The sequence below is a fragment of the Gopherus flavomarginatus genome, chromosome 4 (assembly GCF_025201925.1).
Source record: "Gopherus flavomarginatus isolate rGopFla2 chromosome 4, rGopFla2.mat.asm, whole genome shotgun sequence".
Taxonomy (NCBI): Eukaryota; Metazoa; Chordata; order Testudines; family Testudinidae; genus Gopherus; species Gopherus flavomarginatus.
In genome coordinates this window covers 95,029,395-95,317,752 of record NC_066620.1, presented here as the reverse complement: position 1 = coordinate 95,317,752, position 288,358 = coordinate 95,029,395, and the positions used below count along the sequence as shown (strand labels likewise).

The following is a 288,358-nucleotide window of genomic DNA, read 5'->3' as shown; positions in this document are numbered from 1 at the left end:
TAGATGTCAATTATGACCCATAAATACATCAAGAAATATATAAGCCAGCATGTTATACTTGGCTTCTGCTAAGGATGATACATGAAGCATTTCAGAAAATCCAAGTGGAAGGCACCATATAGGGACCATAAATTGTATTCTGTACATAATCTGACAAGTTGCGTCTTTGTTTTGTAACCCCATTACTTAGGATATATAGTACCATAGCATCTAGGAGGTCGCCAGTTTAGGATTTGCTAGGACAGCATAGCAATGTGGCATATGACTACATCTGAGCCAGTTACACTGTTTGGCAATTCAAGGATGTAGAATAAAAATAGTTGTATACTCCAACATCTAGAGTGAAATCTGGACTGCACTGAAGTAAGTAGGCTTTTTGCCATTGACTTAAGTGGGGCTAGGATTTCACCCCAACATTCACGACAAATGCAGCGAGATTACACAACATCGACACTTAAGATGCGACTTCACTTGTATGTTGAATTCATTAAAATTTGGTAGTTATGACTATTTATATATCCACACATACTTAATATTCAAACTGTTTAGACAGTCTACCTTTTCCGTTGCCGCATTTCCTGCCATGTATGCTGCATTCTGACAAACATGTTCCAATAAGCAAGCCATTTTGCAAAACAGATCAAACTTTTCTCCCATTAACCAACATAAGGATTGCAGAACTGCTCAGATTTTTTCAAATATATAGGCTAGATACTAATTTTAATTTTTTTTTAAACTGTGGATATTGGAACAATTAACATGTAGCAAGTGGAGAACAGAGAGGGAAAGTTTTGTTTAACAGGTATTTGAACAACACTTGGCGTACCCTTGGCATAGAAAAAAAGTTTACTAATGCAATTTACAAGTTTTATCACAATTAGTATTATCTGCTTTAGAATGGAGAGAGCCTAAATGCTGTCAAACTACTCCATGCTATCTTTTTAATAAAGTTAGTTTAAAAATGTACCACATAAAATGACTTTTCCCAGTTTTACTAAGAGATTTTAAAATGTAAACTGGCAATTCAAATGAAACAATGCTTTTAATATTCAATATCAGAATGCATTATTTTGCAGTGTAGATAACTATATAAGGAACAAAGTCAATTAAAAATCACATTTGAAAATCAATTAAAAACAGCATATTGCTGTAATCTGAAGATTAGAGGAAAAGGTATTTTTCATATATTTACTCTGAATATTTGATGGCACGGTGCAGTCAGTTTTATCATTTACCTGTAGTTTCCCTAGTTACTGTGAAATATGCAGATACAAGCAACAAAAAAATTGCCCATCAAACCACAAAAATATCTTGAGGATTCAATGCAGGTGTATCTGAAACTACTTTTAACTCCTTTATTGAGATCTACTATATTTCATGTTGATGTCTAACAGGAGACCTGCAGTTTGTTACATCGATGGTTTTGTTTCATAGCATGTTATCTCCATCCCCTCATCTCTTGATATTGCTATTGTAGACTCTTTAGTATACTATGGACTCCACATTCTTCTCTAGATTACAGAACCAAACAAAATATCAAAACATTTATTCTTATAAGAATTCAGTAAAATAGACTGTGGACAGTTTCTTTTAATAGCAATTGGTTAAAAGATGGTTTCCAAAAATCTACACGGCTTACAAGTACTGCTTTACAGGAGCAGAAGTGCAAGTGCTTCCACAAGTAGGCTGCTAAGCTGGCAGCAGTATTTCTCTTTTTGCCTCAGCTATGCACCAGCAGCATAAAACAATCAAGTAGCAGATTGATAACTTTATAAAAATGTGAATTTTATCAACATAATTATATGGCTAAAGCACTTTGGTTCTTAACTCTAAATTAACCCTAAACCCACCAGACAAGTGAATGCCATACCTTTTAAAATTGCTTTAATTTTAACCTTTAACTAGAAATGCATTGACACTAGATAAGTTACCTCCTTGTTTTCATACTGCCACCTTTAAATTGGTAAAGCAGATTGTGCGCCACCAGAAACTCAAGTGCCAAAGAATTTGTAACTAAAATACACATTTATCTGACTATATAAAGTGATTTTTAAAGCAGTTTCAGATTTGCTTTAACTCAAGGTTAAGTTAATTATAATGAAACCAGGAATAAACTATAAGAAATTAATTCTTTGTGAATTTACACACAAGACATTTATACCTTGCTAAGAATCCGATATATGACACCATGAAGTCTACAATATCAATTCTTCACACATGATATCGTCACTTCATTTGGTGACAACAAAATGAATTTACAAGATAAGCACACCCCCAGCCCCACCTGAAATTAAACTACAAGAACTTATTTTTATTTATTCAAAACAAAATGCCACAGGCCTCAAACTTGAGTCTTCAGCATGATTTTTTTACTATGTAGATTGGTAGTGGGCAAATAACCCAACAGAAAACACATACAATAAAAATGCAATGTATACAAATACATCATATGAAACCAATGCAGACTAAAATAAATTACATTATTAAAAGTCTTTATTTAGGTTTGGTCAGTACAGGTAAGAGAATATTGGAGTCACAGAGCAATATGCATAAACAGGATACAACAGTTCTTAAAACTGAGTAACTATGCACACAAACTTCTTAAACATTCGGCCACCTAAGGAGAAATGCACAGATGAATGCTGGAAAAAAAACTATAACACTGGAACTACTACAGGACTCCTTCAACAAGTCCATCCTTTAGTGATAAAACTACTGTACTGGGCAACCTTGGCAGTCAAACCCAAAGCTAGTATGACAAATTTTGAATGTGGTGTAAATATAACAATATGAGTAAGAATGCCCTTACACAGCACAGGTTCTAGATATACACAGATTTGTACAGACATCATTTATGTTATACTCTGTGGAAATAATTTCCACTTTCAACTTCACATTAACTCATATAAAAATAACTTGAGCCTACACAAATGTCCTTTCAGCAACGTTCAACGTAATTAACTGTTAAAATTTCCAAAGTGGCAGAGGTATTGAAGCAAAAAAAAACCCACAAAAAAGGCAAAACTGTGACGAGTATGCACTAATTTAAACGGTTTCTGGACAGTATCCTCTCCCAATTTAAATGACACTGTATAAAAGTGTTGCAGAAAAAAATGTTACAAAACTGAACCCTGGACATTTACAGTGGAGTCCAAACCATTCTGAACATGACGAGAACCCACAGTTCTATTACCTTTCATGCTCACTGTTTTCTCTTCTTGAGGATCATGATTGGAGTCTGTGTCATTTGAGTGGTGAGTGAGTGAGTTTTCACTGCCAGTGGGAGAGTCTACACTTTCATACCCAGTACTTAGTTGGTTTATGTAGCTACAACCGCCTCTGACAGTTCTATCTTCAGAGTGGTTGGAGAGCTTATTACCATTCCCTGGAGATGCTGGGAAGTCATCTTCTGTGCCACTACCCTCCCTATAAAATCCAGGCCCAGACGTCCTCTGATGGGAAGAGCTGCCATTGCTGGGTCCATTAGCCAGACGGCTGCAGTCTTTACCCATGGCCTCTCCCTGGTCTGTAGGCTCAGAAGATGGAGTCCTGCTGGTACCTGGGGCTGAGGCCTGGGACTGCTGCTGCTGCTGGAACTGAGCCAACTGCTGGCGAGTCTCCTTCAACTGCTGCTGAAGAACTAGAATGGTACTCTGCATACCCTCTACCTCCTCATCAAGCTGGATGATGAAGTCATTCAATTCTATATAGAGAAAACACATTTGGAGCACACACTTAATAGCTCACACATCTGGACCCTAAAACAGTACATAAAAGAACCCTAAGCAGACAGAGTTATTACTAAAGGTTTGTATGCTTAAGTTCCTAGAGGTCTGTATTTTAGCTGTTGCATCTGCAAAATGTGTGATGTTGCAATGTTTTAAATGGAGGAAACCCTAAATTCCAAACTGCCATCTACATACTTTTTCAAAAACAGGTATTGGGTGAGGGTGGGGGTTTGTGTGGAGAAATCCATTCTTGGACAAAGGGAGGGTATAGAAATACGTGCTGGGAAATAGCTGAACTCAAAGTATTAGTAGGAAATATGCTGCAAGTGAACTTCACTTCCAGGTACACAATAGGTTAGCTGCTATCATTTAAAAAAAAAAATGGGGGGGGGATTAAGAAAGGGGCAAAGTACATTCTGATGCAACATATGGGCTACTTGTAGGTATTCAGAATCATTAGTTTACTACTAAGTGTTTTAATTACTTTTCCTCCTTTCAGCCCTGCATAACGAGTACAACAGGAGAGAGATGGATTCCAGTCTGACTGGCACATCATTAACAGAATTGTTAACCAGGTTCCAACTATAGAATTTTTAGTATGGATGTATAACAAAAGAAAGAACAGAACAGCTTGCCTCTCATAGCCTGGATTGAGATTGCAATACTGCGAGTCAGGGAAAAAAAAACTGTATTGGCAAATTGGGCAAGTTTGACCGGGTCAATAAGAGAAATATGGAATCCCACAGTACAATCTTTGGTCATTTTTTACATTAAACTGCACATTAACTCAAAGATGACAAAGCAAAACATGCAGTCTATATTACTTTATTTTGATGTTTTATAAACAAAGTATCTCGAAAAGTGAACTTTTCAGAACTCTAATTCATAGTATTTGCAGCTATAAAGAAAACTTAAAGAAGAGAAAATGAATGGTCATGGGTGGAACAGAATAGAATTGTGGGCTGGTTAAGATCTCAGGCCTTTTATAATCTCACTTAAAAACATTTGACTCTGCAGGGAAGCTGTGCTCATACTCCTAATGGTTGCTTTTAAATTATTCTGAAGCTTGTAATACTGTATCATATTCAAAAGTAGATATCTGCAGAGGCAATTTTTGAAAGAACATTCGCTTCCTTTGATTCAATTACCAACTTGATAAATTTAGAAGGAAAAAAAAGTCACTTGGGTGATTTAACACATTAATTTGGGGAACCGAAAAAGTAGTCTTTATTTCAGTAACATATTGCAAACTGATGCCACAATTGTAAGAACGGTTTTCCCTAATTCTTCTAGGCATTCTGCCATTCTACAATGAGCTTTCTCACAAACGAAACAGATAATCCTATCTTCAAAAACAAGTGCATCATGTCACAAGCCAAAGTCAAATAAAAACTGCACAGTCCTGTTGAACACTTAGATTTCCTTTTTTGCAACTGGATTCAGGGACAATATCAGACTTAACTCATACACTTTCTTTTTTAAATAAATATTTTATAAAAAAAGTCTAAGGGTCACGCTCAGGACAATAAATTTAAAAAGAAATTTCCTGACCTATGTTACAAACACTGAACCGTTAAAGGCTGGAAATTTAGTGGGCTTGGAATTGTTTTTCCATTTCGGCTATGGGGAAAGTAGTTGGTTCACAGGTAGTTTCACTTGAAGGTTCAGAGGCACTAATAAATGCTGCAATATTTGGATTGTGAATACTGCAGACATTTGTGTAAACAATAGTCACAGAAATCTTCACAGCAATCTTTTTACATTTCAATTTATTTTAGGTATTGTTAAAAGGCTGTTTTTAGCAAATGAAGTGAGACTATAAAATATCCCATTAAAACTTGCATGAAATAATAAAAATCAAGAGTTTTAGATTTTACAGTTCAACAGTATTTGCACTCCAAAGAGTGCAAAATATTGTGTTCAGACCCAAAAAGTGAAATAGTTTCATTCGTCACCTTAAAGTGACACTCACCCCAGTGTAAACAGCAAAGTTAGTCTTAATTTTTTTGTTTTAGTAATCTAAGGCAACCAGAACCACAGATAAGAATGTTTAAGGTATGTTTAACCTGACATTGTCCCTTTGATTCTGGGAAAGAAAAGAAAATAAATAAAAGTGTCTCGTGCTCAGTAACGGGAAAATTTACAATAGCCACACGACCGGTAGATTAAATAATTAAGCCAGTGCAAATGCAAGGCAACTTCCATTTTCTTAAAAAAGCCCTTACCATCCTGACTGCTTTTTAGTTCCTCACTATATTTCTTCTGTAAAGCCAGCTCTGCCTCAAGCTGTGCAATGCGTCCTTGGGACAGCTGCCTTCCAAGCTCTTGATTCTCCTGGATAAGCATTCGACACTTCGCCATTAACTTTTTGCCTGTTTGGCTGCAAAGGAAAGAGCCATCTATCACAAAATGAAGATAAAACCTTCTGTAATCTTCCTCAATTACAATTATAACAGAGATAGGAGATGTGATTTCTGCATGTCACAATTTAAGGAACATTGTGCCTCAAGGTAATTGTCATAGCAGAAAGTCTCCCTATAGTTACCACATGCTGTTCCAATGTCTGTTGATCTTCTTCTGTCGTTGTTCCGTAAAAGCGAAAGGCAAATTCTATTACTGTAAATACGAATGGCCACAATGTTTTTGATTACTGACATCTGGACTATCAAGACAATTTGGCATTTGTCCATTCTCAAAGGAAGAAGAAAAGGTTAAGTATGTGCCTGGTAATCAGACAGAGTTACAAACATTAAAAGTGCTCCTTTTCACTTTATGTACTAAAAATATTTTACTAGCTATTCAGCTTTTATTTATTTATTTGTCAAGTTTGGGGAATATTGAATGTAATGATTTTTTGATCAGCATGAAAACTTCTTACTTAATTTACCTGAATGATTAAATATTTATGTTTTCCAATTTTGATTACACTATATACACTGCTTTGTTGTTTCCCCAATAGCTACAGTAAGCTCCTCCTTTGTCTCTTTCACAGAGTGAGAGGAGATAACAGAAAATGGAGCTGAAAAATACAAAGCAGCAGAGGGATCCAGGAGCAAGTATAAGCAGCTTTTTTTTTTGGTGGTTGTTTTTTTTAGTTTGACCAGATTTGAAAGTTGACAGTGTCCCTTTAAGAGTATCTGGTGATCAAAAGCCAGGAAACACCAGACCAAAAGTACTTCATAGGGAAAAAGCAGATTTGATATTCTGCTTTTTGCAAAATCAGGAACACATGAAGATTTAAGATATACATGTTAAAACTGCAATGTAGAGCATTATAGGAACTAATATGCAAATTAATATATAGGCAATAATGTTTATTTCATCACAAAATAAAAGTGAGAGCTAAAGCACCCTTTAACACTGTTGGTCTGCCAAAGCTAGGAAAGTAACCACAAATATTTTGCCTTCTTTGAGGTTCAGCAACATATATAATGAAGCAGTCCTCTTTTTCCACAGGAAATGAAAGCCTGGAAAAACAGAATTAATCAGGTTTGTGATTGAACGTCAGGACTTGTATTAGGGTAACAAGTCTGAGGAGGTCAGCTTGAGAGTGTATAATAAAGTTACAAGGGCAGAATGAAATTTTGCATATTAAAAAAGGGGGGGGGATTGCTAGTATGCTTCACAACCACAGCAAAACTGGTGCCCAGCCAAAAGTCACTTCAAATAATCTCTCAATTAGCTACTGCTTAAGCATTCAAGCTTTTAACACTTCAGGTTTTTAAAAGTTCTGCCAACTGTCCCATTTAAAGTCTTCCAACTGACTGTCCCACATCTTTCAGATGGGCTGCTCCAGAAGGAATCTGGCTGCGTAAAGTCCTGGAAGCCTGCAAATGTGTTTAATACAGCAACCTGTTCTTTATCTTGATGTGATGTCCAATGCCAAGTTCTTGAAGCTTAGAGTTGTGCTGACCTAATACAATACAAGTAATACAATTTAAGGTAAGTTTTTTCTATGGGATGCTTATTTATTCTGTGTAAACTAGGACTACTTTGGACTTAACCAAATGTGACAGATATTGCAAAAGCTTTTAGGCAAATAGGCAATGATTTAGGCATTTCCAAGTTCCTGCTGCTGGTAAACTTTTATTCTGTATTTATTACCACTATAGATTTCAAAAGTTTATAATCATGTAATGTCTTCATAACAGCCATTGCCAACTGTTGCATATTTTAGTATGCACTATTAACAACCTCAGAAGCTTTGCACAATTCTAGAATGCCTGTTAATTTCTTCACGATGTCTGTTCCTGCCACAACAAACCTTTTGCTTTTATTACCGGTATAGGAATTTGCACAGTTACCTATAATGCAATTTAACTTTCCCCTCAAGATTGTCTAAACATTTTGCACTACTGAGTTTGAATAAACCTTCCTTGCATGTTGAATTACGTAATAAAGATAGATAATACATGCAAGAATATCAAAGGCAGTAAATCTTAGAATGACTGATTAAAGTCCCAGAACCAGGTTTTGCAATTGTATGTTTAACAAATTTATGTGAACATATACTATAAAACCTGTAAAAATGGAAGCAGTTAAATTTCAAGACTAACATCTGTAGCAGTAAGCTTTCTGTAAGTGAAGTTTCTGCTGACATTTTATTTAAACAAAAATGCGTATTATGTACTGAATGTTTAAATGGTGATTTAAATGGTTTAATAAAACCACTCACTTCTTTCCCCCTCTAAACATCTGTCAGCAAGGATAATGCTGTATGCATTTACTACAATGAAGTCCCAGGCTTGATGATAAACTTGGGCCTGCAGTGGTATTGGAGCAGACGTGTGTTTGTTAGTTCAGAACAATTTACGATTTTGAAGGAGATCATCAACTCTTTCAAACACGAGATGAGGTGCCATGAAATAAGAGCGGTTATACACAAGGACGGGACAATAAATGGGAAACAGTTCCTAGTGAAACGATAAATGAAAATTTCTACAATTTCTTTACAGCTTGAGCAGTTTGACTCATTATCCCTTTACCGATGAAAATAAAATCATGAACCCAAATGACAAATAAAAGAGTTCCTTAAATAACTAAACAGACTAGAAATACATTGTTGATTCCTTGCATTCTATTTCCTGCACATATCTAATGTGTATTTATATACTTGCACCATGATTAGACTCAAGTTACATAGAATTTGAATTAGGGAATATTGTTCAGTTCTCTTTTATCACTTACATTTAAACACAACATAAACTCCCCACTCAAGACTATATAAAAATTAGCAAAAAAAAGATTTCTAAATACTTCTGCTTGAAATTAAGACAAAGTGGTAGGAAACATCTGTTACCTCAGTGTCATACAACACATTTTGATCCAGAGGACAGTTCTGCATCCTTTATCTAAATAAAATTAACTGATTTATAAACTCCAAGTTAACCAAGCAATCAGCATGGCTGGCTTTTTTGACTGCATATTATAGTAAATAGTAATTTCAAATTTGGTAACACATTAACAGAATTGTTCACTAATAAAAGTCTTACCTTTGTTTTGATGCTAGACCACTAAAACCTTACATAATACTGCCACAGCAAAGTAGGTTCAATATATGTATAATTTTTTTTTTTGAAGTTCAAAAATGTTAAGGTTTCCTTTTGATGTAAATCCATTGCTTAGGTAACAATAAGCCTACACACAAGCGCACTACTCTTTCTCTCCCACATTAATTATCTGAAGCACACAACAGTTTGAGTGAGTTGAATTAAAATTTAAGTGATCTTAATGAAAACTGCATTTTCAACAATAAGCAGTTGTCGTCTACCCACCTGGTAGAATACATTACCTTTCATAAAACTGAACCTGATGGATTTGGGGGTTTAGGTAGGTTTGTTTTTTTAAATTTTGTGGTTACACTGAACTTTCCAGTGTTAGAGTCATGAAATAATGCCTGATTGACTATATCTAGAACATTAAATGTTCTGATGACAAATTAATTGGCTAAAAATACATGAGCACTATACCAGTCCACATAATTTCACGTTTCTCTGCACACTTACACATCTCAAATGTCCACTCTGAGCTGTCCCATATTACTATTCTTGCAAATAACTTGGGACAACATTATAAAAAGGCATCAATAGAGTAGCAAAGCTCCTTGATTGATTCCAGCCAGAAGGATGCATGCATTTAATTTTTTTTTTTTTTTTTGGAAGAATATGGTCTTCCCTCTTTCAGAGAACGAGACATCTTAAAAGTAACATTCTCGTTCATTACCTCAAAAGTTTCACAGTACAATAGTATGACCACTCATGTTCCTTAAGTTCTATATTAACAACTCTTTCAAGGCACATTTTATATAGAAGTGCAATACAAAAACAGGCATACAATGAAACAAAAAAATACCCCACACCAACACTGAAGACAGTTGTCATTATGTGTGCCTTATATATGGAGCATTGAGATCAGTGCTCAGAATAGAAGTTTGAAAAATTCTAATTTCTGCATGGAAACATGCAGTGAAATACTTATCACAACTAGGTTTTCCTCATCATACACTCTAGTTGTGATCAAATATATTGCTTCAAACAATTTAAAACCTGCAATTAGATAGTACCTGTATTTTATACAGTCCTACTTGCGAGTTCACAGTATCATCAACCATCCAGAGAACAATCTGTTATTTAAAATCATATTGACTTACGGCTCAGTGAAACGCTATATAGCCCAAATGCTAAACAGTCAGTCAAAAGTGTACACTACCACTGATGCGATATGAAATAGCACTCTCTCATGGCTATTTAAAGCTGGTTAGCAAATAAACTCTTTAATGCAAAATTCACCTCCTTGAGTTTTGACCCAGCAGTTCAGTGAACAAGCAGGAAGTCCACAGTCTTATTGGCAAAACTGACTTACAGTGTCTCTAAGTCACTAGGCTCAAGGTTAAGAGCAAAGCATATTCCATTTTTACATTTTACTGGAATTTTACATGTTCAATTCATGATTTAAAATCTCTAGGTTCTCTCTCCTCCAAACTGTCTGTAGACACAGTGTGCCACAGACTTAAGACTTCTGTTTCTCCCTCTATTTCTTCAAATAGAACCACTTTGCACGTGTCTACATGTTCTAGAAAGGAAAAAATTTTCAGAGGTGGCCACTTCTTCAGAATAGTCCGACGCCATCAGGCCTCTGAAGCAAAGGGGGAGAAAAAAGCTGAAACACAAGGTTCATCTGGTAAGTTTTACATTAAGCATTACAAGCTGGACAGTATAAGAATGTGGCTTTTTGGCTCAAAACGTCTGAGTCTTGGTGTGGAAACGAGTACTTGGCTGTCCCACCATAGCATTCTCGCAGTGAGACTGTCAGGGAAGTCTTGACTGGGGAGTATTTGTTTTGTTTACCTATCAGGCGTAAATTTCCAGGCACTCAGTTCATTTTGGGCTTGTTCCAGTTTGTCTTTAGTCTGTTCCAGTTCACCTTTCATTTTTAGGAAAAACAAGTTGATGGCTGGGTCCACCATTGTTGATCTCAGTTGGGCAACACTAGGCTGCTGGACTTGCTTGAGGTACTGAATCTGATTCTGCATAAAACGAGAGAAAAATTGTTACTCATTTATAATTTTAAAAGCTTCAATGGATTACAGAATGGCCAGAGTTAAAAAGCCACATTTTTCTGCTGATGGAGTTAACAGAAGCTCATTTTTCTTCCATATTGTAACTGGAAAATTCACATGCAGATAGCAGTATTAACTAAAGTATAATCAGTAGGAAAATGAACCCAGAATAGAAAAAAATACAACTCAATTTACTTTAAATTTGAAGGTTACAAATTTTGTTCCTCTCTCCCAAATATAATTCTTCATACCACCTCAATTTAGGTTTGCATAATAAGAGTAGCATTTAGGTTACTATAATCCTCTATTTTTGTACTGTTTGTATTCTTTTGAAAGGTGACTATAAGTAGGAAGAGTATCAAAAACACACTGAGTTTTCCCAGAGTCAAATTAGAAATTGAATAGTTTCCATATAGGTGTAATGTAGGCCTAATCAGGGTGATAACATTAATGTTGACAAATAAATAGTGGTTCTTACTATTTCCAAATTGTTTGTCTGAAATCCTCATGTATTTTTGAAGACCACAAACAGGCACCTTTGATGTGGTTCGTATTATTTGCAGTATTCTTATTAAAAAAAATGTATATATATCAAAGCTGAGATTGAAAATCTGTGTTTTGTTACTGAGTATGAAACTTAATTATCTATCTTGTTTTAAATGAATGTAAGCTATACTTCAAACAAAAGCCCTCGTTTTTTGTTGGATTTAGGTTCTCTTGCAGAATCTGCAATCCAGTAATGAAATCCTTTAGAATAATGGTTAGATTAGTATTTACTTTCAATTTACCCATTTTCCTTTAGCACATGAATTACTTATAGAACTCCTGTTACTGTATTTAAATATGACTCATTCAAATACATTTTTGGAAGTGTGAATTCTTTCAACTTAAAAACCAGATCTTTATATATTTTACTTTAAAAGGGGTGCTAAACAGAAGTATTTGAATTCTAAATCCATCTATTTGTTAAAATTACATCTCCTTAGCACAGGCAGAATCTGTTTATATTAAATTCAGTTTAAAATGCTTCCTAAGCCTCTCTCATGTTTCTTGATTACAGCAATAAAGTAAATTAAGAGTTTCACAGGCTGAAAGGAACAAACTTTAAAATTACACTTCTGTTTGATTTTTAACTGCCGTGGTCACTTACACACCCCAATACTGCAGGTAGGTGTGCAGGGGAAAAACCTTGTACCTAAGTAAAGTTCCACTGAAGTGAAGGATCCGCCTGCAGGATTGAGGTTGCTTTGTATACATGATAATAAAATTGTTTTTTTAGTTTATTTTGTGCATTTGACAGAACCGCATGTCCAATTAGCTTGACTTCTCTTTGTATAGTCAGTTTATGCTATTAAAGGAGTCTTTCATATAGCAACAGGGAACAAAACACACACACCCCCCCTAAAATAAAATAAAATAATAATAATAATAATAATAATAATAATAATCTGAATGAAAGACCACTACCATTGAAAACAGCAGTGAAGACCCAGGGGCAGATTTAGTCCCTGAAACCAGTTTAAACTCCGACTGATTAGATTTTATTTTAATTATGCAACTTTAAGATGTCCAAGTGAAACAGTGGATTTCAACCAGAATACCAGTTTTATTTTAATTGTTTACAGGAGGTCTTTCAAACAAACTTCAACCTGTCAACCAATTTATTACAAAGCCTTTTTTCACAGATTCTTTCCAAGAACATGTTTATTACATATTCCCCTCTATATAAACATATTATATACAAAACTACACTAAACATTACAGCTGCAAAGTTAAACAGTCAAAAGTTAGTGAATGCCCTGTGGTGTCATACAGTATTTTGCCAAATTACCTAATCCACACAGTATATTATTTTACATAGAATATTTCACTAAACAGGCTTCATCTTTCTACTAAAAGTGAGACCTCACTAACTTGTTTTGTTAGTCTACAAAACCCCAGCATTCAACCCATTTTTTACTTACATTTGCTCCCCCTCATATATAATGCTGCCAGTACTGTACTTTATGAAAGTACTTCACTTCCAATGTTATAAAAGCAGGTTTCTAACACCACTTAAAACATACCAAGCTTCCTCAAAGAGTGCATTGCAAAAATCAATTCTGAAAGAGTTAAAAACAAAAAACAAAAAAGCCCAAAACCCTAGCCAAGAAAACCTCACAGGATTTGTCACAGGCTGGCTGTCTCTAAGGCAAACCAGGCTCAGCCCTGTCCTGACCTACCAGCTAACCCCAGCTGATGGCGATATGGCAACTTAATCAGTGACCCAGCTGCAGAGAATCAGGAAGGACTTAAATACAGCTGAGAATGCAGTACAGGGGGAGCTGCTGTAGAGGAGATAGGATACTCCTGCATGTGCAGCCTAGTAGCTTGGGGTTGGTTGTGGTTAGAGAGCAGAGCTCTACTGTAGAGCTAATGCCTATGGCGAGCTCCTGGAAGTGGCCAGGCATCCAGGGACACTGTCTTGGGGCCAGTGTTTCAGAAGGGGAAGAGGGGCTAAGAAACCCACAGGGAGCAGAGTAGACTCTGGTGGCTGAGCTGTGAGAGAGGTCTCCCTACTCCTCATAGGCCTTAAGTGAAGTGGCCGGAGTCCCTGGGGAAAGGAGGCAGTAGGGGAGTCCTGGGGCAGAACCAAGAAGCTCCACAGGGGCCAGGAGAAGGGGCCAAGAAGCAGAGTACTTCGGTAGACCCTGAGAAGGCAGAAGGACCATAAATCTGAGCATTTGTTTTGGACTTTCAGTTGGACCTTTTCTTACCCCAGAAGGGGAGTGAACTTGTATGTAAGCTGGCAGGACAGCCAGGCCAAAGAAGAAGAGCGAGGCCATCTCAGGGCCAAGAAAATAATAAGCCACAGCCAAAGATGAGGACCCCTGGCAAAACTGCATCCTGACACAAAGGAGCAGTACCCAAGGTAAGGATGCATCATTATAAGGATTTACATGATTATCAAAATGCGTAATCTCATATCTACAACTACTGGATAATTAAATCTTTCAAGCTCAGGGGTATGCCATACACACACACTTGAATTCAACAATTGATCTATGTTCTACAGACTCACTTCAGAAAAAGTTTAATCAGACTACCTAACAAAATAAAAATTATTTCTGTACATATTTCAAAAATCTGAACCGAAAATAACATGCTTTACAAGAAAAATTGTTGAAGTCATTCATTTGTAAATAAGAGTATGGGGGAAAAGGAAAATTTTTAAACCCTCTCATTTCTTAACTCTCACAGCATGAGTAGAGGACTGTGACAATGTTTCAATAGTGGTTCTGCACCAGTGGTGTAAGCCAGATAATCTGTTCCACACTACTACTTCTGGTACCTCTGTGATCCCAAAGGAGGAGAAAGGAAGGTTGGAGAAAGGGAAGGGGGTTGTGAAACTGTTCTCAACAGAGCTTAGGTCTTTGTCCCCCATGCAAGCAGATCCTAGGAGTGCACTGTGGATGGATGGCACACTAAACCTCTAGGATTAGGAAGCATTTTACAGTGCGCACGCTCTCTCATGAGCTGCTCGCTGAAGAAACATACTTGACTAGGTAAGAAAGGTAGAGGTGATATGGAACAAACATGTAAAAAGGAGAAAATGAGAATCTCAGACAAGGAAAGAGAAATCCCCAGAGGCCAAATTAAAGATAGAAAAAAAAAAATCAGAATCAGAAAAGTGGGGAGGGGAGGCAGAGAAGAGTAGAAAGAAAAAAATTAAATATAAAAGAGGAGCAACGGAAGCGTAACTCTGAGGGAAAAGAAAAAACTGAGCTGCTAAATTTCAAAAGAATTCTGATCAGAAAAAAAATCCAAGCCCCCTTTCCTAAAATTACTGCACTGTCTACCTAATCTGAATCGGGGGAAGGATAACAAAAAAACAGTAACCCAACACCAATATGAATGTCAGACCAGAAGCTCCAGCATTAGACATTGATTCTTGGCACTTAAGGATAAAATGCCATTGACTTCCAAAGTCTGCTCCCATATCCAGAGTGAAGTTATTTGACATTTATGTATTTGATAAACTATTACGGAAATGGACTCATGTAACAGGTTAGCAGCAGCAAAAGTACAGAATTGTTTATGAATGTAACAGTACTTGAATTAGTGGCACTCATCAGGAGAGGAATGTCTGCTATATATCACTACCTCGACAGAACACAAATTTGGATATAACGCAGTAAAGCAGTGCTCCGGAGGAGCGGGGCTGCACACTCCAGTGGATCAAGGCAAGTTCAATATAACGCAGTTTCACCTATAACTCAGTAAGATTTTTTTGGCTCCGGAGGACAGCGTTATATTGAGGTAGAGGTGTAGTTTAATGTAATATATATTCTTCCATCATTAAATTACTCTTTAGATTCTGATCCTATTTTCTTCCCCACAAGATACTAACAATATGCAGTACATGCTCAGCTGAGAACACATTCCTGTAACATTAAGACATTTAATCAATATTAAATACTTACAGTACACTCTTGCATTTCCTGCTCCTTAGTTGCCAGCCTCATCACCAGGATATTCTCTCTTCGGGCAGACTCTTGCTGTTGCTGCTTCAGCTTCTCTTCAGACTCTCTCAATCCAGTTACATCATTAGCTAATAATGACAAATACAGAAAGCACAAACTTTAATAGTCTAGAAAGCTTGGTTGCTTTTAAAATAGGTTAAAGAAAAACATCTAGGTTTAGATAATGGAATTACTCTCGAGTCCATTTTAAATTTGAGAGTCCGTTAGGCAGTTTCTACTAGTCCTTTTTTGAAAACTTTCTATCATGTTAAATACCAGTAGTAGCAACTGCAATAGCAGTAGTGTAAACCAGCCACTGCCTATGCCTCTTCTTCACTAGCACTCCAACTTTGCTACCACCACCCAAGGAGCTGCACTGGTACTAAGGGAGGGCAAGTTCTTCAGAAAGAAACCAGTACAGGTGAGGAGTGTGCATTCTCAGCAATAGTGCTCATTTTCTAAGCAGCACTGTTTTTAGACAATACTCAAGCTGGAATGTCAAAACCCCACGGTCACATTTTGACATTACAAAAACTTCAGAGATGGCAATCCAATCACATTTAAAAGTTTCATTCCAACCAAACATACCATGTTAAAACATTTATATTAGATATCTTGGAAATGGAAGTTGGGGATTCAATTTTTGTTTCTACTGACATTGTAACAGAACTTTTGCCAATGTCTGGCTTCGATGGAAGCACCATCAGACACCAGATATAACCTTTTTGTTTTGCTCGTAGCATTTATCAACTAAAATGACAAGATGTAGAACTGCTATTTAGTAATGTTATTTTAAACGACTTGAGCTCTCAATGCACACAATGGAAAAGTTTAAAACTAGCTTTAGGGACAATTTAAGATAAAACTATTGTTTGTTTAAAATCTGTACTAGTTTTAGTCACTGACTATTAGTGCTGGTACTACTGCTCCTGCACCTGAACATGGCAGGAGCATTAGAGTGAAAGTTACATATCCAATCCATTTAATGCATTTCTACAGGGCTAGAGTGGCTCCAGCACAGAGGGAAACCTATGGTATAAACTCATTTCAGTTTGTGGTTTTGTACGTGCAACAAGCAGCATGAAACCAATTAGATGTCAGTCTCTCTCAAAGCAAGCGTGATAAAGACAGGTTGAAAGAGAGAGCAAAGCCACCATAAAGAGCAGTGGTACAAAGAATTCAAGATTTGAAAGCTGGGAGAAAAGACTAGGTGGTAAATCAATTATTTTAGCTGCCAGTCCAGTTAGTGACAGATAACTAGAATTGGTAACTCAGCTACCCCTAAAACACACCCATTCATCCAATCTTGGGGTGGGTAGAAGTCTCTCCTCTTCTCTTTCAAAAGATAATAGCTACAGTTAAAGAACAGCTGGTGAATATTCAAAAGGGGTAAATTAAGATACATGACATATACAAGACTTAACTGGTGATTCATTTTAGACCGCTTCCCCTAGCCAAAAATCCCTTCACTTCTCATCCTATAATGGTTTTGTAAAACAGTCTCTCTTTCACAGGATAATATGATGGGTCTGAATGGCCCAGATTGCCAAAGTGTCTTAAAAGGGGCATGTATTTCTCTTCCCCTCCTGGGTCTGGACACACCTGCTAATTCTAAATGTGCCCAAACAAAAACAGAAAATTTACTGATAGATGAAGGCGGCACTGGAAGACCTTCAAGAGAAGACAACTGATTGAATGTACAGGCGGGGGGGGGGGGGGGGGAGTGAGAGGAAGTGGTGGGGGAAGAGAGAGAATCTGCTCTAGAGGATGCAGGTCTTGTGACCTATACTAAACCATCCTGGCCAGTGTACCAGCCAGGTAGCCAACCCCTTCTGTCCAGATTATTATTCCCTACTGCAATTTTTTTTTAAACAAGGCATATAAATCACTTGACACTGTATTTAAACAGAATTGTGTAACATTTATGACTTTGAAAGTGGACTAACTTACAATTAAGATCTGTGTATTTGCCCTCCAGAGCCTGTACATACGCTTCATATTGCTTCCACCTATTGAGTGAGGAAAAACAAACATTTCTGAACCTTGATTCATTAGACTGAGGCATCTTTGTTTAAACACTAACATAATACACATTTCTACTATAACCAGAATAGATCACAAGGGAAACATGCAGGTATATACACATTAGATCTGTTATGCTAGTTAAAAAGATGGGGGGGGGGGGAATGACTTTCAACCATGAAAGTCATGTTTAATTCTGCTTCTGAACTAAAGGATGAAAAAAAATCACTACTTTCTAAAAGTGACATACTAGAAGTCTTAGAAGGTTGTTCGTGTTATTCTGGACAAAACTTTGGACCATTCATGTTTACTATTTAGCCATGAATATATGGAACACTTTACTTGTTTGTTTAAATATTATTGTGTTCCCAAATGCAAAAACTATCAAACAAAATAAAAAGAAAAAAGACAAACGCACAACATACAAGCAGATTTAGACAGTGAAAATAAATAAGGTGTGAAGTTGGGAAGTTTTCTTGGCTTGTTCAAGCCAGGGTTGTCTTCTGAAAATCCAATGAATGGAGACAAATGGTTAAGTTATTGGCACAGAAGCAGTTTGCCATCTTTTGGATACTCTAGCCACAGAATACTATCCATTTATTCAAGAAGAGACTCTAGATTTACACCATTCTGATGCAAACAAAATGGGGGGGGGGGGAGAGAAGAGAGTGGCATTTGGGCATCCAGGTCAAAATCTTTAACAAGGGAAAAAATAGACTACTAAATAAAACTAGATTTTCAAAGCAATGAGCTCCCATCTGACTTAACAGCGGACTTCAAGAGGTCTTTATCAAATGGTAAGGTATACAATAAGACTAATGTTTTAGTAATGACCATGAGACACCACAACTTCAGAATTTCACTTAAATAAGACCATTCTTGCAATCATTCCTTGCCTAAAGAGATTTTTCCATTTGTTTAAAGGTCTGAAAAAAGTCTAATTTGAGAAAATTCAGTTACAGTGAATTGTCAAAATAAAATCTTTACGAGAGCACCTGACTCCTAGGAATAACATGTATGCACCCAGTAAATAATATTTCTGTTAAAAGTTGCTATCTCCTAATTTATAGGAGCATTTTCAGTCTGTTCTATTTGATGGCCAGCTTTTTATTCAAGATTTCCTTTGGAATTTCTACTAAGTTCTCACACTTAAAATATCAATTTAAGAACAAAATTACTCACCTTAAATTATTATTTCTTGGAAAATACCATACAGGATTCATTCTGGGGTCTTGTGCCCGCTATACATTTATGAAATTATAATATAATAATTGGAGATATACCTATCTCCTAGAACTGGAAGGGACCTTGAAAGGTCATCAAGTCCAGCCCCCTGCCTTCACTAGCAGGACCAAATACTGATTTTTGCCCTGGATCCCTAAGTGGCCCCCTCAAGGATTGAACTCACAACCCTGGGTTTAGCAGGCCAATGCTCAAACCACTGAGCTATCCCTCCTTCCCTTGGCTCTTAAATTGTGTGGGTGGTTGGTTTGTTTGTTTGTTGGGGGGGGGGGCTCCACCACTCCTGTAGTTTAACATAAAGTCTGAATACCGAGCTTGCTCCAGCCTAATTTTTCAAGAGGCTTCAAAATACTCTAGCTTGTTCCTTGCAAGAAACCACCAGTTTACATGCAAACTGACAACCCATGTGTTAATTTCACAACTGCTCTACTATAACAGTGTTAGGCACATCTTAACATTCAAACTCTGTGGCAGATAGTTTGCATTCACAGCTGCTGACCCTTTTGTAGGCTCCTACCAAAACTTCAGGAGTTGGGAAACCTCCTTGAGAACCCTATACCTACTAAACTTGGAAGCGAACAGCAATCTAAAACAACACTCTTAACTTGCTGCAAGTGGTCTAATAATCTCATACCGACCCAGACAAATGTGATTTCTCTTTTCTGTTTGGATGACCAGGATCAATCCCAGGAGACTGAAGGCACATCTTCATGGGCAACATTAAAATGCTGCCATGAGCACTTTAACATGGCTTGTGTAGTTGCAGCACAGTATTGGAAGAAGGTTTTACCAGCGCTCTTATTTAAAAAAAACAAACCCATCACAACCCTCCAGGAGGGACATGGCTCCCAGCGCTGGTTCACTGTCTATACTGGCATGTTACAGTGCTGAAACTTGCAGGGGGGGGGGGGGGACAGGTGTTTTTTCACACCCCATAGCAAGGAAGTTGAAGTACTATAAAGTGCCAGTGTAGACAAGCTGTAAGAGTTTTGCTTCAGATGTTCACTCAGTTTCAGAAAGCTTTGCTCCAGAAAGCATGGTGTTCCCCAACCAGGTCTCCCAACTCTTCGTCTTGGAAGTACTATAGATTCTGCTAATAGCAATCCTGATATTAGCAACTTCCAGTTAATAACAATGTTGACAGGAACCAATCCCATCCCATTAACACAACGTTAAGGGGATTCTGATATTGGCAAATACATGCTGGGTTTTTTTGTTTTTTAAAGTTGCCACCTGAAGCCAGGGAAGGAAGTGCGAGGACATGCCTTCCCTGCCTGCATCTGGGGCATAGTTGATCCCAGTGCTTCCTGCTGGGGCTGCAGTGTGGCACACCCATCTGCACATAGGGACCACCCAGGAGGTATAGGGCTGCAGGCTGAGATGGGAGATTGTGGGCAGGGGGTTACAGCCTAGATGTCAGAATCACATGCTACCTCTCTCCTTGCATTCTCCAAGTTGTGCCCTGCCAGGGAACTACATACAGGCAAGGAAGCACTTGGATGTGCTTATCCCCAACCCCAGAGAGCACAGGGAGAGATACAGTGCAGCCCCACTGGCTCCCAGTCGCCTTGCTCCCCACAGAAAGCTCTGGCACATGGGCTGCAGTCTCTCTCCCCTGCTACCCTGCCTGCAAGATTTTCTAGGGGCTGCAGCCCTTTGTTTCCTTCCTTGGCTGTTGATTCAGAAACCTGCCTTCCGCTTAGCACCTTGGTTGCCAGTAAAAAGGTACTATTTGGCAGTTGCTAATAAGTGGAATCTACTGTGTAAACAGACTCAAGGGAACCTTTTATTACACACAATTAACCTTCATATGTCAGACAGCTCATATAGAAAGTTCCTTTCTTGACTAGTCAAAAAGGAACTAGCTCAAATGTTCGAGCCTCTGAGGTACCTGGGGTTGGAATGTTCTGAGTAGGGAAAAGCTCTGCCATACAGCCAACCTACAGGTGCCACAGATGGGCAAAAATCTGAAGAGCCAGGAGGGCATAATATCCAGGAGTGAAAATCCTACACTGAGGTTATTTACTGTGCTTTAACTCCTGCCTTTGACATATGTTCCTATAATAGCATCTATTCCATAACCCCAGAGAAAACTCATCTGCAGTAGGCACTGCAGTGAAATGCTGCTTCCTGAAACGTTAAACTTGAGACAGAACAGCACATTTAATAGGTGTTAACTAACAGCACTTTTTCATGAAAATTGATGGTTTAAAGGCTAGGAAGACTGACAGTTACTAGGAAACTGGCTTAAAGTGCAGTTTTACTGAGAAGTACGACTAAAAATGCCACATTCTTATTCAACAGATCTCTTTTATATAATAGCTGTCTGTATTTGCCTGTTTTCATGACAAGTTACTACTTGCTGTCCCTGTTAATACAGAGCAAAGCTAGAAAAATGAGCTGGATTCTGTTTTCATACATCAAGTATTTGTATTACAGCGGTACTTAAAGGCTTCAACAGATATCAGGGCCAAATTGTCCTAAGCACAGTACAAAACTCCATTAAGAATCCTTGCCATTACGGAGTTTACAATCTAAACAGACATGATAGACAAATGGGTGGTAGGGGAAACAGGTTACCCAAGCTCACACAGCGAGTCAGTGACAGAACTGGGAAAAAACCTTGATTCCCAACGCAGCACCTTATCCACTAGACAAATGGCACAAGTACCCTCTGAGGAGGGTTTGACAGATTTTAAGGCTAATAGTCAATATAACTTAATCCAGTGGTTCTCAAACTTTTTATATTGGCAACCCCTTTCAGACAGCAAACCACTAAGTGAGACCACCATCTCTCCCATATAAATTAAATATTTTATTTATTTTACATGTTAAAATGAATTTACCTTTTCTCACTACTTTTAAATTAAGACTTCAATAAAAATGTTTCATTGCTATAAGCAGAAGAGTTTTTTTTTAAAAAATAGGTAGTTTAATTGGGGGGGGGACCAGGGGGGAGCGCTTTGTCCATCACTTTTCATGCCAGACATTAGCACAGACTTCAGAGAGACTTGCCAGCTAGCTGGGAGGCTGTGAAATGTGGCATTAACAAATACACCTCTACACGCTGTCCTCGGGAACCAAAAAACCTTACCACATTATATCAAACTTGCTTTGATCCGCTGGAGGGCGCAGCCCCCCCCGCTTTACTGCATTATATCAAGGTAGAGGTATATCACTTTTCACAGCAGACTTGCTAGTGCCCTACTACCATTCTTACTTCTGTGCTGCTGCTGGTTGCAGGTGCTGCTTCAAGAGCTGGGCAGCTGGACAGCAGCGACTGCTGGCTGGGCACCCAGCTCTGAAGACAGTGCCACCACCAACAGCAGTGCAGAACTGCAGAAGTTAGGGATGGCAATGCCCGTATCATGCCACCTTTACTGCTGCATAATGCTTGGCCTTTGTGCTGGGGGGGAGGGGGAAGAAGGGGACTTTAGGCCACACAAGCTCTCCTCCTCCCCAGTACCACCCTGACTGTTAAATTACAAAATTACTTTTTTGGAGGGCTGATCTCAGTGTTTTGATAGGTCTAGTTTAGTGCAGCTTTTCAGCAGCTGAACAAATCAAGCCCTTTAGTGTTGTTCCACCTTTAGTGTCAAGATGGCAAACCTGCATGCATATTACAATCCCCAGAGCCCAATTTCCTTAAACTGGTGATAGAACAAAGATTTCTGCATTATATGTTTAGAACATTTTTGAAGTAAATACACTACATTGAAGTGGAAAGGTGTGTGTAATTTTCCAAAACACTAGATTTCAATTATATAAAGCAGTTGCTCTCTGCTTTGAGAACCTCCTGATCTGCATAAACACATTGAATAGAATTCCACCCAATAATTCCTCCACTGATCTTAACTTTTGTGGAAGCTAGAGGGGTGGTGTGTGTGTATGTTTTAAAAGATGTCAAACTCAGATGCAAAGAGTTCAAGTGAAGAGGACCTACCACACCTGATAATCTGTTCCAATATTTCATTATGCTCGCTGTTAGCCTGCATCTTATTTCCCCATCTGATCCAGTCATTGGATCTTCTTATGACTAAGATTAATGTGCTCTCTAGCCATCAGGATCTTCTCTCTGTATAGGTCTTCAAATAAAGACTGGATGCCTCTCCTAAAGACATGCTTTAGTGAAACATGTTACTGAGCTCAATACAGGAGTAACTAGGTGAAATTCTGTGGCCTATGTTATACAAGAGGTCAGACTACGCCAGGATTTCTCAAACTTCATTGCACTGCAACCCCCCATCTGACAACCAAAATTACTATGTGACCCTAGGAAAGGAGACCAAAGTCATGCCCCACCACCCCAGGCAGGGGAGGCCAAAGCCCTGCCATCCTAGGGGGTGCCACAACTTGAAGGCTTCAGCACTGGGCAGCAGGACTCAGATTCTGGCATCAGCTCTCAGCCCCAGCAAGTCTCATGCAGCCTGGTGACACCATTAAAATGGGGTCATGTGCCACTTTGGGGTCCTGACCCACAGTTTGAGAACGACTGGACTAGATGATTTAATGAGATCAGAGATATCGAATTATAGATTTTATTAGAGGGACTTAATAGACTGAAGAACCTCAGTCTCTCATTGAAACACGTTTGAGACCTGAAACCTTTTCATGTTTTTAAACAAATTTTTCAACATCCTGCTTTAAAAAGTGTACTGTAAAAACCTCTGGCATTTCTTCTTGTTGCTTTCCACAGCCTGCAAGCATAACTGATCTTAAATGATTGACACTACAGCCCATACTACCTCACTAGGCTTCCTACTGGTTTTAATACATAAATTAAGAGGGGTAACAAAATTATGCACAATAGTCATCCAGGTAGGGGAGTAATTTGTTCCATACAATCTTTGGGGCTCTCATTCCTTTCTCATCGGTAGGTTCAATGGCAAACACACACTTTATGGGCTTCAATACTGTTAACTGATATTTCCAGAAGAAGTAGCATTGACATCTAATTTTAATCCACTACTAGGAGTGGAACCACCACAGCTGACACTATTCCCACGGTTTAAAAACAATAACTGGGGTCAAGGAGATCATTACTTTTGGTTCTGCCTGAACTGTTCTATCACAACCTTCAACCACCATTCCCCAAAAAACTTGACTTGGGCAGAGCAATAGTTGAGAACAAGGACAAGAAGCTTTAAGCAACATCCTACCCTTTTTGGAGTTGCTCATCAGTGCCTTCCCTTAAACAATAGCCTAGCATACTCCCACTTGCCTTTATTAGACAAGTTATGGAATGAATCTGTAGGGTTGTATCCTGCAGGGCCCTCAGAATCTATGTCCAATCTGTCAAAGCTCAAGTAGGAAAGATGGTGCCAATCACGCATGGTTTTGTCACTACAAAGACAGCTTAGCCTAAAGCCAAGTGGTTTTATCTGCAAGTAATTTTAAGTCATTCAAAATAATAAACCTGTGACTGTTGCTAGATTAAAACAGCCTCAGTTAGCCGGGCTGTTCATCTTCTGGAAAGGGGCTGCTGATCAGAACTTTGAGGATGCTATGATGAAGATACTTTCTTTCTCCTGTACAGCGAGGAGTTTTCAAAATCTGTGCTGCAATTGTTCAGCCTTAGAACAGGACTTCTCTGAGCAGCCTCCCTTTGCATGTTCCACGTCAGGTGTGCATGCACCCTACATGCCTTTAATCTGAGATTTTTGGTAGCGGTGCCTCTTTGGCCCATGGGCGTACACTAGACTTCCTCACGCCCATATGGAGGAGAAACAGAACTGTGCCCAAGAGGGCACACCATCGCCCTTCATTACTTCTGAACTGTCCTGCAACAGAGCATATAGCATGCCTGCTTCAGGTTGACATTGTTTCCTTTTACTTTATAGCTCTAGTTTTGTTTTAGGATTTTTCTCCATCAAACCCCTCATTTCTATTCTCCCCCCCTTCCCCACCTCCTTCCATCAAGAGGCTCTGCTCAGGGGTTGTCATCAGTGTGGTATACCAGGGTCCCTGGGACTCGAGCACTGCCTTACATGCTTGGAATCTGTTGCAGATAGCAAATGACATTCATAGTGCATCCACTGTCTGGGAGACACATACATAGCTGAAAAGCATACCAAAGCTCCAACTCGAGCATCAGTTCACACAGTTTCCAAACACTCTGTTCTGGTATTCACCTCCAGGCAGTCAGATGCTGCTGTTGACACAGCAGTCTTAACAGTTTTAGATCAAGCTCTGAAGCTTGCTCCTCTTTCCAGGAATGCTGCTCTGGAGTCTTGAGTGGAGCACCAATAGGGACACTACTCAAAGAGAGGGGTTACTTACCTTGTACATTAAGTTCTTAGAGATGTGTCCCCCTATGGCTGCTCCAGTACCCACCCTCCTTCTGCAGGACTTTATGGTGGAAAAGGAACCAAGAGTGTTTCACCCAAACAGCTTTGTATCTCCTTGGTACAATGTCTAGAGCACATGCTGAAGAGAGACTGCCACAAAAATAAAACACTCCCAAAGATACATGCACACCTGAGGTGGAGTATCTCTAGGGAAAGCCTCAGATACTCCAGTTACTGTACAGGTAAGTAATCTCTCCTTCCACGACTACAGAGAAGTGAACTAGATTACTTTCTACTAGTAAAGTGAATTAGAACACCACAGTGACCTGTGAATATTAAAGTCAAGAAAGTGATGTTTTGGAATTACTATATCAACAGTAGATAAAAGTTAACATAATATCCTACCAGACCATCAACAATTCTGTCCACACACTCACTAAATTCATCCTCAGAAGCCCAAAGGATTCCATCAATCTTCAAAAAGACCCTTCAGTGACAGTACAATTTCATTAAAGTCTGTTAAAAATTCAGTTTAAAAACATTTGTGAACAAGTCAAGCAGACCATCCCTTTTCATGACACAAGCAGAGACAATATAGGCAATGGTATTGTTTGCCCATTTTAGTATTGAGCACACAAGCTTGGGGGTTATAAGCTTTTATCTGTTTGCCCAATTCTATTGTAGAAATTTCAACAATCCCAACACAGCCTTTTAAAACTGTAAAAGGAATCAGTTCACACAATTTGTTTACTCTAAGCAGGATGGAGAATAAAATGTTAGTGTGTGTGTATCGCTATTAAAAAACACATAGTCCAGGCTAGTGAAATGGTAGACTGACAAATTTGTTTTGCACTTTGTAGGGAAGAGACATCTAAGGGTTATCTTGATTGTTTTGAACTGCTGGCAAAAAAAAGTAATTTTTCCAGGGTGGAGATATTAAAATGGAGGATCAAGGAGGGAATTAAGGGATTAAATTAGAATTTGAAGCTAACACCTGTTTAAATTATGAGTTTAAAATCTTGCTAGAAGTAGAATCTTATAAATTGTCACTTCAAATGTAAACAAACATTTTAATCTTGTGAATATTAGAGCACATTTGGTTTTCTGGATTATTTACCCCCATTACATTTTTACTGACTAGTTACTTAATATGCTTTCAACTCTGCCTGTCACTCCTTTTTATCACAGCGTCTCCTCATTTGCTTTATCAGTACAGGCTGTTAGAAATGAGACATGTAATAGAAATCCAATCTCTGAAAAGCTTAAACTAGAAATCTGAAACCTGAAGTCTAGATGACACTACTAGAAGGAAAGGAGTGGGTGCAGGAAGTAAATGGAAGTTCACTGCAGTGAAATATTATTCCCCCCCCAAAAAAAAAAAATCTGCTGCAGATCAGTGTGCCCATGAGATTCCCGGAAGCCCTTTGTAATTTTGTCTGTTCTGGTAGCTCACCTTCACATTTTTCTTTTCTCTTTTTACCAGTTATATTTAGTACAGAACAGTCAAAAGGAGAATGAATAAGCACGTGATTGCTGGCACATTTGCACCCTCATGCAGGTCACAAGTGGTTTACATACATGCTCTACAGAAGCCATTTGCAGAGTGGGAACAGTGTTAGGAATGACGTGGGGGCAAGCAAAGCAAATTTAAAGGCAGGATTCCATGATAAATGTTGGAACCATAGTCTTCTCTTCAGCAGTCTGTATAAGTAAGGGGATGTCATTTCTATAGTAGTTAGCTACTAGTTAAAAGGGGTGGAGGGGAGAGGGAGAGACAGAAGCTGCTGTCATGCAGTGCTATAATGAATTTGGGGTCCCCTACATGTAGCAAGAGCTATTTTAAAAAAGAACTCACATAACCAGTTTGAAATAAGTTGGAAAAAGACAGTTTGTTGTGGAATTTCAAGTTAATATTTCTTTACTCACTGATGTAACCAATGCGAGGATGTGAAGTCTCCTATGTGTACATCTTTTAGACCCCATTAGAAAACAGCAAAACATTACCCACAAACACACTGATTATCTGTGCGCAACATATATAGATAGGAAGATTCCCACAGAAGATACTGAAACATTTTAAGTTGTCAAAATATATAACCAAGGAAAGTAAGTCTATGCAATCTCTACATACTAGATATGTAAACATGAATACAGCCAGTTAGTAAATATTCTAGTATCTGGGCAGGGGGGGGAGGGGGAAGTAGTGTCCCAACATATATAAACATTCATACTTGAAGGTTGAGACACACCACTTATATATATTCCTGTGTCCAAAGGAAACTGAAATAATTTGCCATCTAACAGTGAGATACAGGCTTGAAAAAAAATCACTGGATGAAGGCCATACAATAGACCAGGTGGTTGTGGTGGGATGCAGTCACCAGCAAGGTTCAGCAGTAACAGCCTCATGAAAAACCCAACCCTACCACTTCCAGCTGCTTGAAGGGGGGAGGGTATTCCAACCCAGGGTGAATTCCCTTAATTAGGGCTGAACTACATACAATATCTGCAATGATTTAACTACAAATTGTTTTTTAAATCTATTTACTTAAATGTTTATCCCTGTATTGACACACAATCCCAACTGCGTGGACATAGTTAAATTTGTTTACAACTGGACTGTGCTCATCACAGGGCCTGACACTGGAATAAATGAACAGATTTAAATTAAACTGTTGCAACTTTTACAATTACAAAAATAACTTATTAGCCAGAATCTGAGAACATTTGACCAATCTGAAATACTCCAACTTAAAGGCTCCCTCTTCCCCATATAGTCAGTCTCGTCTGCTCTCTCCAGTCGGATTTTGATGTTCCCTCCGTTGAACAGTTTCGGTGTATTTGTTCCAAACAGCTTTCCATAACAGTAGAGAAAAAACAAGATTGTCAGTTTCAGTGCTGGCTAAAGAACTCCCCATGGCAGTAGTGAAATGGATGAATTTTGCCAGTTTCACTCAGCTGTTACTTGGGAAAAATGTTAAGAAGCTGCATCAGTTTATATTTGATCCACAGTCAAGAGATCTTTATGGGGTGTGAAGACTGCCAGAAATTTGTTTTTGAATAAAAAGCTTGAATTATATAGTTACTAGCTGCTTAACTCTCCCTACTCACCAATACTAATGTGCTATTTACAATTAAAGTGGATTTTTTTTTTTGAAACCCTGATAACTCCAAGGACACATTTACAGATACTGACAAATGCTTTCAAGTGTGACTAGTGATTTCAGGTGCCTCAGTTCTGGGTATTTAAGTTTAGATACCTTTTAAAGAGGCCTGATTTTCAGAGGGTGCAGAGCAGCAATATGAGGAATCAAATCCTTTTAATATGTTTCAAGTTGGACACAAAAACATCAAATCACTTTGAAAATCTTGGTCATTGTCAACTATCAAATTATGCTACATGGTGTGCTTTACAAAAAGCAGTTTGGACAGAGTGGTACATTTCCCATTAGGATTTGAGAGAAGTCCCATTTTAAAAATGTTTTTGTTTATACAGTAGTAACCCATTTATTACTTTACCTTAGGATCAGTTCATCTCTACCCAAAACCTTAAAGTCTGTTTCACTAAGGCGAACCTATAAAGCAAAAAAAAAAAAAACAAAAAAAAAAAACAAATTTAACTGTTTGTCACTGCTACCAACAAAACAAGGGAAAAAAGTGAACAATTTCAACCTTACCTTCTTTGGGAGAGGTTCTTCATTAGTCATTGTGAACTGAGGAAGAAAAAACAAATATTACTTAGTCTGATTTGGTCCAGTTAGGGAGTTCAGAAAGTTAGCTCATCTTTGCATTCCCAGCCTTGATTTAAAAAAAAAAAAAACAACCCAAGAGTGAGGTCACATGCTGAAGTACACAACATGTTTGTTAACAAGCCATCATTACCATGCTAGTCACTCTTCCAGCACAAACATCAGGAGGTAGAATTTAAGTAACATTTTATTTTGGTGATACTATTGACACTGGTATTAATAATGTTTTTACTGTGACTAACAAAAGAATGGTCTGTTAGACAATTTTCAATTTTAAGTGTTTTTATTCTCATTTCTATTTTCACACGTGTAGTAAGAAAACTCTACATAGACACTTACATATTTAAGCAAACATCTATAATTTTGCTATTAACCCTGGTGAGAACTTCCAGAGAATACTCTTCCAGTGAATACTTATTTCTGCCATACATATGCAGTTTACTCTCCTAGTGAGACCGTTTGTAACTTTATTCTGTAGTACTGCTACCAATGTTTATGAAATGCAAAGTCCTCAGAAGAAGCCTCTCTAACAGGTCATGCCTTGTAGCAACAGGTAATGACAGGCATAACAAAACCTAATGGGCAAAGGTCAAATACCGTAAGAGACAATGGAAAAACCAGCACCAAACCAGAGGATCACTTACTTAAAACTTTTTAGTTGGTTATAGTGTTTTAGAAGAAATACAGGAGCTCAATATAAAGGTCATAAACAGCAAAGATAGCAGTCAGGTCTTTTACATTTTCATTTATGCACAACATTAATTTCTTTGGCAGTCTACTTCTGCAATGGTAAGACAGTCAGTCAGTCACAGGCTAATCTTGTTAAACAGGGTTTCTCACAAAAAAAAAATTTAGTGGCCTCAGAGTGTGGCCATCAACTCTTGCTGGTGGCCACTATTTGTTTTTCTAAAGTTAATTAAGATATTAGGGAAAAAACTGACAAACATGCATGTCCAATTGACTACAAGTTATTTATGCAGGTATTTTTGCAGACTCAATAATAAAAAAATTGATAGAAACAACGGTACATTTACTGGACCCAAACAGAATAGAAACAAAGTGCCTTGCATGTTCTTGGTGTTGCCTTTTCTTTAAGGCTTGCTAGTTAGTCTGCTTCTGTGAAAAGTGATATTCGTATGGTTAACATCACTTTTCTCAACAGCAGACTTGCTAGCTAGCTGGGAGGCAGCAACAAGTGATATTAACAAACATACAAATCACTTTTCACAACAGACTTACTTAGCCCTGGCAAGCCAGGAGACAAATTAAGCTCTGGATGAGGAGGCGGGTATGGGGGCAGCACAGCGACGATGGGGGAGGGGGAGGGGAGAGAGATGAACAAGGAGCCAAGGGAGGCAGCAGGTGCTTGGTGGAATGGATGGGGGACCGAGGGAAGCAATAGAGGCCAGGGCAATGGGTTGGGGTCGGGGGAGGGGGGTGAGCCTGCAGCTGGAGCCTGGGGACCAGAGGCCTGCAGTTGCTCCACCAAAGTGCGGGGCTGGAGCATGCAGTAGGGACCAGGAATGATGAAGGGGTTGGCCCAGGGCCAGCACCCACTGCCATGTGGCCGAGGGCTGGGGCCTGAAACCCTGCAGCCAGGTGACATACCCACTGCCTTCCTCCCAGGGCTGAAGCTGAAAGCCAGAAGTCCATGCCCTACCACCCCCAGGAAGGTGGGGTACTCACACTGGCTATCTGCTTCTCAGGTGTTTATGGCTCCAGAGGGGGGCAGCGCCCAACTCCTGCTGACAGCACCAGGGGAAAGGCCCCTGTTTTGTCCCCCTCCCACACCAATCACCATCCAGGAGGACCCACAAAAAGCCCCTGGTGGTAGCATTTGAGAAACACTGAAGTAGCTCCTGAGTAACATTTAGCCTGTTTGGAAAGTGGCACACAGGGAAAAGGAGAGAGACTCCAGCTTTCCATAAGCCAAATAAGTCTTTTAAACAAAAAAAGAGAGACTGATCCCTTCCTCCCTCTGAAGGAAAGCTTCAAAACTCGAAAGCTGCTGTGATTTAGATGAAAAGGAAAGTATAGCCACCAGAAAAGCATTTGTAGAGCTGGAAAGATGCTATGCAGTTGGAAGCAGCTCTACTTTAAAAAAAAAAAAGTGCAAGAACTCCTTTGCCAAACACTGAGATTCTGTTCTCAAAGACCCTAAAGGGCAGCAACAGAAAAACATTCCCCAAGAGTGTTTAATAAAAAGGGAATAATAATGGTGCAATAGTCAACAGTCCTGTTCTCCCAAGGAAACTTTTCAAGACTGCATTCAGTTAAGTATCATTAACTTATCCATTATACTACTGATGTAGAGAAAAGGCAACCATATTTTGACTAATAGGTTTTCATTAGTTTTGCTAGACTGATCTAATAGATACCGGAGAGTTTTACTGAAAAAATGGCTTGGTTACCGGAAAATGTTCATCGGATTTTACTTTTATTTCTTTAGTATGTATTGTTTTAAGTGTGGAGGGTGGGAAGTAAAGAATTTATATCTAAAAAAGAGTTCTCATCTCGGGTGCACAGTTCGGTTCTCATAGATAATGTGCCTTTCAAAAGTTTTAGAGTTGAACGACTAAGGCAAGAGGGTCATCAAATCACTCGCCCAAAGTGAACCACTAAGGCACTCAGTTTCTGTAACAATAGGATACGCTGCCTCATCTTGCATTTTATTACAAACGTTGGAAATGTTAACATGTTTGTCCTATAATCTGGTATTCATTATAATGGGCCCTAGTCTATTATGAAATAGTCTCTAGCTATGTCTGTACTACAGACTTCTGCTGAAATAGCTATGTCAGTCCAAGCAGTTCTCAACCTACTTACCATTGTGCGCAAAAAATACAGTGCTCTGTGTTATGTGGGCCATATCCACAACCTATATATACTACCTGTATGGCCCTGAGGATGTTACACGGGCTGCAGCTGTGTGCTGATTGGGCTGCAAGCCACTCATAGGTTGAGATCCACTGGTCCAGGGTACTGAGACATGATCCTTGCCTGGCTGAACTCTACTTTTCCCCAGTAGATCAAGCTATATCAGCAGAGAGGGCTTGTCTACACAGTGCATTAGTGCACAACAGAGTGTAAATTCTCATGTGCAGCAGCGTGTCACGCACTGCGTGCAACCTTGCTGACACAGACTTAAGGCCTGGTCTACATTATGTGTTTAAACTGAATTTAGCAGCGTTAAACCGAATTAACTCTGCATCCGTCCACACAACAAAGCCCTTTATATCGATATAAATGGCTCTTTAAACAGATTTCTGTACGCCTCCTCTACGAGGATAGTAGCACTGAAATCAGTATTGCCATGTCGGATTAAGGTAAGTGTGGCCGTAATTAGAAGGTATTGGCCTCCAGGCAGTATCCCACAGTGCACCATTGTGATCGCTCTGGAAAGCAATCTGAACTCGGATGCACTGGCCAGGTAGGCAGGAAAAGCTCCGAACTTCTGAATTTCGTTTCCTGTTTGCCCAGAGTGAAACTAATCAGCAAGGGTGGCGATGCAATCCCAAATCCAAAAAACTCCAGCATAGACCGTACGGGAGATACTGGATCTGATCGCTGTATGGGGAGACAAATCTGTTCTATCAGAGCTCCGTTACAGAAGACGAAATGACAAAGCATTTGAAAAAATCTCCAGGCTATGACAGACAGAGGTCAGGGCAGGGACTCAGCACAGTGCTGCGTGACAAGTGTAACGGAAAGCCAAAGAATCAAATGGACGCTCATGGACGGAAGGAGGGAGTACTGAGGACTCCAGCTATCCCAGTCCCGGCAGTCTCCAAAAAGTATTTGCATTCTTGGCTGAGCTCCCAATGCCTGAAGGGTCAAACATTTTCCTGGGTGTTTCAGGGTATATGCTGTCAATTTACACTCTTCCCCCCCACCCTCGAAAGAAAGGAAAAAAATCATTTCTCGCTTTTTTTCAACGCCACCCTATGTCTACTGCATGCTGCTGGTAGACGGGGTGCTGCAGCGCTGAACACCAGCATCCCCTTCCCAGTGGCAGACATTGCAAAATGACTGGTATCCATCGTCATCAGCCAGTAAGTGCTCCTGGCTGGCCTCGGCGAGGTTGGCCGGTGGCACCTGGGTAAAAATGGGAATGACTCCTGGTCATTCCCGGCAGACGGTACAAAATGCCTGATAACTGTCCTCATCATAGCAGCTGGAGGCTGAGCTCCATCAGCCCCCCTCCCCACTTCATGCCTAAAGAAAAGATTCTGTACTGCCTGGACTATCACAGCAGCAGGAGGCTGCCTCCCTCTCATTTTCTCACTAAAAGGTCAGGTGTTTCTTATTCCTGCATTCTTTATTACTTCATCACATAAATGGGAGGGACGCCGCTACAGTAGAGCGGGAGGGTTGGGGGAGGAGGGAAGCAACAGGTGGGGTTGTTGCAGGAGCACCCCTTAGAATGGCATGCAGCTCATCATTTCTGTGGGATCTCTGGGGCTCTGATGCGGAGCGGCTGTGCTCTCTGGTGCTTTAATACACTTGCCTCATTCTAGGTAGGACTGACTTTTTAGACAAAACAAAGAAGGGAATGACCCGGGGAGTCATTCCCATTTTTGTCCATGCGCCCCCGGCCGACCTCAGCGAGGCCAGCCAGGAGCACCCATGACAGCAGCAGATGGTACAAAAGGATTGATAACCGTCAGCACCAATTTCCAATGGTGCAAAATGACTGATAACCATCATCTCATTGCCAATTTACATGGCAGACAGTGCAATAGGGATGGTAACAGTCTCTGCTATCTTGCAAAGGCAAATAAATGCTTCTGTGTAGCACTGCAGTACCGCGTCTGTCAGCAGCATCCAGTACACATACGGTGACAGTGACAAAAGGCAAAATGGGCTCCATGGTTGCCATGCTATGGCATCTGCCAGGGCAATCCAGGGAAAAAAGGGCACAAAATGATTGTCTGCCGTTGCTTTCATGGAGGAAGGATTGAGTGATGACATTTACCCAGAATCTCCTGCGACACTGTTTTTGCATTAGGATCTCAACCCAGAGTTTCAATGGGCGGGGGAGACGGCGGGGGAGACTGCGGGAACTATGGGATAGCTACCCACAGTGCAACGCTCTGGAAATCGACGCTAGCCTCGGTACATGGACGCACACCGCCAAATTTATGTGCTTAGTGTGGCTGCGTGCACCTGACTTTATACAATCGGTTTTAAAAAACAGTTTCTGTAAAATCTGAATAATCTCATAGAGTAGACATACGCTAAAAGTTTCAAACAGTACTATGGCAATGTCAATTAGGGAACTTTTAGAGTGCACCAGCAGAGTTTACAGCACACTGCTGCACACAAGAATTTACATCCCCATTGGTGTTCACTAATGTACTGTGTACACAAGCCCACAGAATAAACTATGGAACGCATCTTTACCACTATAATCCACAGCAGGAGTTTTGCCAGTGTCGTATACTGGTATACCTACATAGGTAAAACACACCTAGCAGAGACATAACTTGTGATAAGAGCAACTTGGATTTAGACTTTTTTTAAAAAAAAACAAACACACACAGGAGAGAGGTACCAATGATTAGTTTTCATCTAAGAAGTAGAAGCAACAGCCTTCTTAGCTGTCCTCAGGACCAAACTTATCAGCATGTTATGAGCAATAAAGAACACTTTCACTCAGAAAAGATAAAGATCATTAAGGGCAAGTCTATGCTTAAGATGCTGCATTGGCACAGCTACACCACGGTAGCACTTCAATGAAGACGCACAGCCGACAGGAGACCTCTCCTATCATAGTTGTGATGTTATGAGTGTAATATAATATTTCATTAAAAGGTGACAGGGCCAGAAACAATTAACTAACTCAGGGCTTGTCTACATCACAAAGTTGCAGCGCTGGTGAGGGGGTTACAGCGCTGCAACTTAGGAGGTGTACACATCTGCAGGGCATCACCAGCGCTGCAACTCCCTGTTTGCAGCGCTGGCCGTACTCCCGTTTTGTCTCGGGTGTAGAGGATCCAGCGCTGGTGATCCAGCGCTGGTAATCAAGTGTAGACACTTACCAGCGCTTTTCTTGACCTCCGTGGAATAAGCAGGTATCCCAGGATACCTGAGGAAGCCTCTCTGGTAATCAAGCAGGTCTCCTTCCCCGGTTTGCTCTCGCGTTCCCCGAACCCCCGAGCAAGCAGGTCTCCTTCCCTGCGGTTTGCTCTCGCGTTCCCCGAACCCCCCTTGAAGCCGCCCAACAGCGCTGCAGTGTGGCCACATCTAACACCACTTGCAGCGCTGGTTGCTGTAAGTGTGGCCACTCTGCAGCGCTGGCCCTATACAGCTGTACTAATACAGCTGTAACAACCAGTGCTGCAAAATTGTAGATGTAGACATACCCTCAGACTGACCTGACTCATGGGTGAACCTTAAGGACTGGTTAGGAAGATATATAAATGAATAGAGCTTTGAAATGCAAATCTGCATTGTTAGAGGTAGAAGGGTAGATGTTTGCTCAGGTCTTGTGATGTAAGCAAACAAGTCTTGTCTATTGCTACAGTTAATTCAAAAATCAAAAAAGGAATATTAAAATTTAGGAAGATACTTGAGTGAAAACACTGTCTATGTCTCTTTGAAGGTTGTGGTAACCTGTATTTGAACTGTTTAATGGATAAATTACCTTGTGCTAATTGCCAGGATGTTTGAAAGGAGTTAAGCTTATTGTTTTCTCAGGCCAAAAGGCTGCTGGAAATGTATAAGAATCCTGGGACATGATCTTTCTTCATCTCAGATCTGCTTTGGGTTTCAAGAGGGGGAAACCTTAAGACAAAAGGATTGAGATCCCAAGTCATTGACTGGAGCCACCCTGAATATGGAAATTGGACTATAACCTATGGACTTGTTCCTAAAAGGAGTTTTGGCAACTACAGCTCACCTGCTATTCATCTGAACCTCAAGAATTGAATTCAAGTCTGTATGTATATTGATCTTTTAACCAACACACTCTCTTCTTTAATAAATTTTAGCTTAGTTAATAAGAATTGGCTGTAGTGTGTATTTTGGGTAAGATCTAAGTTATAAATGGACCTGGGTACATGGCTGATCCTTTGGGATTGGAAGAACCTTTTCTTTTATATAATGAAGAAAATTTTCAGTAATCATCATATCTGACAGGTGTGTCTGGATGCAGGCCTGAGTACTTTAAGCGAACTGCATTGTTTGGACTTCTAAGTAACCAGTAAGCTACTACAGAAACTGTTTTGTGCTGGTTGGTAAATATAAGTATTTGAATAACCACCAGCATTTGGGGTTTGTCTGCCCCATTTTGTTTGCAGTTCACCCTGAGTGACCTCAGATGGCTCCCACGGGTAACACTGTCACAACAGTTAATTCACCTACCAGAGGCAGTAGCTATGTTGGCGGAGGAGAATTTCTCCCACCAACATGGTGCTGTCTACACAGGGACTTAGGTTGGTATTACTACATTGCCCAGGGGGTGGTTTTTCACACCTCTGAATGACAGTTATACAAATGCAGACTATTTTTAAATTCATAACATAATACAGAATTGTTGATTTTAGTGTTTGAGCTTAAATCCCACACCTTTTTCTAGTGCTCTATAAGACATACCTTCCTCCCAGACAGCAAAGAAAGTTGCCTTTTTTGTTTTGTTTCACAAGAGAAAGTTACTCTTTGAAACTCAGATTTAAAAAAAAACCCAACAACAAATGCTTCTTTTGAGCGATCAGTTACAAAAAAAAATTAAATTGTATCCACCCACTTGCCATGAGCAATTTTTTTTTTTGGGGGGGTGAGGGGGGAAGAGACAACAAGTAGTCAGTTATCATGCACCCTTGTGGAACATTTTCAAGATACTTAATTAAGCCTTGCAAAATCATCATGAAGCTTCTTCTCCCTCCATTCCACACTATTTAAGAACAAATATAATTCAAATACAGAAAGTACACTTCCTAATAAAATTAATTTATGGTATACAACTGCCAAAAATATCTGCACTGATTGTCAGAAATATACTGTATTTTTGAAGAGTTTCAATAAGAACATTTAAGGAAGGCCATGAAGGAATTTTCTGTTTGTCATCAAGTTTTCCAAGGTGGCTATCAGAAGCTAACACTAGTTTATTTTTAATAGAATTAATGTGAGTTTCTTCAGTTGTTCAAATGCCTTGTTTGGCCAACTATACTCCCAAATAAACCGTAATTCTGACACATATCGAATATATGTCCCAGACCACACCTATGTAATGTTATTCTACTTTCACACTGCGGAGATCACTATTAATGTTTTGCCCTAGAATCAAAGTTTGATAACCTGGGATGCACAGTGCTTTTTGCTTCTATTGGTGATGGAAGTGAATAACTGAGTGTGTTACTAAGGGCTGGTCTACACTACGGGGGGAAATCTAAGATATGCAACTTCAGCTACGTGAATAACATAGCTGAAGTTGAAGTATCTTAGATCGAATTACCTACCGTCCTTACGGTGCGGGATCAATGTCCCCGGCTCCCCATGTCAACTCCGCTACCGCCATTCGGGTTGGTGGCGTTCCAGGATCTCGTTCGGGGAGCGATATATCATGTCTTGAGACACGATATATCGATCCCTGAGAAATCGATTGCTACCTGCCAATACGGTGGGTAGTGAAGACGTAGCCTAACTGTGTTGTAGGGGATGTGAAGATGGCAACGAATGCTGGAGACTTCTCTTAAGAGTACAGAAATAAGAAGTTAAAGTTTTGGATGGATGGAAAGTATACTGCAGCAAATTAGAACACCGGAGGTTGCATGTTTGTTACCAAAGTTTAGAGTGCCTGCACAGCCTAAATTCTGCTCCACTGTGCATGTGTCACAATACAGCAATTACATTAGGTTAGATTACACTTTTTTGAATTACAGTATACACTTCCACACCTTAAACAGATGTGGCATTTTTTAATCACTGAAATACCAGAGTCCTCAAAAGTCATTAACATACAAGAATCCAGCACAGCCCTCCAATCTTCTGAAATACCTTGTATTACAAAATGTAGTAGTTTAGAATTTGAGAAACTATCTTAAGACCATGGTGTGATGTATACACACAAGCAGCAAACCTTAACTTTGGCGTTACCTAGTTTGCAAGCAGGGTGGATTAATTAAAAATCACAGATTTTAATCATTTACATTGATAAGCAGGAAACCTTTATTTAAGTCACGGATTGTAATCATGTTTTGCATTCATACTTTAGTTATTTTCCTAAAGAAAGTTACCAGTCAAGGAGAATCAACCTATTAAAAAACAAGTTGTTTTGCAACTAAATATAGCCTTTATGCTAAACATGGCACTTTGCTAACCAGGATACATGATCCATACACATTTAAGCAATTATATAGCTTAACTTACGTTTATTCAAATTAATTTTTACTTATGTTAGAAAATGGTGAGTGATGCATTTCTTATTTACTAGGTGCTTAATTTTTCTTGTGATGTGTCAAGCTCTATTTGGATAGAAATCCCAAAGTCAAAATGCAAAGAACATTTTAATTTTTTTCATTAAATAAAATGCTTAAAGTTATGTATTTAGCATATTTATCAAAACATGTTTTGCATTTAAAATTGATTATATGTAGTTCGTGAACTGAACTGATCGTTTCTGGTCACCATGTCATTCAAGATTTTAGAACTATTAGATCTCATCCTCTCATCTACTTTTTATACACAAATTGGAAAAGGAAAACATATTTTTCAAATCCCAATTGGTTTCTTAACTTTCCGTGAGCAAGTCATTAAACTGAACTAGTTGAACAAACAAACAGAATATTCTCTCTGCAGACGAGGCTACTGATGTCAAAAGCTGGTTTAGCATTTCATCAAACTCTGGTTCCAGGTGCTTAGCTATTGACTTTCACTAGCTCAGTGGTTTCTTTTTCTTTACAACCTGACGTGCTGCTTAATGTTCTGTTCTGTATTTAATTTAAGTGATTAACAGATTATAGAAAGTTTGTCTTAACATAGGTGGTCAATTTCAAATTTTATGTTAAATAGATTTTCTAAATAAGCCTGTACTTAATTTACATAAAAAAATCCATTGTAAATTTTAATGGATTTTTATTCACTATTTGCAAGCATCATACTCCTAGATGTAGTTTTTAAATGATTTGTTAAAAACCAAACATATAGGCTAGACACTGAAAAACATTCTAGATGAGCACCTAGTAAGGCAAGGGCTTAAAGTTTTTCATATTTTTAAAAACTGCACTAGCGATGTACTGTTTTCAGATGTGCAAAGCTATACTCACTCAATGAAAGAGGGCTCCATAAATGTACATACACCACACTGCTATGTTAGCTATGCATAGAACAGTGGCTAAAAGTAATTAAAAGTTGCACCTGAAGTACAGTGCATGTACAAATTGCAATTATCAACCTCTCCACCTGCTTAAATAAAGACTTTTCCTCAGAACAAGTGGAGATACAGCTACTCAAACTTTTTAAAAAGGAAAGCATTTGCCACTGCCTCTCCCCCTATACACACACCTTTGAAAAAGCCACTAAAGCCTTTTTGCTCAAACTTTCTAAAACTAGCCATTTGTGGGCAGAAACCATGCTCTGAGGTTTCAGTTGAATAGATAAAAATTTTGGAAAGCAGAAAGCAACTGAAAATGGGATTGTAATGGAAATACTGTCTTGGTTTTACTAATTGCGTTTGTTCCAGGTGTTCTCATCCAGAAAGACCTTAAGTTATTCTACATCATAGGATGGAACTGGCAGAGGCCCCCTCTGTTTAGGTTGCCTACCACTCTTCATTATAAAAGGCTCACTTATTTTTGTAAGTAATTCTAACACATCTGCATTGTTTAGCATGTCCAAAATTCAGCAAGGCGAAAACCTTGGGGATAGGGATGTGCCTTTTGCTTGTCTCATGAAATGCATGAGAAGTTACAATCTGTTAGACAAGTCTTTTCCCATATGCTACTTGTTTGCCTCAAAAATCTTAGCAGCACACCAAAACAATAAAACGTGAACATTCTAAAATAGGTCCTAGTTGTGTGCCAAAGCTGCAGTAGCAGACATATCTTCGAGCTGCAAATGCAGTGGTGGGAGCACAGCTGGGCTCCATTCTTACAAGCATCTCTCTGGACCAAGCACAAGGCTTTAGGGCAGCAGGGGGCAAACTTTTTAGCCTTTGGGCCACAGCAGGGTTGCAGAACTGTATGGAAGGCCGGATAGAAAGTCTGTGCCTCCCCAAACAGCCTGGCCCCCACACCCTCCCACCTTCCCTCCTCTGACTGCCCCCCTCAGAAGCCTCAACCCATACAACCTCCCCCCGCACTCCTTGTCCCTTGACTACCACCTCCTGGGACCCCTCAACCCTAACCACTACCCTAGGACCCCACCCCCATCCAACCCCTCCACTCCCTGTCCCCTGACTGCCCCAACCCCTATTCACACCCCTGCCCCCGACAGGCCCCCCCAGGGCTCCACCTATCCAACCCCCCATCCCCTGACCATCACCACCCAGAACCTCCACCCCATCCAATCCCCCTGCTCCCTGACTGCCCCCCAGAACCCACTGACTCTTATCCAATCCCCCAACCCCCTTACCATGCCGCTCAGAGTAGCATGTCTGGCAGCTGTGCCACTCAGCCAGAGCCAGACGCACCGCCCAGAGCACTGCCCATGTGGCTGTGGGGGACAGGGGCTAGCCTCCCTGGCCAGGAGCTCAGGGGCCAGGCAGGACAGTCCATGGGCTGGATGTGGCCCACGGGACATAGTTTGCTCACCTCTGCTTTAGGGGCACTGTACCAACCAGAACCAGGCCAGGCTGCCTCCACCCCAGCAAAAAAAGTTACCAGCAGCTAATCAACCACATTGTTTCTCCTGCTGCAAACTACTGTAGTAAGAGTCCTGATGCAATGAAGGTTCAGACTTCAAACCATGCTGCTATATGAATAATAATGCATGCCCATGATGCTATATGCATAATGTTAACAATTTTTCTTTTAAAAACTACAAAATCATTAGTCTACATTAAATCAGTTATTTAGGTTGCAAAGGCACATGGCTCAAACATTAGGAAATACCAGATTAAGATTTCCTGTGCAATCTTAATTCTCCCCCGTTGTGTATATGCATGATATAACCTTTACTCTGATTGTGTGTGTTCCCTCCCACCCCCCAGTTAATATTATTCAGTGCACAGGATGGATGCACCAGGGGCTGAACTCATGTTGCATGAGCCACTGTACATCCAGCATTTCTTAACTTAGGGGTTGACTTTGCAACCTAAATAGCTAACTTTCTCTTAATAGTTTTTTTTGCATACACACACACATATATATATTTATTTTATATATAATTTCACCCTATTACTGAAACATGGAAGACTTTCTGCATCAGCAATACTTCACAGTATCTTCACAATTTAAACATGAGAGGTTTAGATATACAGAGCAGACTGATAGCAGCACCCTAGTAGTCAACATTTTGAGATGCATTAGGTAATTCCTCAAAACTACTGACACCTCTACAGCAGCATGAAGGAGTGTCAGAAGCCAACCTAAATTTGTTTTATGTCTTTGAACACTGACTGGCTCTTTTAAATTGCTTACTGTTTTGTCAGTATACATACCTGGATATGGGAAAAGAAAAAAATAAATCAGTAAAACAACAATCCTATAAACACTTAAGCAAGAGGTACTCTTACTCAATGTGTAAAGTTACTGCATTCTTAATTATTTGCAAGCTTAAGGCCTAAGAGGTCTTGTTTGTTATTTTATCAATTTTTATTATTTTAAATGCCATTAACATGCCAATAGTAAGATGGTGGTCCATTAGCATGTTTTCTTACCCATCTCCAAGACACTGACCACAGTACATAGAATATGTTAAGTAAAAAATAAGTTATTCTTTGTGTTTTGCTTTAAAACAAAAAGTAAACTTTAAATACTGTGCAACAGCTAAAGATGCCTCCCCTCAATTGTCTCTCAACTGAAAGAACATTCAAGCTCACTAAGGTGATTGTCATGCTCTTGCAGAAAACTACAATCAATGTCATTTTCTATAAGAATAAACCATGACAATTCTTTTAAAGAATAATCAATATGTCCTATTGAAATAAATACAAATTCAGTGTTTATAGATGTACATTTTAGTATGATAGTAAATAAATCATGCCATCTTAACCCAAAAATTCATTCTGGAGACAAACAGTAGCTTGTCAAATTTCCAGCCTTTTACTTTAGCTCTCAATAATATCAAGATACATTAATATTTCGCCTATTTCTAACACATCAACACAGACAGCTGGAACACAGGGTGGGTTTTTATTTAAATTTCTATGTAAATTCTTAAAATTTATTACAAGCTAATTATAGCAGCTGTTACTTTGCCATATTTGATGCATGAATTAAAAGGCTCATGCCTGAGGATCATGATGTTCTATTTTATCTCACATGCCACTTTACAATAGTGTCATCAGTACTGTAATATTTTAAAGGGATATAAAAGACAGAGGTAAAATTATGCAGTTAAATGCAATTGTTCTGGTTTACAGGCTTTTTTAAAACTACCTGGCAGGTAATATTTATGTTATAATTTGTGTAGAAACCCCCACTACAGGTATCAGTGTCTCCAAAACATGGCCCCGGAGCTGCAAAGATTTCTTCACATACTCAACTTTAGGCACGGTGACTAGTCCCGCTGCCTTCCCGGAACCCACGCGCAGTGCGTAAAGCTAAGCATGTGCATCAGCCTTCGCAGGACGGGATCCCAAGCGAGCGGCGCCTCCACATTCAGCCGGCGAACCCCGCCGCCGCCCTGAACAGGCCATTGGAAACCGTTCAGCTCTCCCGCCCGGCCGCAGCAAGACAGGCCATTTGACAGCGGAGCGCGCAGGCCTCTCCCTGCGGCGGGGACGCGGCTCACTGCAGGTGGAAGGGGGCAAAGCCCTCGAACGGCTCCCGATCCCGCTCGGCCCTCCCTGGCCGCTTTCGCCGCCTCCTACAAGAGAAATCGGGGCCTCCTCAGCCGGCGGCTGGGGACAATGGAGGCCCCCGGGGCCGGGCCGTGACTCACGCACCCAGCCGAGCTCTCGTCTGCGCCTCACACAAAATGGCTCTAGGTGCTTCTGCCCCTGCCCCGGTAGGTAACGGCCGGAGCGGCCGGCTTCGGAGCCCCCAGCCCCAAGAGCAGCAGGGCGGGGACACGCTGGTGCCCGCTGCGCACCGCCCCCGCTCCAGCGGCCACATCCCGCGCGGAGGAGGAGGAGGCGGCGGCGGCCCGGAGGAGGCCAGTTGGACACTCACCTCCTGCTTGCGGCGCGGAGGCCTCACTGTCCCTGCGCACCGACTGCCCGGGCCTGGCCCGTCACATCAAGGGCGGCACCTTCCGCACCCGCCTCAGCGACCAGACCTGGGACCCCCACGGTCGCCGCCTCCCCCACTCCGCTCTGCCGCCCGCTCTTTATTTGCGGATTCTCTGCGCTACAAAATGGCGCCGAAGGAGGAAACGCGAGTGCCGCCGCCCCACCCCCAGCCCGCCCCGGGGAGGAGTCGCTGCCGCCCGCAGTACCCGCCGCGCGCAGGGGGCGGGAGGAGCGGCAGCTGCAGCAGCGCGACCCATGGGCGATGCCTGCTGTCTCGCGCCGCCTTTACTCACCCGACGGCGGCGCGGCAGTAGCTTCCCCTCTCCGGCTGCGCGCCGGAACTACTTCCCAAACGCCTCTCCTCCTCCCTGCGGAGTCCCGGCCCAGAGCCGCCGCATTCACACGGCGTCGCGCCTGTTATGTGGCTGTTAACCTGACAGTTGAATGGACATCGCATGGGCAGCCGAACATCTGATCGGAGCATGGGGGGAGGGGAGACGCGGAGGGATACCACCTGCTGATGTGAGGCTCCGAGGGGAAGCAGACAAAGCCAACCATGTTAGTCCGCAAGAAGAGGCGGTGCTGTTGGCCCGAAGCCTAGAGCGAGGTCACCCCCCCCGCCAGTAGCTGCTGACACCCCTCTCCCGTGGAAAGCTCCAAACCTACCACCTGGGGGGGGGAGTGGCGGCGCTGGTAGCTCCCTGGCCTCACCTCCGCCCTTCCTCAGGGAGAGCAAATACTACGTCCACTGCATGGCTCTCTCGCCAACAGAAGTTGGCCCCATAAAAGGCATGACCTTAGCCACCGTGTTTCGCTCGGACCACACGCATTTTTTAACAACCCCCCCACCAGCCTTTGGATTTGGAGGCGCCCTTGGTGTTGTCTTTAAAGGGTCACCGAAAAGATAAAACACGTTGAGAAGCAAAGTTACTTGTTGCTCCTAGCCAGCTACTAAACTAAGAGGACTTTTTATTTTCACCTTTTACATGGTTTACTTTTTGCTTTTTTCTCAGCGTGTAGAGTGGAAATTAGACAGTTTCAGTTGTCCAGTACAATGTTCGGTCTTCAGGCAGTAAACTGCAAGGAAATGGTTAGATCCTACTAGTGTTCAAAAGGAAAAAAAATACTGATTTTAAAATTGGGAAAAATTGCCTAATGTTGGCACAGTTTGAACAGCTACTGTCTAAATTTCATTTTGTGGTGCTCTTTATGTACTATCCATTATTTCTAGCTTTAAAGATATTCAGCTGCCAGAAATGTTCCCTCCCTACTAATTCAACAAATAATAAAGGTTTTCTGGGTCAAATTAGGCCCTCTGTTACACCTATGTCACTGGGTTGTGCAGGCATAACTGATTAGAAATCAGTAAGCAATTCTAGTGTTGATGCACAAGGAATAACAGAATCCATCCAGTCCATTCTCTCTCAGCTGTGTTAACTGAGCTCTATAGCACTAGAAGGAGTAAAAAGCAGTACAGATGTATTTGTCCCTAGAGGGCAGATCTGATTGTGAAAATATGTACAGAAAATGGATCTGTTGAATAAGAAGATGCTATTTTTACTTAGTTATTGTTCACAGCAAAAGTGCACTTTACATTACTTGTTTCCTTTTAATAATATAAAAAAAAATTAAGCGTGGTAGTGTGGGAAATAACCCTAAGCACAATTTAAATCAAAATGGTTTGTGCTGTGACCAGCGTTGAATGATATAAGGCTCCTTAGAAGTTCTACTTTAATCTGTAGGTACCCTCAAAGTTTGAAATTAAAGAGAAGCATTTAGCTTTGATGTTGCCTCCTGTGGTTCCTTGCTGCCTTGCATACCCTTCCTCCACCCTCCACTCTCACACCCAACCTTGCAGAAGTTTATTTCAAGTTCTTGCATTTTGTATTAAATTATAACATATTCAAAGTCTGGGAGGGCTGCTATTTTATCAGACTAGTTTGTAATATAAACATTGGTATAAGTGGAACACTTACGTATTTGATCATACAGTGAGACTGCTCACACTCTACAAAACTGGGAATTTATATATAAAGAAATTAGGACAAGAAGTGGGAGATTTATACAATGGAAAAGGGAAGATTTCCCACTTTAAAATTTATATTCCATACGTAAATTACCTAAAATTGTTTTCCCATGTATAAATCATAGTTTTAAATATAAGACATCTCAAGATTTCCAGAGCTAGAAGTAAGTATTGATTATCTCATTGGAAAACCAGGAATTCCTCTTCTCTAATGATATAAAGCTCATACCAAGCTCTGGTGAGTTGTGACATGTTGGACTTTAAATCTGTCATTGGTACATATTGTCCATATTGCACCTGTGTGTGTGTGTGTGTGTTGTGTATTTCTACAATAGGTTAAAAAAGAAAATATTCCTTTCTTGTTGCTGTTGTTTTTTTTTTAAAGGAAGTATGAGAATGCCTAGCTTCCCCAGATTTGAGGCTCAGGCTGAGACTTTGGTATGTGATAGTAGCTGAGGCAAGTATGGATGTTACAGTGAAAAGTTAAAACAATGAGGAGTTCTTGTGGCACATTAGAGGCTAACAGATTTATTTGGGCATAAGCTTTCGTGGGCTAGAAACCATTTCATCAGATGCATGGAGTGGAAAATACAGTAGCAATGTAGTGAAAAGTTAGGTGCTGAATGAGTTTAGGAAGCAGCTGAATGGAGGTTTTGTGGATCTCAGACGTGCCTAAGTCCCTTTGTGGATCTGGGTCTTCCTGTATTGCACTTGCTTTTGGTGGAAAAGTTGTTTTAAACGAAGAGAGAGAGAAAATGTCTTGAGAAGAGAGCACCATCTGACATTAGAGTAGAATCAAAAAGTCTACAATCGCCAGTATGCCAAAGATGTCTTCATCCAACTACTAATCTTGCTTAGCTTCCAAGATCAGGCCTGTTCAGAGTGGTATGGTTATAGACAGTTTTAATTGCTGCTTTTAATCTTTTCATCCTCTTATCCTGTTGTAGGTTCTGTGGATAATAATACATTGCACATTAACTTAATTATTCTACTGCTGAGAGGCTTGCAGCTAGAGTGCTTCTTCGCTTATCCAGCTCTGGATTTTTTGTTTTGCTTTTGGCTTTTCAGCATGGAGGCAAATTAGAACAAAACAAACTTTAAAACATTTAAAAGCAAAAGCCTGTATATGTCAATAATAAAGATTTGTTTTGAACTAGAAAAGTGGTCTTAAACGACTGTTACTACTTTTATTTGTGTGTTCTCTCCCTTCTTGTTCTTCATTTGGGCTGGTCCTGACCTCTTCTATAATTGCATGGCATGCAGATTCTCTGGGCAACCAGCAGTTGAGATGCATCTTGCAGAGCTAGAGCTGCTATTATATAACTTGAATAGCTGGCATGGGATGGTTGGGTCCACTAAGCAAGCAGGAGAGGAGCAGTTGGGTTCCGAGTATAGTATTGCTACAGTTTTCTCCTGCTGCCATGCAGCCTGGACAAATTTACAAACACAAGTACAGTCCTTGCCAAAAAAAAAAGTGGTGCAGTATTGCCAACCCCAAGTATTTAAAATTAATGAGTCAGACCAGACCCCCAAAGTCATAAGATTGTCTTAAAAATCATGGGATTTAAAAAAATTATAATAAATTTGGGGTTCTTATTTGTTGTCAGTCTTCTGAGCCATGCGCTTGATTTGTGTTATCAAACTTTTCTCTGTAACTAGGAGGGCTAGAAACTTAGTTTAAAAATCAGGGCTTTGGAGTGGAGCCCGGAGCTGGAGCAGCTCCAGAGCAGCGGAGCTGCAGGTTTTTGCCTGGAGCTAGAGCGGAGCTGGAACAGAGCTCCAAAGCCCTGTTAAAAATAAATAGTTGAGATTCCCATTAAATAATCTAGCTCCAGAAACTGAAGGTTTAAGAAAATAAAATACTGTGAGGAAAAAGGGCAAAAGTTGGCAACAGCTCTGATGGCAGCTATGATCTGTAACCTTGAAGAGCTAGGCAGCAACAACTAAGAGAAAATAAGGGTTACAGCACTGTTCAGAAAATAAAATGGAAGCAGTCAAGATAAAAGGGTCAATACAGTTTCCATAAAGCACTGGTAGTCGGCAAGAACCTTAAAAGAGCAGGACCTGAACAAAGGCTGATCAGATCATGAAAAATCAGACTATATTATATTTACTGGGAAAAAATTCTCCCGTAGAAAGGAGAGTAGGAATGAATCAATACCCCTCACCTAGTTCTATAGACAATGAGGTGTGGAAGGAGCGTGGAATGAGGAACAGGCAAGAGCTTTTTCAGGGACTACGGGGAAGGGATATTTTGTCTGTCACTAGGGTGACCAGATAGCAAGTATGAAAAATCAGGACTAGGTGACAGGTAATAGGAGACCATGTTAAAAAAAAAGCCCCAAATACTGGGACTGTCCCTATAAAATCGGGACATCTGGTCACCCTACCTGTCATCAACAGGAAAGGTGATCCAATATGGATCAGTGAATCCACTGGGCAGCAGGAAAGTGATATGGATGGTGTGACACATGAAAGAGTGGGTAGCTCCCTTTTATGGACACCCAGCCAGCCAGTTAACTATAAAGTCCCTCTTGGTAGCTGTTTTCTACTTGTTTTATCTGTAAAGGGTTAAAATGCCTCCAATGCTAGAACTTTTTAAAATTGGAAAAAAAATTCCCTTTGTTGTTTGTTGTTCTCTCTGGGCTGAAGAGACTGGGGCAGCAGGAATGTTGTGTAAGTTTTGAACCAGGTATGAAAAATCACCTTCCATACCTAGAAGGATTCATTGGGACAGGAAATGTTTAGATAGACGCGATCAGGTGTATTTCTTTATTTTGGCTTGTGGATCTCCTCTGTGCTAACCCCAGATGCTGCTGTTTGCCTGTAACCTTTAAGCTGAACCCCTAAGAAAGCTATGTTGGGTGTTTAATTTTTGGAATTGCTCTTTTAAAATCTAGCAAAAGCCTAAGTTACAGATGTATTTTCTTTCTTTTTGTTTTTAATAACATTTTTGTTTACAGAAGGATTTGGATTTTTGTGTCCTAAGAGGTTTGTGCATATGCTCTTTGATTGTGCATATGCTTGTTGGTGGCAACAGGTAATTTCCTTTGTTTCCTTTCTCAGCTCTTCCTTGGAGAGGTAGAGGGGTGTGTGCCTGTGTGTATGAGAGAGAGAGAGAGAAAGGGCTTGAGGGTACCCCACAGGAAGGAACTCCCAGGTGCATCTTCCTGGGTTCCAAAAAGGGTTGGCATTTGGGTGGTGGCAGCATTTACCAAGCAATGGTCAGAGAAAAGCTGTAATCTTGTGAGTTTAATACCAGCCTGGAGTGGCTAGTATTAATTTTTAGAATCCTTGCAGGCCCCCATCTTCTGCACTCCAAGTGTCAGAGTGGAGAATCAGCCTTGACAGACAGGCTTACAATGTGACTGCAGGGTGGGGACATCTGAGCAGAGGCAAGCCCAGGTTTGAGTTAAATGACTCTCTTTCTGCTGAGAGAGTTGGGCTAAGGAATATTTTAGATACTAAACTGGAGGAGCAAGGCTATTCTTGTACACTCCTATTAGGCACTTCCAAAGACCTCATTTAGAATTAGTACATATTTTCCTTTTGTTTCTAATGAAGGCTTTGTACCACAAGCAGTTGAACCCATTCTCTTTTGATAGCCCTTGTAATGACTACTCCTTTATTAGTAAATGTGTTCGAGTGTTTGCAGAGGAACTAACCAGAGCATATAAGGTCAGATCCTCACTTGGGTAATTAGAAGTAGCTCCATTGATTTAAATGGAGCTACATGGACTTTCTGCACATAAGAATCTAATCCATAGAGCCTACTATGAAGATCTACAACACTTGCCTCTGATGTCATAGTGCACATCCTGATACTACAGATCTGAATTGATTGATGGAATGTGACACTCTGGTTAGGGTTTGTTAGCAATATTAAACAGATTCACCATTTACTCACTGTAGGCCTGTAGCAAGGCCAGAGTCTTCCCTGGGGACTTCCCACAAACCACACACAAGCCATTATGATTCATCTAACTCAAAGGGCAGTGGTGTCTTGAATCACTGTAGTCCAGGATTCTCAAACTTCATTGCACCATGACTCCCTTCTGAGTTCTGATAACAAAAATTACCACACAACCCTGGAGGGGGGACCAAAGCTTGAGCCTGCCTGAGCACAAAGCCTAAGCCCCATTGCCCTGGGCTGAGAGGCCGAAACGAGATGCCAAGGGCTTCAGTCCCAGGCAGGGGGCCTGTAACCTGAGCTCCACCGCCCACGGCTGAAGCACTCGGGCTTTGACCCCAGATCCCAGCAAGTCTAAGACAGCCCTGGCGACCTCATCAAAGTAGGGTGATCCACTTTGGGGTCCCGACCCACAGTTTGAGAATCACTGCTGTAGTCAGTCTCAATTTTGGTGGAACAGTTAATACAAACTTGAGTTCAAAGCACAAGTATCTGTACAGTTATTTGAGACCAACAAAGTGGATGAGGTACTATCTTTTATTGGGTCAACTTCTGTTTGTGGAAGAGACAAGCTTTCACACTACACCGAGCTTCTCTCTTCCACCAACAGTGGTTGGTCCAATAAAATATATTACCTCAGCCACATTCTCTTTCTCATATCCTGGGACCAACATGGATAGAACAACCCTGCAATATACAAGCAGCAAAGAGTCCTGTGCAGATCCAGACTAACACAGCTTCCCCTCTGATACTGCAATATACAGTTATTTGTCTAAGGGATAAAATCATGTTTCTGTCAGGCTCCTTTAAGTCATAGAAAAGCCCCCACAGCTTTAATTTGCAAAGATTTTTATTTGAAAGCAAGCCAGAATTTTTTATGTGATCCTGATTAGGGGATGAGTTGCACTTGCCCTGATTAAGTTATATTCAGCAAGGAAGCTAGTTGCTTACATTGAGCTTTTTATAGCCGAGAGGAATTCCTGCCTGCTTTTCAGAAACTTTTCTCCCACAATACAATCAGTTAATAATTTGAGGATTGGGAATTTGAACCCTTATATCTTGGCTCTTACCTCAGGATAGCAGTTTGATCTTTAGGCTACGTCTAATGGCCTGAATCTGTCCCTGCACTGCAGACTGGGTCTGTGGGTTCTCTTTGGTGGGAAAATCTGAAGGAGGAATGTCACAGCCTCCCTACTAGAGATGGGTGAATAACCAATTTTTTTGTTCACTCACAACTGCAAAAAACTGGAAGGAAAAAGATAGTTTTGAGTCAAATCAAAACCAAATGTAAAAAAGTTATTTTGGGTCAAACAAAACATTTAATTTGTATTTTGAACTTTTTTTTTACATTTAACAAATTTTTAATATAATCAAAGGAAGTTTCAAAACAAAACGCCCTCTAGAATAAATAAATCATAATGTTTTATTTCAAACATGTTGAAACAAAACATTTTGATTTATTTGGAAAATTGTTTTGCGGCTGTTTGTTTTTAACCAAAACAATTTGACAAACTAGACATGAATTTGCAAAATGTTTCTGTGGCTGAATGTGCATTTTTCATTGAAGAAAATTTCCATCAAAAAATTTTACTCAGCTGTATTCCCTGTCCTAGACTTTAGAGTTTACACTGTAGGCCTTGAACAGGCCCAGGCACAATGTGAAATCAGGCCCTCCTGTGCGCAAACTATGTGGAAGGGCAAAAGTGGAAAAGATTGCTTCATCAAGGCTCTCTCAAATCAGCCGAAGGTATTCATTTTTGCAGCATGAATGCAAAGCTTTAAGATTCAGATTATTGTATATCTGTATATAAAACAAAGAATAATAGAGTGTTTAATTATTTTTAATGTGCAAAAGTGTGTGTGTGCTCCCCTCCTTCCTATCTTCAGGCACCAACACTGCTGAAGAGATTTGTCCGAACCACCAGACTACAGATTCACTCTCTCTTTGGCCCTATGACTGTTCCACTGTGGATAAATATTTCAATAGTCATTGGACTAGAGAGAAAGAGAATAGGAATGACTCTGTAGTCCCATCATTAGGGCATCCAGATATCTGGGAAGTGGGAAATCCAGGGTCCAGTTCTCCTGTTCCAAACTCTCTCTCATTATTTAGCTACTGTGGAACAGCTTCAACAGGAGAGACTGAGGGAGTCTCACATCAGACTATCCTATAGTGCAGTGGTTAAAAGACTCTCCTGAGGGGTGGGAAACCCCTATTCAAATCCTTTCTTCCCTGTGTTGGCAGAGGGAAGGGAATTGAATCAGGGTCTCCCACAATCCAGTGCCTTAGCCACCAGGCTAAGAGTTATAAGGTGGGCAGCACCACCACCACCTCCTCCTCTGGTGGCAGCCAGACTGTAAATGGGACCCAGTCTGGTAGGTGGACTCTCAGCATGCCTACCAAATCAGGCATCATATGCAACTTAGGCAAACATTTATCTTTCCTCTGTGTGTGAATCACTCTGGGGCTTATGCAGGAGATAGATGACTGGATGACTAGAGTGAAGAAGCACTGTGCAGGCCCAGAGACAAAAACATGGGTGGCAGGGAATATTTACCCTGAAAACATAGGTACCGAATAACTTTATGTGCCTACAGAGTGCAGTGGCAGTTCAGTGATGATTAGGGTGACCAGATGTCCCGATTTTTGGGTCTTTTTTCTTATATAGGCTCCTATTACTCCCCACGCCATCCCAATTTTTCACACTTGCTGTCTGGTCACCCTAGTGGAAATTAAAACAGGGACTTAGGTGCCTAAACCTGAGACTTTGGCACCTAAATCTGAGGTTTAAACGTCTAAGTATCTTTGTGGATCAGGGCCTCCATTCCAAACTAATGTCCCTAGCTTACCCAATTCGATTTGTCAGGTATGAATGAGATTTCCAAGTAATGGGAAAATGTACCAACTTTGGACACTATTTCACTATTCAATAACTGCTAGATCCAAAGCACAACCTGCTGAACGTACTCTTTTTGTATTACTTTTTTGCAGTTTGACTTATTCTGATCTATAACCTACCTGTTTCATAATTGTCTTATGCAATTGCTATGTTCTTTTGAGCATTACTTTTATGAATTTGGGACCCATCCTAGCCATTTTCTGATCAGAATTAGGACATTGCAAGTTTGGTAGGAACACTTTTATAAAATCCACCAACTTCTCACCAATACCATTGAGACCCTTGTTGTATCACATCTTGACTCTTGTAACTTTCTCTGTTCTGGGCTGTCAAACAATTCTGTTGCTTGCAGCTAGAAGAAAATACTGCAGCAGGCTAGCTTACTGGGGTGAGCAGTCCTGTTGATTTACTGCCCTGTCTGGACTTTGCACTCCTAAAAATAACATTTAATGATACCAGAAGCTCATCTTAGATTGACTGTAGATTGTGCACCTGCAGCAAGGCCTCAAATATTAATAATTAGTCAATTGATAATTATAGTAATGATAATGTAAGCATATGTATAGCATCAGTTATGTGCTACCCTTGGATGTCCACACTAGTCATTCCCTCCTGGTCTGTACAAAGATGTTGAAGACTACTTCATGCTGCAGATGCTATGGTGTCTCAGGAATTATATGGATTTTTTCTAAGGTTAGTTACCCTATTTGGCATAAAAGTATGTAATCATAATTCTTCCTTATCTGATGGTAGGCATAATAATTGCTTATTGATCAGGTCTTTTAAAGGACCCCAAACTGAAATACATTTTTTTCTCCAAATTTAAACAGATCATTGTTAAGGGACCAGTTTTCCCAGCCAACATGGTTAGGGGGGTCCTACCACAAGGAGGAAGCACCTGAAGGAAGAGCTGTTGTACCTTGAACTCTTCGTATTTTCAATCTCTAGATGCTTGGGAGCATATAGTATGCCTTTCTCTCTGCCTACCTAACGCTTCTGTTGCTCAAGGGATTTGTCTGGCTTCCTCGTGCAGCTCGTATACTGAACCTGAAGGACTGGGAGCACTTCTTCCCCTTTCAAGAGCTAGAAACCCAAGAGTAGCTGAAGCTTTCTTGTATTGTCTGGTTCCTTCAGTTCCAGCATTCCTCTGACCAGACCAGAGTATGTGAGGAGCATTCCTCATTCTGATTGTCACAGTTATACTGTCCAGCCTGGTCTATCCTGATTACTGATGAAATCAGGCTTCTGTGGGAGTCCATGCCAACCATCTTAACCATCTATGTAACTGGAGTGTCATATTTTCCTGTACACTAGCTCCATGGCCTTCTTTGCATTATAAATGAGATTAGTGACTGTTACAAACAAAGTGCATTGAAGGCAGTGGTAGTGTTGCTGCTTTTACCCTATGCTTCCACACAGAGGGCCCAGATACAGGTTAGCATGCAGATTAAACACCACCAAGTGCAGATTACATAATAGGCAGTACATGACCATCAGTAAGCTTTTGTTGCATACGCTCTCTCATGTCCTATCTACTTGTCATCATGTTAGACTATGTCATCACCCATCTTTTTAGCTCATTCATACTTCTCTGGGATTGCATTTGCCCCCCAAAATACAATACTTCAATATAGAGATAAAAATATAGTTCCCAGCTCTCCTAGGACTTTAGATAAATTGAGAGCCGTGCCAACTTTTCTGGGCTTCTCCTGGACCTGGCAAATTTCAGTGTGTTATTCTGCACCCTAATTGGCATGTCAGCAGTGTCAGATACCTCTTGTGCAGGCCTGTTGGCAGGGGCTCTGGCATCTCAGTGAGAGAGAGGGAACTGATCTGCCCAGGTGGTTGTTAGTCTGTCCATCTGTCTTTCTCTGCTCTCACTTTCTCTTCCTTACTCTGTCGGTTCCTTCCTTTGTTCTGGCCCTTTTCCTTTCTTCACCTTGATCACTTTCCCCTCTCTGATCTCCCTCTTGCTCACATGCATCACCTGGCTTCCCAGTAACATTTCCTCCCAGGTTAGTTCCTGTCTATCTCCTTTTCCAGGGATCCCTCCTGGTGTCACGTCACCTTCTTCCTCTCTAGCTGCCAGGGAACCCTGCCGTTCTAACATTCTGTGTCATCCCAACTGTCATAGAACTTTCCTCTTCCAACATTCTCTCCATTCTCCTCTAGTAGAGGCATCACCCCCAAATATTCTGCTTGATGCTTGTCTGTACAGGATTAGAGAGGAATCTGCCATCTGCAACAGCATATCTCTCCATATGTTACCCCCCATTATGCTTCCACCATATAAAATGATCATGGTAGAGGTACCTAACAAATCAAAGGGGTTGGTAATAATGGCTAAAATAACCAATAATAGGATTTTAACATAAATAGTAGAGAAGTGTTAAATACTTTGAATACATTGATTTAAACTGATGTATGATTTTTTTCCAATTATCTAGGCTCTGTGGACGACTGCTCTCCTATAAACCCAGCTGCAGCCTGTTGTTTCAAGGTCACTTGACATACTCACTTTCAATTATAAATAATAAAGTGAGAGTTTGGAACAACAAGAGGCTGCTAAACAAATGTTAGGTTAGGGTTTTTCATATAAAATGAGAACTGAAAGTGATTAGACAACCACCAAGAACTGCTACAAGAGCAGTTCACAAGAAGTTTTTAATGTCTGTTTTTACTTCAGCCCTACATTTCATTCCTTTCACTTTCTCCAGACAAAAGCTGGTGAGAGGTACAGATATGTGAGCTACTTTAAACCAGGGATTGAAATCAGACTCTGCACAGTCCACCACCATTTTCCACTCTCTGTTTGAATAGTTGACTGAGCATACCTCTATGTTTGTATCATCTGAAAATAATTTCCTGAACCATAGCAAATATGGGCAGGCAGGGTCACTCAGAATCATAATGGGGAGGGAAACACCATTCATGTTGATGTTGTTGGGGATGAAAGGTAGAAAGCTTCCATCTATACACTATTAATTTTTTTGAAAATTCTAGCATTGTGCACTTTGTCTGACCATCCTATGTAAACTTCCAGAAACATGCCATGATGATCTACTAATGCTTATGCCACCATTGATTCATAACCCTTTCTCTTAATTTACCTCTGGGCACTACCGGCACATGAGTTATGAATAGCTCCTGCAGCATTTGAAAAACCAAATTATTTAAATCCCTGAATTTCTTCAACTTTTGCCACCTTGATCATAAGTACCTGCAACGTAAGATATACAGCTGCGCACATAGTCACAATAACAGCACCCAGTGGAGACTTCTCAATCCCAAACTGGTACCCAGGCAGCTGACCAGTAAATATCTGAGCAGGCAGCTTCAACAGGGATACTGGCCACTCTCTTTTCCTCAACCTTATGGTTTGGTCTTGCAGCATCACCAGAGCCATAAAAAATTGTCATTTCTTATTTTGAGGTTATGCATTTACGTTTGTTTGTCCCAGGTCTTGATGATACCCTGGTCCTGCTAGTCTAGGGTTGTAGTCCAGGATCAAAAGTGGCACTCCCCCTAGTGAACATTATTCTCAAGTAGTACATGGAGAAAACTCCTCCTTAGGTAGTTGGGCACAGGGGCTGCTCTAGGTATTTTGCCGCCTCAAGCATGGCAGTCAGGCTGCCTTTGGTGGCTTGCCTGCAGGAGGTCCCCGGTCCCATGGATTCGGTGGAACGCCTGCGGGAGGTCCGCCGAAGCCGTGGGACCGGCGGACCCTCTGCAGGCATGCCGGTGAAGGCAACCTGCCTGCCGCCCTCGCAGTGACCAGCATAGCGCCCCCCCGTGGCTTGCCGCCCCAGGCACGCGCTTGGTGTGCTGGTGCCTGGAGTCGCTCTTGGTTGTGCATGACCATTACAACAGCTGTTAACTAACTGCGCCTGGTCTACACTACAAGATAGGTCGACGTAAGCTGCCTTACGTTGACCTAACTCTGTGAGGTGTTGCTCCCGCTGATAACTCACCTACTACATTGACTTAATTACTCCACCTCCCTGAGAGGCATAGTATCAGTGTTGATGTAGTCAGGTTGACGCAATGACAGAATAGACACTGTGTTGCTTATATCTACTGTTTCCGCCTTTCAGAAGCCATCCCACACTGACAGTTATATCGGTGCAAGCGCTTCTGGTGAGGACGCACACCACCGACACAAGAATAGTTTGAACATGCAAAACCCATTTAATTACTGTGGTCGCTGTACATCACCATAATTTAGGTCAACATAATTTTGCAATGTAGACATATGATTGGTCTGTAGCTATCTACAGCCATTGCTGACACACACTCATCTATCTTGCTGCAGCTGGCCCTGATGCCTCACAATTACTTCTCAAAAGCTGAGCAAAGAGTGAGGGCTTGTCTACATCACAAAGTTGCAGCGCTGGTGAGGGGGTTACAGCGCTGCAACTTAGGAGGTGTACACATCTGCAGGGCATCACCAGCGCTGCAACTCCCTGTTTGCAGAGCTGGCCATACTCCCGTTTTGTCTTGGGTGTAGAGGATCCAGCGCTGGTGATCCAGCGCTGGTAATCAAGTGTAGACACTTACCAGCGCTTTTCTTGACCTCCGTGGAATAAGCAGGTATCCCAGCATACCTGAGGAAGCCTCTGGTAATCAAGCAGGTCTCCTTCCCCGGTTTGCTCTCGCGTTCCCCGAACCCCCGAGCAAGCAGGTCTCCTTCCCTGCGGTTTGCAGGGGGGTTCGGGGAACGAGAGAGCAAACCGCGGCGAAGCTGGTCTCCTTCCCCGGTTTGCTCTCGCGTTCCCCGAACCCCCGTGCAAGCAGGTCTCCTTCCCTGCGGTTTGCTCTCGCGTTCTCCGAATCCCCGAGCAAGCACGTCTCCTTCCCTGCGGTTTGCTCTCGCGTTCTCCGAATCCCCGAGCAAGCACGTCTCCTTCCCTGCGGTTTGCTCTCGCGTTCCCCGAACCCCGAGCAAGCAGGTCTCCTTCTCTGCGGTTTGCAGGGGGGTTCAGGGAACGCGAGAGCAAACCGCGGGGAAGCTGGTCTCCTTCCCTGGTTTGCTCTCGCGTTCCCCGAACCCCCCTTGAAGCCGCCCAAGAGCGCTGCAGTGTGGCCACATCTAACACCACTTGCAGCGCTGGTTGCTGTAAGTGTGGCCACTCTGCAGCGCTGGCCCTATACAGCTGTACTAATACAGCTGTAACAACCAGCGCTGCAAAATTGTAGATGTAGACATACCCTGAGAACCAAAGCCCAGTATGGCTACATTTGGAATTTCAAAGCGCTGCCCCGGCAGCGCTTTGAAGTGTGAGTGTAGTCGGAGCGGCAGGGCTGGGACAGAGCTCTCCCAGCGCTGCATGTGAACCACATCCCTTAAGGGTGTAGCGAGCCGTGCTCCCAGCGCTGCCGCCCTGATTACATTGACGCTTTGCAGCGCTGTATCTTGCAGCGCTCAGGGGGGTGTTTTTTCACACCCGAGGCCATGTCTACATCTAAAGTTTTGCAGCGCTGGTTGTTACAGCTGTATTAGTACAGCTGTATAGGGCCAGCGCTGCAGAGTGGCCACACTTACAGCAACCAGCGCTGCAAGTGGTGTTAGATGTGGCCACACTGCAGCGCTGTTGGGCGGCTTCAAGGGGGGTTCCGGGAACGCGAGAGCAAACCGGGAAAGGAGACCCGCTTCGCCGCGGTTTGCTCTCGCGTTCCCGGAGCCACCCAGCAAACCGCAGGGAAGGAGACCTGCTTGCTCTGGGCTCCGGGAACGAGAGAGCAAACCGGGAAAGGAGACCCGCTTCGCCGCGGTTTGCTCTCTCGTTCCCGGAGCCACCCAGCAAACCGCAGGGAAGGAGACCTGCTTGCTCTGGGCTCCGGGAACGAGAGAGCAAACCGGGAAAGGAGACCCGCTTGATTACCAGAGGCTTCCTCCTTCCACGGAGGTCAAGAAAAGCGCTGGTAAGTGTCTACATTGGATTACCAGCGCTGGATCACCAGCGCTGGATCCTCTACACCCGAGACAAAACGGGAGTACGGCCAGCGCTGCAAACAGGGAGTTGCAGCGCTGGTGGTGCCCTGCAGATGTGTACACCTTCAAAGTTGCAGCGCTGTAACTCCCTCACCAGCGCTGCAACTTTCTGATGTAGACAAGCCCCCGAGCGCGAAAGTTGCAGCGCTGTAAAGTGTGAGTGTAGCCATGGCCAGCTGAGTCAGTTTTATCTGTAGTAGCCCACTCCTAGGAGACCATGAATTGATCATCCCCTGCCCTAGGACAAATCACCTCCCATTTGGAAAATCAGGAGAGAAGGTCACGTGGCCTATCCTACGGCAACACTCCTCCCCCGTGTCTGTCATGTGATGCTCCTGCTTCCCTAGTCTGGCGCCTCCCTGCCAAAGGTGCTCGGGAGGGAAAGGAACTGGAAGATCGTTAGAGTCCATCGGGCAAGCACCGAGGCGGCGGGAGCAGGAACAGGAGCAGGAGCAGGAGCAGGGCTGGGAGTCCGGCTGTTGCCACCATGAACGCGGGCGGCTCGGAAGCGGTGGTGCTTGTTTCTGCTGCAAGAACCCCTGTCGGTAAGCGGCTCTATCGTGCGGCAAAGCCATCTCTTCCCGCTGCCCCCTGCAGAAGCTACAGGCGGTGGTGGCGAGGAGCTGGGGCGTTGATCCAGCGGCTGCAGATGGCAGGGGGTCCCTGTGTGCTCTTGCACGGGCCTCCGCTTTGTGCAGCGTTTGAGCGAGTGCATGTGTGTGCGCTCCGCTCAGAGGCTGCCGTGCAGCCCCGCGGACGCTGCTGGAAGCTGCGGGAGAGGGTCGTTTAAGGCGCTGTGCTGCTTTGTTGCCCCCTCCCACCAGCCAGGTAGGTGTGTTTCTGGGGCACGCGAGGGCTGCTGCCCGTAGGTTACGGGGTGCTTTGAGGAGCCTTGGAGACGGAGGATGCTATAGACGTCCACTGTCCTTTGCTATTCTTATTTCTGTGAATGCGGCTGGGGAAGAAGGCGGATGCTGCTGAGCTGCTCGCTCCCATCCTTGCAGCAGCGTAGGGCCATCAGTGGGGCGAAGGGAGACTCCTCCCAGGCCCTGCGCGTGCGTTGCACTGATTGGACACAAGCGATCGAGCCACGCTGTAAGGTTTGCTGATTGCTTCGCCGGCGTCCTCAATGGTTGCTCTTGCTCCAATTGGGTTACTCAGGGTGGAACCATAATCGGCTGCCAGAGGCACTGTGAAGTGTCTCATTCAGCAGCATCGGGGAGTCCAAAGAGGAGGAGCTGATGTGTTGCTAGGTTCGTTTTGTTTAGTGTGTGGGGTGTATTAAAGATAAAGCAAACAATCCCTCTTCGTTTGGCCTGAGGCCAGCACTTTCTGTAGGGGGAAGGTCTGTAAGATAAACATGATGCAAAGATTCAAGGATGTGAGTAGCATGCACATAACATACCAGCCAGTATTTGAGAGGTATAAACAAAAACACTTAAAGAGAAGGACAAGAGCTTTCTCATTTCAATGAAATTCCTTCTGTGAAGGAATAAGTGTCAGGGGCACATCTGGCCCCGACCAGATGACTTGATAAAGGTGACTTGATCTTTTATTCTCTTTGTAAAGTCTGTTTTCTTGAAGTGTTTTATTATGCTTGTTCTAGGCTAATCGTAGAATGTAAGGTTACCCGTAGCCACTTGTTTAAGGAATTGGTAAACTGAGATAAAGTGTGTCCAGTCTATCTAGAATTTCCTTGAACACTACTTCATAAATATTCATGATGATTTTATCTTGTGTTCTCTCTGACTCCTGTACCCTTCCAAAGTACTGATGGGAGAGGTGATACTCAAGTGTGGCTAATGAATTAAAAAAACAAATATATATTGGACAGAATAATATTAAAATACATAAAAACAGTGTATACCGGCCACCTCTCCTTCCTGTCCTGGATAAATTAATTGAAGATTTTTTCCAAATAGAGTGTAAACTTCTCTGGTGGAAAAAAAATCATTAGACTCTCTCCTTTTTTGACAGAATGAGAAAATAATATAAACAAAATAGATCATGATTCCTAAATAGAACTAGTTCGGGTATATGTGGGGGGGATTCTAAGGACACAGTAAGGAATGGTAGCCTGGAAAAGTATTTTATGGTTCGCTGATATTTAGGTCATATAGTTACATTTTAAGCTTCCCACACAGTTTTTGGCTAGATCAAATGGTGATCCTAGATGACTTTTTTTCAGTCTGGAAATTGCATTCCTTCCTTTTTCCCCCCCAAATATACTTTTCCCCTACAACTTCAGCTCCCCTCAAAGAATTAACCAAAAGAAAGGCATGATATACTTTGATGTACCACAGCACTATACTTCTAAAGAACACTAGGCAGAACGAGAAATGGGTTTAGAAAGACCCTTTAGCAGATAAATCATTCAAAATATTCTGCTGATGTACTGTGTCTTAGAATGTAGATTAGACTAGATCAGGTAATGGCACTAGTTGTTGAATATCATCCTTGAGTTTCTTCTATTTTTGTTGTGCTGCTCTGATCAATGTAAACTAGATGTTTTATTTCCTGTGTTCTTTTCCTCCTGCATTGACTCTGACTTGAGAAGGAGCAAAATGAATCCTAAAGGTAAAAACTAATTCTCTCTTGCTCTCAAGTCGTCAAGTGAAAACTTGGGCAATATTTTCTCAGAATCTCTTTTTTGGAGTCCTGGCATTTAAAAAAAAAGAAAAAAAATAGTAGTAGTATAACACTGACATAAAAATCTAATTAATTGTTTTTTATGTAGGCTCCTTTAATGGTGCCCTGTCCACATTGCATGCCCATGAACTGGGCTCTGTTGTCATTAAAGAAGTACTGAAGAGGGCAAATGTCAATCCGGAAGAAGTGTCTGAGGTGATATTTGGACAAGTCTTGACAGCAGGTATTTTTTTAATGAATTCTTCAACACTTGTACAGAAAGGCATTGGAACGAAAAGATTTTTTCCTTTAGTTTTACGATGAGAGACTATTTAGTGGCCAAAGTACTGCCCACGGGCTGGATCAGCCCCTCAGGGCTTAGGATCTGGCCCACAGGATTGCCACCCCTGTGGTGCCGTGGGCCCTGCGCCACTCTGGGAAGCGGCCGGCACCACATCCCTGTGCCCCTAGGGGAATGGAGCCCATATGGGAAATGGGGAACCGTGGCCAATGGGAGCTTCAGAGGAGGTACCCACAGGCAAGGGCAGTGCTTGGAGCCCTCTGCCCACCCCCCAAGGCCGCAGGGACGTGGTGCCAGCCACTTCCAGGAGTGGTACGGGGCCAAGGCAGGCAGTTAAGCAGGGAGCCTGCCCTGGCCCTGGTGCATGTGGAGCTGCTCCAGGTAAGCGGTGCCGGGCTGGAGACTGAACCCCTCGTGCACCCCATACCCAAACTCCCTGCCCTGAGCCTCCTGCCTGCACCCCAACTCCCTGCCGCACCCTGCACCTCTCCTGTACTCCAACCCCCTGCCCTAAGCCCCCTTGTACACCCCACACCCCTCCTCTGCCCCAACCCCTTGCCCTGAGCCCCTTCCTGCACACCGCACACCCTCCCACACCCTGCATTCCCTCCTGTACCCAACTCCCTGCCCCAGCCCTACATTCATGGCCCTGGATGCCAGATGTGGCCCTTGGGCCAAAAAGATTGCCCACCCCTGATCTAGTGGAATATTGTAATGATATTTGATGGGATTTGTTCTCCGCTATACAATCAAGTCCCTATTTTACTGTTCCATCGAAATATGTGAATTTTAAAATTTTCATTTTAAGAATAGTATTGATTAATATTATTGGCATTTAAGGACTGAAGAAAGCAGATCCTGACTTTACCCCCAACCTTCAGTCTGGACACTGCATAGAGCCTAGATATCTAACTTATTTTTCATTTAATCCAAAGAGGTATTATCTAAGTGGGTATGTAACACTAACCGCAGACTGTCACCTTTCACTATTGTAACCAGCCTCCTCTCATGTCCTTGTTAATCATTGCTTGCCGTGGTAAGTCAGACTTTAACTGGAAACTCCTCAAGGCAAAGAAGTGCATTGTATCTGTCTGTAACGCAATATATACACCTGTGATGCTATAGAAATAGTCCTTGGGTTAAAATCCCATAAAGAGAAGCTTCAGATTATTTTGATTTGATGGAAATGCCGCTGTTAAAGGAGACCACTTTAATGGCTTCTTACGTGGCTTTGGGTTATTTGAACTGTAAATTCTAATACACATGCCTTTATCTGTTTTCTTTAATTTAAAATAGAGCTCAATTCTTTGTCTCCTATATTATGTAATTCACTGAATGGTGTGCACACTCTCTTCTTTTATTAGTGACTTTTATACAAAGGAGCAGGCACTGCTTTGGCCTGGAGACATCGAGTTGAAGAATGCTTTCTGTTATATGCAGTACTTTGCTCTGTAACCATCGGAGGTTACAGAGCAAAGAATGAAAGCTTTTATGACTCTTTGTATATGCTTGAGCTTTATCCATTTTCTAAGGGGTATGTGGTAATATTTGGCCATTCTTAACTGTCATGTGGAATATCCAGGAAGTTTGAGCTAGTAATAAATAAAATGTCATATGTCTATTTAGTTTAATAAAAAAAAAATATAGTTAAGTCACACATTTGCCTGAAATCTGTAACCAATGGAAAGCAGGCTGTAAATATGAATTATTTACAGCAAATTGTGGAAGTATCTATTTTTGCAAATCTTTTACCTGTCTTTGCTACAGATAGCAAATAAAACTCATATCCAAAGATATAAGCCAGTGACCAAATATAACAGACAGGACCTTTGCCATAAACTGCAACTGGTTCCCTTGACTCCTGTGTCTGTAGTGTAGATAAAGCCCTCTCTGACAAAGACTGCAGCAATGCCTGGTAGAATAGAGTTTTCTGTCTGCTCTGCTCTGCTTTGAGTTCTTCAAAGGGAATCGCAACACCAGTGCACAGGGAGAGCTTGCAACAAATCCTTAAAGCACAGTGTGATGGATGTGCTGTTGCTCAAATTAAGCTGTGTGTGAGAGGTCTTTAAAAAAAAACCAAACAAAAAAAAAAAAAACCAAACTTACCTGAGAAATCACTTTAGGCAATTGCAGAATCCCACTTCGAAGAGTGCTCTTCATTTCTAACCATGAAAGTCATGTGAGCAAAACCCTCTGGTGTCAGAAAGCAGGAGAACCATGAGATCCCATTTCTAAAAAAAGACCTTATAATTTTCTTCCTCTTGTCCAATAGGATCTCAGTTAGATAACCCCTCTTAACCGCCATTCATCGCTGGGAATGAACTCTAAATGTGTGTAGGGGGGAGGAATCTGGCTGTCACTTCTCAAGAGTAGCAGAATGTACATGTTGACCTACTTACGTTTGCATGTGTTCAGATCTGTAATTCTTGCAGGTGCTGGTCAGAATCCTGTACGGCAGGCCGGTGTTGGTGCAGGAATCCCATATGCTGTACCAGCTTGGAGCTGTCAGATGATATGTGGCTCAGGCCTGAAAGCAGTATGCTTGGGTGCTCAGTCCATATTGACAGGAGATTCCAGCATTGTGGTGGCAGGAGGCATGGAAAGCATGAGCAAGGTGAGGCAATAGTCCCTTTTGGCAATAAAAAAGGGTCACTCATGACTTCAGGTTTACTATGTGGTTTTAAAACTTGAATAATCTGGTAGGAAAATCTTCAGAGAGGAAATGTTTTGCACTTTTCCTTTGTTTTTTGGACAACTGGAGCTCTTAATGAGCTCAACTGGAGTTGCAAGTGAGTAACACTATGGAATTAATCTATGTATTTGTTGTCCATTTATTTTTTTGATTTAGGTTTTTGTTTTTCCATTGCAGATTAAACTTCGTTAAAAGTTACCACTACTTTTGTAGACATCTCTTTTTTAATACATCTATTATATTTGTCCTCTTCCCCTAACCAATACCTCTTTAGTGATTGTGAGGCAGAGTTGTCCTTAAATGCTTCTTTTGAAATTTCAATACTGTCAAGAATTTCTTCTTCATTAGTCTCCTCCAACTATCCATTTGAGCAACCTTTTTTTTTTCTCCTAGTGAGACTATTTCTAGATGTAATCTAGTGAACATTCATATATAATGAATGATATAAAATGAAAGTCAGGATATAGTTGTAGTGGTCCATAACTTGGATTATCCCTTTACTGAAATTCAAAATGTGATTTAGGAATTTTAGTATGACAGATCTAATAAACTGACCCTGCACGTGATGTGAAAATAATATTGTGTGCACTATTGATGTATCTATTAAGTGTTCCTGCTTAAAATCTAGAAAGAGGAAATTCAAAGAGAGATTCACTTAAGGCCCGATCCAAAGCCCATTGTAATCAATGGGAATCTTTTCACTGACTTTGTTGGGCTCTAGATCAGACCCTTTGGGCCCAGTCCTGTAACTCTTACTCACCTGAGTAATCTGATTTAAATAGGACCATCTGGAACCTTAGGGAGTAGAAATGAAACTAGTGCTGATATGAACCCTGTTTGATCAGAATGAATCCTTCTGAACTGAAGCTAGACTACTTGACAACCTTTTTTCTGGGAGTTGCTATTTAGGATGATAGGTACTGACAAATAGTTTTTGGTGGTGGGGATACATTTGGAGTGATTGTAGAAAATATTAAGATAACTTTTTGTAAATTCTGATTAAATTGTTTATTTCTCTATGTCCATGCTCTGGGGGTGAATTTAGAGTGTCTTCAGTTTCTAAACTTCCTTAGTTGACAATAATTATAAATGCAATGTCTGGCTTAAACAAAGAGGGAATGGAAACGTTGGAGACAAGACTGATTACACTGTGTTTTAATGTATAGTTCAAACCTATTTTAACTTCCCTCCATCCCCATGACAGAGAATGGTTTACTCCTGGCAACAGGCAACAGCAGTATTGCTTCTTGCTCTGCAAGAGGCCCAGGTGCAGGAGTAATCTGAAACCTACATTTCTCATATGTGAGCTGTCTGTTCTCCAAGGGCCACCAAGTGCCTTCTGCTGACTCACTTTCAGATTGAAAACCTTGGAGAGTTCACTTGGTGGTTGGAAAAACCCCAAAACTAATGGGTGTCCCCTCCTCTGCTGGTTATTCTGGTGGTCTTTTATTCATTACACTGGAGAGGATTCCTTTTGGCCATCAGATCAAGGTCAGACTTTTTGATGAAGGGATTGGATGTGAGATGGGGCTTTGCTGGGAAGAATTAACCGTACCATTTAGACTTCTAAATTTCTCTCAAAATATCTTATTTACAGGCTCCTCACTTAGTTCATATGCGAGCTGGATTGAAAATGGGGGAGGCCTCATTGCAGGACAGTATCATCTGTGATGGTCTTACAGATGCATTTTACAAGTATCACATGGGTATAACAGGTAAGTAGTAGCAGTTAGACTCCAAGACTTTAAGGTCAGAAGGGACCATCATGATTTTCTAATCTGCCCTTCTGCACATTACAGGCCACAGAACCTCCTGCAGCTGCTCCAATAACTCAGCCAGAGGTTATGGGCTTACTATGATTACAAGTTTCAGAGAATCCACTATTTACTCTAGTTCTGAAAAGTTAACTGTAAATTAGCAAGAGGTTGAGAGTGCAGTATAAACAAATTCTGGAAACTTTAATGTATGATTTAAATATACTTCAAGGCAATAGATATTAAGCAATAGTTAAGAAATGGGCTATATCTACAAGTTCACATTCATTTTCCCTTTTGCGTGTTACCATATTACAAAATTGACTTGGAAAGGATACTTCCTATCTGAGCTAACAGAGTTAGTTGTGAGGAAAACATTTTTTGATCTGCCATACCTGTTTTCTCTCTTCAGCATGTTGTCCCATAATACTCTATATCAGATAACAATGATATAATGCTTTGCAACAGATATAATCTAAAATTTAATCTCTGTGAATTCAAATTTTAAATTCCTTTTCCCCAAACATCTAAGTACAAGGACAGAATACTGGAGAACATGTATGAATGTGTAGGAAACAGTTCTGCACTGGAAGAGGTAATGAGTCTTCAACCTCTGATTTTTGAAAATAGTGTATCATCTATGGTACAGTCTTTCCAGGGTACAATTGCTGCAGAGATATTTGAACACAACTGTTCAGAGCAATAATGAACATGATTTTGCTTGCTCAGAATTTTTTCTTTAAAGCGATTCTGCATGGAGATCAAATATGGAAATATTCAGCCCCAAGAGAATGTAGCAGAAAGTCACAAGGGAGTGAAAACAGGAGTTCAGAATGAACACTGTTCTGTAAGCTTAATTACTGACTGCTACCAGCAAACACGGTCTAATTGGCGTGCTGGAATTTTAACTTAAGACTTAGCAAACTTGCTGCTAAGAGTAAATGATCTAATTTTTTCTTAAAACTGGCATTTTGTTTTATTTCAGCTGAAAATGTGGCCAAGCAATGGCAAGTTAGCAGAACGGAACAAGACCAACTTGCTGTACAGTCACAGAACAAGGCAGAGAGTGCACAGAAAGCTGGCTACTTTGATAAAGAGATTGTTCCTGTTCTTGTGCCTTCTAGGAAAGGTAGGGTGTGTATGTGTAATTAAATAAATAAAAGCTGGCATTGGAGTATCTGGTACTGACTGTCCATTCAAGTTAATGAATGGTGTCTTTGTGGAAAACCTATTTTACAGACAGAAGGGCTCCTCTTTTCAATCTTTAAGAAAGGGCAAGGCATCCCCCATTGGTGATTTCTTTGAAATGAGAGAGAGAAGGTGGAAGAACACCGATGTATGTTCAGAATTTCCAAATGTAACTCAGCAAATATATGAAATATGATTGTTACTGATCCTACAACCCCTTCTTTCTGGGTGGGGGTTCCTGCCCACATGGAGCCAGTTGTAGAATCAGATCCTGAGTATTATGCTAAGTTTAAAACATGTTCACACTCACCATGATATTCAGTGCATAAACCTCTCTCACTGGTGAAAGACGTAATGAAAAAACCTAGAGAGTCATTCTGTTACACCCAGTAGTCTGTGGATTTTCTCAAAGCCTGTCACCTTCTTAATCTTGTTTGTCTTTTTTTTTTTTAAAGTGTTGGGGTGCCTTTCTTTGTATAGGTAGGCCCTTTGACAGTTGACTGATTCCGGGATCCACTTTTGGGTGGGGATGGCAGGAGAGTTCCACATCTTTTGTGCTAACCTCACACTCCTTACATTCATTAGTCTGTTGAAGAACTCCCAGAGCATATTATAGCATTTCTTTGCACTTAATGGACTTTGTAAAATAGCTTTGGAGTTAGCTTAATGGCATGATATGTGATTGTTAACTGCACAGTCAGTAAAGGGAGAAGGAAAAAGCCCAAGCTGAACCATGGAAGGCTTCTGGATAATATTAATGCGGCTTGACTCTCAAATATTAAGAACCCTACAAGTATCCATTCCCAAAAGAGCCAGCCTAGCAGAAAGATTGGTTAGGAAATAGCAGATAGGAGAATTGCTTTTTAACAGGCAGGCAAATTTTGCAGTTGGGATTTGTTTCAGAAAGCCCAGGTGTAAAGTAGCCATACATACTGCTACCAGCACCTGCAAAGAAATCAGCCTCTAAAGGAATAAGAGATTATGGGGCTAAAATATAAACTTGAAGTTCTTGTATATTGTTGTTATAACCCTGACAGTTATGAACTGGAAAAATTAAACACATCCCTTCCTCCCTCCTTCACTCCCAGTTATGTGTAAAATATTCCTGACTGGCCACTACTTAGAAGTTACTGTCTGTAGTCTTTGTTCTAGACGCTATTTTTGTTCATTTAGAACCCCTTTACAAATGTAACATTGCACAGAATTGATCTCAAATTCATGTCTGACCATTTTGCAGGTCCTGTAGAAGTTAAAACTGATGAGCATCCTCGCCATGGAATGACCTTGGAAACAGTAGCGAAGTTAAAGCCTTGTTTTCTGACCGATGGAACTGGGACAGTAACTGCAGCTAATGCCTCAGGTTTGTAGATGAGTAAAACAAAATGCAGTAGGCCAGCAATTGCAAGCAGCGCAGGATTTTGTTTGCATCATATACAGTGTGTACTACTATACAAGGAAATACAGCCCTGAGTTCAAGTGCACATATGAGAACTTGCATATGCATGTGTGCTTTCTCCCTGCTATACTGCTATAGTGAGATGTTGTGCAGTGGAGACTTGATTTTTGCATCAGTGCAAGAATTCAACCCACAACAGCCTGTCATGACATGAAGTTGTCAGTGCTTTTATTACTGACATATTTTGGCAGTGTCCACATTCCCTAGTGCCTCATACTTCTGTTTCTTAGTCTAAATGTATTTAGATCATTCCTGTATTCCTCCCCTTTTCATTTCCTTATCTTGGTATTTTTGCTTGTTCCACTGTAAAATGAATTCCTCTTCAGGCCCTGTAGTGGACCCCAGTGGTTTTCCTGCACATTCACTAGCCACAAATAGGAAAATAAAACACCCAACACTAAGAAGTCACCATTATCATGGAACTAAACTTTTCCATGGTGGTCTCAATGCCTTCTTCCATGCTGCCTCCTATGCTTATCATATGCTTCCAAAATCTATTCAGCACAGCCATCACCCTTTCCTTTCCACTCTCAGTAAAATCTTGCTTCCACAGCATCACTTACAGAAAGTAAACATCATATAACTCCCCCACCACCACCTAAATATGTATTCACCTAATCTGAGTAACCTTTGGCCTGCTGATGTAAACTGTCATATCGCCACCAAAACCAAGGGGGCTATACTGACTTACACCAGCCTCGATATCTATAACCTGTGTACTCTCTTGCTTGTCAAGCCTATAATTTAGACTGACTCTTTAGGAGAGAGACTCATCATCTGCTTATTGAGAAGAGTCTAACACAATCACAGTTGTAGGTGTTTGAAAATAATAAAATGAAAGCAATTAATTGTTCTGCAGGTGTGAATGATGGCGCTGCAGCTGTCATTCTTATGAAGGAGTCGGAAGCTGCTAGAAGAGGTCTTACACCTTTGGCACAAATTGTGTCTTGGGCTCAAGTGGGTTTAGACCCTTCCATCATGGGAGTAGGACCTATCTCAGCAATAAAGAAAGCTGTAAGTAATATCAGAAGAAACATTACTGTTCACTTTGAAATACTTGTTTAAGACATGTCTCCCCTTGACTGTCCAGACTTAGTTTTTCTCAAAGAAATGACAAAAATGTAGCTCCAAACAGTTCTATAATGGAGACAGTGACAAACAAGATTTAAAGGCATGAGAACGTGTGAAGCATTGATTCTTTTTTGCTAGGGCTAGTATCTGTATTGTTGTTTTTCAGGGAAGTTTATAAATGGGTCAAAAGTAGAAACGAGCCTAGTTTATGGAACACCTCCCAATTGTCATACACAAAGCTTTATCTTAACAGTAACTCTTCTAAAGGTGAACAACAGAGGTTCTCTTTAATGGGGTTTCTGGCTGCCTTCTTTTTTTTTTTTAACCTCTTAGAAATATCAGGAAAGGTACATTTCTTTCCTGATTTCCTTCCTGCTAGTACAGTAGTATCTCCCACAATCGTGATACATATGGGCTATTCGCCTCCTGTCTGCTGTTTCTGGATGCAGTGTGCTTATAGCTATGTTGGTCCCAGGATATTAGAGAGACAAGGTCGATGAAGTAGTATCTTAAGACAGTTCAAAGCTGTAGCACGGCCTGTGCTAGCCACGCCCCCTTTTCTGGCCCAGACGATTCATTCCAAAGTTGTGTAAAAACTTGAGTATGATTGGTAACAATGCCTACAAAGCCAATATACAGTAGATTACAGCCAACAAGCATAGTTATCAAAATTAAATACTGTCCCTTGCCTAGGAAACCACTCACGGAGGGTAGAATTGTGGGAGACACTGCTAGCAGAAAGGAAATAATCAGGTGAGAAATCTAATATTGCAGTTCAGCATCTTCCACAGGTCTGATACATATGGGAAGTAGTGAGCAGTGAACAGAAGTAGGGAGGGATGAGAAAAACAGAATGATATAATGAAGACCCCTCAGGGTTAACTTCCCAAAATGGCAGTGCCATTACTGGAGAGAGTCCATTTCATAGCAGCTGATAAGTGTTAAATGATGGACATGTGGCTGCCTTGCAGATTTCTGTAGTGGAAGCAGGAGCCCTTTCTATGCAGTTGCAATAGGTCTTTTGGAGTGCACTTTGATGCCATCTGGGACAGGAGCACCTAATGCCTTGTTTGTCTCAATAGTGCATAGTTGGATCCATCTAGGTGTTTGCATCAGAGAACTGTTAGGTTTTTTTAAACCTTTTCTTTTACTTTTTGTAGTTTTTGGCCCACTTTGTAGGTGTTGCTGTTCAGCTGTGGCCGTTTTGCATCTTACTTTATGCAAAGCTCTCTGGATCTCTCCCTTAATGGCCTGCCCCTCAGGATGCCACTCCTCTTGCCTGGGGGATGGGGTTTCATCTTTGGAATTTCCTGACTTGCGCTGGAAAGGAGCTGAGCATGAGTCTTGCTTTTCTCCCTCAGGAACTTAGGACCCATTTTACTACTTTGGGACTGAGGGGAGACAAGGACCTGATGCCCTTTAAGTGTTTTTCTTTCTGGTCCTGTTCTGACCCAGGACTCATGCTGAGCTGCCTGGCTGAACTCATCCTTGGAGTCTCTCCCCATTCTGTATCTCCAGATCAGGCTTTTCTGTTTGTCATGGCTTCCTGGAGCAAGGGTGGGAACCCAACATGTCTGTCTGACTCAAAGCCCTGGGAGTGCAGTTTGAATGAGAACAGGCAGAATCCAATTCATCTTCCAAAGAGCCTGTAAGCTGCCTTCCAAATAGAACACTGCTTGGATTTAGCTCAGCGTTTGCACAACAGCTTTGCCATGCCTGAGAAGAGGGCAGGGAGGTGCTGTAATACTGGCTCCAGGGAGCTGATATCACCCCACTGATCCAGGAGGGAGAAGAAGGGCTGCATGCTACTGCCTGTAAAAACAGATGTAATAAGTTGGCAAAGAAAAGTCAGGCACAAGGTGATCCATCACTTGAAGGCAGAAGATCTGAGAGCAGCCCAGAAAAGGGAGCATGGGTAGCCTGAGCTGTGCTACAGCTTTGAACCGTCTCTGAAGACTATAGACAGGAGGCGGAATAGCCCATCCATATCACAATGGTGTCTGGGAGATGAGCTTCAGAAGGTGAAGTCTGTTATTTTTCCAAAGTAGATAGATCTGGGGTATACCATCCTCTTACTCTACACTTCCACTCTTTGAAAACTGCAGAACTGAGCTGTGGAGGCTGTTACTATCTTACTTTCTCACCCTACCCTCCAAGCATAATATTTAATGGAAAAAGAAACTAAAGCTTTTAATACAAGAACACAAAGTACTGTCTGTGTATGAACAGCTTTGAGGGGATAATAGACTCTACCACTTCATAGCCATCAAGTACATAATGAAAAACAAGCACATTCCAGATCCTTTCATTGTAACTATTACAAGTTTAAACTGTCACTATGCCTATTTGGTAGATACATCAGCTTGAGGACCTTGTAAGCCACTTGTGCATTATAGATAGTGACTGATCCCTGCATATTAGCATTGCAGTAGCAGGCCTTGGCTACACTTACACTTTACAGCGCTGCAACTGGGGTTTGAAAAAACACCCCCCTGAGCGCTGCAAGATACAGCGCTGTAAAGTGTCAGTGTAATCAGGGCAGCAGGGCTGGGACGCTACACCCGTAAGGGATGTGGTTTACATGCAGCGCTGGGAGAGCTCTCTCCCAGCGCTGCCGCTCTGACTACACTCACACTTCAAAGCGCTGCCGCGGCAGCGCTTTGAAATTCCAAATGTAGCCATACCCGCAGAATAGTTTCTAAAGAGATGCAAATTGTTTGAAGCAGGGAGTAGTTTAATGTCTAGAGAAAACCTAGTAAAATGGGGTCCTGAGCCTTGATTGTATACCCTGAGGAGATACAGGAATACAAATGGTTGTGAAATGCCACTGCAGTAAATGTTTTCAGCTGACAAAGCAGATTTAACAGTGATGCAAGGTAAACTGGGGATGGGGGACTTCCATAAAACATGCCAGGTCTGTTCCTAGTTTAATGAGACTCTTGAAGCAGGAAAAAAAAGAAAAGTTTCCCGAAGTTTAGAAATTAAGTGATGCTGTCAGAAAAGCTTTTGTCTTAACAAGATGTTTTTAACTCCCTTTTTCTGGATGTCAGACCTCCTGTGGTTATGATACCCAAGATTACTTTTAAGAGAAAGCCAAGAAGGAAAAAAGTTGGTGCATTTCACAGCACTCCACAGTCCATGTAATGTAGTTAGTTTCTCCCTTAAAATATCAGCAGAAAGTATTTTCAAATATCCAGGATATAGTATGTGCAGGGTTGTCAAAACTGGCATGTTTTTTAAATAAAATCCCTTAGTGCTGCTATATTTCTATTAACAGCACTATTTACGGGTAGATTCCTGGCATACAGCCACTACCAATGGAGCTTGGAAGAGGAAGCTCAACAAGTCCCTATCTTTGTCACAGGTGGCTCCCTGAACTAACCCACTGATCACTATGGCAAACAGCTTACAGCTGGGGTCACTGTAGAGCTACTGAAATCATTCACACACAACTGCCTCAAAGAGTGACATATTGTAATCAAGTATAGGCTAGTGGATATTGTCTAACTCTTCTGTAACTCTTGCCTTTAGATTAATCACTAAACTTGTAGGTAATGTGCCAAAAGTTACAGAAGAGAGTGTTAGGCCACAATAATATCTTTAGTCAGAAACCAGAGTAAGTTGTGAGGGAACAAAGGCCCTCCAAAAGCCATTGAAGTCCAGTTTCCTTGTTTCAATTATATTTAACATTATCTCCTAGGTTGATAAAGCAGGTTGGACGATGGACGAAGTTGACTTGTTTGAAATTAATGAAGCCTATACATCACTAGCTGCAGTAATAGCTAAAGAACTGAAATTGAATCCAGAGAAGGTATGTAAAGGAAAAACCCAGCAATTCTTATTATATGGAAGAGAAGGGTGGTGACAAGCTGCCAGCCCCCCCCCCCAAACTCCACTTTGCCTCTAGCATTCATAATGGCATTAAATACAGAAGTGTTTTTATTTTATAAGGGGGGGTTGCAGTCAGAGGCTTGCTCTGTGAAAGGGGTCACTAGTACAAGTTTGAGAACCACTGTATTAAAGCATACAGTGGCCTTTAATCTTACTGTACATGAGCTTTACTGCTACAGCAGGCGATGTGTGCTATCATCTTAAAGTTTGGATAGTTCCTGTAACAGTTACGCTGACAGTCTACGCACTGTGAGAATCTTTAGGTAATTCTGATTTGCATCTGTGCCTGCACTTCAAACTCAAGTTTTTTAGGGCCTGTTTCCTTTGCAGAGGTAGCACAAGTACTCCTGTTCTTTTTGCAGATGTACTGATGTAATTCAGGGCATCATTTGATAACTAAAGGTACTCTGCAAACCACTGTCACAGGGGAAGTAAGACCATTTAAGTATAAAGGAAGGTGTTTGTTAGAACTAAAAGGAAAGTCCTCACTGTTTTTATACTAGTCAGTGTAGTCTAAACACTTGACAGTCACTGTTTTCTTTCATGTGGTGCTACATGTCCAGAAAATACCTCAAGAAAGAGGGAAGGGGTAGTGGAAATGTTTCAGGAAACAAAGCCTGAACTAGCGGTCATTAAAACTATCTCAATTTATTGGAAGGATGTTTATTTCTTATTTGCAGTAGTGGTGGAGCCATGTTGGTCCCAGGTTATGTGAGACACAAAGTAGGTGAGGGAATCTCTTATTAGCCCAAAGTTTGTTTACTTTTCACCAACTCAAGTTAGACCATTAAATGAGTACCCTCACCTACCATGTCTTTTTCTTATTAATTATCCATATGACATAAGACTGATTTTATTTTTCAGGTTAATATTGAAGGTGGGGCTGTTGCCCTTGGTCATCCTCTGGGTGCCTCTGGTTGTCGTATTCTTGTTACTCTTCTGTATGCACTGGAACGAACAGCTGGAAAACGTGGTGTTGCTGCTCTTTGTATAGGAGGGGGGATGGGAATAGCTATGTGCATTGAAAAATGAACAGTTCTTTTCTCACTGCTAATGTATAACAATTTATAGAGTGGTTTCAGCTTACTAATAAAACTATGGTATTAACTAAATTCATTTTGTCTAAATTGTAAATTTACTAAAAACTATGAAGTTAGTCATTTGAAATAATTAACTTTAGCAGGGAGGATGCGATAAATAGAATTTACAACCCTGAGCCCTGGATTTACTGTACTGAATAAAAAAAACAAACTTGACAGCAAGTTCTCTTGTAAGTACCCCCATTTTATTAACATACACACTAGGTACAATACTGGGAAGAAGTGTAAGATGAACAACTAAACAGTAACATAAATAAAAGCCAGACTAGTTCTCAAGTGCTCCAGAACGAACAGCATCTTCGTAACACCCGCCTCTATCATCTTTGCTTTCAGGATGCAACTTAATAAGATCATCAATTCGTAGAATAGTAATTGCAGCTTCTGTTGCAAATTTCAAGCTCTTTACTTTGACTACTGTAGGCTCAAACACACCAGCTTGTTTGTTATCACGAGGTTTCCCATTGATTAAATCAAGACCAATCCTGCAAGAAATTAATTAGACAAGTCTAACTTGTTTTGTAGCACATAGGTGCTAGGCACTATGACAATGCACATAATTTGGCTAAAGTTAGAGCATAAACTTCTGAGGACTGCCACTATGCTTATCTGAAGGAAAAGCAAGTTTCCCAGAGCAAGCTCATAGTTCCTAAATTATGGTCCATAGGAGCAGCTACACTACACAACAGGAGAAGAATGGAAATGCAGAGAAAAGTAAATTTACACTATATTTTGTAACAAGATTTCTACTCAAGCAGTCAATATTTACAAAAGTCCTAAGATAGAGCCTTCCACTTAAATGCAACCCCTTTCACTTCTATTAATTGTTTGAATGGATACTTGCCATTTCAGATTTTTGCGTTCTGGGTTAACTTGAGCCTCATTGTGAAATGCTCTCAGCTTTGCAACAAGATCTGTGGCATCCTGGGCAGCATTTACTGCTAAGGTATTTGGAATAACTAAGAGAGACCTTGCAAATTCTGCAATAGCAAGCTGTTCACGTGATCCCTAAATGAGAGGGAGGAAGAGTTATTTACTTTGAAACCCATCAAGCCAATTCATGCAATATAAGAGGAAAAATACAGCCATAATTTTAAGAGCACCACAGGCAGGTAGACACAATCTACACTGAGTATGAATAATATAGGGGGAAAAGAGATGTAGGGAGAGGAAGAACTGCTCTTTTCCCAGCACTAGGTTATTTCTTAGTTGTTTTGAAGACTGAAGTTAATATTTTGGTGTATTAAAATAGTAGTTCAAGATCTGGCAGAACGAAGCTCAAAGCACTTAAAAGCGAAGGTCATGCATTAGAACCACCACAACAAAAAGTTTTAGTGTTATGCAATGAAACATTATTTTGTGAACTGCACTTACCATGCTGGTGGCATAATTTTCAAGATATATTGAAAGTGCTGCCTCTACAGCACCACCACCTGGTACCACAGACTTGGACTCCAATACTCTTTTAACTACACAAAGAGCATCGTGTAAGGATCTCTCCATTTCATCACACATGAAGTCATTGGCTCCTCGTAAAATAATTGACGCAGAAGTACGAGCCTTGGTACTGTCCAAAAATAAGGAAAAGTCAGTTAACTCATGCTTCTAGCTTCATGCAGATCAGAAAAACTCTTCTGGAGAAAAAGCTTGTCATTGTTATCATCTCATTGCTACAGCCAGGATCTTATTCCTAAAAGGGTTATATTATCTCTTGCAACATCTGTAGGTAACCCTTCAGTTCACATTAACCCCTCAGACAATCCCAGATATTCTCTCCTGGCTAATGCATTTTGATTTGCTCACCCTATCAGAAAATTCTTTACGTCTCAGGAAGCAAGGCAAGGCATTTCCACACCATGGGAGTGAGGTAATGAAAACTGTCATTACCAGTCATAGAAATGCATGCATTTTAAACACACATTTACTGCCATTAGAGATTGTAGATAGCACTTGTTTTTTTACAGCCTCTCAATTCCTCTGCTAGATTCCTCTCAGTACCACTCCTGGATTTCTTTATTCAACATACAAACTCAGTGCCTGTAATCTACTCAACATCCTGGAGAACGTCTTTTAGTCTCATGAAACTGAGGCCAAAGGAATCACACCAGAAAACATGGGAAACAGATTAAGTGTGTAGACATGTTTGATGATGAGGCAGATCAAGGCACAAACAAGTTTCCATTCATATCACTGTGGCATACTAAAATCACTCAGGACCTACTGCTCTTGATATTCACGTGACAATATTCCTGCCACTGAAGGAGTTTAAATCAGCACCAAAAGGTTACACAGAGCTAGTTTTAAATCAAACTTTAGTATGCAGCATTTTCAAATCTAGGTAGTGTCAAAGACAACACAATATAACCACTCCTCTATAACTATTACCACTAGTAAAGCTGATTATAATAGTTACACCATTCTGGCTGGATTTTCCTCTACATTTTCACACATCAGTATTTAGAAAAGTAATTTCTGTAGTTCTAGATAAAGAACGTCTTTGAATAGCTTAAATCAACTACACAACAATAGGACAGGCTGATCAGCTGTCACTGGTATGATTGAGAAAGATGTCCAGCCCTAGCAATGATGGTGAAACATCGGTTGTTTCATCACAAATTTACAATAGCCTTATTATACTCTATCCCACGCGTATAACTGCTCATAGCATTGAGACTGCATGGCAGTAAATAAATGGGAAGTTATAGCTTAAAGGTTTAGCAAAATAGTTTCCAAGGCGTGCTGTACTCTAGAAAAGTGTTCTTACTTCTTGATTAAAATCAGTTCATCATCACAAATTCTCTCTTGAACCACCTCTTCTGCCTGTCCCAGCATTGATGCCTCAAAGCTTTCTTCACCTTCTAGATTAGCCAGAGACGAACAAATGATTGCTTTAAAACAAATGCAAAATTGTGAGGTTAGTGTGGAAAATACCAACTCATTGTTATTTATCAACCTCACACAACAAATGGTTTTACAGAGCAAAACAGAATGGTAATAGTCATCAGTACTCCTTAACATTAAACATAAATGCAAGATTGAGCATTTCTAATCCAGCCAACAACTGAGGGAAATAAATAGGCCCTACCTTCCTTTTTAAGTCAGTTACTGTATTTTATAGTCCCCCTTAGTCTCTCTGGGTTCATTTTTACTCTATCTTTACAGCACATATTCTGTATTAATAGCTGTTTTGACACTGCTGCTAAAAAGTTACATACAGTTTGTTCTGCAAGGTTCTAACAAGACGAACTATCAAAATCTCTTATATGATCCTTAAAAGGCATTTTGGAATTGAATAATTTTATACTACAGATGGAATTTTTTTTTCTTAAGATTCACAATCACTACAGAAAGTTGGAAATTAGATTAACTAGACTTCCATAATCCCCATTTTATGGAAGTCTAGTTAACAGAGACTTCTAGATAAGATAATGTGGCTGTGTCCCGTGGCATGACAGAGCCATCCGTATGGCAGCCAACATCTCCCCTTCACTGCACATCTTCAGCAGTCACAATTTTTCAGTGGTTCCTCTTTACTTAGTGAGGGGCTCCTTGTCAGGGCGTTGTAGCACCTGAATGTTTTCTATTCCAAGTACACTTCCATATCACTCTGTATGTGGATCAGCCCAATAGTGCTCATGGAACTGGTTGCCAACAGCTTTGGAAACACTATATATTACTGAAAGTCCACAGTACATACATACCTCCTGCTGCTTTAGCAATGCGTTTAAGGTCCTTTTTTAAAACTCTGCGTACTGCCATAGCACCAGCATCCACAAAATATTTCAGACACATATCATCAATGCCACCAGTGGTTAGAACAACATTAGCACCTGTGGCCAGAATCTTCTGAATCCTCTCTTTAGTGATATCTGACTCTCTGCAAAAGATAACAGGCATGTGTTTACTCATAACTAAAAATTATAAAAGTGGGATTAAAAATCGACTAAATAGCTAAACCATACACAAACATCTGAATAATCAGCAGTAGTGCAAAGCTAAAATCTAGGGAGAAAAGGAACCATAACATCAATATATGACAGGGTGGATAAAAATTGATAATTTAAAAAAAACAAATATATTTAAATACAAAAAGTATTTCTATTTTTAAAAATAAGCCTATTTGAAATGAGATTTGAAATTATGATAATCTACGTTAAGACCTAAATTTACTTTAATTTAATTTAAATTAAAAGTATTAAGAAATGCTTCCTGCCTACGTTTTAAAGAAAGTGAAACCACTGAACTCGTGGAAAACACTGGCTACACACTAGAGTTTGAAGTGCTGAATGAGCTTTTGACAGCAGTAACCCATTCCACAGGCTCAGAGAATATTTTATTCATTTCAGTTTTTTCAACAACTAGTACATTCAATGTTAAGAAACGACTGGACGTTGAAAAATCATGAAGTCTTGTTTCCTCTCCTGACCTAGGAATAAAACTCTGTGTTGAGAGGATGAGATCTACTCATTGTAAAATACCGAAAGACTTGGTGGGCAGAAATAATCAGTTCAATTCAATAACTTCCTTTGTTTAATAAATCAGTTTTGAATTCAAAACATGTTTTGATAAAAAATTTTATTTAATGAATAAAAAAAGACTTTACAATTCTGTTTGTGCATTTTAAACTGAATTTCTGTTTCTATCCAAATGCACCAACACAAATCATATGTAAAAAAAAAAATCTTAACAAATGCATCATTCATCAGTTCAAGAATCTGAATTAATGCAGGTGTAAGCTAGATATTTGCTTAAGCATACAGACACGGTGTACCCACCTGGTTATTGCCAAATATAGTGTACAGGCTATATTTTAGTGGCCACAACCAATAAAAGAATCAATCTTTCTTTAGGAAAATAAGAAGTACAAACGTAAAACACTGTAAATTATTTAAATCAAAATTTCCTATTTGCTGATATAAATCAATCCAATCATTGATTCTAAATAATGTAACTGGTTTTTGCTTCATAATTCAATACAATTATATAGTCCAACTGAACACAGATTATCCAAATACATTTTATTCAAGTTACGATCAATGTTTTCCACCAGTATTTTATATTGAGAAGATGTGTTATTTACCTCTGTAGTTAATTTTGTTGCCTATTACACTCTTCAAAACACCCATACATCCAGTACATAATTAAAAATACCACAGTTACTTTGAAAATGCGCTCATTTGCTTTAAAAACCCAACATACCTCTGTCTAATCTGGTCAAGTTTCTCTGGATCTGTGATCAGCACCTGAACACCAAGCTTCATTTTTGTTTTCTGCAGACTGAAGTCAAGACAGGCAATCTTTGCATTAACTATCCTCTTGGTCATACCTATATAAAAATGGTATTTTACTCCATGTTGTTACAAGTAAGTATTAATTAAAAATGCTTAATAAAATGAAAATAGTTGTGATGTATTATTTTACTTTTTAGATTTCTAACACACACACAATTACTCATCTAAGGCTATTCTTCCCCCCTGCAACTCTTTTCACAAACACACTTGGACAAATGTTATGACAAGAACAATGAAAAGGGTAGTAAGACATTCTTCAATACAGACAATCTTAGCTGCTTTCTTAATTTACCTCTTTATACAAAGGCACCTTTCCATGATTCCTTGCTTCCCAGTTTGTTACATTGTTGAGCTAGAAGTTCAAGATGTATTAGTCCCACAAGTAAAACTGACCCTTTGGTATTCAATGTAATCAAGAGAACTCTGATGTATTTAGCAGGGCCCTACTAAGGTCCCAGTACGGGATAAACAAACATGTTGATTTTAAACAGAGCAGAAGATGTCAAAATATGGTAACCTAATTCTAGTGACAGTTGCTTATTTCCTTGCTTTAACACTGTCCACCTTTGAGGCCCTGCATTGCAGTCAATTATCCTCAAGCTAAGGAGGGTGGAATGGAACTCCCTTGGGTGATATTTATTGCTGCTCACTTATTTGCTAGATAGGCTGAGCAATATAGTCAACCTCTCCACTAGCAACTTAACAGCCGCCTCTGCTGTATTCCAGACTTCGTCATTGAAATGCACATTCCCTCAACACTGACTACTAAAGCCTCGCAAGTTTTACCTGCCAGTGTGATTTCTTAACATATACAAAGTGCTGCACAGTAACTGATGTAATAAACAATGATGAGTTAGTCACGTAAAAGACTGCACAAAATTTAGACATCAAAAACACGCTTTTAAAACCTTATGGGCAATAGAAATATTTCCTTTACTCTCTCTTAAATTGCAAGTTTTTAAATAAATAGTCCACTGCAATGTATGCACTCCAAATGTATGTTTTGTACTAGCTCCTGATAACCTGAGATCTACTAAACACTGATTAAGCACCAGATAAGCAATTATTTCCATCGTTCACATGCAAGAAAGTGACAGTGAACAGACTAAACATTTAAAAATCTATATGATCTTAGATCTCATTTAAAAAAATCCTTATTGAGACAAGATTTCAAAGCCAAATACTGACTTCAGACATGAATGCAAGTTTCACTGAAGTCCTTAGTAGCTGCCCATGAGTTTCTGGGAGAATCTGGACCTCTGTGTCTGCTATTTTTCTACAGATGGGTAGTTAGAAACTGTTATTTATTTCATTTAAACTGCTAGAATAATTTTACAAAATTTCAGAAAAACACAGCCTTCAACTGGGAGCCAGGATAGTGTTTCAATGACACAAATATTTAACATGGAATTATAAGACCATGTAAAATGGGAATAATTATCCAAGTTGTGTCAAGACTGAAGTACAATGTAGCATATTAAAGCAACCACCATAATATTTCCGTTTGGGTTTTATACCGTGGTATGTCACTGCAATATCTAAGTTCCTTTTATATAAAGCACAACAGCAGAGCCCATAGACTTCTGAGTCCGTCACTTCTCATTTTTGGGGCAAAAAAACCCTCTGCTTAGAGTAGGATTTGGTTTTAAGAATGTATTTGTTTACTTATAAATTGTTTCAAGGGTTTTTTTTTTATTTTTCTAAACAAACAATAGTTTATTAGCCAATTCTTCACATCACTAGAAACATCCACGTAAGGGCAATATTCATACATAAACTTCAGTCATTCTGCTCACTGAAGGCTTATAAAACAAAATCTGAGCTTACCTTGTGAGCCCACCACACAGTTCAGTGCATAACCATTTACAAGAATACTCTCCTTCTGGCTACGCCCATGTGCCTTCAAAACGTTAATGGAACTGATTGGATATTTGGCTTGACCCTTTTGATCTGTGAATTTAACTGCAAGCACAGCATCCACCACCATGTTGGCAAAGAAGTCACCATCACTAAAATACTGTTAAGGCTAAAATGAACTACACAGAGACAACTAGCATAATATAAATTGACTTTAATGCTAAAAACAGCATTTATAGGCTGCCTTATATTAATATGCCTTTAAAATAATCCTTGAAGTATCTATGAGGTAAAATTATTAATCTCATTTTACAGGTAGAAAAAACTAGGATGGGGTTTAGATGTTTTATCCAAAGCCACACTGCAAATCAATGGCAGCGCCAGAACTCAAGTGTTCCTGACTCTCATTCCCAAGCAAACTGTACAAAAAAATTCCCTTTTGTTCACACAGCATTTTACAAGTTGTTCCGATAATTTCTTCTATTCTGTCAACAAGCAGTTAATATCTGCATACGATATCATCCACGGGCACGGCACTTAAACAGAAAGAACAAGTAATAGTTAATTATAGGCTTTTAACACTTGTATGTCTTCCTCATTTGTGGCATTTGCACGTATTCATGTCGCTTCACTCTAAACCAGTGATCTCCGATATTTTTTCATCATGCATCCCCCATACCTGGTCCGTCCCCCTTCCCCGGGAGCTGAGGGTAGGCCCACGGTCCGGGCCTGGAGCTGAGGTGGGGGCAGAGTGGGAGTGGGTGGTGCTCCTGTCTCACGCTCCTGTGGAGGCAGACGTGAGCCCTGCCACTCCACCACAAACGTTCCTCCACGCTCTCACAGGGGGGGCATTGCCCACAGTCTGGGGACTACTGCTCTAAACCCCGGAACGTCAGTTGAGATTGACATCTGACAAGCCTCCAAGCAGATTATAAATAAATATATTAAAATTAAAGATTGGCTTAAATAGAAAATATAAAATGTATTATTTGCATACAATATGACTGTTTTGGAAAGCTCAGAAGAAATGGCAAGTCCACATAACTGGATTACCAGTAAATCTTTAAGAATATCAAATTATTTCACATTTTCACAAAGATAATATATTTGCTACATACAAAACTGTTTACACAAAACTTGTGCACACACAGCCTATTTTTGCCCTCTTTATCCTAGTCAGATCAGAATTCTGAATTAGTGACCAGTTTTTCAAAAGAAACAAATGGATGTCATAAGCAAGTAATCATCACTAAACTACAGTAGGAAGACAGACTGCAAGAAGGAATGTTGCCTGGAATAATGAAGACATTCTCACGATTAGTGTGGGTGATCATCTGCTTGAATGGTTTAAATTTTTTTCTCTATCTAATGCAAAATATAAGCTATATGTTGGCTAAGGTGGAATGTGAACTGAGTCAGAGTGGGCTTCACAGGGGCAAAGCCCCTGGGCAGCCCCAGGAAGGAAAAAAGGGTGATGGGTTATGTACTACATGGCAGAAAGAGCATTTTTTTAAGCCGTTATACTAAAAAAAAAAGAAAAAAGAAAAAAACAACAACAGGCAAACTCACCAGAGTTTTGTTTTTAAAGAAACATAAGATTGATAAAGACAAGAAAAATTATAAGCAAGGGTCACAGCACATAATCATGTTTTCCACAACTATTAAGGGGGGATGAAAATAGAATAGCTCCTTCAAGCCTCTCTGTCAGAGAAAACTGATACAATTTCAGCATCTAAAGAGGTGGTTAATTGTAGCTTATGTTTAAGGATTAAGGGTTTTAACAAAATGTGATACTAAATGAGGAAAATGGTTTGTAAGTGTGAGATTTAAAAAACTGTTGCAACCATCCTTTGAACAAGCAGGGTTTGGTTAAGTAAACCAGAATATACCTTTTATGCCAAGTTGATACCAAGAACAAGTTTTCACAATGGAGTTATAACTCTTAAGTGTTTATAATGAAAAAGGATAAGAACTAATAACTGCTGCTATGGGATTTAGAATGGATACTCAAGCTCTGCGCAGTAATATCCCTTATTTTCTTAATTTTAAGAATCCAATTTGTTATTACCCAGTCAAAGGATACATTCCTATGATTTTGGAGGACAGTGATGTTTTAGCTGAATTAATAAGGCAGTCCCGGCCAAGTTCATCTGTGTTAATGATGAGATTTTCATTGATATAGCGAACTGCCTCCCTGTTGAATAAAAACCAACATTTCAAGAACAATTTAGCTCTATTCCTTGTTAGTAGAATTTCCTACTGCGGGGACATGCAGACTAAATGCTGAGTTAGAATCAAGTTGACAAACCACCACCACCATTTATCAGCTTAGAAAAAAAATCCTGTATTGTCAGTGATAATGAATACAGGATTAAGGTAAAATAAGTGTTCACTGGATATAATGAAACACTAGAGTTGCAAAATACAAATATTTGCGCTGAAATAGATTATCTTACTTGCAAGCAAGACGATAGCCACCAATAACAGAGGTGGGATGAATTTTCTGCTTGACCAATTCATCTGCATTTTTCAGAAGTTCAGCAGCAATAATTACCTGTTCGAAAAGAGGAAACAGATTCACTGAGAAAATGGACAAGTCTTAATATTAACAGTAGTTCTTGCTCCAACGAACAAATAAGCGAAGAATTTGAGAAGTTCCCCTTCATTTAGATTAATTAATGAGTAAAACCATTCTAATTCTTTTTTCCATTTCACTAGTTAACTCTGAACTGATTTTAGCGTTCTGATACAAGTTGTCTGGAATCAGCTGATGCTATTCCATTGATTAGTCCACCTATGTTTCAATTTTTTTCCTCAGGGGTTGAGAATTAAGAACTTCTTCGACCCAGAAGCTATTCTCAAATATAACTACAAGAAGGGGAGGAATGATCATTCTCATGCAGCCAGTAAGTAAAGAATAACCCTTTTCCAGAATGCAAGCCTGCTTAGAAATGCTAGTTTTTGTACAGGGTCTCCTCTCATGACTCCAGTTCAAGGAACTACTTTGTCAGGGTACACCTCTCCCACCCCCAAACTCTAGGGTACAGATGTGGGGACCTGCGTGAAAGACCCCATAAGCTTATTGCTACCAGCTTAGGTTAAAAATTCTCCCAAGGCACAAATTGTTCCTTGTCCTTGGAATGGTATCGCTGCCACCACCAAGGGAGTTAAACAAAGATTTAGAAAAAGGACCACTTGGAGTTCTTGTTTCCCCAAAATATCCCCCAAGTCCCTTCACCCCCTTTCCTGGGGAGGCTTGAGAATATTATAAGAACTAAAAAGGTTAACAAAGTGGGAACAGACCAGCCTTTGGGTTTTTAGGATACTAAAAACCAATCAGGTTCTTAAAAGCAGAACTTTATTATAAAGAAAAAGTAAAAGCAGCACCTCTGTAAACTCAGGATGAAAGTTAATTTTACAGGGTAATCAGATTCAAAACACAGAGGATTTCCCTCTAGGTAAAACTTTAAAGTTACAAAAAAAAATTCAAAACACACCCCAAACACACCCACACCACACCACAGCAGGACTAACCCTCCCTTTTAGCCTAGGGAAAATTCACAAGCTAAAATAAAAAGATAATCTAACATTTTCTTCCTATTACTTACAATTTGTAATCTTAAATACTTAGTTCAAGTATGGCTTTAGAAGATATATTTCCTCTGCCCTGATTCCTCACTGAACCAGAGAGAACACACAAGAGAAACAAAACAAAAAACTTCCCCCACAGATTTGAAAGTATCATCTCCCCTTATTGGTCCTTTTGGTCAGTTGCCAACCAGGTTATTTGAGCTTCTTAACCTTTACAGGTAAAGGAGGAATTTTATGCTACCTTTAGCTGTATGTTTATCACATGCTTCGAAGCAATTTTCACAGTTTGCACTGGGGCAGATGCATTTGAAATCTGTTGTCACATGATGAAATGGTCCAGTTTTAATCCGCACAGTGTCAGGATTTATAATGATATGCCGAAAGCTGCATTTGATAATGACTTTCAGAATGTCTTCCTGTAAAACTTTTTACATACCACTGAGGTGGTCCCATCTCCAACTTCTTGGTCTTGCAGTTCTGCCAGCTCACACAGAACTTTTGCAGCAGGATGTTCTACCTCCAGCAGCTTCAGAATGGTTGCACCATCATTAGTAATGGTCACATCCTAGTTTTAAAAAAACAAAACAAAACAAAACAAAAGATTGATATTCATACTAATTTATTTTTAAACTTTATGAAACTATAAAATATGAGAAGACATTTTAATGACAATGGTGGGGAAGAATTATGCCTAGTGTAATATCATGCATATTGACCATTTACCTCAAGAGTTTACTTTGTCTTTTTAAGCCAAGTCTTCAACACTAAAACCATATACATGTAATCACATGACTAATCCCCACGAACCATGTGTTGCAGGATGGGAGCCTTGGCACACAAGAATATGCATGAGCTTTTAGACAGTAGAATTCTTTATGTTATATAAATAAGAACTAAGGAAGATTTCTTAAATGTAGCTTGAATATCTTTGTCTATTTTTAACCAAGCATTTTAAATACAGTTATTTACAAATCTCAGTTTAAGCTAATGTGCAATATTACCTTTTATTAATTACATAAGGCTCTCTCACTTTGGCTTTCAGGATAGCACAGCTGAAAGATTTAAATCAGATTATCACCTGTTCTAAATATCTGAAAATGGGATGTGGTTTTATCTTATTATAAACATTAGCCAATGCAAATTATGTACAACAGTACCTAATTCTAACATATGTACAATTTAAAAACAGTATGCATGTCAAGAGCAGCAAAAATAAGTTGCATTTATTCTGTGTGCTGTTCTAAACAATGTTAGTATAAGTTGTGACATTTCACCCTTTAATACCTCATAGAAATATGCTTATGAATGTAAATATGACATAACGGGAACATTTTATACTAGAATGCCATGTAACATATCTATGCAAAGGTTATGTTGTTCTGCATGTATTCATCCTATTTGTATGAATCTATCATTCTTGTATCTGAAACTAGAAACATGAAATATAACTCCAAGGTCCTCTTGCAATTATGCGAAGTGTGGGCAATTAATGGTGGTTTGGAATCTTAATGGCTCCCATTAACCAGGACAATTGACTGTAGATGGCTCTGTTTACTTGCAAGCCTTCCTGTGAGTCAGGCTGGGAAGAATGAAGGCGGTGGGGGGGGTGTCTCTCACAGGACATGTGACCATGTCACCTGGTACTGGAATCCATCTTAAACCTGAGGCTTTTCCATTTAGAAGGAGTGGGGACCCAAAGAAACAAAGGATTCCCACTCTGTGCCAAAGCTATATAAGGGTGTGTGTCACAAGGTCCGCACTGCTTAGGCTGGTCAAAGGAAAGGTCCCAACGCCTCTTTCAGGTGTCTCACCTGTGTCTCGTTACTTACTGTGCTTAGTGCAATCCCAATTCACCCAACAACAATCCCCATACTGACCCTTCCCTGGGTCTTCTCATCCTTGAGGCCACCTGCAGCCAGTAAAGAGAGAGCTGCAGCCCCTCCATCTTCTCCCCTGGCTAGCTTCATACTGAGCCTCTCTCTGGACTCATATCTCCCACCAGTCACCAGCGCCACTGATTCCCCTGAGTCTGCCCTTGTTAGGGCCTGCAGCTGAGCTCCTTGCTGAGAGTCTGAGTCCCCCAGGAAAGGGGGGGAGGGAACGCACACCTTTAGCAGGGCATCCAAGGGGTTTATACTGCTGCCCTGTCACAGGGTAGAACAGAAAAAAAGGGGTTGCAGTCATGAGAAATCCCCTAGCTACTGCCTGAGCTGGAACGAAGACTGTACCAGGGGAAAGGATTGGGCCCAGACTAGAAGGAAGCTAGTCTGTCAAAGAAGCTTATTGGAACATCTCTGAGCGTGAGAGTTACCTGCATTTAGTTTCCTACTGTATTAGGCTTCGACTTGCATATTTTGTTTTATTTTATTTTGTTTGGTAATTTACTTTGTTCTGTCTGTTATTACTTGGAACCATCTAACTCCTACTTTTTGCATTTAATAAAATCACTTTTTACTTATTAATTAACCCAAAGTAAGTATTAATACTGGGGGAAAAGGAGAGAGAACAGCTATGCATCTCTCTATCAATATTACAGAGAGTAAACAATTTTTGAGTTTACCCTGTATAAGCTTTACACAGGGTAAAACAGATTTACTTGGGGTTTAGACACCCTTGGGAGCTGGGTATCTGAGTGCTGGAGATAGGAGCACTTCTTAAGCTGTTTCAGTTAAGCCTGCAGCTTGTGAGGGATGTGATTCAGACTTGGATCTGTGGTTGCAGCAGGCACATGTGTCTGGCTCAAACAAGGCAAGGTACTGAAGTCCCAAGCTGGCAGGGAAAACCGTCTGAGAGGTAGTTTAGGCATATCAGGTGGCAGTCCAAAGGAGGTTTCTGTGATCCAACCTGTCACGCAAGTATCCATGTGAGAAAAAAAGTTCATTCAAATGCAAACGTACTTGCATATGAGCAAGAGTTAATTCTGTTATATCATGGATGAAGTAACAGTTAACTATAGTTTACAATTAAGGCTTTCTTAAAAAGAAAGAATGAACTAAAGACAAATAGGGATGTAAATGTTAAAAAGTTAACCATTTAACCGATTAAAATTATATTGTTTAACCAGTTAACTGATTAAAGGGAGATGGGCTGGGGCTGCTCCGGCCAGCCCGCCTGGAGCAGGAGGTCAGCGGTGGGTTAACAGTAAAACTAATGCTTACTGTTTAGATTTTACATCCCTAATGACAAAATGGAAAAAGAGGTCAAACTAACAAATGTATATTAGAGCCATGAAGCATATTCTAGATGGAAACACTTTACAAAAAAACAGACATGCCTTCAGCTGAAATAGAACAGGTCACAGCACTAATTTACAGTGCAAGTTTGTTAATACGTAAGCCCTTCTCTTAAAAGTTAACATGAAAAACATGATTACTTACACCAATATCATCCACCAACATTTTATCCAAACCAACTGGACCAAGAGAACTCTTCACAATGTTGGCAATTGAAGCTGCAGCCATAACTGTATAAATCAAGCAAAATAAAAATATATAATTATTTCTTCCCACATATGTATTTTAAGAGCAGTATATTTTTCTATCAGCAGATTCTTAATTTCAGGAACCTGAAATAGAATGACTCCTTATTTAGACTCCGGTTCTGCACACAAATTTCCCAATCTAACCAGGGAAGTGGGGAAAAAAGAGGTGGCTGAGTGAGGGTCCATGACCTCACTTGATTGCACAATCTGGACCGTTGATACTACAAAATGGCAGTTTCATGACTGGAACAAGTAAGGTGTCCAAAGGATGTTGTTTTGGCTACTGAAATAACCAAAAAACTTCACAGGTCAAAGAAATAAATGACGTAATTTGGCTGGTCATTCATAATCTTTTCATTCTGTGTTCTGCCATTTCATATAGGAAAAAGATATTGTCAATCTTCTCCTTCAGATCTTGGCAGTATTTTCTCTATCCCATAAGCATAGCCACTCAATCTGTAAACTGAAGGAGTGGTAGTCAAATGGGAAGGGTCCAGTTTAAATCTGATCTTTCCTTTAAATCTTTAAATGTACCAAACCCGCTCATTTTTTGTTTCTGGAGATCAACTCTTTACAAAAAACAAAAACATTTAACTGCTATTTCCCAAATTTGCTTAATATCAGAGGCTTCCATAGATTTTACTAACATATGTACCACTTTTCTACACCTGATGTTTCTACCCACACAGCATCCATTTCAAAAGCAGCTAGTTTTTGCTCATCATGCAGGGCTCCTGTAATAACTTGTCTGAAGCGCTGAGACAGACGGTACAAAGAATCTCTTGAGGACTAAAACTTAACACTGCAGATTCCAGACTCACCACCATTTCAGAGATCATTACAGCTATGGGAAAGGTGAGCTAATGAGCTAGCAAAGTAGTAGGGAGCTACATCTAAGCCTGTCTTTGTCATGCGCCAGGCTTGATCTATCCCAAATGAGCTCATGCCCAGAATCTCAAAAGTTGTGGTAGTGAAACACACCTCCTCCCAATACCTTTGAGGATCTGGGGCCAAAGCTTTATACGGAGCTGTATTATTTTCACACAAAACTAGTCTATCTACCCCATTGTTTAATTAACACATCTTGATTTTATACTAGCACTAAGGACCACATAGTGGTATTGGCTTATTAATTGTCAGTGACTGGATGGAGTTAAGAAAATGTCTCAAAATTATTTTTGATCCTCAGACATATTAAAACAGAATCTATGCTACAGAGGGTGAGAAACCCAGTCTTCATGCTCTTAACTTGCATATGCAACAAGCCTTAATTTTTGAAAGTCATTCATAATTTACATTCAACAACACTAATAATCTTTTGTAGGACACACACAAGAATGGTCTCATGTAGGCAAAAGCTTAAGAGTACCAATATCAAGTTTCACCCACTTGTAGCATTGATCTTCAGTATAACTACAAGGGCCACTTTTCACAAATTCTGCCCCATGGGGAAGCAAAGCCCCGCGTGGGGGAAGGAGCTGTTCATAAGATGGTCACTATTGTTCACCGGCACGCCAGACGTTTCAGTGACAGTAAACATTCAAGGCACACGATAACCGATTTCTCGGCCATTTCCCCATAGCGAGCCGCAGTCCCGTCGGACACAGGCGGGATAAGTCTCACACCGTTTTGCCCCGAGTCTCTCCTGCTGAAGACGTGCCAAAAATGGCGGCCGGGGCTGTTCACCTAACAACGGGCTCGGGTTTGCCGAGCGCCCTAAAGGGAAGCGGGCTGTGAACAGCAACGCAACAACGGCGCCCCTGTGGGGAAAGTAACGGGCCCGCGGACAGCCACTGCTTCTCGACAGCCACCGCCCGGGCCGAGCTCTGAGCGCGCCAAAATGCGGCCGGTGCCGCCCTGCCTCGTGCTCCGGCCGGGTCGGCCCCTTCCGCGGGCTCGGGCTCAGGCGCGCAACGATGGGGTCAAAGGGACCTGCAGACACGCGCGCTTGAGAGCCAGGGCCTGGCCCCACCCCGAGCCCGGGTTTCTCTGCTACAGGAACTACTCCCCCCAGCCCTGCCGGGACAGCACATGGCGGCGGCCGGGGCCCCGCTCCGTGCTCGGGCAGCCGTTACCGTTCTGGCCGCGGATCGCCTCCCCGGAGCTCCGCTCCCCGAACACGGCCAGCGACCCCATCTCCATCTTCCCCGCGCGCAGAGAGGCGACACGCGCTGCTGCAGGAGAATCCGCCGGTGACGCCGCAAGGCTTGCTGGGAAACTGCCTCAGTGTTTGATGGGGAGAGGACACAGCAAGGGAGGAGGAAGGAACGGCGGTGAATCATGATGATGTTTAACAGTTCTGTCCAATCCAGCAGCCCGTTACAATGCGGCCCAGAAAGTGCCTAGATTGAAGGTTGTGATTGGACTCTGAGATTACCAACGTGTCTGCTCCCTGACTTTCCCCCGCCGAGTCACGTTGCATGTTGGGTAAGAGGGCGGGAGCGGGGTCAGGAGCGACAGTTATTTTTCTCCTTCCAGGAGGTTCCAGAAGGGGTGGGGACTGGTCTAGGGGTGCCCTGCGCAGCGAAGGTTGCTTCACAGCCGTGGTTCCCAAACTAACAATCTCTGAACCCCCTTTTAATGAAATGTTAAGTCTCGTGAACCCCCTCTTAAAAGTGTCTAGTTCCAGAGATTTTCCCCTTTACCGGAGTATAAATTATAAAAGCAGTGAGCTTGGAAATACAAAATTTGTTTTTCTGACATGCTTATTACACGCTAGTTATTATTTATCATTACAGTGTTTTTATTACATTATGAAAATGGCAACACTCTTCCCAGATCTCACTTCCCTAGCTTGTATCGAGGTTCCTATGTTTCATCAAGGAGTATCAGACGTGAAACAGCGTGAAGGTATTTAAGAAGCCAACTCGAGTTCCTCCTACACAAGCACTCAGGTCTTGAGCAGTCCAGGCAAACAACAAATGTTACAACAAAGGTTAAGCTTGTTCTTCATAATAATTTAAAAAAAAACAATATTAGCTGCCTATTTAATTTTAAAAACAGCAAAAAATATCCATCTCCCTCTCCATTTCTTATAAAGGAGTCTTGAAGTTTAAATCTCCTCAGTGTGATAGAGATGGGCAAGAGATTGCTTTGATCTGCTTAAGCTCTTGGAAGTCTAGGAGCTCTGGGCTGCTGGCCCTGTTCTGCCCAGGGTCCCTAGGGACAGCTCTCACTGCCTGTGACGTTATTGATGTAATCTGAGACCATATAGAACATAGTTGCAACCAAGGTTCTGTACAGGCACTAAATTTTATGTAAAGGGGGTCATATAAGGTGTCTAAGACCAGGTTATGGGTTGCTGGCTATGATTATGCTGTCTATATGTATGTATCATTTTGTGGTTGAAGTTATGAGTATTGGCTTTATACTGTCTGTATTTCAAATTTGTGCTGTGCTTCTGGGAGACATCCCAGACAAGTTAGTATTAGCTCTGCCTAGCCTTCTTGATGGCCCATTAAGCGCCATCAGCTACACAATTGACCCATGGAGAGGAGGCAGATACACCTTGTAACTCAGCAAAGTATGCAGGGACTTGCCCATGTGACTCCAGACTCCATTTTGCTGTAATTTTCCACAGTAAGAACAAAGAGGTTCTTACACCTGGAAAAGCCTATATAAGGCTGATGCCTCATCTCCATCTTGTTTTCAATCGTGCTTCTTACCTCTGGAGGAACTTTGCTACAAATTGAAGCTCTGAACAAAGGACTGTTGACCCATCCCAGCGGGGGATGTACTCCAGAAACTTGATTTAAACCTGCAGTTTACTTCATCACTGCTACAAGCCTGAACTAAGAATTTTGCCATTACTGTATATAATTGATTCCATTTAACCAATTCTAGCTCTCATCTATATCTTTTCCCTTTTATGAATAAACCTTTAGATTTTAGATTCTAAAGGATTGGCAACAGTGTGATTTGTGGATTAGATCTGATTTGTAAATTGCCCTGGGTCTGGGGCTTGATTCTTTGGGATTGTTAGGCCTGAATAAAGATATAGCAGACAAAACCAGGTATGCCAACCTGACCAAAGTCAGGCTAACAAAGGTTTGTGGGTAATCCCTGAGTGGAAAACACTGAGAAGCAGCAGCATGTCTCACAAGCGCTGGGAAAAAGTGAGATGAGAGAGAAGCTGCATTCCTGGCATAGTACCAGATGTGCTGCGTTCGGGCAGCTCCTTCGAAGAACTGATAAGAGCCCTAGTTTCCCAGCCTCCTTGTTTTCACTCCCTGGTTTTGTTCTTTGTTTGTTTTTAACTCCCCTACATTTCTAACTTTAGGCATGCATGTATACTAAAGGTGTCTAGTTTCTAGTTGTTAGAAGAAGGGGGTGGGTTGCTCCAGTGAATAATTTATGACGCGACGGAACTGTCTATATAGGCTTATACTAAGATGTAAAGAGGGGGCTGGTTCTCTCGGGAGACGAGCTGCTCTCTATTGATGTGTGCACTTGTCAATAAAGAGCTTTTGATCGGACCTTGCTGGTGTTGCCTGTCTCTCTCGCGGTCAGACAACGAACTTTGCCGTCTGGGGTAGAGTCCCTGACATCTTTGGCGACTCCGCTGGGACCCGTCTGACTCTCCGGCGGGGGATCGGACCCTGAGGCAACGCAGCGCGCATCCTCCAGTTTAGAGGAGCCTTGCCTGGTGATCTGATCTCTGCGTTGGCGATAAGGCGTGTTCTGTGAACCAGCTGAAGCTCGTAGAAATCCAGCAATGTCCACCTACCCGTTGAGTAGGGTCCAGGTTGTCGGGGTTAGAGTCCCTGACTACTTAGGTCTGGGTTAGAGTCCCAGTCCAGGTCTGGGTTAGAGTCCCAGTCCAGGTTTGCGCAGGATCCAAGTTGTCTGGGTTTGAGTCCCAGTCCAGGTATTCAAGTCCCTGGAGAGGTAAGTGAGAGCTCGACGTGGGGAGGTGGGGGTTAGAGTCCCTTTACCTCGACGCGGGGAAGAGGGGTTAGAGTCCCTTCATTAAAATGGGACAAGTTGGCAATAAGTGCCCGGGGGACGCCCCGTTGTCTCTGATACTTAGAGATTGGAAAGAGATTTCTGAGACAGCTGGTCTAGTTAAATTTAAGATGAGAAATCTGTGTTGGATCCAATGGCCATCATTTACCTTTCATTTGCCCCTGACTAGAGACTGGCCGGAGGGTGAAACCTTTTCCACAGATAGGATGAACTCCTTAAGGGATGTTTTGGTTGATCTTAGGCCGGAACAAATGGATTACTTGTTTGTATGGTATAATTATAAACCCATGGAGGGACGGGTAGCTTTTGAAGCTGTTTGTATGGAGAGTTCTTGTAAAAAAAATCCCCCACCATATGCACCAGAGCCGCACCGGGAGGAGGACAATTTTGTTCCTGTTCTTCCCCGTCTGATGGAGTGCAAGGATTCAAAAGCAGGTTAGGGACAGTTCAGGGACAGAGGACAATCAAGGGGGAGCTCAGAGTGATGGTCCCTCATCTTCAGAGGAATCAGACAGCCTCACCCTCTCTGTGCAGCCTCCAGCCAGCCTTTTGCAAACTTGGTCAGGGACTGCTTTTCAAACACCCCCAATATTACAGCAGCTCTTGTCCTTGCCCTTGTGGACCCCCACTAGGTTACTTAACTCCATGAGGGAGAATGTTTCTGAGACACCCCTGATATTACAAGCCTCTTTGAGAACTTATCTGGTTCTACTGGTTGCTGGGGAACATGAGATGGTTTTACCCATACCCTGTTTGCAACTTCAGATTTGTTTAACTGGCAGTGCACTATGCCTCACTTATGAGACAATCCTGAGGCAGTGGAAAGAATGTTCTGCAAAATCTTTTTCACTCATGTGCCCACCTGGGCAAATGTAAATCAGTTATTAGATACTCTCATGACAGAAGATGAAAGACAAAAAGTAAAAGAAAAATCTGCAGCTCATTTGAATGCACCTTGGCTAATTACTGACCCTAACTGGAATCCCAATAATCCAGCTCAAAAGACAAAGTTGGATGGATTTTTAAAAGCTGTTTTGAATGGTATTAGAGATGCAGGGGAGGCTATTCCAAATTGGAGCAAGGTGACTGCTTGTGTTCAGCATCCAGATAAGCACCTCTCTGACTTTTGTGCTCGACTGATTTGTGAAGTTAAAAAGCATGGGAATTTAAATCCTGAAACTGATCATGGAAAGGAGATGGTTAAAATGGTTTTCATGTCACAATGTGCAAAGGATATTGCAAAGAGATTTAGAGAGCATCCAGATGGTACGCAAGGGAAAAGTTTGTCTAAAGTAGTTAGCATTGCTACTAGAATGTTTAATGGGAAAGAGAAAAAGAAAGAAAAAGACATAAGGAACGGGTTAATTTAAAAATCATCTTGGCCCCGGGATGGAAGGAGGGGATTGCTCTGCGTTCAGGGTCAGGAATCGGCGCGGACTGTGCTTGGTGCAGGGAGGGGCTGCTTTCGGCCCCAGCTGGCTGTGAAGGAAAAAATATAGACAGAGGCGAAGCAAAGGAAATACAAGTTACAGAACTGAAATTACATTTGCAAAGCTTAACTGTCCAGTAAGATCCAACAGAGTGCCTTTGTGACCCTGGAGTCGGTGTGGCTTGGTGACACCAAAGAAGCCACAGGCAGCCGACCTGGACTGGAATCTCTGAAGGAGACGCCGCAGGAGATTCCAGGGTGTAAGAGAACAGCCCTCCCAAGAGCAGAAGCATGTTGGAAATTCTGGACAAGCTGTATACAGGATAATCTCCCTTCCACCTCTCCCCCTCCTCTGAACATTATACACAGAAGTGGCCAGTCTGAACGTACGTGTGAGTATGAAAGGAGCTTCGGGCTTGGGGCATTAATATTTTCCTGAGTGATGTGGGAGCGTTCCCAACACTCTCCGTTGTTGTTTTATTATTTTATTAATGAAGCTTTAAAATTCAGTTATATGGTGTGTTTTCTTTATCTTCCCCCAACGATCCTGTAGTGTCAGCCTGATCACCTGACACGAGGGATAGATTGGTAACAGAAATTTGTCACAGTTTGGTGAGCAATTAAGAAGCGGGGAGCCCTGCAGAATTTACACCATCTATTTGTTTTACCCTTGTTATTTTGTGTTTGCTTTGCTTGGTACTGTTGGTGTTATATGCTGAGAACTGCATGAGTAAAAGTGAGTCCTAATAGGATAAAGAAACACTATCTGGTTCTGGTTCTGTTCTATTTAACCAGTTACTGTTGTTTTTTTGGCTCTGTTCATTTGGGTGTTAGGAGTGTGGGCGGAACTGAACCTCTCGTTCGTAATTCCTCGGAGTGGAAGCCATGTGTGCGAGAGAGTTCTGAGGTGGAATTAAGATCCTTCTGTCCCGTCTCCTGTAGCGGTCAGTGTATAGAAGTAGGAAAGTCTGGCTTAAATTGTAATTCCCTCTGCGCTCTGTGTAATTCTCTTTTCTGTTTAAGTGTCAAACAGATGAATGAGTCTCTGGGTAAACCCTCTAAGAATAGTCCTTCAAATTATATGTTAAGTAAATGGCCTTTGCCCAATGGGCCATGTGTCTTCATCCAGGTGGCAAGCCTCATGAAGGAGGACTCGGGTAGTCTTGTAAGTAAGAATGTCTAAGGCAAGAGACCAGGAGGGGTGGGGGCTAGTTGAGAAGCCCACCCTCCTAGCTAAACTGGTAGTGGAACAAGTTGGTGCCTATGGAAGGGACGGTTCAGTGAGAAAAGCAGGATCGGGCCCAGGTGGGCAGGCAACAGACAGAGAGATTGGAAAACAGGTTGGAAAACTTTAAGGGTGTAGTGGAAGGAAGGAGTAAGTAAGTGTAAGCATGGGGATTTCAAATACCCAGGACTTACTTGGAATGGTGATTTGAGTTGATAAAAGTGGCTGTTGGGAGACAAGCAAGTGATTTAAGGGAAAGTGAGAAGTTAACTCTGTAGTTGCTGAAGAAAACAGCAGTTGAACTTTGTAAAAATGCTAAAGAGGAAAGTTCTTGGTGTCTTTGAAATGTTCGTAAATAAACTGAGGCAAAGAAATTGTTAATTGCAATCATTTAGAATTTAGTTAAATTAGCTGAAGAATGTATATAGTGCTATGTAATTGAAATTTTATTAGGCTGTAAGGGCACTATAAGTAGTGATGTTTTCTTTCAGTGTTTGAAAGCAACAGTTAAAAGTAAAAAAGCAAGCCATAAAGCATCTGTATTAATGCAAATTATCTAACTGATAAGGTAGGAGCCACTGAAACCTGGGCTGCCTATGAAACACATAAAATATGGGATAATTCCTCTGTTTTTCCTGAAATCAACAAGGGTATTTGTCTATTTTAAGCAATGATTGTCTGCCCAGAAGGGGTAGACCTCTGTTTTTTTTGTCTTTCAGATAATCAGAGAAAACTGATGCCAGCTAAACAGCATTCAACTTACCATGCATTTACTAGCACAATAGAAATTATGTTTTGTGTTCTATGTTCTGTCTTGTGGTGTTTGTCTTGTGGCTGGAATTTTTGTGTTTAATATTTTTATAAAATAGTCTAGTTTAAAATCAAATATAAAGGTTAAATTAAAATGCACGTACTTGTTTTGTTCAACTTGGAATACAAAGTGTTTAGATAAATCAGGAAAATGTGATATATTAAAGTCTAATGCATTTCCTTAAGTAAGGAAAAGAAACTTTATTGGTCAAATTGTTAATTGCAAAAATTGTTGCTAAAATTTGCATACCAACAGTCTTTGAAAGCAAAGACATGAAAAGTTAACCCACTCCCCATATTGTACATGGGATCTTTCTGGCTACCTCAGATTTCTAGCCAGAGGGCTGGGGATGGTGGAAGGCTATTGGACTAGAGGTTGTATTGAGTGAACTCCTCAAAGTGGGTGTGCTTGTCCTGGCTTGTTGCTCGAAAGCTCTGTAATAAGGTTATTTTAGTAAAAGGTTATGTGTGGCATATATTGAATAATAAGACTAATGTACTGTATAATGACAATGTGTAGGTGTTCATTGTTGGGAAAAAGGTGTATAAGTAAAAAGTGAAAGTTTCCTTTGCAGGTTAAAAGAAGCCAGGAAGGAAAGAAGGACAAAGAACAGAATGAATTAACTGAAAAAAATAAAATAAAATAAAATAGCAAGCTCAGGCTATAGATAAGACACTGACTCCATTCAAGGACACTACTCACAGTTAAGACTTGGTTAACAACCAGGAAAAGGAGAGCTTGAATTTGCCCATGCAGCTATGAGATCTGAAAAACACTGCCAGGCACTAATGAAATGTGTTAAGTTTCTTTTCTCACAGGTAAGGAATCGCTACCCAAAGACCCTAGCAGCCCTGCCACTCCTTACAACCAGGAGACAGGATTGATATAAAGGTCCACCAACGAAAGACTGCCTTGGCTCCATGCTGGAAAGGCTCTTAAGTCCTGATGACTACCAACACCGCTGTGAAGTGCCAAAGACTGACTGCTTGGACCCAAGATTCTCAGTGCAAAAAGACCCCTCCACATTGGGAGAATTCTCCTACTGATGATTAGCCTATTTCACCTTCTAGCTCCACTGTGCCTTCTGGACAGTAGGAAAAAAGTACAAGGTGAAGTGCTAGTAACCTCTCTCTTATCCACTGACAGATCTACTGTGCCTTTGAATTTTTCTAAAAAAAGCAAAACCATTACAGGGTGATGTGCTAGTAACCTCTCCCCTATATGATGCTGCACCACGACTGTTTTGGGAAAGAAGAAGAAACACTCACTCCACTGAAATTGCTAAAGTCCAGGAATTCCTGACTAGAAAGGACATTAAGAACTGACCCTGGTGAAGAAACAAAGAATTGTACACTGGCAGAAAAAATTTGTGGGACCCATGCTTGGGAATGTGGTATTGATTGGATTTTGGGGTATATTCTACAGGCTGTGCCCTGTGTTCTGGATAAATTCTTCAGCATGTATTGGATTTTAAATAACAAGTACCCGAAGAGTTTGTTCTGCCACTGGAAATTTTACCTGTACTGAAACCATTCCAGTGACTAATAATGTAACCCCCTCCTATGCTATTAATGTCAATGCCTTTTAAAAGTACCTAAAAATAGTTAAATAACAAATGTAATATAGTACTACACCAAGGAAAGATGGTATTAAATATCACTGAGGCTGGGAAGGCATTGCAGTGGGATCTAGTATGTTTGGAGATTCAGAATTTCCTGAATGACCAGCTGATGGCCATTCGGAGTGATCTTGAGTACCAGACTTGGCCCACTGCCCTTACAGACACATCAGGAGTACCATCTGATCTGTGGTCATGGAGATATACTAAAGACTTTCTGGGTGGAAGTGTAAACATTTACAGTGCTCCTTCCAAGCATTTGGACCGGGGGGTGTGGGCTTCCACATACCGAATCCTGACGGGTCCATGGGGAGGATGCACATGAAACTGGATTATTCACCGAAACATCTGGGAAATTAGACCACTTGGTATACCTAACTGATTTATGCTCAGTGCCCCAATCCCTTAGTTGTCAGACAAGCAGGATTCCACTTTTTTGTCCGTGCACTCATTCCTGGATTGTGGGTGGCTAAGCTCAAGAGAGCAGTTGTAAATATTTCTGCAAAGCTTGAAAAAAACAGCTAATGCATTAATAGACGCTTTCCAAAAGTTGCAGCGAAAGACTGATGAAGTAGCAGAAGTAACTTTGCAAAATAGACGTGTGCTAAATGCCATGGATGCTAAATTAGGGAGGGGCTTGTGCTCGCATCGGGGAAAAATGTTGCTTTGCTGTTAATCACTCTGGCTTAATTGACAAAGATTTACAAGCTATTAAGAATCTTGCTGTTGTTTTCCATGCTATATCTCTTGATCACACTTTTAGTTTTAAGGACCTCCACTCAGACCTTGGGTCATGGTTTACTAGCCTCCCCCGTACAATTCTTAAATGGATATGTGTCCCAAGAGTCCCATTATGGTCCTCGAGGGACAAAGGGGGGATTGTTAGGCCTGAATAAAGATATAGCAGACAAAACCAGGTATGCCAACCTGACCAAAGTCAGGCTAACAGAGGTTTGTGGGTAATCCCTGAGTGGAAAACACTGAGAAGCAGCAGCATGTCTCACAAGCGCTGGGAAAAAGTGAGATGAGAGAGAAGCTGCATTCCTGGCATAGTACCAGATGTGCTGCGTTCGGGCAGCTCCTTCGAAGAACTGATAAGAGCCCTAGTTTCCCAGCCTCCTTGTTTTCACTCCCTGGTTTTGTTCTTTGTTTGTTTTTAACTCCCCTACATTTCTAACTTTAGGCATGCATGTATACTAAAGGTGTCTAGTTTCTAGTTGTTAGAAGAAGGGGGTGGGTTGCTCCAGTGAATAATTTATGACGCGACGGAACTGTCTATATAGGCTTATACTAAGATGTAAAGAGGGGGCTGGTTCTCTCGGGAGACGAGCTGCTCTCTATTGATGTGTGCACTTGTCAATAAAGAGCTTTTGATCGGACCTTGCTGGTGTTGCCTGTCTCTCTCGCGGTCAGACAACGAACTTTGCCGTCTGGGGTAGAGTCCCTGACATCTTTGGCGACTCCGCTGGGACCCGTCTGACTCTCCGGCGGGGGATCGGACCCTGAGGCAACGCAGCGCGCATCCTCCAGTTTAGAGGAGCCTTGCCTGGTGATCTGATCTCTGCGTTGGCGATAAGGCGTGTTCTGTGAACCAGCTGAAGCTCGTAGAAATCCAGCAATGTCCACCTACCCGTTGAGTAGGGTCCAGGTTGTCGGGGTTAGAGTCCCTGACTACTTAGGTCTGGGTTAGAGTCCCAGTCCAGGTCTGGGTTAGAGTCCCAGTCCAGGTTTGCGCAGGATCCAAGTTGTCTGGGTTTGAGTCCCAGTCCAGGTATTCAAGTCCCTGGAGAGGTAAGTGAGAGCTCGACGTGGGGAGGTGGGGGTTAGAGTCCCTTTACCTCGACGCGGGGAAGAGGGGTTAGAGTCCCTTCATTAAAATGGGACAAGTTGGCAATAAGTGCCCGGGGGACGCCCCGTTGTCTCTGATACTTAGAGATTGGAAAGAGATTTCTGAGACAGCTGGTCTAGTTAAATTTAAGATGAGAAATCTGTGTTGGATCCAATGGCCATCATTTACCTTTCATTTGCCCCTGACTAGAGACTGGCCGGAGGGTGAAACCTTTTCCACAGATAGGATGAACTCCTTAAGGGATGTTTTGGTTGATCTTAGGCCGGAACAAATGGATTACTTGTTTGTATGGTATAATTATAAACCCATGGAGGGACGGGTAGCTTTTGAAGCTGTTTGTATGGAGAGTTCTTGTAAAAAAAATCCCCCACCATATGCACCAGAGCCGCACCGGGAGGAGGACAATTTTGTTCCTGTTCTTCCCCGTCTGATGGAGTGCAAGGATTCAAAAGCAGGTTAGGGACAGTTCAGGGACAGAGGACAATCAAGGGGGAGCTCAGAGTGATGGTCCCTCATCTTCAGAGGAATCAGACAGCCTCACCCTCTCTGTGCAGCCTCCAGCCAGCCTTTTGCAAACTTGGTCAGGGACTGCTTTTCAAACACCCCCAATATTACAGCAGCTCTTGTCCTTGCCCTTGTGGACCCCCACTAGGTTACTTAACTCCATGAGGGAGAATGTTTCTGAGACACCCCTGATATTACAAGCCTCTTTGAGAACTTATCTGGTTCTACTGGTTGCTGGGGAACATGAGATGGTTTTACCCATACCCTGTTTGCAACTTCAGATTTGTTTAACTGGCAGTGCACTATGCCTCACTTATGAGACAATCCTGAGGCAGTGGAAAGAATGTTCTGCAAAATCTTTTTCACTCATGTGCCCACCTGGGCAAATGTAAATCAGTTATTAGATACTCTCATGACAGAAGATGAAAGACAAAAAGTAAAAGAAAAATCTGCAGCTCATTTGAATGCACCTTGGCTAATTACTGACCCTAACTGGAATCCCAATAATCCAGCTCAAAAGACAAAGTTGGATGGATTTTTAAAAGCTGTTTTGAATGGTATTAGAGATGCAGGGGAGGCTATTCCAAATTGGAGCAAGGTGACTGCTTGTGTTCAGCATCCAGATAAGCACCTCTCTGACTTTTGTGCTCGACTGATTTGTGAAGTTAAAAAGCATGGGAATTTAAATCCTGAAACTGATCATGGAAAGGAGATGGTTAAAATGGTTTTCATGTCACAATGTGCAAAGGATATTGCAAAGAGATTTAGAGAGCATCCAGATGGTACGCAAGGGAAAAGTTTGTCTAAAGTAGTTAGCATTGCTACTAGAATGTTTAATGGGAAAGAGAAAAAGAAAGAAAAAGACATAAGGAACGGGTTAATTTAAAAATCATCTTGGCCCCGGGATGGAAGGAGGGGATTGCTCTGCGTTCAGGGTCAGGAATCGGCGCGGACTGTGCTTGGTGCAGGGAGGGGCTGCTTTCGGCCCCAGCTGGCTGTGAAGGAAAAAATATAGACAGAGGCGAAGCAAAGGAAATACAAGTTACAGAACTGAAATTACATTTGCAAAGCTTAACTGTCCAGTAAGATCCAACAGAGTGCCTTTGTGACCCTGGAGTCGGTGTGGCTTGGTGACACCAAAGAAGCCACAGGCAGCCGACCTGGACTGGAATCTCTGAAGGAGACGCCGCAGGAGATTCCAGGGTGTAAGAGAACAGCCCTCCCAAGAGCAGAAGCATGTTGGAAATTCTGGACAAGCTGTATACAGGATAATCTCCCTTCCACCTCTCCCCCTCCTCTGAACATTATACACAGAAGTGGCCAGTCTGAACGTACGTGTGAGTATGAAAGGAGCTTCGGGCTTGGGGCATTAATATTTTCCTGAGTGATGTGGGAGCGTTCCCAACACTCTCCGTTGTTGTTTTATTATTTTATTAATGAAGCTTTAAAATTCAGTTATATGGTGTGTTTTCTTTATCTTCCCCCAACGATCCTGTAGTGTCAGCCTGATCACCTGACACGAGGGATAGATTGGTAACAGAAATTTGTCACAGTTTGGTGAGCAATTAAGAAGCGGGGAGCCCTGCAGAATTTACACCATCTATTTGTTTTACCCTTGTTATTTTGTGTTTGCTTTGCTTGGTACTGTTGGTGTTATATGCTGAGAACTGCATGAGTAAAAGTGAGTCCTAATAGGATAAAGAAACACTATCTGGTTCTGGTTCTGTTCTATTTAACCAGTTACTGTTGTTTTTTTGGCTCTGTTCATTTGGGTGTTAGGAGTGTGGGCGGAACTGAACCTCTCGTTCGTAATTCCTCGGAGTGGAAGCCATGTGTGCGAGAGAGTTCTGAGGTGGAATTAAGATCCTTCTGTCCCGTCTCCTGTAGCGGTCAGTGTATAGAAGTAGGAAAGTCTGGCTTAAATTGTAATTCCCTCTGCGCTCTGTGTAATTCTCTTTTCTGTTTAAGTGTCAAACAGATGAATGAGTCTCTGGGTAAACCCTCTAAGAATAGTCCTTCAAATTATATGTTAAGTAAATGGCCTTTGCCCAATGGGCCATGTGTCTTCATCCAGGTGGCAAGCCTCATGAAGGAGGACTCGGGTAGTCTTGTAAGTAAGAATGTCTAAGGCAAGAGACCAGGAGGGGTGGGGGCTAGTTGAGAAGCCCACCCTCCTAGCTAAACTGGTAGTGGAACAAGTTGGTGCCTATGGAAGGGACGGTTCAGTGAGAAAAGCAGGATCGGGCCCAGGTGGGCAGGCAACAGACAGAGAGATTGGAAAACAGGTTGGAAAACTTTAAGGGTGTAGTGGAAGGAAGGAGTAAGTAAGTGTAAGCATGGGGATTTCAAATACCCAGGACTTACTTGGAATGGTGATTTGAGTTGATAAAAGTGGCTGTTGGGAGACAAGCAAGTGATTTAAGGGAAAGTGAGAAGTTAACTCTGTAGTTGCTGAAGAAAACAGCAGTTGAACTTTGTAAAAATGCTAAAGAGGAAAGTTCTTGGTGTCTTTGAAATGTTCGTAAATAAACTGAGGCAAAGAAATTGTTAATTGCAATCATTTAGAATTTAGTTAAATTAGCTGAAGAATGTATATAGTGCTATGTAATTGAAATTTTATTAGGCTGTAAGGGCACTATAAGTAGTGATGTTTTCTTTCAGTGTTTGAAAGCAACAGTTAAAAGTAAAAAGCAAGCCATAAAGCATCTGTATTAATGCAAATTATCTAACTGATAAGGTAGGAGCCACTGAAACCTGGGCTGCCTATGAAACACATAAAATATGGGATAATTCCTCTGTTTTTCCTGAAATCAACAAGGGTATTTGTCTATTTTAAGCAATGATTGTCTGCCCAGAAGGGGTAGACCTCTGTTTTTTTTGTCTTTCAGATAATCAGAGAAAACTGATGCCAGCTAAACAGCATTCAACTTACCATGCATTTACTAGCACAATAGAAATTATGTTTTGTGTTCTATGTTCTGTCTTGTGGTGTTTGTCTTGTGGCTGGAATTTTTGTGTTTAATATTTTTATAAAATAGTCTAGTTTAAAATCAAATATAAAGGTTAAATTAAAATGCACGTACTTGTTTTGTTCAACTTGGAATACAAAGTGTTTAGATAAATCAGGAAAATGTGATATATTAAAGTCTAATGCATTTCCTTAAGTAAGGAAAAGAAACTTTATTGGTCAAATTGTTAATTGCAAAAATTGTTGCTAAAATTTGCATACCAACAGTCTTTGAAAGCAAAGACATGAAAAGTTAACCCACTCCCCATATTGTACATGGGATCTTTCTGGCTACCTCAGATTTCTAGCCAGAGGGCTGGGGATGGTGGAAGGCTATTGGACTAGAGGTTGTATTGAGTGAACTCCTCAAAGTGGGTGTGCTTGTCCTGGCTTGTTGCTCGAAAGCTCTGTAATAAGGTTATTTTAGTAAAAGGTTATGTGTGGCATATATTGAATAATAAGACTAATGTACTGTATAATGACAATGTGTAGGTGTTCATTGTTGGGAAAAAGGTGTATAAGTAAAAAGTGAAAGTTTCCTTTGCAGGTTAAAAGAAGCCAGGAAGGAAAGAAGGACAAAGAACAGAATGAATTAACTGAAAAAAATAAAATAAAATAAAATAGCAAGCTCAGGCTATAGATAAGACACTGACTCCATTCAAGGACACTACTCACAGTTAAGACTTGGTTAACAACCAGGAAAAGGAGAGCTTGAATTTGCCCATGCAGCTATGAGATCTGAAAAACACTGCCAGGCACTAATGAAATGTGTTAAGTTTCTTTTCTCACAGGTAAGGAATCGCTACCCAAAGACCCTAGCAGCCCTGCCACTCCTTACAACCAGGAGACAGGATTGATATAAAGGTCCACCAACGAAAGACTGCCTTGGCTCCATGCTGGAAAGGCTCTTAAGTCCTGATGACTACCAACACCGCTGTGAAGTGCCAAAGACTGACTGCTTGGACCCAAGATTCTCAGTGCAAAAAGACCCCTCCACATTGGGAGAATTCTCCTACTGATGATTAGCCTATTTCACCTTCTAGCTCCACTGTGCCTTCTGGACAGTAGGAAAAAAGTACAAGGTGAAGTGCTAGTAACCTCTCTCTTATCCACTGACAGATCTACTGTGCCTTTGAATTTTTCTAAAAAAAGCAAAACCATTACAGGGTGATGTGCTAGTAACCTCTCCCCTATATGATGCTGCACCACGACTGTTTTGGGAAAGAAGAAGAAACACTCACTCCACTGAAATTGCTAAAGTCCAGGAATTCCTGACTAGAAAGGACATTAAGAACTGACCCTGGTGAAGAAACAAAGAATTGTACACTGGCAGAAAAAATTTGTGGGACCCATGCTTGGGAATGTGGTATTGATTGGATTTTGGGGTATATTCTACAGGCTGTGCCCTGTGTTCTGGATAAATTCTTCAGCATGTATTGGATTTTAAATAACAAGTACCCGAAGAGTTTGTTCTGCCACTGGAAATTTTACCTGTACTGAAACCATTCCAGTGACTAATAATGTAACCCCCTCCTATGCTATTAATGTCAATGCCTTTTAAAAGTACCTAAAAATAGTTAAATAACAAATGTAATATAGTACTACACCAAGGAAAGATGGTATTAAATATCACTGAGGCTGGGAAGGCATTGCAGTGGGATCTAGTATGTTTGGAGATTCAGAATTTCCTGAATGACCAGCTGATGGCCATTCGGAGTGATCTTGAGTACCAGACTTGGCCCACTGCCCTTACAGACACATCAGGAGTACCATCTGATCTGTGGTCATGGAGATATACTAAAGACTTTCTGGGTGGAAGTGTAAACATTTACAGTGCTCCTTCCAAGCATTTGGACCGGGGGGTGTGGGCTTCCACATACCGAATCCTGACGGGTCCATGGGGAGGATGCACATGAAACTGGATTATTCACCGAAACATCTGGGAAATTAGACCACTTGGTATACCTAACTGATTTATGCTCAGTGCCCCAATCCCTTAGTTGTCAGACAAGCAGGATTCCACTTTTTTGTCCGTGCACTCATTCCTGGATTGTGGGTGGCTAAGCTCAAGAGAGCAGTTGTAAATATTTCTGCAAAGCTTGAAAAAAACAGCTAATGCATTAATAGACGCTTTCCAAAAGTTGCAGCGAAAGACTGATGAAGTAGCAGAAGTAACTTTGCAAAATAGACGTGTGCTAAATGCCATGGATGCTAAATTAGGGAGGGGCTTGTGCTCGCATCGGGGAAAAATGTTGCTTTGCTGTTAATCACTCTGGCTTAATTGACAAAGATTTACAAGCTATTAAGAATCTTGCTGTTGTTTTCCATGCTATATCTCTTGATCACACTTTTAGTTTTAAGGACCTCCACTCAGACCTTGGGTCATGGTTTACTAGCCTCCCCCGTACAATTCTTAAATGGATATGTGTCCCAAGAGTCCCATTATGGTCCTCGAGGGACAAAGGGGGGATTGTTAGGCCTGAATAAAGATATAGCAGACAAAACCAGGTATGCCAACCTGACCAAAGTCAGGCTAACAGAGGTTTGTGGGTAATCCCTGAGTGGAAAACACTGAGAAGCAGCAGCATGTCTCACAAGCGCTGGGAAAAAGTGAGATGAGAGAGAAGCTGCATTCCTGGCATAGTACCAGATGTGCTGCGTTCGGGCAGCTCCTTCGAAGAACTGATAAGAGCCCTAGTTTCCCAGCCTCCTTGTTTTCACTCCCTGGTTTTGTTCTTTGTTTGTTTTTAACTCCCCTACATTTCTAACTTTAGGCATGCATGTATACTAAAGGTGTCTAGTTTCTAGTTGTTAGAAGAAGGGGGTGGGTTGCTCCAGTGAATAATTTATGACGCGACGGAACTGTCTATATAGGCTTATACTAAGATGTAAAGAGGGGGCTGGTTCTCTCGGGAGACGAGCTGCTCTCTATTGATGTGTGCACTTGTCAATAAAGAGCTTTTGATCGGACCTTGCTGGTGTTGCCTGTCTCTCTCGCGGTCAGACAACGAACTTTGCCGTCTGGGGTAGAGTCCCTGACATCTTTGGCGACTCCGCTGGGACCCGTCTGACTCTCCGGCGGGGGATCGGACCCTGAGGCAACGCAGCGCGCATCCTCCAGTTTAGAGGAGCCTTGCCTGGTGATCTGATCTCTGCGTTGGCGATAAGGCGTGTTCTGTGAACCAGCTGAAGCTCGTAGAAATCCAGCAATGTCCACCTACCCGTTGAGTAGGGTCCAGGTTGTCGGGGTTAGAGTCCCTGACTACTTAGGTCTGGGTTAGAGTCCCAGTCCAGGTCTGGGTTAGAGTCCCAGTCCAGGTTTGCGCAGGATCCAAGTTGTCTGGGTTTGAGTCCCAGTCCAGGTATTCAAGTCCCTGGAGAGGTAAGTGAGAGCTCGACGTGGGGAGGTGGGGGTTAGAGTCCCTTTACCTCGACGCGGGGAAGAGGGGTTAGAGTCCCTTCATTAAAATGGGACAAGTTGGCAATAAGTGCCCGGGGGACGCCCCGTTGTCTCTGATACTTAGAGATTGGAAAGAGATTTCTGAGACAGCTGGTCTAGTTAAATTTAAGATGAGAAATCTGTGTTGGATCCAATGGCCATCATTTACCTTTCATTTGCCCCTGACTAGAGACTGGCCGGAGGGTGAAACCTTTTCCACAGATAGGATGAACTCCTTAAGGGATGTTTTGGTTGATCTTAGGCCGGAACAAATGGATTACTTGTTTGTATGGTATAATTATAAACCCATGGAGGGACGGGTAGCTTTTGAAGCTGTTTGTATGGAGAGTTCTTGTAAAAAAAATCCCCCACCATATGCACCAGAGCCGCACCGGGAGGAGGACAATTTTGTTCCTGTTCTTCCCCGTCTGATGGAGTGCAAGGATTCAAAAGCAGGTTAGGGACAGTTCAGGGACAGAGGACAATCAAGGGGGAGCTCAGAGTGATGGTCCCTCATCTTCAGAGGAATCAGACAGCCTCACCCTCTCTGTGCAGCCTCCAGCCAGCCTTTTGCAAACTTGGTCAGGGACTGCTTTTCAAACACCCCCAATATTACAGCAGCTCTTGTCCTTGCCCTTGTGGACCCCCACTAGGTTACTTAACTCCATGAGGGAGAATGTTTCTGAGACACCCCTGATATTACAAGCCTCTTTGAGAACTTATCTGGTTCTACTGGTTGCTGGGGAACATGAGATGGTTTTACCCATACCCTGTTTGCAACTTCAGATTTGTTTAACTGGCAGTGCACTATGCCTCACTTATGAGACAATCCTGAGGCAGTGGAAAGAATGTTCTGCAAAATCTTTTTCACTCATGTGCCCACCTGGGCAAATGTAAATCAGTTATTAGATACTCTCATGACAGAAGATGAAAGACAAAAAGTAAAAGAAAAATCTGCAGCTCATTTGAATGCACCTTGGCTAATTACTGACCCTAACTGGAATCCCAATAATCCAGCTCAAAAGACAAAGTTGGATGGATTTTTAAAAGCTGTTTTGAATGGTATTAGAGATGCAGGGGAGGCTACTCCAAATTGGAGCAAGGTGACTGCTTGTGTTCAGCATCCAGATAAGCACCTCTCTGACTTTGTGCTCGACTGATTTGTGAAGTTAAAAAGCATGGGAATTTAAATCCTGAAACTGATCATGGAAAGGAGATGGTTAAAATGGTTTTCATGTCACAATGTGCAAAGGATATTGCAAAGAGATTTAGAGAGCATCCAGATGGTACGCAAGGGAAAAGTTTGTCTAAAGTAGTTAGCATTGCTACTAGAATGTTTAATGGGAAAGAGAAAAAGAAAGAAAAAGACATAAGGAACGGGTTAATTTAAAAATCATCTTGGCCCCGGGATGGAAGGAGGGGATTGCTCTGCGTTCAGGGTCAGGAATCGGCGCGGACTGTGCTTGGTGCAGGGAGGGCTGCTTTCGGCCCCAGCTGGCTGTGAAGGAAAAAATATAGACAGAGGCGAAGCAAAGGAAATACAAGTTACAGAACTGAAATTACATTTGCAAAGCTTAACTGTCCAGTAAGATCCAACAGAGTGCCTTTGTGACCCTGGAGTCGGTGTGGCTTGGTGACACCAAAGAAGCCACAGGCAGCCGACCTGGACTGGAATCTCTGAAGGAGACGCCGCAGGAGATTCCAGGGTGTAAGAGAACAGCCCTCCCAAGAGCAGAAGCATGTTGGAAATTCTGGACAAGCTGTATACAGGATAATCTCCCTTCCACCTCTCCCCCTCCTCTGAACATTATACACAGAAGTGGCCAGTCTGAACGTACGTGTGAGTATGAAAGGAGCTTCGGGCTTGGGGCATTAATATTTTCCTGAGTGATGTGGGAGCGTTCCCAACACTCTCCGTTGTTGTTTTATTATTTTATTAATGAAGCTTTAAAATTCAGTTATATGGTGTGTTTTCTTTATCTTCCCCCAACGATCCTGTAGTGTCAGCCTGATCACCTGACACGAGGGATAGATTGGTAACAGAAATTTGTCACAGTTTGGTGAGCAATTAAGAAGCGGGGAGCCCTGCAGAATTTACACCATCTATTTGTTTTACCCTTGTTATTTTGTGTTTGCTTTGCTTGGTACTGTTGGTGTTATATGCTGAGAACTGCATGAGTAAAAGTGAGTCCTAATAGGATAAAGAAACACTATCTGGTTCTGGTTCTGTTCTATTTAACCAGTTACTGTTGTTTTTTTGGCTCTGTTCATTTGGGTGTTAGGAGTGTGGGCGGAACTGAACCTCTCGTTCGTAATTCCTCGGAGTGGAAGCCATGTGTGCGAGAGAGTTCTGAGGTGGAATTAAGATCCTTCTGTCCCGTCTCCTGTAGCGGTCAGTGTATAGAAGTAGGAAAGTCTGGCTTAAATTGTAATTCCCTCTGCGCTCTGTGTAATTCTCTTTTCTGTTTAAGTGTCAAACAGATGAATGAGTCTCTGGGTAAACCCTCTAAGAATAGTCCTTCAAATTATATGTTAAGTAAATGGCCTTTGCCCAATGGGCCATGTGTCTTCATCCAGGTGGCAAGCCTCATGAAGGAGGACTCGGGTAGTCTTGTAAGTAAGAATGTCTAAGGCAAGAGACCAGGAGGGGTGGGGGCTAGTTGAGAAGCCCACCCTCCTAGCTAAACTGGTAGTGGAACAAGTTGGTGCCTATGGAAGGGACGGTTCAGTGAGAAAAGCAGGATCGGGCCCAGGTGGGCAGGCAACAGACAGAGAGATTGGAAAACAGGTTGGAAAACTTTAAGGGTGTAGTGGAAGGAAGGAGTAAGTAAGTGTAAGCATGGGGATTTCAAATACCCAGGACTTACTTGGAATGGTGATTTGAGTTGATAAAAGTGGCTGTTGGGAGACAAGCAAGTGATTTAAGGGAAAGTGAGAAGTTAACTCTGTAGTTGCTGAAGAAAACAGCAGTTGAACTTTGTAAAAATGCTAAAGAGGAAAGTTCTTGGTGTCTTTGAAATGTTCGTAAATAAACTGAGGCAAAGAAATTGTTAATTGCAATCATTTAGAATTTAGTTAAATTAGCTGAAGAATGTATATAGTGCTATGTAATTGAAATTTTATTAGGCTGTAAGGGCACTATAAGTAGTGATGTTTTCTTTCAGTGTTTGAAAGCAACAGTTAAAAGTAAAAAGCAAGCCATAAAGCATCTGTATTAATGCAAATTATCTAACTGATAAGGTAGGAGCCACTGAAACCTGGGCTGCCTATGAAACACATAAAATATGGGATAATTCCTCTGTTTTTCCTGAAATCAACAAGGGTATTTGTCTATTTTAAGCAATGATTGTCTGCCCAGAAGGGGTAGACCTCTGTTTTTTTTGTCTTTCAGATAATCAGAGAAAACTGATGCCAGCTAAACAGCATTCAACTTACCATGCATTTACTAGCACAATAGAAATTATGTTTTGTGTTCTATGTTCTGTCTTGTGGTGTTTGTCTTGTGGCTGGAATTTTTGTGTTTAATATTTTTATAAAATAGTCTAGTTTAAAATCAAATATAAAGGTTAAATTAAAATGCACGTACTTGTTTTGTTCAACTTGGAATACAAAGTGTTTAGATAAATCAGGAAAATGTGATATATTAAAGTCTAATGCATTTCCTTAAGTAAGGAAAAGAAACTTTATTGGTCAAATTGTTAATTGCAAAAATTGTTGCTAAAATTTGCATACCAACAGTCTTTGAAAGCAAAGACATGAAAAGTTAACCCACTCCCCATATTGTACATGGGATCTTTCTGGCTACCTCAGATTTCTAGCCAGAGGGCTGGGGATGGTGGAAGGCTATTGGACTAGAGGTTGTATTGAGTGAACTCCTCAAAGTGGGTGTGCTTGTCCTGGCTTGTTGCTCGAAAGCTCTGTAATAAGGTTATTTTAGTAAAAGGTTATGTGTGGCATATATTGAATAATAAGACTAATGTACTGTATAATGACAATGTGTAGGTGTTCATTGTTGGGAAAAAGGTGTATAAGTAAAAAGTGAAAGTTTCCTTTGCAGGTTAAAAGAAGCCAGGAAGGAAAGAAGGACAAAGAACAGAATGAATTAACTGAAAAAAATAAAATAAAATAAAATAGCAAGCTCAGGCTATAGATAAGACACTGACTCCATTCAAGGACACTACTCACAGTTAAGACTTGGTTAACAACCAGGAAAAGGAGAGCTTGAATTTGCCCATGCAGCTATGAGATCTGAAAAACACTGCCAGGCACTAATGAAATGTGTTAAGTTTCTTTTCTCACAGGTAAGGAATCGCTACCCAAAGACCCTAGCAGCCCTGCCACTCCTTACAACCAGGAGACAGGATTGATATAAAGGTCCACCAACGAAAGACTGCCTTGGCTCCATGCTGGAAAGGCTCTTAAGTCCTGATGACTACCAACACCGCTGTGAAGTGCCAAAGACTGACTGCTTGGACCCAAGATTCTCAGTGCAAAAAGACCCCTCCACATTGGGAGAATTCTCCTACTGATGATTAGCCTATTTCACCTTCTAGCTCCACTGTGCCTTCTGGACAGTAGGAAAAAAGTACAAGGTGAAGTGCTAGTAACCTCTCTCTTATCCACTGACAGATCTACTGTGCCTTTGAATTTTTCTAAAAAAAGCAAAACCATTACAGGGTGATGTGCTAGTAACCTCTCCCCTATATGATGCTGCACCACGACTGTTTTGGGAAAGAAGAAGAAACACTCACTCCACTGAAATTGCTAAAGTCCAGGAATTCCTGACTAGAAAGGACATTAAGAACTGACCCTGGTGAAGAAACAAAGAATTGTACACTGGCAGAAAAAATTTGTGGGACCCATGCTTGGGAATGTGGTATTGATTGGATTTTGGGGTATATTCTACAGGCTGTGCCCTGTGTTCTGGATAAATTCTTCAGCATGTATTGGATTTTAAATAACAAGTACCCGAAGAGTTTGTTCTGCCACTGGAAATTTTACCTGTACTGAAACCATTCCAGTGACTAATAATGTAACCCCCTCCTATGCTATTAATGTCAATGCCTTTTAAAAGTACCTAAAAATAGTTAAATAACAAATGTAATATAGTACTACACCAAGGAAAGATGGTATTAAATATCACTGAGGCTGGGAAGGCATTGCAGTGGGATCTAGTATGTTTGGAGATTCAGAATTTCCTGAATGACCAGCTGATGGCCATTCGGAGTGATCTTGAGTACCAGACTTGGCCCACTGCCCTTACAGACACATCAGGAGTACCATCTGATCTGTGGTCATGGAGATATACTAAAGACTTTCTGGGTGGAAGTGTAAACATTTACAGTGCTCCTTCCAAGCATTTGGACCGGGGGGTGTGGGCTTCCACATACCGAATCCTGACGGGTCCATGGGGAGGATGCACATGAAACTGGATTATTCACCGAAACATCTGGGAAATTAGACCACTTGGTATACCTAACTGATTTATGCTCAGTGCCCCAATCCCTTAGTTGTCAGACAAGCAGGATTCCACTTTTTTGTCCGTGCACTCATTCCTGGATTGTGGGTGGCTAAGCTCAAGAGAGCAGTTGTAAATATTTCTGCAAAGCTTGAAAAAAACAGCTAATGCATTAATAGACGCTTTCCAAAAGTTGCAGCGAAAGACTGATGAAGTAGCAGAAGTAACTTTGCAAAATAGACGTGTGCTAAATGCCATGGATGCTAAATTAGGGAGGGGCTTGTGCTCGCATCGGGGAAAAATGTTGCTTTGCTGTTAATCACTCTGGCTTAATTGACAAAGATTTACAAGCTATTAAGAATCTTGCTGTTGTTTTCCATGCTATATCTCTTGATCACACTTTTAGTTTTAAGGACCTCCACTCAGACCTTGGGTCATGGTTTACTAGCCTCCCCCGTACAATTCTTAAATGGATATGTGTCCCAAGAGTCCCATTATGGTCCTCGAGGGACAAAGGGGGGATTGTTAGGCCTGAATAAAGATATAGCAGACAAAACCAGGTATGCCAGCCTGACCAAAGTCAGGCTAACAGAGGTTTGTGGGTAATCCCTGAGTGGAAAACACTGAGAAGCAGCAGCATGTCTCACAAGCGCTGGGAAAAAGTAAGATAAAAGAGAAGCTGCATTCCTGGCATAGTACCAGATGTGCTGTGTTCGGGCAGCTCTTCGAAGAACTGATAAGAGCCCTAGTTTCCCAGCCTCCTTGTTTTCACTCCCTGGTTTTGTTCTTTGTTTGTTTTTAACTCCCCTACATTTCTAACTTTAGGCATGCATGTATACTAAAGGTGTCTAGTTTCTAGTTGTTAGAAGAAGGGGGTGGGTTGCTCCAGTGAATAATTTATGACGCGACGGAACTGTCTATATAGGCTTATACTAAGATGTAAAGAGGGGGCTGGTTCTCTCGGGAGACGAGCTGCTCTCTATTGATGTGCGCACTTGTCAATAAAGAGCTTTTGATCGGACCTTGCTGGTGTTGCCTGTCTCTCTCGCGGTCAGACAACGAACTTTGCCGTCTGGGGTAGAGTCCCTGACAGGATCAAGAGAGCCTTTTTCTTTTATTGGGGTGTTGGTTTTCATAACCATTCACCCCTAGGACGAGTGGCTCTGGTGGTGATACTGGGAGACTGGAGTGTCTATGGAAATTGCTTGTGTGACTTGTGGTTAGCCAGTGGGGTGAAAACAAAGTCCTTTTTGTCTGGCTGGTTTGGTTTGCCTCAGAGGTGGAGAAACCCCAGCCTTGGGTTGTAACTGCCCTGTTTAAGCAATTGGTCCTGAATTGGCACTCTCAGTTGGGTCCCTCCAGAACTGCACCATCACACTGCCATTAGGGATTTTTTTTCCCCGAGAACCCCTAATAACATTTCGTGAACCCCCAGGGGTTCACAAACACCAGTTTGGGAACCACTGCTTTGCAGGGACAAAGCCACTGCCGAGACAGCCCCTCCCCTGCATGGCACAAGCGAGCTTCAGTGCCTGTCTCTGGGCGGGGCCCAGCGCGCCCCCGCCCTCGTGCCACACACGCAAGGGGCCAGCTCAGCAGGATGCAGTCCCTGGGGGCTCAGTGCTGAGTGGTTCGGACATTCTCAGTCCCAGATGTTCATGTCATTAGGCTTCGCCTAACAGTGAGGAAACAAGCTGCAGACTAGCTTCGTGCCCGCCGGCAGCGGGTCCCGGACCGTGGAAGCCCTAGATCTGCCAGGGCCACGCTGCCCCAGGCCCACGTTGTCCCTCCAATCCCCGCCCCTTCTCCAGTGCTGGGATTGTTGAAAACTGCAAATGTCGTCCCTGGACCTGGGAGGTTTTAACTGCAGAAAGCCAAGGTGTTGCCTTAGTAGCTATAAACCTAGTCGATGTCTTCTTGCATTTTAGCAACAAGGCATAGGGCTAATTCCCTAGTGCTTGGTGTAACCTTGGAATTGAGCAGGCGGAGCCATTATCACCTTCAAAAGTAATCCAATACAGTTTTTCAGTAGTCTGCAGCCCCACGAGACTGCGTTTTAGCTTGATAACTAATTGCAAAATTAACCAAATGTACAGCACTACCCAACACTTCGGTCCACCTAAGAATAACAAAAAAAACAAGCTCCTTTATTTTTTCTTTTGTTATTAATATTAAAAAATATATATTAAATAAAGAGCCAGAAGGCATCTCCGCTTAATCTAGCCCCCCTTTGAAATTCCCGAAAATGCTGGTGGAGTCACCTTGCCTTCCTTCTCTAATTCTGGCCTTAGTGAGGTCACACACAGATCTGAGAAGGCATAATGTGCTTGGGTAAATTCTAGTTTGAACCAAGCTGTCCTGAAATGTCTGACTGTAAACTTCAAACCAGTTTTTGATTCTATCAAAGGCCACATAGAATTTCTCATTGAGTACTTTATATTTAAAAATTAGGCAATCAAGAATAAAGTTCTCTATGGTGAAGCAACACTCCCATTTCTGTTCATCTTATTCTATAGTAAGATTTTCTTGATCTGCATAATCTCTGTCTGCCTCAGAAATCTCTTGTATACATTTTAGATATTTCATCTGCTAAGTATCAGAGGGGTAGCCGTGTTAGTCTGGATCTGTAATAGATAAATGGACACAAATCAGATATTAGGAATGGCAATATACAAAAACCTGTAGGAGAACACTTCAACCTCCCTGGACACACAATAGCAGATTTAAAGGTAGCCATTCTGCAGCAAAAAAACTTCAGGACCAGACTTCAAAGAGAAACTGCTGAGCTCCAGTTCATCTGCAAATTTGACACCATCAGCTCAAGATTAAACAAAGACAGTGAATGGCTAGCCAACTACAAAACCAGTTTCTCCTCCCTTGGTTTTCACACCTCAGCTGCTAGAAGAGGGCCTCATCTTCCCTATTGAACTAACATTGTTATCTCTAGCCTACTTCTTGCTTGCATATATATACCTGCCCTGGAAATTTCCACTACATGCATCCGATGAAGTGGGTATTCACCCACGAAAGCTCATGCTCCAATACGTATGTTAGTCTGTAAGATACCACAGGACTCTTTGCTGCTTTTTCATCTGCTAAGATAATTTCTATCTCCATTTTTAAAGATAGGATAATAAGACTTAAATGCTAGCCTGTAAGGCTAATGCTTGTAGAGTGTATAGCTGTAAACAGATTTCATGAAAAACCAAGAAATAAAGAACTAGTGACAAGTATATACAAATCTGATTTAAATTTTTTAAAATGTAAATTGTAAAAAAAATATAAATTAAAACTAACTTAAAAATTGTATCTAACCTGACCAGCCTTTCAGCAAATTCACTCAATATGAGTTGCCTCCTAACTAGTAAGGAAGGAGAAATAAAAGACATGTTTTTGATGACATCCCATCCTGTGCATAGATGGTTCCCTATTGGAGAAATGGTAGGGATTCAGGAAATTTTACTTACTCCCATTTTCCTAGAGCAGTGATCACCAATTGGTCGATGGCTATCAGCTGGTTGATCCTAGAGGATCCCAGTTGATTGCGATCTCTGGTGGAGAAGTGGGGCTGCCTAAGGCAGGCTCCCTGCCTGCCCCGTGTGTGGGGGGGGGAGTCTTCCTCCATGTGCTGCTCCTGCCTGCAAACACTGCCACTGCAGCTCCAGTTGGTCAGGAATGGGGAACTGTGGCCAATGGGAGCTGCAGGAGCAGAGCCTGCAGAGGAGGGCAGCACATGGAGCCACATGCCCCCACAGGGGTGTGTTGGCCCCTTCCAGGACCAGCGTGGGGCCTGGTAGGTGGGGAGCCTCCGTTAGCAGCAGCTACGCTGCACTACAGACCACTGGATGTAAGTGCTGTACGGCGGGAGGAAGCACCCTAACTCCCAGACCTGAGCCCCCTCCCAGAGCCGGTACCACAAACCCCCTCCTGCACCACAGGCTATGAGCCAGTACCCCAAGCCTCTCGCAACCCAACCCTGAGCCCCCTCCCAGAGCTAGCACCCCAACCCTGAGTCCCCTCCTGGAGCCAGCACACCATTCCTCCTCCTACATCCCAACACCCTGCCGCAGGCTCAGCCCAGAGCCCCTTCCCAAACTGCAAATCCCTAGGCCCCAGCCCAGAGCTAGGGTGACCAGATGTCCCAATTTTATAGGGACAGTCATGATTTGTGGGTCTTTTTCTTATACAGGCTCCTATTACACCCCGATCCCCATCTTGATTTTTCACATTTGCTGTCTGATCACCCTACCCAGACCCCACCCCCAGCTAGCCCCCTGAAAGTGAGTTGAAGTTGTGGAGGAGAGCCAGAGAGAAAGAGAAGGGGAAATGCAGTGAGTGGGTGGAGCTTTGAGGAAGGGGTACGGTAGATCCTAGATTCCCCTTAAATTCAAAAAGTGATCTTGGGTGTAAAAAGGTTGGAGAACATTGTCCTACAGCTTTAGTTTATTTCTGGCCCCGGGCAATAAGGGTGTGATCCAGAGCAATCAGAGGCAGGCGCTCGTCCTTTACCACCTGCCTCCCTTGAGAGACTACAAAGGCTAAAACCGTTCCCGGATCGCAGGAAGGGAACACCGCTGGGCACAGGGGTTATAGCTGGCACAGCGAGCTCTGAACTACCCCGCACGCAGGCGCTGTGCACGTGGCGAGCCTGCGTCCCGGGGCCGGCTGACCCCGCTTAGCTCCGCCCCCGCTGTGGAAGGGCGGCTGCCATGGTGAGGGCGGAAGTTAGTTGTCTGCTTCCGGAGCCGCCGAGCCTGTCGGTTCAGCGAAGGTGACGGCTCCGCGGGGGACGTTTCACCGCGACTTCTGCCCGGCCACGATGGCGCTGAGGACGCGGGGGCTGCTGCTGGGTGCCGCGGCCGGGAAACGCCAGGGAGCCGGAAAAGGTGGTTTCCCGCCGCTTCTCGCGATTGCCCTCACCCGCCCCGGCACCCCCGCGATGCAACGTCCGCGCGGGGCTGGCCGGGTCTCGGGTGCCAGCGCGCCAGGGCCGTGGGCGAGCAGCGAAATAAAGTGTTGCCGACACTCAACGCGCTAGTCCCGGTGACCCGCTCTGGGCTGCCAGGCGGACGGGAAGCTTCCCGGGGGGGCCTTTGGAGGGTGGGCGCGAGGCGTTTGTTGTAGGGACTGAGCCTCTTGCACTGGTCGTGCCCCATGCTTAGTGAGCCGACCCGGGTTCGGGCCGGTCAGCTCTGGCCTGGGGCAGCGCGTTGTCAGGGAGCCTTTCACGAGAACACGGGTGCTTTAGGAAGGTCTGTTGGTGGCAAGCTTTCCTCTGGGTTAGGGCGAACCTAGTGCTCCAGGAAAGTATTGGGAATACTCTGTTCCGGTAGGTGCTGCCTTTGGTACCTCCGCATTTATAGGAATGCAAGAATCACCATACACAGACTAATTGTTAATCTAGTTATTTGTTGTGTTTCTGTTGCCTCCCTGAACTACATGCTTCAGAAGAAGGAGCAAGACGCCCTGTAATGGATCATAATAGTATAATTTGCCTACATGGGGAAGCTTTTCCTAGATTCTTACTGTGGTATCTGAATGCCAAGGTCTTTCCCATATGTGGTTACTGAAGATCCCAGTGGCACATTTTTATAAGAAGGAATGTTAACATTGATAGCATTGGCATACCTAAATGCTGCTTGTATCCCTCTTCTGAATATTCTGACTTTTGGTTCCTGCCCAACATTGTTACACAGCTGTGCACTGTTAAACAGTTACTTCATGCCAGAGCAGCTTGAATATGACTGGATAATGAAGTGATCTATGTACGCAAACCTTACTGGACCCTTCAAAATGGAGGGCACTATTCATTATAAACAGTAATCAGTTTCTATTAGAAGTTTTTCTGCATCACGAAATTATCCAGTTTTGATATTTGCAATCTGCACATACAACTGTCCAGCTAGAAATCAGTATTGCAAATCAGGTTTCAACTACATTGGCAAAGGTCTCTAGGATGTCTTTATTCAGTTAGTCAGGCAGTTGCCTGGGCAATTACTTATTTTTGTTAAGAATAATTTTTTAATCGTTAGATAATCTTTCTGCCATTTATGCATTTGGGTTATAAGCACGAAAAAACTGTCAACTCACTTTTGCAGACCGTAAATGGAAATGTGGTATGCCTTCTGCATTCAACTTACAACTCAGCCCACATATTGTGGACAACTGTTCAGTTCCGCTAAGATTTTCACCCAAAATCTTCAACTCACTAATTCTACATTTCAGGCTTTGTAGACTCAATCTATGTATTCTGTGTATATTCTAGTTCTTTCTTCTTTTCCTGATTTTCCCCCAAGGGCTTCGTTTCATATCTGCTGTAGCCAGCTTCAGAACTGCTGAGGATGAAGTGGACACGAAGGAAAATGAGGTGGTTGCCCCAGATTTCATCAACCGAAATCCTCGTAACTTGGAGCAGCTGGCACTAGCAAGGAAGGAACGGGGCTGGGAAACAACGTGGCCCAAGAGAGAGTATTGGCATAGGTGAGTCAGAAATCTGTTAACAATAGTGCAGGCTTAACAAAATACATCTAGATTGTAACCTTAAAGTCATAACTCCCACACTACAATATTTTTACTTAGATTCAGCTGAAGGTTTCAGTCATTCAGAAAACAAGATACACTTTAAAGTGTGCTGAGCACTTCCCATCTGAAAATTGGGGCTCTTAAAGATGTTCAGGTTGGTCAAGCAAAATCAGTAATCACTCCTGAGACTACAGGCCACGGTGTTTTAGTGTACCAATAAATAGAAATATTAGCAAGTTAGAATTCTCTGCTGTTGATTCCAAATGAAATAAAAAAGTTGTAAATGAGCTTTTAATTCCAGAGAAATATCTTGTTTTCTGAATAGCCCTTATAAAAGTCTGAATACATCAGTGGACAAAAAATACTTACAAATGAGAATAAAACAGTGAAAATAAAAAAAAACCTTGCAAACTTTTGAACAAGCAATAACGTTTGCAGTCTTAAAACGTGTTTCAGAAGTTTTACTTAGAGTTCTAGTTACCTCTTCAGAGTGTCTTTTGCTTCTGGGCTCTGGTATGCCAAAAAAAAAAAAAAAAGGTTCAGAATCCTAGCACCTGATATTTCCCCTAATAGTGTCCCGTAAAAGACAATATTTAGATAACAATTACTTTTAAAAATCCACGAGTCAATGTTAAGGTTGTTGTAGTGCTTTTCTTTCTACTTGATAAGTGAAAAACACAAAATTTATGATGTCCTTGACTATTTTCCTTGTTTTAAAATTTAGAAATGATGCCATAGTCACATATATTGTAACTTATCAACTTTTAGCTTTTTTCCTAAAAGTTTTGTTTTCAGAGTTGTAAACAAATAATCGTAGAAATGTAAGGCTGGCCTCAGGAGGTCATCAAGTCCAGTCCCCTGTGCAGAGGCAGCACCAAGTAAACCTAAATTATCCCTGGTAGGTGTTTGTCTAACCTGTTCTTAAAAATTGCCAATGATGGGGATTTCACAAACTCTCTTGGAAGCCTATTCTGGAGTTTAGCTATCCTTATAGTTAAAAAGCTTTTTCTCCTATCTAACCTACATCTCCCTTGCTACAGAATACTGAAGCTGTCTTTCTTTCAGTGTGACACAGTCTAAAATAACAAATAATTAAATGGAGTTCTTGAGCAGTGATTTGTTATTCTGTGATTAGCTTTCATGTTCCTTGATACTTATTTTTCCCCTCATCCAGACTACGACTGGAGCGGACACAGCACTATGTGGAGGCCTTTGTTGAGCATTGCAGTGGGAATGTCGTTGTCTCAGCCTCCACCCGTGAGTGGGCCATAAAGAGACATTTGTACAGTCCCAAGGGAGTGGCGGCATGTGAAAATATTGGGCGTGTGGTGGCACAACGCTGTCTGGAAGCAGGAATCAACTTTGTAACCTTTAAAGCTGTTATCCCGTGGGAATATCACTGTGACTCGGTAAGCATCCGTCTCCTTGCACTTGATTTCTTTACGCAATTTTTACTGCTCTTGAACACTAATGTGATCCTCAGGTGGCTCAAGCAATGTACCTTAACCAAGAAAGAACTACACAGTCCCCTCTTCTTTCAGCTCAGAGCCATGTGGATATCCTACCAGAGCATCTTATCTCTGACAAGCAACACCTTCTTCTGTTGTTGCAGTTCAGGGGGCCTCTATGGCTTTGCATCTCAACACTAATTTGTAGGACCCCTGTTATTCCAGTACTGGCCGATTTAATTGCTTGGGGGATGATGGGGGGATGAAGACTACTTTAAACCTTCATATTTTACAGCTGTTTCCCTTCTTTAAAACCAGATCCAGCGATTTCAAAAGGCTGTGACAGATGGTGGTGTCGTCGTGGGTGAGCCTCGAAGAATCTATCAATAAGATGAAGATGGTGGACGAAATTTCTTAAAGGACTGTCAAACGACTGCTCTCATACAGGAGTGGGCAAAGAAGTAATTCAGGCCCAGAGCTGGGACAATGCGGAGCATAGCATCTTATTATAATAAATAAGTGATGCTGATTTTTTTTTTCTTTTTGTTGACTTCAACTCTAACTTGTTCAAAGATTTTAAGGCCAGAAAAAATCATTATGATCTAATCAGGCCACAATTTCACCCAGTAACTACTCCTTCAAGCCTGTATCTTGTGGTTGAGCTAGATCAAGTCTAGATTTGTAGACATCCAGTTTTGATGTAAACTTCAGGTAATGGAGAACTTACCACATCCTTTGGTATATTTTTCAATGGTTAATTACACTCACTTTGTTTAAATAAAGTGCAAGTTTTTTTTTTTTTAAATTTTATTTCTAATCTGAAGTTATGTAACTTCCAACTATTGGATGCCTTTACCACTACTATTTGGAATCTTCTCACCATGCAGGTATCTATAAGAACTGACTTGACATATAAGCAAAATGTATTGCACTTCCTCAAACCAGTCTTGTAACCCTTTTTAAGCCTTTCTGCTTCAACATCGTTTCTGATGTGTGGACACTAGAAGCAGAAAATGTAATGATTTTGCCAGTGCTATATACAGAAGTAATCTCCCTATTTTACATTACTTTGCTTATGCATCCAAGAATCACATTAGTCCTGTTAGCCACAGCATCCCACTGGGAGCTCATGCTCACTTCGTTATCTGTCATGATTCCTGATTTTTTTTCTAGAGTCACTGGATTATAGTCCACCATGCTGCAGGTGTGACCTGCATTTTTCTTTTCCTAGATATGACCTTCCATTTGACTTCATTAAAACACATGTTCAAATGAGCCCAGTTTGTCAAGTGGTCTAAGGTGCTCTGTATAACTGACCAATCATTTACTACTTGATGCAAAAAAACAGGTGAGCTGCAAACTTTAGCGGCACTGATTTTATATTTTTCAAATCATGAATAGATAATGGAATAGTACTGGCCAAGAAAAGGTCCTGGTTAGATGCCACTAGAATGTAGCCCCTTTGAGGTGATCATTCTTCACCTTTAGAAATGTATGAAGTGTCAGTTTTAAAATCCATGGAGTACTGACTTTTAAAAATTGTTCACTATTAATTTAAACTCCTTACAGAAATGGAAATATAGCAGTTACCTTTAAAAAACAAACATAAGCATTCATAGTATATTGTGATCTATGCTATCAAACTTTAATTCTTTACTGATTATTTTCTATATTAGTCTTTCCATGATTTTCCCTAGGATCAGTGGCAGACTCACTGGCCAATAGTTACCTGGATCTTCCCATTTACCTTTTTAAAATATTAGCAAAACCTTAACTTTCTTCCAGTCTTCTGGAAAAATTAAATGAGGCCAGTGAAAGTCACCAATTGAAAGGCTTCTTTAAAACTGATTGTAGAACAGAGAAACCCTAAAATGCTGTAGATTTTATTTGATCTTACAACATTAGGACAAATTTATCTTCAGTTTCCTGCATACTGCATAATTTATTCTCTTCAAATTTGTATCAGTGGGGTTAGCTCCCAAAGCTGGAAGTTTTATGTGTGTCCTGCCGTAGTGTCTTCCAGCAGCTGCTATGGCTTTGGTTATGGTTTGGTGGCCTGTTTTTCACAGAAAGTTAATTTTGTATGTTCCTGTCTTAAAAAAAATCCTTCAAAAGGGGGCAGACAGAATCTCTGCAGCAGCAGTGTAATATACCAGCAGCTGTGAAATAATTTGGTGCCCTCTGTTGGGAGAGGTTGTTGTGATGGGTTGGAAGCCTGACTTTTTGGAAACATGGCGCTGGTTGGGGAACTCCTCTTCTCTGCTCATCTATTATTATTATATGTCAAATGAGCCACAGCATCCAACAGTTTAAATGCTGGAACAGAAAAGAGCATTTTGCAACCATGCAGTTTATAATGCCCTTACTTAGGTTCCTGGTTAAATTCCAGCTCCCTTTCTCTAGCTTTAGGAGCAAATCAGTGCCTGTCCTGTTTAGGGTGACCAGATGGGATCCTGATTTTATTTTGGGGTCTTTTTCTTTCTATAGGCTCCTATTACCCCCCGTTCTTTAATATTTTTTTTAAATTCCTTCCCTGCCCGCACATGTTGTGCGGAAAGATACGGGGCTGGCCTGGCACAGATTTGTCTCTTTCCCTACCGCTCCCAAAGCCCTGCCCGTGAGATGGAACAGGGGCAGAGGTCGAGCTCTCTGCTCCAGGGCATCTTGCCGCTTTGGGCCAGGCTCCCGGGGCAGGGGAGAGGAGACCTAGGACAATGGAGCGACGCTCCTTCACCTGCGATCACTTCCCTGCCCGGGCATGGGAGGAGGCGGCACCGAGCCGCCTGTGAGTGCGATGGAGGCTCCCCCGTCCCTAGCCCCGGTTGCAAGGGCGGCATCATGGAAGTACTGTGCAGCCGCGTGCTCCCTGCGACGAGCAGAGCGCAGCCCTTCAGGCGGCGGCGCGGTCCCTTTAAGAGTCGGAGGGAAAGAAAGGAGAGGACGGTGCTCACGTTACTAACCGACCGCTGATTCGCTGCTGTTCTTGTCAATCAAGCGGGCGTGCGCTTGAGGCGCTAGTTGCGGCCCGGGAACGCCCTACCAAAGCGCGGCTTTTTCTGTTCGGCCCTCGCGTGGGAGCGGCGGGCATGGAGCTGGGGGCCGGGCAGTTCGCGCAGAGCCTGCCCCGCCTGCGGGCGCTGGTCCTGGGCTGCGAGTTCCTGGGTGAGCGGCCCCGCCTGGAGCAGGGTGGCGGGACGCAGCTTCCCTGCCGCCCGCGCCGCCTGGAGCAGGGAGGGGAGACATGGGACCTCCCGCGCCCGCTGGCTGCCCAGAGCGAAAGTGGCTGTTCACACTGGGCCTCGGGAGTCAGGCAGCCGGGCCGCGCCCTGCACGTGTGACGGGCCAGAGTAGTGGCATCGCCTCACCTGGTCGCTTGCCTATGGTGTCAAACCGTGCAGGGTGTACCCCCGATGAGCTCAGCTGCCAGAGCAGGCCTTGACTAATGGATTGGTCTGTCCTGGCTTAGCTTGGCCCCCAGTTGATAAATACTGTTGTCCATCTGTCCCCTGACTTTTTCCCCAAGCCCTCTTCCATTCGGGGGTATTGTGCATTGGAACAATTTGTATAGTGGGTGCTGAGAGCCACTGAACCTTTGATGGAAACCACTTCAAGCCAGGGGATGCAGCAGCAGCACCCCTAGTTCCAGCACCTGTGCTTCTATTGCCAAGTGTGACAAGGGAAATAGGATTTTTCTCTTTCCATTGCATACTGCGGAGAGAGGCATAGGCACAAAATTGGGTTTTTTTGTGCAGTAGATATCAAGGAAAAAAAAGTGGGTGCTGATGAAGATGTGTGGTACGTTTTGGAAAGCCTATAGAGAAACTGCCGAGATACATCTGACAGTACTTCTGTACCATTCTAAAGAGGAAGCAGAAAAGTACTAAAGCAAAACTGCCTCTTCTGCCCCTATATGCATCTAATCATTTTTTTTTTTTTTTGCCCTCTCTGTATTGAAAGGTAGTAGAGCCAGTTATAATGTAGGGAAAGGATTGCACCACGGTAACTAATAAGAATAATTTTTATAAGACTTAAGAATTCTTCTCCCCTTCCATCCCAATTCCAGTGATCTCTGCTATCTCACTTTGCCTCTTCATCATGAATGATTACAACAAGGGATTGGAAAAGGAGTTCAGTCTTAAGTCTTGTCTGCAGTATAAAAGATTTACCATTGTAGCTATGTATCTGAGTTCTTTTGCTGGCATAGCTTATTTTGTTCAGATAACTGGTAGAGTAGAGTGTCTCAAGCTTTGCTGCCATAGCTGTCAGTTAGGAATGTGAAAAAAGTCACACATGGTGAAATAACTTTTGCTGGCATGATGTCATTTGGAGAGGCAATTTAATGCCTTTAACAGCACAAGGAGTTCTTGCTGCTAGCATAAACTGCATCTCTGCTGCAAGGATTTGCCAGCATAGCTATACTTTATAGTGTAGACAAGCCACCCTAGATGTTTTTTCCAGTTTTCTATTTAAGACTTGAATCATCATTAGTGTGTATATCTGGGGTGGGCAAATTGCATGCTGTGGGCCGGATCCGGCCCATCAGGGCTTTGGATCCAGCCCATGAGATTGCCACCCCTGTCGTGTGCCGTGGGCCCTGTGCCACTCCCAGAAGTGGACAGCACCACATCCCCATCGCCCTGGGGAAGTGGGAGTAGGCAGAGGGCTATGTGTGCTGCCCTTGTCTGCAGGCACTGCCCCTCGCAGTGCCCTTTGGCTGGGAACGGGGGCCAATGGGAGCTTCAGGGGAGGTACCCACATGTGAGGGCAGCGCACGGAGCCCTCTGCCCCCCCCCCCCCAGGGGCTGCAGGGATGTGGTGCTGGAGCAGCATGGAGGCAGGGAGCCTACCCTGGCCTCTGTGTGCACTGCTGCCACCCGGTACTGTTCCAGGTAAGCGGTGCTGGGCCAGAGTATGCACCCCGCACCCTTCTTGCACCCTGAACCCCTGCCCTGAGCCCCCTGTTGCACCCTGCACCCCTCATGCACCTTAAACCCCTGCCCTGAGCCCCAAAAAGTTTGCCTGCCCCTGGTGTGTATCATATCACAGTTAGTGTACATTGTCCCATTAGGAACATGTCATTTGTTTTCTCTCATTCTCTCCTCCATTGTCCTTGAAATGTTCACCTTTTCCCTGATCTGTAAATGAAGCACAAGTTACTTTCCATTCAGTAACTGTTAAACAGGAGGTAAGGTTGAGAGGAGAATACATATGTAACTTAAAAGTAAAAATATACAACCTTAGAAGGGTGTTGTAGTTATCTTTTTTAAAAAAGTTCAGCATTAAGATTAAACCTCAAATTGGAAAGTATGGGAATATACAACTGAGACATCCAAACAAATTGTACTCTGCGGTGATGCTCGGGGTGAATGGAGAGACTAGGGCCAGGTCTACACTACAAAATTTTGCAGGCAGAGCTATGTTGGTCAGAGGGCTGATGAGTTCTGATTTCTGGCCAACATATCTAGCTTAGACACAGTTATACCAGCAAAACTGGTATTTTTTATAGTTAACTGGTATTAAATATTTATGTTGCTGGTTGGAGCTGGTATAAGCTCAGTTCTGCCAGTATAAGCTACGTTAACATTAGGGGTGTGTTGCCAGTATGGTGTACTTGTATAGCTATATCAGTAAAGTGCTCCTTGTGTAGACCTAGCCTAGGAGAGCACTTTATCCATCCATATAACATTTTAACCTCAATTGTAACTATGGATACTAGAGTGCGTTACTGTTAATTGTCCATTTCCTGTCCCTGGTCTTTGCCTCTGCTGTGCCTCCTCAGAGAGACAGTGTGGTTGCAATCTTTCCTGTCAGTGATTGTCACTAGTGAGGAATAGTATAGAAAATCATCTAACTAAACTACATCTCACAAGGATGTGAAAAGCGACAGAGAGTCCCGTGGCACCTTATAGACTAACAAATATTGGAGCATAAACTTTTGTGGGTGAATACCCACTTCATCATACGCATGTCTGTATGTGAAAATACAGTTTCAGATTTGGAATGTATACTTCTAATTTATGCAGAGATAAGATTGTCCTATTAATACAGAAAAGAGAGAAAAATCTACAGTATGTATTTACTGGTATTTTAAACTGCTCCCAGAAATAAAGCTTCAATTTTGGGTGAGAACGTTAGTGAATGCCAGATGGAGAATGAACCCAGCTTGTGTTTGCATTGCTTGTCTTGGTGAGCTTGTGTTGGCCACAGTGGTGCTGATTAAACATACTTTTTTTCCTTTAGGTCCTAACATGGTATGCTTTCTAATGCAACTGTATGTTTTAATGCTACGTTCAGGGATGAGTAAATATCAAATGAACTTCCAAACTGTGAAGTACACGCTTTGTTTTGAAGGAGTAATTCCCTACCCAACTGCTGTCTGGCTGAATAATTCCTGGGTTAAGAGGAGAAATTGGGGGGATTTAATTTTCTTAGTACTGTGTTGGGAATTTAGATCACTCCTTTGTCCGTTTGCAGTTGGTACAAAAGGCTGGAGAAAGGCAGAGTCACATTTTGGAATCTTTTTTTGTGTTCTGTCTCTACAGGGCTTGATATGGAATTCACAGGTTTACATTCAGTCTTTCCACAAGGCAAGCAACCCAGGTAAAGATGTCACATCCAAAATGTTGACATATGATCTAGTGAGTTAAAATAATGGTAGAAGTTGCGGTGAGAAAGTAAAACAGTACATCATGGGAGTATTTCTCCCCCTCCCCCTTCTGATCATTTAATAGTCTCTTCGATTCACCTGCTGAGTGGTATCTGAAGGCCAGACGGAGTGTTCAGAAGTTCACAGTCAATCAGCTTGGTGAGATCTTTTGTTCATTGTTGTCAGAAAAGATAAAATTCCACTTCTTCCTAAATATTTACTAGCATTTCACAAACTAGTTGAATTTGGCGAACACATAGCATCTATAAAAAGCAACAAGGAGTCCTGTGGCACCTTCTAGACTAACAGATGTATTGGGGCATACGTTTTTGTGGGTGAATACCCACTTCGTCAGATGAATGCCATGAAAGCTTATGCCCCAATACGTCTGTTAGTCTATACAGTGCCACAGGACTCTTTGTAACTTTTTACAGATCCGGACTAGCATGTGCTCCCCTCTGATATTTGACACATAGCATCTAGTCCACTAGAGGATTGTGGGACTTTCTGGGAAGGATAACGGTGTGCAATTCTGTTTTTGCTTGTCTGCTGTGTTTGCACTGGTTGTCCTCCGTACTAGATCCCTCTTTTATTAAGGAATAATGTCATCAGTATACATACATCTTAAGTAGTTTACAATCAGGCTGGCTATGCAAGAATTTTCAGTCTACTTTATATTGCTGCAAATTTGTTTTAAAAAACACTGTTAAGGTATCTGTCATCTTTAAAGAAAAATGTAATAGAAGTCAGTCATTCTAGGTTCTGTTCCAGACTCTGTCATTGACTTGCGGTGTGACTGTAAAGCATGAAATATAATCTTTCTGTGCCTTAATAGTCTCACCTGTTAAATGGAGATAATACCTAGCTCACATGTTTTTGTGAGGGTTAATGTTAATAAATCACTTAGATTCTCAAATGGAAAGTACTAGAAAATATTATTTTCTCTAAGGTTAGGTAATGAAATATTCTGCTTTATAAAGCTTCATTTTGTCTTCTGGCATTTTAGGTTGCTATCGTAGGGGCTTCTCATGAGGACTGAGATATTCAGTTTGATTTGGGGGAGACAGAAATGAGGGCATATCAACTTTTTGGTGATGTCACTAAATAAAGGCCAGCTAGACTGTGATCTCTGAAACTGCTTCCTGGGCTGAAGAGTGTTTTGAACCAATGTAGGGATGTGAAGGAGATATTTGAACCTTCCGTGCTGAAGCCCCTGCTGGCTGAAAAGGTAGTGTTGTTCTGGAAGGAGCTTCGTTTTTTTCCTCATCCATTTACACATCTGTGTAGATTGACCCAATTAAAGCATCCTTTTACTTTGTAATACAGGTATGTCTGTCCCTGAAGCATGTTGAAGGTGCCCTGCCAGGGGGAAAATGCACTTGTGCCTTATTTCTTTTATGACACACAGAAATCTTAAGGTTTTTTTTTCTTGCTCTCTTTTGTAGAGTAGAAAGGCCTGTAAACCTACAGCACAGTTTGTAGCTTTCAATAATTTTCCTCTTCTCTTCCATTGCTTAGTCTCTTTTCAGTAAGGGCTACTTCTTTCTGAAGATTAATTTGTCTTCCCATTGACCCCTAAAATCTTATTTCTGTTTAACTATCTGGGAACCCATGTTCATGTCTTTGTAACCTGGCGGTGATCTGGAGTTTAGTAAAATTCTAGTGCAGCAGCTTTAGTAAATGACTAAAATGGCGTAGCGAGGAGAACTCCCGCATCCACTATTTAATTTTCACGATATTAGTAAACAGGAAACCAAGGAGACCTAGCTGGCCTTCAATACTAAGACTTCAGTTTGTGTTTGTTTCTTTCAGGGTTGTCTATATTTTCAAATGAAGAATCAAACAAGTAAGTAAAAATAAAGTATTCTTTCTAAATAAACTCATAGCTGTCTGTTATAACAGAAATAATGCAGTTAAGATTCCTTTGTGCAATTGTTCCTCCTGATCCTGTTTTAGACCTCTTTCTTTTTCGTTGTAGGTATGTTGCACACTCCTATAACTTCTTCCTCTTCCCCACAACGTTTGGAGTCATGGACTCTGAATTCTCTTTCCAGGCATCTAGCATTCAGTTCCTGACGCATTATGGTTTTGATTATAATAAGGTACATTCTCTGTTGTAAGTGACTAGAGCAGAGGCGGCTTGTGTAGTTATGGGGAAGTATTAAGGAAAAATATCCCCAAAATCTGCATTCCTTCTGTAAGCAGCAGCTTGCTACTTTTTCAGTACAACGGCTGCCTTGAATACTTGGTTTGGGTTTGTTTTGTTGTGTGTCAGTAGCAATACATGGCTTTGGACACTGCTGTTCCATGACCAGGGGACAGTAACCACATCTTTGGCAGTGGTTACTAAACAGAACCCCTAACTAACCCTGTGGACCCTGTACTATTGCTTCACATTGTTGCAGTTGATCACTGGGCACCTCTTTGCTGTCTTGTGACACCAACCTTAGCTGCCACTGGCCATAGGGCACCTCCATGTACTTCCCATCTCCTTATCAGCAGAGGGGTAAATGCCTGTCTTTACTTGTATCCCAGCACAGCCAGTCTTTGAATAAAGGAAGCATATGATAAGTCAGGGAGTGAAGAAAAGAGTACCCAGTTGAAACGGCTGGAGAATTTAATTAAATCAAATTTAATTAAAGAGCTGGAATTTGTCCTGAAAACCTGGATTAGAATCCTGACACTGAGTACTTTCTCTGTTGGCTCTTAAATAATCACAAATGGTCAGGACTTCAAATTTCATGTGCAATCTTTCATAATTCAGTTTTTCTCCTCTCTGTACCTGGGAATCCTTTGGAATCATAAAATAAAACCTTTCCCTTCCTTTGTATATGCATACAAGTTGGGTTACTGGGGAACATTTGACTATTTTAGAAAATGTTGGGAAGCATTTTGAGAAAGGATTGGGGAAAGGCCATCATATTAGAAATGGCACAGATTTCACAAATAAATACCAATTTTGAGGGTCACTGTCCTCATACTATTTTTCTAATTTAACGCCTGAAAATCCTATGATAAACCCCTTTTCCCTCCATTCAGTTTCTGAAAGATGGAATCCCATATACGAATGAGGTACAGGAGAAGAAACTTCAGCAAGGTCTCTTAACTGGAAACTGGAAAGTTCGCAGGTAAAGCTCTTCCAAAACCATTGCTCCTCTAGTGACTTCTGTTAGTATTTGACCTTTACTTTTCACTCAATTTACATTTTATAGGAATACTGAAACTGACATAATGTCTCACTGCCATTTCTGTTCCCTTGGGGAATATACAGAGTATAGTGAACGGTCACAGGATGATGCTGTCGGTTGCTCCACAGAATGACTACAGCAGGAGGGAAGGGGGCCTCCTCTGTAAAGCAGAGTCTTGCTTGTGACTGCTTTTGCAGCTTTCTCACTTTTTTTCTTTTCTGATCTCATTTCAGCACTTTGGACAAGGATAAAGTGAAAAAGGTGATTGATGATGTGACACGCTGGGTGCCATCAGCAGAAGAGGGAGGCTCTATGGTTTTACATGATATTAGTGGTATGAAATGGGCTTCCTTCCTCATTTGTGATTTCTCAGTGGCTGCAGCACCTTTTCTGAATAGATGGGGATTGCTGCTTGTTCAGCCCACTTACATAGGTGCCTGTCTCGTAACACTCTTGCTTTTTCACTTAAAAAAAAAACATACCCAGCCCACCATTGCTGCTGCCAAGCCTTCTGGCTCTGGTCATGTTTTCATCTCTGTGCTCTGTTGCTGCTTTTTCGTCATTATGATGAGCTCTATTGTGAAAGGGTTTTTTTTCCTTGAGATTGTTTGGTATCAATGGCTGTTTCTGGAATTGAGGTGGATTTTCCAGGCTGGGAGTAGTAAGTCTGACAGATTTTCTTGTTCTAAGGTTTTCTGGCTCAATTTTGTGCCTCTTGCATGGAAATGTACTAAGATATATATTCAAAGGTATTTTTAAAAATAATTTGAAATAGGTATGACTCAAATTGTCAGCCCTCTTTTCTGGATTGTTGTATGCCATAAATATTTAATTTTTATCTTGCTTTCCACTCTATTTTATTCTTCCATTGAAAAACATTCTTATTCTACCAAGCAAACTTTTCCCCACCTTTAAGTCTTTCGGTTTCTGGTCTCAGGTTTTCAGATATTTGAGGTACAGCTGATTCTGAGACAGGCACTTCCAGATGTTTGGACAGAGCCTTTTGGAGACCAGAAGGTAAGTTGGAAATGAAGCCCTTTGGAAGGTAGGACTTCAGTTTAGGTATGTGTGTGCCTGTTCTTCCTGCTGTGACTCTGAAATCTTGTTTATGCTTTAATGGAAAGGTTCCTGGAAGAGGAGGGAGCTTGCAAAGGAACCGTGCAATGGGACTGAACCAGGTTCTCTTTTCTGGGATCCTATGGGTTGGGAAGCTTTGGCCTCTGTTTTTCTCTCAGTCTCAAAGCCTCCTCTTCCAGAAGGATTGCTCTTAGGCAAAGTCTGAAATGACTCTCAGAATTTCTAGGCTTCTCAAACCCACTCCCTCATGTGTCCACAAAAGCGAACACGTGGTCTTCAGTCGTTGCTTTTTCATTGTTAAACTGTCCCTTCTATTAGCCTTGGAGACTTTTCCACCCATTCTATTGCTGGTTTGTAATATTACACAGCCTTTCTCATCTAGGTCATTAGCTTGAATCTGACATGCTGTTTATTGAATAAAAACAAGGGCTATTGGGTGACCTATTCAGGAAACAAGTGGTCTCAGTCCAGATGCCAGAGAGAATCTTAAAAATATCACACAAATCAATGTTGCAACTAGCACTCTTATTGTTCTCAAACAGAGGCTATAGATGGGACACATTTCCTGAGCTCCCATTTCACACCTAAGTGTGTGCCCTTAGAGTTAGCGTTGATGCACTTTGGTGTGAGGAAACCTGCACTGCTGTTGTCCCTGCTATATCTGTTTTATGGATAGAGGGCATCTTGTTGCAGCATTGTCAATGGAATATCTATTACTAGTGCTAAGAGCACCTAAATTCCATACCTACCCACTCACATCCTGAGACAGGCAACCTATTTTATGACCACCATCCTTCTAGCCAAGGAGGCCTGGAAGTAACTCCCTTCAGAGTTAGTTTCATTTATCGCCATTGATCACCATTCAGTGATGGAAGAGAGACAGTCTTCACCTTCTGCATTGAAGTGCTGTCTCCACAGTCTTGGCAGTCTGAAAATTGAACCTGTTTTCAGCATTAACACCGCTACCAGACAAGCTGCTTATATTTGTGTGTGTGTGTGTGTGCGCGCGCGCGCAAGGTTATTTCTCCAGAGTTGTAGTAACTCTTCTTGCAGGTGATGGTGAAAAAGGTGAGTCCACGGCATCGCTGGTGTCTGGAGAACTCTTCTTGTGACTGCTGCCGAAAGGAGCTCGTTCTTCTCTCTGCCCGGGGTTTCACCAACCTCTTCCAGACCCTCGTTGAAGCCAAGAAGGTGATGCTCACCATCCCTTTTCCCACCTTTGGAATTCTTGGATTGTTACTATAGTAGCAGGTTGGTGGTGGAGTATGCAAGATGTTTTGTATGGAGCTGAGCAAACAGATTCAAAGCAGTGAGTGGCTGCACAGACTGGCTTCATTAACCCTTTCACACTGTCAATAAAACAAGTTAGTGTTTAAAGTGTAATTTTGGCAAGAAAAATGGCTATTAAACATAGCAGATCTGTTAAGTAAGCAGATATGCTTTAAGTGTATTCTGTTAAAAACCTTCTTATTTTATTGATCCAAAAATCAGACTTTACCATGTTGCATTCTTGATACCCTGCAAAGCAAGCCTGCCTGCGGGAGAGTGACCTAAGCGCTGTTCTGACTCGTACATTTCAAACAATTTGTAAAAAATCCAAAAGTTTAGAAGTAATAAAACCTGTCACATTTCAAGGCGTAAGCCACCATCTGAGAGTTAGTCAGATACATTCCAATGGTTAAGTTATTCCACTTTGACATATTATGCATTTGCAGATTCCTCTAAAACATATAGTTCTGGCCACTCTCAGAGCCAGCACACTGCACCACGTGGACCTATGGCCTGATCAAGTATAGGAATTCCAATGTTCCTAGCAAAATTGTTGAATAAGATCCAATTTCTTTATCCCTGGTGATGTATAGGGCAGAAAGACCCCAGCTGGGTGCTCAGATCCCAGAATAAGTTTGTAGATCTGACAACCAAAAAAAATCTCTCTGGGCCAGCTAGCCCAGACAGATTTTTAAAGGCTATGGTCTCCCCTTCCACGCTTTCACCACCTCCCTAGTTCCCCAGCCCTCTTTTAAACAAAATGCTACGAATAAATGCCCCCCTCACTGTAAGTTTAGAGAGCAAACCCAGCTGGGGATGATATTGGCCTCACTGTGATACTGTTTTAGGCCTTGCTGCTTTTGAAGAGGCTTGTATGGGTATTACCCATGTAGTAAAGAAGTTGGGCTATGGGACATGTCTAAAGTTGGTCACTTGACCTACCTTCTGTAAGAACATGCTGATACTGTTTTATGTCTTTCTCCATAGCCAATGGTGGGACACAACATGCTCATGGACCTTCTGCATCTTCATGACAAGTTTTACAAGCCCCTCCCAGGTAGTGTAATCTTTAGCAGCATTCAAATGCTGGTGCACCTCTCCCCAAAACAGCTTTTTCAATCGTTGGGCAGAAATGCAGGACAGCATAGTGATAATCATTTACTCTGCATAGTGTGACTGGGCTGATGCTAGATAACTGCCCTGTCTCTCCCACCTCTAGGGCAGGGCCTGCTCCCTCCAGAATGCTCCCAGTGTGCTGCTCCCATGGGGCATAAGACCAGAAGGAAACTTTAACTTTGTTTAGTCATAGAGTGCCAAGTTTCCTTTTTCTCAGTTCTGTAATATTTTTTTTCTGAATGTTTGCTTCTTTATTGTTTTTCTTTCAGAAAGCTATGAGGAGTTTAAAAGGAATATTCACAGCCTGTTTCCTGTTCTCATAGACACCAAGAATGTAACAAAATCAATCTGGAAGGTAAGATACGAAAGTTTGTTTTGGGCAATAAAACTTGCCTCACACTTAAATGGAAAGAAGGTCCTGATCACACTCTGGTTATAGAACAGGGACCAGTTTTAAATGTTGCACTAAGGCAGTGGTCCCCAAACTTATGTCGTGCCCCTCCCCCCCTTACCTGTAATGTTATCTGTCTGCGCCTGAGCCTGGAACTGTGGCTGAGGTCGTGGCTGGAAGCTGTGGCTGGAAGCCGGGGCCTCGGCTGGGGGTGGGGCTGGAGCTAGAATGGAGCTGGGGACAGATCATGGCTGGGTGGCACTCCCTCCCGTCCCCCATAGGGGCTGGCCTAAGCCGCTCCCGCAGAACGTTCCTCTGTGCCCTCAGTGGGGGGCACCCCACAATTTGGGGACTACTGCACTAAGGCATCTTGCTTCCCTGATGGAAGGACTCTGGAAATTATCCTGTGTCTTCATTACCACCTTTAAATCCTCTTTTCCCTGGAGCTGTACTACCTCTTCTGCCAAGCAGGTGGGCCAGCAGTCTTTTCCTTCTGTAGTGGTGAGTGGTGGTACCTGGACTGTTTCTATCACACAGCATGTTTTAGATGGTCTGGCTGTTTCGGTTTGTTTTCTAATCCTTTGGTTCCTTTCCTCCAAAACACCACATCAGAAATGTCTTGCCTTGTTTTCTTACAGGAATTTCAGTTTCCTCGAGCATCTAACCTCCTAGAAGTTTATGAAATCCTGTGCAGGTGAGCACTGAATTCTGGGGATTTGAGCCCTACCAGCTGGTCCATGAATCATCTTGGGAAGGGTATTTCAAAAGTCAGTCATGCAATATTTTTATATATTTTTTTTTCCTTTCCTGCTGCACTGTGGGTTGAGATTGTTCAACCAGTTTCCCTCCTTTCTAATCTGGCTTTAACATCAGAGGAAGAAGTTTTACCTATAGACCTATAATAGTGAGTACATTGTTTGAAATTCCACCTTTTGAATTATTCAACCAGTATTAAATTAGGATGGGAACTGGCTTACGTTCTGATGTAGAAATATATATAGCAAACTAGGTCCTATGCTGCATTCTAGAGGATAGGATTGCTTAGAGGATTGATAATGGGCTCTGAAGCTTTCTACCATTATTTCCCTCATCTTGAATTTGGGTTAGGGCTGGGGTTGGCAGTAACTTAATACTATCTCACCACTGCATAGGGTCTTAAGTGGAATGAGTTTGTAAGCTCAGGGCAGGTCTGCACTATGGGGGAAAGTTGATCTAAGCTATGCAATTTGAGTTATGTTAGTAGGTAATTGAAATCCACGTAGCTTAGATCTACTTACCACAGGGTCCACACTACACTATGTCGACAGGAGATGCTCTCCTGTTAACTCCCCTTCCTCTTCTCATTCTGGTAGAGTACCAGAGTCGACAGGAGAGTGATCTGTGGTCGATTTAGCTGGTCTTCACTAGACCCTCTAAATCGAGCCCCCATGGATCGATCGCTGATACACTGGTAAGTGGAGACAAGCCCTCAGCCTAGCTGACTGAACATGTGTCCACATTACAAATGGCACTCTTGTTAGCAGAATGGGTAGAGTGTAAGGACTGGACACTATAATACTACTCATCTATAGATGTGTTCCTTCCACAGACAAAACACCATGCCAGGATGCCATGCTGTGGTGAGAGCCTTGTGTTGCTACTGTTTGTGCTGGATCTGCTCTGTGGATAAATAGAGTATATGAGTGCTCTCAAGCAGCCACCTTTTATAACACTAACCTTACTAACTTTTTTCGTAGTGGACGTCCAGAGTCGTTGGGAAGTTTTCTCTCGTTCTGGGTGACTTCAAGAATCTTAACTTTTACCCTCTTTATTGCCTTTTCCAAAAGCTCTGCATTAAGACAGCCTTTCCTCCAGAGCCAGTTAGTTAGCACCTCTCCTTGGAGTAGTGTGTTTTTACTGATCCTTATTCACTTTTTTGTATGCAAGTAAAACACTCTCCTGCATTTGAACATGTTCTGGGTAGGGTATACAGTATCGTCAGATACACAGAGTGCAACGTGGGAATTTGTTTCCAGTAAGGAGAGCATGCACACGTATGCAGCTGCATGGGTCCCTTTTTGCCTCGACAGTCACTGATATAAGGGAAGCCATTAAAGGCAGTGTGATTGACTTGGGATCGGGGCTGCTATTTGTTTTAATAGTTCAAAACGGGAGAATCCTATTGCCCAAACTCATGTTCTCCTTGCACAAATGTTAAAGGATCTTTTTCACAACCGGAATAGGATTCTCTATGCTGCCTTCTGATGTCTCCCCTGCATATAACCGTCTTTACCAAACATGAGTTACAGTATTGGGGGCATGGAGTGAGGGAGGGAACTTTGAACTAGCCTGCTTTTAGATCTCTGTGGAAGTCTTGTCTGTTGGGCCAGTGTGTGGAGTGTGGGCATCCACACAGCCAAATGGGCCGGGAAAACAACCAACCTTCAAAGTCTGAAGCAGCCATAGTTTTAGTTGAGATTATAATCTCTTCTGATTTTTTTGTAATCTGTGGTGAGGGACAAGAATATGTAAATTGGGAGCATGGGAAGGTGTGCAGACTGCCTTAGGATACTTGAGTCTAGGAGAGGCAATCACAAGCACAAATCTACTTCAGCTGTATTATGCAGGGTAGAAGGCTCCTACATTTGTGAACTCCATATACCTTGTTTCCATGCCACAAACTTGCCTGGCTCCTAATCTCTGTGTGTGGATTTATGCAGATCCGTCTGGCACAAGTTGGTACTTCTGGACTATTCCATGTCTCCCCCTCCCCCCTTTTTTTTCCCTCCCAAATATCAGTCAAAAGCTAAGAATTGAAACCTCTGGGATAAGTTTTCAAAGTAGCCTGCAGGGATTTAAGCCATGTGACTTCCTTTGTTGGTGGTGAAAATTTAAGAGTTAAGTTGTTGCTTGCACTGCTTTTGTATTGTATGGCTTTATTCCTTAATGGTAGAGAAACTTCTTTTAAGAAATCTCTTTAGCAGTTGTGTTAAAAATGGAAAGCCATAGAGATTACTCTGAGAGGGCAAGAGCGTTTGCTAAAAATTTCCCTCCTCTCTTAGGCATAGGGGAAGAATGAAAATTTACTCTTCACATTTTTTCCCACAGTGACCTAAATCCCACCAACCCCACGTGTCCGGTGATTGCCCATGCAAGTGACTGTTTAAAATATGGTATGTTCTGTGCAATGAAGCAAATTTTCACTTCTGTATGAAGAGTCTTTGTTTTATTCCATGGGAATCCTAATGCAAGGCAGAAACGAAGCTGTAAGTAGCATAATGAACATGTGCAGGGGAACCTGTCCATTCACACCTTTAATGCCAATCCTGACCTTTTATAAATGCAAGTTTGCTTTAATAAACCTTTAGATGTGATGCCATCTTTTCTTCAGCCACTGATCTAACTGTTGCCTCCTTGGAAGTATCATTTTGAAAGCTCCTGAGGAGCAGGAGAGATTACAGGGGTATAGGGATTCTTTGAGGGGAGTTTGAAATAGTAAGAAGTGCAAAGATGAGAGAAAAACTGGATAATCTGATGCTTATTGAGAGAAGGTTTATTTTGACCGAAAGTAGTTTGCACAGTGCTCTGGAGATGTTTTAATTTATTTTCCATTTTTGGACTCTTAGCTGACAAGAAATCCCCCCATGAGGCAGCCTATGATGCATTTCTCTGCGGATCAGGTAAAACCTGACAGTTCTTAAAGGTTTAATTGTTAGAATTCAGGAATTGCTTTCCTTCCACTGAAACCATCTTAATTCAATAGTAGGTAATACAGGTACTTGTTACTTAACGATAAACTGCCAAATTATCCGTATATATAATTCTTTAGAATTGAACGTTTGCTTAGCTTTTGTTTCTGCACTCTTGTAATGTCACCTCTTCATTGTTCCTCCTTTTTAGTTCTTTTGAAAGTAGCTCACTTGCTCCTAGGCAGAATGCCATGGTAAGTGGTGTTTATGAATTTCTTTGCCTTGGGAATTACCTTGCATTCATAGCTCTTTTAGAAAATACTCTCCATCACTCAAGAGCTTGTGATTTCCCATTCAACAACTTTGTCCAGGTTTTGAATAAAACATTATTCAAAATGCCACTACTCCAAGTAATTAGCTTGTTAATTTTATAAAGAGTTTTTGTCTTGAGGCTGAAACCTTGTTTAAAAAAAATAATCTTGAGGGGTTTAATGGCCTGGGAGGATGGTAATGAAATTGTGCATCCTTCCTTCTTTTAGTCATTGTTTCAAATCCAGCTCAGACTGGTAGTGATCAAATGGTCTAACCATCCTACAGCAATGGGGAAATGAACTGATGGCTTTAGTCAAATTCCTAGTGAACGTTTGTCCCCTTCCCACTGTTTGGTACACTTGTTGGTTTCTGTTGAGAATAACAAGGGTGTTATATGGGTGTTGAGCAGCACTATCCTTGCACCAGTAGATGTGGTCTTTCCCTCTGTTATGATTGAGGTACACAGGCAGGGGGGTTCTGGGGAAGCTTGATCTGCCCTGTATGTGCTGTATCTGTTCTGCACACAGAGGAGTTCATACTGCAAGGCTGTTAATCTGTTTCTTTTTACCAGCATTATATTCACATTCTAAATAAATAAATCCTTCATACTTCCCCTGCTCCAGTTCCCTTAAAGGTCTGTTGTAGCTAGGAGTTTCCTAAAGCTGTAGTATTGTGCCATTTCCCTATAGTGTAGATCACTGAATATTTTTTTTTTATTTTGTTTTCCAACATAGTGACACGCTGGAGACTGGTCCCTCTTTCTCTCAGTATCTCAATGCATTAACTAAGTACCTGAACCAGGTGAATCTGATCCGAGCTGGTGTTTCAACAATCGTGAGTTTAAAGTGCATCATGTTTACCCTCATTGTATCTGAATCCCCAGATGCACAAGCTAGTAGGTTATCTGCTCATTCACATGAGTGAAAGAAAATGCCAGTTGGTGTCTGGATCTTCATCTGCGGGTGACTTCTCAGTGTCAGTCCAAACAGCATTTTTTAAAAAAACCAATTGTGCTGAATTTTTACCCATTTATATTCATTTTGTCACCAGTTACAAATGGCTGGGGCCTTGTCTACACCACTGCTGAAGTCGAAGTAAGTTACATTGCTCCGAGACATAAAAAAACTACCTCTCCTCCACAAGTGATGTGCTTAATGTGCTGTCTACACCGTGCTGTGTCAGCAGGAGATGCTCTCCTCTTGACATAGCTTCCGCCTCTCATTGAGGTGGATTAATGACGTTGATGGGAGAGCGTTCTCCCAACTTATTGCATCTTCACCAGACCTGCTAAATTGACACCACTGCATCAACTGCAGCAGCACCAATTTAGCGCTGTAATAAAGACAAGCCCATAGTCTCTTAACTGCAGCCAAGATACCTCTTTCCCCATTTCAACACCTATAATGAGATAGAAATACAGGGAGCGCTCAAAGGTGCTCATCTGTATTAAAGTATCCCTACTTCCAGGCTTCTGATTCCTATAGTTTTAGAGGATAGGTTGTTGCCTTGGATTTTTATTTTTACATGCATTCTGGTGACTTAAATTTTGCTGTCATGGTTCATGCCTGCAAGAGCCCACAGATGAAAAAATACTTCCTTGTATTGTACAGGTAGGTATTACTTAGTCACTAGGTCACTTTTTGCCTGTTGTGTTTAATTATCTTAAATACCACTTTTAGTATTTACACAGTCAAATGTGGATTAAATTTGAGAGTCTCTGGCTTAATTTCACTTCTTCATTTTCCAGAATTTCTCTGGCACAGATGTCCCTAGCCAACGTCCACCTCTTCTGATTGCCAGTGTTCGGGGATGGCCTGGGGTGGATGAAGAACAGATCTATCAAAAGTTAAAAGCTATGTGCAAGTTTGATGTCAGACGACTGACCGAGAACCAATTTCTGTTGCTCTCCAATAAATTTAAGGAGTAAGTGATCAAAATTCTAATTCTTCACCCTCTCATCCTCTCCTCCCTACTGTCCCTATTTGCCCTCTTGCTCCAGTCCTGCTGACTTTTAGTTAAGGGGATGCAATAAGAGCTGCATGCAAGATGTATCTAATGTAACGCAATTATGATTTATTTCTTAGTTTCAGGGTTGTTCTGCGAGATTATAGAGATCACCCTAATCTGCAGATTTCACTCTATCGCTACTGGAGACACTCACCACAAGCGAACTGCTTGCTACAGTAAGTGATGATGCTCTCCTGTGCCTTCTGCTGTGAGTCAGGAATAACATGCCCTCCTGAACTAGCTTGCCCTGCATCTTTGTATGAGAAGCAGTTAATTACTCTTAAGTAATGTTGCACTGTAGATCCATCATGAAAACATGTAATTCAGAAGCAGGCTTTATGCAGTGGTTTAGAATGGTCACACTGTAAATGATCTTCCACCTCTGGGTTCCAATCTTAACTTGGATCACCAAGGAAATGTTTTCTTGTGGCCATCACCAAACCATCATGCTGTCATAATTGACAGATGCTGATCTCCGAGGTCCATTACTGGAATACCCAGTGTGGGAAAAGGTAAAGCTGTATTGAAAGTTCAATTCTGGAATATTAGGGGCAATTAAAATTAAAGGTTAAAATTCCTATGTTTTGTTAATCCAGTAATATAGTAGTGCAGATGGAGGGAGACTGTTAGCTCTGATCCAGCTCAGGGAGGAGTCTCACTTTCATAATCACCCAACTAATCCCAAATGTAAATAGCCTAATAACATTTTAACTTTCTTCCCCTTTTAGAATTTGTGGGATTGTGGCATCATGGTCTCTTCTGGCCTTTGTGATTGGAGGATCTCCATGGTATGCCATGTAAAAGATTATCTTCTGGAAAGATCTCAGGGACATCTTTCTTATCTATGTGCTTGTTACCAGGATGCCTGTTGTGGTTTTTTTTTTTCTTACACTGTTAACACAGTGATGGTCAGTAAAAGGCATTTAACATTGTTTTTTTTTGTTTGTTTGCCTTCAATCACAAAAAAAAATCTGTGTTTAAGGAGACTCTCAGGTTTTAGGAATCAAATCTGAAGGGGAAAATCCTCCTGGTTTTTTAAATATATTTGTTAAACAAGTACTACTATACCTCTTCTTCATGTGCAAGTGAACCAGAGAATCCACTGTCTTGATGAGACTTTTATCTTGTTCCCTGTTTATTCTTCAACAACACTAATAAACCAGTTCTATTTCAAGTATTGTGTTGCCGTTAAAGGCTGGTGTACACAGGATTATGTTGTGTTTTTTGGAAATGGTTAAATAGAAGGAGCTACATTAACTTTAATTCCATTTCAACTGAGGGAAAGGTATTGCTGTTCACCAGATGGAACAGGATAAAACTGATGGAGAAATAATTCTGCAGGCTCCTGAAAGGTTTTCAAAGACAATAAAATAAATGTCAGGTGACTTGTGTGTATTTTTAAGCACATGTTAGCAAGAGAATGCCTTGACAGTAACGTGCTACGTTGATCAGTTTTTCGGATATGGATGAGTGAATGGGATTCAGTCCAATGACTGCTACCCTCTACTCTGAAATTTGGTAAGCCTAACTATTGTATAGGTCCTTCAAAGGAAAACTGCCTTTATTTCTGGCCTTGATGCCACAATGTGGCACAGTTGCCACAATGAACTTTTCTCAGGGACTGGGACACTGTTCATCACAGAGGGACCAGCTTCAGGGTTTCCTCGTCTCTTGGCACAAAGCTCAACCTAAACTTGATTGGGAATTCTAGGGTCAAACTTTAACCCACTTCTCCACGGGTGTGGCAGGTCCTGAGACTTGAGGAAGAGTTTGTGCCGTGGAAAGTTGAAGCTGATATGGGAGGGACTCAGCTCTGTGGAGCTCTCTCCAGCATAAGGAGCAATGAGGGTTGGGTATTCATTACCTAGATCCTTCCATCCATGCCTCCCCTCTGCAGGGTCAGAAGAGCTGCAGTAGGCTCTTGGGGGCAGTTCTGCAGCTGGCCCGGAGGGAAGAATTCTTCAACAAGCCAAGCACTAAGCCAGGCTCAGAGCTTCCCATTTGAGCATAAGAACAAGCCCCAAAGGCGAAGATAGAAGTGGAAAGTATGTTAGCATATGGGGGTCTTTGGAAGACACTGGTTGAATGGTTTATTAACTTATGGGTGAAAATATTCAAATACTTCAACTAACTCCATAAAAACACACCAGGCTCCAGTGACTGAAGACATGTAGGTGCGGTATTTCTAGAAGATTACACTGTCAGTGGTGTCTGAGTGCTGAAGTGATAACAGAAAAGTAACTTTCCCCCCTTCTGTTTAGTGCAGACCTTCTCTTTCCTAGCACCTCCTCATGTCCAGAACAAACCTATAAATCGGTATAGTCAAACCATGATTGCCTTCATTAGTTCCAAGGCTGCTCAGCAGTTATACAGTTATGCTGTAAATACAGGCCCCATACAATATGCTATGACCAACACTTAAGTGGATCCAAGGAAGCCATTGAGAAGAACTGGTTCCATAATAAGAGCAGTTTATACTAGAACAGGGGTTAAAAACAGATGCATAACAATATTCAGGTTACGTGGGTGTAAATATCAAGTGCTGTTTGCTTGCAAGCTAAATTGCATGGGCTTTCAACCCCTTTACTATTGGTGTTGTGAAGAGACGTACTGTATTGTCAGGCATGGTTTCTAAGCTCTGCCAGCAGTATATTGTACAGTTTTTTCTTATTTCTTAGGTTAGTGCTGTCATCAGGCCTTTAATTTGCTTTTTTGTGACACCTTAGCAGCTGAGGTTGACTGGTGGTGGGCCTTTATGTGCCGCTGTTGGTAAATCAGTATTTATTATTTCTGTCACAGTGGAGCCCATTGTGCTAGGAGCTCTACAAAGCAATAAAACAGTCCACCCACGAAAGTTCGCAATTAGTTGTAGAGCTGTACCAAGTACAGAGGGGTGCACTGAAGATGGTTTAGCCACATGTAAGTGGTACTTTAGGCAGCAGTGAAGTAATTAAGCTGCTGCTACTTTTGTAAACCTTTCTTCAGTTTTAGAGCTTTTATACTTACAGCTTCATTAATCATGTTTCTCCTTTTGACAGTTATGTTATCTGACTCTTTATTGGCTTGAGAACTTGTTTTCTTATAAATACAAAGAACAGAATGTTCAGTCTGGGGGCAGATGGGCAAAAATTCCAGTTTGGGTTTCTCTATGCCAGTATGCATCATTCCAAGTAAATGAACAGCTTACCTGAGCCTCTTCCTGTCAGTAAACAGCACCGATCTCATAAGCAAACTCTATGTGTGATAGTCAGGTCTGGACCTTTTGTTACCTCCCAGCAGACTCTGGCTATTCACTATCTGTACTCAGCTCTGGCAGTTATAAAACAGTGGAGATATGCCCATCTCCCACTTGCTGTTTTGCTTCTGACGTGTGACATAAGAGCTTCTGAAAGAGAGCGTGGAGATGTTGCTTGAACATCTGCTGTCTGTGGCAGCTCTCATAAAAGATAAATATGGAAATTATATAATAAAAGAGTTCAAATTCATAATCCACCACCCAGAGGGTATTGCCTAAAGCAAATACCAGCACATCTGTAGCTGTAACGGCTACATAGGGCTTTGAATGAGGTACACATGTGCTTTGCTGGATCTGCCTACACAGCATCAAATTACATGGCCACAAATATAACAAAATCCACCAGATATAGGATGTTCATAAAGATTACCACTCATTGACATTGTGTCTCAGCCCTCTGTAAACTCCCATCCCCATTTCCTTGGCATCACCTTCACTGTCGAATGCATGTTCCATTCCTGTCAGCAAAGAGGACAGGACCCACATCAAAACACAAAAGATGGACTGTTTTGGGTGGAGGTGCCTAAACTGTGCTTGGAAAATCAGTGACATGGCCTTTTCCCCCTTAACAGCTGAAAAAGAGGCTGGCATTGTTTCCCAAGCTGTAGGTCACACTTATTAGGACTGCCACTCAATGAGGGAAAAGCAGTTCATTAGAAGGCATGTTGGACAGAAGAGTCAGGAGTGCATCACCAACAAAACACAGGAGATGTGCAACAGCCAGGTTCAGCATGTGAATGCTCAGGGGGTCCAGCTGAGTGTGAAGGCAGAAGAACCAGAGGGCAATTCCACTTGCAACAGCATCCAAAATGGAGCAGATGAGAACGAGCCAAAGCCAGAAGGGTGTAGGTGCAGCTCCCTCCACCCATGGAGATGCTCGCCAGTGTCCACTAATCTGAATAATCTCTGGGTGTTTCAGTGATAGGCATTGCATCCTTCTAAGAATTTGTTGCTTTACAAGCAGGCCTAGGAATAGAAAAGCAAACCCTCATGAAACCATGCCCTTGTTGTATTTGGCTGGCTCTTGAGTGATGGAGAGTAAGGTGCATATGCTGTTAGCCACATGAATAGTCAGTAATGTCAATAGATGCAGGTGGCTCTATTCTATTTAAGGAGGGTCATGCTGTTGAGCCCTTAGTGCATCATTCTAAATAGTTTTGCTCCTGAAGGTTATTTGCTGGCATAGTCTTATGCTTGAATTCTTGGGATTAGTAATACCTAAACATCACACCATGGCAGACTTAACAATGTAATAACTAACATGAAAAAGTAGCTACAGTCAAGTTACTTCTATTTTAAAAACCCAAGTTAGAAGCCAATTACTGTACTTTTACATCTACCAAGGGTAGTTACTCCATAACCTGCAGGAACATTCAACTACCCTGGAGCAAATCAGACCCTGATTCTCAGTTGCTCCATTTCTGTGCCCGGTGTGGGAACAGCAAGGTGGGGCAAAGGTGCCTTTATTCCATTTTTGTGTTCCCCCTACTGTGGGGCCTTCTGGACACCTACCTCATTCTCAGTGGAAGGGAGTATGTCTACACTACAGGATTACTCTGATTTTACAGAAATCAATTTTTGGAAACATTGTATAAAGTTGAGTGCATGCGGCCACACTGAGCACATTCATTCGGCAGTGTGTGTCCATAGTACCGAGGCTAGCGTTGACTTCCAGAGTATTGCACTGTGGGTAGCTATCCCATATTTCCCGCAGTCTCCCTCACCCATTGGAATTCTGGGTTGAGATCCCAATGCCTGGTGGGGCAAAAAAGCATTGTTGCGGGTGGTTCTGGGTACATGTCAGGCTTGTGAGGGAACATAACCCCCCCCCCCCCCGTCTCGTTGGATAGAGCTTTGCAACTGTATATATGGGATCTTGTCTTGCCACCAAAGCTTTTTGGGAGGTTGCTGTCACTGGTCGAATGCTGTATCAGGGCCCTGATTGAAATAGTAATCTGTCAGTCCCTGCTGCAGAGCCCTGCCATTGATATAAGCATCTGTGATTTTAACATATAATATTGTAACAATTATATGCTTTTAGCTTTATTAGTTTACAGGCCCATGCAAGCTAAATAAATGCAAAATAAAAGCCATGGTTTTAGTTCTCAAAGAAAACTTGTTTATCTGCATACTGTGGCACTGGGTGTGGAGAAACTAGATATGAGAAAGCAGGGTATGAAACACTGACAAAAGAGGAACTAGGAGGGGGACAAGGGGTCACTTGAGTGCCAGCTGCTTTAAGCAAAATATAGAATGATAATTATTGCTTGCTTATGGTAACTGCAAGGTGGAGTTACAGAATGACCAGCTCACCCACTGCCAGAACGCATGATAAGTGTGAAAATGGCTTGCTCAATTATAGAATGACCAGCTCACCCGCTGCCAAAATGCGTGATAGGTGTTGAAATAGCTTGCTCAATTATAATATTTTATACAAGTTATGGTACACGATACATGTTGAAATAGCTCGCTCAATTATAATATTTTATACCAGATGCGGTACACATGATACATGTTGAAATAGCTTGCTGATTTGCAATATTAATTTACCAGAAAAGGCAAATAACTTGTGTAATCAATATGATGTTTTGTGGTTTTAACCTTTATAAGCTTGGTAAAAATTGTAAAGGGCAGAGCAGCCTACCCCTTGCATGGGGTTACGCTGTCTCTCCCTGTATGCGTACTTGCAATCTTGTAGTCTTGTTATAACAATAAAGGTGCCTCAGGCTGTCTGATCCAAAATCAACTGGATGGTGGTCTTTTCCCCCACAAATTTGGTGCCGTGACTCGGATTCCATGGATGACCCCCCTGGATCGAAGGACCGCGGATGGTTTCCTCCCACACCCCGGGCCCACTTAAGAGGTAAGAGACCTTTTGAAATCTCTATTGGGGTCTGGAGAGGGACCGGCCTGTAGGCTCCGGCTGGGGGTAAGTCACAAGCTGGATTCGAACTTTTTATTTTCAGACAGGCCTGACGCCCTTTCTCTGAGGTTCTTAAGGTATAACAATAAAGGTGCCTCAGGCTGTCTGATCCAAAATCAGCTGGGTGGTGGTCTTTTCCCCCACGGGCTCCCCCCTTCCGTCCCTCCCTCCCTCCGTGAAAGCAATGGCAGACAACTGTTTCGCGCCTTTTTTCCTGGGTTACCTGTACAGACGCCATATCACAGCAAGCATGGAGTCCACTCAGCTCAATGCAGCAGACATGAACATTGCAAACACCATGTGCATTATTGTGCAGTTTATGCTGAACCAGAACCTACAAAACCAGGCAAGGAGGAGGCGGCAGCACAGCAATGAGAGTGATGAGGACATGGACACACAATTCTCTCAAACCACTGGCCCCTGTTCTTTGAAGATCATGGTGTTGATGGGGCAGGTTCATGCCATGGAACACCAGTTCTGGGCCTGGGAAACAAGCACAGACTGGTGGGACCACATAGTGTTGCAGCTGTAGGACGATTCTCAGTGGCTGCAAAACTTTTGTATGTGTAGGGCCACTGTCAGGGAACTTTGTGACTTGCTGCCCCTTGCCCTGAAGCGCAGACACCAAAATGAGAGCAGCCCTCAAGTTTAGAAGCGAGTGGCATAGCCCTGTGGAAGCTTGCAACGCCAGATAGCTACCAATCAGTCGGGAATCAATTTGGAGTGGGTAAATCTACTGTGGGGGCTGCTATGATGCAAGTAGCCAAAGCATTGACTAAGCTGTTGCTACCAAAGGTAGTGACTCTGGGAAATGTGCAGGTCATAGTGGATGGCTTTGCTGCAATGAGATTCCCTAACTGTGATAGGGCGATAGATGGAACTCATATCCTTATCTTGGCACCGGAGCACCAGGCCAGCCAGTACCTAAACCGCAAGGGGTATTTTTCAATGGTGTTGCAAGCACTGTTGGATCACAAGGGACGTTTCACCAACATCAGTGTGGGATGGCGGGAAGGGTTCATGAAACTCGCGTCTTCAGAAACACTAATCTGTTTAAATGGCTGCAGCAAGAGATTTACTTCCTGGACCAGAAAATAACGATTGGGGATGTTGAAATGCCTATAGTTATCCTTGGGGACCCAGGCTCCCCTTAATGCCATGGCTCATGAAGCCGTACACAGGCAGCCTGGACAGTAGTCAGGAGCTGTTCAAATATAGGCTGAGCAAGTGCAGAATAGTGGTAGAATGTGCATTTGGACATTTAAAGAGATGCTGGCGCACTTTACTGACTCGCTTAGACCTCAGCCAAACTAATATTCCCATTGTTTTTTCTGCTTGCTGTGCGCTCCACAATCTCTGTGAGAGTAAGGGGGAGACACTTATGGCGGGGTGGGAGGTTGGGGCAAAACGTCTGGCCGCTGATTACGTGCAGCTAGACACCAGGGCGATTGGGAGAGCACACTAGGAAGCGCTGCACATCAGAGAAGCTTTGAAAACCAGTTTCATGACTGGCCAAGCTATGGTGTGAGAGTTCTGTTTGTTTCTCCTTGATGAAAACATGCCCCCTTGATTGACTCATTCCCTGAGTCATCTGCCCTCCCCTCTTCGATCACAGCTTGCTTTCAAAGGAAATAAAGTCACTATAATTTAAAAACTATATATTCTTTATTAACTGATTATAAAATAGGGAGAGAACTGACAAGGTAGGGGTGTAGTAAGAGGGGAGGAGGAAAGGAAGGAAAAGGCCACTTCAAAAGTTGTTGAATGACAGCCTTTTGGTTGGACTGTCCACTTGGGTGGAGTGGGCGGGTGCACAGAGCCTCCCCTCACGCATTCTTACACATCTGGCTGAGGAGGCTATGGAACCTGGGGAGGTGGAAGGGCGGTTATACAGGGGCTGCCGCGGCACTCTGTGATCCTGCTGCCGTTCCTGAAGCTCCATCAGATGCTGGAGCATGTCCATTTGATCCTGCAGTAGCTGCAGCATTGCATCCTGCCTCCTCTGATCTTTCTGACGCCACCTCTCATCTCGAGCGTCCCTCCTGTCCTCACGTTCGTCCCTCCTGTCCTCAAGTTCTTCCTTCCTATCCTCATGTTCGTTGGCCACTTTCCTGTACTGTGATACTGTGTCCTTTCACTCATTCAAATGAGCTCTTTCACTGCAGGTCGACTGCATGATCTCAGAGAACATTTCATCTCGTGTGTTTTTTTCGCTGCCTTATCTGAGATAGCCTTTGGGACAGAGGAGGGAGGCTTGAAAAATTTGCAGCTGCGGGAAGGAAAAAAGGGAGAGAAGTATTTAAAAAGATACATTTTATAGAACAATGTGTACACTTTTTCATGGTGAACAACAGTATTCACATTACATAGCACATGTGATTTCGGTACAAGGTAGCATTTTGCATCTTAATATTGAGTGCCTGTGGCTTTGGTGTTAGAAATCACAGACACAGGGCCAGGCAACAGAATTTGGCTTGCTTGCAGCCATGGTAAGCCATTGTCTTTCGGCTTCTGCAACCTTCATAAAAGCAGCGCCCTCCTTTCCCATACCAAGCAAAGCCTGTTGAGTGCTGTGGTTTTCGTGTTAACGTGCAGCTGCAGCAACCAGACTAACCTCCCAGCATCCAATTCTCTGGGATGATCACTTTACCCCTCCCCCCACTACGTGGCTGGTATCAGGGAGGATCCCTGCTAGCCAAACACGAACAGCTCAGTGCCAATGTCCCACCCCTCCCCCCCACCGCTTGGCTAACTGCAGGGAAGGATTTCTTTTCAGCCACAGGCAAACAGTCCTGTAGGAACGGCCACCTCTCTACCCTTAATTAAATTCCCATATTTCAACCAGGTTACCATGAACAATATCACTCTCCTGAGGATAACATAGTGAGATAAAGAACAGATGTTGCTTGAATGCCAGCAAACAGCGGGACCATATGCTGCCATGCTTTGTCATGCAATGATACCAGATTACTTGCTACTAGCATGGCCAGGGCCGCCCAGGGCAGGCAAGTGGGGAAATATGTTGGAAGGGACATTCAAAAGCTAATCAAATATATACCAAGGTCAGGGCCGCCCAGAGGGGGGAGCAAGTGGGGCAATTTGCCCCGGGTCCCACAGGGGCCCCCATGAGAATGTCGGAGGCTCCTCCTCGCCTCCACCTTTCCCCATCCCCCGGCGCCTCAGTGCACTGCGTCCAGGAGCGGCCCTGGACAGAGGTTCTGGGGGGAGGGCAGTCAGGTGATGGGGAATGGGGGGTTGGATCATGGGCATTTCGGGAGTGTGTCAAGACTCAGCGGGGGTGGGTGGATAGGGGTTAGGGCAGTCAGGGGATAGGGAGCATTGGGGAGTTCATTGGGGATGGGGTCCCAGGGTGGTGGTTGGGGGGGATGTAGGGGGAGCAGTCAGGGGACAAGGATCAGGATGGGTTGGGGATTCTGAGGGGGGCGGTTGGGAAGTGAGTGCGAGTCAGATAGGGGACAGGGCCAGGCTGTTTGGGGAGGCACAGCCTTCCCTACCCTAAAGCTCATTCTACAGTTTGAGGTTTGCAAACAGCTATTTAACACAAAGATCCAAGCTGTTATCTTTTCCCTTAGGGCTACCATCCCTTTCACTTCTCAAATGCCCCAAATTATAGTCTACATTTAATTTCAGTGCCATAGGAAGATTCATGTCAGGGAAGGGTTGCTTCATTTAAAATTAGCCACTTTACATTAACAGTGATAAAGCCAAGAGAGTCATGGAGGAGGGATCACATGAGATGAACAATATCCTACACCACCTACCTCCTTCCCAACCCTACCAAGGGAGATCCCCCTCCCCTGCATTCCCCGAGGCTCCAGATGGGTTAATTCAATGGTTTGCAAACTTTTGTACTGGTGACCCCTTTCACATAGCAAACTTCTGAGTGTGATCTCCCCCTTTTAAATTAAAAACACTTTTAAATATATTTAACACTTATTATAAATGCTGGAGCCAAAGCAGGGTTTGAGGTGAAGGCTGACAGCTCGTGACCCCCAGTAATAACCTCGTGACCCCTGAGGGGGTCCTGACCCGCCAGTTTGAGACCGCCTGGGTTAATTTAATTTTAGCACCCTGTGTCCATTCACATGCATGTGCTATTTTGAGCATTTCAGTTTTCACAACATAGGCTCATCCCAGACTCTGGAACAAGCTCAAATGCTCAGTTCATGGAGTACGTACATAAGCTATACTAAAGACAAGCCCACAGTAACTGTCTACAGTTTGTGAGGGACCCCATGGAGCCAGTCTCTAGGAAACAGATAAATTCATGGAGGTTAAGTCCATTAATAGCTATTAGCCAGGATGGGGTAAGGAAAGGTGTCCCTAGACTCTGTTTGTCAGAGGGTGGAGATGGATGGCAGGAGAGAGATCACTTGATCATTACCTGTTAGGTTCACTTCCTCTGGGGCACTTGGCATTGGCCACTGTTGGTAGACAGGATACTGGGCTGGATGGACTTTTGGTCTGACGCAGTATGGTCGATGGGGAGGAATAGCTCAGTGGTTTGAGCATTGGCCTGCTAAACCCAAGGTTGTGAGTTCAATCCTTGTGGGGATCATTGAAGGATCTGGGGCAAAAATCAGTACTTGGTCCTGCTAGTGAAGGCAGGGGGCTGGACTCAATGATCTTTCAAGGTCTGTTTCAGTTCTCAGAAACCGGTATATCTCCAATTACTACTTATTCTTATTTTCAAACCTAAATGAACCCAAAGTTATGGAGACAGATATGAGTCAAGGAAGCCAGCAGAATATCAGAAACCTGGGAAAATCTCTGACTGGATGGGCTCAGGCGTTTGGTCACAAGCCAAGGTGGTTCAAAAGTTTTGGATTTTTTTAAAGAATTTTTGTATTGTTTCTTTAAACAATCAAACACAGTAAGCAGCAAATATTTGGCCACATACTTCTGAAACTCCAAACCATGTTCAGGTTTTGGCAGACTAACTTCAGCTTTTCAATTTAAAAAAACACAAATTTTGAAGGAAAGCAGACGTCCGTGATTTTTTCTGCTTTTTAAAAACCCCTAGTTTTCAATCCAAAAAAAGTTTTGACAGAAAATATTTGTCCAACCCTTTAAATGAGCTTTAGTGCCTTTTAGCACTAGCTGATGCTGAGAACCAGTGATACCTTGTACAGGTGACTTGAAAAGAAAGTTTCTCAAAACTGGGTTTGTGCTGAGATGCGAAAGGTTTTTAAATGTTTATTTTTCCCAGGGCTGCCCGGGGGGCAAGGAGTGCAACTGGGGCAATTTGCCTCAGGCCCCGCAGGGGCTCCCACAAGAATACAGTATTCTATAGTATTGCAACTTTTTTTTATGGAAAGGGCCCCTGAAATTGCTTTGCCGCAGGCCCCCTGAATCCTCTGGGTGGCTCTGGCCAGGGTGAGGCAGATCTAGACAGCAAGGGCCAGAGACAAAGCCTATTGAAATCAGTGGGCATCTTTCAGTTAAGTTCAGTGAGAGTTGGATCAGGGCCCAGCTGTACAAGATCCAAGGTTTTAAATGAACATTAAAATAAAGGGAATTGTTTATGTTATAGTACAGATGTCTACTCTTTGGTCTAAGAATAATTCCCTTCACTGTAGGTATCCCCGGTGAGATTTTATGGCCTGTGTTATGCAGGAAGTCAGATTAGGTGATGCATAGATTCCACAGCCAGAAGGGACCAGTCAGATAATCAAATCTGATCTGCTGTATAACACAAGCCATAGAACTCCCCCAAAATAATTCTTTTTGAACTAGAGCATATCATAGTGGTCCTTTCTGGCCTTAAATTTACAGAGACTGGTAAAAATCACTCCAATAACAGCAAATGAGCTTTTTTTTTCTTATTAAGACCAGATCAAAGGATTGATTGATTCCTATAAAGTGACCATACGAAAGGCTAAGTATTCTCACACATGTGCTTATGACTCCCAAGAAGATTAGAAAGCTGTTTTCTGAGGAGCATAACATTTTCTATCATATCTGAGATACCTTTACAATAATTCTTTCCAGACATCTGATTGTGACAACAAACTTCCAAAGGTAAGTCACAGCAATAATAAGATTTATAAAATACTGGGAAATATGCAATGAATACATATTTCTAGTACAAAATATTACTTTTATATTGGTAGAACATGAACTTATGAAATATATATTCGTATAATGTAATATCTATTTTGTCAGTATATGGCACAGTTTTTTTAAATTAACAAATTATTATGTTTGGGTATGACAACTTTTTAATTTCTCAAATTTGTTGAAACAATGCAAAAATTATGGGAAGTGGAAATTACATTAGAAAAAAGATAGGTGGTTTGGGTGTCATGGAAAAAAAAAAGTTAAAATGCCCTCTAATAGTAAAAAACTTGTTATTATTAATGTATTAATGAAAACTGAGGGAATATCAGTAACTTCACTGCTGACCACGGCTGACAATTAGCAAATACATTTAGCAAGAAGGAGTCATTCATTAAATAGGTATTTTTAATCAATACCAAGGAATGCTGTTTGTGGCCAGCAGTTTGGAGTTATTAAAGGATACAACTTTTTCATTTTAAAGATATGTTTAATTTAAAATCTTATAGCAGTTCTCTTTAGAAATACCTTAGCACACCACCAGCTAATCTAAAACTGTTGAAGTATAACAGAAAAAGTATTCAGATAACAAGGTACAGAGAAAAATGCCAGTATTTTAAAAATTGTGTCAGAGCTACAAAAATCTTTCCCCAGTGAAAATAACAATAAAGAAGAAAATGAATACTGGCAATGAAGATATTTTCAGTCCATTAGCAATTTGTTTATTTTTATACAATAAGCTACACTGTTAGTTCTGCTAAGGATCCTAGGGGGATTTGTGTTACATGGACTTATTGAAGCACTGTGTAAATAACAGATATTATAGTGATGGGCACCCATAAACATGAGAGAAATGATTAGACAAGAATGTATTTTCAAGGCACACAGGGTGGTGCAATTGAAAACAAATGCTCATGAGTAAAACTGTACAAAAAATTGGACCTAGACAATTTCCATCCCCCAGAGATTAATAAACAATGGAATACCAATTGCAGTCAAAATACTCTCCCTTTATTTCTGGTATACAGCATGCAGAGGAGAATCAGAAAAATAAAACATACTGTCTTCATAGATTTGATGTGTAACCCTTCTGCCCCTCTGAGTTGGCAGCAACAAGGGCCGCTTCAGTATCCAGGGGTTCCATTTCGATAACACAATGCATAACCGGCTCGAGTCCCCACCCAGTGACCTGGGACAATTACATACCAACCCCCCCCAGGAGGCAATACTTCCCCTCTCGCAAGCACGGAGTCTGAGTGTAGCAAAATCCTTTTAATAAAGGAGGGAAACAATGCAGCATCACATTGGAGAAACACCACAAACAGGATTATAACACAAACCACAAGCAAAAACCCACCTCCAGCTATGTTTGGCAATGTCCTTTCCCCCTTAGGGTCTTAGGTCCAATCACCCCAAAGTCCAACAACCCAAAAATCTCTGGTCAGTGCCACCCCCGAGTTCAAAAGTTTATCTGCAGAGTTTTACCCCACCTCAGCCTGGGTGGAAATGGGGGGGGGGGGCGCCACACAGGGTGGTGGGGCCCACACAGAGTGGTAAGGGGCACCTTACGTGGGCCAAGGCCAACTGCTCTGCCTCTCTGTGGAGTTCTGCTGCAGCCTTCACCACGACCAGCTCCACTTCACCAGCTGTGCCACTCCTCCAGCCAACCCACAATCCACTCCAGCCATCCCCACAAACCACTCCACTCCGCTCACTGTTCCATGGGCTGCTCCAACATGCTGCAAACTGCTCCGCTCTGCCAGCCGCTTAGCGATAGGTCTTCAGGCTCCGCCACTAGTTAGCACAGCACTCAGTGCTCTCAGCTCAGTAATTCCAGCTCTTTAGTGATTTCAGCTCATAGTAGGGGAGCCCTGGTGCTGGTGCACCATTGGCCCAACATGAATTCAGCTCAGCAGCCTTTAGATGGACTCCTAATGGAATCAAAATTAGCTCTATTCTTTAAGAGAGGAGAGAGGAGGATGTGTAATTGGTGTTCCAGGCCCTCAAAAGGGGCCCATACCAACAAGTACACACACCAGTCCCCAGCCTCTCTCAATTCACTGCATTTTGGAACCCATGTCCCTTGTCTAGCAAGTACTACTTAATTTAGGTTGAGCCATTTCTGTCATAAAGCAGTCTCATAGTTCCTCATTCACATAATTAGGGTGACAGCACTTTTTTTTTCTCCTGCCCCAATAACAAAGAAATTGGGGATCCCAGCTGTCAAAATAACCATCCCAGGCTGCTGTGGGCTTATGCTAGGTGGGGAGGGTGTGCTAATGCAAATATCTGGAATTCCTTTCCACACTCCTTGAGATTCTTTCCACACTCCCCATAATTCACCACCAGATGTCAGGGTAGAGCTCATCCTGACTCTGCTTACAGATGTAATACTGTCATCTTGTGGCAATACCATGATATCAGATTTGTGCTATGTCTACATAGCTTTGCTTATAGCAGTGGTTCTCAAACTGTGAGTCACGACCCCAAAGTAGGACCCCTGGGGTCGCCAGGGCTGGTGTTAGACTTGCTGCAGGGGCCCCAGGCTGAAGCCCGAGCCCCACCACCAAGTGCCAAAGCCTGAGTCCTTGGGCTTCAGCCCTGGGTGGCAGGTGGGCTTCAGGTTACAGTCATCCCGCCTGGGGCTGAAGGCCTTGGGCTTCGGCTTTGGCCCCCACTCCCAAGGTCACGTAGCAATTTTTGTTGCCAGGATTGCGGTACAATTAAGTTTGAGAAACCTTGGTAGGATACTCCACAAAGGAGCCCTTGGTCTTTGAGAAGAGCTAGGCAGTCTTAAATGACGAGTCACAGAACAAGTTACAGACCACAGATGCGCCTAATTGGTTTGGGGTTTGTTTTTTGTTTGGTTGCTACTGTTACATTGTGTTGTTTTGCTTTCTTTTATTTTTGCTTGGTCACCAGGAAAACAATTTTCTGAGTAACTGGTAACAACAAATTAATCTAAATTGGTCTTGCTGGGGCCAGTGTGGTTTGTCTGTGTCCAGGTGAGTATACAGGAAGCTAGAAGGCTTTGATTTATAGCTTTGACTCTTAACTGTAGCTGAAGCTGGTTGCTTTGGGGAAGGAGTCCTGAGGATATGTCTTATCTATCCAGTCAAATCGAGGAGAGGATTCAGAAAGGGATATCAATCTCTCAGATGAGATGAGTAATTCTGATCTATAGCGCCTGCTTTAGGAGGAGGACAGTGTAGGGGCTAACATGGCATTAATTCCCAGGATACTTGTGCAGTCAGGATCTGTAGTATAAGCAGTTGTCACAAATTCAGAAGAAGATGGAGAATGTTGGAGATAATTAGAGCTGAATGAAGAGTGGAAAAACTGTTGCAAAAAAGATAGAAAATTTGAAGTTGTTTCTGTTTTGCAAGGTTCAAAATGGAAAAAAATATTTTTAAACATTTTTGTTAAATATTTTTCCCTCAATTTTTTTAATTTTATGTTTTCAATTGTCCCTCTTTCACCTCTTTCTCCCTCCTTTCTCCTCCTTTTGCTGCTGAGTGCAATAAAATGAATGATGGTCAGGTTTTTGTCTTGTCATTCATTTTTTAAATTTTTTTCCCTTCACATCCTTCAGACCGTCTCCAACTTTAGAACAGTTACTGAGTGGTAAATGGAAAAAGTACATTTTAACTCTGCCATGTGGTAACTTTTCACAACATCAACATGTTTGGAAAAGTCGTCTTCTTCTTTCTTTTTCTTCATTTTTTCCAAAGTCCAGAGCGTTTTGAAAAGTTACACAGTAGTTAAAGCAAATGAAAAATTAAAAAATGAACCTCTTCCTTCAAACCCTAGCATCATTCATTCTATGGGATTCAGTGGCTAAAAGGAATAACACATAGAATGGGGTGAAAGGTGAAACCCCTCCAAAAAACTTCCATTGACTTCCAGGGGTCCAAGATTTTACTTAGCAATGCTGTACTCATAGCTGAGAGCCTGTGCTGTCTCACGGATATGGCAGTTGACCAGGTAATCTACCATCCATGTAGTCTCCCTCATACAACCAAAGGAATGCAAAGAAGCTGCAGAGTAAGGATGGTGATTGGTTGGGTTACTTCCACTATCACAATGATCTAGGAGTCTTGGCAAGGCATAAATAGATCACGTGGGTGTAATGCATAGAGTCAGAATGTCTAAGTTCTTAAAAACTGGATAGTAACAGATCATGAGTCTCAGTGATGATTGATCCCAGTGATTTTCTGAACAAAAAGAACTCCCAGACATAGACATGTTTGTAGTTGTTTCCATGGCTTCACACTGACTCAGAAGATGTTTTAGGCTTCAGAATGACCCACAGACAAATGACAATAATAATCTTCTTATACAGAGATTCCTTTTGGTCTCCACGCTTTTCTTATTTTGTGGCCCAGTTATACTCAACTCCCTGTGTTGAAAAGCTGGGTACATTGTGGCAGATAGTCTTGAAGAGATGCCTGGAGAACTAATTTCTGACAACTCATGCAGAGGAAAGAGGAGACATTCCTGCAACAGCTGCCACAAAGAACTTGGAGGCCTTTTGGCGTTGGTGGGCATCTAGAAGAATCATTTCTACGATGATCCAAAGCTTAGAGAATGAGTCTCAGGATATCAATAATACCTAGTGCTATCTCCTGGCACAGAGGGCAAAACAGCACCCTTGTCAGTAATGTATGCAAAGTGCAGTATGTAAGAATTTGCCCTGCATCAGGGCATGGGGTTAAATTCAGCAAATTTAGAAAAAGTTGATTTTACATTAGAGTTTCATTGAGCAATACCAGCTGGATTTGGAAACGTCATGTTATCCTTGTAAAGGCATTGAGAGACCTAAACCAAAGCCTGTGAAACAAGGTCATCAGACCCTGTTTGCATTCTTGTAACAATCTTGTTTTAAACTAGTATAAAGTAGGCTAAGTGGGCATGACTGGGGAGGCACCCTTATCAGAGGTTTAGCCTTTGAAAAATACTATTACCAGGAGCAATAGAAAAGCAAAGAAGGAGAAACAAAGTCACGGGAAAAGTAAAAATAAGATAAGACTAAAGGGAGAAAAAGGCTAGAGAGAAAGGAGAGAGTAAGTGAGCAAAAGAAAGTGAGAGATACTGTAACAGTGACAATAGGTAGGTAGAGAGCGTAAGGTTCTGTGAACGGTGACAGTGAACAATGGGATATGTGATTTTTAGAGACTAGAACTGGCTGGAGAGGAATTCTATGGAGAGTTATGTGCCTTAGAAAGGCTGGAAATAATTATTTTACTATTGTAAAGTGTTGAGAAAATTAGCGACTAAAAGTGTCCTAACCTCACCTGAGAAGAAACTTTCCTGAGCCACGGAGGATTTACAGTAAAAATGCCCCTTGAGACAGAGAGAGATTTTGCTTCCTGATTTTTGAAAGGCCACAGACCAGATGTAACTGTCATGGGGAACTGAGACACCACTTTGGAAGAAAACACTTAAAATGCAAACTATACCTGAGAGCACCTTCACACAAGGACTTATGAAGCATGATGATTCTGATATTGGCCATAACATCTGAGACCAGACCAGCCCAGCCCAGCCCTGAGGAAGGACCACAAAGGACTTGTCCATCCATAATCTATGATATCCTGCCTCCTAGGAATCAGCCACAACCCGAGGTTTTGAACCTGAGCCCAAGATGCTAGAGACAGACTAAAACTAAACTTAACCCATGCATGCCATGTCTCAGCTGCTGAAGAGGAAAAGGCAACTATTGGATTAAGTTTATGGAATATTTTTAATGTGTTACCATTTCTATAGTTTCTGACTTACTGAGAGACTGCTGACATGCCAATTTCATGAGAGGTAAATGCTTTAATTATTATTTATACAAATGTATTTATAATGAATTATTCCATTTAATAGGGTGTCCCAAAATTATTTAAGATAGATAGATTTCAATGGGAGTATTGAATGATCCATGTGCTTAAAATTAGGCATATGTGTATTTTGTTTGCAGGCTCAGTGCCTATATCCATAGGATTCCAGGCAGCTGAAGTCAGTTATACCTTTTAATTTGATCTTAAAGGTATCAGCAATTTCAATGTATATTTAAATACTTATGTAATTTTATAACTACCTTGCTATATTTTAACCTGGATTTTGCTGGTAGGCTGATGATGCTCATGACTGCACTGCACATACACGCACAATTTTTTTGTTTTTCCAGGGAGGGCCAGATCTTGCCACCTGCTCTTCATGGACTTCTGTGTTTGCCAGAAACACCACTGACACCTTTAGGGCTTTGTGCAAGTGCAGGGGTTGGTGTATGTGAAACAGCTTGCAGAATTGGGAACTAGATAAGGATAAACTTCTTAATTCCTTTATCGGAAAACAGTTTTGGGTTTGTCCTTTTCAGATAACATAACCTAACTGAATTGTGATAAATTCCTAGACCCTGAGCCTCCAAAGATTTACACATGTGCTTAAAAGTTAACTAAGTGAATAGTCACATTGATTTCAATGGAGTTAGTCACGTGCTTAATGTTAAGCATGTGACTAGCTCCACTGAAGTCAGTTAAGCATATGCGTAAGTCTTTTCAGGTACAAGACCCTACTCAACTTTATAATTTAAATAGTTAATCTGATCATTCAAATTAGAAGTTACAGTACGTCTGTCTGCACTGCTATTAATTCTGGCATGACTATTTGTTTTGGTAAATAAACGCAGAATTTATTGATAGGTGATAACAAGTCTGCACTGCTTTGTTTAGAGTGCGAGATGTAGTAGTAAAAGTGGCTTTTTTATTTTATTTATTTATTTATTTATTTTCTGTTGTGGTGAATTCAGCATAACAGATACTTAACTTTGCCAGAAAATATTAAAGTAAAACTCAGTATTACCTAATCATTCAAAAATCATGAGCCAGAACCTCCCTACCCCCATGAGATTGGCTTAAAAATAAAAGATTCTGGATTTTCTTTTATTTTTCTTCTAAGCCTTTGGGTTCATGTTTCCAATCTTTTCTCCACAACCATGCTGGCTGCAAACTTGTTTAAAAACAAAACAAAACAAACAGAAACAAACAAACAAAATCCATCAAACAAACAAAAACACCCAGCCAACCATCTGATATTCCCACATAATCACAAAGTGCCAAAACTGGGGCTTTAACAAAAACACCAAAAATCACAAGACTCACAATAAAATCATGAGAGTTATTAACCCTGAATCTTATAGTAAGAGAAAACTGTCATGGAAGATAACATATAAAGTCTGACAGCTTTTACTATGCCCCTTTAATTTTATCACAGATCTTGACCAGGTATACGTAGAATGCTGTTTCATGGCTCAGTTTCTCCCTCCAGTAGTGGGACCAGAGGTGGGTGTCTTTAATCTCCCAATCCTGTCTTCATCAGTTTAGGACTCTGCTCTTGGGCTAGATTGTGATATTTTTTCTCACATTGAATAGTGCCTTATACCATGAGTAGTCCCGGTAGTACTGCTTGTGGAGTATTGTATTATTCAATATGAACTAGGTTATTATAATCTTGCCCCTGGTTTGGAGTCCCACTGGTCAAAATGATGCAGGATGCGAGGCAGTAGGGTGGAGGGAAAAGAGAAAACACTTTCAGTGATGTGTCTTATACATTTTATATTTCTGTTTGTTTAAATTCCTACTACAGAGTGCTGATAACTACTGGGCAGAATTTCTTTCCATAAATGCCAGCTGTCACTCTTTGGAAGGGATAAGTCTTTAAATGTTTGTTTCCATTTTCTAGCTGTCGCTCCAGAATGCTCTCCATCTAAAGTGTAGTTCAATAGAGTTATAAGGTATGTCCCTATTTTTTTTTCTTGTGTCCCTATTTATAACATATGCCTGGCAGGACCAGTGCAAGGATGTTTCGCACCCTAGGTGAAACTTCCATCTTGCGCCTCCCCACCCATGCCCCTGCCCTGTGGTTCCCACCCTGCGGCTGCTCCCCATCCTTCGCCCTGAGGCACCCCCCCCAGCCCCAGCTCACCCCTACTCCGTCTCCTCCCAGAGCACGCTGTCGCTGCTTCACTTCTCTCACTTCCCAGGCTTGCGGCGGCTAAGCTGATTGGCACTGCAAGCCTGGGAGGCGGGAGAAGTGAAGCAGCCACGGGGTGCTCGGGGTGGAGGCGGGGCAGTAGTGAGCTGGGGCGGGAAGTTCCCCTGCATGCCACCCCCCCACCTTACTTGCTGCAGGCAGCCCTCCCCGCGCTCCCCTGCCCCAGCTCCCTCCACCTAAATGCCAGCGGCGACTGGGGCGGCCGAAGATCCGGCCGCCACAGTCACTGCTGAAGAAAATGGCACCCCCCAAATCCTAGTGCCCTAGGCGACCGCCTAGGTCACCTAAATAGTTGTACCGGCCCTGATGCCTGGTAGTAACCAATTGTGCAAGTTCAGAGTCTACTGGCTCTGCTGAGATAAACTGAGTGGAGATGGCAATAGGGGATGTCTCTTCTACTTCCCTGTGAGAAAAATGCCACAGTGTGCAAGCCTCTACTCCCTCCCAAAGTTTGAAACAAGGTATTGTTTCTACATCATCTTGGCTTTCCTGCTGTAGTAATAATCGTTGCAGCTGTCATTTAATCACAGACTTGCTGGCAGGTCTCACCCATATGGTATTAGCTTTCAGTCTCTCCCAGCACTGAAGAATTTTGCTATGTGTGAATTGTTTTTAATCTTTTTATTTATTTATTTAGGAAGTTCTAAAAGGTTTGCAAACCATTCCCATTTAAATATAAAAACCAAAATGATAATCATGACAACAGTGAGCTTTTGTTTACAGAAACATTATACAGAAATAAATGAGTCATTAAAAATCTCACTTAACATTTTAAAAAAATTTCCACCATTCAACTTCTCATAGCTGATCTCAATGTGTTTGGTATGTCTATGCATACTGTTTGGGTTGTGTATATGAGGGAATGCACATGTGTTTGCGTATAGATATGATGTGGGTTTGTCATGGATTTTGTAAGGGGAGGTGTTGGGGGATTGTGGGATGAGTTTATATGTGTAGTTGGTTGTTGGGGTGTTGTAAGTAGCAGATGAGTATGTGAGATGTTTAAAGAACAGAGTGTGAGTAAAGGCAAGGGTGTTATGGTGTGTGCATGTGTGTGAGGGACTGAGTATGTATGTCAGGGGGTGTTGGGGTGTATGGGTAGCCCTGTGGTGGCATAATAGGTGCGGTGTATGTGTAGGATTGAGAGATGCTCTGTGTGTGTGTGTGTGTGTGTGTGCGCGCATGCGCGTGTGGGGACTGAGGATATGTGATTGGGGGCATGTAGGGCAGTGTAGAGGTTGAGTGTGTTACTGAGGTGTGGGAGCTGGGTGTGAGGTGTTATTAGGGTGTATGGGGGCTGAGTGCCTGGGTGCGATGTCACTGGGGTGCATGGGGAGATGAAGTGTCAGTGGGGTGTATGAGGGGTGAAGTGTCATTGGGCTGGAGGGGTCAGTGCTTGGGTGAGTGGGGTGCATGGGGGGGGTTGAGTGCCCAGGTGAGGTGTCAGTGGGGTGTGTGTGGGGGGGTGAGTGCCCGGCAGAGGTGTTATTGGGGTGCGTGGGAGGTGAGTGCCCAGGGGAGGTGTCAGTGGGGGGGGGTGTGGGGGGGGGTGAGTGCCTGGGGAGGTGTCAGTTGTGTATGTATGTGGGGTGAGTGCCCAAGGGAGGTGTCGAAGGGTGCGGGGGGGATGAGTGCCTGGGGGGGGGTAGGGTGACCAGATGTCCCGATTTTATAGGGACAGTCCCGATTTTTGGGTCTTTTTCTTATATAGGCTCCTATTACCCCCACCCATTGTCCGGATTTTTCACATTTGCTGTCTGGTCACCCTACAGGGGGAGGGGGTGAGTGCCTGGGGGGGGTGTCAGAGGGTGCGGGCCCAGAAGAGATGTCAGGGGGCTGCGGGGGGGGGGTGCGCCTGCCTGGGGGAGGGGAGGTGTCGGGGCGGGGTGGGTGGAAGCTGGTGCGTGGGGGCGGGGTCAGACACAAGCCCCCTCACACCCCCCTTCGCCGGGCACCAGCGCTGCCGCGGCAGAGCCTGTCACTCACATGACATGTCACATGACCCGGGAGTCACATGATCGGCCGGGGGTGGGGATCACATGACCCCCCCTTCCTCTCTATCATGTCCCAGGGGCAGCGGCGCTCGCTAGTTCCGGCTCCGCTCTGAGGCCCTCGCGCTGCACCCATGAGACGCGTCGCCCGCGGCTCGGGCCCTGCCCCGCGGTGTCTCCCCGCGCCCCGCCTCCCGGCTTGGCCGCTCCTGCTCCTGCTCGCGGGGCTGCGGGGAGGCGGCGAGGCCCAGAGCCTGGACTTGGATCCTTTGTGCAGGTGGGTTCCCTCCGCCGGAGCTGCCGCGCGGGGAGGGGGCTGGAGCCCGCAGCCAGGCCCGTGGCGTTAAAGGGAGAGTCTCTGAAGAGACCCTCCTCCACCCCATCCCTCACTGAGCTGCAGACATCTCTAAAAATGTGGCAGCGAACTGGGGGGCGAACGGGTGCCCGGAGCTGCTGGCTCCCTGCCTGTCAGATGAGGTCCTTGCCTCTCATGCTCGGTTATTTGTGTGCCACGCCACCTGCACCATTTGTGGTGGTGTGGCCAAACTCTTTCTTGTGCAATTGCCTCTTGCTTCCTTAGGCGCAGTCCTCAGGGGCCACGGCCTTTATTGCCTTCACCATCTGCCTTGTGTTGGGCCATGAAACAGCTCTGTGTTTCAGCTGCAGTGGTTGCGTGAGGGGGGGCTTGACCCTTATGTGCAGTTTGTGACTCTGCTAGTAGAGTGCTTTGGGATCCTCCCTAATTGGTTTCTAAGGAGACTGCCGCTATGGTGTATATCTGTGGAGAAAGAGTGGGTAATGTTTGAGGCTGCAAGGTGCTTGGTCTCCTTTTATTACCCTTTGTTTATGTTGTGTTGAAGTAGGGAAAGGGGGGTGTGCCCAAGTCACTACGTGACTTAGGATCCTAAGTCCCATTTTCAAAAGTGACTTGGACACTTGAAATTTTCACACAAATTGTTAGGGTTTGTGTCTTCTCAGAGGAGAACCTTAAATATGAGTAGTTAGCTCTGCTTTTGTGTCAGTGATCCCATTGTGCTTATTAAGTTTGGTTTTGTACTGGTATATTTGATTAGTTTTCCTCCTCCAGTGCCTGGGCTATAGCCTGGCTGCTGTCCTCTTCCCTGGAGGTGACTGCTTTCTACTAGTGTCAAATATATCTAAATTCATTTAAGTGTGCTTGGAATGTTTGGGATCAAAGGAACTGTGTTAATATAATATATGACTTCTGCATGCATAAATTGTCTCTGAATCCGCACAAGCAAGTTGTTCCAGTTGCCAATTTCAGTGGGTGTCAGGCTAAACAAGGGTGAGAAAAAATAAAACTTATACTGGCTGTAGCTTAGTTTGTAGCAGCTGCTTGTGAGCTAGCTTTTTTCCCCTCTGGGTTAGAAATTCCGAAGTTAAAATTTATAGGTGTCTTTGAGTCACAAATGCTTTCCAGGTACCAGGAATGCTGGAACTCGGAGCACTGGGAGTATGGCAGCACGTTTTGGTTTGAAGTAAGCATTTGTTCTGATATTGAGACATAATAAACACGGAACCCACTGTTTCTGGAGTAAGTCTTTAGATCCTTAAAGTGTGATTCTGCTCCATCCAGTTTATAAATATTGTTGGCATTTAACTTTTTTAGTACTGATGAATTCTATGGCTTAATATAAGAGTTGCACAAAAAAATAACTGTAGGAATGAATTAAAATATGTTGTAGATATGACTTTTCTAAGATGGTCAGCAACTACACAAACTCTGCACAAGCTTACCTACTATGGGCATGTATACAATGGATTTCTCCTTCTTAGGTGATTACTATGTGTTCAAAGGTGCTATGGGCCTTGCTTCTGCTCTAGTCAGTAATACATCTTATTAGATTATTTTCTTGCATTACAGTAGTTCCCAGGGTCCTCAATCATAACAGGAGTTTGAGTAACACTAGGTACTGTACAAAGACATAACACAGACAAGCCCTGCTCCAAAGAGCTTACAGTCTAACTACAAAAGTACCTTTTCAAAGCTATATTTCTAGGAGGAATATAGTCCAGGATTGCTTGGTTTTCATGTTGTTTCAGCTCTGAATAATTCAACTACCATCATTCAAAAAACAGAACACTCAGAAAATGAATACACATCATTCTCTCAAAGCACACACGCACATCTTCATTTATGTAAGATCTCCAGTAAAAGCTAAATGTTTTCTTCAGCATTGGAAGAGTTATCCAGTGCTTCTGTCTTCCCCATTGGGGTTGCATCTATCAGCAGGAGCAAGGTCCAGCTGGCCTTACGTGCACCTGGCACCAGTGAAAACAGCAGGGGATCCTAAGAGCCTTTAAAGGGCCTGGGGCCCTGCTGCTCCAGCCACTTTCCTGCTTCCTCCCAGTGGGACTTTCGGTCACTTTTCACTTTTCAGATTCTTTCAATTTTTAAATGGTGAAAGTGAGGCCATGACTCCTCCCTTAAGTCAATAACCACCACCAGGAACAAGGCCACCTCTGGGCTCTATCCTTTTGTAAGAAAGGAGCCCCTGACCCCAGCTCTGCTCCTCCAGACTACTCTGCCATCTGCTGGTGAGAGAGCCACATTTTAGCTCTTACTTTTTAGTCTTGTCTGAGTAAGTACTAGTCTCTTCATCACTCTTCTGCACCTCCCTCTCAAATCCGGTAAGAGCAACAGGGATGTCATGACAACAGACTGATTATTTAAAGGCAACTGATTGTAAGATGCCACTGACACTTCCTCTTACTGGGCTCAGTCCTACCTATTATTGTTGTCATTTATTACGGTTTCCATTGCTGTTATGCCATAATACTTCCCACCACTATTCCAAGAACACACTGCTCCAGTCTGTCCATTCCCAGGACTCAGCTAGGTTAGAGCTCCAAACGATATTCAACGGACTTGCCTTTCACATGACGTCTTGGAAATCAGACCACCATTCCTCCACTTGGCACATCCCTTGGCAACATCTACTACTTCTCCTATCACGGTTTGAATTGGAAGGAGCTGTCCAAAGAAACAAAAGCAGAAATAAGAAACCAGATTCTAGACATTTTCATATCTTATGTGTTTCCTTTTTTTCTCAGAATATTAACATGCTCATCACAAACGTATTGACTTTCCTTGTTTATATAGCTTACTCTTATCCAATAATCTGAAGTGGCTGGGTGATAAATCATAATTTTTGTTGTTGCAACTTAACAGTTATGAAAATCTTGCTGTGGTAACTTGCAGTGAAAAATAGCATCTAATTGTAAATTTAATTTAGTTCTGTCTCAATTATTATATGCTGCGGAAAAACTACTAGTACAATACTAATGCTACAAACATAACTTGTAAATGTCTTGATTGCTAACTGATCCCATGATAAGGGCCTGGGTATTGCAGGTCTCTCAATCAGTTTAACTTTTGGCCAGTCTCTTTTGCTGGAATACTGGAACCATGTCTCCTTCTCACTGATCTTATCACACCCTGTTCAGTGTTCAAAGCTGGGCAAACTAGAGGGAAAATTTTCAAGGTAGAAAAGTAGTATGTAGGACAGCCCGCCTCCAAGTCTTCACAGGCACCACAAACACGCTCTGAGGTTCTCTGCTTGTTCCTGGTCCTCTGTTGCTTGTGGAATCTAGGAGTGAAGGGCAGCTTCTTATGGAGAAACAGTCTTCCGTTCTAAATCATGTTTTCTGGCTTTATAAAACTAATTTCATGATTTCCACCTGCTGTTTTTCTTCACATGTTTAGCCATAACTGTGCGAGGTAAAAATCTTGCTTTCAGAGTGTCCCTTTAAGCCAGTCAACTTAAATCTGTGTGATTTGTCACAAGACTTACCAGTTAAACTGTTAAGGCTACTATAATTAGGACAAGTAGAGGAAAGAAAAACTGAAGGTATGGAGAGACTATCTTGTGTATCTGATTGCACTCTGGATACAGTTCAAACTCTTCCCCAGTTTGTTTGCGTCTTTCACACAGCAGTAGAGGAGAGACAAATCCTTTTTAAGGAAAATTATTGTGAAGTCACAAAATAACCTGGGGACAGATTTAGTATTGAAAACTACTTCTAAGTCATGTCTACAAATTTATTGAGTTTCAAAATGTTTCTATACAACAAATACTTTCAGGGCAATCTTGAAGGAAAACTATCCCTCCCTCTTCCCCTGCCCCCCCATTGCAAAACAGCTTCTTCCTGGATTTTTAAAATTGTTTCTGCACTGTTATATGTTCTAGCCCCTTTCCACCTTTATATTTTCCCCTCTGCCTTCCTCCTTTCTGATGGACCTTGCCTAGACAAAATGAGTGTGGCTTGATGAAGAGCAAGTGGCTTCTTCTGCAGCCGTAGGATGAGTCCATGTAGTTTTCATGCGCTTGCTCAACCAGTATTGTGTTTAATATGCAGAGGTGTTGCTGGGCAGCTGCTCTTGCATATATTTAAAATAAACCTCAGGCAAAGATTCACTAAGATGGAGCAAAAGTTGTAAACCCATTGCAATGTCACTAGCTTTAGAGGGGGGAAAAATTAATAGAATGTTGCAGTGTTTCAAATACTTGTACTTTTGTTTTAAAGTTAGGAAATACAAAAGTATTGCAGCTTAACACCATCTCCAACAGCCTTATCTCTCTCCTCATCTCATCGCCCAGGCTCTTCCAATCATAACTCTATACTATTCTTTCAGTCTCTTAATCACAGTACAGTGTACCATAATTGACATGTGTGTCAGGGCCACTCCCAACACGTGTGCCACTGACAGAGCCAGAGAACGGCCTCCAGTTCACCCTCTTTCGAGGAGGTGCATGCTGGGAATGAGGAAACCTGATGTTCCTGGCTCTTTCACAACCGTGCCTTGTGACCTTGGGCAAATTCAGATAAATTAGCAGGTTTCTAAAGTGTGCTGAAATATTTAAGTAGGAGTTGCCACATGAATGCAAGGTATTATTCTACATATGCAAACCAGACTGATCCAAATCCCATCTTGCTTTCTTAATAACATGCTTCCCTCATATCAGATCCCTTTTTACTGTTGCTTTAACCCTTTTCTGTTTGCAGTGATTGAGCTTCATTCAGCTGCGGGCACTTTAAAATTGGTTCATCCTTGTAATTGGCTTGCATGTATTCTGCTCCATAAGCCAGTGGATGTGTCATAAGACATATGTAGCCCCAAGTGAAATGTCAAACCATAGGGGTGAGGGTTAAGATTTCCTGGCCAAATCAGTAAGTTATATAGCTTTGACATACGACATAGCTTCTGGATTTGTCGTAAGAACATACTTACCATCAATGTATGTTTGTTTGTTTGTTTGAACAAAGTGACTGGCATACAAGAGCAGAGGGTGAGATTGATTGGGGTACATTAACTGCATTCTTTCCAGTGTGGCTTTTTAAAATTTGACCGTAACATTGCATTTCCTGCTGTTCAGATTTTTATGCTTCTTAGAAGGCTTTGGCTAGATGTAGAGATGAATTTTTGTTGCTCTTAGAGATGTGTTTGTATCATAAGTACAAATCAAAGGTTTTTGTCAGGGTTGGTTCATCTTTAAGTCTTTCAATTTAAAGACAACTTTTTTAAAAGTTTAAAAAAAACCTGATTCTTGTAAGACATGTTTAACAACTGAATGGGTTCTTCACAAACCATGAAAACAAAATTTCAGTCTTACAGTTCTTGCTGTTGAGTACATAGACACTTGTGGATTAACTTTACAATTCTTTTTAAACCTTACTGATGTGGAACTCTTGCAGAATTTTGAGCACACAGAAAATAGAGCCTCATGACCACATCAAAAAGGAGAGGCTGGTGTGGTTTGGTAGCTAGCAAGGCAATGAATACCACTTGTGATGGGCCTCTACAATTGCATGGGACTACGTAGATGTGTGTCTGACTTTCCAGTAGTCCTCTGTTACCACTGAGCTGTAGAGAACCAGTAGGTCATGTTGTTCAGAGCAAACTCACACAGAATATTAACCAACTAGGTTCCTTCTGCTTTACCAGAACTGGTGACTGGCATTTTCAAGCTTTATTATTATTATTATTATTATTAGGTGGCTTACTGCCTAAACGTGAGAAGACAGATCCTGCACTGACTTTCACCTTCTTGTAACCCCACTGGTCCACCTGTTGACGTGGCACTGTCTATACCAGGGGTTAGGTTGGTATAACTACATGGCTCAGGGGTGTGGGTTTTTCACACCCCTGAGTGACATAGATATACCGATGCAAGTTTGTAGTGTAAACCTGGCCTATAAAGAGTGTGCTCTCCTCCTGCTTAACTCGGGATTAGTGACTTTCTGTCAATGCATGTTACTTACTGTATGAAAATCTTGACACATGGAATGATTTAATAGGCTGATAAGTCTTGGCTTAGGATGTCAGTTTCAAATGTAACTGGAAATTAGGTTGTCATAGCATTCTTTCTCAAATCTGAACCTTGGAGTCCAGGAATGAGATATTAGCATGAATTTCCCTAAGCTTAATTACCAGCTTAGATCTGATAGGCTGCCACCACCCAAAAATACAGTGTTTTGGGGGCACTCTGACCTCCCCAACCTTCCCAGGGGACCCCAAGAACCTAGATTCCTTGGGTTCTTTAAAACAAGGAGAAAAAAAACATTTCCCCCACCTTCCCCCTCTCAGAACTTCCCTCCCTGGGCTATCCTGAGATACTGATCTAACCTCTTAAATCACCATACAGAGAAGCATCTCCCCTTCCCTTCCACAAAGAAGCAAACAGATTCAAGGAAAACAGAGATTTTCTCTCCCCCTACCGTCTCCCCACCCGTCCTGGTGAGTTATCCCAATCCCCTGGGATAAAACAAGGGAAACAGAGGAAAATACAATCAATAAGGTTCTCTAAAAAGAAATCTTTTAATAGAGATAATTCTTTACTTTTTCCTTTCTTTTAACTTCAAGATGTAACTATTACAGGGTCCTGTAGCTTACAGACACCGGAAAGAGACCTTCCCCCCCAGTACCGATACAAATCAAAATATTCCCAGCAACTACATACATAAAAATTAACCAGCCAGATCCACAAATGCAAATAGTGTAAAACAATTAAAAAGCCTAAACTGCCTGTTTTACTTACTATATGAAAAGAAACTTAAAGAGCCTGTAGTAACGTCTGGTCTCTCTCAGACCCTCCGAGAGAAGAACAAAGAACTCACACCCAAACTTCCCTCCACCCGAATTTAAAAGTATCTTGTCTTCTGATTGGTCTTCTGGTCAGGTGTCCAGTTTCCTGCTTGTAACCCTTTACAGGTATAAGAGACATTAACCCTTAACACTCTGTTTATGACATAGATGTACATGGCTTTTTAATAAAAGTATTAAATTTAACTTAGAAATCTGATTTAAATGACCTTTTTAGGAAAAAAATCAATGATTTTTATCTACACTAGGTGAGAGTGATAAAATTTTGTTAACACACATTTTTTATTTCAATGGGACTGCGTTTTCTGATGGAAAACTGTTCTAAATTTTGTGTTTGGTGTCCCCCCCCCCCCCCCCCCCCCCCCCCCCCCCCCCCCCCCCGCCAGCTGTAGTCTTTTCTTTTCCTGCCACCATGATAACTGAGGGTTAAGTCAATTTCTTCAGGTGTTTTTTTACTACCACTTAGTTTTGCTCTGGCATTGTCTAACTCCTTTCCCTTCCTCCATTTCTTGTATTTTTATGTTAACTTCTGTTCTTTGCTGCTTTTGCTTGGAGCTCTTTCTCCACCTCAGTGATAACTAATTTGTGAAATATACCTCTATGTAGGGGCTAAAGATTAGACTGTATAGACGAAAGGGGAGATTCCTGTGGAGTAGATATTGATTCCTTTTACCCATCTTCCATTGGTTTGCTAATGACACCAACTTTTCCTAACTGGTATTTAGTAACTAAAAAGTGATCTACTGTAAGGCTTGGAGGGAAGAAAACGGGTCATGTTTGGAAAGTTGTCTAACACTCTTTTGAGTTTGCAGATGGCTCTGATGCCTCTACACCAACCTATAACCTTTTTTTCCAAGCAACAGTAGAGTGAAATTAAGAAAACTGGTCAACTTCTTTCCTGCTGTACAGACCTTGTGGGCAGTGGTGAAACTGACACACTGCTTATCAAGTTTCTTTGTGTTGCTGCCTCTGGGGAAAGTGAGAACTCAGGGCCTGTCTATATAGCAAGTTAGTGCACTGCAAGCTAGATGTAAATCTAGAGTGCTTCTCCATGCCATGCCTTAACAGTCAGGGGATGCTGCTGTGGTGCGCTGAAAATTCCCTAGTAAACTTTGACCTGCTGTTTCAAACAGTAATGCAACCAGGCACTGGAGATCTTCATAGACAAAAATGACTCAAACGAGCCTGAGAGTGGGACAGAGTAGCAGAACTGCTCCTTTTTTCTCTCTTCCTGGTATCAACAGTCAGCCTGCAGTATGGACCAGGAGAGCATCTTTGCGTTCTAGCTGTTTTGTGGGATGGGGAATGATGATGGCTTCAAATGATCAAAACTCCTGCCAGCTAGAGATTGGTACAGAAGATAAGGCCCTCAAGCAGAGTCCTTGGATTGTACCCTGGCGAAATCCCAGTAGCTGGACCAGGTTGCTGGGCTTCTTGTGGCATTGACCCTGAATTTCATTGGTAGATCTGATAGCTGTTGGATAAATGTCTCAAACAATACTGGAATTGTAAAACTGTAGAAACTGGAAAAGGGGGTAAGTGTGGGAAAGAGCTAATAGGTCACACAAGTGCTTTAATACCACCATGATCATGCATTAGAAATATCTGTGACAGGTCAATCTTCAGGTGCTGGCCATTCTTTTGAATGTTTATCTTAGTGTTTTGTCCACTCTAAATTTAAAAGCCCCAAGTGAAGAAAGTGCCTCCATTTTTCTTGGCTGATGAAGCCACAAACTGACATCTCTAGGGAAAATTTTTGTCGTTCTGTTTACATTGTCCCTCTAATTTTACTTCATTTTTTTTTTATAGCATCCCTCCATTGTACTTAGCTAAATGGCTCTCCATTCACTGTATTTACTTACTTTAAAGATGAGTCTGAAACTCTGTGCCTCTTTCAGTTGTTCTTTTGGTCTAACCATACGTATTAGTACTCAGTCTTTCCTTCAGAAGCATCTCTCTCAAGCCCCTGTCATTTTTCTCAAAAAGAACAGGAGTACTTGTAGCACCTTAGAGACTAACCAATTTATCTGAGCAGTGGGCTGTAGCCCACGAAAGCTCGTGCTCAAATACATTTGTTGGTCTCTAAGGTGCCACAAGTACTCCTGTTCTCTTTGCAGATACAGACTAACACATCTGCTACTCTGAAACCTGTCATTTTTCTGGGTCACATTTGAATTCTCTGTCAACACCTCCATAGTATTGAGTGGCCAGATTTTTAAAGGAATATTCATAAGAGCTCTGTACAGGTGGGACTCTGTTATCACGAAGACAGCTGCTGAGTTGGAAACATATTCAGTCAGTGATAAAGTGGCTAAATTTCTTCCCGTGTGTGTGTGTGTGTGTTTTTCCCCCCTCCCCCAGCCCATCCACCTAAATAACATGAAGGAATTATTGTACTGCATCAGAGAGAAACTTCAGAATTGGGATTCCAATGTTACAGAGATTGTGGCATTATTTTCTGCTTAGCGTTGGTTAGATCTGATATTTCATGGATGGGTTTTTGGGCTTGAGTAAATGGTTGTGAAGGTATGTATTAACTTACAGGCTACCTTTTTGTTTTTCTTTCAGTTATACATGGGAAGCAATTGATGTAGATAAACATGTGCGTTATAAAATAAATCCCTGTGGTGGCATTGAAGACTGTGATGGATCAAGTGCAATCTGTGCATATGACCTGAATAAAAAGGTCTATCTGTCAGTAGGTAAGTTAATGTTTTGTTTCTTACTGTGTCAATGTTCCAAAATATAGAGAACTTCTGGCATGTGTGCTGTAGCTTCTCTCCAGGTTTCCTAATGTATGTTAGCCATAACGTTTCTTAAATTACAGGATAAAATTTTAATCTGATTTCTAACCCGCCTACTAAATTGTTTTTCTTGTGCTGGTTAATTTTTACCCAGTTTACAAAAGTCTGTAGCAGCTACTCATAGCTTCCAAGGTCAGAAAGGATCCCTGTCATCATCTAGCCTGTCCTCCTGTATGATACAGGTCATAGAACTTTTTTTCTAAAATTCCTTTTGTGCTCTCTCTCTATAATATAATATAAAAAAAATTGAAATCCAATCGTAGTCCTCTTAAAATCCTCTAAACAGGAGTAGTAACAGTATGTATTACACTGTAGTTGTTAGTATATCTACTTATAGCACAACGTACGTTGCATACATGCTTGTTTGAAGTGTGGTTTTTATGTAGAAAACTAATGCTTGGATTAGATCTATCAAAAATACCTCACTGGAGAAATGTCCGTTATTATAGGCCCATAGTTACCTATGTCCCACGCAAACATGGTGTCTCCTCACTACTTCTATTGCTGAAAATTATTTACTGTGAAGTAGTAGTCCCACAGTAATCCCTCCCTCCCTTGGCTCCCTTATTTGGTTCTTTGTTGCACATTGGGTAGTGATGGTGGTTTGATTATTTCTCATTTATATTTTTCACCACCGTGCATTTGATTTGATCTTGGGAAACTGACAGATCTGTTTGGTGCAGTGTGTGTGTCCCTTTTAAAAACTGTTGAGGGTGATCAGAAAGCTGGGATGGATGGTGGTTTTATAAAACCTAAAGTTAATAAAGTCCCATATTTGGGCCTTGGCAGTTCATGCTTAGATCTGCTATCTGCACCTGTAAAAACCAAAGCAGAACTGTGTGCTTCTGACCACTCTGTTCTCAAGAGTTCAGTGTCTACTCCTTTTCTTCAGGGTTTTAGTTCTTTAACTGATGACACAGACTTGGAAAAATGTGCTACAAATAATTACATACAAGATCTTTAAAATAAGATAAAGAATATCCAGCATAAAAAAAAAAATTGATGCATCTTTTCAGACCACTTAGTAACTGTGAAACTTGTGTCTAAATTTAGGCTACATGTAGCCTGCCTGCTTCAGTGCATGGAAGGGTTCTAGAAGAAGTGATAAATCTTCAGTAGAACAATTGTTGGGCTTGGCCTGCTGGACCAGAGAGCTCAGTTAGATTCAAGATTTAATCTCCATGGGATAGGGGAGAATATATAAACTGCAAACACACTTACATTTTCAAAAGTGTTTAGTGGTGAGCCTTTTTTTAAGTGACCAACTTGTCCTACCATAAAGGATCTGGCTTTCAGATGGAAATTCTAGGCCTTAATTCATGATTTTGTGTCTGTGCATAAAATGCAAACACCATCTGAAATGTCCAGTTCTCTGGAATGGCGGCTTGTACATCGCTTACTGTAAATTGCCAGTAGTCAAGGAATACAATAATTTTTTGACTCCATACAGATTCAGATCTGCTTTATCTGAACACTTTATATAACTGTAATATCCCATGTAATCTGATAACAAACTGAATTTTGTATAAAGCCCAGGCAGCAGGCCAGATAAACTTGTCCTACAGATGTGTCAAAATTTCACACTTGAGAGAGGATCTCAAAAATGGGCAGTGTCTGACCCTCAGTTCTAACACCTTTCCCTCTTACAATGAAGAATTGCTTTTTAGTAGTAAGACTGCTGTGCAGAATTTGTTAAAGGGCAGGGACTCTCAAGTCCATTTTATATTCCTACTGGTGAAGCCCAGGTTCTAGAGACATAACTACTAAAAGTCTAACAAGCATTTAACTTCTTATAAAGGGTTTAGGAAGGATACCATCTGGATCTTGACAAATGACATTAATATCCCACTTGATGCAAAGCTTCAAATGTCTTTTTCATTGACTTGATGTTAGCTGGGTAAAGAAATTACACAAGTTGAACCAATTAAAAATTCCCTCTTAAAGCCTTGTTCTGTGATTCTGAACTATATCTTTTAAAACATCACTTTATGACTAAGGTGTAAATTTTGTAATTCAGGTAATGCAGTTAAACCCTCCATATGCAAAATTAAGGTTGCCTAGTTAAAAATCCTAGGAATGTAGAAGCAAAGGTTTCATTGTCAGTGCTAACTTGACCAAGTTCCATATGGCTAATACTCTTATTCCTCTTTTATTGTGTGGCTTAAGATAATTGTCAAAGGCATGCAATAAAAAACAGAGGATGTGCAATGTGGTTGAGTAAAGGAACTTGAACTTCTGAATTTCCTGACTACTTGTGACTCTTAACAGAATGTTAAGAAAAATGTCAAGCTAACAAGTTATTTTGCCTCTACTATGACTTTTTTAAAAACAAACGGTGCCTATAAGTGTTTGGAAACAAAATACAGATTTTGTTTCATTGGGTGTCTGAACCCCACTCCTAGTTGGGTTAAATGGGGCTTAAGTAAAAATGTGATTCATCAAGGTGTTTAAACCATGTGCCTATCTTTAAGCTTGTGAGTAGGCCCATTTCAGCAGGAATACTCACATGCTTAAAGTTACTTTTATGGTTTAAGTACACTGTTGAATCAGAACCAGAATTCTGCTACACAAGTTCTGCAAAATGAGAAGCTTTGTATAGTGTTCATCAAATCACTTGGACAGTGTTTAGTTAGAATAGATACACAGAGCTTTGAAAGCAAATTATTCCTTTCAGTTAATTGATAGCTATCGTCTCTATTGCACAGGCCCAGGACTAGGTCTATCTGTGGATTCTAATTTCAGTAAATCATTTTTTTAATGTATTGCGTGGTTTTAATTTGACTTTGATCAGATGCTTGCAAAGTATAGGTTGAATATACAATCCTTGAATTTCAAAACCTTGAAAACTTTACTCTTGGTTTTGTGAGCACCATATGCTTACACATTCAGCAGTAACATACAAATTAGTTGGAGTAGCATTAGAAGTCTGTAGGCTTTCAGTGAATAAAAAGGAAGAAATCAGGTAAGGCTGAAACTTCATCATAACGTGGCCTGCTTGACCTGAGTGCTCAAACACGCTCTGTGTGTGCATTGTTTGAGCACCGGGGCTGTTCAGTGCTAGCCAGGTGCAGTAGGATTGAAGACACAGTTTCAGCCTTAATTCTGAACTTCTCTTTCATGGTGGGTTTCAAGCAGAATATTAATATTAAACTGGAGTTTCTTCTACAGAATGTAAAAGGAAAAATGTGCAATGGGATATTGGGCATGTTTTGTATCAATATGTAGGCATAACTAGTCTACTACATTGCGCTAAGTATACAGTAGAGGGGTACAATTTATCTGAATAAAGTAGGTGCCTGTCCTGGAAGGCTGCTACTCTAAGGGCATGAGCTATGCACAGCACAGTTTAATGAGACCCTAATAGGCCTCTGTTCTTCTAGAGGAGATGCATATATGAACCTAGGGAGAAATTTGGGTCTTCTTTTGAGTAGATGGGGGGGGGGGGGGGGGGGAAGGGGGAGGAGGAGTTTGTGTCCACTGATGAGGATCCTGTTCAAGGCATGTATGTGATCTTCCCCCCCCCCGCCTGCCCTTAATTGTGGATAAAGTTGACTGACTGAATTTTGCAGTGCGAGGAAAAGGAAGGTGCATAGGAGGCACTTGGCGATGATATAAACTGATGTGGAGTTGTGCCAAGGTTTTAAGCTGAGGGAAAGCTACTAAAGATGTTAACTTCTGTATTATGTATAGGCTCTTGGGAAATGGCGCACAAGAAGGAAATACAAGACACTAACTCTAGCACAGGATTTCTCAACCTGTGGGTTGGGTCCCAAAACTGGGTCACCAGAATGTTTAAGGGTTGTGTGGCAGCTCCTGTCCCACAGTGCTGGTTGGGCTCCCTGCTCCAGGCACTGTAACCTCTGGGGTCCCAGCACCACTCAGGTTTGGCTCCACCATCCTGATGACTGGAGTCTGGGTAGGCCAAATTTGAGTAAATGGCACTGCAGTCTCATGAGCCAGGTCACAACTCCACGCCCACAAATTTGGCCCGATAAAGGGGGTGGGGCAAACCTGACAGGTGCTGCAACCCCAGAGGTAGCTATGTCCTAAGCAGAGAGCCAGACCCAGCCCAGCCAGCCCCACAACACAGGAGCCGCTACCATGGGGTGAATGCCTGGCAGGATCCGACCGAAACAACCTTAGGGCAGGGCTGTACCAAGGCAGGGTGAGAAGGGTGGCTGCCCAGGGTGCAAAGTATGGGGGTGGCTTGGGACAGCAGGGCTCGAGAGGGAGTGCCACCTCTTGATTCATCTCAGCAGGCCATCCAGCCTGTCAGAGTCAGGGGAGTGCAACCAAAATAATCTGTGTGTGTGTGGACATTACCCCACATTTTCCCCCCCCCAGACACATTACCTCTGGTAGGGGTACAAATATGTTTGCTCATCCCAACTGCTAAAATACCTAATTATGGCTCTTCCCCAGAACCTCCACCCCTAGACTATTTACTGTGTCTCAGCAGGCCATAAACCAGGGGTAGGCCATTATTATCATTATTTTTTTTTTTTTTTGTCAAAATCCAAATGTCTTAGTCAAGGTCCAGACTCTGGGGTGGGCAGAGTGGGGGGTGTCAGGGTCCATTCGAAAGCATCTGGCATTCTGGATTTGGCCTGCGTCTGACTGCCCCTGCTGTAAACATTTACAAAAAGGGTGAGGACCACTGCTCTAGCATATAGTTGACTTCTTGAGGAAAATTGGTTTAATCTATATATTTAGGGCTAGTCTACACTAGAATTGCCACAGTGGTGTAGCTGCACCTCTGTAGTGCTGCTAGTGCAGATGCCGCATGCTGACAGAGGTCTCTTGCATCAGCAAGCGTCATTACTCCACCTCCCCAAGCGGCGGTAGCTTTTCCTGCTGACTTAGCACTATCCACATTGATGCTTAAATTGGTGTAACTTATGTCATGCAGGGTGATGGCTTTTCCACGCCCTGTAGTGACATCAATTTTATGCTGAAGTAAGCGCTAGTGTGTACAAGCCTATATTCCTGAATTAAAATGAATTTGCATCCAAACCCATTTTGGGATTTAAGTGAAAACAAACATATAAGGAGGTTGTGAAACTTTATCTGACAACTGTTAGCTTGAGAAGTAGGTATAGTAACCAGGGTAAAGAAATACTGTACTGCCACATCTCACTAGCAAGTCAAAAGAATGAAATATATATAACTTTTTTTCCTTTCAAACTGTATTAGTTTATTTGTTTATGCCTTGTCTTGCTACACTATCCTTTCTTTCTGACTTCACTTTTGGTACATGGGGCCACAGCTGTGGTACCCCAACCCACCCAGCAATATCGTCAATTTATCCAATCACACGCTCAGGACAGAGTTTTTCTTCTGGGCTATCTCAGGGACTCTTTCTGCCCTGCCACCCCCACCAACATGATACAGTTCTGCAGCTATCTGGAAGCCTACTTTTGCCATCTCTGACTCAAAGAATACTTTCAGGACAATGCTGAACAGCGCACTGATACACAATTACCCTCCCACCAACAGCACAAGAAGAACAACTCCACATGGACTCCTCCTGAGGGTTGAAATGACAGTCTGGACCTAAACTTTGAATGCTCCTGCCGATGTGCACACGCAAAAATTGTGGAAAAACATCGCTTGCGTCATAACCTAAGTCGTGCAGAACGCAATGCCATCCACAGCCTCAGAAACCACCCTGACATTATAATCAAAGAGGCTGATAAAGGAGGTGCTGGTTGTCGTCATGAACAGGTCTGACTACCAAAGGGAGGCTACCAGACAACTCTCCAATACCAAACTCTGCAGGCCACTTCCCTCAGATCCCACTGAGGAATACACTAAGAAACTGCACCATCTACTCAGGACACTCCCTACACTAACACCGGAACAAATCAACATACCCTTAGAGCCCCAACCAGGGCTATTCTATCTACTACCCAAGATCCACAAACCCGGAAATCCTGGACGCCCCACCATCTTGGGCATTGGCACTCTCACTGAAGGACTGTCTGGATATGTGGACTTTCTACTCAGACCCTATGCCATCAGCACTCCCAGCTATCTCCGTGACACCACTGATTTCCTGAGGAAACTACAATGCATTGGTGACCTTCCAGAAAACACCATCCTAGCCACCATGGATGTAGAGGCTCTCTACACAAACATCCCACACACAGATGGAATACAAGCTGTCAGGAACACTATCCCTGATGATGCCACAGCGCAACTGGTTGCTGAGCTCTGTGCCTTTATCCTCACACACAACTATTTCAAATTTGATGACTATATATCTCCAGATCAGTGGCACCGCTATGGCCACCCGCATGGCCCCACAATATACCAACGTTTTATGGCTGACCTGGAACAACGCTTCCTCGGCTCTCGTCCACTCACTCCCCTTCTCTACCTACTCTACATTGATGACATCTTCATCTGGACCCATGGGAAGGAGACTCTCTGGAAAAATTCCACCACGGTTTCAACAGCTTCCGCCTGGACCAATCTACACGGGAGGTCCACTTTCTTGACACCACGGTGCAAATAAGTGATGGTCACATTAACACCACCCTATACCGAAAACCTACCGACCGCTATGCCTACCTTCATGCCTCCAGCTTCCATCCCGGGCACACCACGCGATCCATTGTCTACAGCCAAGCACTGAGGTACAACCGCATCTGCTCTAACCCCTCAGACAGAGACCAACACCTACAAAATCTCCACCAAGCATTCTCAAAACTACAATACCCGCACGAGAAAATAAGGAAACAGATCAACAGAGCCAGACATGTACCCAGAAGCCTCCTACTGCAAGACAAACCCAAGAAAGAAACCAACAAGACTCCACTGGCCATCACATACAGTCCCCAGCTAAAACCCCTCCAACGCGTCATCAGGGACCTACAACCCATCCTGGACAACGATCCCACACTTTCACAGGCCTTGGGTGGTAGGCCAGTCCCTGCCCACAGACAACCTGCCAACCTGAAGCATATTCTCACCATAACTGCACCATAGTAACTCTAGCTCAGGAACGAATCCATGCAACAAACCTCAATGCCAGCTCTGCCCACATATCTACGCCAGTGACACCATCACAGGACCTAACCAGATTAGCCACACCATCACTGGTTCATTCACCTGCATGTCCACCAATGTAATATATGCCAGCAATGCCCCTCTGCTATGTACAGTGGCCAAACTAGACAGTCTCTGCGGAAAAGGATAAATGGACACAAATCGGATATTAGGAATGGCAATATATAAAAACCTGTAGGAGAACACTTCAGCCTCCCTGGCCACACAATAGCAGATCTTAAGGTGGCTATACTGCAGCAAAAAAACTTCAGGACCAGACTTCAAAGAGAAACTGCTGAGCTTCAGTTCATCATCTGCAAATTTGACACCATCAGCTCAGGATTAAACAAAGACTGTGTGAATGGCTTGCCAACTACAAAACCAGTTTCTCCTCCCTTGGTTTTCACACCTCAACTGCTAGAACAGGACCTCATCCTCCCTGACTGAACTAACCTCGTTATCTCTAGCTTGCTTCTTGCTTGCATATATATACCTGCCCCATGAAATTTCCACTACATGCATCCGACGAAGTGGGTATTCACCCACAAAAGCTCATGCTCCAAAACGTCCCTTAGTCTATAAGGTGCCACAGGATTCTTTGCTGCTTTTACACATCCAGACTAACACGGCTACCCCTCTGATACATGTCTGCAGATATGAGTAGAGAGAATTACTGGCATAGGTTAGCCTCCAAATCCGTACAGAGTATGACCCTGGCGCTTCAATGCATAAACAGCATGGTAGTCAGTCTTCCACTTCGCATGCTCAGGGTAAGTAATGGCATCTCGGACATGTTCTCCAAACCTGCCTTCAGCACCTCCCGAGTTTCCTCGTAAAGAGACCTGAAATGCGCTTCACGGCATTGGCATCTGCTTTGAGAAATCTCTCCTTGCAACAAAGCCCAATGCCAGCTCTGTCCACATATCTAGTCAAGTGACACCATCATAGGACCCAGTCACATCAGCCACGCTATCAGGGGCTCGTTCACCTGCACATCTGCCAATGTGATATGTGCCAGCAATGCCCCTCTGCCATGTACATTGGCCAAACCGGACAGTCTCTACGCAAAAGAATAAATGGACACAAATCTGACATCAGGAATCATAACATTCGAAAACCAGTGGGAGAACACTTCAACCACTCTAGCCACTCAGTGACAGACTTGAAGGTGGCAATTTTGCAACAAAGAAACTTCAAAAACAGACTCCAAAGAGACTGCTGAACTCGAATTAATATGCAAATTAGATACAATTAGCTTAAATTTAAACAGACTGGGAATGGTTGGGTCATTATACTAATTGAATCTATTTCCCCATGTTAAGTTCTCCTCACATCTTCTATGGGTCATCTCGATTATCACTTCAAAGGGTGTTTTCCTCCTACTGATAGCTCATCTCAATTGATTGGATTCTTACAGTTGGTATGGGTACTTCCACCTTTTCATTTCTCTGTATGTATAAATATCTTCTGTCTGTGTGTCCACTCTATGCATCTGAAGAAGTGAGCTGTAGCCCACGAAAGGTCATGCTGAAATAAATTTGTTAGTCACAAGTACTTCTGTTCTCTTCTCAGTGAGGATTAGAATGTTTGGGTGTAATTCTGTGCTGCCATGCCCAGCTCATAGTGTTTTTTTGAGGAGTGAGTGTGAAAAGGTGCTTTTTCTGACTTCTGTCGCTTTGCACCGTTGTATGTAATAGCACAGCATCAGGCAGTGAAGGAGAAAAAAACTTAGAAATGGATCTCAACCATTGCTGGCATTCAATCATGAAAGCTTCTTACTGCATGTGTGAGAAGGTTTTTTCCAAGCACTGAATAAAAATGTGATTCTTATTATGAAGAAAACCGAGCATTCTCAACAAACTTGACCAAGTTTTCATGTGCTCTCCAGCACATCTGTAACGTTGCAGAATTGTGTAGAAATTGCACGTCTTAAACAAAACCTGTATATGGCCTTAATAAAAAGGGTGTTGCTGTGCCTGCCTCATTGTGTAGCACATGCTAACTCATCCAGAGCTGGCATTCTGTCCAAGAACTCAAGCTGTATATGCAGTATGTCAGCTGAGGAAACTACAGCGGCAGTAATAGAAATGGTTATAGAAGTAGAGTTACTTCTAAATTGGAGTGACGGTCATTCTGTGTATCCGGTCACTTTATTTTTGTTGGCTTTCCTCTCATATCAACCGTAACTGTGCATTGTAACCCTGCCTCTAGCAGGTTACAAGTGATTGAGTGCTTCTGTAGGTCGCTCCTCACCACAGTATGTGGGTTCTCTGAATAGCTTTTAGGGCATTAATGTCCTAAAATTTGTCCCTGTAGTTAAATTAGCATAAACGTTTAGCTCTTCTTGTAATAGAAGTAAGGAAAAGAGAGGCCCTGAAATAGAGTGACTGTAATGTGTTAGCTGGTAAGTTTCCATTGTGACTCACACACCCATTACTTTCCATCTGTAAGGTTTGTAACTAACGTAGGTTTCCTCTTCAGAGTTGTCAAGTGGGCTGACTGTACAGCTCACCATAATAGAGCTTGCTGGGATGTGCATCACAAATTCCACCCATTCCAGCTTATCTGCAGGCCTGGACAAAAGAGCAGAATTTTAGCAAGCCTGGTGGTAATGCCTTCCTGCTGGCACTAGGATTTCGCAGAGGGGAGTAGGGGAGAGCATTGGCGGTGAACACTGTCTCAAATTCTGATACCTGGTGTTCCTGTAGTGTCACGGTTCCCTTGATCAATATTAACCCTCTTTTCTCTTTCTCCATCTTGTCCAAGTCATCTACAAACATTCAGAAGGTTCCCCTTGCTCCCAAAATACATTCCTATTTGAGTGTCCTCACTGCTTGCCCACAGGTATGTCTGGAGTAGGGGAAATACGTTAGGGGAAGCCTAGCTAACTTGAACCACAACCATGTAGCCTGTTTTTAAAGGTATCGGACTACATCTCTGAGATGAAAAATCATTGACTGGCATGTGTTCAAACATCACCTGTTTTCCTAGTTCTGACAGGGCCTAGAAGCAGAGGGAAATGAAAATGGAAGAGGAAGTATCATGCTGGCATTTAAAGAGCACTTGCTCCAGTGTTATAAAATTGTGCTAGGCAGGCTTTGTTTCCTAGCTGTACAAAACTAGTGTTGGACGGGAGCAGGAGGATATGCAGTCAGTGTAGCAGATGTGGATTTTAGTGTAACATTTTATTCTTTTCTTAAAATTAACAAATATTAAAATAGGTCTGCGTCAGGACATTTGTGTGGACTGAAAACTGGCCTCAAGATAATTGAGGAGTAATGATAAACAATTGTGTAGACAGCTAATGAAGAGGTGTCTAGTGGGGTATGGCGTGGATCTGTGTTGGGTCAGATGTTAATATCATCCTTAATCTGGAAGAGGAGAGCAAAGAACATAGTGAATAAATCTTTCATACTGGGCTGAATTGCAAACAGTGCTTTGGTTGGAGAAATAATACAAAAGAACTTGGATTAGAAATGTGGACAGAAAATAACAAAATGAGATGCAGCTTGAGGGAGGAAAACTCATGTTAATAGACTCTATGGGGAAAATAATCCAAGATGTCCACACTCAGTGGATGGGAGAAACTCTGGAGGCTGTAAGGCTGAAAGACCTTGAGGTGGACAACCAGTTAGCTAGGATTGCTGTATGACACTTATGCATTGGCCCTTTTTGCAACCACTGAGGCATGGTGTAGCAGGAGAGGCCTTTCTGTGTGGCTGTGGTGCATCTGCATGTGGAGCATCATGTTCAGTTTTGAACATGGCATTGCCATGCTAACACATCCTGGGGGCTGGTTTAAGGACTGCAAATGTGGTCATGTGGGGCACAGATTGATATGGGGAATGAGCCAAGCTCTCTTAAGCAGCTGCTTAGGGGGAGGAGAAATGTAAATGTTAAAATATTTGAGGGGTGCAAACATCAAAGGAGGAGAAGAATTATTTATTGGTGGTACAGAAGCATAACCTGAGATGTTAGAGTAAAATTAAGAGGGTGAGTTTAGACTTAATATCAGAAAGTAGCTGCAGGGAGAGAAGACTCTGGAGTAGTCTCCCAAGAGGCATGATGGAAGCTCAGGCACATGAGGTGCTTTAAAATTAGCATCTTGAGCAAAGCTGCATGGACAGATGGACTGGATTATTGATAAATTCCCCCCTCCCCCACCCGCCCACCTTCTGATGGCATGTCCCCATGCACATTCATTATAGGCACTTGAGCCCGGATCTTCAAAGGTATTGAAGTGCCTAACTCCCAAATACCTTTGAGGATCTGGGTCTTGGCTGGTAGTGGGGTGCTAAGTTATACTGATGCAGTGCCTAGAGGTCTCGGTTAAGCCACGGTTTCCTTGTGCTGGACACCTGTACAAACAGAGTAAATAACAGTCCTTTCCTGAAAGAGCCTATGGTCTAAAATGCAAACAAGGGGATGGTGATAGGGAGAAGGGAGGATGGCTAACTAATAAGATGGTTTAGCACTGATCAACTGTAAGTACAATTCTTGGCCAAAAGGTTGTAGGTGTATAACAAAAGAACGCTCCTAATCAGAATGCATACTGCCTTTAAACAGACTGAATACACTGCAGCAATATTGCATTAATAAATACTACTCACAATTGCTCCAGCCGGAAAAACGAGGATGAATTTCAGTTTGAAAAGCATGAGGGTAAAACTTTCAAAAGTGCCTAAGTTGCTCTTGAAAAAGAGATCTAAGTTTATTAGTCACTTAAGCACTTTCAAAAGTTTTGACTCTGGGTCTGTCTTAATGACTTAATTTATTACTTTGTGTTAAAATTGCCACTAAATGGATTTGTTTGTTGTCTTGCGTAGTACGTAAGCTTAAAAACAAATGTACCAAATAGTTTGGGTTTTTTTTTTAAAATACTGTATTTATTGCAGCTCTTATCTCCTTGTTTAGGTGACTCATCTTTGAAAAGAAGTTCTAAATCACTTCTTGAGTTCAACACTACAAAACCCTGTTTGCAGCAAGGCGCCCAACATGTTGTGCAAAGCAACATTAACTTCCTTTGTGGGAAGACTCTGGTTAGTCTGCCATTTGTTTCCTTTTGGCCTTTGTGTAAGTAACTTCCAGTGACCTAAGAAGAACTCTGTAAGCTCAAAAGCTTCTCTCACCACCTAGTCTCTAACTCCCATTTAGTCAGCAAGGCTTGTGATTTTTCTAAACCTGCTTTTTGGAGAAATCTGAAATATCTCAGTTTGTGACACTGCAGATGTGATTGCACCAGTTCTTTGACACTCCCGTGACAGCCCATACGCTCCCAAGAATACGTATTGATGTCAGATAGTGGGACATGAAAGCCGTGTGTGGTGATGATATTAAACGAACAGCTATCTTGAGTCATGTGTTTTGCTAGGTCTAGTCAATGACTTTTTTCTGGTTCTTTAATGCTTTCAAATGGATTTCAGTATAGTATTTTCACATTGTGTAATAAAATACATGTATAAAAGTCAGCAGTGTATAGAGCACCTGAAAGCTCTTATTTAACTGTCAGCTTGAGTAAACTGTGGACTTAAATAGATCTAATAGAATAGAATGTGACCGACTTCTATTCTTATGAGCTGATATGTCTTTCAAACCAGTGTTTAGGTTTGTAAAGTCCTTTTATTTTAATGTTGTGTCTTCTGATAATTGCTAGAAATCAGAAATAGTGCATTGGTCAGAAAACAAACCTAGGCCTCTGACTAATCCCTCTTTGGGACAGCTTCATGCAGGTTTTTAAAACTTCAGTACAAATGTAAATTTCTAGTCTGAAAGGTTTTAGTTTCTGATACTTGAGGTCTGCAGACTCTCACCTCCCAAACTCTTACTAGCTGAAGCGATCAGAGCTTGGAGTTCTGTAAATACTTATACCTGGGACACAAATACTTCAGGAAGTGATGCCGTTGGCAATGATGATATTATTACACACCTTTTTGGAAAGCAGGGTAACTTAAATCATTATGTGAAGTGCCAGTACATCAAAGATTTTTTTAAAAGTTTCACACTCCACCTGTGACAAATTTGAAGGGAGAGGGTGCAGACGGAAGCTCAGAGATCCTTTTGCCCTTTCTACATTAGTTTCCTAGTGATGAGAAAATCTTCTACAAACTTATTTGTAAACTATAAGAGCCATTATGGCTCATAACTTTGCTAGAACTAGTTAGACAGTTCGCATGATTAGGACACCACCAACTCGTCTCCATCTTTAACAAAACTATCTTCTATTGATATTGGCTGGCACAACTTTTTAAAAAAAACGTTTCTTGACAAGGATGTGTGTATGTACTAGAGTGTGGTGGGGACTAATGTAGGCAGGGCTTAGAGATCTTTTACTACTTCCTTTCTATCCTTCATCTGGAAATGGAAAGCTTGCTCTGCCTGTGATATTCATAGGTAAATAGATTTAGTTTCCGGGGCTGTCCAGCCCTGTCTGTTAAGCACTCCTTAAAGTACTAGACTGACTTAACAATAAGTTATGGTTATTGCACTGTTAAACTGATTGTGTGTCTGGGCATGAAAAGCTTGAATCTGAACCAGGCCTATCAAAACTAGTTTTTCCTTTACAAGAGAGATCCCTTGTTGGTATATGGTTGGAGATGAGATTAGTTTCTTTGGCCTTAATTGGTAATTGGCTTGTGGGATAAATGGCAGGCAAAAGTACTTACCTATGGATGCTAAGATATGGAGTCTGCATTAAAAATGCCTTGTCTTGCTAAAACATAAATCATGGGGACCAGAGACCGATTTTTCACAATTGCTGAGCACCTGCTGTCCCTACTGACTTCAGCTGAAGTTGTGGGTACTCAGCCTTTCTGAAAATGAAGTCCCTAGTTTTGGCCTGTAAAATGTAGCACAAATTGTACACACTGAAAATGAGGTGTTACTTTTGAGGGCTCATGCACACAGTGTGGTATATGTCTTGTCTGAAGGGACATCTAGGGCTTTCCTGGTGTGTGGTTTTTGGCAGTATGCCTCTGTGCTTTCTAACAGTTTTCCTTAGTAATCACTAAACTTGCCATTCTTTTATTGGGTAGGTCATCGTTTCTGAGTGCTATCCATGCCGTTCTTATTGTCAAGAGAGAATTTGGATGATTGTCTCTTTTTAAAAAAAAAAAAAAAATCACTTCAGTTTTGTTGGTACTGACTTCTGGACTTTTATTTTTTATTTTATAGTTATAAACTGAAAGCTAACTATTGATTTCTGATGTTTTTTAAATAGGGAACCCCAGAACTTGTTACTGCAACTGAATGTGTGCACTATTTCGAATGGAGGACTTTTATTGCTTGCAAGAAAGGCTCATTTAAAGCCAAGAAAGAGGTAATAGTCCTAGACCATGCATGCATAAAGTGACATCACCAATTTTCCACTCTTCAGTTAGAAGGAATGGAATAGTAGGTCAGATAGTACTCTTGGTTTTTTACAGCGTACCTTCAGTTGGAAAACCATTGTTCAGTCTTAAAATATAACAACTTTTGGCACAAGTAGCAATTTATACTTCACAAAAAGCGTTGTCAACTTTTTTGAAATGAAAATCCACCTTTCAAAAATTATGACTATCCTGTTAGAACAAATTCGTTGTTAATAGCTTTAGTTAACAAAGATGAGAATTTGAAGTAACTCTTCAGCACTTGTACCTGTGACTTTTGCTTTTGGCACCTCTGCACAGCAAAACTACAGTGGAGGGTTTTCACTGTTGCTTGTGCAGTAGCCAACACTATCAACGTTTTTGCCTTCAGTGGGGAGCCCAGTGTGTTTTATGGAATTATTTTGACTTCTGGGCAAAACTTTCCACTACTAGATTTTATAAAAATCAGTTGTTGTCTTTGGAAAAAGTATTTCATGTCCTATAATGTCTCTAACTAGCATGGTATAAACTTTACATGGAACTAACTAACGTGTAACTTTCTAGGTACCATGCTACGTTTTTGATGATTTAAAGAAACATGACTTGAATCCACTGATCAAGACTTCAGGAGGTTACTTGGTGGATGACTCGGATGAGGATTCCTTGTATATCAACGTCTGTAGAGACATAGGTCTGAACCTCTGTGTACAGTATATATGTCTAAATTGTATGAATTATGGCAGTACTTACTAATGCCTCTAGTAAAGGCTGCCTGGTTTTATTTCCCGTTTAAATCCTGCTTTTAGAAGTTTATAACTCTGTTGTTTTAAGCCATCTTTGATTTCAAATGTGGCTTTGAAGGCAGCTTCCCTAGAGCAGTCTTCCAGAACTGTTGAACTATTTAAAGAACATTGTCATTTTGGATGGCAAAATGGTTGTCTTAAAATAGTACAGTCCAATCTGAGGCTCCTGTGCTGAGACTGACAACAAAGGTATCCGTTATAGTTGGTCTCTTGTTGCTGTCATCTGTCCAGTGGGATTCATGTTTCTTATGCCAGAGTGATAGCTAGTGATTATAGCTCAATGCGAGCTCCAGTTCAGCCAAGCACTTGACTATACTTAACTTTAAGCATGAGTAGTCCGATTGAAATAATGTGCCTAAAGCAGGGGTGAGCAAACTGTTGGCTTGCGGTATTACCACACCTGTAGCATCGCGGGCCCCGTGCTGCTCCCGGAAGTGGCAGGCACCACGTCCCTGTGGTTCTTTGGGGGTGGAAACTACAGCTAATGTTCTAACCCCAGTTGCTTTGAAGTAACCTATAAAATAGGCTAGGTGAATATACTGTTTAAAATTCCATAATTGGATTTTCTTCACATCTAGAATACGACTCAGTGGTGGAAAGAAAAAGCTATTCGAATGAGAACTGGACTTTTCTAGTGTCAGAGGGTTTTTTGTTTTAAGTTAGATGACCACTTTTCAGCTAGAAATAGTGGAAGCGTGCATTTTATCTCTTTCATGGCTTCAAATGCTTCAATCTTTTTTTTGCTAATTTTAGCTTGCCAAAAATAAAATCATTTGAATTCAAACTACACTTTTGAAAACTTTAGTGCAAGACTTTTAAACCCTCCCTCAAACTTAAGAGCTGTAAAGGGATTTAGAAAGAAAGCTGTTTCAGTCTAATGTAACTAAATTGTACCTAATCTGGCCATAGATGATACTTTTTCTTAGCGCTCCAACAAAAACTTAATTTGGGTGATGTATTTGGTGTTCTCTTAACAGGAAGCTCAAGTAGCGAAACCAGAAGTTGCCCTGTAGGTAGTGCTGCATGCTTGTTAAGTGAAGGCCATGCTTTTGATGTTGGCAGTCCTCAAGAACAGCTGAAACTGCGTGACAAAGACAGGTACTTCTGGTGATACCTTTTGTCTGAAAATCTCATGTATATATTTATAAGGGCTCCCTTTTGTGTTTCTGAACAAAACATTGTTCATTATTTGGCATGCATGCAGGTGCGCACCCTCCCCCCCTGCGTTACATGATAATGAGTATTGTATATATTTCAATATATTGAATTACCAAAAGAGAGAGAGTTGGAAAGTGGCATCTTTTTTGTAGACAGGCATGAAGAGACTAGGTTTTTAATCTGTTAATCATTGCCTTAGTTTAAATTTCTAATTTTTTTTTTTTTTAAAAAACCGCATCGGCACGCTTTACGTTATGAAAAGTTCTGGAGGATGAGGCAACTACCTAGTTTTTAAGAATAAGCTGATATTATTGGTGTCACAGTCTGATGGCATTGGACGGGATGCCCCAAACAAAGGACTGAGTTCTAATTCCACTGTTCCAGTGACCTGCTGCATGTCCCTGGGGAAAATCATTTGCCCTCTGTCTCACTTTTACTTATCTGTTTAAAAACAAAACTTTTGTCTCATACTGGTGTAACAAGGGTTATTGTTGAATGCTGCCCTTATGCATTTGCGTTAGCTGCCTCTTGGCTTCTGGGTATAGTAGAAGGTATTGGCTGTGACACTGTTGTCTAGTGTCTGCGAGCCTGAGACCCCCTTCTCTCCTTGTGAGACTGCCACAGCTGAATCAGTAGAGGCTCTAAACTTCCTTGGTATTCAGTAGAGAAGTCCCAGGAGGATGTTCTCCAAGGGGGCCTCTCAACTTTGGAATTAATTGGATTGGTCTGAAATGGCCCAATTTTGGTGGTGGGGAGATTCAGATGAGTGTATAGATTTTTATTTGGATGGGGTGGTATTGATTTTTTTGTGGCAACACAAGGGTAACATTTTGTTTTTGAGCACTAGCTTCTTTTATGGCCCTGTTTTTTGAGCTTATTCTTCTCTTGTTGCCTATGGGGAGCACTGCTTACCCATCCATTCTTGCAACTCTAGCTCCTTGATACCCTGCCAAATGCATGTTGCCAGTGGGTTTACAGAGCAAACCAGGTTACTGTGATTTGAGACCAGGGGCTGGGACCCAGATTAAATGGAAGCCAGTTAAAATAAGTCAGATGGTGATATTGATTGGCCTTACTGACTAGCTTGAATAAATTTGTTTTGGCTTTTCTGCACAGGGTGACAATTCAAAATATTGTTGCCAAAAATATTAACATAGGCCTCTTAAATTGAGAATTAACAACGTCTGCCTGTACTAGTTCTCCTGTTAACTGGAAAGTTCCTGCCACAAGATTGAAATACAGGAAAGAAAACAGTCTTCTTGTCTATCTGATTGTAAGCTTGTGCGTGTTTCAAGTACAAATATATCCACATAGCTGAAAGAATACGGTGACCTACAAAAGATTTTTTTCTTAAAAGCTGGGCTCATGACCCTTTGTCTTGTGGTGTATACAGAATGCCTAAAAGGTGGCTTTCCCTGCTTTTGTTGGAGGACTTGCTGAGTCTTTGGGAGTTGTATTGGCACTTGCACCTTAAATCAAGGACCTGGGAACAGCACTATTGAATTTTTAGTGAAGCCTTCCTCTCAGTGGTTTGAGCATTGGCCTTCTAAACACAGGTTGTGAGTTCAATCCTTGAAGGAGTCATTTAGGGATCTGGGGCAAAAATCTGTCTGGGGATTGGTCCTGCTTTGAGCAGGAGGTTGGACTAGATGACCTCCTGAGGTCTCTTCCAACCCGATATTCTGTGATTCAAAAGATTATCTAATTAACATCAATGACTTGTCTAAAGACACACACAATACAGAGTTTTAAACTGACTAAAATTCATTCCTTTCATCTGTTCTAAAAACCCATTCCTTTTATCCATTCCCTTTCACTGTCCTGGCACTTGTAATTCCACCATTTCCCTAGTTCAGGGGTTGGCATCCGATGGCACTTGTGCCAAAGATGGCATGCGAGCCAAATTTTTTAATGGCACACTGCTGCCTGCTGGATAAATGGAGAGTACAATGGGAAGTGTCAACCTACTTAAGTAGTGCTGTCAACTCTGCCTGTCATAGTTTTAGGACAAGGGGGAGAATAAGGCTGAAGATTCTTCTTGTAACTAAACAAAAAGGCAGAATCTTCTCTCCCCTCCCCCCACCCCCGTAAGTCCTCTTTTAAAGATAAAATTTTAATATTTTTAAAATGCTTCTCCCAGGGTCTCTGGGTAAATTGCAAGTGTCCCACCCTTGGTATTTGCTAGCTAGCTTTCCCATGTAGTACACTTCGTATTTATTTTATAGTTGGAATTTTTTTTCCGGCTTCCCATTTATTGTGTTTGATTTTTTTGTTAGGCTTGTACTGAATTATGAGAAAACATACAGTGAAGAAGAGAAGCCAAATTTCTGTCAAGGTCATAATCCAGCAGTGACTATTACTTTTGTGTGCCCATCAAAGAGAAGAGAAGAGGTAATTGATCATTAATGCAGTCTAAAAAAGTTTATTCTCAGTTAACCTCTCTGCTTCAGCCTCTACTTTGCTGAGAGCAGAAACTTAGTATGTGCTTTCCTGTTGGGCTCATGAAGCTTATTTAATGTTTGAGATCCTCAGGTGCAAAGTATTAATACTTGCTTCAGTATTAGTGGTTGTGTTTTTTAATAGAACTAAATATTTTCAGAGATAAAACAACTGTAACTAGGAATACAAATTAGAGAAAAGGTTGGTGAGCTACTAGCTCTGTGTGTAGCTTGAAAGCTTATCTCTCACCAACAGAAGTTGGCCCAGTAAAATATATTACCTCGCCTGCCTTCTCTCTCTGATATCTTGGGAGTAATATGGCTACAATAACACTGCAAAAAAAAATCCTAGGAATACAAATGTCTTAAGGCTATCTCTTAAAGAGTCTCTTTACTTTGGGTGACAACTGCTCTCTTCTGAATTTCAAATTGTGAGGAGATTGTTAGACCCTAGCATTGGGGTGGAAATGGATAGCCCTCTCTAGAGTAGATCGTTATTCCTAGGCAAGAAGTTCTGCTTGCTAATAAGTGCTGTTCTCCAACCTGTTTTGTTTGACATGCTTCAAGTCTTTGTTCTGTGAAAGTTGGTTCCATTTAAATCTGACCATTTGTCTTACTTCTGCTATTGCACCATGCCTTTAATCCACAAGTGTCGTGTGCTTTCTTTAAATGATGTCTGATTAGTTTTTAAAGCAGAATCATCCTTGTATGTTATATATCCTATCTGGCATAATCAAATGTTATGCAAGAGCTGAGAACTTTAACATCTAGCAACATCCATTTGTTCCAGCTCACATAATGGCATGTAATCAAGGCCAGTGCAAAGATGTTTCATGCCCTAGGCGAAACTTCCACCTTGTGCCCCCTCCCTGAGGAACCCTCCGCTCCCCAACTCACCCCTCCTCCGAGCACGAGCACCCCGAGCATGCGATGGCTGCTTCACTTCTCCAGGCTTGCAGCGCCAATCAGCTTAGGCGCCGCAAGCCTGGAGGCAGGAGAAGTGAAGCAGCCATGGTGTGCTCAGGGAGAAGGCAGGGCCGGGGTGAGCTGGGGCAGGGAGTTCCCCTGCGTGCCACCCCCCTGCCCCCTTACTTGCTGTTGGCGGCCCTCCCCGTGCTCCCCTGCCTCAGCTCCCTCCACCTAAATGCCAGAGGTGACTGGGGTGGCTGAAGATCTGGCTGCCATGGTCGCTGCCGAAGAAAATGGCGCCTCCCAAATCCCAGTGCCCTAGGCAACCGCCTAGGTCACCTAAATGGTTGCACCGGCCCTGCATGTGATCTTGGCAGCAAGACACTCTTTTAAAACCAGGCTGAAATTAACATTGCTGACACTTTCTCTGCATAACCTGTCGCATTTTACATGTTTTGGACTGACCCTATTGTCCCTTTCCTGACCTAGGTGGCTGTCTACACTTCAGCCAGATCACTCTTTTAAAACTGATTTGAATAAAGATTTTTTTCCCCATTCATTTTAAAATTCTCTGCATTTACGTAGCAGCCATGATACAGGCAGACTTACTAATTCCGCCTTTGCCTTCCCAATCTTTCCATGCCTGACCAGTATGTTTGTATGCTTAAATCTTAATTGGGAAGCAAAAATATTAAATGCAGACTTTTGTAAGATTTTCATTCATGCTTTCTTTCCACTAAAACACATTCAGAATTTAAAATGGTCTATTCTAACCACATTTTCCTTCCGATTATTAAGTCATTATAAGGATTTAAGTCTAATTATTGAATTAACTTCATCAGGAGATACTGATATTCTGATACAGCAAATAGGTTTCCCAGAAGTTTTAACGAGAGGGCAAGTTGTGGGAGGGAGGCAAGAGGAGAGAACTCCATAGTAAAAAGCATTTACCAAAGTACTTTTGGAGGGAGGAGAGAGGGTGAATCCTGTGTAACTCAGTATCTTATTCAGAGTAGTGTCCCCATTTTGTGGTCTGAGCATATGATTTGCAATTATAATCCTGGCTCTGATACAATCTCATGTTGGGCAAGCCATAGTCTATCAGTTGGAATTGCTTTACCAGTCTCTCAAGGGTGGTGATTAGTGCTTCTAAAGTGCTTTGAAGAAAACTTACAAAGTATTTTTAAAGAGATAGAAAGTCTTTTACCAATGTTAGCTGCATTAAGTCAACTCTTAATAGTGATGGTTTATTCACTGATTCTTGTAAATTTGCTGTACTATTATAACCTTTCAGGAGATTAGTCTTATGCGGTACCTTTTATTTTAGACACAAAAAAGACCAGCATTTTGGAATCTAGTACCAAGAATCCTCTTTAGGCATCTAAATAAGCAACTAGATCCATATTTACCCTATTGTAAGCACTAGATTTGAAAAGGTTGGTCACTTTTTTTTTTGGGTGAAGAACAAAGATACTGCACACAAATTTTATATAGATTAAATATACAAATCAAGATGAAGAACTTGCGTAATATGCAGGAGTCTTTATTCTTGAATTTTTTCTTTAGTCTTCCTTTTAAAAAAAAATTTCTCTTAAATTTCCAGAAGCATGGTCTCGCTTTGCTGGAAATGTGACTTTCACCTAATAGCTGAGGGGTGGAATGGTAAGAAGGGGTGTTAGGTATACCCATCTTCCATCTGAAGCTTTTGTGTCAAATCTTTGTTTTTATTAAAACAAACAAAAAAAACCTCAACAAAACTTTGGTCTTATTTTTATTTACAACTTTAATCATGTTCATTTCCATATCAGCGCACAGGTCCCAAACTCACTGCCAAGCTCAAATGCCGGTATGAAATTGAATGGGTCACTGAATATGCCTGTCACAGGGATTACTTGGAAAGTAGAAACTGTAGTCTGACCAGTAAACAGCATGATGTCTCCATTGACTTGACACCGCTCACTCAACAACCTAGTAAGTACCTTATTTTTCTTTAACAGAGAAGAAAGTGAATTCCATAGACCAAAACTGAAGCTTGGGATAGCATCCAGTATAGAGCGTTTGGGACTGAAATTCGGTGACACACACGCTTCCAGTCTTTTTTTTATTCCAGTGCCTGTTCAGGGTTGTTTCTTTTCTTGGAACCCTTTCACAGAAAAAAAGCTGCCACCTTACTCATTTTCTTTCCCTGTTTCCTTAGGCTATGTCACACCATATGTGGCTAAAGATGAAAACGAAGAGTATTACTATTACTTAAATATTTGTGGGAAAACCAGTGCAGGCAACTGCAAGGATGACACTGCATCTGTTTCATCTTGCCAAGTAAAGGCTCGGGGTCAGCAGGAAAAAGTGGCAGGAAAATTTAAGAACCAAACCCTCAGGTTTGTAAAGGCATCTGAACTACAACTTCAGATAGGTCACTGAAAGAGAAGGGATAAACGTTTGATAGAAACTGTTTTCTGTTTTGTAAAAGGTACAGAATACAGTAGGAGGATGAATAAATAAAGCAATCCCTAACACATCCATTTGGATTTTGTGAGGTTAAAAAGCATGGTAATGCTTTGGCAGAGCCGTGCTTGCAAGCACCATGGCAGCCGTGAAGCACCAGGGGCACTAAGATGGCCCACAAGGGGCAGGAGTACTAAAAAGTACTTCTCTCCTGTTGTCTAGACTTTCTAGCTGCTGCCCTTGAGTTGCCTCACTGAGTTTTACTGGTACATCACATCAGAATCCTGTTGGAGCCAGGCTATACAGAGTAATGAACCTGCTAGGGTTTCTTACCGTATTGCATGCTTTTGCCAAGTTAAACATATCTTGTACTTCTGTGATGTGCAATTTGCATTGTTTAGAACTGCAAACCTATACAGTGAAGCAAGACCTCTACATCAGCATATTCCTTACTGAAGCACCTCTAAGCTAGTCTGGATGCTAGTATTTGCAAAACAGCCGCTTTGGATGATTCGATATACAGGGGGTGCCTCTTAGCCTTGTCGTCCAGAACATACCCTCATAGCTTCTTGACTTTTTTTTCTGGGTGAGACACTCTGAGACATGACTTTCTCCCCATTCAAGAATAGAAATGCAAATTAACTTTTGCATGAAAATATTTTCATGCCAGGTAGATTAAAAAGTGAAGCTATGTTCTTCCAATAAACGGAGTATTGGACACACGGGAGATCCTAAATGAAAACCATGGTCATCTTAGAAAAAAATTAATTTCTGGTAGAAACATCCAGATTTTCTTCAGAAAATGTATAAATAATGCAAGATGAAATCCCATGCCATGTAGATTGATGAAGAGAAAAGCACACCATGGCTGCTTCACTTCTCCTGCCTCCAGGCTTGCGGCGCCTAAGCTGATTGGCGCCGCAAGCCTGGGAGGCTGGAGAAGTGAAGCAGCCATCGCATGCTCGGGGTGCTCGTGCTCGGAGGAGGGGTGAGTTGGGGAGCGGAGGGTTCCTCAGGGAGGGGGCACAAGGTGGAAGTTTCGCCTAGGGCATGAAACATCTTTGCACTGGCCTTGATCACGTGCATGTAGTCATTTATACCCGTGCAAACTGGTTGTAAAACACTACAGATCAGAAAAGTAACTGCATAAGGTGGCAAATTGGGCCTTAGTGTTAATCTTAATTGGGAAGATGTTACAACAGAATTTCTCAATTATGGTTGACAAATCCTAGGGAAAAAGCAATTGGAATATTCTCGATTTGATGGGAAAACTCAGTTGCTATGCTGAGTAACAGTTTCTTCCCCTGGAAAGAATGAAGCAGTTGTCAGTTACATGAATTGGGCCTCCATTAGGTGCGACAAATAACATGGTCATGCCTGGTAGTAATGTTTTTTCAAAGGTTAATTTAACGTACTGGGATTTTTTTATCAGGTACTCTGATGGGGATCTCACGCTAACATACCCAGATGGAGATGAATGTAGCTCTGGCTTTCAACGAATGACTGTCATAAATTTTGAGTGCAATGAGACTGCAGGTGAGCATATGGATTAGTTAATTTACAGGGCTTTTGTAGCCCTTGTATGTGCTTTTGAACTAGTGGAACTACTCCCTTGTGTCCAGGAGCCAGCTGGTTATGAGTCAGCGTGGTTGTATCTAATTATCTGTTGGTTAGGGGTCATTCTCTAGTTTAAGTACTTCGGCATCATAGACTAGCTTCTGTTGAGAATAATTGCACTGTTGTTCTTGACTACTATGGTAGATACTAAAGAAATTTTCAAACAGCTAGAGAGCACTTACCTTTGGTTTTAAAGCACTAACTTTATTTTTAATGTTCAGCCGCCAAAGGATCTGTTTCTTCATTATTGTTTTCATGGTCTGCAGTTAATTCTGTGGCTGATGCTGTAGCACATCTTGCTGCCCTGGAATTACAGCTTTGTAATGTTTCTGCTGTGACATGGATGTGAAAGGCACAAATGCCATTACCAGACTTCCTCTTAACCTAATTGTCTTCCTGGCTTTCTAATCCTATAAGGTAACGAAGGAAAAGGGGCCCCAGTGTTCACTGGGGAGGTGGACTGCACATATTTCTTCACCTGGGATACTAAATACGCCTGTGTTCAGGAGAAGGAAGCTCTCCTTTGCAGAGTAGCTGATAAGAAGAAACGATATGATTTGTCACCTCTGATTCGCAGTTCAGGTACAGCAGCAGAAATAAATGACAGTTTTTCTACGAACTAGTTTTAATTTATCGTGAAACCAGGTGCTATTTTCTTGCTACTTCTCCATTCTGAGCCTCTTCTTAGCTTTTTCATAGGTTCTTAATCTTCTCGTTTGAGTGTGATATTAGTGTTCAATTTCCTTTTCATGAAAAAAAATCTGAAAGAATTTGAATGCCTTTTAAAGGTGCAGCCTCTCTGTGTTTCCACTCGAGGTCACTTTATTTGCAGCTGTGTTTTTTAAACAGCTCTTCATATTGTGGATGTGTTTTTGAGATCTCAGGTTGTTAGACAAGACTGTGTGTTATATCCAAAATAAAATCTCTTGTTCCCAGAGTCAGCACAGAATTGGGAAGCTGTGAACAGCAGTCCTGTCGAAGCAGATAAACACTTTTTCATCAATGTCTGTCATAAAGTACTTAAGAAAGGAGCAGCTGTTGTCTGCTCAGATGATGCAGCTGTTTGCTCTGTTGGTGAGTACACAATTTTGAAACAAATGTGGGTGTGAAATATGGCTTATAAAAATTGATTTTATAATAACTCAGGGTCACAAAAAATGGGTGTGCATGGGGCTGGAGGAGAGAATGGGGATTAAGTGGTGCCTTGTGCCTAAAAGAAGGCCTAAGAAAAACAGCATATATGTACTTGGATTTCTCGTTAACGAGAAATCATTCTTCACTAATATTGTACATTTCACTTTGTTTCTTGGCCTTGTGACAATGCTTTTAAGGTGTAAAACAGCAAAACTGCCATAATCATGCAAAACAGAAGTTTCTCAGAGCTGTTTTTACTCCCCTCCATCCCCCTGTAATATATAGATACTGGCTTCAGCTTTTTTCCAGCTCGGGGAAATCACAAAGTAGTCATAAAGTAAGCTTCCTTTTGTTTTCTCTTCTCTCCCTCCTACTCCCAGATAAAAACAACAAGCCTAAAAATTTAGGAACGGTCATGTCTGCTCTCAAAGTTGGAGAGAGGATTCAGCTTACTTATTCAAATGGAGACAGCTGTGGGAATAACAATATGATCAAAACTGTCATAACTCTTGTGTGCAAGCCAGGTGAGAATGTTGACACCCATTTGTTTTCTAAGCTTTTTATAATTAAAGATAAAAGTGGAAATGGTTTAAAAACCATTAAAACCCTTTGGCAAAACCTTTTCTAAAATGCAACTTCCAATGAAATCTGGCAACCTGCTAAATCTAGTGACAGAACTGCTAAATTGGCAACACTGGATGGAAGGCAGACATGAGGAGGTGAGAGCTTCAGGGGTGGGGAAGGAATAGGATTAACTGTGGGAATGAGGAAGATGCCCTCCTCCCTGCTTAACCCCAGTTCCCCTTGGCAAGGGAGAGAACAGGTGGGTGAGGTAAAGAGAGAGTAGGGGAGACTTTGGGAATGAGGGCAGAGGGATATTGGGGCTAGGGCCATGGTGGAGACTGGGACTGAGTGCGCGGGGATATTGATTGTCAAGGTAGAATAGATGGCTCTGTAACTGGTGGTGGAGAGGGCTCAGGGAGTTATGGTCAGCAGGAGGAGCAGCCATGGAGGGAGCCTGGACAGCAGGCAAGTGGGCTCTGTGCAGGTTGGCTGAAGGGTCCCCAGTCCCTCAAAGGGGATCTGTGTGGCTCTTCTGGTGGGGAGGCAGTGCTGGGCTGCTCCTGGCAGCTGGCCTTCGAGAGCTTGGCTGCAGGGCATTTGTCCAGGATGGGCTGTGCAGTGCAGCTCTTACAGAAAACCCCTGAGTGGGGAGGGTATCTGGAGGGGCAGATCCTGGTGTGAGGGGCTCAGGCTGGCTGAAAGGTGCCTAGTGAGAGTCAAAGGAGAGATGGAGGCTGAGCAAGGTCTGAACTCTGGGGTGGGAGGGGGTCCTCCAGGCCCCAAAAGTTATAAGGCCCAGGCAGAGGGGTTGCAGAGCGACACAGCTTTGACTCTTACTACTTTTCACTATAAGGGACCTGTATCATGTCCATGTATCCTAGATTTAGCAAAGGAGAAATAGGATTACAATTTAAAAACAAATTTATGTGGGGGAGAATCTTTCATCCAGTCTTTTTTTTTGAAGAGATGTTGTAAGTCATGGGGATATATTGTCAAAAAAAGTACCCTTCTTAATTTGCCAGCTTCTGCATTCAGTGGGAATAGGGAACTGATAGCTCAGCCATCTGAAAGGTTTGTCTGTGTCAGGCTATTTGCTACTAAGCTTAGCAGAAGTGACTTGAAAACAAATGACAATTCAGTTCCATACTGCCCCTCTTCTTTTTTTTAATGCCAGGTGATCTAGAAAGTGCTCCTGTCTTTAACTTGGAGAATGATGAGTGTTTGTATGTGTTTGAGTGGTATACAGCTGCTGCCTGTGTCTTGTCTAAGACTGAAGGAGACAACTGCAGAGTCTCTGATGCTCAGGCAGGTATGTACCCAACTCCCACAGAGGTTGGATTTTGAGGGTTTTGTTAGTGGAGAAATCTCAAGCTTATGTGAGCTTTCATATTTGACAGCCTATTCTACATTTAATCGTGTGTTTTTAAGATGCATAAAATGATTATGCTATGTGTAGTCACTCTTGCATTTGATGCTTGAGCTACGAAACTAGGCGTGTGGAAATGGCTGTTAGGTGCATGACTTGCTATATGCATCTGCAAATACTCCACTTGCTTTTGCAATCATACATTTAATTTAGCCAGGCATCTGACTTTGAAAATCAAACCCCAGTCATTCTTGACGGTAGTAAAATGTACTTGACAGTTGTGCAAAAGAAATAAGAGTTCTTAACAGAGCATTCAGATTAGATGAAAAAACCTGTAAAATGTAAAAGAGCATTTGCTTTAGTCAAATTACACCTGTATTTATCTACTTGGTTTAGAAAATAAAGTATAGCTGTCTTGACTGTAGGCCAAGAGTGCTCAGAAAGATGAAGGAAAAAAACTGAAAACAAATCTGAATATACTGAACAAGTGTGATTGGTTTTTCATTTGCTTCTCACTAGGATTTTCTTTTGACTTGTCACCATTAACCAAGAAAAGTGGCAGCTATGTCATTAACACAACAGATTATGACTTCTACATAAATATTTGTAGCAGTGTGCCAGAGGAACACTGTCTGCTAAAATCAGCAGCAGCATGTCAAGTGGCAAAAAAGCAAGTATCTTCAGTCTCATATAACCTCTAGTACTTGGTCAGTTGTTGTACATAGTGCATTAGGTGGCTGTCTCTAGATGTGGTCATGCAGTAACTAGCTTGCTGAAGTTTAATTATGAAGTCCTGTAATTCTTTCAAACTTACTGGTAAAGGAGCGCTAAGCAATATGTAAAAACGTCTCACTTCACAGCTCCCACTCGATGGAGGCAGGGGGAACCCTTGAAGACTTTTAGTTATGAGAGTTATACTTTAATTTCACTTAAAGAGCAGTTCTGATCTGCAAAATGATTGTAAAAATAGCACTTTATTATTCAATAAATGTTTTGATGAACCAAATTCTGTCCTCACTGAAAATGACTAGGTTGGATAGGTGTGACCGAGGCCAGAATTTGGCTTGTTGAGTGTCTTGTGAGCCCAGTTATGCTGTTACACTCTAGGTTCAGTGTGCAGGACTAAAAGTTGGATATAATCATCCTCCCTATTTACAAGTAGAGGGGAATTGCTCTGGAAGCCATAAAGATACAATAAACCTGGATCCCCTCCCCCCATGCCACATATAGTCACTTTCAAAGAAGACCTCCACTTCAAAGAATAAGGGTATTACTCTCCATATACTAATGGGGCTCAGAACTAGCATTTTGAAAACTTGGTTTCCCTCCAAGGCTTGTTAGATTTATGTCAGTTATTTACTCTGTGTGGGTGCACACACCCTAGCTTTTAAGTTGTGTCTTAAGAGTTCAGTTTGCATTTGATTTTAAATAAATTCTTTTCAAGGTGTATGTTTTTGCCTTTTTAGCAAGGAACATACCTGGAGTCTAGGAGAACCCAGTTCCAAACTTTCCTATTACGATGGAATGATTCAGTTGACCTACAAAAACGGTACGACTTACAACAATGAGGAGAAAACAGAGCGATCTACCCTTATAACTTTCCTTTGTGATTATGAAGCTGGAATTGGTCAGCCTGAATACCAGGTAAGAACTTCCAAATGACCAAGAGATCATGGGTGGAAACTCCTAGATTTCAAGGATCTGTGATTCTCAGCTGCATTTGTGTCTGTGTGAAACCTGTGTAAACGAGAGTCCAACTCCCAGCAGCTGCAGTGGGGATTCTGATAAAAGGCATTTTGAATTATTGCAGAGCATCTGCCTCTAGCTACAGTCATAATCTTGAGAGCTGCAAAGTTTTTTGTCTGGCATTCTGAGCAACAGCAGGGTGTTTGCCCTGATCTGGCTGATTTCCAGCTTGAATAATTACATTCTGCTTCTGCGTCAAACAACTGTGGTTATTGGCGCTGCACCATACCTTATATTCTTCTGTAGTTTCCTCTGGATAAAAGTAGAGTTGGCCATTGTGGATCTCAGGAGGCTGCATCTGTGACTGAAGCTATATGCAGGAGTAACTTGTTAAAGTGTGGTGGAATCCGGTGGCATGAAAGATGCTAAATTAATGAAGAGATTAAGTTTTGATAACTGAACTGGGGGGAAAATACACAATGAAGAGGATGACAACAGACAGGAGAGCTACAGAAATCAGCAAGCTGTGGATCCTGAGTTTTTGCAACCTAAGAGAGCATAGGTTGGATATTCCCCATGTATAAGGGAACAGGCCCATTTTACCCAAGTTAAGACATATCAGTTCATAATATTCTTAGAAGCCATACTGTTCTGACCTATTCTGCAGTCTATTTGTGACTGTCTTCCTATGATTCTGGTAACTTAGGTAGAAGACAATTACACATACAACTTTAAATGGTACACTAAATATGCCTGTCCTGAGATGCCGTTGGAATGTGTTGTGACTGATCCCAACACCATGGAACAGTACGATTTATCAAGGTAAGGGAGAAGTAAATAGACTTGTAACCTGAAGAACAAAACCTGCATGTAAAAACAAATGTCCTATCTAGCAAAGTCTCACTGTAAATTAATTTGGTGTCTGCTGCTTAGACAACATTAGAAACCAGTGATCATCCTTTATAATCTTGAATTGCAAAGGACTAGCAAAAATGAAGGAAAAAGCATATCCCTATTTTGAGGAGGCACACTGCTGTGCCTGTCATAGTTGTAAGTTGATTAGTGTCCTGCATTGTATTGTGATGTGGGTGAGTGAGGTGGGTTTTTTTAGTGTTTTTTGTTTTTTGGCTGGCTTTGATAGCAAAAATGGTTGTGCAATCAGAACTTTGTCTCTCTTTGTTTTGTATCTGCATACAAGAACACAGTGCAGTTAACTTTTAAGAAACATTCTGCAGCCAAAAATTTATAACTCTAGTACCTTTGTTTACTTCTGATTGTTGCAATGATAATAGCAAATAAGGGAGACACTGTATTTGCTGCTTCTGAACTAGTTGTTGTTGCATACTTTTTTTTTTGAAGAATTGATTTAGCTTGCCTCTTGCCACTTCACAAATTAATCTCTCTAGTTCTCTCCATTTCTTAGAGGAATGTGTATTGTAATTTAAGAATATAAATATTTCACTTTGGCAATTCAGTTTATCAAAATCCGAAGATAGAGGTGAAAACTGGTATGCCATGGACAACTCTGCACCAAATGAGCGCAGAAAGTATTACATAAATGTCTGCCGCCCTCTGGTTCCTGTTGCAGGGTGTGATCGATATGCGTCAGGCTGTCAGATGAAGTTTGAAAAAGATAATGTGAGTATCACTTCCACCCCAGCACCAAAAGTTAGTGCATCAAATGTTGTGTATAGATCAAAGATCCATTTTAAGTGCCTTCTGACTATAGGAGAGTAAAAATAATGGCCTATGGGACCATAAGCATTGGCACAATCACTAGCAGATCTTTCAGTAGGACTGTGCTATGTAGTTTAGTAGCTCTAGTAGTTAAGGGTCAAACTTGCCCTCACAAGCCTGTAAATCTGGAGTAATGCCAGATTTTCTCAAGAGCAAAATTCTGCCTGCTTTTAAAACCACACAGTCACCTGAGGGCTGGCCATACTATAACTATCAGTCTCCCATTCCTGTCGCTCCTCAGTCACTTATCTTTCCTTTGTGCACCTTATTGATTTGCAACCAAAATCTACAATGCATCTTGTGAGGGTGGATAGTCTTATGCCTTAAAGGGCATAAACAGGTAGGTCAAGAAACTCTGGCCTCTTTCTTCCTCTTCCATGGGAGCAGAATCTCAAGGTTCTTCCCCCCCCCCCCCCAATCTAAATCTCATGGGCTTTTGTAAGTAGATGCCTGTGAGATTTTGGTCCACTCTTAAACGCTTCAGTTTATTTAACCAAAAAATAATAGTAAAAAGAAAAAGGTTGGGGAGCCTGGTGTAGGTGTGGTGACAGTGCAGCCAGTATCATAGGAGAGTCTCTGGAGCATGTGTATCTGCAGTCCACTGCAGGAACAAACAGCAGCAGCAGGAACATACCAGGAAGAGTGAGGAGAGGTCCCCATCCACAAATTTGTCAATCACTCTCCTGCTTCCTATTAAACTGTCACATTTTAACAGATTTCTGCTTTACATCTGCATCATGAAGCAATTAACATGCCACGGAGCTTGTACCCACTCTGGTGCAAGTTCTCAGGCCAGATCCTACACAAACTGAGAGCCTCTTAAAATACTTTAACATGCTGTTCACTCATTCACAGCCTTTGTTTGTTCTTACATTCTACATTAGAGTGAACTGTGGTAGAGAAGGGATGTGAGACTAAAAGCAAACCACAGCCTCTCCTTCTGAGCTGTTTCCTGGTGACCTGGGCTCTGATACTGCTGTTTTGTTTTGTTAGCTTTTTCCTGGGTAGACATACCCTTAGTCTAGTGGTCCTCAACGTGGTGCCCATGGGCGCCATGGCGCCCACTGGAGCATTTATGTGTGCCCACCTAGTACACAACAGGGGAGAGAAGCTGTGGCCCGGCACCTAGCGGGGACAGAGAACTCAGACTGTGAGCATGGTGTTCTGTTCCCAGCAGGCGCGGGGCCTGCCTAGTGCCCGGCAGGGGTGACAAGCCGCAGCCCTGTGCCTGCTGGGGATAGAAAACTCCGGGCTGTGGGCACTGGTGATCTCTGTCCTTGCAGCTTCTTTCCGGCTTCTTTCTTCTCTCTGGATTCATATATTTTGTTATATTAAATATGATGATTTTTGTACGATTTAATGTACAAATACAAAATAAGCCTTGAAAAATTGTTGGCGCCCGCCACACTCTTCTGAAAACATAAATGTGCTTCTGGCCACAGAAAGATTGGGGACCACTGCCTTAGTCTCTCTGTGCCTCAGTTCCCCACCTGGGAATAGGGTGAACTTCCTAAGTCACAGGGGTGTAGACAATAAAATCCATGACTGATTGTGAGGTGCTCAAATTTAATGGTGATGAGGGCAATACAAGTACCTAGATTGAGTGGGAAAAGATTTTTGCATAGCTATATATCTGGAAAAATTGTTTCAGCAGTGTTTCTCTGCAAGACCATGTCTATGACTGATGGAGACAGGTGGCATTCCTTTTGTGAAGAGCATTGGTTCTCTGCAGTTCTAAGAGTAAGAAATGGACTCTGTTGGCTAAATCAGTAATCTATCCATTTCCAGAGCCTCACATTTGGATTTGTCTTGGTTCGCAAATGGAAATGAGTTTGGTAGTTACTGCCCCCTGGTTGGTGGGTGGATGTACCCATCTGTCATACACAATTGGCAATCTCTATGCAGTTTGAGTTGGTTAGTAGAACCGCCCTTGCTGCTTTGCATCAAGATGGAGTTACAGTAAGGAAACCTGTAGAGTAGTCCATTATCAGCCATTCACTTCCCTGGACATCAGAACTGCAGAGGATTGTTATTGTTGGCCCTGATGACACATTGCATACCCAAAAATCTACTTTGGCTCTATCCTGTGGAAACCTAGCATGTCACTTATTGGAAATGCCCTTAAGTCCATGACTGCTTGGTCTCTCACAAAAGCAGTACAAACTGCAGAAGCATCAAATGTGAGATGAAAGCTTTTACAAACCCTCTCTAAATCAGTGGCACCCAAATTCTGAGTCACATGCAATCCTTCTTAAAAGGTTGTTCAGTCTATTTACTTTACCACATCAAGTTCACATGTGACAAATGGTACACGTACCACAGTTTGGGAACCCCCCTGCTCTAAATCTTTTTGCTGAGCTGTAGTTAGCTGACAAACAGATTGTTGCCTTTGGGTAACCTCTTAAACACCTTCCTGTAAACCAATACTTAATAGATTAATGGGACTGTTGAATGTCAAGATAATTTGAGGGATGGGGGGAAGGTAGATTTCTTAACCTCTCAGTTGCTGTTTTGCAATTAACTGCATCTTTAAAACAAGGATATTGCGGAATGTCACTTTGGCACAGCAAAGAACTCTGGGTATAGCTGAAAAGAGGAAGCTTGATTTTAGTTTATTTACTTTTGAGAAGCAAGTGCTGTTTCATTGACATCCTTTTTTTTTCCCCCTTCATTCTAGGATTCCTTTTCTGAAACCACTTCCATTAGTAACCTGGGGATTGCTAGCAAAGGCCTAGTAATTGAAGGACGTGGTCGAGTCCTTCTAATCTATACAAATGGTTCTGTGTGCATCAGTGCTGATGGGAAGAGGACGTCCTATACAACCATAATCCATTTTACCTGCTCCAAGGGCACTCTTGTAAGGATGGAAATGCTTTTAGTAGTCTCCTCATTGTATTAATGTTTTCTGAGGCTTTGTCTGGGGTACAGAAGCAGTGTCATACTGGAGACATGTTGAAGACTGAATAGTGATTTTTCCCACCCCCATCACTAGTGCTTCAGTGATGAATATAGAGTTGACTTGTATTAAGTCTTGCTGGTTAGGGTTTTTTTTTGTTTTTTTTAATTTGGCTAACAATTGAGATGTTAATGGTCTGATCTCGAGGCCATATTTAAGAGTGACTGTCATCTGATCCTGATACGCATTAGGATTTACACGTGTAACTCTACTAGTCTTAAATTATACATACATATTGTAAGTTCTCTAATGTGACCATAGAGAGAGAGGATAGATGCAAAGTGAGGAAACCTATGTACTTTATAAGGCAACCAGAATTAAGTTTCATTGTTTCTATGCTTTGTCATGGTATGTATAACTGTTTCCCATTTGTTTATATCAAAACTACAGTTAACTAACTCCACATAAGGGAATTCAGATTTAAGGTGGAAAGCCTGGAATAATAATTGTTGCTGCTGAAATGTTGCATGACTCTGAGATCAATGCATATCATTATGCTCTGAATCTTAATACAAAGAACATAGGATTATATTTGTGTGGATTTTAGCACTTACCCACAAAAGCAAAGCAGTGCGGAGTAAGATGGACCTATAACATTTGATCACAGTAAACTTCTGAGTATTTCTTATCTGAAATGTTAAACTAACCCTCTAATGCTTCATGGCTGTATTTGCCCAATATTCCATAACGGTAATAACTGCTTGCTTACCATAATGGACTATATGCCAAGTCCTGAAACTTATGAAAAATACAATTAATTGGATTAGATAAGTGTATAAGTAGGGTTTGTTTGTTTGTTTGTTTGTACAGGTCTTTAATACAATTAACTATTCAGCCTAAAGTGTAGGCACCCTACATAGTGAAAGTCTTGAACTCTTGGCTGAGGAAAGTACTACAAAGTGCATGTGCAGTAACATGATTTTTTTTTTAAACCAGATTTTCAGTCAACTGAGAATTTGCCCCTGAACTCTTATTAAAATAGCAAATTGCCAAGAATTAGTAGTTGTGACATAAGGTGAAACACCGAGGCACTTGAAATTAGTCTTTTTAATTTTATTTTGTTCTCTTTGCAATTTGAATTTTCAGAATAGCAGCCCCAGGTTTATTGATAATCGAGAATGTGTTGTCACTTTTCTGTGGGACACGGAAGCTGCTTGTCCAGTCACAACAACAAAAGATGAAACTCAGGTGAGTGTGGAGGGCTATTTCCTAGCCATTAAAAATTGTTCTTCATGCTCTGTTACTTGTTGTCCCTTTTTTCCTCACATTGTCTCCTGCAAAACTAGTTTTATCAAAGTAATTTTTAAAGTTAATCCAGAGCTGCTGAAAGGGAACAGACTTGGAATACTCACAAGTGAAGTCCTCTGTTAAGTGATCAATAGAACAGGTACATTATGAGAAGCAGTAGTAGGGCCATTTGGGAAAATTGCCTTAATATACTAGAATGTTGACCTAGAAATACCTCTTCTGGAGATAGGGTAACTTACTTGCTATGATCATTGAATTGTTTGCTCCCCTGCGGAGACCACCAACTGTATTATATCTGTCTAGAGATTTATGCTCAGCTCATCACAGCTGCATCTGGATTTGTAAATACCTGTAGGGAGATCAGACTGATTTCACATAACCCTCAGATTTTTATGTACATCCTGGATTGGATCTAAATTAGTGGCCATATTGCAAAAAATCTGCATGTCCTTCTATAATTTCATTGATGCATTCTCTTCTCCTTCATTTAGTTCTCCTTAGTTGACTTTTCAGACTTGCTTTATAGAGCATTATGTTCAGTTGTACCAATATACCAGTGGTGTGTACTTTCTTGGGTAGCTTCACAATCAGTAAATGGGCAGCTGTTCTTGTGCTACGCTAAAGAATACAAAGGTGGTGTTACTGCTCTTAGTCAGTCTAAATTAAATCTCAGTTAGCCCTTTCCCAAATTACGTTGTACCTATCTTGGTCATTAAGCATATTTGTAAAGGTTGAATTTTTTAAAAGCTACAAGTATGTAACTTCTCTTTAAAAAAATAATAATTCCACGTTTATCTGCAGGGCCCTTCTTAAAATAATTAACCTCTTCCTTCCCCTCTCAACCCCACCTACTTTTTTTTCAGTCCTGCTCTGTGAGAGATCCAAACAGTGGCTTTTTGTTCAACATGCAACCACTAGCTTCAGAAAAAGGCTATATAACCAGCGGAATTGGGAAGACATTTATGGTACTTTCTAATTTTTTAATTTAATGTTTTAAGTGTACAAACTGCAGCTAGCCAAAACTGCGTTCATGCCTTCTGGTCTTAGTTGGTAAAGTGGAAAGTTTGACTACTGATCCTGTCCTTTGTGCTAGTATCCTTATGGGTTAGCCAGGCAATGCCCTCCTTTGGGAGAGGAGTTAAAGACAGGTAAGTAGTTTTTTCAGTGGCTGGTGAGAAGAAATTTTGAGGAAAGTCAAACTGACAACTGGTACACTTCAAAAGTAACTTTAGTCATTTTTCTGATGCTGACAAAATTATAAAACAAGTGTAGTTTTTGCTGTATTTCTGGCTATACTACACTGTATGCTGCATTTTCTTTTGGATGGTGGTGGGGAGTCATAAATGGAGAAACTACCCTCTCTGTACTGATGTCAACATGCATAAAAAAGGAAGTAAGCAAGAGCCAGGGTGAGTGCAGAAATGGGGAATTTAATTATCCTGTCTAGAAAGCGTCTGCTGCTTTTGGCCCACAGAAGGACTATGTTCTAATGTTGCTTTTTATGTGGGAATGATTGTCAACATTAATTCTTCAGGAAAATGAATATTATTCACATTTTAATTTTTTTAGTTAAATATTTGTGGACCAGCACCAGATTGTGGTGATGGTAGTGACGGAAAACCAGCTGGTGGATGTGAAGTAGAAGGTCTAAAATCAGTGAGGATAGTGGGATTGGACAAAACCCTCTCTCTGTCCTCAGAAGGATTTCTTACTCTTACTTATAGAGGAAATTTTGAGGTAAAATCAGGTGAGTTCAAAATCCTGTGCTACAGTTTTTCAGTGAATTGGCATTTGCTTTAGCTCTGTGGTGGTGATTTCATTCCCAGGCCCTGCTATTTGTGCACAAAATATATCTGATAAATTCAGTGTTTAAAGCTGTCTGAAAAACCCAAATTTAATTTCTACAAAAAGTTCAAAGGAAATGGGAATTTTTCGTTCTGCAGAAAAGCTGAGTTAAGACTCTCTCTCAATTTTTCTGTGAAATGAATGTGTCAAAATTTTCATAGTTTATTGAAACCAAATGTTTTGGGTTTAAGTTTACTTTCTTTTTCTCAGTGTTTTTAACTTAATACAAATCAGAGGAAACATCCCCTCCTCTCTGCGCGACCCCCCTCCTTCCCCCCCCCCCCACTGAAAGAGTGGGAAGGGGGATGGGGAAAAACCAAAATGAAATAGTTTCAAATTGAAACTAAAATCAAGTTATGATCACTTTGGGCTTTTTTTTTTTTTTTTTTTTTTTTTTTTTTTTTTTTTTTTTTTTGGCAGAACACTGGCTGAATTCAATTATCCACAAGTTTTCAATTTGTTTTGACAAACAGCTTTTCAAACACTTTGATCAGTAACTTTTAATTAGCTCTAGGTGGCATACTGTCTTGAATGACTGCTCCTATTTCTTATCAAGATTCACTTTTTGTGAAGCTGAAACATGCTAAGGAAACTGTTCACTTATGTCTGAATGTACTCAGTTTCTGGGTTCCAAGCTGGGAGACATGGAGTTTATTGGGAAGGGAATGTGGCCGTTTGAGAATGGAGCACTGGGCAGGAAGGGTTGATGTGCAGTCTTAAAACTAAGCATAATGCTTAAATGATACTCCATAGATTGAAGATCTGTCACCATGACCATTAGCACCAAACATATTGTTGCTGGGTGCCATAGAAAACGGACAACCTGCAATTATGAAGAGTAACTGGAAAGTTGATATCTAACATCATAATGTCAGAAATACTAAGTAAAGCTCAAGCTTCTTGACACTGCTTCTTAAGGCCCTATGTAACTTAAGTTCTCTTTGTCTGATTTCGTGTGTTTTCTGGTCTCCCTTCATGCCCAACCTACTGCACTCAGCAATACCAGTCTTGAGACTCTTTGTTCTGTTTTTGCTTGGAAGCTATTCCATTGGGATAGGCCAAAAGAGTACTGCAGTTTCTGATGCTATAATTGTTTCCTTTATGTCTGAGGCAAGATCCTTGACTTTGCTTAGAAATCAGAGCTCACTTTTTCATGGATAACCTGTCAGCAACCATGGCAACAATATCTGATGCCTGAACAGTGATGGGGCGTGTATATGTGTGAGCTGCTTTTTTTGTGGTCAACGGTTCAAGAGCACAGTTCTTACTGGGCATTCTCATTTCTGAAATCAGCCTCAGCGGCCCGTGATTTGTTACTATGACAAGTTGGTTTAAACTGGGGTCTCTTTTGTTTTGTTTTTTGACTCTAATTAGTAGTTGAATAATTCTGGCCCAGATCCTCTAAACGCTCCCTGTTCGGGAGTTTTGTTTTTGTAATTCTAAACACTGCAGACAACAAGGTAGAATTTTTCTGACTGCTGTTAAGGTTTACAGTTTGATTTAATGCAACAAATGGATATGTTGAGTTAGTAGAGTGACTGACTGTTATTCTTAGAGTGCTCACTTTTTTCTTTATTCTGAGATTAGAAAACAAATCTCATTTGCACCCAACAATAGATCATGGTCTGTATTTTCACACAGGAGCATCTGACACTTTTACAGTGACTTTCATCTGCAATGACTCGTACCCTGGAGAACTTAAATTTGTGGATGAAGAAATAAACAGTGCAGCGGGCATCCATAATACTTTCTTTGAGTTTCATACAGCCTTAGCCTGTTCCCCTGCTCCAGTAGACTGCCAGGTTACTGGTAAGTACACTGGGGGGGTGGTAGTCCATGAAATACATATCAGGGAGGTGAGGGTAACTGAACGAAAGGTAAAGCTTTCTGTGGAGTTGGGTGAAAGTTTGAGGTAGGGTCAAAAATGTCATTGTCTTCAGGATAAGCAAACTCAAAAATGTAATATTACAGTTTAAAAATAAGTATGTAAAAGCATGTGGGTACCCTCCACTTAGTTATCAGAGCTTAATTCAGAATACCGAATTTGTTTTGATTGATGGGTCTCAGGCATACAACTTATATAACCAGTCCATCAGAGTGTCCGTATCAGTTGGATGCAAAGCAAATAACTCTTGATACCAACTAAACCAGCTTTTGACAAGACTTCCATATTGGATGCCTGGACCTACCATTTGATGCCCAGCTGTCATTGTAGGTGTTGCAAATAGAAACTGTCAAGATTTGTTTTTAATATACTGTTCAGAATAGGTCCATGTTTCACACCCGTAGAGCATTAATCCTTATACCCATAGAGCTATGAGAACAGCATTATGCCCTTTTGATTTGTCTGTAGACAGATTATATGGCACTTCCAGATTCAGTGATAAGTGACCACATGTGGCAGTATTAGGTCTATATACTGTTCATTTGGAAGGCCATGCCATGGGGAGAAAGATTTGCTTGGGGAAAAATGCCAAAACATTTCATTGAGAACTGTACGTACAACATTTGAGCTCAGTGAGATCCTGATCCTGTTTGGGTGCCACCTCAGTTTAGATAGCTTAAAAACATGCTCCACTAAGTGTACTTAATTTAGGAGTGGGTTCTTGTCTCTTTCATAATGTACTATGTTAACAACAAATGGGAGAGGAAAGGTCCAGAAGTAACATTCCTCTGACAATTACTTCAATGCTTGCATGGAAAACTAAGGGAAATTAATACATTTTCTAGCTGTCAATACATGTATTAGAGAGATGAAGTGAGTGAGATAATCTATTGGACCAGCTTCTGTTGGTGCGAGACAAGCGTTCCAGATTACACAAAGATGATCTGAAGAAGAACTCTGTTTAAGCTGGAAAGCTTGTGTGTCTCGCCAACAGAAGTTTGGTCCACTAAAATACTACCTCACCCACTCCGTCTCTCCTCCTGGGACCAACATGGCTACAGCAACACTGCATGCAGTTTGGTATAACAGAGCCAGTCTCTTTGGCTGGCCAGTTAGCTTTTCATAAATCTTCTGCAGGGTTCTATGGATCAGTTTGGGAACTGCTGCCTTAATAAATTCATATTGGTAACGAGACTCTTAGTATGTATTGAGGAGCCATCTAACCTTGTACTAAGAACATGGCAAAGGTCAGGTTTTTTAATATACAATACCATATATATCCCCTCAATTTATATTGTACATCCCAAATACATTTCAGATGCAGCTGGAAACGAGTATGATCTAAGTGACTTGAGCAAAGAGGGTGAGCCCTGGATTGCTGTAGATACTTCAAAAGATGCAAAAACAAGAACTTTCTATTTGAATGTTTGCAAGCCTCTACCTTATGTGCCTGGATGTCCTGGTAAGCTGACAGTGGTGCATTAAAATGCTCTCTTCCTAGCTTGTGGTTTATGACTTAAGTACCAATTTTTGAGTAATTTTTTATGAAGTAAAGAATTGATATTTATCTCTTTCTGTGTTGTGTTTATTTTAGGATTGAACCAGTTGCTGTTAGTACATGCTATAGCAAAGGTGGTAGCCATAAATACATTTTTTTTTTTTTTTTTTTTTTTTTTTTTTTTTTAAAAAGCCCCTTCTGTTTATCTTAATGTGGTAAGACAACTTGCTGGAAACACAATCATGAATAAATAAACTTAGAAAGGTGCATTTTCAGTCTGTTGCCTAACAAAACCAAAGTAAAGTTCTAAATAAAATGTGCTGTCAGCTTCAGATGAACTGGTGACATTTCTTATATAGTTGATCCCTGACCAGTTCACTCTTTATGAGCTACTGCATTTTTTGACCAACTCCTTTTTCTTTTTCTTTTTTTATAAATTACCATATATACTCTGTCATAAGCTGGTTTGTTTATAAGCCAACTCCCCCCCCCCCCCCAAGACGGATAAGTAAAAATGGAAATTTTTTTATATCCCGTTGATAAGCCGACCCTGTAAATCAGAGGTCACCAAACTTTGGCTCCTGGGCCATCAGGATAAGCTGCTGGTGGGCAGAGGTGGTTTGTTTACTTTGAGCGTCCACAGGCATGGAGGTAAACCTAAGTAAATAAAGTGTCTCAGCGCGCCAGCTGCTTACCCTGATGGGCCGGAACAGAAACTGGTGGGGAAATCTTTTGGGGGAGAGAAGCTGGGAGTCAGGAGAATAACCCCTGTGACCACCTCCCACATGACCCCACCCCTAGCCAGAGACCTCCCCATACACTCCCTATCTCATCCTATCCCTTCCCAGGAGGATGTCTCTGAGCTGGCCGCAGCCCGCTCCAGCGGGCCAGGCCGGGCAGCGTGGCCGCAGCCCGCTCCAGCGGGCCAGGCTGGGCATTGCGGCTGCTTCGGACACTGAGGGGAGAGCAGCATGGCCAGAAATTGAGACACTCTGGCCCCACCTCTTCCCTTCTGGCTCTGCTGGCAGTACTGCCTCTCCTTGCTCCCTCTGCTGGGGGGAGGGGCTGTGTCCCACCTCTCCCTTTCTATACCCATTCATAAGCTGACCCCCATCTCTGGTGGTTCCCTTTTTTTACTAAAAAAAATTCAGCTTATGAACAAGTACATACGGTATGTCTACATAAGTGGAGTTTTCTGTAGTGAAAATGCAATATGCTGACATAAAATTTCCTATTCCTGCAGGTGGTGCAATAGGCTCCTGCGTGAAATCTGCTGATAAAGGCCAGAACCTTGGTGTTATTCAGATAAGTCCTCAAGCTGCTACTGATGGGTCTCTTAGTATTATTTACTTGAATGGTGACACATGCAAAGATAAACAGCGCTATTCTACACGTATCCTCTTTGAGTGTGATCAGACCCTTGTAAGTGTGTGTTGATTTTATATAAAATTCAAATCCTAGTAATAGGTCAGTCTTATGGCATGTAACAAAATGTATTTTTCTGCATTCCAGAAAAAAAACATAATTGAGGCCTCTAAATTTTTTTTGACGTTTTTCAGTGTACTCTAATAACCAGAAAAGGGAAAATAACATTTTCATTGGCTTTTATTGAATAAAGTTTTATGCTGTGCGATACTAGACTTCCCATTATTACGCAATGAAAGTGGCTTTGTTCCGGGACCTGATTGATAGGGTTAAAAGTACAGACATTGAGTTCGAGCAGACTTGCATCTAATCTTCATGAGTTAGACATACACTTTGATTTTGTTTGTTTTATAAAATGCATTTATCTTCTCCCCCCCCCTCACTGCTTACCCAGAAAGACAAACCTTTAAATATTAGAATTGGTGATTATGCCCCATGTGTTTGTATTGTAGGGCTCACCTATGTTTCAGCATGAGGATGGTTGTGAATTTGTGTTTATCTGGAGAACCCTGGCAGCCTGTCCTGTCCATAGAGCAGAAGGTAAAAACAAGTCTCTAAACTGGAATTAAATATGAAATGTGATCTTATTCCTTAATATTACAACAGTTTTTATTCACCATGCTTTTGTGGAAATACTTATGTAATTGCTCTTTCGTACACAAAATCTGAGTACTAAAGGCTCATCTTGGTTATGAAGAGAGAGCTTTTAGTATCTGAAAAATCCACTGACCTGTGATGGTGACAAAGAAACAAGTTGTGTACTTTTATGGTACGCTGTGCTTCACGAAAGTTACAAAGTGTAACCCTTGGGTAGGGTGTGGCAGCACAGGTGTCCGACTCAGGCTCATAAACTTAGCCGTCATGCTGGTTGGAGCTGGGTACGTTTTTATTTCAAGCTCTAATGTTAAATGTCATGAATTCCAAAGAAGCCTTCTGGTAACTTCTGTGTGCCATTGTGATCCTGAACCTAGTTTTTCTCTGTTTAAATTGTTAATGATGTATAAGCAAAAATCAGAAGTTTTGTTATAAAAGTACTCTGAACCATTATTATTACTCTTGATAATGCTGTAGGATCAGTACTGCTGCAAAGGCCAATCCTATTAAGATTACCTTTCTTTAGGCCCTAGTAAGCTTGTGGCATGTGGAGGGAATAGCTCTAAATATATGGTGATGATTCTCAACACACAGGTGTCTTGGTTTGATTAAAATCTGTGTTTTAAAAACGTGGCACAAGAACCTTAGCTGGTGTAAATCAGTGTAGTTCCATCCATTGAAGGCAGTGAAGCTGTCCTGACTTACACCATCTTAGGGTTTGCCTCTTCAAGTTGCAGTTTAATCCACAACTACTCTAGTTCTTACGTTTAAATAAAGCTGTGATATATAAATAAAGTTACGTAAGTATACATTATGATGTCTGAACATAGATCTGATCTGCAGTGGCAATTCCTGAGTCGTCTTTGTCCACTGTTGTCACCCGATGCTTAGAGAAAGGTGTAAGAGTGCTGCACTAGACAGAAGTGGGATAAGCTGCCCATCCAAAACTGCTCTCCTCCTTGCTACCTCACTACTCATTCTCTATTTGCAGATGATTAATAAATAAAGGTCCTGGACCTGGCGCTCCTCCACTTTTAACCTTTTAGCATGATGAAAGTTGACTAATCCTGCTCTGTCCTGCTTCCTAGACAGTTTTTGATCTGTGGCCATATTTTGTCTCATGAGTTTATTTTTGAATACTGCTTTAAAACAGTGAAAATTTTAAGTTTTTAATCTAACAATTTTAAGAGGTTATTAAATTGTTGAGCTTTTCTCTTAATTGTCACGAAAAGCTAAATAAAAGAGTGAAACTCTTAAGTGGCTTCTCACATGAACAGAAATGAGTTGCTTTAACTGAAGTGGCCTTCCAATAAAGTTTGGAGCAAAATTTTACTCTAGGGTTCTTAGGAGTGATCGGCAGGAGGCTGCCTAGTAAGGACTGTCATTTTGTGCAGGTTTGACGCAGGTCTGTGTGTGTGTGTCTGTCTGTCTGTGTGTGTGTCTCTCTCTCTTGCATAGCTTGTGTTTAGCTGTTAATGTATTTGCAATTTAAGCCTTCTGTTAACTTTTGATTTAAAGGAGATAACTGTCAAGTGAAAGATCCAAGGTACGGTTTTGTGTATGATCTGAGGCCCCTTTCTGAGAAGGAGAAGGCAGTGAGTACAGATGAATATGACTACTATTTCAGAGTCTGTGAGAGAATAACAGAAGCGTGCCCTCAGGTGAATCGTCTGAGCAATGTGTCGTCATGCCAAGTAAAGAAGCAAGACCACTCTGTTAAAGTAGCAGGTATAGTAGTTGTTGGGTTTATTGAGAGGAGTTGGGAGAGGGTTGCTATGTCACTCTGGAAGTGAGAGTGCAGCTTTTCAGTGCCACTGTGCATCTCTGAGAAGTACAGAACCCACTGCCAAGCAGATCTTAATATAAATTAGTAAAACATCATTTAAGGAGCAGCTCCTACTTCTGTGTTCCTAAAATGGCTTCTGCATAACTAGACGCTATCCTTACCATCTCCTTCTGACTCTAGTCAATGATGCCCCATATCCAGTTATCAGCTTTGAATAAGTCCTATACTGCCACTCAACTATAGGGTACAGACCACAGTGAATCAGATGCTCAGGTTGGGAGCGACTGAGAGCACTGCATCTGCTGACGCGACTTTCTATGAATCTTCACTGGCTAATGCACAAGTGTCAATGACAGGCTGTGGGGGAGCAGAGTCCCTTCTCTTACTGGAGGCTGTTTGTAACATAGTGCTTTGAAGGGAGTTAAGGGGCAGATGAGGTGGCTACATTGGCTGGCAAATGAAGGACTGTGGCTTCAGCGAAAAATGTCAGGATGATTCCAGAGTAGAGAGAAGAACTGTACACGTTCTGTGATCTAGCTGGCAATGATGGTAAAGACATTGCAGAAGAGCACACGAGGCCTCTGACTATATGGCAGTCTTTCTGCATAGAAATTCTTTTTCACAGCTAAGATTGAGTTATTCAATGTAGCTAAAAAACCTAATATCACCAGAAACCTGTAACTTCTGTCATGATCTGAGACAGTATGGGCAGAAATGTATACTTACTGTCCCTTACCTAGTCCTTGTGACCTTGCTGGCAGAAGTATTGACTAGAACTATGCAAATGTACTGGATTAGCTTTCTATATTTAGATTCAAATAGTAATTTGCTTCTATTTCAACTTTTTTCTATATAATTTAAAAGGTTTATATACTGAGAAGCTGACCTTTGAACATGGATTAATAAAAATCAACTATACCAGTGGGGAGAGATGTCACAAAATATATGAGCGCTCAACTGCCATATTTTTTTACTGTGATCACAACACTCTGGAGGTTAGTATATCTTTTGTACACTGAAGTCTTTGGGAACTGCAGAAAGAATAGTTTCTGAAATTATTCATATGAGTTACCATACTCAGAGGGCTGGGGAGACAAGTGTAAGGGAAACTATGTATCTTCTTGTTAAAGAAGGATTACACTTTTTTCTTGAAACAACACTTCTCACTGCCTCCCTCCCCCCATTCCTGACTGAGTTAAATTATTTTGTTGTCCTCCTTAGTTGTGGGATAATGTGGCTAGATAGAAAATGCATCAGCAGCTAAATGAATGGCACCCTGAGGTGACATCTGGATGTCTGCCTGGCATGATGTGGGGACCTCAGGGAAATCTCCAGCACCATTCCTCTTACTGGAGAATTACTATGACTACAGAAGCTGAATCATGATCCCTCAACTGGCTTTTAAAGGAGATTGGAAAAGGATCTTTCTTTATAAGGGAATAATTTGATTTTAAGTGTAAAACGCATGGCATGAGAATGAGTAGCTTGTCCTACAGAAGAACAGGGCATTCTTTTGTTACACGTTAACAGATATTATATTTTTTATAAGAAATATACCTTGTAAATGAATTATTAGAAGATACAGAATTCTAGGAAATATGTTCATCTTGATCATGCTAATCTTGCCCCTACAAACAGTGGTAGATTCCACCTTTTTAAGTCTGCCTGATGCTTAGTAAGAGTGTGCTTTATGCCAAGTTGAAACACAAACTTCCAGAAGAGCTGCATTGCAGAGCATGACTAACTTCCTGGAATATACTCGTCTGAGGATTAGGCCTCTTAGTTTGGAAGAAATATATTGCTGCACTGCCATGTTCCCAAAAGCCCCAACTTTCCAAAGCCAGGACTGCTTTATTTTTTTATGGCCATATTGGCACTTCCAGTTCTGCCACCCCCCAATGAACCAAATCTGTCCCTTCATAAATGCAATTAATTTACATCTTCACAGGGCTATTTCTGTAGCCCTCAGTATCACCTTGAAGGTGAAGGTGGCCCTCCTCCTCCTGATCCCTCTGCTCCTTTTTCCCTAACCCATATTCTGAAAGGACCAGTGGCTATGGGGTTGCTCTGCTTGCCTACTCCCATTTTGGAGGAACTGGGCAGAAGCAAACAGTTCTAACCACTCTGTTTCCTCTTTTCCCATTTCCTTCCTGGTTAAAGAAACAGTGGCCTTTATGCTGCTCTGCTACTCCTCCCTTCCTACAGTCCTCTAGAAGAGCCACTGGTTCTTGACCCTTTCCTGTGGGTAACATTTTTACATGCCCTTGATGAATGGCACTTTTCTGAGCTCTGGTTGTGTATACACAACTTTAGGACTGGTAACATGTGAAGGTATCCTCTGCATTCAGCTGTATACTGTTAGATCTCTGATTGGTGTCTTGTCTAACTGCACTAATGTTCGAAAACCAAATGAGGAAGTAGGGGAAATTTTGTTCACTGCTGTATTTAGAGAAGTGAAATGTAAACTTCTCTGCCTCCTTCTTTTTTTTTTTTTTTTTTTTTTTTCAGCCAGTGTTTCTAAAAGAAACTCCCGATTGTACCTACCTGTTTGAATGGCACACCCAGTATGCCTGTCCACCCTTTCGATCCATAGAATGCTCCTACAAGTAAGCTGTGCTTCACTCTGACCTAAACTGCTGATACTGTGATGTGTGCCTATTCAGGAGACATTGTATTCAGCATGAGCAGCTATGATCACAGCCGTTATTTTCTCTCATTGATAATGTGATCCAATGTGAATTTGCGATGGGTTAAATTGTAACGTGTATCACCAATGGACAAGTGCAAATGTAATTCTCTGGGATGGGGAAAACAAACTTAAGCTTATGAACTAATGTTGTATATGGGAATAGACTGCTTTTGGCAAGTCAGGAAGGTTTGACAGTTTAGTGTCAAAACAAACAAACATTGTTAGACGGGGCGGGAGAAGGAGCAGAAAGAGAGGCCAGAGATAATATGAAGCTGTTGGTGTTGAGGTTTTGAACCATTGAAAAGGAGAGATATGTATGATGGAAATTGGAACCTAATGTTTGAATTTGTCTGTATGTGTTGAAATGTAGCTGACAACCAGCGCGTGCGCTCTCTCTGATCCTCCTAGAAGCAAGATAATTTGTGAGGCTTTCCCAGTAAAACATTTTTGAATAGTTCTCTAGGTCAGTTTCACAGAGCTATTAAGGTCAGACGAGACCAGAATTCAGACTAGAGGATCTAATAATGTATATCAGGGTTCATGAAGTTCTTCCCAGATACACCTAGAGTAAGCCCCGAGACTTTAATTAGACTAAAGCATTTAATCCTCAGAAGATTAAACTGTGTGCCACAGGCAGGGATCAGGGGAGACTGAGGTCCCCAGGTGCCAGAGGTCTCTGCAGTGCCAGGGAATTGATTTAGGTGAGAGAGACCCAGCTGGTCCTAGCATGTTAACCATACCCTGTGCTTCAGAGGAAGGGAGGAAAAAAAAAATCCCCAGTGCCCCAGCCCATCTGACCTGGGGGATAACTCCTTCTTGACCCCAAATCTGGCAATCACTGTGCTTTGAGTAAGACGCGCCAGCTAGGGACCTAGATAGGGTGGACCGATGTTACAGAGAATCCTCTATCTAATGGCTGCTCTTGGCAAACCTACGAGGTGAGACCTGGCTGAGATGCTGCTAATAACCTACTGTTGGTGTAGGAGTTCCAGACACTTCCTGCATGTAGCATTTTCCCATGAATCAGTGCAGAATTGTTGATCCAGCATGGTGGTCTGCTTTTGGAGGTGGCTTTGATTCATCTAAATGTAAAACTGTTTCGTTTAATGCAGAGACGACAAAGGAAACTCATTTGATCTTTCACCTCTGACACGGCATAGAGAAAACTGGGAAGCTATTCCAATGTCTGGCTCAACACAAAAATACTATATTAATGTCTGCCAGTCTTTAGTACTACATGCAGGGGCAGGTAAGAGCAAGAGAAATACATATTTAAATGTCATTGGTAGTTGTGGGATCAAAACAGGAGGAGAGACAGCCCTGTCTCCTCTCCCCACTGTGCCAACAGCAAAACAAAAGATCACCAGGCACAGCTGTGGCTTGTGGGCAGCAGAGTGAAGGCCAGTGCTTAGGGTCAGTTTCATTGTAACCAATGGTGGAGTTCCCCCGCAGCTCTTTTCTTTACTTCCACCACCTCAGTCTGTCTTCACTACTCTCTAGCTCTTCCCCCTTTATTCTAAATCTGCCATAGATCTTGGGGGTGGGCAAGATGGCACAGAAGAGCATCACTGGAGGAGGGTGACCTTTTGAGAAGGTTGCTTCTCTCTAGCCCCATGGAGCTTATCCTAGATTCTTTGCCAGGTGTCTAGGGGCAGGTATTCTGGCAGCTGATCCGTGCAGTAGCAGACCTCCCTTCTAGCAGCCACAGCTGTGGCTGGTTCCTTCAGCTGCTGCATGACCTTGTGAGTGGGAGGTGAAGCTGTATAAAGGAAGCAAAGAGCCCTTGAGGATGAGTGTCCCAAGTGACTAAGTGTCCAAAATTAACATAATCCGTTCTTTTCAAGACTGAGGTCACCCATTTAAAGTGGCGGTCAAGCTAAGCATTTCTTTTAAAGTGATGTTGATGAGTAGCATTAGCACTTTGCTGCTAGGATATATGTTTAAGAATCCCTTGTTTCATAAACATGCATACTAAACTGTTAGGACAACTGGTGATGGAGTCACAGAGAGCAAACATCACATTTCTGCATTCGTCTCTTGTCTAGGGTCTTGCCCATCAGATGCAGCTGCCTGCTTAGTGGATGGTTCCAAATATATAAATCTAGGTGAGGTTGCTGATGGACCACGATGGGAAAATGGCATTTCTGTTCTAAAGTATGTAAATGGGGAGCCATGTCCAGACAAAATTCGCAAAAGGACAACAATAATACGCCTCAAGTGTGATGAAAGCAGAGTTGTAAGTATGGTACTGCTAGTAGGGTTTTATCTTGCTGTGACGTATCCACTTTTCTGCGAAGGAAAAATGCTCACCGCTATTTTGGGGTGAGGCAAAAACCCTTTTGGTGCAATTGGATTGGAACTAGCTGTGGGATGTAAGGAAGGAGTTGAGCTCCTGATCTGAGACTCTTAGAATTTGAGCGACTGACCAGAAAGGTCTTTTTCATTTCTAATATGCCTGCTAGTGCAGAGTTTTTCTCTCTAGTACGTAGTCCAACATTTTCTCTAGCTTTCAGATATACCCAGCAGTGGAGTTTCCATTACTTGCTGTGGGAAAGTATTACACAGCTGAAATAACCTTACTTCTTGAAGAATCCTGTTCCTCCTGCCCTGATATATGGGCTAAATGTTCCTTTTTAATTTATCTTGTTGCACAATTATATATGCCACCCTCTGTGTTCACACCCTGAAAATATTTATTAACAGATTGTTACCTGGCTCTCACCTTTTTAGTCATCACAGCCCACTCTCACAAGCTGAGTTCTTTAACTCTCCTCATGCCATCTCTCCTGCCCATCATCACTTCTGTTGCTGTTACTCTGATCTTCTTCTGCCTTGTCAGTATAAAATGACCAGAACAGAATATAGGAGTCTAAGTGCTTTCCCACCAGAGTGGGACTAGATAGATTTGGCCTAAGTGGTAAATGCAGTAAGGACAGTCTGTTACATTTAAATGTTTGCCGTACCTATGTGAAGATACTTTGATTCATCTCTCTCAAATCTTCTGTGTTTTTCAGGAGTCTAAACCAGAATTAGTAACTACTATTGAAGAATGTGAATATACTTTCTTATGGTTCACTGCTGCTGCATGTCCTCTGAAAAGAAATGTTCAAAATGACTGCAGAGTAACCAACCCTGCTACAGGTAAGGCAGACCCTGAACGGATTGTTGCCTCAGAAAATTCCAGCATTGGATTCCTCTGAAGTAGCTTAAAAGGCAAATAATTGTCAAAACTGGTTAGTGCCTTTAGGGTATCCTGTGGAGTCAGGAGCGCTGGGCTGTGATTCTTAAGCATCTCTTTAAAAAGCCATTGCTTGTTTGACTCAATTTTATTTATTTTGATTCTGCAAAAGGAATAAATTCTTCCTTGTTCTCCCTGCAGGCCATCTCTTTGACCTGAATTCTTTAAAGAGAGAGTCTGGCTACAGACTCTATGACAGCAAGAAAAGAAGAACGCTTCAGCTGAATGTTTGTAATGAAGCTAAAAGCCCATGTGGTAGTGGGGTTGGTAAGTTTGTTTTGTTTGCTTTTTCTGAATTTACCTTCTGTGCTTGTAAATAGTAAGCCACAACACTAACAATAGATCAGTCAGTGAAACACTCTGCCTAAAGAAAAACCTGTTTTTCCTCACAGTATTAAACACTAAAACATACAAGTGGGCAAGAGATAATGGAATATAATGCACTGATACGTGGGGAGATAGAGGTAGTCTGGTTGGGACTCAGTGGTGCAAAATACTTTAAAATCATAAGAAATGTAACATGTTAGCAATGGAGTTAGAAATGGACAACATTTTTTGTGGAGAAGTGAATGTTGTTGCTCAGTCCATGTCTAAACAGAAGCCCTTCTCTCTGGACCATGGAGACAGGCCCGTAGCTCTGACTGCAAGCAGGGAATAGGGCTAGTCCTTTGTTGAATTCTTCAGAGTTCTCAGCCTCTGGGCATGTTCAGGCAGCATGCTATGGGTCTCTGCTTTGGGACAAGACTTGGGAATTTGTGTTGAGCCCTCTGTCTTAAAAGAACAAAAAAACAAAACACTTGGCACTTGGAACAAAAATCAGGGAAAGATATGGTTCCCAGAAGATGGAAATCTGCCTCTTTTCAAGAAAACTAAACTCCCCCCCGCCCAATCACTTGTAAACAGCTGATTGCAAAACTGACCAGAAACACTACAAATAACAAGCAGCAGAAACTCCATTAAACTGTTTTAGGTTGTGGAGTGACATGTGACAGTCACCAATATAATTTAAGTTTTTTCAGCCAAACTATTTAAGGAACAGCTGTGACTCCATTTCAGTTCAGTGAGACTTTATTAACATGACAAGTTATACAAGTGCTACCAAATTGTAAGAGAGACCCCCCTTGGATATGTATTGTGACCCTTCTTCCAACAACCTCAAACTGCACTCAAATTTAAGGAAATAAATGTGAATTCAGACCTGTATGTTAGGAAACCACTTACAAGGCATAGTGGCTATCATGAGACAGAAGAGCACTTCTGCTAGTGCATTTAGTTATGCCTGGGGGAATTCTGTGCCAAAATTAATTCTACGCACAATATTTTCAAATTCTACAAAATTCAGCATATTTTTTGTCAAAATAACACAATATAATCACACCAGTTTCAATTATTTTTGCTCATTTATTTCAACATACCTGTCATCAAGTATGTCTGTAACAATACAGACAACAAAAGAGATTCAGGAAATGTTTTTTGCCAAATAGATTCCTTACTAGGCGTATTAATACAGAACTCTGAGTAATTGATTTATATGACAATACAGAACCGTATTTTCCACACCCCTCAGAAGCAGTGCAAAGGTTTGGGGGTGTCAGGTAACGGGGTGGCTGAGGGAGAGTGAAGTAAATGGCTCGGAAGGAGCCTGGGTGTGAACTTCAAGGGTTGTTTAGTATGGGGAAAAGTATGGAACAGGTTTTTTATTTTTTGGGGGGGTGGGGGGGGGGAAGACAGGGAGAGACTGTTAGCGAGCTTCCCCCATGCAGACCCTGGCTGGCCCCTAGACTCTCCCATTCAGTCAGGCACACCTGCCCCTGTCCACTTGTGTGTCTGTGCCCTCACTCAACCACTCCCCGACCCTATGTAGCTCCTCCCCTCCCCCATCGCTGTGTGTCTCTGCACCTCCCTCCACTCTCATTCAGCCCCTGCCCCAGTCTGTCCTCCCCCCCATTACCCCTTATGAGCACCTGTCTGACACCCCTCTCCAGCACCCCACAGACCCTGTCTCCTGGCCTGACAAGTGCTGGGAAGGCAGCTCTCTTCTCTTGCTGCTGGGAGCTGCAAATTTGGTCTGTTGCTACAATGCCCTCTAGTGGGGAAAAAGGAAGGACTGCTTCAACATTTTGACAGCAGCTTTTTTTTCTACATGGAAAAAAAAAATCTACAGGGTTCATTAAATATACACGCACACAGTAATGCAGATTTCCCTCAGGAGTAATTTAGTATAAATGTAGTCTACACTAGGTACTAATCCCATCCCTAAATCAGACTTCCAGTGGTGACCTGTTAAGAGGATGTTTAATAAATCTTTATGTAGCAGACTAATCTGGTCTAGAAGACTGACACAGTGGTGTTCTCCCATATTAAGTGTCCACTACAGTAGTAGGTAAGGTGTTATCTGCCATGTAGTAAAACTGAACTAACAGGCCTTGGAAGCCTATGGCAGGCAACGTTTAAGATTTAGTATAGAAACACTTGCACTGATGCAACAAAGCTGTGGGATTCTGGCTGGGGTGAAGGAATTAGAACTCTCCTCTCTCTTAAACAATCTTTAGTTGATGACACGCAAACTGCACTTTTAGAATTGAAAAGAGAATCAACACTGATAGTCCACACTTCACTGATCCATTTATGGCTAAGTATCACAGCATGTCAGGTATAATGTCCTTTGCTACTCTGTGTGGCCCCATATTCTGACCCATGGTGGCTGCAGTAGTACCCCTGTCAGAGTTCTTACAGTCTACCAGATAAATATGTAATTCCACAAAGGATGACAGTTAACATCATCACTTCAAATGTTGTCTGCCTGTAACTGCTTTGAGTAATTTATACTGATCTCTCTCTAATATAAAGAGATATTAATACCCAAAGGGCTTAACACCCATCAAATAGGCAAGTAACCTACCTTATTTCATCTTAGACAAAAAGTCCATTTCTGGTTTTTCAGGGGCTAATGTTCTTTGCATCCTTATAATTTAAAAGAAGCAAATGTCTAGTTCCAAATGTTTGCGGGGAGATGAGGAATGGGGGGCCAGGACTAGGAGTGGCTATAGTAAAACTTTGCCTGTTACCTTTCATCTTGACTGAATGTTCTACAGGCACCATGCCCTTTTGATGTTGGTAAAATGTTGATATTTAAACATGTGGTATCAACTACTTGCACCACTATTGAGGGGTTTTTTAATTTGGAAAAATTTAAAAATTTTAAACCTTGTTTGGGGGGGAAAAGGTAATAATTCAGAATGCTTTTAGTCCTAGTTTAAGACCACTGTAGGATTTAAGGAACAATCGTAATTTACCACACAATTACACAGTACGATCAGATTATTCATTTTCTTTCCTAGCCAATAACTTTTGTCCCCATTTTACTTTAATTTAGGTGCCTGCATTATTGGTGGTCAGAAGCCAATTAATGCTGGAAGACTGAGTAAAATGTTGATTTATGAGGATCAGCTGTTGAAGCTTGTCTACTCAGGGGGAGATCCCTGTCCTGCAAATGCTCAATTGAAACACACAAGCTTTTTTAGCTTTGTATGCAAGTCTGATGCTGGAGCTGGTAGCCAACCTGTGCTTTTGTCCTTTGATGAGCAGACATGCACCCATTACTTTTCTTGGCATACTACTTTAGCCTGTGAGGAGGAGGTAAGAGAATCAACAAGTCTTTCTGAAACAGAAACCACAGACACAGTACAATGGAAAAAACATTCTGCTTCTTGTTAACGTCGTCTTGATGTGGCAAAAGTGGTGTTCTTTAAATTCTACATTTCAAGGGAAAGGTCTCATCTCATATTGTACCGTAACTTATAAAGAAGTTCATAGCAGAATTCTTTTTTAGCAGTGAGTATAATTTTGTGTTACAGTAAAAGGTACAAGTCTGCTACCAGGTAGTACTTGTAATCAAAGGATTTCTAGTTTCGGTACTTATTGACCAATCTGAGAGTACTCTTAACAAGAGCAGAGAGGGCGTTTTCAGATGTTAACCTCTGAGTTAATGTGACACGCTTTTGATAGCTTGTAAGATAACTCATTTCACTATTGAGTACCTTGAAAGATATACTGTAGCTGAAACAGGAATTATGGACCTGATGCAGAAATTTCACGGTGGGGCTCTGTGGCCTGTTACGCAGATAAGGTTACGTGATCATAATGGTTCCTTCTGTCCTTAGAAGTCTATGACGTATTTTGCAGTTGCTTTTCTCCTAGCTACCATTCAGAACCCCAAAACTTTCATATGATTTATGAGAAACATAGACACTATACTTTCTGGCACCAAGAAAATCTGAGAAACATGATTGTACAATGGAAAAAAAGTTTACTGGATTGTAATTAAATGGCTTAAATGCTGTACTTGGAGTATACGCCCATGACCTGATTTCGAGATTGCTACTGAGTTTGCTGACCCTTTGAGACATTTTTATGGCTGCCTACTGTGATGGGGCAAGGCCAGATGGTTACAGTAAAGTAGTAAGGAACAGGTATGTTAGCCCCAGGCTAAACAAATCCCTGGTATCATGGTAACCAAGTGGCAGTTACTCCAGGTTAATCAAGACAGCTACATTGATTGGGACACCTGAAGCCAATCAAGGGCTGGCTGGAACTAGTTAAAAGCCTCCCAGTTAGTCAGTGATGGGGGCATGTGAGGAGCTGGGAGCAAGAGGAGCAGGGAGCTGAGAGTGAGAGGGTGTGCTGCTGGAGGATTGAGGGGTACAAGCATTATCAGACACCAGGAGGAAGGTCTTGTGGTGAGGATAAAGAAGGTGTTTGGAGGATGCCATGGGGAGTAGCCCCTGGAGTTGTAGCTGTCATGCAGCTGTTACAGCAGGCACTATAGACAGCTGCGATCTGCAGGGCCCTGGGCTGGAACCTGGAGTAGAGGGCAGGCCCTGGTTCCCCCCAAACCTCCCAACTCCTGATCAAACACAGGAGGAGTTGACCCAGACTGTGGGTTCCACCAGAGGGGAAGATCACTGAGGTGAGAAAAACCACCAATAAGCGCAGGACCCACCAAGGTAGAGGAGGAACTTAGTGTAGTGTGACAAAGAAATTACACACCAGTTCTTCATTTGTCTCTCTCTTAGTGGCGAATCTGGGCCCAAAGTCATAAACATTAAATAAAAAAATCCCATTTCCTCTAACAAATATAAATTATGTAGATTACTGTCAGTAGCTAAGCAAACAGCAACAAATGCAGTTTTACTTAGAGGCTCTCCAAATTGAATTTGAAATTTAATTCCACTTGAAATTAATTCTCTGGCCAGAGGGAGAAAGGGAAGTATCATTGTATAATAGACAGTTTCCATAGAGGCATCACATTTGTTTTCTAACAGGTGAAATGCTCAGTGCTGAATGGCAGCTCAGTTATTGACCTCTCCCCTCTGATCCATCGAACTGGTTATTATGAGGCATTTGCTGATGAGTTAACTGACCGCACTCCAGATTTCTATATTAACATCTGTGAGCCTCTGAATCCAGTCGCAGATGTCAACTGCCCACCTGGAGCGGCTGTCTGCATGGATCCTGTTAATGGACCCCCCATAGTAAGTATGGTGGAACTATTAGCACTGAAATATTTTGAGATCCTGTAACTCTGACAACTCCTTCGAATAACACCTCTTACCCCAATGAAACTGATCTGATTATGAGTTTTTGGGGGAAAGGTCGATTAAAACTACAGCTGCAAAATCCTGCCCTATCACACCATTTGTCACTTCTCCTCAAACTGTTTCCACGTCTTGTATCACCATGGCTATCCTCTGAGTTGGAAAGACCCACTGGCATTGCAGACTTTAGTCTTCTGTGATATATACCGGCAGCTCACACCAGGATAGATCCAAAACATTAGTCAAATATGTCTCATTTTTGGTTTATATTTAGCAGTACCTACTAGGTGTTTGGATTGGTGAGCAGAAAGCTTTTAAGTAGTCACCTATATATGATGGAGAAAAGATGCTAGCCATAAAATTAATAGTGTCCTAAATATGAAGCTGTATGGGTCCCAGTGTGTAATGAAATGTAATTACAGGTGAATTATCTCCAAAACCTTACGTGAACATTTGACTACCAGATATCTTGGCTTGCAAAGCAACAGTTGAAGGTGAAATTGGGTTTGAAGGTGATGGTAACTCACCATCATAAGGAAGGTTGCTAGGGATGTTGACGTTTTCTCTTGCTGAATCTTAGTGAAGATTAACTTACAAAAATGTGCATCAAGAGTCAGTAAAGGCTGTGCGCAAGTGAAACTAGTATTTTAAGTGATGCAATTTCTTTATACTTGAGACTTTGGATGCTTCCGTGTTGGCTAAGAAGAAATCCATTTGTTACTTGAAAACAGCACTCTTTCTTGGGCTAATGACACATCTTGCACACAAGATGTGAAATTTTGTTGGTTTATTGTGTGCTGTTTTTTCAAGCTTACCCTTCATTTATCATAGTGAGTGGTCATCTTCTATTTTAAGATCTAATCAGAGTACATCCAAGGAGAGCAGTTGTAATAGGGCATGATTTTTCAGAGGTGTTCAATACCTCTGTTCTCACTTAAGCCAAGTAGCTGTATCTTCCATTGACTTATCTGAAAACTGGGCTGTAGTATTTAATATGCCGTTACTAATCAATGTTTTTGCTCATTCAGGATATTGGTCGCATCACTGGACCTCCAAAAATAAATCCCGCAGTAAATGAAGTTTATATCACTTTTAACAGTACAACTGCTTGTGAAGCAGACAAAACATTCAGCTCTCTTATTGTATTCCATTGTAAAAGAGGAACAAGTCTGGTAAGAAACCTTTGTTTAACATTTTATAGTGACAATACAGATTTTAGTGTAGGAAAAGGAACAATAGTAAATGTATTGCAAAATGGGAAGTAACCAATGAGAGAGTGTAAACTTTGCACGTCCCTAATGAATTTCTATTTTGAACTCTAACCAAAACTAGTCAAGAAAAAATTGAGTAGTTCATGGAAAGACAGCAAGCTGCAGAAGATGGTTTCCATTTTATGTCCTGAAAGAAAATTTAGTCCTTTGTTCAGTTATTTTAAGATACATATTTTTAGGCAGGCGGCAAATTACGCAAATTGCAAGCTATCTGAGACTTTGAGTTAATTTAGTTTAGTGGTAGCTTATTGTTAACATTAAACTTCCTCTTAATACTATCTCTGATCAGCCTTAGCCCTGTACCAAAAGGAAGGAGTGGAATTTTTTGGCTCGTGGAGGAAAACATTAGAATTTATTTGAATGTTTCCTTCGTACCCAGTGTGCCATTTTCCCTGATTTAAAGACCAAAGATATCTTGTTACAAAATGTTAAAGCTGCCTGGTTAAGCACTCAAGACAGGAAATGTAATAAATCTTAAATGTTCTTCTATTGTAGTTGTTTGATTACGTTTAAAAATACATATTTTATATAAATACCAGGGCTGTCAATCGCACGAGTTAACTGCGATTAACTCAAAAAAATTAATCACAATTACTCACACTTAGAACAATAGAATACTAATTTGAAATTTATTACATGTTTTTGGATGTTTTGTACATTTTCAATATTGATTTCAATTACAACACAATACCAAGTACACCGTGCACACTTTCATATTGTTATATTTGATTGCAAATATGACTGTAAAAATGATAAAAATAGTATTTTTCAATTCACCTCATACAAGTACTGAAATGCCATCTCTTTATCGTGAAAGTGTAACTTACAAATGCAGATTTTTTTTTTTTGGTTACATAACTGCACTCAAAAACTCAAGTGTAAAGCTTTAGCGCCTACAAGTCCACTCAGTCCTCCTCCTTCTGCCAATCACTAAGACAAAGTTTGTTTACATTGACGGGAGATACTGCTTCCTGCTTCTTATTTACAATGTCACCTGAAAGTGAGGACAGCCGTTTGCATGGCACTTTTGTAGCCAGTGTTGCAAGGTGTTTACATGCCAGATATCTATGCTAAACATTTGTATGCCCCTTCATGCTTCAGCCACCATTCCAGAGGACATGCGTTTATGCTAATGTTGCTGCTTAAAAATAAATAAATAAATGCATCAGTTAAATTTGTGACTGTACTCCTTTGTGGGGAGAATTGTCTCCTGTTCTTTTATCCACATTCTGCATATATTGCACATTATAGCAGTCTCGGATGATGACCCAGACGTTTGTTTAAAGAACATTTTCACAGCAGATTTGACAAAATGCAAAGAAGATACCAATGTGAGATTTCTAAAAATAGCTACAGCACTGGACCCAAGGTTTAAGAATCTGAAGTGCCTTCCAAAATCTGAGAGGGATGAGATGTGGAACATGCTTTCAGAAGTCTTAAAAGAGCAACACAAACCACCAAAAAAGAAAATCAGCCTTCTGCTGGTGGCATCTGACTCAGATGAAGAAAAGAACATGAATCAGTCTGCACTGCTTTGGATCGTTATCAGCAGAACCCATCATCAGCATGGAAGCTTGTCCTCTGGAATGGCAGATGAAGCATGAAGGGACATGTGAATCTTTAGTGCATCTGACATGTAAATATTTTGTGATGCCAGCTACAACAGTGGCATGCAAATGCCTGTTCTCACTTTCAGGTAACATTGTAAACAAGAAACAGGCAGCATTACCTCCTGCAAATTATAACCAACCTTGTTTGCCTGAGTGATTGGCTGGCCAAGAAGTAGGATTGAGTGGACTTGTAGGCTCTAAAGTTTTACATTGTTCTATTTTTGAATGTAGGTTTTTTAAATATAATTCTACATTTGAAAGTTCAACTTTCATGATAGAGATGGCACTACAGTACTTGTACGAGGTGAATTGAGAGTCTATTTGTTTTTTACAGTGCAAATATTTGTAACCAAAAATTAATATTAAGTGAGCACTGTACACATTAATTTCACTTACAGCACAGAATACAACGTTTGAAAATGTAATAAACGTTCAAAAATTTAAAATAAATGGTATTCAATTGTTTAACAGCACAATTAATCACAATTTTTTAAATCGCTTGATAGCACTAAAAGACTAAAGCTGGTCAGAAAAACATTGATGGAGATTTTTCTGTCAAAATGCTTTTTTGATACTGTCTTTCTCCAAAATTTTGTTTAGGAGCAAAAGTGAAAAGTTCCAAAAATGTCAAAATGAGACATTTCAGCATTATCAGAACACTTCAATTTTTTGTTTTGAAACTTTCTCTTACATTCTATTAATAAATAAAGAGTTTATTAGAATATAAAACAAATTTTGGCAATTAGAAGACAAGAGGAAATGGTAAAGATCAAACTCGGACAAAGAACAAGAACAAGTGGGAATATGTGTGCCTTGGAGCACTAGTATTGAAGAATGGGAGTTGTGAAGATGCCATAAAATGAAGAATCAGACTTGCCACTACAGCATTCAGCGAACTCTGCAAGGCTAAAAATATTTCAATAAATATGAAAATCAGTGTACGTGAGAACTATCATGGCGATACTGCTGTACAGGTCAAAATGCTGGAGTATGAGGAAAGCTGATGAATGAAAGATCTTGACTGCAGAAATGAACTGGCTGAGGGAAATACTGAGAGGTTCAAGGCAGTGGCTGGGGGAAATTAGGGCAAGAAATAACGCTGTTACAGACGAGTCAAGAAAAACAACTAACATGATTTGGACACAAATCAAGAATAGACCCAGAAAGGATGCAGTGCACTGCTATCCACACCAGAGTGCAAGGAACCAAGAAGGCGCTGGATAGATACAGCGAAGAATGGTGTAGAATAGAGAGGTTCTGAACGAAGTTGTGAAGCTAGTACGTGACAAAGTGATGAAAGACTTCATTCAGCCCTATTGTTGCTGTTGAGGTGACAGGTAGGATTTGAAGACTATAAAACAGGTCAAAATCTCTAAACAAAACTTAAACTTAAAAAAAACACCCTGAATTTTCCTTTGGAGAATTTTCAAATTTTCCATTTTTGTTCTGATATGAAACGAAGCCAAAATTTGGAATCTCAAAATACTTTGCAAAACAGCATTTCTGTCTTCCACACAGCTCTAGAAAGGCATGAAAATGGGTGATATGATGGAATAATTTGTGACTGTGACATCTTAGCATTTTGTACTAGTTGTAGTCCTGAGCCAAAGAGTTAGTAAAAACAACCCTGCCAGCAGGAGTCTCCTTTTTACCTCTTCCTCCCCCCGATAACTAGAAATAATCAAACCCACACAGAGTTCATTGTACTGCTTTTGCTATGTTCTGTAACAGGGCAATCCAAAGATGATACGAAAATCTGACTGCAGTTTCGTGTTCGAGTGGGCCACTCCTCTAGTGTGTCCCGATAAAGTGAACATGCTGGGCTGCTCTGTGACTGATGAGCTGTTAAACTACACTTTTAACTTGTCCAGCCTTTCTGGAAGCTCGTACAAGGTAACGTTAACAGTGTTGGGGCTACTGTTCTCAGTAGTGGGGGAATAGCATGCTTTGAAACCAAAGCAGTTAATAGTCATTTGAATAAGCCAGGCGAGCTGAGGAAATCAAGATGAAGAGGCATGTGCATTACATTTCTGTGCCATCTCCAAGAGCCACTGGCATGAAGTTGTGGTACTCTTCCAGACTGCAGCCCTATGGCGGAGACCAGCTACGTACTAGTAGCTCTAGTCCTTCTCTCATAAAATGCTTCATACTAGACTTGCAAAGTTCTTCTCAGGGGTATTCCTCCCCCACCCCTCCAGTGAGGAAGCATCGTTAACTTTTCTGTTACGCATTGTAATTTTAAAAAATGGATACTTGTGCACAGGCCAATCAATATTCATAAAAGCTCCTGGGTGCTACAGTAATATAATCGAGTTTTGCAAGGCTGACCTATTAATATGGCTCAGTACAATAAAACTTTAAAGTGTAGGATATATTTCTTCCCTATGGTCTTTAAATGACTTTCTGTAAAATAATGTCCAATCCCTGTCATCTAAACTTTTTACAAGACTTCAAGTACATAAAGGACTTGGGTAGCTCTCATAGAGTATTGACTGTTAGCTCTAGAGTGTTTTTGTCTTTGTGATGTACGATTCCCTTTTGGATGCTTCTACAGGTGTCTTCTGGATCCAACAGTTATCACATTGGGGTGTGTGCTGAAGTAGCAGATGTTCCCCAGGGAAAATGCATAGATGGGGCAGTGTGCCTGGTCTCTGAAAACAGTGCTGCTTCATTTGGAATCATAAAGGGAATGAAAATGGATTACAGGCATCAGGATGAAACTGTCATTCTGCAGTATACTGGGGGTGATCGGTGCCCTCCAGGTGAGATCCTGTAACTAGCTATAGGTCATTTTATATAAAAATGGTCTGGTCCCATTAGGACACAGAGCAGCCAAAAAACTGCCAGGAAAAAACAGTTTAGCAATAGGAAGATGTAATCCTAGCTCTTGTATAATTAATAGCTTTAAAAACATGATGTTGATTTATATTTATGATCTAAACCTCTGCAAAGAATTTATTTACCTATGCTCAATACAGCCTTTGCTGCATATGTCAGTTCGAAGTGGCTCAGTGAAGGCCTAGCTGTTTGCCCAGAAAGTTAAACTGTGTCTCTTTGCAGTGTCATATTTGATTGCATTTAGACTTGATGTTTCTGTATTTGTGCCTGAATGCTGGGCTGATGGATTTTTAAAACAGAACAGAGAGTAATATATAGGAGAATTATAAACTGCTTTTGATTTATTGCCTGTCATTACACATGGTAACTACAGAGCATATGTTTCAAGGGGTGTCATCTCCATTTGCAGTGACTGAAAAAGGTGAGCTTTGCGTATTCCCCTTCAAATACAAAGGCAAGCGCTATGAGGATTGTATTGTGGACGAAGAAAAACGGCGCTGGTGTGCCACGACTAATGACTATGACAAAGATGGAAAACGGGGATTTTGTGGAAATGGTTAGTAATAGCTTCACTTATCACAGAGATGAAATGATGATGTGCGTGTCCTTGGGCCTGATTCTCAGTTAAACCAAGGCTCTTTTTACATGGCTCTTGCATGATAAGGATGATAGTGTGTGGTTTTCCCTCCTCCCCTCCAATACTGCTGTTGTGTGGGTAAAAGTCCTTTATGAGGAGAAACTATAACATTAGGGTTTTTTTTTAAATCGCATGCTGTTTTCTGATGTCATAAAATGGTGAAAACTATTTTACCTACTAAAAGTTGATCTTCCCATTAAGCTGGAGATAAAAAAAAAAAAAAAAAACAAACCTTAAGATTTGAATTTAATCAGCCTAATGTAGTAAAGTAATGGTACATCGAAGTGATTGTGTTCTGCCTATTTCATGAATCTAACTAATGTAGCTGGGCTAGAAACAAAAATTCATATTTCTTTAATGAGAAGCTATGCTTGATTTTTAGAACGGTTCTCCACTACTGGCTAGAATCATAATTACGCTGCACAGTCCACACGTACATTACAACCTCTCTGTTTTTTTTTCTCTCCATTAATGTATCTCCGCATAGCAACTGGGAATCGAGAAGCTACTATTATTTTCAAGTGTGATGACAGTGCTGGGAATGGGAACCCTCAGCTCCTGAGTGAGACGCTTGGCTGTGCTGTCACCTTTGAATGGAAAACACAGTTTGTTTGTCCTCCAAAGAAGATGGAGTGCAAGTTCATCCGAAAGCACAAAACCTATGATTTAAGAGTGCTGTCCTCACTGACAGGATCGTGGCTCTTTAACTATCATGGGATCACGTGAGTGGTTTTCCCCCTCCCCCCCGACGACCTTTAATCCTTTTTACACAGCAGTTTGTGCGTCAATGGATTGAGATTGAGTTACGTGGTGGGTATATGGAGGGGTGTATATTGGTTTTTCAGTATTTGATAGTCCACATTTAGTAGTTGGTTTGAATTAATTTTTTTTTCTCCAGATCGCAGCCTTTCATGAAGTTTAGGGAACTTGTGACTTCACTGAAACTGTAACTCTGTGCATTTTAGAAATTGAAAGCTGTAAAGAAAGGAGCCTGCTCATCCAACTAACTGGGGAAAGTCACTCTTCGCAAATGGGTACCTTTGCACAGGGTGGATTAAAAACGATGGCATTTTAAAACAAACATCAGATTTTTTTTTATAATATAGCGTCTGTGAATATTCACTTTAATTAGTTAAAGGGAATATCTTCTTATCTTAATCGGTTTATCTTTTTGAGGTTAAATCAAGTTTTATAAATATGACACATGGCCTGCCCTAAATATATCTGCTGCTTTCAGTCTTGACAGTGGAATGAATGCCAGTGTTTGTTTACTTTTCCAACTTGAGTTGAGAAAGTTGGAACTTTGTTTTTCTTTTCCATTCTATGAATAAAGTAAAAGTGGAGAGATGAGATGTACTAGTTCCAGAAAGTTGAAAAACATTGTTACCAGAAACAATGTCTTCGATTAACTACAGTTAATTCTTTTTGTTTAATAAAGAAATTAATTATAATGCAAAACACATTTATAAAAATGTGACTTTATGAATCTAGCACTTTTAAGGTACTATTTTTAACTAACAATTTCATAATGCTTTCTCTGTGTTTTTAATTGAACTCCAATTTACTTCCAAATGTAGCTTGACATGAGTAAAAAATTGATCTAGTAAATTAATGTTAGAGAACAGTGAGTGACGCATATACACACATCTTAAAATAAGAATCAGATCAGTAGATTTGGAAATGCAATCAAAAAAATCTGAAGTTTGACTCATTCTGTGTTTGCCCAAACAGATTGAGAGAGCTCTTATGTAATGAGGCATGTAAAAATGAGCACTCAGTGATTATGTAAACGAAGCAACAATAAACATTTCTGAATACAGAATACTTCATGATGCTTAATCCTTTCCTTGTTCCTGTTCATTTGGCATAAATACTTTTCTCTTCTCCTATGATAGGTATTACATGAACCTATGTCAGAGAATAAACAATGGACCCACAGACTGCCCTGAAAGAGCCGCTATTTGCAGCAAAAGTCGAAATGGGGCTGTTCGGGTTCTGGGAGTCGTGCATACGCAGAAGCTGAATGTGACAGGTTCAGTAATCCTTTTGAATCCTGATTTCAATAGCTGCAAAATCAGTATTTTTATTGAGAGGATCTAGTGGTCATGCTGAAACTCTCTCTTGCATAAAGACTTCAGTAAATACATCTGTTGCATGTTAATCAAGCTTTTTATCTTAAATGGCAGTAATAGTTTATTAATGACACATGCTTTTAAAAACTCTTCCAATATTCCGTCTAAAACAGAGTAACATTTAGGCTGTGATAGTGGCCAAAGGAAGTAAAATTAGTTATAGTTGAGCTTCTCAAAGGCCATTTTTTTAGGAAAAATCTCAACTTTGCTATCAAGAACCCAGCACTGGGACATGTCCAGGTGTTCTACTCACTTTAATAGAATGTTTGAACGTATTGCTTCTTTAAATAAGGATTCTTGTTTAAAATCCTAGTTACAGGAAAGTAGATAGTGACAGTTTTAGAAATTGCAAGAAAAATTATTCTGCTGCAATGTTTTGGTTTAAAGAATCTTTCCTCTTGTCTTCCAAAAGTGCACCTGCAGCTAACTTTTAAATCTCTTGTGTTTGTAAAGATTGGAAAGAAATCTAACCAGTAGAGGGGAAAAAAATGCACTTATACCCATTGCCTTACTTGCAAAAATCGATTTTTCATTCATTATTTGACGAAGTGTGGGCTTTATTAAAATTGTAAAATGGAACTAGCAAGGCAAATTAGCCATCTCTTTAAAGGAGACAACACATTTGTAACTGCAATGTTTCTTTTGAGAGGCATGGGGGAAACTGTATGGTAAGGATGGTTGGAATGATTTAAATTTTAGCTTTTGTACCGATGTAACAAGATGCAATTTGACCTCTGGGCCCATCAAAACATTGGGATTAGGTATTTAGATTATCTAAAATGGCAGTAGTAGTTTAACCATAGTCACAAGCAAAGTTGTATTTAAAGGCTTACAGAACACACAGAACTGAGTCTCTCAGTGATTGTTTTTCAGATGATAAAGTCCTTGTTAGTTACTCAGGTGGACATGAATGTAGAAAAAACAAGAAAGCAACAACTATTATAGAACTGAAGTGTGCAAAAACAATTGGTGAGCCTAGGCTACATAGGTGAGTAATAAGACTTTTTTGATTATGTTAACCAGACCTTCTTGGTTCAGTCAACCAGAAAGATAGAGGGATTGCGGAAACAGCTTTGTTCTGCTGTAAGGATGCAGTACTAAATGCACAAAAACCAAACTCTTGGCTTAAGAACTTAGAATGTTAACTTTGCTCTGCTATAGCACCTCTCATCCAAGAATCTCAGTGCTTTAGGAACATGGTCTCTCACACTTTTTTGTGAGGTTGGTACTATGCCCATTTTCTGAAGGGGTTAAGACCCAGATTTTTACAGGTATTATTTCACTCAATGTTTCAATGCCTATGTCTCATTTTCAAAAGTGACTTAGTGTTGGCGATGTTTAACTGAGGTGGAACAGTGCATAAACACCTTTAAAAATTTGGGCCTAGGTTATCTGAGCAAGGTAATACAGTGAGTTGATGGTAGTGCTGGGGATCGGAGCCATAGGTTCTAACTTGCAGTTTCTGCTCAGACCTCAAAACAGAGTCAGTTACTGTTAAATAAAAAAATTGAACAAAATAGATTTCCAAACTTTATCTAGGTGCCAAGTTTTGGAAATTTTGCCAGTTAAATCAATTTTCAGCCTAATTACCCAACCTCTCTCCCAATCTGTAACTACACATTTTCTCTTCTGCTTGAAAAGATTAGTTGGCATCCCTCTTATTGTCCTGATCCTCCACGTTGTTCTCTGGCATTAGCACCTTGTGGAGAGCCAAAACAACGGTCAAATGAGGATGCTAGAATTAAAAATGCTGGCAGTGGGACAAACAGCTGCCTGCTGTACTCACATGTTCTTAAAAGTAAATGCAGAAAGTTCTGAATAAATGTGCACTTTGTGCTACTTGTCAGCTATCTGTAAATTCCAAGTAAAGGAACTGGATGATTGCCCTGGAATAGCAAATGTATAGCCTGATTTTACCCTAGTCTCTAGAAAGCCATTTAAAATTCACACAGACTTCAATGTGTGTCATCACACAACACATTTTCAATCTGTTTAACAGATTGGAGGCTTTTGGACTCTTTTTCCACTTGTTCAATTTCATAAACAGCAATTCCATTCAGTATCTATTTTAGATTGTATGGGCTAAAATGTTGGTATTCCTTTCAAACTGATAAAGATGTGATAGCATAACAGGAAAGAATCAGTTGTTGTTGAAGTGGGTGTGGCTACAGTATATCCATTATCTTTTAGATGTTTGTTCTCTCTAGATTTATCAAATTATATCAGTTTCAAGGTTTTATAGCCATCAGTTGTCATTACCAACAAGGTTTTGGAGAGAATGTGTTGCCTAACTGCAGGTTTCTTTAATCGGTTACTTTAAGTGTGTGTGTTCCCTGGTCCACACTACGCTGTTAAACCGATTTTAACAGCGTTAAATCGATTTAATGCTGCACCCGTCCACACTATACTGCTTTTATATCGATTTAAAGGGCTCTTTAAATCGATTTCTGTACTCCTACAGAACGAGAGGAGTAACACTAAAATCGATATTACTATATTGATTTAGGGTTAGTGTGGACGCAAATCGACATTATTGGCCTCATTCTTTTACAGTAGCTACCCACAGTGCACCGCTCCAGAAATCGATGCTAGCCTTGAACCACGGACGCACACCACCGAATTAATGTGCCTAGCGTGGACGCGCACAATCGACTTTATATCTGTTTTATAAAATCGGTTTAAGCTAATTTGAATTTCTCCTGTAGTGTAGACGTACCCTGTGTGTGTGTGTGTGTGTGCGCGCGCAATAGTAAAGGCTGGCAAAACTCTATGTATAAAAGTTCTCATTTAATGAGCCATGATCTCTGAACACCTCCCCTGAGCACTGAATGTTTGGAGCCAAACTTCATTGTTCAGCTCTGTCTGGGAATCAAATGTCCCACTGGAGCAATAGGAAAACTAAGCACAAGAGCTAGGGTCTGGAACTTGACCAGCCATGTTTGTTATCCAAGATCAGTGAAATGCAAAATGTAAACCTTCCGAAGCAAATCAGACTGTTGGTTGGTTTTACTTTGCATTTAAATCTCAAATGCAGCATGTGCCATTGGGAACTTTAAGCAGCTGTTCTGATTTTTTTTTTTACTTTTTAACTTTGTGGTTTCAGAAATTACCTGTTGTTGGACTTCTGAATCCATTGACCTAGGAAGCAGTTCAGTAAGGCTGGTAGAACAGTGATCTTGATCTAGGTCATCAGTTTATGCAAGAAATAAGCACAAATATTAAGCTTCTACCTGCTGAACCAATAGGCTACACCATGTTGAAAGTCATGAGTATCTTCCCCTCCTTCTTTCCCCTGATCAGTTATATTCTTTTCAGACTAGCAAGCATGTCACTCAAATATGACTTGTTACTGCTTTCCTGTGTATTTGGTAGGATTGATGAAGAAAACTGTACATACTATATCACATGGGGAACTCGAGCAGCTTGTGCTGTGAAGCCACAAGAAGTGGAGATAGTGAATGGAATGGTTATTAATCCTACAACTGGGAAAAATTTCAGCCTGGGTGACATTTATTACAAGTAAGTTAAAAGCGTGTTCCTGTAGTGTGCTGAATTTGGCTACTAAAACCATACCACTTTGACTGCTATGGGCTGTCTTAGATGTGCCTAGCTTTGGAGCACACATGCTAAGGAACTTTCTGTAACTCACCAGCTGTGTGCAAACTACTGACTCTGGGGCTGATCCTGGAACATGCTGAGTGTTTTCTCTTCCTGTTGAAGTCAATCGGTGTTGAGGATGTTCTGTGTATCTCAATGTATTCAGCATCCCTCAGAGTCAGGCCGTTTTTAAAACCAAATATCAAGAGTTCATCTGTGGTGTGCAAAACTCTCTGTCAAAATGATAAAAAGGGACAACAACCCCCTGATCTTGCCCAGTGTTTGTTCCCTCAGCCACTGTGTTATAGACTCTTACTACACCATTATGGTGACTTTTGGTTTTTATGTAGCACCCTTTTTGTACTCCAGTAATGATACATTCAGAGCTTCCAATGCCCCAAAAGACCATTCTGCTGATGATAGTCTGACCTCCTGCAGGACACAGGCCATAGAACTTCCCCAAAATAATTCCTAGAGTGGATCTTTTTTAAAAAACACCTTCAAAGACATCCAAACTTGCCAATAAGGTAGAATTGCTTGCAAGTTCTGAGGTAAGAAGTTTGGTGACCATGGTGCAAAGCTTTAACTGTGGAGAGGCATAACATTGAGTCACTGGTTGAAATGGGAAATCTTAAAAACAAGAGGCTCAGGGAAGGGAGGAATGTTGGACCTCAAGACTGACACGTGTGTGTGTGTGTGTGTGTGTGTGTGTGTGTACGCAACCAGTAAAACTACAGAAGCAACTGCTTAGAGCAGGTTTACAACATGCTCAAAAAAGGCAATGAAGTAAACAATGCAGGGTGTGTAGCATGGTGATATAGCCTCGTAATTCAAGGGTGTGTTGGGAAAGCAAAGCAATGAAGAAGCATTGCTTCTCCAAGTCACAGACCAGCAACACACACTAAAGAGAATGGGAGTGGCATAGCCATGCAAAAGCACTGGTACGTCTATTCACATGGCAACCCTGCCATGTTCAGTTATTCTACTCTCTAATGGCATTGAATGAGGCAGGGAGGGAACAGATAGGTAGGAAATAGTTCTTTATTCCAAAACGGACTTGGAAAGGTAACTGGGCATGGGTTTGTTCAAAAATCAATCTCGAGGCCGAAGAGGAGTACTGGAACAAACATCCTTTTTTAAAAACATCAGAACTTTGACTCTCTCTCCAGTAATGTCAATAGAGACAATTATAAAATGTACGCATTGCAAGGTGTTGATAGCCATTACTCTTGGACCTGCTGGATTGTGTCAGCAGTGCCAGGATATTTCCACAATTACTGATGAGGCGAAATGCAGGATTTTATGACTAACACTTCAGCCCAGGCCACTTATGATCCTAAATCCATAGTTAGGCCTCAAAATAAGTGGGCTGATCACCCATAAATCCTACTGAAGCCAATGGCAGCTGCAGGTGTTCAGTATCTTTTGAAAATCAGGCCACTTACCTTTCGGTACCTCCTTGTGGATTTGGGAGCTAACTTGTAGGTACCAAGGATTGAACTTTTTTTCCCCAATATCTGTCCTTTCTGACTGTAGAATATAAGAAATGTGCTTGGAAATCTTCTAAAATCAGGTTGCTGCTGATGTTGCAGTATTTGTTCTTGCCCATAATTATGAGAGAAATATGGACTTTACTACAGAGTTGCTTTTGCTTTCAGATTATACCAAGCATCTGGTGATATACGGACAAACGGTGACACATATGTGTATGAAATCCAGCTTTCTGCTATAACAGACTCTGCGCACCCACAGTGCTCTGGAGCCAAAGTATGCCAGATTAAAACTACTAGTACCTACATTAGGAAAGTTGGCTCTTCCGATAAAGCTAAATATTATGTTCAAGGTAAGTCCTCACTGACTAGAATTGTCTACACTTGGAACCTTTCTGTGAGTTACTTCCTAGAATGTGAGACTTCTGCTTTTACTATTGTTTGTACTAGTATATTCCTGTTAAGGCTGCTGGAATTATCTCCCTAGCTTCAGTGTTTCCATTCTTACTTGTCAGTTTGAATGCAGGAGTGGCATAACGGAGGCAGAAATGACTGACTTTCCGGTGGAGTGATGGGGAAAACAAGACCTTCTCTTCTTCTCACCATCCCCATTTGCATGTATGCTCTATAAGTAATTGTACTGTCTGCGATCCCAGAAAAGGGTTTAATAAAGCTCAGATGGGCTCTTCAGCTTAAAACATCACATACAAGACTTAATGTTAGTTATGGCAGGGCTTTTCACATCCCCTGCAGTTACAAAACTTGCCTGAACAGTATTAAAGTGAATGTCTTTCTCCCCTCCCCCCTATATAAGTTATGCACCCACCTTATAGTAGCCCCATCTAAACTGTACTTTCCTAGTTTATCTATAAGAATATCATGCGAGACCGTATCAAATGCCTTACTAAAGTCTAGGTATATCACATCCACCGCTTCTCCCGGCGACAAGACCTCCTTTGTTAGTCAATACTGCCAAACAGGCTATGACACACAGGACAAAATACCAAGACACACACACTCTCTATTTTCATGGAGATGGTTATTGGTATCACTGCTTACTAAATCTCTCTTTACGTTGTGTATTGCTTTCCCAGTACCTCAAATAGCAGATGGCATTCAGTGAATGTCATTGCTGCAAACTGTTTCATGTTCTCCAGAATTCAGAAAAACATTATCAAACTGCATATTGGATTTAATATTTTTGATGAACATGAGTATAACACTAAATGAACTTTTAACACCTAGTAAAGAGTTTTTTGTGAAAAGTAGGCAAAATATTAGTAATTCTAGAAGGGCTCTGTAATATATATATATTCCTGCCTGATGGCACAAATATAACACTTTTTTTTTTCCAAAGTGAATGAGTAATCATAACCTAAACATTGCAGAAGTAAATTTAGACAGACATTCTGAAGTAACACACTTTTTTTTCTTGCTCTCTCCTCAGTAAAAATGTAGCACATTTAATAGACCATTTGTAAGGATCTAGTGCCTGTGCAATGTGTTTTATGAAATCTTTTCACTTTTCTTCTTTGTAGATGATGACTTGGATGTTGTGTTTTCATCTGATTCAGCCTGTGGTAAAGATAAATCAAAATTCGTCTCCTCAACGATTTTATTCCACTGCAATTTACAGGCAAAGGAAGGCATCCCTGAGTTCCTTCACGAGACAGCAGACTGCCAATATTTGTTTACCTGGTACACATCTGCAGTCTGTCCATTAGTGTAAGTAACTTCTTTATTCTCCCAAAGTAACATGCAGTTCTTGTTAGCAGTTATCTGTTCTTCCAGCATTATCTACCGTAGTTGTGGCAAGGAGAAGACGGCTAAGAATCTAGTAAAAGGAGCATCTAATGCTTATGAGAGGAGTGAGTGGATACAATTTGAAGACTTAATAAATGGAGGAACATTGATTCCACTTGCTAGCTAAATGATCATCTTGTACTAAGATTATTTCAGGTCTAGGTTGTTTAATATTTGCACTGAAACAAATTGAAAAGAAGAGACATCAAGTAAAATATACTTCTCCCCATTCACTCAGTTTGTTTCCAGCCAACAACTGCTTCTCTGGTTACTGAGAGGAGTAGCCTAAGGCATATCTCCCATTAAGAAATGGTCTTAACTTAAAAAGAGAGCTCTCCGTAGTCATGTATCCAGTGTGTGGAAATGAATAGCTAGCTTTCTTCCACACTACAAATGGTTGTCACCTTTACCGGCCCACTTCTTTATGCCAGAACTTTCTCTGCTGGAGTGGACAATATTTATTTATTTATTTGTATTGCGGTAGTGCCTAGGCATCCCAGTCACAGGCCAGTGCCCAGTTATGCAGAACATTGTACAAACACAACAAAAAGATGGTCCCTGCCTCAGAGCTTACAACCTAAGTATAAGACAAGATCCAACAAGTGGATGCAGACAGTTGGGAGAGCACAAGGTAACAATAAGACAATACTGACTGGCACAATAGGTTGTGGTCTCGAAGGTAAGATATATGTGTAGCTGCATCTGGGTGCTATTACAGCTTGTTGAAAGACAAATTGTGTTCGCCTGCTATAACTTGCTATGGTGCAAGGCTAGGGTGCTGTGGATTCATAGCTGGATTCTACATTGGTTTTGGGTTCAGCTTTTTTGTTCTTTAAATATTAAACTGTTGCCATGAATTCTACTTGTTAATAACTATGTGCTAATAAATATGTAATGTTTTTTACGGAACTGTCCTTTTAAGTAATAATTCTGTATTTGGTTGCAGACTCAAATGACCCTCTTCTTCCTATTTCTTTGGTTTAGAATAAACTAGATCACTTGTGTATTAAACAGAAATGCACTAAACCTTCTCTCTTTGAAGCAGCTTCTATATAAGAGTCTAACCAGGCAGTGTCCTCTTAACCATGTCGTCTTTGTTGCCTACAGAAGTTCTGAGATCAAAGAAGGCCAGTCTGATGAGGGAGTGCAAATTTTTGAAGGCCTTTCGGGAAGAAGCCAAGCTGTTGGGGCTGTGCTGAGTGTCCTCCTGGTAGTTCTCACAGCGTGTCTGTTGATCTTGTTGTTTTACAAAAAAGAGAGGAGGTAAGGGGCTAGGGGAGGCTAATGGGAAAATGATTCCTTGTGTTGTGTAAGGTGATTCAGTTCAAGTGGGATGGTGACCACTTGAAATCTAGTCAGTTTCTCAGAATGCGTTAGAAGTATTTACAGGTACACAAATGGGAGAAACTGGCTGACTAATCTGTTCAGTTATTGTACTCTTAAGTGTTACATGTAACAATAACGGGGTAGTGGGGTACTCAGGCAATTGACTTTTTTTAAGTTGATGGTGTCTCTAAGCATAACTCAAGAGTTTCCCGTGGTTCAACTTGATACAGCAGAGAACAAATACATGAGCTAATGCTATCATGATTAACACTATGTTCAGCACTGTGGAGCAAATGTTGTTGTTTGCTCTTCCCCGGGTGAATGTTCTGCTAGCAATTTAGATTTGAGAAGGCAGAGGAGTTCCATAGATTCTAGAACTGAAAGGGACCTTGAGAGGTCAAGTCCAGTCCCCTGCCCTCATGGCAGGATCAGTACTGTCTAGACCATCGCTGATAGACATTTATCTAACCTACTCTTAAATATCTCCAGAGATGGAGATTCCACAACCTCCCTAGGCAATTTATTCCAGTGTTTAACCACCCCGACAGTTAAGAACTTTTTCCTAATGTCTAACCTAAACCTCCCTTGCTGCAGTTTAAGCCCATTGCTTCTTGTTCTATCCTTAGAGGCTAAGGTAAACAAGTTTCCTCCCTCCTCCTTATGACATCCTTTTAGATACCTGAAAACTGCTATCATGTCCCCTCTCAGTCTTCTCTTTTCCAAACTGAACAAACCCAATTCTTTCAGCCTTCCTTCATAGGTCGTGTTCTCTAGACCTTTAATCTTTCTTGTTGCTCTTCTCTGGACCCTCTCCAATTTCTCCATATCTTTCTTGAAATGCGGTGCCCAGAACTGGACACAGTACTCCAGTTGAGGCCTAACCAGCGCAGAATAGAGCGGAAGAATGACTTCTCATGTCTTGCTCACAACACACCTGTTGTTGCATCCCAGAATCACCTTTGCTTTTTTTGCAACAGCATCACACTGACTCATATTTAGCTTGTGGTCCACTATAATCCCTAGATCCCTTTCTGCCATACTCCTTCCTAGACAGTCTCTTAACATTCTGCATGTGTGAAACTGATTGTTCCTTCCTAAGTGGAGCACTCTGCATTTGTCTTTATTAAACTTCATCCTGTTTACCTCAGACCATTTCTCCAATTTGTCCAGGTTATTTTTGAATTATGACCCTGTTCTCCAAAGCAGTTGCAATCCCTCCCAGTTCGGTATCATCTGCAAACTTAAGCATACTTTCTATGCCAATATCTAAGTCGTTGATGAAGATATTGAACAGAGCCAGTCCCAGAACAGACTCCTGTAGAACCCCACTTGTTATAACTTTCCAGCAGGATTAGGAACCGTTAATAACTATTCTCTGAGTATGGTTATCCAGCCAGTTATGCACCCACCTTTATAGTAGCCCCATCTAAATTGTATTTGCCTAACTTATCGATAAGGATATCATGGGAGACCATATCAAATGGCTTACTAAAGCCTAGATATACCACTGGTTTGACATGATTTGTTCTTTACAAATCCATGCTGGCTATTCCCTGTCACCTTAGCGCCTTCCAAATGTTTGCAGATGATTTCCTTAATTACTTGCTCCCTTATCTTCCCTGGCACGGAAGTTTAAACTAACTGGTCTGTAGTTTCCTGGGTTGTTTTTATTTCCTTTTTTTATAGATGGGCACTATATTTACCCTTTTCCAGTCTTCTGGAATCTCTCCCATCTCCCAGGGTTTTCCAAAGATAAAAGCTAGAGGCTCAGATACCTCCTCTATTAGCTCCTTGAGTATTCTCAGATGCATTTCATCAGGCCCTGGTGACTTGCAGGCCTTTAACTTTTCTAAGTGATTCTTAACTTGTTCTTTTTTTATTGTTTCTTCTAAACCTACCTCCTTCCCGTTAGCACTCACTATGTTAGGCATTCCTTCAGACTTCTCGGTGAAGACCGAGACAAAGAAGTCATTAAGCATCTCTGCCATTTCCAAGTTTTCTGTTACTGTTTCTCCCTCCTCACTGAGCAGTGGGCCTACCCTATCCTAGGTCTTCCTCTTGCTTCTAATGTATTGATAAAAAGTCTTCTTGTTTCCCTTTGAGCTCAAACTAGCTGTGAGAATATTTTGTGCCTTTGCATTTCTAATCTTGCCCCTGCATTCCTGTGTTGTTTGCCTATTTTCATTCTTTGTCCTAGTTTCCATTTTTAATATGACTCCTTTTTATTTTTTAGATCATGCAAGATCTCGTGGTTAAGCCAAGGTGGTCTTTAGCCACATTTTCTATCTTTCCTACCCAGCGGAATAGCTTGCTTTTGCGCCCTTAATAGTGTCCCTTTGAAAAACGGCCAACTCTCCTCAGTTGGTATTTCCCCTCAGTCTTGATTCCCCTGGGACCTTACCTATCAGCTCTCTGAGCTTACCCAAATCCACCTTCCGGAAATCCATTGTCTCTATTTTGCTGTACTCCCTTCTATCCTTCCTTAGAATTGCGAACTCTGATTTCACGATCGCTTTCACCCAAGCTGCCTTCTACTTTCAAATTCTCAATGAGTTCCTCCCTATTTTGTTAAAATTAAGTCTAGAACAGCTTCCCCCTAGTAGCTTTTTCAACCTTCTAAAATAAAAAGTTGTCTGCAATGCAGTCCAATAACTTATTGGATAGTCTGTGGCCCGCGGTGGTGTTTTCCCATCGTATATCTGGATAACTGAAGTCCCCCATCACCACCAAATCTTGGGCTTTGGATGATTGTTAGTTTTTTAAAAAAAGCCTCATCCACCTCTTCCATCTGGTTAGGTGGTCTGTAGTAGCTCCTAGCACGACATCACCCTTGTTTTTTACCCCTTTTAGCCTAATCCAGAGACTCTCAACACTTCCGTCTCCTATGTCCATCTCCACCTCAGTCCAAGTGTGTACATTTTAATATATAAGGCAACACCTCCTCCCTTTTTCCCCTGTCCATCCTTCCTGAGCAAGCTGTACCCATGCACACCAACATTCCAATCATGTGTATTATCCCACCAAGTTTCAGTGATGCCAACAATGTCATAGTTGTATTTATTTATTAGCACTTCCAGTTCTTCCTGCTTATTACCCATACTTCTCACATTTGTATATAGGCATCTAAGATACTAGTTTGATATTGCCTCCCAGTTTTTTGCCCTGACCCTCCTTTCTCTCTGCCATTATAGCCCACACTCTATTTCTGACCCATCTCCCAGGTCTCCATGTTCCCCACTTACCTGTGGGCTTTGCTCACCTGTCCCCATTGAACCTAGTTTAAAGCCCTCCTCACTAGGTTAGCCAGTCTGTGTCCAAACAGGGTCTTCCCCTCCTCGAAAGATGAACACCATCTCTGCCTAGCAGTCATTCCTCAAATAGCATCCCGTGGTCGAGGAAACCAAAGCCCTCCTGGCGACACCATCTTCGCAGCCAGGCATTCACCTCCGTGATGCATCTGTCTCTGCCCGGGCCCCTACCTTTGACAGGAAGAATCGATGAGAATACCACCTGCGCTCCGAACTCCTTCACCCGTACTCAGAGTCCTGTAGTCACTATTGATCTGCTCAGTGTCACACCTCGCAGTATCATTTGTGCCCACATGGATGAGTAGCGTGGGTTAGTAGTCAGAGGGCTGGATAATCCTCGACAATGCCTCTAACATTTTGGTTACGGGCCCCCGACAGGCAGCATACCTCCCGAGATGAAATGTCAGGGTGACAGATGGGCACCTCCGTCCCCCTCAGCAGAAAGTCTCCGACCACCGCTACCCTACGTTGCCTATTTGCGGTGGTGGCAGCAGACCTCCCAGCCTTGGGGGTGCAAGGCTTCTCCTTTACTGTAGGAGGTGATTCCTTCTCTCCTGTATCAAGAGCATAATGGTTACCTATTAACACGGCAGGAGGGTTCGGAGCAGGGGTGGAGCACTGCCAGAAGTAACCAGCTGCCAGTGTCCACCCTGAGCCATCTCCTCCTCCACCAGTGGTGTGTCAGCAGTCCTGTGTACTGGGATAGCTACCTCAGCTGTCTCCACATGGACACTGTCCAGGAACTGCTTGTGGATTCGGATGTTCCTCAACCTAGCCACCTGCTCCTGTAGCTCTCCCACCTGCTGCTCAAGAGATTCCAGCGGTAGGCACCTTTCACATTGGATACCCCACCCCCAGCCTGGATATCAGTTAGTGGAAATTGCAAGTTACGGTCCCTGCAAAACCACACCAGGATCTGGATAGAAGCATCCATGCTCAGATGCTCTGTCTGGCTACAGGCACAGGTGGAGGAGACAGAAGCAGTGCTGGCACAGGTGTTGCAGGTCTCCCTAACCATCGTAGGCCTCCCTGTGTCAAACTCCCTTTCAGACTCTCCTGTCTGCTCTGCTCCCCTGGTTGCTCTGCCTCTGGCTTTTAAAGCCTACTTGCCTTGGTCAGTCCCTCCCCCCTCGTGAGTCACACTGGGGAAGGCCAATTAAAGGAACAAGGTCAGGCACTCAGTCCCAGCTGTCACAGCAGCTGTAACTGAAACTGAAGTCACCTGAAATCAGAATCACAATTAAAATTCAAACAGTCAAGCACACTCACTCACACCAACAGCTAGTACTCTCACCTGGTAGTCTGTTCAGCAGCGGGGTCTCTTGCTCTCCCTGTCAAACTCCCCTGTCAGCAGCCCCCTGTCAGCTCTGCTAGCAATTTTGTTACAGATTTGAGAAGGCAGAGGAGTTCCAGAACATTTGTTGGTGACAAGGTAGAGAGGGAGTGGTGTGATTGACTACCTCCAGATACTAGAATTGAGTCTTCTGTGCTAGCAATTAGAATAGTCTTGGACCAAATCTTTCTCTGGCCTGGTCTACACTACGCATTTAAACCGAATTTAGCAGCATTAAACTGGTTTAACCCTGCACCCATCCACACAGCGAGGCCCTTTATATCAATATAAAGGGCTCTTTAAACAGATTTCTGTACTCCTCCCTGACGAGGAGTAGCGCTGAAATTGGTATTGCCATGTCAGCTTAGGGTTAGTGTGGCCACAAATCGACGGTATTGGCCTCCGGGCGATATCCCACAGTGCACCATTGTGACTGCTCTGGAAAGCGATCTGAACTCAGATGCACTGGCCAGGTAGACAGGAAAAGCCCCGTGAACTTTTGAATTTGATTTCCTGTTTGCCCAGCGTGGAGCTCCGATCAGCATGGGTGGCGATGCAGTCCCAAATCCAAAAAGAGCTCCAGCATGGACTGTACGGGAGATACTGGATCTGATTGCTGTATGGGGAGACAAATCTGTTCTATCAGAGCTCCGTTACAAAAGATGAAATGACAAAGCATTTGAAAAAATCTCCAGGCTCTGATAGACAGAAGCCACAGTACAGTGCTGTGTGACAAGCGTACCGGAAAGCCAAAGAATGAAATGGACACTTATGGAGGGAGAGAGGGGATCCTGAGGACTCCAGCTATCCCCGCAGTCACCAAAAAGCATTTGCATTCTTGGCTGAGCTCCCAGTGCCTGAAGGGTCAAAAACTTTTTCCCCGGGTGTTTAAGGGTATATGTCGTCAATTTACATCCTTCCCCCCTCCCCCTCCAAAAGAAAAAGGGAAAAAAACAGTTTCTTGCCTTTTTTCAATGTCACCCTATGTTACTGCATGCTGCTGGTAGACGGGGTTCTGCAGTGCTGAACACCAGCATCCCCTTCCCAGTGGCAGACGGTACAATATGACTGGTATCCATTGTCATCAGCCCGTGAGTGCTCCTGGCTGGCCTCGGTGAGGTCGGCCGGGGGCACCTGGGTAAAAATGGGAATGACTCCCGGTCATTCCCGGCAGATGGTACAGAACGTCTGGTAACCGTCTTCATCATAGCAAATGGAGGCTGAGCTCCTATCAGCCCTCCCCTTTCATGGCTAAAGAGAAGATTCTGTACTGCCTGGACTATCATAGCAGCTGGAGGCTTCCTCTCCCTCATTTTATCTCACTAAAAAGTCAGTGTTTCTTATTCCTGCATTCTTTATTACTTCATCACACAAATGGGGGGACGCTGCCATGGTAGCTCAGGAGGGTTGGAGGAGGAAGTAAGCAACGAGTGGGGTTGTTGCAGGGGCACCCCCTAGAATGGCATGCAGCTCATCATTTCTGCGGGATCTCTGGGGCTCTGACATGGAGCGGCTGTGCTCTCTGGTTCTCTAGTATACTTGCCCCATATTCTAGGCAGGACTGACTTTATTTTTAGACAAAACATAAGGGAATGACCTGGGAAGTCATTCCCATTTTTGTCTTTGCGCCCCCGGCCAACCTCAGCAAGGCCAGCCAGGAGCACCCATGACAGCAGCAGACGGTACAGAACGACTGATAAGTCATCTCATCTCCAATTTACGATAGTATGGCAGACGGTGCAATAGGGCTGGTAACTGTCTTTGCTACCTTGCAAAGGCAAATGAATGCTGCTGTGTAGCACTGTGGTACTGCCTCTGTCAGCAGCATCCAGTACACATACAGTGACAAAAGGCAAAACGGTTGCCATGCTATGGCATCTGCCAGGGCAATCCAGGGAAAAAGGGCGTGAAATGATTGTCTGCCATTGCTTTCATGGAGGAAGGATTGAGTGGTGACATTTACCCAGAATCACCTGCAACACTTTTTTTGCATTTGGCTCTCAACCCAGAATTCCAATGGGTGAGGGAGACTGCAGGACCTATGGGATAGCTACGGGATAGCTACCCACAGTGCAACGCTCCAGAAATTGATGCTCGCCTCAGTACATGGACGCACACCGCTGAATTAATGTGCTTAGTGTGGCCGTGTGCACTCAACTTTATACAATCTGTTTTACAAAACTGGTTTCTGTAAAATCGGAATAATCCCGTAGTGTAGACATACCCTCTGATATACCAGTGTAACCCATTCAGTTAATGGACTTGGAAAGGTGCATGTGAGAAGGGTATTGGATCTCTTCTCTTGACTGGAAACTGAGCAGATTTCCCACAGACTGGCAGAAGAGTGAAAATTAAGGGGTTTGGTATTGCTGATCACTGTTTTTTCTCTAGAAGGATAAATAGGGATCTAATACTGTAAGATTAAATTTTCTAAATTTTTTGTTTTAGAGAAACTGTGATACACAAGATAACCAACTGCTGCAGAAGATCATCAAATGTTTCCTATAAATATACAAAGGTACTATGACCTCTGAGGTTCTGTGTTTTAAATGATTTTTTCCAAATTAGTAATATATAGCTGCTTCTACTCACAATTACTTTAAATGAATTTAAACTAACTCTGACTATCGGCGAGCTGGTTGACTGGCTGAGACTAAATCTGGAAGTAGGTGGTGGGAAAGAACAGAACAGTTTCAGTCCTCACAGATAGGAGGAAAGGAGACGGAGGATTAAGGGAAATGCTGAGGAGTGATCAACAAGTAGGAGGCAAACTGGGAAAGCAAAGAGCCAGAGAAGATTAAACTAATGTGCAATAGTGCTCGGAATGTAAAAGGCAGCATAGAGAGATCAAAGTATTAGTTTACTAACGCCGTATTTTGTGCTATCTGCTTATCAGTGGAAGATGGTAAATCAAAGTGCAGGATGGGGCTGTTGGTGGTTCTCAGGTGATGGATTTTGGGAGACCGTAAAGGGTGCTTGTGAGAGCCTATCAAATATTATTCAGTAACTTTACCATCTTCATACTACAGATAAACACTGAAGAAGAAGCTAATGAGAATGAAACTGAGTGGCTTATGGAGGAAATTGCAGCACCAAATCAGAGACCAGGAAAAGGAGGACAAGAAAATGGTCACATCACTACCACATCTGTTAAATCAGAAGCCTTGACATCTCTCCATGTGGATGACCTGGACAGTGAGGATGAAGTTCTAACTGTCCCAGATGTGAAGATTCATTCAACTAGAGGGGTGCAATCCAGAGGGTCGGGCCAGAACAGGCACCAGCAAAAGAAGCCATTTAGCCTTGGAAGTGATGCCAAGACCAACTTGCTGAATGGAGGGAAGGATAGAAAAACAAAACTTAACCCAGGCCAACAGAAGACACAGAATTCTACTAATACCCTATCATTCCACGATGATAGTGATGAGGACTTGTTGAATGTTTAAATAGCCCCTCTTGTGCCTGATTAAATAAATATAGATATATATAGTGGGACAACAAAACACTTCCAACCAAATATGAAGACTTTAGCCTGAGATTTCTTCTGAATTTTGCCTTTGACAAAAAAACATTCAAAAGGGAAGAAAAAAAGGATCAATCCTGGTTGTTTACAATGATCTGTTCAGTAATGATTGGACTTCCAGCATCCAGTTGGCTGAGTTATGTTGGTTCTCTCTCTCTCTCTCTTCCCTCCCTCCCCCCCCCCCCCCGCCAGGATTTTCTCTTTTTAAACCTTCAGCACAGGCACAACACATTACAAAATTGTTTCAAAGGACAGGATTAAATCTGAATTATGCCCCTGTCACTTGAGATTCAAGATATTTGACTACTAGCATTTTAACTCTCTCTCCTTGTATTTATTGACTCTCGCTACTCAGGTTTGCTGAATAATAGCAACATGTTCTTCCTGCCGGCAGGGTATTATTCTATAGATTCACACATCATATGAGAAGGAAAATAAATAACTTTTTGTTTGGGGTGGTTTGATGTAAATGTTGGAACTGGTCTAATTTATCCTGTAAATTTGAATACTCCATTCTAATTTAAACAGTTAACTGATTTAAAGCCATTTACTGAAAGGTACAACTCTGTTAGCTTAAGTCTGAAATGGTGGTGGTTCTTTGCATGACATTTTTGATACTGGTCACATGACTGATTTCATCAGTATTTGCTTAAACAGCTGACAGGCACCCAAAGCTTTCCCTTAAGTGCAGACGGGAATATAATTTGTGCATGCCCAGACTTAACTGGATTGTTCAAGGTCATGGGTGCAGAATTCCTAGAATGCCATATTCACAGTCCTGTTATATCTGTCATCTTAAAAAGCCCAAGACCTAGAGAAGCCTTAATTTGCAAAGCAAGTATTGGTTTTGGTATTAATTGCATTAAAATATGGTGGGCCGACGTCTTTCAGTAATGTATCAGAACCAGGTCTTGTTATATACTAAGGCCAATGGTCACTGAATTACAATGTTGCCAGAACTTAATGGAGGTGATAGCAATCTTTCTGTAGCAGTCTGCTCCTCTGTGTTTTCTGAATTATCTTATGGGCGATAATATGGTTTCATATATGTGTACAGGTACTTGTTGGTCAATTTTTGAAACTCTTCCTTGTACCTTTTTGATTGGCTTATTTGGTTTCAACACTGGTTTCTTCATTTTATAAAACGTTTTCCATTTTGAATCAAATTTAGTGTACTATACACGATTTAGCAATTTCAATAAAAGATAAATTAAATGGACGTTCCAAATGATTTCCATATGTATTAAAATAAGTGCTGAAATTTTTCTTGCTTACAATTTTTTTCTTTTTAAGTGTTTGACAACCTGAAAGTCACTTTTTCCAAGTTTCTGGCTGGAAACAGTTAATATTTCTGATTGCAAAGCTAAAGATGAAACTCAAGATGTCTCACCACAGACATTTGAATTTATAAGCAGATTTCCAATAATGGATTTTCTTTTTCAGACTTCGGGTTGTCCCCTAGATTCTGTACGCATATCTGTGCATAACCAATAAAACCATAACAAAGCTGTATTCTATAAAGCTGTGTTAAATGTAAGGACGTGTCAGCATTCCAAACCTTAACACTCTTATATCTAGAAAGAAAATTGGTGTAAGGCCAATTCTTGGGAGGAAATAGATTCTGGAAATGAGATGCACACTGTTAACAGCAAGGGTAGTTAGTCTATTTGAACATTTTACCAAGGGATATAGTGAATTCTCCATTATTCAGTCTTCAAGACTGGATATTTCTAAAAGATGTATTCTCTAGTTCCACCACATGTTGGTCTGGACTGCATGAATTACTGGATGGCCTGTTATGCAGGAAGTCAGACTAAATCATTTTAATGATTCCACCTGACCGTAATCTACTAATCAGAGTTCACCTGTGAATATTAAGGGAGTCCTATTTAAAGCTGCATCAGTAAATAGGCCCTCAGACTCTAAAGCTGTAAATTCTAGAAATACACGGTTAAACACATAGGTAAAGCAGAGTTAAGGGTTTGGTTTAAATGACTATTCCAGAAGCTGCTGCGCCTCCCTGCACAGTTCCTAAACTGTGCAGTGGATTGGTCTTCGATTTTGTGTGTCACTTCAAAACCCACCTCTTGGAGAAGTGGAGTTAATGAAGAGAGCCTTTTTTATTTTTTGGTCTGGATTGATTGAGCATTTCTGTTTTTAGGATTTTACACTGATGCCTGTCTCAGTTTGGGCGCCTTCCATGTAAAATCAATGGTGCATATCTTGCAATCTCTTCTCCCTTTTGGAGATAACTGTAGCTGGGATAGGGAGTATTGGGTGTGGGTTTGGTTTTTTCAAGAGTAGACTTAAAATGCTGCAGCTCAGCATTTTCCACAATTCTGATCCATGTGGTCTGTTCCCCTGCTGTCTGCAGTTTTGGAGGCAGTTGAAAGCTGTTGCATAGCCACACCCTCTTGTTCAGCTTGCTCCAGGATCGTATGCCTCCACCGCAACAGTCAAGCACAGTTCACTTTGCTCCTGGCTCATCCTTGTCAGCCTTTATTTTTGTGTGTTTTTGGGCAGTAGCAAGCAGCTTTCCTTTATTCCTCCTCTCCCTCTCCTGGCTCTGGTAAAGAGCAATGGAGTGGTTTCAGCTACCTGGAGCCAATGCTGCAGCTCTTCCCTGAGACTCCGCTGACCCCTGCAGGCATGGCAGAGCAACTTCACAAATACTGAGCTAAATCCAAGCAGTGTTCTGTGAGGTAGCTTTTACAGGTTCTTCAGAGGCTGAATGTGCCCTGCTCCTTCTTAGGCCTGGTCTACACTACAGCGTTAAATAGATTTAAACTGCGTTAAATAGATTTAACGCTGTACCCGTCCACACTACAAGGCACTTAAAATCGATTTTAAGGGGTCTTAAAATCGATTTCTGTACTCCTGCTCAATGAGAGGAGTAACCCTAAAATCGATATTACTATATCGATTTAGGGTTAGTGTGGACGGAAATCGAAGTTATTGGTCCCATTTTTACTGAGCTACCCAGAGTGCACCGCTCCGGAAATCGATGGTAGCCTGGGACCATGGACGCACACCACCGAAGTAATGTGCCCTAGTGTGGACGTGTAAAATCAATTTTATAAAACCTGTTTTATAAAATCGATTTTATTTCGATTTTACTCTGTAGTGTGGACGTGGCCTGAGTCTGCCAACCATTGCACTGCTAGGGCATGGGTCTCTAAGTTGGACAGGCATGTTCGGTGTCCCATTGCCCCCGAGAAGCTGTGACTCCAACACAGAAAAGCCTGATCAGGAGATCCCAAAGCAGGTTGGGGAGAGACTCCACAGATAGAGAACTTAATCCAGCCCCGGGATTAGTCCTAGGGCAGAACAGGATTAGGAAGACCATATCCCTAAGGCATCTCAGGGCCCCACAAAGCCCTAAAATGGGTCCCCAGTTCTCTGGGGAGAGAGGCAGAGCTTATATCAAACTCTCTTTCCTAGTTTGAATCAAGGAGTTCCAGCAATGAGCCCTGGGCAGGGGGAGTGGGACCTGAAGGGGACCATCCTGAGGGAGACCTATCCAGAGGGCTCAAGGCCCTACATAAAGCAGACTGCAAAAGAGCACCCCTGACAATAGCTGGGCAGCAATGCTTGTAAAGTAGGCCAACCCCCCCAAAAGAGAAGCTGGAGCGGGGGAGGGGAATAGGGACAAAAACCTTAAGACCTCTGTCTTCTGACAAACAACTTTTCTACTGAGGAAGGGGCGCTCTCAGCTTCAGGCTTTGAGAAGAACATGGAGGAAAAAAATGCTACAAAGGTTTTTCCTGATATCTTTTAAAGCTTTGTGCAAAAAAGTTGTATCCACAATCTAGATCGACCCTGAGCAGGTGCTGGAGGACAAGCCCAAAGGCAAATACCTGTCTCTAAATCGTCACCTGTGACAGCAATGCCCCTGCACCCATCCTGTGAGGAAGTGGTGAGAAAAGAATGGGGAAACCCCTGGCGAGTGTAAATATAAAAACAGGCATCCGCCTACAAGCCTTTTTAGAGCCCACTACAAAGCTCAGCTTCAGAGGTGGGAGCTGTTTTTTCCTTTTCTCTATTGAACCACATTTTAAATATTCCCTGCAAAGCCTGTTCCTGACAGGCACTATTCAGGAGTCTGCTGCCTAGCAATGGCAACCTTTAAATTTTTCATTCTCACACCCATGCTAATAAAAGTATTAAGTTAAAAATATTGTTGAGTACCCCACCTAAATCAAGATAATAAGGCACAAGCAAGGGAAGGATACCTTTCAAATTATCTTAATAAGGATCTGGGTAATTAATGACAAATGACTTTTTTATTAGCCCTGTTAATTTTTTTGTGAGCAAACAACTTGTCCCTCCTACCGCACTTGCTGTCCACCCCAAGAAGAATCTATTTTAGGGGATCTGGTGGGGGTCAAATAGCAATTCCCCATGCTTCACGGGTGAGCCTAGGCTTGATTTCAAATTTAACTTAAAATATAAAGCTTGCAATACACAGCTTAATAATTTATAAAGTAACTCTTTGACTTTTGGTCAAATGTTTTATTGCTGCTTAAGCAGCTTTGCTGCCAGCAAAATACATAGCAGTGTTGGGAAGAGAAACCAGGTTAGTTACTAAAGTGAGTTGCCATAGGCAAAAATGCCAACCTTGGATGACATTCTAGAGCATATTGGGGATTTTGACTTGTTCCAGAAACAAGTCTTTTTTGTCTTATGCTTGGTGTCTGCTGCCTTCAGCCCTATTTACATGGGTGTTATCTTCCTGGGGTTCACTCCTGAACACCGCTGTCTCAGTCCTGGAGTTGCTGAGTTGAGCAGCCAATGTGGCTGGAGTCTAGAAGAGGAGCTGAATTACACCGTTCCAGAGCAGGGGAGACATGGGGAGTCTCTCTCTAGTCAGTGCAGGAGATACGACGTGGACTGGAACACAACTGGCCTCAGCTGCATAAACCCCTTAGAAAACTTCACCGGTTATGGCAACAGGAGTAGTATCCCTCTTACCCGCTGTCAGGATGGCTGGGTTTATGATTCTTCAGGATCATCCATCGTGACTGAGGTAAAAATGAATATTTTCCTCTTTCTTCCCATTCACCAGGTTACCGACTAGTTGAGGGCAGACAAAGGTTTAAATTTAAGAGGAGTGATTTTATTAAAGAGGAGATTCCTCATAATGGAATATATTGACTACTCCGGTCTGTTTGATTGCATAACCTGTATTTCGTGTTTTGTTCTGAAGTGCTGTATAGAATTGTTTGTGCTGTTGATAGGCTCTTGTGTTCAACCAGGGAGCTACCCACACTTCACAAAGAGGTAAATGGATCCTTATGTAAGTTGAGCTCAATCTTATGCAAAGCTTTTAATTGCATGAGCACTCCCATGGAAGAGTGCATACATGCATCTCAAACTTGAAATGGAAACCAAGAGTACCACATAAGATGTCGTGTGTGCAATGAGTTCCACACAAGTGGATTCCTACAGCCACACAGTGCTCACTGTAGGATCGGGGCCTAAATCTTACAGTTTTTGAGGGGAAAAAAATTTAAGATCTATCCTTGACAAATGTGAAACACTTTTTAAGTTCATTAGATTGGATCAAAGATGATGAGATTAAATGGTTACGTATAGGAAAAAGATAATGCACAATCCCTCTAAAAGACACCATTTATTAGTCAACCAAATTGGAAGTAAATCACAGAAAATGTAAGCATGTATTATAAAATAACCACTACTTCCAAGGAGGTCAGACTAGACTATCATAATGGCCCCTTGTGACCTTAAAGTCTGACTCTGAGTGGGCACCTGGCCAAAAAAGCCAATGGAAAGGCTTGAACTTTTTTAAAATTGGGGAAAAAACTTGCCCATAGTCTCTAGTGGTTGTCCAGGAGAGAAGGGACAAAGTAGCTATTCTATAAAAGCTTGGACCAAGTATGAAAAATCATCAAATCAAATCACACCTAGAAACTACTCATTTAAAACCCCTGATATGTATGGTAAGTAGATTGGGAAGTGTCTGAAGACGCTATTAGGTTTATCTTTGTTTATTTCGTTATGGCTTGTGAACTTCTGTGCTAACCCCAAATGCTTTTGTTTTTCTTGTAATCTTTAAGATGGACTTCAAGAAAGTTGTTCTTGATGGTTAATTTTTATAAGAGGGTTTTTTAAATCTAGCAATAATTTCAGCTTTTAAATGTGTTTTCTTTCTTTTTTGTTTTAATAAAATTTACCTCTTTTAAGAACAGGATTAGATTTTGTGTCCTAACAGTTTTGTGCACGTGTTTAATCAGCTGTTGCCACCAGCTAATTTCCTTGTTCTTTCTCAGCTCTTCCCGGGGTGGGGGGGAGAGGATAGGGGGAGAGGGCTTGAGGGTACCCCACAGGAAGGAATTCCCAAGTGTGCCTTCCTGGTCTCTCAAAGGGGTTTTTGCACTTGGGTGGTGGCAGCATCTACACATCAAGGTCAGAGAAGAGCTGTAATCTTAAGATTAATACAAGCCTGGAGTGGCCAGTATTAATTTTTAGAATCCATGTGGGCCCCCACCTTCTGCATTCGAAGTGCTAGAGTGGGGAATCAGCCTTGACAGAGTCAGTGGAGGGACTGGAGCACATGTTTAGGTACTATGAGCACATTAAGCTGCGGAGGAGGCAGGCAGCTGAATTTGGCCTGTGCATTGTTTCCCTGTTCAACATCATATACAGTGATGACATTTATAGGCGGATCATTGTGGCCAGGTCCTTGTCCAGGAGAAAAGAGGGTGGAGTGTCCTTGTGAACTGGAAGTGGAAGAAGGCTGCTTTTGTCACTGATGCTATCTGGTCATAGCCACACAATAAGTCAAATGGAACCCCAAGGCTTTGTGCCACTTTGACCATTGATCAGAGAGGTAGCCGTGTTAGTCTGGATCTGTAAAAGCAGCAAAGAATCCTGTGGCACCTTATAGACTAACGTTTTGGAGCATGAGCTTTCGTGGGTGAATACCCACTTCATCGGATGCATGCATGCAATACTCTAGTATTTACCCACAAAAGCTCATGCTCCAAAACGTCTGTTAGTCTATAAGGTGCCACAGGATTCTTTGCTGCTTTGACCACTGAGTGGGTCAGAGTCAAGGCCTTGGTTCTTCTGGGCATTTCATCATTCCGAGTAGCAACACTTTGGTCTTGTCCAGGCTGAGTTTGAGGCAGCTGTCCTTCATTCCGGGAGCTGATCTCATAGGCATTTTGACCTCTTGGTAGTGTGGTATTGTTCATGTCAGTAGAAAGACAGTAGAGAGTTATCAGCATATTGTTAGGGCTCCATGGCCATCTCTCTAAGTGGTCTCATGTAGAAGCTGGAATTGTGGGGTCCCAGGAGGAGAGCTCTTGAGGAAGAGAAATAGTTACCCATCATCACTCTCTGAGCTGTGCTGGAGGGGAATAATTGAAGCTATTGTAATGCTGTGCCATCTATTTCCATTACGTCAGGAAGGCAGATGAAGATGTAATCACTGCCATTAGGGAAATGTCCTACTTTGCTGAAATTGAAGAGGTTGTACTTTAGAATCCTTGTAACTGCAGACAATGTCTGTCTTCACTCCTTGTATGGCAATCTGATCTATATGAGTGGGCTTCCGTGCCTCTGACTGCAGTGGGACTCTGTGCAGGGATCAGATGGTGGGATGAGGGCACATTGCTACAAAGACAAATGTCACTTGTTGAAGTGCAGTTGATGAGAATGAACGAACTAAAAGAAATAGAAGGATTTACTGCCTGGATTAGACTAATGATTGAGCTACTTGAAGAGAATTGGATTTAGTGGGATAAAATGTTTTAAAAATACAATTTTTTTTGTAGCAACAAAACAACATATGAACCATAAGAGGGGAAACAAAGGGTTGTGTGTGTTTTTGTTTTTTTGTTTTGTTTTTGTTTTTTAAATTGGAAACTTCCTTCCCTTTAGATATTCAGAAAATCTCCACATCTTAACTGTGGAGCCTTTTTGATTTGACACTAATTTTCCCGTGCTTAAAGGAATTCTCTTCATATGAACACTACGCAAGTGTGTATATTCTTCAGATTCCAGCAAATTGACAACAATTTTTGTAAATCTACTGACGAAAAACATTGTTTCCATTTTCTACTTGTAAAATTGTTCTGAAACCTTGTTCATTGAAGGTTTTGGTTTGTGGCAGTTGCCAGTAAAAACAACTCTAGTCACTTATTACAGCCAAGACAAACTTTAACTGCTGTACAATATGTCAGTTCATCTTGGACATTGGAACTGCTTTTAATTTGACAAAAACTAGCAACTTGATCCAGATGGCTGTTTCCTGTGAAACATTCCACCCCTTGCACTGAGGACAGGCAGAATCAATCTCATCTTAACATTTCACCCACAATCCAGCACTTCTCGTAGTCTCTGACCTTCTCCTTCCCTTGTCTTTCTCATTAGCATCCTGGTGCTGTCCTGTTTTTCTTTCCATCCCCCTTTCTCTCCTTCCTGCTTTTGCTGCTCCCCTCATTTCCAGGTTCAGGGTTTGTGTGGCTAGTGCTGCACAGGGCTCCTCATGCTTTTTCCATGATGCTTCCCTCAGAAGTGACCATCTGTATGCTCCTCCTCTGGAGCAGGCACCAACCAGCCCAATTGCTGATGTTGATTTTAGTGAGCGATAGTGCTGTTGTACATTCCCATTGACTGGGTGTCAGGCCCAGGGACCCCTGTCAAGCCACACTGCCCTGGTAGTTCCCCACATTCCTGTTCCTGGTAGCAAACTCAAGGGCCCATATAGAAACCGTTCCTAGAGGGGATCCTTTATTTAAGGCTCTGCACACACAGATGCAACCGTGTTTAGTAACCAGTTTGTGCCATTCTCATCCAACAACAAACATGGCTGAGTTGTATCCACACAAAGTCTTGGCACAACATAACCACATGCCAGACAAGGTAGCGTATCCACACTGTCTAACTGTGTTCACATTGGTGCATTCTGGGAAAACCTGGCTAGCTTTCCCATAGCACCTCTGCAGGAGATTGAGCACCTAGAGAACCTATAAATGTAGGGGCTGGTCTGACCAACCACACAGGGTATGTCTACACTGCAAATAAAAACCTGCAGCTGTCCCATCCCAGCTGACTCAGGCTCCCAGGGCTCAGGCTGCGAGGCTGTTTAATTGCAGTGTAGACCTCTGTGCTTGGATTGCAGCCTGAGCTCTGGGACTTCCCACTTTGCAGGGTCCGAAAGCCCAGGCTCCAGGCCGAGCCCAGAAGTCTACACTGCAGTTAAACAGCTTTGCAGCCCAAGCGCCAGGAGCCTGAGTCAGCTGGCACGGGCCTGCCACAGGCATCTAACTGCAGAGTAGACATACCCACAGAGAGCTGGAAAGAAAGAGGGCCAGCTAAAGCAGTTACACGCGCATGGCCATGAGGGTGCTATCTCCATAGCAAAATAACAGGAAGACAATCACGTGCCAGTCTAGACCTATCTCAAGGGCGAAACAGGGCAACTGCCACAGTTTCTAACAATGTTCACAACACTGTGTAGACATACACCATGTTACGCTAACAGGTTATACGCGTGTTAAAAGTTGTGTTGACAAAGTCTAAAACGGGAAATTGGTACTTAATGCCCTATAACAGTTCAGTTATAAAATGTGTGGGGGCTAAACGGCTGAAGTCCAGTGTATCTGAAATAACTATGGCTGTCGATTAATTGCAGTGAACTGACACGATTAACTAAAAAAAAAATTAATCGTGATTGTAAAAGTTAATTGCGATTTGTGGTTTTAATTGCACTGTTAAACAATAGAATACCAATTGAAATTTATTTTGGATATTTTTCTACATTTTCATATATACTGTATTCTCTGTTATAATTGAAATCAGTTTATATTTTTATTACAAATATTTGCACTGTAAAAATTATAAAAAATAGTATTTTTCAATTCACCTCATACAAGTACTGTAGTGCAATCTTTGTCGTTAAAGTGCAACTTACAAATGTAGATTTTTTTGTTACATAACTGCACTCAAAACCAAAACAATGTAAAACTTCAGAGCCTAAAAGTACACTCAGTCCTATTTCTTGTTCAGCCAGTTGCTAAGAGAAACAAGTTTGTTGACATTTACAGGAGATACTGCTTCCCTCTTCTTGTTTACAATGTCACCAGAAAGTGAGAGCAGGCATTTGCATGGCACTTTTGTAGCCGGCATTACAAGGTATTTATGTATTTAAAATGTGTTAATTAAATTTGTGACTGACAATTCTCCCCCAAGGAGTTATGTCCCTTACTCTATTTTACCCACATTCTGCAATATATTCAGAGGTGGCTCTGTTTTTTGCTGCTCCAAGCACGGCAGTCAGGCAGTCTTTGGCGCCACGCAGATTCAGCAGACTTTCTGTGGATGATCTGATGGTCCCACGCCTTCAGCACCTTCCACCGAATTGCCGCCGAAGCAGAGGTGGACCTCCTGCAGAAATGCCGCTGAAGGCCACCTGACTCCCGCCGTCACGGTGACTGCCACGCCGCCCCCATGTGCTTGCTTTGCTGGTGCCTGGAGCCGCCCCTGCATATATTTCATGTTATAGCAGTCTCGGAAGATGACCCAGCACATGTTCTTCATTTTAAGAACATGTTCACTGCAGATTTCACAAAACACAAAGAAGTTACCAACATGGGATTTCTAAAAATAGCTACAGCGCTTGACCCAAAGTTTCAGAATCTGAAGTGCCTTCCAAAATCAGAGAGGGACGAGGTGTGGAACATGCTTTTGGCTGTCTTAAAAGAGCAACACTCTGATGCAGAAATTACAGAACTCGAACCACCAAAAAAGAAAACCAACCTTCTGCTGGTGACTACTGACTCAGATGATGAAAAGGAACATGCCTTGGTCTGCACTGTTAGGATTGTTATTGAGCAGAACCCATCATCAGCATGGACACGTCCCCTGGAATGGTGGTTGAAGCATGAAGGGACATACGAATCTTTAAAGCATCTGGTACTTAAATATCTTGCGACGCCGGTTACAACAGTGCCATGTGAACGCCTGTTCTCACTTTCAGGTGACATTGTAAAAAAAAAAAAAGCAGGCAGCATTATCTCCTGGAAATGTAAACAAATTTGTGTGTCTGAGTGATTGGCTGAACAAGAAGTAGGACTGAGTGGATTTGGCTCTAAAATTTTACATTGTTTTATTTTTGAATGCAGGATTTCTTGGTGTATAATTCTACATTTGTAAGTTCAACTTCCATGATAGAGATTGCACTACAGTACTTGTATTAGGTGAATTGAAAAATACTATTTCTTTTTTTTTTATGGTGCAAATACTTGTAATGAAAATAAATATAAAGTGAGCACTGTACACTTTATTCTGTGTTGTAATTGAAATCAATATATTTGAAAATGTGGAAAACATCCAAAATATTTAAATAAATGGTATTCTTCTCTTGTTTAACAATGCGATTAATTTTTTAATCACTTGACAGGCTTAGAAATAACAGGTGCATATTGGGCAATATTATGTGCTTTGTGGAAATACCCATTCATAGGTATATGCTAAGTGATAACAGTTGTACTAATTTTTAGTGAGTAAGAAAATTGTCTTAAGGGACTTTATCAGATTAAATTTAGCCCAAAACATCTTGTGTTTTTTTTTTTTAAAAGCATCTAAACTAAAAGTTTTCCATTATTTTATTTTAAAAAGTGTGTCTAAGGATAAATCTTTCTATTGAGATGGATGCAAGTATCCAAATGACAGAAGGTAATGTTGGTGAGGGAATGACCCATGTTAAGTCTCTTAGCATGACTAATGTGAAGTCAACAGGCATTGCAGGTGTTTGGCTTTTCTGAAAATCAAGCCACTTTAAGTGTCTAAATGTGGACTTGGGTGTGTGAAGTTCAACAGTCAATTCTGAACATTTTGCCCCAAATGTACCTTGTGTTGAAGAGCTCTGTACACGCAGACAGGTTCTCTCTGTTGCCTCACTTTCCCTTATGAATAACAATTTCTGAGCATTTTACCTTCATATTTATTATCATCTGCAACAGACTTTTTGTTAACTTGTAATTATTTGTGTTGTCTCTATAGCATCAGCTGAAGGACAAAGGAAAAACATAGGTCCAGTGAGCCAAGGTTTCTAAAAGTGACTGTGATCCTGGGTGTCTCAATGACCCCTTTACAGGTCAAAGTAGGTGCTCGCAACTGTTTGAAAATTGGGGTCTTCTGAGGCATCTCAAGTTGGGACTCAAAAACTGAGACGTCACGATCAATCGCTTTTGGAAATCTTGACCAAAGTAGGAACACTTTTTTCTACTTGCATTAAATTTGTTAAAGATCTTAACATTGAATAGCTTTTCAGAGCCTGTCAAAACATTTCTATAACAGTGTAAATTTGCATTATAGAAGATTTCTACAGATAGAACTATAGTCCTTACTTTTAGACTTTTTTTTAAAGTAAACAAAAATTCAGTTAAAAATCCTGTACTCCTTGTCAATCATTATTATAGGTCTGTTAGACTTTGCTTCCAGATTACTTATGTATCTGTTTGGCATTTGGAGCAGTCAGGTGCCTCAGTTTTATTGCAGAGTCAGATCTCTTGCATCACATAGGAGTTCTGCTGTCAATTTTAAAGCGAAGTGAGGTCCCGGTGAAGGTGCGCTGTCAATATTTGCTTTTTTCCATTGGAATAGCCTCTACTGGCAAGAACTATATTAATTGCCTCCTGCAGCGCTGAGTCCAACACTTGTTCATAGAAGGGGAAACAGACAAAATTTTTGTTTAAAAACCTGCCAATAGTAACTTTCTTCATCTTAAACATTTCTTGTATTTAAATATCTTTGAAAAGAACAGTAGATTCTCAGCAACTGACCTGCTGCCAATCAGACTGGGAGAGCCTCCCTGCTTTGGAGTCAGAATGGGCACCTCAGTCTGAAGTTTTTTAGAGGGTTTGCATAAGGATCCCCATTGCTGTCCACAACTTCCAGCGTGGTTGCAACAAGGGTCCTAGCTCCTTCCTTTCAGCCCTCGCTTGGCTGTCCAGCAATGGATCTGGAAAAAGGTCACAGGTAACACAGGAGCAGCACCAGGCTTTGTCCTATACTAATCCCTATAACCAGAAATACAGTAGCACAGGAGTAAACACAACTTGGTGCGTGAATTAAAAATACATAGCTTTAACTAACCTAACCCCAGCAGGAAGGAAAGGGATATACAGCCAGATATACATCCTTTAACTGTATGTGCCCCTCCCCCCCAACTTAACCAATATTTCTTTATGAAACATTATCTAAAACTATGCTCAAAACCCAAGAATGAGTAACCAATATCTAACAGGGTTGATTCTGCATAGCACTCAGATAGGGACAATCCTGCTTTGGATTTCCAAAGCCCCTCAGTGTCTTGAAGACTGTGTTCAGGCTTAGCAAGCACTGGGGACCTTTCTTCTTGTGCTTCTGTGACGTTATTGATATAAACTGGGACCATATAGAACATGGGTTGCAACCAAGGTCCTGTAGTGGCACCAAATCTTATGTAAAGGGGGTCATATAAGGTGTCTAAGACCAGGTTATGGGTTGCTGGTTATGCTTATGCTGTCTGTATGTCTGTATCATTTTGGTAGTTGAAGTTATGAATATTGGCTGTATGCTGTCTGTATTTCAAACTTGTGTTGTGTTACTGGGAAAGGTCCCAGATAAGTTGGTGTCAGCTCTGTTTAGCCTGCTTGATGGCCCATTAAGGACCATCACCTACACAATTGTCCCATCGAGAGAAGGCAGTTACGCCCTATGACTCAGCAGGGTGTACAGAAACTGGCCCATGTGACTGCAAACTCCATTTTGCTGTAACTTTCCACAGCAGGAACAGAGGAGTGTTCTTACACCTGGAAAAGCCTATATAAGGCGGAGGCCTCATCTCCATTTTGTCTTCAATCCTGCTTCTTACCTCTGGAGGGACTTTGCTACAAACTGAAGCTCTGCACAAAGGACTGAATGACCCATCCCAGCGGGGGATGTTCTCCAGAGACTTGATTTAAACCTGCAGTTTACTCCATCACTGCTACAAGCCTTACTAAGAACTTTGCCATTACTGTATGTAATTGATTCCATTTAACCAATTCTAGCTCTCATCTCTATCTTTTTCCCTTTATGAATAAACTTTTAGATTTTAGATTCTAAAGGATTGGCAACAGTGTGATTTGTGGGTAAGATCTAATGTGTATATTGACCTGGGTCTGGGGCTTGGTCCTTTGGGATCGAGAGAACCTTTTTCTTTTACTGGGGTGTTGGTTTTCATAACCATTCATCCCAGGCCGGGTGGCACTGGTGGTGATACTGGGAGACTGGTGTGTCTAAGGAAATTGCTTGTGTGACTTGTGGTTAGCCAGTGGGGTAAAACCGAAGTCCTTTTTGTCTGGCTGGTTTGGTTTGCCTTAGAAGTGGAAAAACCCCAGCCTTGGGCTGTAACTGCCCTGTTTGAGCAATTGGTCCTGAATTGGCACTCTCAGTTGGGTCCCGCCAGAACTGCAATGTCACAGCTTCTTACAGCAAATTCCAACTGTTCCTGCTCAGAGTGCATAGTATTTTAAGGCAGTTGCTCTCAAACTGTGGCCCAGCAGAGGTCATGTGGTGTTTGCTGCTTTTTATAGGCGTCTAGAATCTTCATTGCAAAGAAAATTCTATACTCTGTTAGAGCAGCTGAATCGTGGCTGGGACCATAGCTGCCAGCCCCCAGTGGAAGCCGCCAAAGGGACCAGAATTGCCTGCATGTCTATGTCCAAGGATGTTCAAGTACATAGTGATTAACTATGGTTATACAATGCCTAGCACAAGAGAGTCCTAATCTTGGTTGGGGATTTTGGGTGATATTCTAATACTGAGCAACAGGTGTGGTTCTCCCCCTTCCCCCATCCATATCTCTCTAGTCATACAAGATTAGATGCATGGGAAATACAGGCGATATCAGTAGAATTATCCAGGGGCCTGGTCTTGTATGCCTATGTCTCTAACCACTTCGGGGACTCTGGGATGCTTAAAATGCAGGATCAACCCTGGAATAGAATGTTGTTTTAATAAGGCTAAAGTGATTGTTGGTATCAACCAGTTTCTAGTTTTAAGGAGTGGATATATTCACTTAGTTTCCCGTCTAACTGTGATGTGCCTTTTCAGTTTAACCTGGTGTGTGAGGACTCCTGGAAGGTGGATCTCTTTCAGTCCTGCGTGAATGCTGGCTTTCTTTTGGGCTCGGTATACGTCGGCTACATAGCAGACAGGTATGTGTGGGATATTAAAACATAGCTGATATTCCTAATCAATGTTTAGCAGTTAAAAATAAACAAATGTAGTGGCAAATCCATCTGACTAACAGCATGCTCATGTGCTTTTCAATGAACGAACCACCCCTAAGTCTCGCAGTCTTAAAAAAACATATCAAAGACTCTGAGATTTCTATGGGTTTTTGTAGCTGCGGATCTTTCCTGATCCCTCAAGCTTCCTCCCTGCAGTGCTCATGTGCTCTTCAGTATATTTCACAGTGATAACGTGCAAAAAACCCAGACACAGTTTATAAACATATTGATTGTTAACAAAATCCAGGAAACTCTGAGCTGGAGTTGTCATTTTGTCTTTCTGTGGTATGAATTGCAATTTTGATATGAAAACATCCTGTTTCCTTTTGTTAAAGGTTTGCTTATCAAGAAATAATAGTCAGAGATTGCCAAATAGATACAATATCAATGCAAATACGAGACGTGAGTGATTTTCATAACCACAGCACTGTGTTCAGAACTAGGGTATGAAGTCATTGTAGACTCCCATTGAGATTAAGGATATACCACTGGCTCTGGGTACAGGAAGGGCACGTCGTGTTATAAACCATTAGAACCATTTTTCCAGTCACTGGAAAAAGATGTGCCCACATTCCTAACAATGTATTCCCCTCCACCTATGCCTCCGCTCCCCCTCCAAATTGCTTTGCATTGCAAGCTCTGCTGGCCTCATCATGTGAGTTCTCTACATGTGAAACTTCGATTCATGTCAATGGAAGATTTGAACATTCATGGTTTGCAGGATCGGGCCCTTTGTATGTAAATTAGTTACTCCTAATCCTCTCATTACATAGGCACTTCAAAAGAAACTGCAGAGTAATTATATTCATCTGCAGGTATCTTTCCTTCATATTTAATAACACAGACTCTAATTCCAAAAATAGACAGGAAGGGATACCTTTATCAGCTATACGTATTAATGTGGGCCTATTGCTCACCTATCATTTGGGATACTTGGTTTCAACCAAACTGCTCAAAAGCATTTATGGAATTACAAAGCAATGGAGAAGTTAACCCAAATGGTAGGTGAGGACTAGGCCCCCATTAACACCATATAAATGTATTTCTGTAATATTAATGTGGGTCGATTTCTTCCAATAGACAAATGATTGGATTTTCTAAATGCTCCATGGAGCTTTTAACAGTTTACTTTGGTGTGTGTCTGTCTGTATTTTGATCTTGTACTTGTAATTCTTTTCCCATTCAGGTTTGGCCGTAAACTTTGCCTTATAGTGACAATCCTTGTAAGTGCCACCTCTGGAGTTCTTGTGGCTTTCGCACCAAGCTACCTTTGGATGGTGATCTTTCGCTTCCTACAAGGACTGGTCAGCAAGGGCAGCTGGGCAGCAGGCTACATCCTGAGTAAGACTAGTGCTTTCCCTGGAGTAATATTGGTGATGGTAGATGAAGGGAAAACCTGGCAATTCATTGGACTAAATGTGAACTGGAAAGCAGCAAAGGGCCCTTTGCTCCTTTTTGAAAGTATATATGACTTGCTCAGAGATTTTTCCCCCTACTTATTAGCTTACATTAGAGAGATCCGTTTCTTTCTCTCCTCAGATCCTAACGTCTTTGGCAGATCAGAATAGTGATGTCAAATGAGGCTGTTACCTGAGATGCAGTTCCCAGTCCCCAGTAGCAAGAGAGGGAAGGGTGCAGCAGCTTGGTGTGACGTCCCTATTCAGGCTCCAGTGCTCTCTAAACAGAGTGAAAGGAGGGAGTGGTAAAGGAGGACTGTGAGGAAACAAATAACTTTGAGGAATCTTTATACATAAAGGAGCAGTAAATGGCAAACCCAGGCTTTACATCTTAAACAATAACTCAAGTACAGTAGATACCTACCAAGAAAAAGGCAGAAGTTGTTTTGGTGCTCTTTGATAGTGCATGCTCATTTGAATGGAAAATGTATCCGAGGATGGGAAGGCAATAAAGAGGTCACATGCAGAGCCAGATTAACCCATCGCTGGGTCCTAGGCAAACACACACTTCTGGGCCCCAACTTCTAACGTGAATCACAGCAAACAGTCGTAAGGTACACTCACCATGGCCAAGCTGTGGATCTGCTGGACCGGCTGCTTGTCCTGCTGCTGCTTGTGGCACTACTCACCAGTACGGGGATGGATGGGCCAAATATGAGCAGTGCTGCAACCCCATGCACCAGGTTGCAATGCCACCCACTCAAATGAGTGGGCAGGTCTACATTAGAAGAACTACATTGGCGCAGCTGCATCGGTGCAGCAGTAGTGCATCTAGGGAAGACACTATATTCCGACAGGAGAGCATTCTCCTGGCAGCATAATTACTCCACTTCTGTGAGAGGTGGAAGCTGTCAGTGGGAGAGTGTCTCCTGCCAACATAGCGCCAGTGAACACAGTGCTTAGGTCGATCTAATTTGCATTGCTCCGGGGGGGGGGGAGGGAGAATCTTTCACACACTCCTGAATGACGTAAGTTAGATTGACTTTAGAGGTAGTGTAGACTTGCCCAATGAATTTTTTTCCATTTGTGCAAAAATCTGCATTGGTTTAAAAAAAAAAAAATACCTCATCACCACCTCCTCCCCAAGTTTGGGTTCTGGGCATATGCCTCATTTGCCTATGTGTTAATCCAGCCCTGCTCAAATAGTGATGGTGTCACTCTGATTATATCACTCTACACTGATCCAGTATTAGTTTGTTTTTTTGTTTGCTTGTTTATATCAGTGGCCCCCAGCGCAGTGCCCATGGGCGCCATGGCACCTGCCGGGGAATTTGTGCGCCCACCTAGTGCCCAGCAGGGGAGAGAAGCTGCAGCCCCGCGCCTGCCAGGGACAGAGAACTCCGGGGCTGCAGACTGCGGGCGCCGGTGTTCTCTGTCCCTGGCAGGCACAGGGTTGCGGTTTCTCTCTGACTTCTCCGGGGCTGCAGGTGCCGGTGTTCTGTCCCCAGCAGGTGCCAGGCCATGGCTTCTCTACAGCGCAAAGCTGCGGCCCTGCCCCTGCTGGGGACAGCAAACTCCGGGGCTGCAGGTGCCAGTGTTCTCGGTCCGTGGCAGGCACGGGGCCGCGGCTTAAGCTGAGAGAAGCCACGGCTCCATGCCTGCTGGGGACAGAGAACTCCAGGGCTGCAGGCTTCATTCTATGTTAAAGTAAGAATAATAAATATATTTGGATCAGCAGTTCAACAATGTGTTACTTTTTTAAAAATAAATAAGATGAAAACTGTTTGATATTTATTTTGTAAAAACTCCTTAATTTTTCTTACAGGTAGATAAAAAAAGCAATTGCCGAATAATTTAATACCTTTTGCATGTAAAATTAGCCTTTTAGCTTATGGATTCATATATTATGTAATAGTAAATATGATGATTTTTGTATTATCTAATGTACAAATACAAAATAAGCCTTGAAAAATTGTTGGCGCCCACCACACTCTTCTGAAAACATGAATATGCTACTGGCCACAAAAAGGTTGGGGACCACTGGTTTTATATGGTCTGTTAAATATAGTTCGCTGTTGCCCAAGGTGCTAAAGGTGCCATTAGGGATCCCTTAGGTGTTGCAGAATTTAGGTTTTCTTTTTAAAATATCAACTTTTCTCCTTTCCAGTTGCAAGGAAAATCTTTCAAATGCTACATGGCTTAAGCATTCTGTCTTCCTGAATCTGTAAAGTGGACAGTTCTTAAACAATAGCTCTGAGTGGTGTGAACTGGCTCGTTCACATCAGTGGAGTGTTAACTCTGAGGGTGACAAACTGAAATGCCAACCTTTTAAACTATTATACTGCTAAACATTGTAGCAGAAACATCGAGCTAATGCAGTTCTCCAGAAGTTTGAGATGAAGAAAACTTGATGTATCAACCAGTCCTCTGTGTGTGTGTGTGTGTGTATTAAAAAAAAAATCATTCTAGTGATTTGAGTATTAAATCCATGAGTGGAACAGCTCCCCCCCCCACTTCACATAAGTAATACAATGAAGGATTATTACCTCCTTGCACAATATGATCCTTCAGTTATACATTATGGGAACTTTATTTAGGATAGTGTTGTACTGTACAGTAAAATATCCCATGTAAATTTTGGTGATCGTGTTTCACTTAAGCATGGAATGCTATAACAGAAAATAAGATTTAAGCACAGTACAGTCAGGAAGAACATAATTACTGACCTCAATGATCTAATAAAAATAAAATTTCTTAAGCAAATTAAGCTTGGTCTACAAATATCAAAGGATTTGTATTAAGACTTTATGCAAAAATCTAGAACAGGGTTTGGCAACGTTTTAGCAGTGGTGTGCTGAGTCTTCATTTATTCACTCTAATTTAGGTTTTTACATGCCAGTAATACTTTTAAATGTTTTTTAGAAGGTGTCTTTCTATAAGTCTGTAATATATAACTAAACTATTGTTGTATATAAAGTAAAAAAGACTTTTAAAAAGTGTTTAAGAAGCTTCATTTAAAATTAATTTAAAATGCAGAGCCCCTGACCGATGGCCAAGACCCGGGCAGTGTGAGTGCCACTGAAAATCAGCTTGCATGCCGCCTTCGGCACACGGGCCATAGGTTGCCTACCCCAATCTAGAATTTTTAAGCAATGTTCTTCAGGGAATTAGTGTTTGCCTCCAGACTCCCTGAAAAGAATCTATACCTCCTGAAATGCTTGAAACTCCTTGTTTCTGGAATAGGGTTTCTTGGTTCTTCCATCAGTTTTCCTTCTGGTTTTGAACCGTCACTTATATTATATACATTTCAGTCACAGAAATTGTTGGCCCAAGTCATAGGAAGACAGTGGGAATTCTCTATCAAGCGGCCTTTACAGTTGGACTACTTCTGTTCGATGGTATTGCTTATGCTATTCCTCACTGGAGATGGTTGCAGCTTACTGTTACTCTACCATGCTTCCTCTTCTTGCTCTATTACTGGTAAGCACTTTCATTTACCTCAACAGAAGATTTACAATGGTATTTCCCTCCAGCTAAGAGAGAGGATCAAGAGCTGTGGGAGAATGTCATATACTGATTGCGTGCACATTACTCTGGTTAATACAAACAGCAGATCTACACCAACAAAGAGTGGGAATAGTCTCCTTTAATGTTCAGTCCTTGGTTGTATTATAGCATGCACATCTTGTCTAATGTATTCTTAGGAATCAAACTTCTGTTATCTTATGCTGTTAGTGGATTATTTTAAAAAGAAAATTGGATGTAAAATAATTTGACAGAAGAAATTGAATTTTATGTATGCATCAACTGAACATTTGTTTAAAGGGAAATTTATTAAAAAATTTAAGGCCATAATTTGACTGACATCACCTTGAAATGGTGGTTAATTAGTGGTCATTGTCCAATGGCTAAGTATTTTTATTTAAAGTGGTTTGTTGCACAGAATTTTTAAAAAATTACACTATTTTGCAGCACAACCAAAAGTAATAGGTTCCTCTTTAGTAGATCATTTTGATGTATTGTTTAAAAGAATTAACTTGTGTCATTTCACTTTCACCCTTTTCTTTTTATGAGCACTTGGGTCGTGAAGAGTCGTCTGCCCAGAGTGGGGATTATGGGGAATAGAGTTTTGTTTTCTTCCTATATCTATTTGTGTGAGTTTTATTTGACATGAGTAGATAGAATGAGAGTTCCAGTGCTTTTAGAGTCTGTGTGTGTCTGTGTGTCTCTCTCTGTCTCTGTCTGTCTCTCTCCCATCTGATGATGGTATAGTTGGAAAATGGCTCCTCAAGAGGAGTCATCAGATGGGTAAATTGGTTGACCGAGTGATATGAGTGGCTCTTATAGCAAAGTTTTCATATTATTTATTGTTTTATCATGAGTGTGTTCATCTCCAGTAAAACTGAGCTCCTGTCAAGGCTGCTCCTCCAACTTCATCTTGCAGCACGGCAAACTGTTCTTTTCTTGAAAAGCTGAAAATAGTGTCACTGTTCAACAGAAGTACTGTCTCCATAGCTTGGGTTCATTGTGGATGCACCATTTTGTTTTCTGTTTGGCAGCATCTGTTTGCTTGAATTACAGGTGTCTGCCTGAGTCCCCAAGGTGGCTGATATCTCAGAAGCAAAATGACAAGGCCATGAAGATTGTGGACTATATTGCCAAAAAGAATGGGAAAAAGCTGCCTGCCCGTTTTCAGGTGTGCTTGAGGTTTTATGCTTGTAGGTGAACATTATAGAGGTTTTTTCTATGATGCTTTCCACCTAAGGCGTTCTACATGCTGGTAAATATCAAAGTTAACCTCTCAGTCCCAGCTGGATAACTATTATTCCTCATTGCACATATAAGGAAGCTGGTGCAAGGAGAGATTCAGACGCTTGCCCCATGTCATGCAGGAGGTTTGAAACAAGGCTAGGAATATACCCCAGGTGTCAGTGCTGTGCCAAGGCTTTTGTGTATTCCAGAGCTGAAACATTTTGCACTGCAATGCTGCTGATTCATGACCTGTCATCTGTCGCCTGTGTTCAGCTTCTTTGATTTGTTCTTCGGCGTCAATTTTTGCCTTAGAAGTCATGGTTCCTGTTTTCTTGTGTTGGGGTGCCCTCCGGTGTTTATCTTCTGAACTGCAGGTTCTGTTGCCTCCTGAAGTCTGCCTAGCAACAGTGCTTTTTTCCTTTTCTCTCTCTAGCTAATGTTCAATGAAAGGAAACCAGAAAAACCACTTTATTTGCATGCCTATAAGTGCTGGTACGACTCTCAATGGGAGTGCTATTGTGACAAAAGACTGTTAATAGTCCTTAACGACTTCTGCTTAACATGCAAGCCACAAACTGCCAGAGAGAGCAGAAAAAAAAATTTCTCTCTGGTTCCCTTTTAAAACCAAACTGTTTCTCTCTGCTAAAAAGCCCTTAGCAGAGAAAAGAAAAATATAATATTTCTACTGGCTTCTGGGTTCTGTCTATCTCCCACCAGCTGCCACTCATGTAATAACCTTAGTCCCAGATTTGGACCTTAGCGTCCAAAATATGGGGGTTAGCATGAAAACCTCCAAGCTTAGTTACCAGCTTGGACCTGGTACCTGCTGCCACCACCCAAAAAATTAGAGTGTTTTGGGGCACTCTGGTCCCTCTGAAAAACCTTCCCTGGGGACCCCAAGACCCAAGTCCCTTGAGTCTCACAACAAAGGGAAATAATCCTTTTTCCCTTCCCCCCTCCAGATGCTCCTGGAGAGATACACAGACACAAGCTCTGTGAAACTACACAGAGTGACTCCCCCTCTCTGCTTCCAGTCCTGGAAACAAAAAGTACTTTCCTATTCCCCCAGAGGGAATGCAAAGTCAGGCTAGCAATCCAACACACAAATCTCCCCTTGATTTCTTCCTCCCACCAATTCCCTGGTGAGTACAGACTCAATTTCCCTGAAGTAAAGAAAAACTCCAACAGGTCTTAAAAGAAAGCTTTATATAAAAAGAAAGAAAAATAAGTACAAATGTTCTCTCTGTATTAGATGATACAACACAGGGTCAATTGCTTAAAAGAATATTGAATAAACAGCCTTATTCAAAAAGAATACAAATCAAAGCACTCCAGCACTTATATTTATGCAAATACCAAAGAAAAGAAACCATATAACTTACTATCTGATCTCTTTGTCCTTACACTTGGAAACAGAAGACTAGAAAATAGAACTACTTCTCCAAAGCTCAGAGAAAGCAGGCAGGCAGACAAAAGAAAAAAGACAAAGACACAGACACTCAATTCCCTCCACCCAAAGTTGAAAAAATCCAGTTTCCTGATTGGTCCTCTGGTCAGGTGCTTCAGGTGAAAGAGACATTAACCCTTAGCTATCTGTTTATGACACCTGTTCAGCTAAGACTAAAGAAAAAGGAAATGTATTTAGAATCCTGGAGAAATTGCTTAGGAAACACCAAATCAAATAGTTAAGGAACAGCTAAAACTGTTGAAGTGAAGTTAAAGAATTCCCTCATTATCATTGTGATCCTTCTCCTCCCTATCCCATGGAAGAATCACAATGCAATGTGCATTTCCAAGGAAGCTTTTATGTATTGTATTAAGTAACATATCTAATATGATTTACACAAGCCCCTCCCTTCCTGTTTGCTTTAACATAATCAATTTCTATCACCCAGTTTAGCCCTTAATTAACAATGCACTGGTTCTTCTGTAGAATATTAACCATGAAGAGGAAGATGGGGAAAATCTGAGTCCTTCATTCATGGACCTTGTCAGGACACCTCAGATGCGGAAACACACGTTCATTTTGATGTATAACTGGTAAGTCTTAAAGACAACTTTAATTTTTTTTTACAAAGCATTAAAGTTCCAGTTTTGTCTTACCCCATTTTCTGCACTCAGAACTCAGTTTTTTCATGCTTCAGACTTTCTTTCTTCCTCCTTTGTCTTCCTGTACTTCTGGGGAAAATTTCTCGGTTACTCTCAGTCCTGTCAGGGGAGATCACTGGAACAGTACAAGCTAGCATTCTTAACTGTGGTTTTAGTTTAGCTCCATTGCCATGATGACCTCATGTGTCTGGTCACCAGTGGATGGATTATGGGGCCACAAGAGGACTTCTCTACACACAGAGATGTTACACTTGGTCCCCACTCCATCAGTTTAAGAGCACATTATGTATATATAGACAAGTGCTTCAGTCAACTGTAAAGACACAAAAACTGGTATCAATTACCCCCAAATTGGATAGGGGTAAGAACTAGGGTGGCCTAAATTGGTGCAGGCTCAATCAGGTGGGTAACGGTTGACTGCAATGCACTGGCTCGACTGGTTCAATGTCAGGTCTGATAGTTGCACCCTATGTCCCCAGTGTGACACCCCTCCCCCCATGGTATCTGCCATACCCAGAAATGTCTCTCTATCCCAGGCCTGACTTTAGCCCCCCAGCGGATGGGGAGCTATTGGGGAAAGTGTGGTGGAGGGAGTTGCTGTGAAGTGGGAGGTAACCAAGGAATACCATGAGGGAGGGGTCCCTCATCTGAGGACTGAGGTTCACTGGCTGAAGGAACCATCTCACCTGAATCAATGTAAAGTAGCCGTGGTGTGGACACATTCAGTTTTTTTTTTTTTTATAATAAAGATATACTTATCTCCTAGAACTGAAAGGGACTCCGAAGGGTCATCGAGTCCAGCCCCCTGCCTTCACTAGCAGAACCAAGTACTGATTTTGCCCGAGATCCCTAAGTGCAGGGGCGGCTCCAGGCATCAGCATGCCAAGCGTGTGCCTGTGGCAGCAAGCCACAGGGGAACACTCTGCCCGTCGCTGCAAAGGCAGCAGGCAGATTGCCTTCAGTGGCATGCCTGCAGAGGATCCGCTGGTCCCGTGGCTTCAGCAGACCTCCAGCAGGCATGCCACCAAATTCGCGGGACCGGGGACCTCCCGCAGGCAAGCTGCTGAAGGCAGCCTGCCTGCCGTGCTTGGGGCGGCAAAATACCTAGAGCTTCCCCTGCCTAAGTGGCCCTCTCAAGGATTGAACTCCCAACCTTGGCTTAAGCAGGCCAATGCTCAAACCACTGAGCTGTCCCTGGTGGCGGAACTATTGATGTAAAGCCAAAGTGGTATAGACAAAGCCAAAGTTACTCCATTGGCTTTGTCTGCAGCCCTTAGTCACCAATCAGCTTCTAGGAATCTCTGTAGATCTGCCGGTGCTGACCCCCAAGCACAGACAAATCCATGTTGCCATGACAGAATTTCCTAGTCTTAGAGCTTGTTTATGTGGTGTGCTACTGTGCAGCAAGCCAGAGTGTGACAGTACAGTGCACCAGCTCTCCATGCAGTAACTCGCCACATGGACACTGCTGCAGTGCAGTGAAAGACTTGCACTAAGCCACGCTCCTGGCCTTTCAGCGCACTGTAGTAGTTCCCCGTGGGATGTTACTGCATGGTAAGCTGAAGTGTTGTAGATTCACACCCTGGGTCTCCACACAGTAACTTGCCATGCGGACAAGCTCTTAACATCTTCCTTATGTGAAACAGTTGTTGGTAAATTTATCTTTTGAGGCAAGATGAGAATGGTAATACAAGCATTTGACCAAGAGAATTTGCCTACCTTCTGAACTCACTCCCCAGATGCATGGTCAATTTGTTCTCAACTGAACTCTTTTCAACCATGCAAGCTGTTAAGAGGAGTTATTTAGAAAACTAATTGCTCATCCAACTGCCCATCTGAGTCTCCATTATGTCTGATGGTGAGGATGCAGAGGGCGGAATGGGCTTTTGCCAAAGGACTATTCCTTCAGTGATCATAAGCCCATAATTGTAACTCAGAGCTAGAAGTATGAGTAGGCCGAAAGCTTTTTTAGCCTTAGTGTATGATACCATTAATATTGCCTACCCGATTTATATTCAACACTTAGTTCCTGAACTACCACATTATTTTATGGGCTGTACACTCTACCTCTAGTTTCTGCTTGCCAGCATTAATTGCTACTGTTCTTCTCTCAGGCTTTCATCTACACTGAGTAAATTAGAGCTGAAGTTGATTTCATTGACCTAATTGTGGTTCAGAAGGTTTGTTTATATGCGTTCCAAGAGGAAATAGGGCTCTGTTCTTTGACCAAATTTCTTAAGAAGAATGGGCTCTGTTCTCTGCCTAGGTTGGCCAGCTCTCTTCTGTACCAGGGGCTCATCATGCACATGGCAATGGCTGGTGGGAACATGTATCTGGATTTCTTCTATTCTGCCCTTGTTGAATTTCCAGCTGCCTTCATTATCCTTCTCACAATCAATCGCATTGGCCGTCGCTATCCCTGGGCTGTGGCAACTCTGGTGGCAGGGGCTGCCTGTCTCATTATGGCTTTAATCCCTGAGGGTGAGTTGTCAGAAGTTTCAGTAGTTTTCTTCTCAGTGTTACCTCCTGGGGACCTCCATTAATCTCTCGCTATAGTCTAGGTTTGAACGTTTGCAAAAGCACATCTGTGATTGCAGCCTGTGACCCTGACAGGTGCTGGAGATTTTCCTTGAACTCCCGGCTCCCGCTCTCAGAAGTGAGATGGAGTAAATGAAAGTCTACATTTTTGCAGACATCAGAATTAATAGGAAATACCTTGGGGAAATAGGGTACTGAACGTAACTTTGCGAATCACATTTAACAATAACCCACATGTTGCTGATTTGTTTTAATCTGCTGTTTTGTACAATTAAATAGCAGTTCCTTCGAACTAATACGATTCAAGTACTACAGGATTATTGGATTCTACTAAAAATAACATTGTTTCATTAGATAACCCCAGCCCACCCAATCACCATTGGCCCCAAAAACCTCCAGAAAACATTGTAAGTGAAATAACCGTTTCCTCTGCAGATATCCACTGGCTAAAAGTGACTGTAGGTTGCATTGGGAGAATGGGAATTACAATGTCTTTCGAAATGGTTTGCTTTGTAAACACTGAACTGTATCCAACATTTTTGAGGTGAGTGCGTTGTCTGGGGCTAGCACGAAGTGAAAGGCAGCTGTTGAAACTGATAGATATGTTGCATTTTATATTGACTTAATGATTAGTACAGAAATGCTCCAGAATTATAGACCTATTGATATCAAAAGAACATTATGCAAATAGATTACTTAGAAAATTGAATAAAAGACAAGTTAATACAGGAACAGACCATTCCTTTACAACTTCTCCTTTTACAAATGAAATGTGCAGAGCTGGATTAAAGCAAGATTCTTGTCCTTCAAATCCAGAGGTCGAAAGGGGCTAGAGACAATAATGAATCAGTGAGAAATGGAGAGTCTGTCGGGTGTCTGGGAGAGCAGGAAGATAGGAATAGCATAAGTGTGTTTGAGGAGGGGAGCAGTATTGAGGAGGACTGGGAAGAATCTGGGCTGGTTGAAATTTTGGAAGCCACAATGTGCTGGTGGATTGGGGCACCTTTTGGTATTAAAGGCAAGTGATGAATTCTCCGTCCCTTGAAGTCTTCAAATCAAGACTGGATGCATTTCTGGAGAAATTCTTTAGCCAAACACAAGTTACTGGGCTCAACACAGCGGTAACTGGATGAAATGTAAGAGTTAGTGATATACAAAGTAGATGATCTAATGGTCTTGTCTTAAAATCTATGAAACTATTAATCTACGCCTAAACGCTGGCTTTGTCTAGCAGTTTTATAAGAGGATTTTAGGTGCATGCATTCATCACTTAAAAAATAAAATAAGACCCTGAAAGAATCTAAATTTAGCCCATATTATCTAGAAACTGCTAGATTCCCATACTCTCATTTGAAACCTGTATGAAGATCATTCTGCCTATAAGCTCTACTTAGGAAGCTACTGAAGGCTTGTTTGTTTGTTTTGTTTTTTTATGGGCATATACATTAGGCGGACCTTTGAACATTTCCCTGCATGGACAGTTATTTAAAATAATGAAGCTAATATTTTCAAAGTTCTGTTGTATCTGATGGGAGGTTCTAATTGGACACTCTGAGCCTGATTCTCTGCTACATTGAGGTTTATTACAGTAGTGCTTAAGGGCCAGTCAAGAGTAGAGCCCCAGTGTGCTAGGCACTCTACAAACATGGAGTAGTAGATGGTCCCTGTCCTGAAAAGTTTATGATCTAAACAGAGAGGATAGAAACAGTGGGTGAGAGGGGTAATTTCATGATATTTTTATGTTGAGGGGGGGTCAGCTAAATGGGAAGGGAAGTGGGGGAGGGAGGGCAGCACAGATGAGAGGAAAGTAAGGAGGGGCAGGTGCTGAGTGAAACTGAGACAGACAGTGAGGGATGGGGAGGGTTGGTGTAGACAGCCAATCAGCACAAGGCAGAGAGCCCACATGAAACTGTAGAAAGTTCTCTGAATCTCAGGGAATCACTTACTCACACTTATGCAAAATAGGAGTAAACCTTCCCTTGGCTCTTGGTAGGGTTATAGTCTCATGCTACACAGGTGTGAATGACTTCATGAGAAGCAAGGCAGGAGAGACTCAGGACTTGTGATTCTATTCTGGTATTTTATTATGGTTAGACTGCTGAGACAGCAGCCTATTGTGCTGACCAATAGTCTCATTGTTTCCTTGTACTCCCCCCATCTGTTGTCTCGTGTCTCATGCTTAGAATGTAAACTCTTTCGGGCAGGGATGTTTGTTCTGTTTATACAGTGTCTAGTGCAATGGAGTCCAGGTTCATGCCTGGGCTTTGAGGCACTGCAGTAATGCAAATAGTTAATCATCACAATTTTATGGCAGGATGTATTCTGTACCAGCTCAGTGTTTTGATCAACTCTGCTCCAGCTACAGAACTTTCTCAGACCAATATAATGCTATAATTGTTTTGCTGTTAAATCAGGAACCTTGGTGTAATGGTCTGCTCTTCCTTGTGTGATGTTGGTGGGATACTAGCCCCGTTCATTGTCTACAGGCTGGCAGAGATCTGGCATGAGCTGCCACTTATAGTTTTTGGTAAGTATTTTCTTACCTTCTTGTGGAGTGTTCCTCAGGTGTATTAACCATGCGTCACTTGTCATGACAAACAAATCTGAGAGAAAATATTTTTCCCTTAACAAAATCTTCAACTCACAATAAACCAATAGTTCACTTCTGAGTTGTGTACGTAGTCAGTCTGCTTCCATATTATATTTATGGTTTCTTATGTGCTTTTTTAAAAAAAGCTGCAAACTAGCAAATGTTGCTTTGACAAATTTAAGAGAATTGTGAAATTTACCAAAATTCAGATCACATTTCAGTTTGTTGACAATATTCATGTGAGTAATTTTCTTTCTTATGTGGTTTGGTCTCTGTCTTGAGACAAGATATTGTAACTTCAGACAGTGCCGGTCAGGTATATTTTGTGGATTATTAAGGATGTTGCAGAGTTCAGTCTTGTCAATTATTCTCTTTTTTGGCCAGACAACCATGTAATCATCTTTTAAAAAGGCTATAGACTAGTAAGCAGCCTTCTTCAAAACAGGCTGAAGCTTCCTGGAGATTAGTCAATCTAAACTTTAGGCCAGATACTGCAAAATTCCAGTCTTTGGGCTAGTGCATTATTGCTAGAAGACTATCTTTGAAGGCAATACATTATTAAAAATAAAGAGCATATTTATATTATTTACAGGGGACTTCATAATACATACATTTTAGACTGGGGCTTATGAAGTTGGTAACCAGGAACTTAATGAGTGAAAGAGGAACTGTAATTTTGAATATCTTGTTCTCATGGTGACAATAAATCCAGTACATTTCATCTCATACAGATATACCGACTGCCATTTGTCAAATATGCCTTTCCAACCTGATAGATACCATTATAGTCTGTAGCTTATAATTAAATGTTACTACCTATAATTATCTCAGCAACGCTGCAATGAGACCCCTGAAAAGCTGTGAACCTACCTTGTGTGCAAAAATTCTGTATCTATTCTATAGACCAAATTTTGGCCCTTTGTCTCTTCTACAAACTTTGTTGTTTTAATTAAATTCAGCAATTATTATTGCAGCCAGATGGCATCAAATATCTCACATGATGATGTGTGTTGGGTTCTAACTTGGTCTTCTCCTGTGTTTAATTTGCAGCTGTGGTTGGTTTCATTGCTGGTGGTTTGGTGTTGCTGCTGCCTGAAACCAAAGGGAAAACGTTGCCTGAGACTATTGAAGATGTAGAAAACTTGCATAGGTGAGTCAGGCGGCACATTCAGATTGTTCAAGCTGTTCATCTTTTGAAAAAGAAAAGACTAAAAGAAAAAGTTACAGTGTAAATGTACATCCAGTGGCTGTCACTGAAATTATCATGGCATTGGTGGTGTAGTTACTGCAGTATACTTCTGAGTTCTAGGTATACGAATGCTGTGTAGATGGTGGCAAAGCTCATTTTGCATTCAGAAAGTAACTGTAGTGTATAATGGTGACCACTGTATTCCTGGTGTTTAATGGCCTTATGAAAAATGTTCAATTTTGACATCTCCAGCAGGTGCATCCATCCTGTCCCTCCTCCCAACACACCACAAAATCATGTGAACATTTTTTTTTTTTGCACTTTTATTCCAATGGTGATTCTTCCTAGGACTGGGAAGAAAAACAGGTAGATGGACATCGTGTTCTTAAAACAAAACAAAACACCATGCTGCTTCTAGTAATTCCTTATTAAAGCTTATAACAAATAGTTCTACCCATATTTAATGTTTATAAATACTGTAAATATTAAAATAGTGTGATCTATTTACATATGACTGATGGCAAGATTGTGACCTGGAATTTGCATTATGTACCGTCTCACTCCCTTGCAATGGCTACGCTGATCATGGGTAGCAGCACAGGAAGGAGAGCAATCTCCATGGGGCTGTTGCATCCCAACCTGGTGCAAGGGGACAGGATGGAGTAGGGAGTAGGATCCAGGGCTCTAGCCCTCAAATTTGCTGATGGGTGTAGTTCTACTGGCATGCCAGGGGAAGGATTTTGTGCCAGGTATGGGTCTGGCACAAAGTATAGTTGGGGAAGGGGGTAGGCAGGTTGTAACACTGATCATCTTACTCAAAACCTTTTCCCACCTGGAGCTATTTTGGGGTTGGCTGACTATCTGCTCCATCTCCAGAGCACAGAGTGTTAATTTAGGAACCTTTGACTTCGGTTTGTTGCACTGGGAAAACGCTACTTGCCAGGAATCTGAGAACAGCAAACATGGGCCATTGGTTGGACTTTGGATAGTAACATCAGTGTCTCAAACTCATTGCATGACTTGACTGAGCAAATGCTGTTTGGGCGGGTCGGGGGAGGCTTTTTTCCCACCCTATAGAATAGAAAAAGATGAGTCCTTGTTATCAGCCACTGAGTGCAGTGATGTCAGGCAGCAATGTTTGTTGAGAGGGATAGCAAATGTCAAGAGGAATAGACAGCTCATTTTCACAACATCAGAAGTCAGTGACCAGAAGTGCATATGAGGTTAGATGACCATTGAACCCATGGTGACATCTTAAGAATCAAATTAAATTTACTATACAAGGCACCTATATGAAGTAACAAACAGTATGTGGTAAAACTAATATCTGCAGTTTAGCCTGTAAGCTATGCAATGTGCTATGTTATTGCTGAATGTGTCTCTTCATCTAGGCAAAGTACCTTAGCAAATTACCTAAGTACATGAGTGGTCCCATTGCAATCGACGGGGCTACACACAGGCTAAAAGTTTGGCTTATGCTTGTGTACCTTAGATAAAGCATTAAGTCAACAGTTGGTAGTATGTGCTTGATCATCCAACGAGAACAAAAAAACTGCAGGATATTCATCTCAAGTGAATTACAAACAGTGATGTTGAAGTTGAAAATTTTACCCAACAGCAAATATGCTAGTTCAAGTGTCTAAGTGATTTAGGAGCATAAGACCATTTTCAAAAGTGACTTAAGCACTTGAGCCAAATTCCAATTAGTCTCTTACTCCAAACTGCCTAAATCACTTTCTGAAAATGAGACTAAAACACTTCTGAAAATGTTGCCATTTTATTTAGCTGATCACTCGTGTTCTATGTTCCTGGGTGTTGCATGCTCTTTTCTCACTTCACCATTGTCCTGATTCCGTTTTTGCTTTTGCTTCATCTTTGCAGGCAAGAAAATCCTAGGGAGAAAATTATCTACCTCCACGTGCAAACGCAGGAAATTGCACACTCCAAATGTGATCTGTCTTTGGCACAATAATACAAAGGGTTTTTAAATAACACGCACCGTAGAACCTTAATTCCTTTCATGCACCTCTGATCCCTGGTTCCACATACTTAATTTTTTTTCTACTTCATTGTCCAAAAGGCACAGCAAGCTACCAAGTACCTTCTTCCCTCTTACCATTTTATAATGTATTTACATTTTAGGACAGTAGTTTTGAAACTTTTGGTTGCCAGTCAGGTAGACAACACACGTATCTATTCAGATACTTGCACTGCCATCATCTCTGTAGTATCTGAGTACTTATTAATACAGAGATTACTTTACTTTAGGGTATGTCTACACTGCAATGAAACCCCAGGGTTAGTAGAACTTGAGTCAGCTGACCCATGTTAGAGAACTCTGGACTTGAAAGTCTACACTGGTTGATTAGTAATCCTACATTAAGATTTTTCTGGGGTTGAACCTGGGCCCTGGCATCCACACTGCAGCACACTGACCCAAGTCAAACCAACCATATCCCAAAGTCCCTACTGCCCTCCTGAAATGTGGCCACTCTATCCCTTTGACTGTGGTGCACTGTGGGCAAACTTTATTGACCACTCTGTATGCTACAGAAAGTTTGAACAGCTCACCAACGCAACCGGCCGAGCAGTCATTTTGATCTTTGTGCTCCCAGCTACTGGAGCCAGCAAGATGGAGGAGGTGCCTTTTGACAAGCTTCTCCTTTTGCCTTCGCTCCTGTGTCAGGAAAGGGGCAGAGCTTTCATGAGGTGCTGGTGGATATTTCAGTGGTGTTTTCTGACCCACCAAAGGTACCTGATGGATTTCGTGGTGGAGCAGGAGGCGGCAGAGGAAGAAGAGTACCCTGTCTTGGCAGACCTGCAGTGGCAAATGCTCCTTAGTATAACCAGCATATTTGTTGATGCTCCCTATGTACACTGGTGCTTCTGGCATAGCCTGGTGGGATCACATCGTTATGCAGACCTGGAATGGCCAGCAGTGGATCTGGCTTGCTCCTACCCTCCAGTGTAGATGACGGCACCCTTGCTGGTCCAGAAACAGGTTGTTATAACCATCTGGAAGCTGGCTTCCCCAGACTGCTACAGATCTGTTGCCAACCAGTTTGGTGTTGGAAAGATGACTGTGAGTAAAGTGCCTCAGGAACCACCATCACCAGTCAGGTGTGTGGTTTGCCCCAAGGTGGCGGAAACTAAATATAATCCTGAGGTAATTGCTGGCTTTGAGAGAATGGAGGTTCCTAACTGCACTGAGGCCATTGACTAACCGTTATCTAAGACTCCCACCCCCAATCCCAGTCCAGTTTACATTTCTGGTCTCAACTCTCAGTACATCCCTTGGAAGCCCCATTCATTTCCTTTTCCCATTCTAGTCTCCCTGTTGGTTACTCCTTACTGAGTGTCCTGCTCATTCCATCTGCACAGCAACCACCTTCTCCATAAGACTGATAGTCGCTAGAAGTGAATGGTTCAGACACCTCTCCAGAGTGCCCCATCAGTGTCTGTCTTAGATTCCAAGCACTTTGGGGCAGGGGTGGTTTTCATTCTGAGTCTTGTAGTGAGCCAAGCACACTGCTGGCACTAAACAGTTAATAACAACAAGCCAGGTGAGAAGAGGTTGCAGTTGAGCCTGAAGATTCCTGCTAAACTCCTTCTGGGTCTGGTGGAATTTGTAGTGTAACCTCGTCCCAGAGGAGTTGGCAATTGATGAAGTACAATGAGCTTGTTCTTGGTTTAGATTTGACTGGACTGCAATTAATTTTGAGATATGTTATGAGTCCATCTAGGAGAAACCATGCCACCAACCTAACAAACCTGGTAACCTAGAAGTTTTCTAGTTTATTAATTTATCTAATGAGCACACGTAGAAAAGCTATGTGTGGCAAATAAAATGAAAAAGACATGCAATGAGAACAGTTGAGTCTGAGAGGAATAAATCAGAGTGTGAAGACCAAATGTAAAAATTCCTTCCGGGATTTGAATGTCTATAAATACAGCTGTATTGTAATAAAAACTGCATAGTACAGGTTCAGCATATATAACTTCTTGGGGGTCACCTAGCAGTTCTAAGAATATTTACTTCCAGTCACAATTTCATGAGTGTGAAGGCAAAAGCATTTTCTGTAGTTCTGTGCTTGCACCCACTCAAATAATATATCTCCCCTTGGAATGTGGAAAGTCAATATCTATAATTGTATGCAATACAAAACCTGTCCCAGTTACAAGTGACTTTATCTGCAGCATTGCTTTCCTGGTATCCAGCAAGCCTTTCCAGTCCAGGCTGGATTGTGACAAAATGACAGTTCTCACTAAGAATTCAGAGGTTTTCTTTTGTGGCGTTTTGGAATGTGACTTAAACCATCTGAATTTCCCCTTTAAGTGAACAATGAATTCAACACCTTCTTTTTTAGTTATACTTGGAACTAGGATCCTGTTGCAGATATGCTGATTGCATTGGTACTTTGAGCAGAACTGGGCCATCAGTGTGCAGAACAATGAAGTGTGTATGTCAGGATATATAGTGTAGTCGTAGCCATGTTGGTCCCATGATATTAAAGACACAAGGTGATTGAGGTAATATCTTTGATTGGACCAGCTTCTGTGGTGAGAGAGACAAGCTTTCGAACCACACAAAGTTCTGAGAGACCCAAAGAAGAGCTCTGTGTAAGCTTGAAAGCTTGTCTCTCTCACCAACGGAAGTTGGTCCAATCAAAGATATTACCTCACCCACCTTATCTTTCCATGTCATGGTATCACAACCAATCCATTGGCTAAAGTCAACAGGAAGACATCTTGTAATTACTGGTGTCTTCACGTTATCAGCAGTTAATGGAAATGAAAAGAGACTTTTCATAACCCCCTATCTAGTTAAAACCACTACGTAAGGACTACTACATAAGGACCTTTATCTCCTTCTCAGACACTACATAAGGATAGCAGGGAGAGGGAGATAAAAGTCCTCATGTTTCCGGGCATAAACAGCCTCTAATAAATGGGAGTTAGGAAGAAACTGCTTCTGTAGGCCAGTTATTCCATAACTGCTACTGCAAGGTTCCTTCCACTTCCCTTTGCAACATCTGGTGCCAGCCAATGTCAGAGAGAGGCTACTGGACAAGATGGATCACCACCTGATCCAGTCTGGCAATTCCTGTCTATATAAGTAGTTTAAAACCTGGAGTGACTATTTCATGCCCCTTAGTTCATATACATTACAAAGTGGTGTTTTTCAGCTAGGAAAAGGAATTTTAATGACCCTTTATGGATGAGAGATTCCATTTGTAGAGGGGGAGTTTAACAGTGTTTAATAACTGCTCTTCTAATTGCACTTGGTCAGACTGTTTTGCTACATATAAGAGTTTAATAATCCTTTTAAAGCCCCTCGCCTCCAACATGTTTATAATATTTTGAAAGGAGTATGTTGAAATGGCTGGAGATAGACCTGGAATGTGAGAAGGAACGGGGGTAATCAAAAGCCCTAAACTGCAGAAGAAAGTAATGTGGAGTAGGATAATATTGGAGTGAACAGTGAATGTGGGCAGACCTGGAGGAAAGTGGAGATGGCAGAAGGTCAGAGGCATGGAGATGGGCAAAGAAGAGAGCAGAATAAATGTGTGCTGCCTCATTCAGCTCTTCCTACCTCCAGTTACAAGCCCATTTTTTTTGTTGTTGTTCAGCTAAACTAACTGAAAACTAGATACACTCAGGAAGCATTTGAATCTATACTGGTAAATTTCTTCATGCTGCATATTGTGAGTTGAAGCAGCCCTTCAGCTGTACTAGGAAGGCAATAGCTAAAATCCAGGTATTCCCCTCTGCCCCCAATATCCGAATCCTGCACTTTTATCATTGCCAGTCCCAGGATTTGGGAAAACTGGGTGCAAGAACAAGGAGGAGGATGTTCGAATCTCT

General features: G+C 41.7%; 7 protein-coding genes, 3 long non-coding RNA genes and 1 other non-coding gene across 26 annotated transcripts; 8 read left to right on the top strand and 3 right to left on the bottom strand.

Moving 5' to 3' along the window:
- Positions 1-2,347: 2,347 nt before the first annotated feature.
- On the bottom strand, positions 2,348-43,783 carry WTAP (WT1 associated protein). 3 transcript variants are annotated; one of them, XM_050949795.1, is made up of 8 exons: positions 43,714-43,783; positions 29,017-29,052; positions 28,859-28,914; positions 17,739-17,797; positions 15,750-15,877; positions 11,075-11,253; positions 5,954-6,108; positions 2,348-3,703 (listed from the first exon to the last, which is right to left on the bottom strand). In XM_050949795.1, the coding sequence occupies exons 2-8, from the start codon at positions 29,044-29,046 to the stop codon at positions 3,117-3,119; spliced, it is 1,194 nt and encodes a 397-aa protein (XP_050805752.1). In that variant the 5' UTR covers positions 29,047-29,052; positions 43,714-43,783; the 3' UTR covers positions 2,348-3,116. The 3 variants fall into 3 exon arrangements, with proteins under 3 accessions (XP_050805752.1, XP_050805751.1, XP_050805753.1); XM_050949794.1 differs by lacking the exon at positions 43,714-43,783 and adding an exon at positions 43,362-43,568; XM_050949796.1 differs by lacking the exons at positions 2,348-3,703; positions 5,954-6,108; positions 43,714-43,783 and adding exons at positions 10,517-10,862; positions 43,362-43,569.
- Positions 43,784-58,551: 14,768 nt separating this feature from the next.
- Positions 58,552-74,341, top strand: ACAT2 (acetyl-CoA acetyltransferase 2). Its single transcript, XM_050949797.1, has 9 exons — positions 58,552-58,793; positions 60,986-61,120; positions 63,610-63,791; positions 65,467-65,584; positions 66,609-66,752; positions 68,049-68,171; positions 69,127-69,281; positions 73,039-73,149; positions 74,094-74,341. Exons 1-9 carry the CDS (start codon positions 58,736-58,738, stop codon positions 74,259-74,261), a joined length of 1,194 nt encoding a protein of 397 aa, XP_050805754.1. The 5' UTR covers positions 58,552-58,735; the 3' UTR covers positions 74,262-74,341.
- Positions 74,342-74,492: 151 nt separating this feature from the next.
- On the bottom strand, positions 74,493-90,767 carry TCP1 (t-complex 1). 2 transcript variants are annotated; one of them, XM_050949626.1, is made up of 13 exons: positions 90,622-90,767; positions 88,443-88,528; positions 86,943-87,209; positions 85,502-85,630; positions 83,931-84,028; positions 83,558-83,668; positions 81,445-81,626; positions 79,526-79,652; positions 78,028-78,203; positions 77,091-77,214; positions 75,701-75,893; positions 75,171-75,334; positions 74,493-74,811 (listed from the first exon to the last, which is right to left on the bottom strand). In XM_050949626.1, the coding sequence occupies exons 1-13, from the start codon at positions 90,686-90,688 to the stop codon at positions 74,595-74,597; spliced, it is 1,941 nt and encodes a 646-aa protein (XP_050805583.1). In that variant the 5' UTR covers positions 90,689-90,767; the 3' UTR covers positions 74,493-74,594. The 2 variants fall into 2 exon arrangements, with proteins under 2 accessions (XP_050805583.1, XP_050805584.1); XM_050949627.1 differs by lacking the exon at positions 86,943-87,209.
- Positions 88,902-89,036, bottom strand: LOC127050422 (small nucleolar RNA SNORA29). Its single transcript, XR_007774233.1, has one exon. It is a non-coding gene; the product is annotated as a small nucleolar RNA SNORA29 (small nucleolar RNA).
- Positions 90,768-92,520: 1,753 nt separating the features above from the next.
- Positions 92,521-113,849, top strand: LOC127049335 (uncharacterized). Of its 5 annotated transcripts, none has more exons than XR_007773918.1 (3): positions 94,402-95,326; positions 96,885-99,545; positions 113,446-113,849. It is a non-coding gene; the product is annotated as an uncharacterized LOC127049335 (long non-coding RNA). The 5 variants fall into 5 exon arrangements; XR_007773917.1 differs by having other exon boundaries at positions 113,368-113,849; XR_007773916.1 differs by lacking the exons at positions 94,402-95,326; positions 113,446-113,849 and adding an exon at positions 92,521-93,433 and having other exon boundaries at positions 96,885-99,973.
- Positions 102,289-106,924, top strand: LOC127049337 (uncharacterized). The gene is made up of 2 exons (XR_007773921.1): positions 102,289-102,628; positions 104,746-106,924. It is a non-coding gene; the product is annotated as an uncharacterized LOC127049337 (long non-coding RNA).
- On the top strand, positions 108,865-112,728 carry LOC127049336 (uncharacterized). Its single transcript, XR_007773920.1, has 2 exons — positions 108,865-109,227; positions 110,785-112,728. It is a non-coding gene; the product is annotated as an uncharacterized LOC127049336 (long non-coding RNA).
- Positions 113,850-117,578: 3,729 nt separating the features above from the next.
- On the top strand, positions 117,579-121,619 carry MRPL18 (mitochondrial ribosomal protein L18). Its single transcript, XM_050949943.1, has 4 exons — positions 117,579-117,737; positions 119,148-119,331; positions 120,548-120,782; positions 121,140-121,619. Exons 1-4 carry the CDS (start codon positions 117,671-117,673, stop codon positions 121,209-121,211), a joined length of 558 nt encoding a protein of 185 aa, XP_050805900.1. The 5' UTR covers positions 117,579-117,670; the 3' UTR covers positions 121,212-121,619.
- A 99-nt stretch (positions 121,620-121,718) lies between these two features.
- PNLDC1 (PARN like ribonuclease domain containing exonuclease 1) lies at positions 121,719-141,669 on the top strand. 8 transcript variants are annotated; one of them, XM_050949687.1, is made up of 20 exons: positions 121,719-122,169; positions 127,364-127,421; positions 127,553-127,626; positions 129,280-129,313; positions 129,446-129,569; positions 130,507-130,595; positions 130,889-130,989; positions 131,593-131,672; positions 132,786-132,923; positions 133,989-134,058; positions 134,387-134,472; positions 135,147-135,202; positions 136,080-136,127; positions 137,596-137,660; positions 138,114-138,167; positions 138,388-138,430; positions 139,223-139,322; positions 140,236-140,411; positions 140,573-140,671; positions 141,224-141,669. In XM_050949687.1, the coding sequence occupies exons 2-20, from the start codon at positions 127,372-127,374 to the stop codon at positions 141,294-141,296; spliced, it is 1,560 nt and encodes a 519-aa protein (XP_050805644.1). In that variant the 5' UTR covers positions 121,719-122,169; positions 127,364-127,371; the 3' UTR covers positions 141,297-141,669. The 8 variants fall into 8 exon arrangements, 7 of the variants coding, with proteins under 7 accessions (XP_050805644.1, XP_050805641.1, XP_050805642.1 ...); XM_050949684.1 differs by lacking the exon at positions 121,719-122,169 and adding an exon at positions 123,851-123,983; XM_050949686.1 differs by lacking the exon at positions 121,719-122,169 and adding an exon at positions 124,097-124,490.
- Positions 141,670-162,913: 21,244 nt separating this feature from the next.
- IGF2R (insulin like growth factor 2 receptor) lies at positions 162,914-254,141 on the top strand. Of its 2 annotated transcripts, none has more exons than XM_050948984.1 (48): positions 162,914-163,099; positions 172,517-172,650; positions 184,717-184,841; positions 187,019-187,117; positions 187,710-187,836; positions 188,926-189,046; positions 191,383-191,497; positions 194,262-194,424; positions 194,651-194,831; positions 196,331-196,434; positions 196,933-197,097; positions 197,452-197,589; positions 198,030-198,173; positions 199,388-199,522; positions 200,099-200,249; positions 201,046-201,223; positions 201,972-202,087; positions 202,741-202,903; positions 205,680-205,859; positions 207,045-207,146; positions 208,070-208,171; positions 208,776-208,953; positions 210,693-210,860; positions 212,255-212,398; positions 213,678-213,856; positions 214,312-214,399; positions 215,972-216,181; positions 217,104-217,234; positions 218,748-218,845; positions 220,041-220,177; positions 220,974-221,164; positions 221,943-222,069; positions 222,308-222,433; positions 225,543-225,805; positions 227,491-227,700; positions 228,792-228,935; positions 232,376-232,537; positions 233,199-233,406; positions 233,892-234,038; positions 234,607-234,841; positions 236,015-236,151; positions 237,125-237,239; positions 239,624-239,770; positions 241,507-241,691; positions 242,877-243,063; positions 244,252-244,404; positions 251,557-251,626; positions 252,138-254,141. In XM_050948984.1, the coding sequence occupies exons 1-48, from the start codon at positions 162,957-162,959 to the stop codon at positions 252,552-252,554; spliced, it is 7,443 nt and encodes a 2,480-aa protein (XP_050804941.1). In that variant the 5' UTR covers positions 162,914-162,956; the 3' UTR covers positions 252,555-254,141. The 2 variants fall into 2 exon arrangements, with proteins under 2 accessions (XP_050804941.1, XP_050804940.1); XM_050948983.1 differs by having other exon boundaries at positions 244,249-244,404.
- A 1,598-nt stretch (positions 254,142-255,739) lies between these two features.
- Positions 255,740-284,736, top strand: LOC127048953 (solute carrier family 22 member 2-like). Its single transcript, XM_050949104.1, has 11 exons — positions 255,740-257,657; positions 267,740-267,843; positions 269,105-269,259; positions 272,627-272,795; positions 273,897-274,011; positions 276,001-276,107; positions 278,443-278,657; positions 279,150-279,258; positions 281,129-281,241; positions 282,355-282,454; positions 284,375-284,736. Exons 1-11 carry the CDS (start codon positions 257,241-257,243, stop codon positions 284,463-284,465), a joined length of 1,695 nt encoding a protein of 564 aa, XP_050805061.1. The 5' UTR covers positions 255,740-257,240; the 3' UTR covers positions 284,466-284,736.
- The last annotated feature ends 3,622 nt before the right edge of the window (positions 284,737-288,358 follow it).

Coding starts and splice junctions, on each gene's coding strand:
- WTAP (XM_050949795.1), bottom strand. CDS start 29,046: ATGACTAATGAAGAACCTCTCCCAAAGAAG. Junction 15,878..17,738: donor CAAATACACAGATCTTAATT/GTAAGTTAGTCC, acceptor TGTCATTATTAG/CTAATGATGTAACTGGATTG. Junction 11,254..15,749: donor AGGAAATGCAAGAGTGTACT/GTAAGTATTTAA, acceptor CGTTTTATGCAG/AATCAGATTCAGTACCTCAA.
- ACAT2 (XM_050949797.1), top strand. CDS start 58,736: ATGAACGCGGGCGGCTCGGAAGCGGTGGTGCTTGTTTCTGCTGCAAGA. Junction 66,753..68,048: donor TCTTGTGCCTTCTAGGAAAG/GTAGGGTGTGTA, acceptor ACCATTTTGCAG/GTCCTGTAGAAGTTAAAACT. Junction 73,150..74,093: donor TGAAATTGAATCCAGAGAAG/GTATGTAAAGGA, acceptor TTTATTTTTCAG/GTTAATATTGAAGGTGGGGC.
- TCP1 (XM_050949626.1), bottom strand. CDS start 90,688: ATGGAGATGGGGTCGCTGGCCGTGTTCGGGGAGCGGAGCTCCGGGGAG. Junction 75,894..77,090: donor GAACTGATTTTAATCAAGAA/GTAAGAACACTT, acceptor ATTTTTGGACAG/TACCAAGGCTCGTACTTCTG. Junction 74,812..75,170: donor GAACGCAAAAATCTGAAATG/GCAAGTATCCAT, acceptor AATTTCTTGCAG/GATTGGTCTTGATTTAATCA.
- MRPL18 (XM_050949943.1), top strand. CDS start 117,671: ATGGCGCTGAGGACGCGGGGGCTGCTGCTGGGTGCCGCGGCCGGGAAA. Junction 119,332..120,547: donor AAGAGAGAGTATTGGCATAG/GTGAGTCAGAAA, acceptor CCCCTCATCCAG/ACTACGACTGGAGCGGACAC. Junction 120,783..121,139: donor GGGAATATCACTGTGACTCG/GTAAGCATCCGT, acceptor CTTTAAAACCAG/ATCCAGCGATTTCAAAAGGC.
- PNLDC1 (XM_050949684.1), top strand. CDS start 123,908: ATGGAGCTGGGGGCCGGGCAGTTCGCGCAGAGCCTGCCCCGCCTGCGG. Junction 132,924..133,988: donor CCCTCGTTGAAGCCAAGAAG/GTGATGCTCACC, acceptor CTTTCTCCATAG/CCAATGGTGGGACACAACAT. Junction 137,661..138,113: donor AAGTGACTGTTTAAAATATG/GTATGTTCTGTG, acceptor TTGGACTCTTAG/CTGACAAGAAATCCCCCCAT.
- IGF2R (XM_050948983.1), top strand. CDS start 162,957: ATGAGACGCGTCGCCCGCGGCTCGGGCCCTGCCCCGCGGTGTCTCCCC. Junction 212,399..213,677: donor TTATGTGCCTGGATGTCCTG/GTAAGCTGACAG, acceptor CTATTCCTGCAG/GTGGTGCAATAGGCTCCTGC. Junction 234,842..236,014: donor TTTAACTATCATGGGATCAC/GTGAGTGGTTTT, acceptor CTCCTATGATAG/GTATTACATGAACCTATGTC.
- LOC127048953 (XM_050949104.1), top strand. CDS start 257,241: ATGCCAACCTTGGATGACATTCTAGAGCATATTGGGGATTTTGACTTG. Junction 257,658..267,739: donor GATCATCCATCGTGACTGAG/GTAAAAATGAAT, acceptor GTGCCTTTTCAG/TTTAACCTGGTGTGTGAGGA. Junction 279,259..281,128: donor CTGTATCCAACATTTTTGAG/GTGAGTGCGTTG, acceptor CTGTTAAATCAG/GAACCTTGGTGTAATGGTCT.